Below are 264,138 nucleotides of genomic sequence, written 5' to 3' on the forward strand. Positions count from 1 at the left end.
CTCTCCTTCCTGTATGAAGACAACATACTCTCTTTACTGTAAGATTTCCCAGAAGTAGTGAGGGAAAAGGCAGTTAAGGGCCTAAGTGGGGGACCTATGGGCCAGGAGGCTTGCTTGTCCAGCACTCCAGACCTTGTCCTGCCCTCAGAGTACAAGATAAATAGGCCCCCTTCAGCTTTTCAAGAGTGCTAGTCCCCAGGGCCTTCTCAAACCGGGCTGGAGGCTATTCCCCTCATGTCTTTGCTGATAACTTCATCTGTGCTCCCAGAGACCTCAGACTGGTTTAAAAATAGAAAAAATAAACAACATTGTTCCTCATGCATCCCCCTTTCCCTTCAGGCTTGCTAACGAGGTGCTGGCTGGGCCTGCCAGGGCCCTGTTCCCAGGGTTTTTGACCCTCTGCCTGCTGCCACCTCCATGGGGAGTAGATGCCCTGCAGCATTGAAGGGCTTCACGGTGGCCTGAGCAGGATGTGAACAGGCAGGGACCACACTATCTGCCTTGTGTTGTTGGTCACATTGGCCCTACACAGAGGGAGGTGGGGACATCTCCCAGGTGTGGAGGGACGGCCTCAGCTATGAAGGGATGGACCTTCTGGGGGTTTCTCCCATTTTTGGCTCTAGCCACAGACCCTTTCAGCAGGCCCATAGCCCTCGGTTAAATACTGGCACTGCCTAAGATTTGCCAGAACTCGGGTTTGCCATTTTTGCATCCCGACTTTTTAACTGGCAACCCGTGTCACTCCTCAGTTTGCTGAAAAACAGACCACTAGGGAGGGGGCCCATCTCCTATTTCTCACAAAAGAATTGGAGAGAAGTAGGTTTTCCCAAAAAGTCACAAGGAGGGACTCAAAATTACAGTATCCTGCCAGACAAAAGACTTGGGACCATAACCGCATGATGTGCCTGATACCTGCAGGCAACCAGGCTCCTGGTGGGCACCTTGTCCTGGCAGTTGGAGCTGAGACTTGGAGCAAAGGTGATCTCTGAGTCCTGCACTCTGAGCCCAGCTAGGTTCTGGAAGGGAGGCCAGCCTTTCCCTCACTCTGCCTGAGGGCAAACGTCAGAGGTAGGTGGTGGCTCATCTAGAGTCAAGAGGACTGAATCAAGGACCTGTGACTACAGCACAGCTCCTTGGGTGGCAGAGAACATCCCCATCAGAAATGCCTTCTCTCTGGAGGTGGCCAAAGGGTTCTGCTTCATACTGTCCCCAACTGCTGTCTACCCAGAGCCTGTCTTTGTCCGGTCCCATAACTCCCATGAACTGATAACTACAGGGATTGGGGGGAGTGGAAAGTGGGGGGGACGGGGGCAGCCAGAGGAACAGCTGGCAAACATCTTCGGTGCATGGACTGGCTTCCTCTCTACAAAGCAGAGCCTCATCTCACAAGCTGCCCTTCCCTCCTCTTTGCCAGGCAAATGGGACGGGAAGAACTGCCCAGCAGATGATATGACCCATACTCCTCTCTTGAGTTCCCTCGTCCTTCCAAAGGCCCCTGAGTACCAGGGAGCCATGGGAAAATGAAAGGAGAGTGTGTGTTCCAGGATGGGCACTGAGTAGATCAGCAAAGGCCCAGTTAGGCTCCCGGGACACGGTGGAAAAACACATCAGAAATGCTAACTGGGTCCTCTCTGCCTTTTGTCTTGGAATGTCTCTGGAAAGGTAAAACCCAGATACCCTGAGTTGCAAATGACAGAAATGGGTTATGTTCCAATGACCTTCCCTTGTCACCGAACTCTCTTCTCAGCAGGACTCCAGTTCCAGCTGCCACCCTTACAAGGCTACTAGAATGTTTAGGGTCAAAGACTTCAGCCCTAGCAACTCTAACAAGCCAGGCTTGCCTGCCGCACCTCAATGTAGGGATTAAAGACACAAATAACAGTGAAAAACAGGGTAAGAAGACTTACTCAATGGAGCTGCATTAGGAAACAGAACAGTCTCTTAAGATTCAAGCTTAAACAAAGCAAGCGGCGTGGGTAACCAGGCAGGCATGGATCTGACCACGCTTGTTCCAGCTCCACCTTTTCTGCAAGATGATCAGATAAGTTGTCAAAACTGTAAAACCTCCTCCTAAAAGACAAGCTACCCTCTGTCTGGCACCAAGCCTTGGACATCCCCACACCCCATGATGCCTCCCTGGACAATTCTTACTTCCTAGGTTCTATTCTTTCAACAGTCTGAGAGCCAAAGGGAGGAGGCCAAGTGTCTCTCTTCAAAGCGTTCTGCCAGGATGGTTGGAACAGAAGGGGTCACCAGCCTGTTCCTCAGTCTGGGGTCCAGCCTTGCCTGAGCCAGGCCTTTGTTTACAATCAAACAAAGCCATAAACAACCATTAGGAAGGAAGTGGGCTTGCTTGCCCAGCTCACTTCCTTCACAGTGCTCTTGTTGTTGTTTTCTGGTTTGCTTTTTATTTATCATTAAGAGTAAAACACAGTTTAAAAAAAAAAAGCAAGCCATTCCTTGGCACCTACTACCACAACCTAAGTTTTCAATTTTATTTTCTCTTGCTGTCTCTCCCCCTGCCCAAGCTCTATTTTACATGGTAGATGCACTGAGATGCAATTTTATTTTGTGTTTTTTTTCTCCCCATTAGGCATAAATGCCTTTTTCATGTTGCTGAATAGCTGACGAGATTGTGGTCTGATGGCTGCATAATTGCATTGGGTTCTAATTGACCAAACAAACCTTCCCTCCATGGCGGAACAGTAACACTCTTTCCAGGGGTTAGTTATTTTTCTGCTACTATAAATAACATCACAGTAAACATTCTTATGTATTCTTTTCTTCATTTTGGGGGGAATTATTTTCTGAGTCTAGACATCCAGTTTCTCCTTGGAGGCAGTGAATAGCCAGGGCAGTCCACTCCAGAGATTAGAACAAAGTAGCCATTAAAATGAAAATTGTATTGACTGTGTAGCGACATGGGAAAACATTTGTGCCTTGCAGGGGATAGCTCGAAATGAAAAACCCGGGTGTTTAAATAGTCTCAACTCAAATCAACGTGAAAAGATAGAACCCTGCGACTAGAGACTTCTCTTTTCCAGTGGCCGTCACTGGGAAAGGTCACTCTGCAGGTGCTCTGTCAGTCCCTAGCTTTCTATTTGTTGTCTCTGATCCATTTTCTCCAAGCTTTCGTGGGGACCTGACAAACAAGTACATCCTCAGATGTGCTGTACTAACAAGACCCTAGCGTTAGGCTGGAGTCTGCAACTTCAACATCTCTTACAGTGTAGACACACACACACACACACACACACACACACACACACACACACACACACCCTCCGCCTAAACCTGCTATGCCACTGTCCAGCTAGTCCTGACGTAGAGGAAAAGATTCAGGAACCGTATGTCTGTATGGGACAGATTAGCTCAACTGCCCACTGCACCCAATGCTAGCACCCAGTGGACACTTGCCACTTCTTGCCTGGTTCTCCATGACTTGTTTTGAGACTCAGCTTGACACCTCCACACACCTTCCAGAACACGTTGGGAAAGCACAGGTCAGAGATTTTTTTTTTTTACATTCAAGATAATTACCCATAGCTACTCCAGGGTCACGGTAAAGCAATGGTGGGATGGCAGAGTTGGGCAGGGCCTGGGATGTAAACCTGCAAAGAGGTAGACTTTCTTTTTTTCCTTGTTGTCTTTCTTGGGCCAATGGGGGAATGGAGATGGCAAGTAGTTCAGAGTTCTGAACCAACAGCAGGCGTCTGGCTGGGCCCTTATGGGGCATACTGGTTTTCCGTTAACGACACAAGCAACAGTTATCTGAGAAGGGAGGCTCTCACTTGAGGAAAAAAAGCCTCTGAAAGCTTGGCCTGTATGTAAGCCTGTGGAACATTTTACTAATTAATGATCAAGTTGGTAGGCCCACCCCCTGGGCAGGTTGCCCTGGAGTGTGTAAGAAAGCAGACAGAGCAAGCCATGGGGAGCAAGCCAGTAAGCAGCACCCTTCCATGGCCTCTGCATTAGCTCCTGCCTCCGGGTTTCTGATTTCCCTGGATGACTGATGCTGTACAATGAAAGCAAACACTCCCCAGCCCCAAGTTGCTTTTGATCATGATATTTTGTCACAGCACTAGAAAACTAAGACACCAGCGACCAAGAACAACTTAGCGGGAGTGGGGTAATGTCCTCAGGGTAAGGAGAAAACGGATAAGAAGTTGGGGGCTTTGGTTGTTGTACTGAAAAGTCCTTTCTTAGGTTCATACCTTATGGTGTTTAGAGAGCCATGGAACAGGAGGCAAGGTGGAGAGGGGACTGGTGTGGGGGCAAACACCTATGGTCCTAGAACTTGGGAGGTGCAGGCAAGATCATGACACTCTCCAGAACATCTGAGGCTACATACCTAGGCCCAAGCCCTGCATGGTTTTATGAGACTTTGTTTCCAACACACACACACACACACACACACACACACACACACACACACACACACACACAAAATCAAACACAAATAAATACGGGCATCGGGAGTTTTGCATTTTTTTTTTAATTTGAGCTTTGTTTATTTTGGGGCAAGGTTCACATTGCAGGCCAGGCTGACTTCCAACTTTGTGAAGATTCTCCTGTGCCATCTTCCCAGGGGAGAGGATTATAGGCATGTGCCACCTTGGCTAGCGTACTTCCATTTTTATCTGTTGATTCACAGTGAGGGCAAATTAGATATTGCGATACAGACACATCTTACAGAGTTGGCAGTGACCGGGCTCTCAAGGTGCCCTGGGTCAGGTGATCCCCAACAGTTGCAAAGCAACAGCCGCTCCCATCCAGATGCTCCCAGAGGGTGCCTAGACCAGCTCTACCACTGCTAGTAGACCAACAACTCCCCAGGCAGCAAAAGGCCTGTTCTGGAAACTTCCTACGGGTCCTACGTCCAGACTGGCCTCAGGCAGCTGGCTTCCTCCTAGTATTTAAACAGACGGCTTGTGAACCGCAGGTGCAGAGTGCATCGTAAATGACTTTTATATTGGCCACCCTGGGCTTTGTTTGTATTTTCTCCAGAAACCCGGAGAAACTGCCATTAAGCTCTCAGCCCGTGCCATAGGAACTGGCCTCTTTCACCTCACCGTGCCACAGTGCTAACACTGAGAAGCGAACCCTACACCCAGAGTCGCAACCTGCTCTGAACAGGAACGGCAGAGGCGTGGAGTTGCAGTGGCTGTGAACCACTCTCCCACCAATACCTCACTTTGTGGGGTACACGGCTCGCCCTCCTCCTCGCCTTTCCTGTGTCTTCCTCTAGGGGGCGGGGCATGAGGAACAGGGATCGGGGGCTCTCGCTTCACCTTCTGTTCTTTCTGCCTCCACTTCACATTACTCCAAACAAACACTTGGCTTCTTAGCAGAGATTCATAAACACTGCCTTGACCAAGCCCTGCAGTAACCACTAACCCAGAAAGCTGGGGAGGGGTCGGGTGGCTGCAGAGCAGGCTCGCATCCATCCAACCCTCCCTTCCTCTCTCTCCTCTGCCTGGCCTCCTCAGCTCTGCCTCCTACAGAATCTTTGGGCCTCACACCCTCCTCTTAGGCAGTAGCTCTTGTCCCTGGGCAAGTCCTCTGAGCAGAAGGCTGTCTCACCCACAGAGCCCACCCTCCTAGGACCAATGGCTTCGATGTTGGTGGTAATTTTCTCCCCACGGTCCCCATAATGAGATAAAATGACAAAGCGATAGCGTTGAATTTGACAGCCATTCCCACAAACCCTGCACTTGTCTGGGGGTTCCAGGCAGAAGTGTCTTTGTCAGAAGGCAACCGATAGAAATGCATTTATTTACTAGATGTGGCAAACCTTGGGAGAAAGGAGGAGGAATGGCAGTTATTGGGTATGTTTGAAAGGGAGACAGTCTGTCAGAGGAGGAAGAAGCCATGGGGAGCAGGGTACCTATATGATATAGGCACGGTGCTTTTGTAAGGCCCCACTGTAGCCCCAAAGAGGAGAGAAAAGGGGGTATGGAGGGATGTCTGGGCTGGAGCCAGGTTTTCAGATGGGTGTCTGTTCTGCGCAGGGTGACTTTCCCCTGCCTGTAGCTCTGTCTCTCCTTGCTGGGTGGAAGGCTCTGCCCTGGTATCGGCAGGAACCACCATCCACGGAGACAACCCAAGGACATCCTTTGTCTTGCCTGCCATTTCCTGGTGTTGCGGTGATCACTAGGGCCTTCTGTGTTGTCTGATGGTTGGCCACATGGAGACTACCTAATGAAGGCGGGCAGAAGGACCGCTGTGGTTAAGGAATTGAGATTCCCATTAAAGCTCCCGTTTAGGCTCAGACCTGCCTGCACCAAGTGCATGCCTCTGCTCCGACTGCAGAAGGAAACAATACACAGACAGGTTTGAAACCCGGGAGCTGCATCTTGGCGTGCTGGCTTGGGTAGCAGGCTTGGCTGGAGCTCACACAAAAACAGTTCTGACTGTGGCAGGACGAACATGATACTGATGGGAGACTAGCCAAGTGGGCTGGGCTGATAATACATTATCAGCAGCCTGCCGGTACCAGACACAAATAGGGTCTCATTCAAACGGCATTAAAACCCACGAGCAAAGTTCTCAGACCCTTTTATAGATGGGGAAATGGAGAGGCCCTGTGGTCTACCCAAAGTCACACCGCTTGTTTTTGCTGTTTTTATTGTACAGAGTCTTGAATATTGTTTAATATGTTGTGTGACACTGTGGGGTTGATTCACTAAAAATGCTAATGAAAGCCATATATAGTGATGCATACCTATAATGGCGGGATTCAGGAGGCCGAGGCAGGAAGGCTGCAAGTTCCACCTTAGCCTGGACAACATAGGGAGACTTGGTCTCAAAACAAGGTAGTGTGCAAACAGACACTTAGCTATAATATGTGGAAGGCTTGTGCTCTGGTTTACAAGAGACGTTAATAATCAGGCAAAGGGGCACTAACTAGCTGATCTCTTTCTCTCTCTTTTTTTATTCTCTTGCCTGTTCAGGTTGTGCAAATAAAACAGTGAAACTGCGGAAGCTGGTCAAAAGCTGCAGCGTACTAAAATCTCATAGAGATCAAATTCAAAGTTATTATGGGGCTGGTGAGATGACCCAGTGGGTAGTGGGATGCTTGGAACTCACATAATAGAATCATGGGATTTATTCTTTGTCCTTCACATGTATGCAGTGTGTGTGTGTGTGTGTGTGTGTGTGTGTGTGTGTATGTGTGTAAAATAAACATAATGAAAGTTATAATCTGCTGGTCATGGTAGCGTACCAACCCTTGGGAGATAGGGTAGAGGCAAGAGGATCATAAATTTGAGGTCATCCTTAACTATGAGTATAACTTGAATAGTGAGTTCAAGGCCAGCCTGTGCTACATGAGAACCCAGGTTTTAAAATGTGATTTATTTATTTTTAATTTTGCGTGTATTGGTATTTTGCCTGCATGTATGTCTGAGTGAGGGCATCGGATCTCCTGGAACTAGAGTTACAGATGGTTGTGAGATGCCATATGGGTGCTGGGAATTGAACACTGGTCCTCTGAAAGAGCAGCCAGTGCTCTTAACCACTGAGGCATCTCTCCAACCACATGAGATCCTTTCTTTTTTTTAAAAAAAAAAAAATGTGGGCTTTTAAGAGACAGTCTGCTTCCAGAACCTCTGCTTGGTTCACTGTGCCCAAACCTTCCACAGCATGAGGTCCAGGTCCTAGACGGCCTCTGAAGATTCAAGCCCCTTGAGCTCTTCCTCAGGGAAGGTCTAGGGCAGGAAGATCTTCTGGAAGGTTCCTCGGGGAAGCATTAGATAGCTTTGGGCCTGGAATCTAGGCAGAGACTTGTCTGCTGGGACTGAGCCAGGCGCAGGCCTTGTGAGCCCACAGTTGTTTAATAATATTTAATGCTTTTACTGCCTAGCTTGCCTATTTGTTTCATCAGTGATCTGCCTCCAGCTGCCGGCAGGACACATCCCCAGCTCGTCCCTGCCAGCCCATCTGTCACCAGAAGACAGCTTCCACAGGACCTTTAAGAAGGATGAACTTTTGAGGCAGAGACTAGTGGGAATGGTGCCCCGGGGCCCCGGCCATAGAAGAAGCGTGTCCACCTGCCAAAGCGTCAACCTGGGAGTTCTCACCCCTACCCTCCACCCCTCTTCTCTCTCGTGTTCCCACTCCCACCCACCCTGAAACGGGCGCACGAAGTCACGCAGAGTAGTCAGGGCCTCTGAGGGACTTCAGGGTCCAAGTTCAGCCCTGCTATTGTTCCTTTCTCTGTAGCTTTGCTGTCCAGTATCACTGGGGGGAAGCCTGAAGTAGGAGAGAGCCCTCAGGCTCACTCTGTGGTCTCTCCTCTCCAGTGTCTCCAGGGATCTGACTGCGTCTCCCCCTCCCCCGACTGGCCTCAGTCCTTCCCTGATCTGTTTCTTCCTGGTCCTCCCTTCCAGGGCTGTTGGTCTGTCGTCCCTGTCAGCACACACTACACTGTCCTGGCTTGAACCATCATGCTTGACCGTGTGTGGTAGTCCTGGCTCGTCGTCGCCCACTGCCTTAACAATTTCAATTACCTATAGCCAACCGTGGCCTATCAAGGGTGGGATTTCTGTGGTCTGGAAGGAAATAGTTCCGTTTTGATTCATTTATCTTTTAAATTTTGTCTGTGTGTCTGTCTGTGCCCATGAGTGCAATTGTCCTCAGAGGCCTGAGGTGTTAGATGCCCCATGTCAGGAAAGTTGCAGTTAATTGTAGGTGCTGGGAACCAAACTCAGATCCCCTGCAAGAGAAACACATGCTCTTAACCCTTGACCCATCTCCCTGATGACCAGAAATAAATGGTTCTTATGTTTGAAAGAGCATGCCGTTTTTTTGAGTACCCCGATGGAATCTTGCTTTCCAGCTGGGGTCACAACTCTTCCCTATGCCCAGCGAATCCACCCTGTGTGTCCTACCCTCCTTCTGAACACCCAGGAGTGATCTCAGTTGTCTGAGCTACTTAGAGGTACCCTGGAGCTTGTGTAAGGCTGCAGGTCTATCTTAACTTTCCATTTCCCCTGAGGATAAAGGGCTATGGGGCCTGGTTTAGATGTCTCTTCCCATGTTCTGTGTTTCTGGAGAGACATCTGTAAGAATCAGTTCGGGGACTCACACACACATTTGCTACAAGGATATGAGTTCAGATTATGAGCTTTGCAACTTCATACCCACAGGTAAAGTGGCATTTTCACTAACACTGGCCTGTCTCCTGGGCCCCTGACAACTGACAATCCCAGCAGGGGATTCTGGGTAATGCCCCCCCACCCCCCCCATGTCCTGTTTAGGATTACAATTTTTGAGAAAATTTCTTGGGTTTACTTAAATATCCAAAGGTCTTAAAAACTCTGTACAAAAAACACCCGCAAGGCTCTTTAGGGCCGCAGCAGACAGCCAGGGTCTAGTTCTTCACGTGAGCCCTGCTTTCTTACTGTCACACAGCATGCTAATGTCTACCTGTCTACTGTCTGCATACAGCAGGCGCTCACTTGTTGGGTTTGGGAACTGACTGTGTGGTTCTGACCTAACACTGCCACCTTCTGGTGGAACTGCTCTGGTGCTGAAGGGCTGTTCCGAGTTCAGATCAGGAAGCTGGGATTCCTCCTGGGTAGAGGTTGTCAGAAGAGGAACTTCACACAGAAGGGTCCACGCAGCCCTTCTGCTTTCAGGGAGCGCAGAGCTCCATTGGCCTGTGACGCCCTTGTCACTACTTGTGCTATCAAGTTCCTCCATTCCTCTGGGACAGCTAACTCCCAGAAAGCAGATAGCTCATAAACTCTGCGGGGGATAGGTTCCAGCATCCACTGGCTGGTAGACTTGCACCCCTCCCCCTCTCCCCCCCTCCTCGTAGCCGTTTCTCCTCAAGGGGTGAAGGATCTTGTAAATCCTTATTTTAGTTATCCTTTTCCTTTTTCCTATAAGTGCTAACTTCCACATACGCACCGTTTTCACTAAAAACCCTCAACTTTTGATACGCTTTTGTTTTCATTTAGCTCAATGTGTGTTCTCTATTTTTTTTGTGGGTTTCCGAGTTGTTTAATCCAGTGTTGATTTCTAGTTATTTAGTTATGATTAAAGAACATAATTTGTGTGATTTATGTCCTTTTAAATTCGGTGACTTGCTTTTTAACTCAGAATCTGGTCTATTTTGTTCAATGTTCCAAATGTATTTGAAAAAAATGTATATTTGCTGTGAGAGAACATTCTAGAAAAATAACAATTACATCCTGTTGGTTGAGAGTCTAACCTTCATGACTTTGGGGACGTTTACCCCTTCTACTGTTAGGGTAATATTGACAGAGAAATGTTGACATTTCCAACTGTAATTGTATATTGTCTCTTTTCAAAGGATTTTTCATTCACTCATGTCCATATCATTCTGGTCTTCTTTACTCCTTTGCATAGATCCAACTTTCTTTCTGGTATTTTCCTTGTGCTTATTCTGTGGTACTTCCTGGAATGCCTTTTTCCAACTCTGGTCTGTTGCCACCAAGTTCTCTCAGCTTCGTTTGTTGGGAAAAAAATAACTCTCGTGCTTTCGTGGCTGGAGGACATCTTTGCTAGGTATAGAATATAGCAGGATAAGAACTTTATTTTTTTCCTTCAGAGAATTAAACAATGGTTTTCTTGTCGTCTAATCTGATCTGAAATCTGCTGTCATTGTATTTTTGTTCCAGCCTAGGTATTCCTTTTATCTCTGGAAAAAGGTTGGTTGTTTCATTTTGTTTTGATATATGTGGTTACAGTCTGCAAATAATTTCTTTTCTAATGTTTGTTTGTTTGCTTTGAGACAGAGATTCACTTTGTTGCCAGGCTGGTGTGAAACTCCCAGGGCTCAGGCAATCAATCTCCTGCTTTAGCCTCCCGAGTAGATGGCAGCTTCCTCCTTCTAGAACCTAGGTAGTGTGACTACCACTGTTACTTTACTGTCCGTGTCTGCCCTGTTATTTGAGTCACTGTGAACCCTGTTTCTATTACATTGTTTTTCTGCTAGTGTGACTCCCATCCAATGGCATTTTTACATGGCTTTTTTTTTTTTTCTTTTTAAAATTAAGTATGGTGAGTACCTAACGCTGAGGCTGCTGCTGCATTCTTGAGTTTGTTTTTCCAAATGTGGTTTGTTACTGCAACAGTTGCTCGTGGGATTTAGAAGGCTGGCTCTGTTCTCCTCTCACTCAACCTTCCCTGATGTCATTATCTTACAGGATCACGGTATACCTATCAAAATTAAGAAATTTGGAGCTTGGGAGGTAGGTCAGCAAAGTGTTTGCTGCTAGAACCTGAGTTCAATGCCCAGAGCCCACATTAAAAAAAAAAAAAAAAAAAAAAAGCCAGGCGCTCAGCCAGGCAGCATGTAAAGCAAGTCTACCAAAATCGGAATGGCATAGAGATTAGCATGTGGCTCCTGGGCAAACAGTGACACAGAAATATGTGAAGCAGGACATATTAACTTGTAATCCCAGGGCTGGGGAGGCAGAGATAGGCAGATCCCTGGAGTCCTAGCCTAAAGTCACACCTGCTTGGTTGGTATAGTCTAGGCCAATGAGAGACCCTGTCTCAAACAGACAAGGTTGATGGGCTAATGAGAGACTCTGTCTCAAACAGACAAGGTTGATAGGCCAGTGAGAGGCCCTGTCTCAAACAGACAAGGTTGATCGTACATGGGGACAACAGCTGAGGCTGTCCTCTGACCTTCACATACAGGCACACACATGTGTGAACAGTGTGCACCTGCAAACACATGAGTAAACACACACACCCTGAGGTTACCCATCAGTAGTTAGCTTTTGTCGCTCTCTACTTACTTACGGTAGATGTCACGGAGTTCGTGCTGATGCCTGTCTATCACACCTCGCCCCCTCGCTTACTCTGCACAGTAACTCATCCACCTGTGATTTATGTTTTGAACTCGGGCATGGTCTCAGAATCCCTGACCCCCATTACCCTGTGAGAAACTAACTCTCTGGATATCAGAGTATAGTGTGGATTTTTTTTTCTCTTTGCCTCTCCAGACCCCACCCAACTTGATCAGCGTTTCTGTTAGTCCGAGTTGTGGGCCACATTTTTGCAATGTTTTCATCTGATGCCGCCCTGGCCAGGCATCCCTCAGGAGCTCATTTTCATCCTGTTGCTAACTGCTTTTAATTTGCACCCAGCAAGAGCTCACTCCTGTGGTGTATGGTGCTGAGGCTCTGAAAAAAATGCATAGAGAGAAGGCTCCGGCGGTTGGGAGCAGGCAGGCACTGCTCTTGCAGAGGACCCTGGTTCTGTGTGCCCACAACCTATCTTAGGCAGCGGACACTTACGACTGACCCAGCACCTCCAGCCTGCACCATGTACACGTACCCACGAACAGACAGACAGACAGACACAATTAAAAACAAACTATTTATTTTAAAAATGCAAAAAGGCTGGATCTGCCCCCCTCAGTGGCACCATCAGTCCCTTCACCGTAAACCATTCCTTGTGAGGCCCAACCCCGCCCCTTAACGTTAGCGTCTGCTTCCCCAACCATTGGCTACCTCGAGCTCATCTGTTTTCTATGCCTATAATTCTGCGCTTTCCAGAACAGATTCCTACCAACATGTATTCCTTCTTCCTTCTACCTTCTTCACCCCCTTTCTTTTTTTTTTTTTTTTTTGGTTCTTTTTTTCGGAGCTGGGGACCGAACCCAGGGCCTTGCGCTTCCTAGGTAAGCGCTCTACCACTGAGCTAAATCCCCAGCCCCACCCCCTTTCTTTAATAGTTTTTTTGTTTTTGTTTTTGTTTTTTTTTGTTTTTTTTTTTTTGAGAGTGGGTCTCAGTAGCTCAGACTGGCCAGTTGAACTCTTAATCTTGCAGCTTCCGCATCCTGAGTGCTGGAGTTACAGGCGCTGTGCCAGGCTCAATATGTAGCCCTTTTAGTCTGATTTCCCTCGCTCAGCGAAATCCATTGAAGGATCGCTGGCATTGTGGCTTCTCCTTTCTCTGAGTCGCGTTCCGTCTTCCAGCGGCGTCTCAGCTTGTTTATCCATTCATCTCTTGAAGTGCATATTGATCGTTGCAGCTTGCCTTTTTATTCTCCTAATGATGTCTTTTGAACAATGTAATTTTTCAATTTTGGTATACTCAAATTTATGGAAGTCCCCCTATGGTTAGTGCTTTTGTGTGTTGTTAAACAATCTTTGCCTCAAGGTTAAGAAGATATTCTGGGTTTAAAAAAAAAGTTTCTGAAGTTAGACTACTAGTCCTATATTAGATTGTGGCTCAGCCTGGGATTGCTTTTGTGTTTTGTGTGAGGTAGGAATTGAAATTCATCATTCCCCAATGTCCCTGCCCACCAACCCAGCACCAGGGGCTGATACCTCCCCTTCTCTTGGATGCATAACAGTGCCTTTTCCACCATAGATAGGGGCACATCTGGTGTTGGAGTCTCTATTCCCACCTGGTTCATTTGTCCTTCATTAATCTCACACGGTCTCCGTCTCTGGTGCTCTAGTCCAGGTCTTCAAGCCTCGTAGGGTTGTCTTTGATGCTCTAAACTCTGCATCCCCACGGAGAGAATCAGCTTGTCAGTTTTCAGGAAAACAGCCACTGGAAGACTTTAACTGGAATTGCAGGAACGTCACGGATCAACTTGGGGAGAATAGGAATCTTATTATTGAGCCTTTCGACTCACGACTATGATATATATGAGAAAAAATGTTAAAGACACCAAGACTAGAGGTTCAGGTACACCCTTCTTTCAAGACCCGGGATCTGTCCACTCAAATGTGTGTGACCAAGTAGGACCTTACAAGCAGAGTTTCCTTCAGTGAGAGTCCTTTCCAGGAAAACTGAGTCCTCTATTCAAATCCGAGGGGTACTTCTCTCTGCCCGTCCTGACAGCTACTCCAGCCACTCCTGTCCTCAACAGGTGCACTCACATGTTTCAAACGTTTAAAAATGTTATCTGGACCCGTGAGTGTAGGTCCATGATCACAGCTGCCTGAAGACTGAAACAGGGGGGTCATAAGTTAAAGCTGCCTGGGCTACAGTGAGTTCAAGGCCAACCTGGGCCACCTATTGAGGCCATGTCTCAAAATAAAAGATTTTAACATTAGAAAAAAGAGGATTGGCATACGCCCTCGGGGTAGAGTACTTTCATCAGGCCCTAGGCTCAACCTCTACTACTATGGAAAAAAATGCTTATACATTAATAACACTTTTTTTTCTTGGTTCTTTTTTTCGGAGCTGGGGACCGAACCCAGGGCCTTGCGCTTCCTAGGTAAGCGCTCTACCACTGAGCTAAATCCCCAGCCCCTAATAACACTTTTATTTTTAGCATTTATTGGTTGTGTGTGTGCACGCACATACCACAGATGGAGCTTAGAGGACAACTTTTGGGGGTTCTTTCCTTTTACCATGTGGGTCCCAGGGATTGAAATTTTGTTATCTGGGTCTTGGGAGTGGTCTCCTGTAGTTGGCCTTAGACCTGCTTTTACCTGGTGAACTGTCACACAGCCAAATCATTTTAATAAGCGTTGACAACAGGTACTGTGAGCAAAAACAAAATAATATTCAGAAGTAGGCGTAGGGGAGTTGGTAACACGCTTACTACAAAAGCACACGGGTCTGAGTTTGGATCCCAGCACCAGGGTGTAAACGGCTCTGTGTCGGGAACACAGCTGTAGCTCCAGCTGATGCTGGACCAGGAGCCAGGCAGTGCCTGGAGCTCGGTGGCGACTCCGTCTACTCAGGCAGTGAGCTGCAGGCTCAGGGAGGGCTCTTGCAGAGGACCAGGTTAGGTTCCCAGCGCTCACAGGTAGATCACAACCGTTGTTAACTTCAGTTCCAGGCGATCCGATGCCCTCTTCTGGTCTCCCCAGGCTCCTACATACATGAGGTACAAACCATCCATAGGGAAGAACATATGTGAGGCAACACACATTAAACAAACAATAAATAATTCATAAAAAATAAGTTGATGAGGGCTGAGGAGATGGGTCTCTAGTTAAGAGCAACCCCCCCCACACACCACACACACACCACACACACACACCACAATACCACACACACACCACACACACACACACACATACACACCACACACACACACCACACACACCACAATACCACACACACACACCACACACACACCACACAATCACCACACACACACCACACAATCACCACACACACACCACACACTCACCACACACACACCACACATACCACACACACACCACACACACACCACAATACCACACACACACCACACACACACACACCCACATACAACCCACACACACACCACACACACCACACATAGCACACACACACCCCACATACAACCCCCCCACACCCACATACAACCCGCACACACACCACACACACCACACATAGCACACACACACACACACCACATACACACCACACACACACCCCCACATACAACCCACACACACACCACAAACACACCATACACACACCACAAACACACACATACAACCCACACACATACCACACACACCACACATACCACACACACACACCACAATACCACATACAACCCGCACACACACCACACACACCACACACACACACCACACACACACCACAATACCACACACACACATACAACCCACTCACATACCACACACACCACACATACCACACACACACACCACAATACCACATACAACCCGCACACACACCACACACACCACACACACACACAAACACACACACCACACACAATACCACACACACACCACACACACACACACATACAACCCACACACACACCACACACACCACACATACCACACACACACCACACACCACACACACACACACACACACCACACACACACCACAATACCATACACACACCACACACACACACACACACACACACACACACTATTTAAAATAGAGAGAAAATTTAAATGTATTTTTAAAGAGAAAATATCCATTGTTGATCTCCGACCCTCACATGAATATGCACACACGTGCAACCACACGTACACACGCAAAATTAGGTCAAAACAAAATTGAAACAAGGGATGTTCAAAATAGCCACCAGAAATTAAGATTTAAATAGCAATGAGAAAATTTAAGTGAAATAACATTGAGTTCTTTAAAAAAAAAAACCCACAAGGTCTTAAAAATCCAAGAACATCCATGAAGTCATCATTGAGTCAGTGGCATATTTTTATGAGCATTTTTTTCCAGCAACTGTAAAAATGCTCTTTTTGACTAAGCATTAACTGGAGAAATGGCGAGGGGATATTTTTAAGCTAAGTCCAAATATTTTCCCTCTGACTTTCATCTCCAAATCAAATCTCTTGTTCAATAACTTTGAGAGGATCTTTAAAAAAAAAGTTTAATTTTTCTTTTTTGGCAGGGACTGCAATCTTTTTTATCAACAAACTGTAGTTTCTGTTTCAAAATACCTCTGCCAGCGTGTGGGGTTGATTTCCATCTTCCTTGGTCTCCCCATGCGAAAAGGGGGAGACTGCACTGCGATACCTGTGTAAATGTCTGTGCTGACGTGTCTACACGCCCTGTGTTCAGAACGCCATCTCACTCCGGTACACATTGTTTTCAGAATGGAAGTATTACTTTGTCAATTGTTACCCCCCCCACCCCAAGACTGAAGACTTTTAAATGAGTGTGAAATTTAACCCAGGTGATAACTTCAGATGCACACCAAAATGAATGGGTTCGGGTTTCAGATTGTTAATGCTAATAGCATTAAAAAAAAAAAAATCTGATCCATGGTAAGCTAAAGGTCGGGGCCCTGACCTGGTTAAGAGTCCCTTCTGCAAGGCCTTCCTGGTTGTTCTTCTGTCTGCCCCAAGAGGGGTTGGGTGGAAGGATCCCTAGCCTTCAGTCATTAGCTCAAGGTAGAGAGCCTTCCGCATCCCCCAGGCACTGAGAAATCTCTCTGTGGGGCATCTCCATCAGACTATACCCGGAGCTGTGCAGATTCTCAGTGCTACCTCACTGCGGGATTTGTCTGGTACAGCAGCAGGCACGGGAGACTCTGCTGGGGCTGCTGGCGTTGTTGGGGTCGGAGCCTGGGCCCTGGCTCTGGGTCCTGAACATGGGGTTCAGGTTTAAATAGCAGGAGGTATGTGAAACTTAGCAGTCCTGGTCAGTGTGTGTCCCTGACTGTTACTGACCATTTGTCTTGGCTACAGGCTCGCCTTAAATGTGGGGTGACAAGTTGTCAGAGCCGGAAAAACTAACCTGGGAGACAGCTTCCTCCTCCGCTGGCCCCACCTTCACTTCTCTCACCTTTGGGATTCTTGAAGAAATTCCAAATCTTGGGGTCCATTTCTATCAATCCAATAGCCCAAAGGAGGGTCACCCATGTCTCTTTAGGCTGTCAGGCCTCAGCGATGACTGGGTTGACAGGCCCTGACTCTTTCTTAGAGGCTGCTCCGGTGACACCATCCTACCTCGGCTTGGCTGTCTCTGGAGAGCGGTGTCTCTTGCTTTGGGCTCAGGTTCCTCCCACAGCAGCCTGGTGGCCCCACCCGTCTCTCCTAGCTTCTCCCTCCTCCTCCTCCAGTTCTCACAGTAACTGGGGCTAGTCATTTCACTCCATTTCAGTCCAGCGTCCATTTTTTTTTTCACACTTTGTTAAGAAAATGGTTTTATTGAAAGTAAGAAGTTTTGGGGCTGGAAAGGTGGCTCAGTGGTTAAGAATTCTTGTCGCTCTTGCAGAGGACACGGGTTCATTCCTATTTCCCCACATGACAGCTAACGGTCCACGAGAGGGTGAGACAGTGCCCTCTTCTGCCCTCTGAGGGCAATGCATGCACAGGCAAGACTCACACATCAAATATAATAAAAAAAAATTACCCTCTGTGTGTGTGTGTGTGTGTGTGTGTGTGTGTGTGTGCATGCTTTAGTATGCATGTGGATATCCCGTGTGTGAGTGCATGCCTGTGTGTGTGAATGCTATAGTATGCATGTGGATATCCCGTGTGTGCATGTGTGTGTGTGTGCATGTGTGTGTGTGTGTGTGTGTGTGTGTGTGTGTGTGTGTGTGTGTGTAAGCTATAGTATGCTTGTGGAGATCAAAAGGCAATTTGTAGTTCTCTCCCGGGTCTTGGGAATCAAATTCAGGTCATGAGGCTTAGCAGTGAGCACTTTTATCTACTGAGCCACAGTATACCACCACCGCACACCGCCCCTCAGCCCTGCTAGCTTGCTCTTTAAAATCTTACTGTAATGCTTGGAAACAGAGCTATGTAGGGCGCTGGGTCTAGCTTGGTTGTTTTTTTTTTTAATTGACACACAATGTGCATATTTATGGGGTACAGCAAGTTTGCTTTATTTTTAATAGCTGTCATAACTGATTCACAGAGGAGAGGTGTATCATGGGGCGCATGCATTAACTCACGGCTCTCGGTTTTCATCCCCATCCAATTAAAGGCTTTTTATTGAACTGAGCTAGGAATCATGCGTCTTCTTTTATGGCAGCCCTCGGTTTTACAAGCTAATTGGAAAGCGTTACCTTTTTATATTTTTAAAATAAACAGACTCAACATCCGCCCACATTATTTGGGCAAATTTCAAACAGGTTAGGAAAAAAATCTGTTTCTAATATTTCCAGGTATGTCCATGTAAACACTTTTTTATAGAGCGATACCGCATGTTTGGCAGCAACAGCGTGGGGAAAACGCCACTTCAAAAGTCTCCCCAAGATGCCAGTTGTACAACGGAAAAGCGTTCGTGTTCCAATGAGTCACCTAATTTCTCTTGAGTAGGCAAATGAAGTTGCATTTCCTCTCGGTGAGCAACGGCTGTGTATAAGTTACAAATAGTATAAAATGTCATTAGCAAGATAATAGGTGGAAAATGCCAACCACCGCTTGACATCGTAATAGGTCAGCGCAGGCGAAACACTTGTTTGTGCAAGAAAAGCATGTAACCTGTCTACAGGTGCCTGGCTCGTTCGAGAGCGCCGTCTCAAGACAGCCAAGCTGGCCTCCCCGTGGTTGGAAAGATGATCAGCCCCTCCTCTCCCATCTCAGATCCTTGTCTATGTGTTGCCAGAAACGTCTGGAAAGGAAAATAAACCATCTCAATGACTCCTGCTGCAGTTCCCGAGCGTCTAGACAGACTATCCTGGTCACAGTAACCTGGAGAAAATCTCCTAGGAGATTAACACAGACTCGGCTTTTTTATTTGTTCCCCACCGGTCACGGACAGACTTTGCGTCAACGTTCATCATAAGTAGTGGTGTGGTGTGCGTGTGCCAGTTTGTGTGTGGGTGCATGTTCCTGTGCCTGTTTGCATGTGAGTGTGGGTAGGTCAGAGGTCAAGGTCAGGGGTCTTCCTCAATTACTTGCCATTCATTCATTCATTCATTCATTTTGAGACAGGGACTCTCATTGAGCTCAGAGCCCATCAATCTGGCTAGTGAACTCTAGGGACTCTCCTGTACCCAGCTCCCTAATGTTGGGATAACGAATGTGCTCTGCTACACCTGAATCCTCCCTCACGTGAGATCCAAACTGAGGTTCCCTGCATGGCAAGCGCTTTGCTAACCCAGTCACCTCTGTTCCCTCTGCTTTTGGGGGACGTTTGTCTTGTCTTGTTTTACATTCCCCCCTCCCAAACATAATATTTTGGTTGTGAGTCTAGCCTTTAATGGCTGAGCCCATAATGTTTTTATTGATTATTTGGGAATTTCATACAGTGTATCCAGATCACATTCACTTCCTACTCTTCCCAGGTCTACCCTCCTACCGTTTTCCCTCCCACCCACAAACGAAAAGAACAACAACAACAAGAAGCCAAAAAAAACAAAAAAAACAAAAAAACAAAAAAACAAAAAAACCCCACCAAGGCCAATTTGTGTTGCCCATATACTTAGAAAAATGAGAAATATTAAAGACTTGTATGGCAAGCACCCTACACACACAAAAGAAACAGACAGGAACAGACAGGGAGAGGGAGAGGGACAGGAAGCTATCCAGCAGGGGTGGAGGTGGGTGGGAAGGGAAGACTCCGTTTTCTCTAAGGGGTTAGCCACTGGGAGTTTGTTCTACTTTTTTTTTTTTTTAAAGATAGGTTTTGCTATATAATCCAGGTCATCCTTAAACTCATAGTGTCCCTTCCTCAACCTCCTACATGCTGGGTTTACAGGCCTGTACTACAAGATATGAGTAGAAATGGTATTTTTATTAAAACCTTACTTTATTATTCACTCTGTAACATCTTCCTCCTCTGGTGGACCAGAGACGCATGGCTGTTCCTGTGGTTCATTGTTAAAGGGAAATCTAGGAAGTCCAAATTAGAAATATCTGTAACAAAACCTTGGCAGCATGAGACCCCTCCCTCCTCTTCACCATCAGAAATACTTTCTCTGCTTTTTCCAAAGTTGTGTTGCATGCGCTATTATTCTTGCTGTCATCGACTGCCAACTTCTGGGTTTCCAGTCTAAGACAAGGGTGTGCATATTACAAGAATTCCTTTTCTGGGAAGATATAAATGTATGCATTCTCCTTATAAAGTCCCAGTGACAGGGCAAAGTACCTTCCCACCCAAGTCCAACCCAAGGAACCAATGAGCTTATAGGACAGACAGGGAATAGCCGAGGGGTTGCTTACAGGACCAGGAGTGACCCCTTCCATATTTGAAAGTCTTTACTCAGCGTGAGTGATGGCTCCCCATAGCCACACAGACCGTTCATTAACCTCCCCAGCTTTTGTACTCTAACACATCCCAAGACCCCTAGGTCATTCATAGTTAGGACAGAATTGCTGAGAAAAGTGATTGGAATCTCAGGGGAGGGTTCATGACTTACCCAATCTCTCCTTCTCTGAGGAAACATCTGTGGTCAATGGGCCCTATCATGATGGTTGATTGAAATCAGGCACCGCTGGTCTAATGAAGATAGTGACTGTTTTGCTTGGAGGATAGCACACTAAAGCCCCCAACCCTGTGTGTGTGTGTGTGTGTGTGTGTGTGTGTGTGTGAGAGAGAGAGAGAGAGAGAGAGAGAGAGACAGAGAGAGACAGAGAGAGACAGAGAGAGACAGAGACAGAGACAGAGAGAGACACAGAGACACAGAGAGACACAGAGAGACAGAGACAAATGGGGGAAGTGGGGAAGGGGAGGGAGAGGAGGAGGGAGAGCGAGAGGGAGAGATGGATGAAAGGGAGAGTGAACTGATCTTCCTAGTAACCTCTTCCTAGAGCCCTAACACCATCACCACCATCAAACCCATGAGTCCCAGCCAAGGCAGCAGTAGAGGAGGCCCCAGGGGAAGGAAGACTTCATCTCCTTCCCTAGCTGGGAATGTTGTTGGTGGAAAGCTCACTGGTCTGCCTTGCTCCGACTGAGCACAGGCACAGCATTGAAGGAAGGACTTCTTGTCTTGTCTGCCCGGATTCTCAAGCCTTCTCCATGTGACATAAAACTGAATTTCAAGTAGGAAAAGGTCTCAGTGCTGGCATTTTCTTGCTGTTCCCTTTTATCTGCGTTATAAACATTATCTTCAGTTGTAGATTCCTTGCAGGAGTCTTGTTAAGCCATATATCCATTTGCGAGAGGACTTAATGCAGTTAAAATTTGGTCACATAATTGATAAAGCCACTTAACTAGGGATTTGGGACATATTAGGAATTCAAGCCATCAGCATCAATTAGAGAGAGGGAGACCAGGTATTTCGGGGAAGAATTGGATGCTCCAGTCTGAAGCAAGCTTAGCTTTTTGAGTGGGTCAGTCTGGATTCCCTTGCATTATAGCCATTTCTGAAACACATATATGGTATATGAATGTATTTCTTTATAATACATTATATATGTGTATATATGTATTTGTATGTGTATGTATGTGTGTGCATATGTATGTGTGTATATATGTGTGGATGTACAGGTGTGTGTATGTATATGTATGTATATACAATGGACCCTTATAACCCGAAGTCCAAGATTAGGCTGTACACAGGTTGGTCTTTCTGAAGACTGGGAGGAAGGGCCAGTTCCAGCCTCTCCCTACCTTCTGTGGGGTCACTGGTGGTCTCTGGTGTTCCTTGACTTGTAGACGCTTCACCCTGATGTTTGCCTCCATCCCCATATGGTGTTTTCTGAGAACATGTATCTGGGTCCAGTTTCCCCTGTATAAGGACAGCGTTGTATGTCATGAGGGTCCCAACGCTTGTGATGTCACTTTAGAGAACTATGCCTGAAACTCTACCTCCAAATGAAGTCTTGATTGAGATACAGGGATTTACTGCTTTGACCCAGGAATATTGGGGGGCACAATTCACCTATAATATTGGCCTCCACTCAAACCTCCCAGATAGGACCTCAGAGGGTGAAAGCTTGTGTATAAGCACATACCATGCATGTGACACTCATTTGTCACAATTCTTAGAACGCTGGTCTTTGTTTTTGTTTTGTTTTTGAGACAGGTCTTGCTAGATGGCCCTGTCTGGCCTGGTACTCTGTAGTCAAGGCTGGCCTCTGATTCCCACATTCTCCTCCCTCTGCCTTCTGGGTGCTGGGATTACAAATGTATGCCACCATATTGGGCCCAAGTTTTTAGAACACTTAACGTGAGAGCTTCCCTCTTAGATATGCAAACGCTTGGTACAGATCTGGGAACCATGAGCACCACGTTGTGTAGCTGATTCTTCATCTTGCATGGATGAAATGCTACTGTTGTCACACATGAATCCATGTTTTGTAAGAACAACCCCAGGTGACTCGCATGCTTAGTAAAATTTGAGAACCACAGAGCCACCTAAAGGGACACACAATGTCTCATCTCAGAATCATTGATGAACAAAAGAGAACCACACATTTAAATGTATGACTGAGTTCTAGGAGGATTGAAAGAAAAAAATCTTAAATGTCGAAACTGGAGAAATGAAACCAGGGAGTTAAGCACTGGCTGGCCCAGTACAGTGTTAGAGAGCATGGGACAGAACAGAGCAAGTGGCTTTCAACTGTCCCAATGCTGTCCCAATACAGCTCCCCATGTTGCAGTGAGCCCCAACTATAAAATTATTCTCATTGCTATGTATGACTGTAATTTTGCAACTGTTATGAATCATTGTAATGTAAATATCTGTTTTTCGATGGTCTCAGGCAACCCACAGATTGAGAACCACTAGTATAAACCCTTAGTAGCTGTGTGTGTGTGTGTGTGTGTGTGTGTGTGTGTGTGTGTGTGTGTGTGTGTGTGTGTTTAAGAAGGGGTTAGAAGGGTGAGGACCTAACTCAGGGTGTCACATATTTGAGGCAAATGCCCACTGTTGTGCTTCATTTCCAGCCTAGGAACCTAACTTGAAATTTTCTCTACTGACTCTCGGCTGGTGCCCATCACAGATGACAGGCCGTTGCACTGCCAAAGCAGAGAGCCTAGGCTAAACCCCTTTGCATAAAACATGTAGCTCTGGAGAGATGCCTTATCATAGAAAAGGGAGCTAGAAACAAACCAGAGAACCACTTCATCTGATTAAAATATTGGAGGCCGGAGCTCTACTGTGCACACAGAGCTGCTCTGAGGGTTTACAGGGTCAGGTGGCTTAGTCGGGGTACATTTAAGAACAGGGATTTGAGGGAGGTATTAGGTATTAGGGTTTGTTTTGAAGTACAAGAGAGAGTTGGGAGTTTGATAAGGTTTGTTGTCAGGCAACTTGAGTACAGGGAGGGGTGGGGGCACTGAGCAACCGGAGAAAGGTGTCCTGGGAGCTGGGAATGGATTGGATGTCTAGAGAGTAAGCAGAGGCTATGTCAAAACAGAACTTGCTACTTTTAAAGTCGGCCAAGCACGCCTCCCTGTGGTTCCCCCTGAAATCTGTAGTGATTGGCTGTTACTATAATATAATACCTTCGGAGGCCATGTCAGAAAGTGATCGCACCGTTATAGTTTCAGCCCTTGGTCAACTGGCCCCACTGCTTTGGGGCCTATGGTGAGGCAACAGACATCCCTCCAATGTCCTCCCACCTTTTACTATGCCCCACCATTTAAAGCTTCTACGACCTCCTGGGGATCAAGCCTTTAACACACAGGCTTTGGGGGAGACAATGATATCCAAATGAGAGCAAACTCTAAGGAGATCTACCCCTCACTCAAAAGCCCTCACCACCTGCCCATTCCCAGGGCCTGGAAGAAGAGTTGCAAGCTGAAACAGCTAGCTGTGTCTGAGCTGGCAAATGGCTGCTGGGATGTCAAAAGCTTATGTGGAGGAGAGTCAGCATAGGAGGAGGCTCGTGTGCCGAGACCAGGGCCAGTTTGAGGAAACCAGAGTTGCTAAAATTGCATGGCTCTTGGTAATTTGGGAATCTAATTTGGGGTGTGTGTGTGTGTGTGTGTGTGTGTGTGTGTGTGTGTGTATGTGGCACGTGGCACTCGCATGCTTGGGAAAGGGTAGGGGAGTGGGGTGGAGATGTAGCCCAGGATGTCACAGATGCTAGCAAATGCCCAACTTCTGGGCTTCATTTCCAGCCTGAGACCCTAGTTTGAAAATGTCTCTGCTGACTCTGTGGGTAGTTAAGTAGCAACTAACAGCTCTCATTGGCTGAGTTATTTATCAGACGCCAGGTAATTTTCCTACTTATTCCTCATGGCAATCCTACAAGGTAGACATAATTATTATCCCTCTACTGCCGAGAGGTCTTTAACTCTGATAGGTAATGAATGACAGTTGTTCCCTAACTAATGACATAGCATTAAGCTTAGATCTACCGACTGCTACATCAATACGTTGATAGTGGGTAACTCTGGGGAGTCGATTATAGATTTTACTTTTTTACCCATTTCTGAACTTCTCAAAGTTGTAAATATAAAATGGAGGGAAATTCAGTAGCCATAAAAGAACTCAATTATGCAACCGAAACAGAAGCCATTGGAATGTGTGTGCAGAAGGAGGCATGTGTGAACAGAGAGATGTCAAGCAGGGCCCCCTTGTCCTGGGTGGTGTCCTCATCACACCTGGGGAGAGACAGGTGGGAGAGGCTCAGGGAGGCCACATCCTGACCCTCATAGACCTCATCTCCCCCACCCCTGCCATAGGTCAACCCTTTCAGAGACCGCATCTGCAGGGTCTTCTCCCACGATGACGTGTTCTCCTTTGAAGATGTGCTGGGTATGGCATCTGTCTTCAGTGAACAGGCCTGCCCCAGCCTGAAGATTGAATATGCCTTTCGCATCTATGGTAGGTACCTTGGTTGGGGTGATGGTGCCGAGTGGGGAGGAGAAAAGGGCCGAAGAGGACCTGCCGTGCCTGAAATCCAATCACTGATGGGGTGTGTGACTGGGATTTATTGGCTCTCAATGAGTCTATATCATGTTTCTTGAGTACTGTGAAATATCAAAACCGATTGAGAATCTCGGCTCTAATCAACAGAGGCTCCTCCCTCCATTTTGTCGGTTAAGTGGCCTTTCTTATTGCTGTGACCAACACGGCTGACAGGAAGCAGCTGAGGGGTGGGAGAATTTCTTTGGGCTCAGTTTGAAGGCATACAGGCCATTGTGGCAGGGACAGTGTGGTGGCTGGCAAGCAGCCCACAGGAGCTAGAATGTGCAGCTGCGATGCCTCACCTCCTTATGTGTTAGCAGAACGGCAATCAGAGATGACACAGGATGCCGGGTGGTACCATAAGCCTCCAGTCCTATCCACTTAAGCTGGGGACAAACTGTTCAAACACATGAACCTGGAAGGGTTACTTCAGGTTCAAATCATAATGCCATCCAAGGGTACTTGGAGTGGCTGGTTCGGCTGTTTAATGATTTCTCTCTGAGCAGGCCAGAGAGAAAAAGAAGACCCATGCAAAGGACTTGGGCTTGTCTGGCAGGAAGTTTGGATAGAACTGACAAGACTTGAACACTACAACCATCTCGGCACAGCGACTTCGTAGACTTGACCAAGTCATTTGGATTTCCTGAGAATCGCTTTTCTTATCTTGAAAGGAAAGATCATCTCTGAAGTGACTGGGATCTGCCCTTCATCTTGCAATGTCCCCTTAGCACACACAGTAAGATGCTCAGAGCTCTCGAAATCAGCCAAAACAAGAATGGAGGAAACCTTGAGACGCCCTCCACGTCTGTCTTTGAGGATATGGTGGTAACTCCTTTGCTGGCAGAGGCAGACTGGTGTGGGTCAGCACTGCCCTTGCTGTTTAAGTAGGCCGTGCAGCTTCTCCTGTCCTCAGACGTCAGTGAGCAGACTCAGGCAGGCTGAGGAAAGCCTAGACTTGCTAGGATTACCGGTGGCGTATGCCTGTAATCCTCACACTCAAGAGGCTGGGGCAGAAGACCACAGCTTTGAACTCAAACTGGGCTACATAGTTAAGACCTTGTCTTGGAGCCAGTGGCTAGTGCTACATATATACAGCTCAGTGGTAAAATGCTTGCCCAGGACAGGCAAGGCTCTGGACTTGACTCTCAAACTAAACAAACAAACAAACAACCCCAAATTCTCTGTAATTCGAAGAACCCGAATGTCAGGGTTGCAGTCTAAATTAAACCAAAAATGTCAGCACTGTTTTGGAGAAATATAACAGAACTCAGAGTCCCTACAACAAACATTTACAAGACTCCAAATGAAACCTTAAAAAAATGCCCTGAAATGTAAGAACATTCTTTTAAATCTTGCTGCAGCCTCCAGAACGGAGACTGACTCTGACATGACCCAGATACCGAAATCCACTGATAAAAAGTTTTAAAACAGCCATCGCAGCCGTCTTCAGTTCTTCAGAGAAAGAGAAGGCGACAAGGAGGAAAGAATGCAGGAGTGGAGAGGGGAAGGGAAGGAGGAGGAGGAAGATGAACTATAGCAATTGGCTTAGATGATTAGGGTGGCAGGCAAGCTCACATTCTGCTGTGAGACACCCAGGAAGGGTACGATTTAGTTCAGTCCAAAAGGACAAGACCCAAGAGTGCAGTTGACCAAGGACAGAGCAGAGAGAGAAGAGCCCTCCCTCCTCTGTCTTGTGTCCTAATGAGCCTTTGCTCAACTGGATGATACACCCATACCAACAAATGTGATTTTAGTTCTTACATCTATATTTATTTTTTGTTTGTTGTTTGTTTGGAGTGTGTGTGCATGTGTGTGTGTGTGTGTGTGTGTGTGTGTGTGTGTGAGAGAGAGAGAGAGAGAGAGAGAGAGAGAGAGAGACACGGGTGGGGGGCAGACAGACACACAGGTAGACAGACAGACATTGTGGTTAATTAGAGTTGCTTACATGATCATGGTTGAAGGGTTATTTACTGAAGCACGGGTAATTTACCAGTGTCTACACCATTGAAGAAAACTATCCCCTCTCCCCCATCTGTTAACTGTCAATAGCTCCTGACTCAGGGGCGAGGGGCGAGGCTTCAGGATGCTGCCCTCCCCCTCCCACACCACCAAGGGATCTCTCCTGCAGATCTGAATGTGACTTTCTTTTGCAGTTAACTGATTCAAATGCTAATCTGTTCCAGAAATTCTCTCACAGACACACCAGGAAATAACTTTTTTCTGCCTTTATCTGGGCGTTCCTCAGCCAAGCCAATTGACACCTAAGATTGACCATCACAATAACCATTTCCAGTAAGTGAAAGAGAATCTACACACACACACACACACACACACACACACAGAGAGAGAGAGAGAGAGAGAGAGAGAGAGAGAGAGAGAGAGAGAGAGAGAAGATGTGAAATCCCAGCAGAAAAAAAAATGCAGCTATGAGAAGGAATTAAATGGGTGGGGCCTGGTAGCTTCGCCTCATAATTCCAGCTGCTGGGGAAACTGAGGCCGAAGGATCACATGTTTAAGGTGTGCCTGGACTACAGAGGGAGTTCAAGGCTAGCCTGGGTATCTTGGCAAGTCTGTATTACAGCATTTATAAAAGTAAAGTGCTGGGATGTAGCTCAGTGGTCAAGCGCCCACTCAGCCTGCAGTAACCTTTAGGTTCATATCCCATTGCCAAATAAACCACAAACACAAAAACACATACAAGATCAAAAGCCAGTGGACGGCTCCGCTGGAGAATTGAGGAAACAGAGGAAAGGGTAGATCTGAAAACACACAAAGAAAAAAATCTGAATAACACAGAGGGCAAATATTGAGAGAATTACAGAACGGGGCCTCTGGGACATGCTGAGTTAGAAAGGTTGAAATGTACAACCAGTTGATCCAATTGGAGTCTTGAATGCAAAGGGTAAGAAAGATATTTGAAGAACTAATCACCCCCAGGTGTCTTAAATTTGGTACAAGACACAAATTCATAGTGCATGAATCCTGAGTCAAATGAAATCACAAACCCGTGTATGAGCTCAGCAGTCTCATCGGTCTGTGGGTCTCTGGGTGTGTCTGCCTGTCTGTGTCTGTCTGTATCTGTGTCTCTGTATGTGTCTGTGTCTAAGTCTTTGTGTGTGTCTGTGTGTCTCTATGTGTGTATGTGTCTGTCTCAGAGTATGTCTGTGTCTGTGTGTCTGTGTGTCTGCAAGCATCTATGTGTGTGTGTCTGCATCTGTGTGTGTCTACATCTGTGTGTGTGTCTTTGTTTCTTGTGTGTCTGTGTCTGTCTCAGAGTATGTCTGAGTCTGTGTGTCTGCATCTATGTGTGTGTGTCTGCATCTGTGTATGTCTACATCTGTGTGTGTGTGTGGGTGCACACACTCCTCTACAGCTTTCCCTTTCCTTATCCCCAAGCACCCCTAGGGAGTATTCTCTGGGTCCCAGGAGTCCTAGTTTGCTAGTCACTCCCATGGTTCTGTCAGATGTGGCAGCTGTGCTGACTGAAGTCCCTGTCAAGTTCTCTAGGACAAGACAGCTCCTCCAGCAGAACAGTGACCCAGCTCAGCCCTCTTATCTCAGCCAAGACTGAGTGGGTTGCAAGTCACAGAAACTTAGCTCGTGAAGCAACAGATAAAGGACAGTAGATCTTAGTCTGCCCAGCGTGGGTTAAGAAAAAATCACCCAAAGCTCATGGCTTCAGGTGCCACACTTCATGGTTTCAGGGTGCCTGCCAGGTAAGGGTTCAGGCTTAGCTTAATTGGGTCCTCTCGACTCTTCCCTTCTCCCCTTTCCTCCCTCCTCCTTCCTTCTCTTCCCTCCTCTTCCTCTTCCCCTTTCCTCCCCCTTACCTTTCCTCCCTCTTCCTCCTCCCTCCTCCCTCCTCCCTCCTCCTTCCTCCTCCTCCCTCCTCCTCCTTCTTCCTCCCTCCTCCTTCCTCCTCCTCCCTCCTTCTTCCTCCTCCTCCCTCTTTCTTTTCCCTCCTTCCTCCTCTTCCCTCCTCCTCCCTCTTTCTCTTCCCTCCTTCCTCCTTTCTTCCTCCTCCCCTTTCCTCCCTCCTCCTCCTCTTCCTATTTTTATTCTTTTTGTAATAGGGTCCCACTATATGGTCCTGGCTGGTCACCAGGCAGAAATCTACCTGCTTCTGTCACTCCAGAGCTGGAGTGGAAGTGTACATTACCACTTCCAGCAGGATCCCCTCTCTTAAAGTCTCTTAAAACAAGGCTCCAGTCAAAGTTCTCCCTAAGCTGCTTCTCCTCTGGAGAGCGCTGGCTGGGAAGCCCCTTCAGGCAACTGGCAGAGTACAGTTCTTGTTTCTTGGACCTCTGGCCTGGCTTCCTCCTGCCTAGGAGCTGGAGTCTGCCGTCAGCTTCCGAAAGCTACCCTTGGACCCTTGCCATACTGCCTTGCCAACATGACCACTTATCTTCAAAGAAAATGAGGGGGAATAGCCCTCGACTCATCTACTGTTAGAATGAAGTCTTCCATGGTATAATCTGACCATGAAAGTGCCGTCCATCCCATCACACACCTGCCAAACTCCGTTGGTTGGAAGCAGGTTAGTCTCCATCCAACCCAAACAGCACCAAGACGTGTAGATTATGGGGAGTAAAGGGGCAGGGCATGAGAAAGTGCACATGCCTGGCCTCATATTCACTTGAACTCCTGATCTCCCTGCCTCTAACTCCAGAGTTCTGGTATTATAGGCAAGTACATCAAACACAGCTCCAAACATCTGTCTCTGAGAGGTTTCTCTACTCACAAGTATGAAGTATGTCCACTATGGACCCCAGGAGAGAAATGAAGGCCTGGGATACAGCTAGGAAGCTGTCAGAAAGCTAGCTAGCTTCTCTGCATGGCTTCTAAGTAAACCTCTGTTTTCTCAGACCTGAGCGTCCTCGTCTGTGCCCACGGACTAAAGATAACTACCCTCGTGCCTACACGGCCTGCTGTTCAGACTCTGAGTAACAGGCACTGCTTCTCCCTTTCAGTCTCTCAGAAGGTGCTGAATGTCTCAGCCAAGCCAATGGTCTGATATTTTGGGTCAGTTACCTACAGCCAAAAGAAAAGCAGAGTCACATGAGTAAGCTGAGGCAAAGACACTTCTCAGGGACAGGAAAAGCTGGGCGCTGTGGCTCAAGCCTGTAATCTCAGGACTGGAGCAGGAAAGCTTCAAGAAGCAGGGGTTCAAGGTCATCCTTTTATGCATAGTGAGTTCAAGGCCAGCCTGAGATATGTGAGACGTCTTGACAAAAGAAAGGAAGAAAAGAAGGAAAAAGGGAAGGAAAAAGGAAGGAAGGAATTAAGGAGGGAAAGGAAGAAGGGTACTCTGCTTCTGTCCATGGTTTCCAGAGCCCAGGAAACAAAATCTCCAAACCCATCAGGGAGTAGATGCTCACATGGCATCCTCTAGACACAGGGACATCTTCGCTTAGCTTTAGAAATGAGAATGTTCAGTCCTCAGAGGTCAGAGTGAGTGATTGGGGCCAAGCTGGAGACCAGACACACATCCTACCACCACCATCACTGTCCCTGAATCTTCCTCCATTTATTTCCAAGCCCCCAAGGCACACAGTTACTTCCCTTTCCCAAGGATTTCCGAGCACAAAGACCAAACGCTCAACTTCTCCATGAAACACATTGATGTATTTACCTATTTAGGTATCCGGGACTCGTGTCCCAGGCTGCATCCGGTACACCCGGACAAGTCAAGGTTCTCTGTGTGATGATTTGTGAGTGTACACGGCTATCTGATCAGTGAGAGACAGACCAGGATCCGTGTGTCTAAAGCCTGGTACAGAGAGGCTGCTCTGTAAGTCTGAAGTGATGGTGGGTAAGGAAGGAAGAAGAGGAATGAAAAAGAAGAGTAAAGAGACAGACAGAAGAGAAGACTGTGTCAGCAATGGTCTTGGTCGTGATTCTCACAAGAATTCAAAGACTTCTCAATGCTCCTGACCTGATGGCTCTGAGCAAGACTCGGGGACCAGGCAAATCAGTGTTGCTAGGGAACATCCCAAACATGTAGACTCTCGGCCCTCTTACACCTTTGAATCAAATCTGCATCTTAGCAAGACACCCTCACCCCCAACCTCTGCCCCTAAAAAGTCTAGAAAGCCTTGTTTTAGTCTCCCCCGCCTCCCAAAGCTGACTGCACACTGAAATCACCTAGGAGGTAAAACAAAACAGGAAACAACTTGATCTAACGGTAGATCCTGGTCACTGGGCTTTTACAAAGCCCCCCTGGGTGTTTCTAATGGCAACAGATTTGGAAGCTCCTGCTCAGCTCACTGCCTCAGGCAGGACTGCTTCCAGCTACGGCTGGCAGTGTCTCTGGTTAAAAGTGAAGGTCCGTAGTCAGGCCGGTTCATAGCGGGAAAGGTGGCTCCAGAAAATACGCAAGGACCCAGAGTCCTTTAGGCTTCCTCTTCTGTAAAGTGTTGGTCTGAGACTTTTCCTATTGTCCTCAGGAGCACAAAATGGCTTCTGTGCCCACAGACTTCTCTCCTTTATTTTATCGGGGGTGGAGGGAGTGGTGTGTGGGGGTTGGGGATTGGGAGAAGGAAAAAAGATGAAATTTACATCCGAAGACACAAACAAGTCAACTCCTCGGCTCTCAAGCTTTCTTGGAACTCCACCAAGACCCTTCAGTTTATATATCACAGGCCAAAATGATGTCATACGGCCACCCATGGCTACGGCAGAGACAGGAAAGCCATGAATTTTCATCTGAACCCAGTGTCGCCTTGAACAAGAACGGTTTTAAAAACGGCTACTGGGTAAGACTGCAGAGGGGCTAGAGCATCTTGAGACATAGAACTCACTTCCAGGAAACAGTTCCATTTTGAGGGACATTCTCCCCCCACCCCATACTCCCCACCCCTGGGTGACCAATGCCACATCTCTTCCTAACAGGAAGATCTACTACTTGTCAGAGACCAACATCTGAGCCACACCTTCCTAAGACCTAACCCAATCACAGACATGCCAGAGGCTGGCTGAGACAGTGGAGGGAGCCTAGGGGAAATGTATTGAAAGCTTGCCCTTGGTCTGCAAGCAATGAGTGTTTTTTGCTTATAGCAGTTCTTTGAGGGAGCAGGTTTCAGAAAGAACTGGTGTCTGAGCCTTAACCATGCCATATGGTGTTGAGAAACAAGTGAGAGAAAGGCCCCACACCCACCCAGGTGGCCAATCACAGGCTGTGAGTTCCAAGACTGCTGGGTCAGCATGGAGGGCGGTCCAGCCAACGGACAGACTCCTGGCCCTAGCCCTCTCCCAGACTGCTCTGCCCTTGCACCCCCAAAGGACAGGAGCCATCCAGGACTACATTTACTCTAGCAAATTATTCTGTTTTCAGATGGCTTGGGACCAAAGCCATGTCATTTTCTGTAGTCTCCGCATGTGGGAGCCAGGCCAGCAGGATGCCCGGGGACACTGCAGGGGCTTGCAGACAGGCTGCAGAGCTTCTTACTGGCAGTGTGGTGTCACCGTGGCTGCTCCATGCTCCCTGTGCCTCCATGCCTTTCACCTGCTCCTCTGACTGACTTCCTGTGGTGTGCAGGAGTTAGGAAAGGAGAGCTGATCAGGGAGAGTACCCAAGAGCAGCTCCGACCAGAGCTCCAGCAAGAATCCAGTCAGAGAAGTAGTGTACCTTCCATATGTACAGCTTGCCTTTGGGGACAGACATTTCTTGGCTTTGCCATAGAAAGACTCTGGTACTAGCAGACTCTAGGACTCAGTTTCCCTAATAGCCCACTAGCTCTAGCTGCCATTCTTCAAAGTGGGATGTTAGAGTCTCTTGGGTTTTCATTTTTAGTTCTTAGCGATAAGCAAGTGATGGAGGATTAAGCTACAGCTAACAGGAACCTTCTGTGTTCCAGACTCAGGACAAGGGATGGTTAAGTATTTCCTATTTAACCTTCACATTATAGAGTTACGACTATTGTTCCCATGTTACAGACAGGGAAACTGAGGCTCAAATAACGAGCTGAGATGTTACACACACACACACACACACACACACACACACACACAAACACAAACACACACACACACACACACAGAGAGAGAGAGAGAGAGAGAGAGAGAGAGAGAGAGAGAAGTTCACGGTGGCTCTAAGTCTCTGTGGCATTAGGGATCTAGGCTCCTCCTACCCATTCCTTTGCTTTTCATCCCCATGGTTACCTTATTGTCTCAAAGATCTTCCCAGAAGTCATTTTCCCTTCTGCTTTTATGCCATTCTTCAGATCTTAGCCATTTGGTCACCTCTTGCAGAAAGAGAGGCTGGGGAACACCGTGCTCCGTTGGGATAGATGGCTTTCTGTCATGAAGGCAGTTGTGCGTGGTAAACAGCACAGATTTCCTGTAGAGTCTGAATGGAAGGATTTAGTCATGACCGCCCATTGACTACCAAGGGCAAGTGGGCATTTGTACATCCATTTATTTTTGAGATTCTGCTCTGTGCTGGGCACTGTCCTCAGAATTAGGATGTTAAGCTATATGGAGTCTTACTCCAGCCTCTGGCCCTTTGAGGGTACAGTGGGAGTTCTTGAAGCCAACCCACTAGTGGTACAAGGTGTGAGAACTACCACGCCATTGATACGCACATGTACATTTACCATCACTACCAGCTGAGAAGCTGGGACCCATGTCCAGGTCACTCAGGCAGCTACAACACAGGGACAGAAGCCTGGGAAGATGCCCAAGGATTTGGGTTCCAAACCCAGGCCACCATCCACTCCTCTACTCCTTGCTCCTGGCCGCCAAATTACAACCTGGCTTCTGGGTTCTGAAATGGAGATCCCCATAGCATGAGATGTGGGGCCAGGTCAGTCTAGGTGGATTTGAACTTTGCTCTCCCATTCCCTGGTCCCATGGACAAGCCATATTGGAGTTGAACCTTGGTCTCCTCTTGGCAAAATAAGACAACAAAAAAAGTAGATGATGAGATGACTTAAAGCAAAATGCATTTGAGCACACAGTAGGCACGCAGCCAAATGCTTATAATTATTGCGATCACTATTGCCTTAGTACTGTCTACAGCTGGCCGTTCTTTGGCATGCTGAAGCCAGTTGGAGCTCCACGTCCCAGATTCTAGACCTACTTGTGGCAAGTGGGCCGTACTTGAGCTCTCAGAGGCTCATGGGAGTCGGTCCACCGGCCAGGGCCTCAGCCTCCATCCCTTCTGCAGATTTTAACGAGAACGGCTTCATCGACGAGGAAGACCTCCAGAAGATAGTACTAAGACTACTGAAAAGCGATGATGTGTCCGAGGACCTGCTGCAGGACGTCACTCACCACGTGTGTATCCAGAGGCTGAAGGGTGGGACCTGGGGCTCTGGCTGGTCACCCAAAGCCCCCGGATATCAGGCCATCTTCTTTGGAAGGGATCGTTCCAGAGTCCCCTGCAGCTGCTATGGGCATGGGTGGCACATGGTGCCCTGAGAAGTGGGCACACAGTGGAGAGAACTTTGTCTCAACTGTCTGTCCCTCCGATGAGAATTGTCTGTGTTCCCCAGAACAATGTATCCTGCCCTCCCACCCACATAGGGCACCAAGGATCTCAATGTCCTCTACTGCGTTACTCATTAGGAGGACAGTGCCCAGCTGTCCTAGGGACGAGGCATAGAGACAGCCCTGGAAACCTAAGATGGGGAACATGTGCTCTCAGGCTGTGAGAACCCCTGAGTATCTCAGGTCTGGATGGTCCCGCCTCCTGCTTGGCTCAGGCTTCTTACAATGCAGGGCCCATGTTAGTGTCTGACTGATGAATGGGGCCTACTGCTCTCCCTTTCACACTGGTACTAGAGGACCCCATGAGCAAAGTCCTTCCGGGAGAGAGCCCATGAATCCTCCTCCACCCCTACCTTAGCTCACACACCTTCACCTCTGTGAGGCAGGGGCCCTGAGACACCCTGACATGTGCTAGGTACTTCCTCTACACAGACCATTGTCTCCTTCCTCTTGAGGTCCATCTCCTGTCAGACCCAAGGCTCCTTTCAGACTCCTTTCTTCCTCCAGGTCCTGAGTGAGTCAGATCTGGACAATGACAACATGCTTTCCTTCTCCGAGTTCGAACATGCAATGGCCAAATCTCCGGATTTCATGAAGTAAGACATTCTTGAGGTCAAGGGTTTTCAGCAAAGGATCTCTAGTCTCCCCTGGACCAAGGGCTATCTCCGACTTCCCATGGAAGTCATGGGTTTCCGGGACTTTGCTGATTCTTTCAGAAATAGTAAAACTGAAGCTTCCAAGAAATCAGCTAACCTTGGAGAACCAAGACAGAGGTTGACAGGATTCCAGAGCTTGCAAACCATTTGTGGGGTTGGTGCAACCTCAGAGCCATTACCCCTGATGGCAGACATCTATGTGTATCTCTCATGCTGGCCTTCGGATCAGACCTGAGCATAGCCCACTATTACCCAGATACACTGGGAGATGACAAGAGAAATTGCCAGTCTTCTAGTTCCTTCCAGTTCAGGGTGAATGCATCATCTTCAGAGATGGTCCTCACTATGACCCAAAAGTCCCATAGAGTATGCCCGGTTGGCATCTGGTGACACTTGCCTTTGGCGCTTGTCCCTAACACTGCCCCTTGATCTCATAGGCCAGACAAGTTTGACGGTGAAGAAGGATGATGGCTCTTAAATATTTTACAAACCAACTCAAAACAGGACAGAACTGGGTCTAGCAGGAACCCTGGCTAATCTCTCTCTCTCTCTCTCTCTCTCTCTCTCTCTCTCTCTCTCTCTCTCTCTCTCTCTCCCTGACCCAGCTCTCCCTCCATTCATTTTTCTCCTACACACTTACCTCCCACTGCACGTCAGCAACCTCTGGGTTGTCAGACATGGCCTTCATGTGGCATGGCCTCCCAACAGCTTGTGTCTGTTTGATTTTGATTCAACTTCAGTTGAATTCAGCTCAATTCTGAATTCCCAAACGGGAATTGTGACTGGCCCAATGGGTCAGGTGTCTCCCTTCTTCCAACCACCTAGATAGACATGGCATCTCTAGATTCCAGGGCTGTGGCTAGGGTAGAACCTACAGATGCCATGTTTGAATCACCCCCATCAAAGGAAATCCCTCTCCATCCACAAGGGCATCACACAACATGGCCACTGGAATCCTATCTGCCCTGCAACTGTGTCTGAATCACTCCTGTTTCTTTGAGTAGGCTACCCTAAAATTCTGAAACCTTTGTGTTCTGGTGATGCTAAAAGAAGCTTAAAGAAAGTTTAGGAATTGGGGAAATAACTTAAACTCCTTGCTATGCAATCATGAAGACCGGAGTCTGATCTCTAGCATTAGTATTAGAAGCTAAGTAAGGTAGCATAAACTTGCAATACCAAGGCTAGGAAGGTCGAGACAGGAGAGTCCTTGGGCTCCCTGTCCCCAGCAAGAGACTTTGACTGAAAACAAAAACAAGGAGATGACACCTGACTGCTCTTTGGTCTCTACACGTGTACATATGTGTACATGCACCCTCATAGACACGCACATGTACACACACACACACACACACACACACACACACACACACACACATGAAGGTTTGAATTGGCTAGAACCATTGTCTACATACATGATAGGACGAGGTGGGGACCTCAGATGGCTCTGGGACTCTCTTTCAGCTCCTTTCGGATTCACTTCTGGGGGTGCTGATGTGAAGTCACCTGGTTCAGCAGCTTCAGGGAAGACTACCGGACACCCCTTCCCCGCCCCACCCCTGTATCCAGGCACTGTGGAATCTGATTTGAAGTATGACTCAACTCTGTCCCTCCTTCACCTCTAGAATATTGTTTACTAAATAAATATGTGTCTACCCATCTGTATCCACTGCTTTCTGAAAGCAGGGTCCTGCCCAGGGAGTTGGCGCTTCTTCTAGGGCTCAGATTTGCCAAAAACCCGGCAAGCTGGGATCTCAATCTTTTTGAGGACGGAGTTCAAACCTTGACCCATGTGAGGAGAAGACTAAGCCAAATGGAACAGAGTTCAGAAGGGAAAAATTTGTCCTTCCCTCCCCTGGAACCCACCCATGATCAGGATGCACACATAGCCATCATTCCAGCAGGCGCCTGGCTTCCTCCCATGGAGAAGACATCTTGGCCCTGCTTGCCACCCGTGGGCCCTGGGGATGGGACCATGTGTGACCAGCATTTAAGGCTTATTTGCTTTGCCATTCAGCCAAGCCCTGTAATGAGTTTGGCCACTCTGGGGATGCTTTAGGGTCCAGCTGTCTAGGGCCTCTGGAACACAGGAGAAGTTCATCATGGGAACCTGTGGGAGTTGCCAGATGGCTCTATCTGCCGGGCACAAGGCTTTTCTTATCTCTGTGGGCCTAAGGGGGTGGGGAGGGTTGGATAAGCACTGACTACACAGGAAGAGCTATTTTGCCATAGTGTGCACTCGAATCCTGTCTTTAGGTCTTGACTCCCCCATTCGGTGGCAATAGGGACCCATTACTCGACAGAGTCCCCTGGAGCTAATCCAGGATGGGTGGAATGTTGGGGCAGTGTAGTCCACTCCAGAACGATCTATAGGACTTTGTGTCCCACCCTCTGCCCTATCAAAGTTTCCCAGGATGTCTGAAGCAGTCATGCTGGGAGATCAGACTTTGACCCCTGAAGGTTGTCTAGCCTTATTTCGACCTTGGCACTCACTCCCTGAGATCATGCTAAAGAGTAGTTGAGTCCCAACTCACTACTCCAGCTCTTCAAGAAATAAGCTCAAGTACGTGTAGAGACCTCCGGTCAGTGCTGAATACAAGACATTGCCCGCTTCAAATGGCTGCCTCAAGAACTGACCTCGCCCACCCCTCTCCCCAAAACTGACCCTGCCCTCTCCCTTCTCCCAGCTGCTGCTGCTACCAGGCCCCTGGGATCACAAAGACTCCCTCTGTCTACACATGGGTGTGTGGTATTTGAGAAACCAGGACTGGGGAGCTCAAAAGACCTAGTTCAAATCTTGCCCATGCGATTTCCTTACTGTGCGCGCTTGGGTGACTTTCTCTGCATCCCAGAAGTTCCCTGACTTCATCAGTGAGGAGGGCGGATGATGCTTTCCTCACAACTTATCCCAATGATCAATTAAATGATGCCAAGACTCCAGGGAGAATTCTGGGTTATTTGGATTATCAATCAGATGGGACACCTAGGGAGTTAGTGATATACACCTTTGCAGTGCATGTGTGAGGGAGTTTCCAAAGATGATTAACTGAGGGTAGAACCCCCAACTCTGAATGTGAGTAACACCGTCCAGCAGTCTGAGGTCCCAGACTTGGTAACAGAACAGTCAGCTGAGCGCAAAATGAGGGAAAATGTTTGGGGGTCATGCCACCCACCTGGGTGTTCTCAATTGTACTAGTGAAAGAGGTCTCCATCCCCGAGTGGCCCACTCCGTCCCGAGTGGCCAGCTGCCTGGGTAGCCTTTTGAGCCTGACCGTTGTCATCCCCACCAGCCCCACCTGCCTTGACCTAGGTGCAGCTGGGTGGCCCACAGTGACTGGGTGCTGCTTCTTGGTTCGAATCCCTCGGGCTTAGTTAGCTTCTCCCCAGGCACTCAGGGCACCTTCATGCATGGTGACAGGATCCAACCGAGAGGCACACGGGATGGTTGTGGCTGAAGATTTTATTACAAGCAAGCCAGCCTGGTCAGACCAAGGTTTCCTGATGTCAGTCACCTGGTTTCAGGCTCTGAACTCGAAGTAAAGGTCCCGCCTTTGCCGCTCTTGAGCAGAAACTCTCTTCCCTGATGGGAAGGTCTGGTAGGTTCTCACATAGTCAGGGGATACTCTTAAAAGGTTCCACTTACTCTTCTCACTCAGAGGAGGCCTGAGGGTAAAGATGGGCCATCTAAGGCAGTGCACCCAGGAGGAGGGGAAGGGAGGAAGGGGGAAGGGGAGAGGGAGGGGGTGAGGAGGAGGGGGAGGGGGAGGAGGAGGAATGTTTGCCATAACCTCATGTACCCAATATAGCTTTGTGGCCCTGCAGCCATCAGCAGTGTGACATCTGCTGACTGAACAAGGACTCAGGAGAAAAGTGACTTAGATTCTGGTCCTCTCTCCTGCTGGAGACAAACCCATGTGACAGTGAACTGCTGCTACTGTTGTCCTCTTGGCTTTGTTTTGAGGAGTAAATGAAGCTCTGCATGTAAGGCACTTAGTGCATGGTAAGGAGTAACTCAGCCGTTACAGGAGATGCTGCTGGCTGCTGCTGCTGTTGCTGCTGCTGTGATAAAGATGGTGGTGGTGTTGGATGGTGCATGAGGTGGTGATGATGATGGTGAAGGTGATGAGATGATGATGGTTGTTAATTATGAAGATGGGTGAGCTAAGGGAGGTGATGATGATGGTGGTGATGATAATGATGGTGATGGTGGTGTTGTAATCCCAAAAGGCTAGAGACTCCCCAGGATACAGAGCTGATCACTGACCCTCCAAGCCACTTAAGATTAACTATCTGTCAGGCATGGCATGGTTAGTAGTGCAGACTACTGGGTCATTTGGAAAAGAGAGATACAAGGATCTGAAGATTCCAGAAGAGCCCATACGGTAAGATGCCAGGAGACCTGTCCCCAATAAAAGCTCAGGTTCAAGGGACCCACTGGCTCAGAACTGCTTTTATAGAGGGACAGTCAACCCAAAGGCTGAGCTGACTGCAACAAACATAGGTCTCTTCCCAGACAGGGTCTCCATCCAGCAGGCAACCAGCACAAGCTTCTGAGGTCCACACTGGACTCGGCTTACTGTCTTCTGTGTCTTACAGAGAGGCACTGAGACAATGTCAGCAAAGTCTATCAAACTGTGAGGAACAGCTGCTGTACCTACATCTGGATGCTGAGGCTGGGGCTCTTGAGGCAAGCAGGGGTTAAAGGTTAGAAACCCAAACCTGTCCATTGATCTCTTAAGTCTGCCCCCTTCCCAGACAGAAACAGGTAGGTTGCGAGAGTAGGGAGAGGAACAGGCTTGAGCTGGTCTCTAGCTAGGCACAGGTCACCTCCCTACCCAGTCATAAGACCCCTGGAAATAAACTTGTGAAACCTGTGCTTTGGTGGCAGGAGGGAGTGACGGTCTTTCCTTGGGGTGAGCAGAGGGGCTCTCCTGTAGCAGATGCCAGAGCTAGGCTGTAAGGCGTTTTCTTACTTTTTTATCCTGTCTAGTTAGACTTTTAAGATATTTCCAAGTCCCTGGTGCGGAATTAGGTTCCCAGCACATCCCAAGCTGGGTTCCCTAGGAGGGGAAGAGGTGTGGGTAGCAAGCTGATGACCCATCCCTAGTTCATGTAGTGTCCTATTCAGCCACCAGAGGGCAGCAGCGGCTCCAGCTTTGGGCTGGTGCAGCTTTGAGAAGGGTCTTTGCAGAGAAGGCAGCTGGCAGGTTCCCACAAGTCAAGGCTATGGAGTGTGCATCCGGTCAGGAAAACACTTCTTGATCCTCCCATGCGGGTTTCTGGCGTCTTCCCTCCCCCTGCCCCCAACTGCTGGACCTGGGCTCCTCTGTAATGGCAGGCACCAGTGGCTAGGTTAACTGTTTCTCAGGGTCATGGCTCCAGGGCTGGTGGTGGTTGGCAGAAGAGGTGCCCTGTGGGTGTGTGTTTGTTGATGGCAGAGAGGAAGAGAGGGACACTCACAGGTCGGTGGGTAGAGGGTACCGGTCTGGCTCCTTCACAGGCAGTACAAAGTAAGGAACACGGGGCACAGTGCCAGTCTTGTCTTGGTAGTACTTCCGCTGATGCTGGACTGTCTATAGCTCAGCAAAGAACACACAGTGGGTTGTTGCTGTGCCACCTGTTCCCAGATACGGCTGGCAAGGGGTGGAGCATCCCCATCCCACCCCAGTGTTCCTGGTTAGAGTCCGTTCCTCCGTCTATCAGGGATATTGGCATCACACAGCGGTTTTGCTACAGAGAGTAAACTGAGACCAAGCTGCTATGAGGTCTGAAATCCCAGCTTAAAATCTGCATGCCTAGACGCTGTCCATGCAAGCATGCTTATGCACACACATGTGCACACGAGCATGCTCTAAGCTCTGTTTCTCCCTCACTCCTGGAGCAGTGAGCCAACGTGGGGAGAAAGCCTGACACACACACACGGATATGGCCCCATGGCTTCCCAGAGCCTGAGACCATCTACTCATCCTGCCCTGGGGGAACTTCCCTCACTCAGGACAAGTCCCCTGCACTGACACCAGGCAGTGGCTGTGTCCTCCAGGGGCATAGCCAGTGAAGGGTGGGCTGACCCCTCATTCCCACAAGGAGACAGTGGGTAGGCATGCGCATGCTAACTCAGAGAAGCAAAAACACTGGGGTGTGTGTGTGACTGGGTCCCCCCATCTTCATCTTTCCATCATGTACAGTCGTGTACAGTGGGGCACACTCTTACAGGGATACTGGGAACAAGGGAACTTCAGCGGTGCCTTTGCGTATGGTTTCTCCTGGGGTTTGTTTTTGGCCTTTTCTTCATGTAAGAGGTAAGCGAGTATCCTTCCTGTGCTGGCTAGTTTTATGTCAGCTTGAATCATGCTAGAGTCATTTGGGAAAAGGGAACCTCTGTTGAGAAAATGTCTCCCCCAGACTGGCTTGTAGGCAAACCTGTGGGGCATTTTCTTGGTTGCTGATTGATGTGGGAGGGCCTGGATTGATGTGGATGCTACCATGTTTGGTAGGTGGTCCTGGATGTTGTAAAAAGACTGAGCAGCTGTGGGGAGCAAGCAGTGTTTCCCCACAGCCTCTGATCCAGTTCCAGCCTCTAAGTTCCTGTCTTAAGCTCCTGTCCCAACTTCCTTTTGTGGTGGACCGTGATGTAGAAGTGTACGCCGAAGAAATCCTTTCTGCCCCAAGTTGATTTTGGTTGTGGTTGTTTTATCAGAGAAATAAAATCTCCACCACAGAGCTATGGCGTCAAAAGACATTGGGGAGCAGAAGGAGGTGGGTAGGGGCCATCTCTGAAGGTTTCCCAGCTACACTGTCTGTGAGTGAGCAAGACAGAGCTGTGGAAATCCCTGCATACGAAGTCTCCCCTGGCCCCTGAAACTCTGGAAAAACAACCCCCTTCTCTGGCCACACAGGGCTTCCCAGGCTGGGACCAGGCAGGCGACCAGGCAGGCGGCTCACCTTGTAAAAGTGATTGAGCTCAGTGATTCGTCCGTTGTCCAGGTTGAATCGGCTGTAGGTGGGCTGGTGGAGCCAAAGATCCCAGTTCTGTGATTGATCAGTCAGCACCAGTGGGGAGTTAGGGGAGAAGATGGTGGGAAAGCGACCTCCACTGAGGAGCGCGTAGCTCTTCTCCAAGCCTGTTCTGCGGAGGTCTTGGAAGTACTTGAAGGTGGTGTTACCGTAAGAAGAGCCAAAGGAGGAAGCCACACCGGGGACATGGCCTTTATATCTGCAGGGACAGCGGGGAGGGGGTAGAGGAAGACACAACTTCATGACATCCATGGCTAGTTCCCAGGCAGGCCTCTGACGACTGAGGGTCCCCATGTCCCTCTGGCTGAGAAAGAGTCCTTAAAGAGCACCAGGATGCTTAGGTCTTTGGGGAAAGGTCACTCGAACAGGCCTCTGGGCCCCTGTGAACCTGAGTGAGCCTACGGGACCATCAGAGCTATGTGGGTCGTCTAGCTCCTCAGGGGCCGGCCAGAAGATTCTGGTGCTCTGTCCTCTGTGGTCATCTCATTGCCAGAGAAAGAGAGAATGGGAGAAGCTGGTGGAGTTTAGTGGTAAAACTCTGTGAATGCTTGGTTTTCTGCAGCACAGATCCAGATGAAAGTTCCTGCAGATGAAAGTTCCCTAAAGAAACTGCACTTCCAACTAAACTGTTTTCAAGGCCAAGGCAGTGACTGAACGTTGCAGGTCCTGAGCCTAATTGCATCCCGTCTTAGGCTATCTGTATCCCCCTAAACAGCTATATCTTGCTCAACTCTGTGTCTGACCTAATATCCAGTGACTAATAGGTAAAACCCTTTTGAATACATTAACTTGAAACCCTGTTTTCTACTAACCAAAAGGCTAAGTAAGAACACTGTCAGATAGCTTATGGAGCCTTTAACAGAGGAAACTTTGCTTCGAGCACCTACTCAATGTTCCCCCAATGTATTTTTAAAGTGTCTTGATTTATGACTTTGCTCTGTTACTATAAAAACTTCATCCAACAGTTACCACGTTGGAACAGAGAATTTGGGGTAGTTTAACTCTGCATTCCAGGCCCATAGACACTCATATTTGCCTCTACAATAAACGCTCTTCCTCTCCTTTGAGGTGAGAATTATGCTGTTGGTGGCAAAGGGTTTTGCTTTTTTTTAATTAAAAATTCTTTTTGAAATTTCATACAGGAGTACTGAATTTACATCAGTTCTATTCCTTCCCTTCCAACTCCTCTGAGATCCCTCCCACTCCTTCTCGAGATAAGTGTAGTTTTCTGGTTGACATTCCCATGGCCTCACAAGGTGCTTATTCACATCACACAGGGGCCTTGACCATGGGTCTGGGATGTTAAATGCCCTTGAACAACTCTTTAGATGCCAAGGAGGCTCAGCAAGAGGGACATAAGATGTGAAAGCAAAGTCTCCATGGCCCTTCTGAGATGGGAGAGCCTTGGCTACACGAGGCTAACAGAGGAAGGATACCCAGCAGTTTCAGACACAAACCAAATCTTTCCAGCCAACATAGGCACTCTTCCTCTCCACTCCTCGCCTTCCAACATCTGATTTCTCCTCCTGGCTGTTAGCACAGAGGACTTCTCCCCTCCACCCTGGAGATGTCACTTTTGAATATTCTGTACTTGTATCCACTTCCCTGACCATTCATTTGAATCTCTTCATCCTTCTCCATTCTTTCCCAGAGAGAGAGGGAGAGAGGGGGGGGAGGGAGAGGGAGAGGGAGAGGGAGAGGGAGGGAGAGGGAGAGAGAGAGAGAGAGAGAGAGAGAGAGAGAGAGAGAGAGAAAGAGAGAGAGAGAAAGAGAGAGAGAGAGAGGACACAGAGGAGACAGGGAAACAGAGACCAAGAGATGGAGGAAAAGAAGAGAGGTAGACAGACAGACAGACAGACAGACAGACAGGCAGGCAGGCAGGCAGGCAGGCAGGCAGGCAGGCAGGCAGAATGCAGGCATGTGTGGAGGCCAGAGGTGGCTCTTGGGCTCTACCATTGCTCTCCACCTGACTTTTTGAGACAGGGTTCTCTCACTGAATCTGGAGCTTACATGGTTAGATTTGCTGTCTAGTGAGCGCCATGGATCCTCTGGACTCCTGGTGCTCAAATTACTGGTGCGCCCTGCCGTACTTGGGTTTTTAACTTTATGTGGATGCTAGGCAACTGAACTCAGACCCTCAGCCCACCTCTGTCTTAGTAACTCACTGTCCTAAAGCTGTGAAGAGACACCATGGCCAAGGCACCTCTTATAAAAGGGAGCATTTAATTGGGGGCTTGCTTAGAGTTTCAGAAGATTAGCCCATTGTCATCATGGCAGGGAGCATGGCATGGCACAGAGAGCTATATACTGATCTGTAGACAGAAGAAGAAACAGTTGGCCTGGTGTGGGCTTTTAAAACCAGCTCCAGTGACACACTTCCTCACACCCACTCCAATAAGGCCACACCTCCTAATCCTTCTAATCCTTTTAAACAGTTTCACTCCTGGTGACTAAGCAGTCAAACCTATGAGCCTTTGGAAGCCATTCTTTTTTTTTTTCTTTTCTTTTCTTTTCTTTTTTTCAGGGGCTGGGGACTGAACCCAGGGCCTTGTGCTTGCTAGGCAAGCGCTCTACCACTGAGCTAAATCCCCAACCCCCTTGGAAGCCATTCTTACTCAAGCTACCACACTGTCTACTGTGTCTACCATAGACCTGCAGCCATACCACAACACAAAATAAATCTAGTCCAAAAGTCTGCATAATCTTTCAGTCTCAACAATGTTTAAAAGCACAAAGCTCAAGTCCCCGAGACTGAGACTAAAACGATCCCTTAATGATAATCTCTATAAAAGCAAAAGCAAAAAGCAGATCACACACTTTCAACATACAATGGCACAGAATACACATTACCACTCCAAACAGGAGGAAAGGGAACATAGTGAGGAAATCCTGGATTGAAGCAAGACCTAAAACCAGCAGGACAAACTCTAAATTCTGCATCTCTGTGTTTGATGTAAAAGCTCTCTTCAGATTCCAAGTCCTTCCAGCTTTGTTGATGGCAGCACACATTTCTCTCTTGGGATGGTTCTACTCCCTGTGAGCAGCTATCCTTGGTAAGTACCCCAAAGCTCTGGCATCTCTAACATCTTGAGGTCTCCAAAAGAATCCAGGCTATATTTCATGGCTTCACACAATGGTCTCTCTGGACTTCCATGCAGGGACACCCCTGACACACACCTGGCCTCAGTGGCTTTCCCTAGCTGCAGAGGGAAAGGTCACAACCTTTGTTGTGATAAAACCAGAACTGTGAAGCTGTCGACTTTGACTTACAGCCCTGGAGCTTGCTGCCCTTTGTTCAATTACATGTGCATCAGCTTTCCGTTGTTGATGGACTCCTTTACCGCTTAAGCTTTCTTTCGTTCCCTTTCACAGTCTTTTAAAGGTTGGGGCTCCGTGGGGGGTCTGTTCTGATTCACAGGCCTTCACCATAATCTAGCCTCAGAATCTTCAAGTACAGAGTGCTGCAAGGCCACCTGACATCCCAGGCCTATGGAGCCACTGCCATTCTATAGGTGACATGTCACCTCCCTCTCTGGGTTCTCTCTGTTATGCCTCCTCCTTTTCCTGAGTTCTTACCCTGTGTCTCCTGCAATCAGGATGTCAATCTGTCCATTTCACTCCCTCTGTCCTTCTCCTATTTCCTTTTGAGAAAGATCTCATTGTGTAACTCTGGCTGGATTGGAACTTACTATATAGATCAAGCTGGCCTCAAATTCAGAGCTCTGCCTGCCTCTACCTCCTCAGTGCCAAATGCATGTTACCACGCTCTGCCTCCGAGTGTTAATGGTCCCTTAGACTTGTCAGATACCATGCCTGAGGGCCTCCCTCTCCCCGCCCAGCTCTATCTGTTGCCTTTGTACCCTAATATTCCCTCCATCACCTGCATCTCTTTCTGTGCTGTTCAGAACGCTACAACTCTCCAAGCCTTCCACCAGATGGCGAGCTTCTCAGATGCAGAATGGGGCTGGGTTTTACTTATCTGAGCCGCTGGTTCTCCATAAGTGGTCTGGTATGTTGTGTGTGAGGAGAAAATAAATTGTTCATTAAACAGATAAAAAGATGAGCAGATAGTGCACCAGCAGCCATGGTGATGGGCGCAGTGGACCGTAGGTTGACAAACACCAGAGGGTCGGTGACCGAGTTCCAGGGACTCCTGTATATATGCCTTAAGACAACCACCCTCCATGAGAATTGATGTCCTACCACACGCCAGGTCAATCCCAGAGAAACCCTGATGGTACAAGGAACTATGGCTTGTCTGTTCCTACATTCCAGACACCCATCTTGTCCCAAGGGTTCTGTGTCTCCAGAGGCCTCCTTACCAACAGGCACAGGCCTAGAATTAGGTAGTAATAAATTATTTCCTTCTCTGTGGCTTCAGGGGGGAAAAGGCAAGAAAACCTTGTTGAGTAACAGACAGAGCTACTGGTTGATTTCCATTGTGGTGAAAATATCAGTCTCGTCCCTCTGGCTCCTGGTCTCGTCCCTCCCGCCAGTGGGCTTGGGATCTGATAGCAAGAATGCCGCCTGGGTCAGAGCAGGAAGTAAAGTAGCCACAGAGGAGGCCAGGCCACGAGACCCCATCACTGGCCTCACAGGTCTCTCCCTAGCTCCTTCACTCTGTCCTTTAACTTCATGGGATCTTGATACTTCTCCATCCGCTTCAGAGCTCTTTCTTCTGGGTTCTCCTGGACTTCCCGCTGACCGCCATGTCCCCTCTGATGTAGAGATTGAGAGCTCAGGAGTCTTTGTTGGCCTCTTCTGGGAGCATGGGTGGCCACTTTGGTCTCTCTCAGAAGACAGGCTCCTCCTCTGTACCGTGGCTTACTCCTCCTTGACCTGTAGTCCACCTTCTGTCTCCACTGTTTCTCTCAGATGAGCAGACAGTGTGTCTTCAGCAGGGATGATGTACACAGTTGGCTTCCTCCCTGCCATCTTCAGTGTCTCCTCCTCTCCTCACGTTTTCCCTGTGTGGGGAGATGCTGCCTCTCATATCCTACCCTTCCTCTGCCTTCATGTCTCTGTCTCTCGAAGGAATGACCCCCGAACTTCCGTCTTCCTCTCTTCAACCCTTGCTTTTCCTGTCGTCTCTCAGTGCCACCCACCCCATCCCACCACTGCTCCCTAAACCTCTACTGCTTTGATCAAGGCCATCTGGGGCCATCCGATGTCTTTGGCTCACACAGTCCCTCTGCTACATTTGGGCCAATGGCAATCCCTGTTAGGGAGGAAGCAACTCTGAGAAGCAGACACAGAGTTTCATGCTGTACGGGAAACCTCCCCAAAATACAGATTCAATAAACTGCAAAGTCCATCCCACTGGAGAGCTCCGGGTTCAAGAATCCACCCCAACAAGTACTGTGGAGAGCCAGTGAGATGGCTCAGTAAAGGCACTTACCACCAAGCCCAACACCCTGAGTTTAATGCTCAGAACCCACACAAAGGAGGGAAAGGACCACTCCCACTGGTCTCCCACATATGTGCAGCAGTGTCCACATATGTGTGCATGTACATACAGATACATTAAATAAATGCAATAAAAACATTTAAACGCCCCTCCACACACCACATCACATGTGGGAGTTGGAATGAAAATGGCTTCCATAGGCTCATGGGGATTGGCCTTGTTGGAAGAAGTGTGTCACTGGGAGTGGACTTTGAGGTTTCAGAAGCTCAAGTCAGGCCCAGTGGCTCACCCTCTTTGTTATAAATCAGGTGAGTTGAGTTAAACCAGGCTGCCTTTCAGCAACTCAGTTTGTATGCCCTTCCCGGGGGCAGCACTTTTCCACTGTCCTACCAGTTTCGTAGGAACATGAGCCATCTTTAAAGGGTCCCAGCCATCCCAGAGAGCTCTGTCTCCCTTCTTTCTCTGTCTCCTGCCCCCCCTCATGTCACCATTCCAAGACAGCCTTTTGCCCCACCCATGATAAACCTGCCTTAGATCTGTTGTGTGGTGTGATATCTTAGCAGCACACCTTGGCCCCAGCCCACCAAAGGTACCCCCAGTGCTTTATCCTAACACTCTTCCTGCTGCCCACCATCCAGATATAGGATGCTTAGCACCATGTCTGCCTGCACGATGCCCACCATGCTTCCTGACGTGATAACAATGGGCGGGACCTCTGAACTATAAACCAGCCCCCAACAAATGTTTTCTTTATAAGAGTTGTGGCTATTGGGTGTCTTCATAGCAGGAGAAACCCTAACAAGACTCCACACCACTACCAGAATGAATGAAGGGAGGGAGGAAAGGAGGAAGAAGGTAGGGCACCCTCTACAGGAGCGTGACCTGAGACTATCACCTCAGCCAAGTGGCCAGCCGCTCCTTCCCCTGCCTGAAGATGTAGAAAATACTCACCGGGCTCTCCCTAAAAGGAGTGTTCAATGACAAAACCCTGCCAACCACAGGGCGGTTCAAAGGGGAAACGGGATTCAGTCAGGGAGAGCGTCTGTGAGAGCGAGGGCTGCTGCTCTTCCAACCTACTTAAGAACACGACTAGGAATAGCAGCCAGGTGAGCGCTGCTTGCAGAGCAGAAGTGAATGTTATAAAACCTGTCAAGGCAAAAATAACTCGAGCAACGAAAAATGGACAGGTGGGTGGAGGGGAGGTGGGGGGCGCACTAAGAATGTCTCCCAGCAGTCAACCCATGACATGGAAGACGCAGATGCCACCGAGAGCACGTGGCAAAGTGACTCTCTCAGCCTTCCTTGGGAGCTTTCTCCCTGCCCTGCCCCCACACCCAGGGATCTCTGAAGGATTAATATCTTTTTATTCTGAGGGATTAATATCTTTTTATGAAGAGATGACATTTATCTAAAGTCTGCCAAGTCTTTTATTTCAGTTCCCTTCTCTTACATTCTAGTGAGATTAAATTTCACACTTTCATTTTGAAATAGTAAATAGGGTCTGATTGTATTTTTTTTTAATATAATTGCTTTTATAAGATTTCATGTCTGTCCTTTTTCTGGCCCTATTTTTAGACCTAAGGTGCGTTTCACCAAATGGTAACTTTGGGTGTTGGCTCTGGGAAGACTCACTGCTTTTTTTTTTTTCCTTTGTATATGCATCTAAGAGAGAGACAGAGAAGGAGAGACAGAGGGAGGTTAAAAGTCACTTTACTGTGAAGCCACTGTATGGCGGCACAATGCTAGGCTATGGGGACCATAAACTCCAACTCTCAAGCAGAAGTCATGGTGTCATGAGGTTGTGTCCTGTCTGCTGGGCCGGGTTGGTAACTAACAAATATCAGCTCTAACTCAAGTTGGATCATGGTCAGGGTTTTCATGAAAGGCCAAGGAGGAAGGCCCATTCTGTGGGTGTACTGGCCGAGCTCTGTGGAAGAGTTTCCTTTGGGAGTTGGGAGAAGGGCTTGGCTTTAGGAGAGCCACAAATCAGGAGATTGGAAAGGTCTGGTGGAGGGTCAGCCCTAGTCATGACTTATCTTGGTATTACCCATGGTTCTCTTTTCAAAGATTGACTCCTTTGGGGAAACTTCACTGTGAAAGACTTCCATCTCTCATGCCCTGATGATGCCTGGCTCCATCTCCAACCCTAACTACTCTGTCCATGATGTTCTTGCTCCACTTTCCACACAGAGAACCTGCCTGTTTCTTCTGCCCGGTGTTATAATTCTGCCCTGGCTAACACCACCCCCATCCAGAAAACAGCAGTCTGCTGTTTCTTCTCTATCACCTGCACCTGGATCCTGTTCATGCACTCCCCAAATCTTTCTTTCTACCACAACTATGCTCACACCAAGACCATCTCAAGTCTCCTAGAGTCTCTCTTCAGCCAAGTCCTGTCCCCACCTCTCTCCCCTCCCCCAGTCTCATCCCATGCACACCCCCCACACCCTTGCAGTAGCCTGTGTCCAGGTCAGAGCAACCTTGACACCATTACCTACTGCCCTCTAGACACCCAGGCCTAGCAGAGGTGCACACCACTTCCTCTGTCTGCAGGGCTGACCTTCTGCCCACCAGGGCATTTGCCTTCCACTCCCTTGGGAGGAGCCAGCACTCTGAGTTGGCCCCTAACCTCACCCTGTATCTGATGTGGATGTTTTGTGTTTGTTAACTTGTCACGGCTAATCATCTGGGAAGAGGGAGCTTCAACTGAAAGAATGCCTCCATCAGACTGCATGTGGGGGGATTTTCTTAATAAGTAATAGAAGAAAGGGAGCTGAGCAAGCGATGGGAGCAAGCCAGTAAGCCCAGTTTCTCTGTGGTCTTTGCTTTGGTCCTGCCTCCAGGCTCCTGTCCCTGCGTGAGTCCCCGCCTTGGCTTCCCTCAGTGATGGACTACGATTGGACCTGTAAGGCAAATGAACCTTTTCCTCCCCAAGCTGGTTCTGGTCAGTGTCTTATCACTTAAGAGAAGTTCGGAGGTTCGGAGGTTCGGAGCCCATGAAGCATTCCACCCACAGGGCGTTGGGCTTTTCAGAAGAAAAGAACACGGAAATGAGACTTATTCCTCTGACTCTTCTCTTGACACCCCCAAGCTCCCTGCATGCTCTTTCTGTGCTCCCTGCCTTCCCGCCCCCTCTGAATGCCAAGATATTTCCGTCTCAATAGAATAGAGGCCCCCACCTCCACAACTCTCCTCAGCTCTGCCTGGCTCCCCTTCTGAATTCTCATCTCTGCCAGGTGTATTCGTGTGCACTCGATCTCATTATTTAGCACTCAGGGGACACATCAAGAAGCCAGGCGTGTGTCCCTGGGTGTGTGGGCCTTCACAGACCCCACAGAGCTCCACAATAGAGCCTTCTGTTGCCCTGTGTGACCGAAGGGAATGGCAGGTTTTATAACAGGGCATCGGACAATAGCACACGCTCATCTCCTACCGAGTCCTTCTGTCCCTGTCTTTCATCAAGAGCCGTGTGTTTCTCCATCTACCCGTCACAAGCCAGGAGATGCTGAGCAGAGCTCTTGGGCCAAGACCACAGATGGATTCTAAGGCCCACTGTGGATCACTGTGTGCTGGTAGCAATCCTATTCCTGCCTCTTAAGAGCGCTGGCTGGCCCCATAGCTGACATTAAAATTAATTACCATGAGCATCAGGAATCCCTCGAGCAGCCTTATTAACTAATTAACTTGCTATGTTCCATGTGTTCCCAGTTCCTTTGCAGCCTCCTCTTCTATACCTTCCACTGAGGACAATATTGATGGCGTCCTCCCGCCCCTTCCCACACCCTGGCAGAACTGTGAGGCTCCCCACTGCCTGTGGCATTAAGAACAAAGCAGGCCAGCTTCTGGGGGTCGAGTTCCTGGCTGTGAACCTGTGTACAGAATACCATTCCAGGGGATGCCAAGTGTACTCCTTTTCTTAAACAACGCTATGAATTGAAAGCAGGGCCCCATGTCTGCTAGGCTCCTGCGCTTATCGTTTAGCTGCATTCCCAACCCAAGTACCTTCACTCCTGTGGAGCCTCTAGTGATTTACCCCTAGGCCATGCTCACCTAGGCTCATGCTCAGGGTGACTAACCTGTGCACATTCTATTGTATTTGGAGTGGTCTGAACCCTTGGAATATTTTCTCTATACTTGTTTGTGCTCCTGCCATTCCTGCTCAGTAGGTGATGTGTAAATATTTATTGGGTCAAATTGGCCTTCAGAGGCTCGTTTTTTTGTTTGTTTGTTTGTTTGTTTGTTTTTTGAAGAGCCCATCTTTTCCCTAGAAAAGGAGAACCTCAGATACAAAGCCCAGGTAATGCCCTGCCTTGTGTGAGAGTTATCTGCCAATTAAGAACCACCCCAGCTCTCTGAACAGCCTAGGGAAGAGGAGGAGGAAGAGGAGGAGGAGGAGGAGGAGGAGGTAGAAGAGGAGGAGGAGGAGGAGGTGGAAGAGGAGGAGGAGGAGGAGGTAGAAGAGGAGGAGGTGGAAGAGGAGGAGGAGGAGGAGGAGGAGGTAGAGGAGGAGGAGGAAGAAGAGGAGGAGGAGGAGGTGGAGGAGGAGGAGGTGGAGGAGGAGGAGATGGAGGAGGAGGAGAAGGAAGAGGAGGAAGAGGAGGAAGAGGAGGAGGAGGAGGTGGAGGAGGTGGAGGAGGAGGAGGAGGAGGTGGAGGAGGAGGAAAAGGAGGAGGTGGAGGAGGAGGAGGAGGAAATAGCCTTGGGGCAGAGGTGGTGAGAGAAGTAAAGGACCACCCCGGAACTAAGGTAGATGACTTGCCAGAGGACACTCACAATAGAACCTAGGAGGCCAGCATTGAGGTGGGACTTCCTGAAGGGGCAGAATCTACAGCAGGAAGGAAGTGGGGACTTACAGTCTGGTGCTTGAATGCCCTGTGCCCCCTGCTCCTGCAGCTGGAGTGCCACCTGTTCCTGCAGCTGGGGTGCCACCTGTTCCTGCAACCTGCAGCTGGGATGAGACTGACAGAAGATGGCTGCCTGTGAGCCTCAGTCAGATCCTGCAGTCTGCAACCCTGAGGCTGGAGCTGTCACACACAGGGCAAGGGTACACACCAACAGGAAGGTCCCACACCAGGAGATGCCTTTCTAAAAATGCTTAGACTGTCGCCTGCCCCTTCACTGAAGTCCTCCACACTGGAATCACCTGGGAGGGTTGGGAAAAACCTCATCCTTGTGCTTAGTCTGATCAATGGCGTCAGAACCTCTCTGCATAGTCCAAGGAAAAACACACACTAAAGCTCTCAGAGGATCTGACAGTGACACCCACATCCAGCTGAAACAGCCCTTGCTTTATACTCCATGGCGGAGTGGCCCACCTCGGAGGCAGCATCTCCCAAGCTCTGCCCAACCCCATCATGTCAACTCTTTCCCATCTCCTGCACCTGGCTCAAGAAGCCACAGGCCCCAGAGAGCTGGCAGGTGCAGGGAATGGGTCGCTGCTCAGGTGGCCTCGGAAGAATGGTTGCTAAAATTTCCAAAACGACTGTTATTTAAAAAGCTAGTATTAAAAGATAAATGAATAGATAGCTAGTATAAAAAATGGAGTTACTTAAACTTGCACTTAAACGAATGGTATGAAAAACTAAGTAAATAAGTGTGCAGAAGCCATTACCCCTGATCATATGGTCTGTACTTTCTCATTTCTATCTGTTAGATTTTACAGGAAGGATGCAGACAGAGCACTCTCTTTTCACGGAGGATTTATTTGCCAAGAGTATTTGACTCTTGCTATTCACTTTCTTCCTGTACCTACGAGCTGATGATGAAGTCTAACGTAAACTGTGTGCGAAAGACTAACAATAACTAGTGGTATAATGGACAATTGCAACACACCATAATTAACGTTATTTAAAGCTTATGAATTATTTAGCTCTGGAAGTTTCCATTCTTAATTTCAGACTGTGGTGGAACTTGGATGACTGAACTTGCTGGAAGACCCCCTCCTGTGTCACGGTGTGCCACCCGCCATGTGCTTTCCAAGGTTCATTGACATCTTAATAACCAGGAGGGTTTCTGTCACAGACCGGGGTAAACACGGCAAGTCCTCTAGAGTGAGCTTCGGAAGTGGCACGAGTGAACACACAAAACGCGTGGGTGGAGGGAGAGACCCAGGGAAGGTGCCACCCACCTGTGCTGATCTGCAGGCAGGCGGCAGACTCTGACAGGGACAGGTCTTATACCTCCAAAAGGCTTACGGTTCCAGGGCCTTGAACTCAAGAGTTCTTTGTCCGGTAAGTGTGACAAGGTGTAGTCAGATAGTGGGCCAGGTACATAAAGATATTATCTACAAAAGGTTCCTGAACAATGTGCCACTTAGGAACAGCAAGAAACAAAACAAGCCAACTTGATAGCTATCTGAACATTGTCATCATCATCAACATCGCCATCAACACCACTAACCATCGTTGTCATCATCATCATCGTCATCATCACCACCACCACCATCACCACCACCACCATCACCACCACCACCACCATCACCACCACCACCACCATCACCACCACCACCACCACCACCATCATCATTCTCATCTGGTGCTTCCCCTCCCCCAGCCCCCCAGAGCTTCAGGCTTTGAACACAGTAGTGGCCTAACTACCGATAACAGATAACAGTTACTAAGTACAGGGATTTGCACACATTGGATGATTTCCTTTCCTTTTAACCTGCACGCCATTATCTTCATTTACTTGATATCTAAGTAGAGCTTGTCAACAGAAAAGCAACGACAGGACCAGAACTCAAACCCAGGCAGGCTGGCTCCGGTGTCTGTCTCTCTCCCCATGCCCTGCAGAGTAAGGGGTACCTGTGCTGTGCTCCACCAGGACTCAGCGTAGATATTGGGATAGAGAAGAATGTTAAAGCCGAGAGGTCTTGTTGAGTAGCCCTGGGCAAGATGCTCGATCCTCCTCTTGGTTGCTATGAAGACCTTTTTATTTATTTATTTATTTTTAGGGGATGGTGCTGCGTGTGTATGGAGGTCAGAGGACAACTTTCCGGAGTGGATTATCTGTTCCTTTCACCGTGTGGGTGCCAGGTATTGAACTCAGATCGTCAAGTTCCCTTACCCACTGAGCCTATGGAAACCGTTCTACAGAGGACTCGTAAGGGACGTAGCACAGGGAGGACCTGGCACATGCTTGGTGGGGAGGATCATGGTGTTACTTCTGGGAACCAGGGACCTGGCTCTAGCCCAGCTCTCTAACAGTCACCAGCAGGAGGTCATGCATAGACCCCGTGACCTCCAAACCCACATCTGAAACTGCAGGGAGGTTGGCCGTGAAATCTGTGTGGTCCCAAGCAACCCAAACGTTCTCTGCCTGTAGATGAAACCACAAAGGGGATGTTTTAAGTGTCAGAAGAGACTGGCTGTTCCTTAAAATCTGTGATTAATGTTTGAAAAAGAACAGGAAAAAAATAATAATTATCCAAGTCAGGTAGGGAATCCTGGAGTCTTCCATTAAGTTAAGGAATTGCCACCGAGGTGGGAGAGACACCAGACGTCCTGATTCATTCCTCGCTGATGGAGACCTTTAAGGAAAGCATGTCTCTCCCAGAAAAGTCTTGACAGACATGGCTCAGCTGCTCTGCCCAGAAGAGGCCAGGCTGGACGCCTCCTTTATCATCCTTTACTGCTTCCAAAGGCATCATGGGTAGGATGCAGCACTCAAGGAAACTGTAGACTAACAAGCAAGCAGCCTGTTTAGAGAGGCACCGTGGGGGTTACCCTGAAATTACAGCCTCCAAAGCTTCTAGAGTGAAGGAATTGTGGGATAAGGCTGCTGGCACACCAGGGCTTGGCAGAAGAAGTTCTTCCAATAAAAACCAGTGGAGCAGTGGCTCTCAGCTTCCTAATGTTGCAGGCCTATAGCACAGTTCCTTGTGTTGTGCTGACCCCCACCATACAATTATTTTGTTGCTGTCTCCTAACTATATTTTTGCTACTGTTATGAATCATAATGTAAATATCTGATATGCAGGGTGTCTGACATGTGACCCCTGTGACCCCCTTTCACCCTCCCCAAAGGGATTGAGACCTACAAGTAGAGACCCACTGCTGTAGAGAGGTAAGAAAAAAAAAATAAAAGATCAATGTATAACGCCATACCTCATGACAGACAGCTAGAATGTGGGAAAACCACTGCTAGCCTTGGCCCCAAAGATGTTTGAACTAAATCTTAAGTGTTTACATGAGAGCCAGGCTGGGTGCCTTAAGCTTCTAATGCCAGCACTTGGGAGGACAAGGCAGGAACATCAAAAGTTCAAGGACCGTTTAGCTTACAGCCTGAGTTCAAGGTCAGCCCAGGTAACTTAGTGAGACTCTGTCTCAAAATGTAAAGAAAATCTGTTTCCGGGGGGATCCTGTAACACCGGCCGCACTCCCCAAGAGCACTCAATATCTTTTCCAAGTGAGGAAGGAGTGAATGGACAGCTGATCCAACGTGCCTGGCTGGCCTTGGGAAACTAATAGGCTTTGTAAACTAGTTTTGTCCCAAGGGTCCCATCCAGAGACAGGCCAGATGTTAGCCAGAGCCCCAAACTCTGGGGGCAACTATTCCACATGCACTGTTCCCGAAAACAATGGTGAAAACAATGGTAACATGAGAGCCCCTCTGTGCCCTGCTTCTTCTGCAGGAAAACAACTGAGTTTTATGTAAAATACACTGTGTTTGGTTGCTGCTGGTGGCTTTCATCCTGCAGCCTGCTCAGTTTGCAGAAGAAAGTATGTATAAAGCTCAGGTGGATAGTGTACACTACCAACTGTCACATAACTGCCCTGCCAGATTCTGCTAGGCATGCCCACCCAGTCAGTCCCTCCTTCAGTCAGCTTCCTGGAAAGCCAGGCACTCCCCTCCCCGCCCCCTCCTCACATTATTTCTCTGTGAGCCAGGAGGCTGCTTGCTCCAAACACACACATTTTCATATTCTCTTTCTCCTTCAGTCTGGCCCCATCCACAGCAGGTGGGCTAATTCTCAGCCATCCACTTCTCCAGCTCCACCACCTGCCTGCCAGTCTGCAGTTACAGCAGAAAGGCCATGAAAGCCAAGAAGGAAACATTGGCCAGGTGGGGTTCCTTGAAATCCCCAGACCCGGAGGGCGGAGCCTAGGCATTTGGGCACGTGTGTGCAGAAGAGAGGAGGGGGAGGGTTCTGACCCGCAAGTTCAGGTGTGTCAGGGTGCCTGGCGGCTTACCCGGGCATGAGGGCTGGTGGCACAAAGGTGGCATTGAATTCGGTCATTAAAGTGCCCGCGCTACGGAAGGCCATGGTGGATGCTGCGAGCCCCGGCGCGGTGGCTCGGCTCAGTCCTGCGGTAAACAGCCGGCCGGTCACCCGGCAACCACATGCCTGGCAACCCGAGTTCGTTCTGGGACAGTGAGTCCTCTTTGCTGTGTGCTCCCTAGACCTTCTCTGTCTCACAGCCCAGAGAAGACGCCGCCCCATCCTCACAAGGTTACTGTGTGGCTCCCCCAAGTGTCCCTGGCATCCAGCTTAGGTGTTCATATCTGCCGAGCTCAGAAATGGTGCAGAGATGAAAAAGCTGGACCAATCCTGAAGGGGCTCTGTGTGATCTTGTTTGAACCAAGAGGTCTCCCTCCATCTACGGAGCTCCAGGAAATGGCTTTAGTTCACTAACTTCCTCATTAGTCTCTCCTTTCTCCCTCTGAACATCCTTTCCCCACGTTCCTCAGAAAGGGTGAGCTGTGTTGGATAACTCTTGCCTATAATCCCATCGTCAGGGGCTGAGGCAGGAGGACTGTTAGTTTGAGGATAGCCCGAGCTATTTGGTGAGACACTTTCTGGAGAGAGGAGGGACAGGGGAAGGAGAAGGGAGGGGTGCCTGCGACAGTTTGAGTCTAGAATATCCCTCACATGCTCATATTTTGAGCCTTGTTTCTTGGTGGACGTTACCTTTAAGACAAAGACTCTTATAAGGAGATAGCCTTGGCTGGTGCCACCCTTGGAAAGTTATGTCTTGGTTGTGGCTTCAATCTGCCTTCTGGTCACTGAGATATGAACGGAGCTGTTTTCTCATGCCTTCCCACGTTGATGTATTGAAACCGTGAGTATTAAAACCGATATCTTAAATAAAGCTTGACTCCCTTAAGTTATTTTAGTGCACTGTTTTGTCCGAGTGGTGTGGAAGTAACTAGTACACTGTGTGGTTTACATTTGCCTCAAGTTCCTTCTGCCCTGAGATCTGTAGTGTAGGGTTTCCCTTCAGCCATCAAAGCCCTCAAGTCCACTTGAGGTTTGCTTTACATAAACTGGCTTCCTCCATGAGGTTTTTTCCACTCCCAGGCAAATCTAGGTCCTGTCAAGTGGCCAGCCAATATTAACCATCACGTGGTGGGTCTCTTCTCCTCGGCCATCCCACAGGGAGAGGCACTCCCTGAACAGCTGGACCCTGTAAATGGCAGCTGACGCAGACCACAGACGCTAATGAACTCACGGGATGCCGCGGCAATCAGAACTTGCCAGAGATGTCCTCTAACAGATGCCAGCGATTCTGGGCTGTGAGGAGCACGTGCTTGCAAGACACACACACACCCAATCAGAACGACCGAAGCTCAGCATGGCCAAGTAGCCACGGGTGTGACAGTGGCTACAAATCACTGAAGGAAATGTGCGGTCATAGCTACCGTTTCCCAAATTGCCCCGGGGGCACGCGTGCTGAGCTGAGAAAAATATTATGCCACGTTGTTTCTTTTTTTTTTTTTTTTTTTTGGTTCTTTTTTTCTATTTTTCAGAGCTGGGGACCGAACCCAGGGCCTTGCGCTTCCTAGGTAAGCGCTCTACCACTGAGCTAAATCCCCAGCCCCTCGTTGTTTCTAAAAGGTGACCCATGACTCTAAAGTGACGTGCTCCAGGAAGACTCTGAATGACCCTACCCTACAAGGTGAAGCACACACTTCCTATCCACTCATTGACCTCCCAGTTGGCCCAGTTTGAGGACGCATCGCCCTCCTACACCCGCTCTGGGCCACAAGCCCTCTCCATTTTCTACATGGACTCTGAATGGGAATGGCTTTGAGGAAGGTCAACGGGTGGAGTCACGCTATGCTAATTGGAATTGCTGTCCTCTTAGAGATGGGGAAACGAGTCTGGCAAAGCTTTTAGGGTTGCTTTGTAGGAGTTCCCTTCGACATGTGCAGGGGTGTAAGAGGCTCCATGAAATTCACCCTCCTTTAGAGTAGAGAATAACCAGGGATCCCTCGGGAAGGGAGTCTGCTAAGTAACACCGAGCCTTACAGACCAAGATGAATTTGCATAATTTTAAAGGGACACTAACCTTGTTTTTAAATTTTTTAAAGATATTTTCCTGCATTCGGTATATGCATTTTGGGGGAACTTTCTAACTCAGTATAGTTACAAATATATGTCATAAAGGTGAGCAGACACGGAGGAGAGAGAGGAGAAAGAAGATAAAGTACACAGTAAAAGAGAGCGAAAAGCCAGGAAATGATTAGGAAGCCAGGAAGGCTCTTGAATATCTGAGGTCACTCCACTAAGGGGGTTCCACGGGGTGACACCGTGCTATGAAAGTTTAGAACCTTCTCTCTTTAAACTTTCAAACCCTTTCATTCTATCTATCTATCTATCTATCTATCTATCTATCTATCTATCTATCTATCGTCTATCACCTATCATTTGTATGGAGAGGGCACATGTTCTCTCTCTCCCTCTCTCCCTCCCCCTCCTTTTTCTCTTTGTGGGGGAGAATGGGGGTACATGTACTGCAGCTCACAGAATATCAGTTTATCCCTTTCTACCACATGTGTCCCAGGGATCAAACTCCAGTCATCAGGTTGAGCAGCAGGAGCCCTCACTGCTGAGCCATCCGATCAGCTCAAAGCCTGTAGACTCTCCTGGACAGGCTCCTGAGCTTCCAAGCCCTGTCAGTATTAGTTGGACACCTTGCCACATCTTGAACACAAGACGTCCTATGAAGATTGGTGAAAGGGGTCAACAGGGGGAGATCTATGTGCAGCAACCCCAGGCCAGTGATACCTGGATCAGGAGCCGCTCAAAGGGGGTCCCAAAGCCCACCTGAGTGCGGATGCAGAGTCACTCCTGGGACTGAGTTCCTGATGAGCCAGCCTAGAAGGCAGGGGCAAGATGGAGGACACCCTGCCAATGATGGACACCCTGCCATCACTGCAAGAGCAATGATGTGTAGTCCCCAGGGTCAGGGAACCCAGCCCCTAGTGCCCCTTTCCCTACAAGCCCTTCCTGAAAGAGCAGACAGGCAGTCTTCTGTTGTTCCTTGGGTATCCCCCACAGATATCCCTCTGCAACCCCTAGCAGCTGGTTAGAGCAGCGAGCAAGATGGCTGTCCTCTCACCCGAAACTGCCCATCAACTGTATCACCTCCTCCAGTTCTTTGTCCCTGGCCTGGGATGGGTAGGTTGGTGTCCTGACTCTTGCACACTCTCTAGCTAACACAGAAGCCCCTGTGACCTCTCATTGGGGCATCTCTAGTCATGATCCTTCATTTCAGGACCAGCTGCCTGATATTCAAGACTGTGATCCTAGGACAGAGCACCAGAACCTAGCATCGCAGGGGCACAAACGGTGCAGGGCCAGGTGGTCAATCCATTGTTACTATTGTTACTAGGTGTGTGTGTGTGTGAGAGAGAGAGAGAGAGAGAGAGAGAGAGAGAGAGAGAGAGAGGGAGGGAGGTACAGGAGAGAGAGAAAATGTGTGTATGAGAGAGAGGGGGGGAGAGAGAGAGAGAGAGAGGTCTAGGCTATAGATGATTCTCCCTCCCTTTCTCCCCCACTTCCTCCCTCTCTCTTTCTCTCTCTCTCTGTGTCTAGATTCTAAGTAATCCCCTCTCTCTCTGCCTCTCTGCCTCTCTGTCTCTGTCTCTGTCTCTGTCTCTGTCTCTGTCTCTGTCTCTGTCTCTGTGTGTGTGTGTGTGTGTGTGTGTGTGTGTGAAGGTATATGGATGTGTTTGTGTTTATGCATGGAAGCTTGAGGTCAAGCTCAGTTGTCTTCCTTATTTATTTATTTATTTATTTGTTTATTTATTTGTTTATCCAACCTATTCACTTAAAGACAGGTCTCTTTACTGAACCTAGAGCTTAAAGATTCAGTTAGCTTGGCTGTATTAAACTCCAGGAATTCTCCTGTCTCCACCCTTCTGTCACCCCAGAACTGTGTTAGAATCCCTTGCCCCTGCACCCACCTTCAACATAGAAGTTCCTGGAATCGGAACTTAGGTCCTCATGCTCGTGTGGCAGACACTTTTCCAACTGAGGCTTCTCCCTCGCCCCTGGTTGAGGCACAACATGGTTTATCCAAAGCAGCCAGTCCCACCCATGTTCCCCAAGCCTTCTGAGCATCCACAACACTGGGGATTAGCTAGACAGAACAGGAGACACCATGGATACTACCCAAGAGACCACGAAGTTCCAGATCCCCATGAGAAGTGCCCTGACCCCACATTGCCCATCCTCATGTCCTTTGCACGCTGTTGGCTCTGAGTGGCCCAGCCTGCTCGACCCTGCCAAGTGGCAGGAGCTTCCATTCACAGAGCTGGGAGAAGACACCTGAAGCTGGACAGGTTTATCTGGTGCTGCTGAATAATGAATTCCTGGGCTACTGGCTGCACAACACACACACACACACACTACACACACATGCTGGGCTGACAACTCAAGAGGGGCGGGGCTGGCAGGGCTGCACGGCTCTGATGAGCTGAAGGAGCAGCTTGCTTTGGTTGCCTTGGTCTCTGTGGGCAGCAGGAGGAGGAGGCGGCAGCAGCCAGAGAAGAGGGAGGCGTGTGAACCACGCTCCGCCAGCAAGCTTCTTCCCGCTGCTCTGGCACTACCCAGGTTCTCTCCGCCAGTATGGCCCTGATCGTCCACCTCAAGACTGTTTCTGAGCTTCGAGGCAGAGCTGATCGGATCGCCAAAGTCACTTTCCGAGGTAAGGAAGCCCCTGTCTCAGGAGGACGCCAGTTCTGCAAGCTGGCTCAGCCCATGTTCTGTGAGTTGATAGGGGCGAGAGAAGACTGGGAGGAGGGGTAGCAGTCACAGTGGCTTCAAGGCTTTCTAAGAGTGGCCACCTGCCCCTGGCCTGACCAGCCTTTAGGCTTCCTATGGTTCCCCCCCTGGGCCAACATGCCAGTGTCCTGGCAGGGTATGGATTCAATGAGGCAGAAGTAAGGGTTTATCCCTGTGGTCTCACAAACCCAGGACTAAGGACCCAGCCCAGCGCCTTCCTGGGACCTTTACTACCACCACCCCAGCCTGGCTGCTGTCTGCTGAATAGGAGTCTATGCCTGAAAAGACCAGAGTGGCTGATAGAAACCATGGCAGCCAGTGGTACTCTACCCTCCAGTGTGATAAGGATACTCAGAGGCCTTTCTAGACCTTCTATGTTTCTAGACAGGGACATTACTCTGACCTCTCCTCTGTGGACTCCTCCTAGCCCCCTTCTGCATGCACGTGTGTATTATAATCTATTGTGTACCAAATCTGGGGACCAGAAATGTGAAGATGAGTGTGAGGCAGGCTCTGTCCTAAAGAGCCACATCTGGTCAGGTACGGGACGACACAGTTAGCAGGCACGCATGAGTGTGTGATGCAGAGCAGAAGGGGGCCTGATTACCCTGACCAAGACTGGGAGCTAGTAGAGAAGACTTCCAGGAGGAGGCAATGCTCAACTGCTGGCTGAGAGATCAGCAGAGGAAGCAAACAAAGAAAAGGATGGCATGAGAGGTATTGGGAAGAGCGTGCTCTGTGGCTGGGAACAGAGCTGGAGAAAGGAGACACGGAGACTATGTGAGCCAGAGCTCTGAGAGGGTGCAGAAGCTTGGCTTGGCTCCAATGAGCCAAGGAGCTGAAGCTGGGCTTCATCCAGGGCATCTGGTGGCCCCTGAGGATCAAGTAGAGAAATATAAGAGCCGGCTTATCTCTGTGCCCACCCACCTCTGCAAAATTCAACCTGCCTAGCCACTTGGACCAAAGTCAATGTGCCCCTCTCCAGTGTGGCGTCATCTCCCTCATAGAGGTCACAGGGAATGAACTATGGCCAAGGATGTACACTGTCCCTACAGTCTGCCAGGAGAGAGATACGAGACAGGGCAAGTCACTAGACATTCCAGTAGGAGCCTCCAGGCACCCTGCATCACCCACTCGGACCCTGGGCTTTCCACCTGAAGCTTGCTGTTCACAGAGCAGATGGAAGCCCCAGCTATGTCTATGGCGGGAGGAAGGCAGGCAGAAAGGATCAGAGAGTGGGCTGGACCACCTACTGCATTGCCTTGCCGGCCACCCCAGTGGCTGCTTTCTCTGCAGTAGCCTAGCTCTCCGTGTGCCACCTGCTGGCTTGTGCTGGCTTTAGAAAAATCCCTGTGCTCCACACACAGCCCTGGGCCTGATTCTTAGCCCTAGGATGCTTGGTGGCTACAGTCGTGACACCACAGACTGGACTGAGCAGGGCTTGTCTCCTTGCCAGAAAGAGAAACCAGGGTCCAGAGAGGTGGTCAGCGATCTAGTGAGGGAGAGGGACAGTGGCCCGAGTGTCAAGTCTTCATCCTGGCTACCCAGTCCTGTAATCTCTTTTGCCTTCTCCAGGGCCCACAAGGAGTGGGCATCCTGTCCATCAGAGAGTTATATTTTTTTCTTTTTCTCTTTGCAGGGGGCAGTGTTAGGCAATTGAACCCAGGGTCTCCCCCATACTAGATAAGCTCTCCACTGCTGAACCATACGTGTTCTTACCTCCTGTTTCTAGCCATCTACTCACTCTATAGCCCAGGCAGGCCTTGAACATGCACTCTTCCTGCTTCAGACTCTCGAGTAGCTCAGACTACAGGCTTGCCCCACCAGGGCCAGCTTTCACCTCTTCCTTTGAACCACCAGGCCAAACACCCAAGTATTAGGCTCCTTGTAATCCGTGCTCTCCTCATAGTCAGAGGTAGAGCTTCTGGAGCAAGAGGTGAGGGGCAGGCAGTAGGAACAAGAAAGATGCAGCCAGATTTCCAAAAAGAGAATGCTGAGACATTCACCAGGTGCACAGCAGGCAGTAACTACTGGCACCCCAAAAACACCAGCTAACACCACCATTTCTGAGGGAACTGACCAACAGCAGGACATGCTTTCCTGACATCAACAGTCCATGATCAAACCATACTGTTCTGGGGGGGGAATTAGAAAATAGAGCTTAATGCCCCTCCTCTCCAAAACTCTCCAATAAAACCGGCAGCAGATGGGGTGAGGGGCCAGCGTGGGACCTAAGGGTGAAGGAGAGGAAGGTCCTGCCCTGAGAAGTTGCAGAGAAACAAAGAGGCATGGACTCCACCCTGCCTCACCCAGCATGGGCCTCCCAGCAGCATATAGGATACAGTAGCCCATTGCACTGAGGGGCCTCCGGTCTGCCGGAGCCAGCTCAGGAGTAGGTCAGGTGCAGGATGCCCACTGGCTTCCAGTTTCTCTGTTCTTACTTCAAGTAATCACCAGAGCCACAGAATGCAGGGTGGGAGCTGTCTGTCTGTCTGTCTGTCTGTCTGTCTGTCTGTCTGTCTGTCTGTTTGCCTCTATGACTTCTGCTCAGCCCCCGTGATGCCCTGGCCCCCACTGCCAGATCCCAGTGGTACCTTGTCATCTCTACAGTTCTCCGCTGAGCCTTCTTGCCAAAACCCAAGGTTGAGAACCTTCCAGACTTTCACGTGTTCCCCTGGACTGCCTGCTGGTACAGGTCCTCTGTAGTTAAGGCTTCCTGTGGGGGTTCGTCTTTACACCCCTCCTCACACCCCAGCTTCCGTCCTACTACATTGAACGCTGATTCTCGAGGTGCCGAGTGTTTCCTGCTCGAGACTGTGTACTTCTTTGTTGTAGAATGAGCCCCATCCTCCGACTTACAAATGTCCATCTTGTGCATAGTTCAAGGCCCACCTCATGTGCCACCTCCTCCAGGAAGTCTTCCCCCTCCCTTCCATATCCTGTATACCCTCCTGGAGCTCTGCCATAGTTCCACTGTGTGCACAGTCACATTCTGTGAGCTCTGCTGCTTCCTGAGGATCCTCATGGCCGAGAGCAGATCTCAGCTGAGCTGCCAAGCAGCCACCATAAGAAATGACCTTCTTCTCTGAGGTCTCTGAGTTTTTTGGTTTATTTGTTGGTGTTTTGAGACAGGATCTCGTGTAGCCCAGGCTGGCCTTGAACTCACTGTAGCTGAGGATGAAAGAACTACAAGCATGCAGTACCGTGTACCACTCTTTTTACTGTTGGATGGGCTTAAAGTCTTCCACCATGGCCCCGTCACTGCTTGACTAAGTTCAATGTGTCACCAGAACTTTATGCTACAGAGAATACTCCGATGAAAAGAGGTCTCAGGGGCCAAGAGCTAAGAACACTAGCTCACCTTGCTTCTATCAGCCTCTAGCTCGGAGAAGCTTCAAGTTCCTTTAGCAAATGTTGGGGGTGGTCCAACCCAGTAACCATGTCACTCAGAGATGCAACAGTCAGGGAGTGCTTCCTGTAAGGGGAGGGAAGGTTGGCCTGTAAAAGCACTACATCTGCTTACATAGATACCGGAGACGTGAGGATGGGCTGTTGGAGAAAACTACTGTAGATGGAGGGACAGAGTGGATTCCCAGCCAGAAGAACAGCTGGGAGGCCAGACAGGTGGCTAGAGGCAGGGGAATGGAGGCGAGTGTGCCCGGAGGACAAGATTTACCCTAGAGGTTTTGTTATTTATTTGTTTTGTGATTATGACTTCTTTCTGGAACCATCTTTGCCATCCCCAGTAAGGGAGTTAGACTGTCCAAAGCCCCCATCCTCAATATTTCCCTGACTGCCTAGGCCATCCTAGCACCTCTGCTTTTGGAGAATGGGTGTTCCTCTTTCTGAAAGAAGAAGACAGAGGGGCTCCCCAAGAACAGCACCTGCATCCCATGTAGGTGTGGGCACAGTGCTGTACTTTGGACATAGATATAAGGAATGCAGTCCTAGCTTCCTTCCATTCCTCCAACACACCTGGGGACACCTGGGGATACCTGGGGGACACCTGGGGACACCTGGGAAACACCTGGGGGACACCTGGGAAACACCTGGGAGATACCTGGGAGACACCTGGGGAACACCTGGGGGATACCTGGGGGTCATCTGGGCAACACCTTCTTGCCTAAACCCCAGGGTGTTGAGAGCTTCTTCCTCCTCCTTCTACCTTTCCTCTTCTCCTCCCTCCTACCTCTCCCCCTTCCTCTTCTTCTTCCTCTCCTCCTCCTCCTCCCTCTCCCCCTCTTCCCCTGAGCAGATGCAAACCTGGTAGGGAGCAGATATTCCACCCAGAATGTTCCCTGGCCCTTTTGCTTTGATAGGAGAAGGTATTTTCATGCTATGAAAATGACTGTCGAATCATCTGCTACAAAGGCTTGCAGTGAACGCTGCTGGAAATGTACGGAGAGAAAGCAGACCTGCCAACAATTCCCCAGAGCCAAGGCTCACTTATCATGTCCATCTCTGCTGGCAACAAAAAAAAGCTACCTTCTCCTACCTACACCCACTCCTTGGTCAGACAAAAAAACACGGTAATAAAAGGCTTCAAATATATGCAAGAGGAGGGAGCATAGTCCCTTGCAGTTCTGACACCCTCTGCTCATGTCCCATCCTGGTCAAGATCTCCTTCTAATTCCTTTCAATTACCCTGAAAAAATCTATTATTTCATGTAGAAATATTCAAGCCATAGATATAAAAAACATATATTTTACTGTTCCTTAAAAATGAGCAATTTCTTTGCACTGCCAAGCACTCGGTCCACAGCAATTTCCTTTGTCTCCTCGATGTTGGGAATTGTTTTCCAGCTCAGGGAAAGCTGCTTCTGATGTGTCCTGTGAGTCAAGCAGTTAATCATCCGTTCACCCAGTCTTTCATTCATCCACAAACAGTATTTGAGAACCATCCATGTGCCAAACTCTGCTCTAGACCCTGGAGGGACAGCAAAGAGGGTGTCGAGGGGGGAAGGACAGCCCTGGCACCACCGCCGTGAGTGCGCAGAGGATTGCAGAAAAGGAAGCTCAGGTGCCAGGGTAGAGCACGGCCAGGGGGTCTGCTGCAGGAGATCGGCAGCTCTGACAAGGCAGGACAAAGGCTGGAGGTAGCACCCATCCAGCCACCCTGCAGCCAAAACGGGTGGGGCCTGGGGGATGTCAACGGAAGGAGGGCACGTGCTGCCAGGGAGCTGTCCCTGAGTGTGGGCCAGAGAATCTTGGCAGGGTCAAGCCTACAGAGTAGACTAGTGTGGGTTTGGGAAGATGACTCCCTGGTTACAGTGCTTGCCACATGAGAGTTCAGAGCTCCAGAACTCATGTTCGCAGGATACAGTGGCTGGCCTGCAATTCCACCCTGGGGTAGTAGAGGCAGGGACTCCCCACAGCAGGCTAGACATGGAGAGTAGTCATATGGACTTGACTAAAGATTATCTCAATGAATAAGGTGGGTGGCTGATACAGAATGAATCCTGGCAGCCTTGGGCCTCCCCAAGCAAGCACACGTGTGTTCACATTCATGAAAAATATACATGCATGTGAGAAAATGGAAAAAAGAGGAAAGAAAAAAAGACCGGTGCAGTGTAGTGTGCGGGAGTGAGCCAGGGCTCTAGGAGCTGGCCATGAGGCACCGAGGCTGGAAAACGGTTAACCGTGGGTTTTGGTGGCACACTGAAGCCTTCAAACTCTGTTTGCTAGGTGGATGTGGGGAGAATGTATGGAGCGGGGTTGTGGGAGGCTAAGATCTGGTTCAGGAAAAGAGCTTTCCATTTGGTTCCTGACTGCAGAGAGGAAGCTGGGGCAGGGTACAGCTAGGGATGGCTAGATGGAAAAAAGTGACCTGCTATTCAGAGAGGCAGCTCAGAGACGAGTAACTGAGAGGGAAGGAGAGGACACCTCTGGATAGAGGGCAGGTGTGGCTTGTTGACACAGGGATTGGGATTTTGAGATGCAGGGATCAATAAATTCAAATAAGACCAAGACCATCCCTGTCCTTGCCTCTTGGATGACCCTGCTAGAATTCAGATGTGGAGTCCCAGGCAAAAATGAGGAAATAATGTGGGGTAAAATGATACTTGGGACACATATACTTGCAACCATATACACACAGGTACTGCTCTGGGCAGTCTCCTCTGGCCTCCTGACTGAATACCGGCAGACATGGAGACGTCAGGCCAAACTTCTGAAACTGTGAGTGTCCGTGTGGGCACCCCCAGAACTGGAGCATTGACTTCCAGGAGCTGCTGGTCAGTCAGTGATGGGGGTCACTGTGTAGTCTGAGGGCAGGTGATGACCCCACCCCAAGAGACTGTAATGCCTTCCCAACTCTTTAAGTTTTTCAAGGTGTCCCTATATGCCATTCTTCAAGAAGGCACACCACTCCCTACCACATAGAGAAAGATAGAGACCCTGGATTCCCCATATCTTAGGGTTTCTATTACTGTAATGAAACACTATGGCCAAAAGGCAGGTTGGGGAGGAAAGGGTTTATTTGGCTTATACTTCCAAGATGCTGTTCATCACCAAAGGAAGTCAGGACAGGAACCTGGAGGCAGCAGCTGATGCAGAGGCCATGGAGGGGTGCTGCTTACTGCCTTGCTTCTCCTGGCTTATATATAAGTACACTGTAGGTATCTTCAGACACACCAGAAGAGGGCATCAGATCCCATTACAGATGGTCGTGAGCCACCATGTGGTGTCTGGGATTTGAACTCAGGACCTCTGGAAGAGCAGTCAGTGCTCTTAACCACTGAGTCATCTCTCCAGCCCCTGGCTTGCTTGCTTATAGAACCCAGCACCATCGGCCAAGGGGTGACACCACCCACAATGGGCTGGGCCTCTCCTATTGATCACTAATTAAGATCTTATGGAGGCATTATCTCAGTTAAGGTTTCCCTTCATTCGGATGACTCTAGAGTGTGTCGAGTTGACACAGAGCAGCCAGCACATCCTCTAAGGATGCTCCATTCTCAGATGGCTCAGCCTTGGTTTAGTCACCCACCTCAGGGAGCAGCAAACACCTCTAGAGCAAGGAGGCACGCCATCGCGTACGGCACAGGGAAAGGCAGTCATATGGCCACACAGACATGCAGACCTCACATTGAGCCATGTTTCACAGTTCTAGAAGAATCTCCTTCGACAGAAACCCTGTGATGTTCTCGCCCATTCATGCTTCCACTTTAATTATTCTTACTTCAGTATTTTTTGTGTGGAGGGGTGTTTTGTCTGTATGCGCATACCTGCTGAGGCCAGGAGAGGGTTTCAGCTTCAGTAGAGCTGGAGTTACGACACCGATGGTTGTGAGCTGCCACGTGGGTGTTGGGAATTGAGTCCCGGTCCTCTGGAAGAGCAGCTGGTGATCTTAACCACTGAGCCATCTCTCCTGCCCCTGCATCTTTTTTATGTGAAAGTTTAGCATAAAATTGGCATTGTGCTTGTAACAATGCTTTTACTCCATTTGAGAATGTGAACACAGCCATTCTCCCTTCGTGCCTTATATTCCTAGTACCTGGCACAGAATGGGTTCTCTGCACAGTTTGTGGCTTACTGGGGTTGCAAGCATTTCTGTCTGCCTCTCTATTGGGAGAATCTACCTCCCAGTATCTGCTAGCCCTGCCCTGGCCTGTAAGGCAGCAACTTCCTCCTTCTCTGACTCCATGATTCTGTCTGAAAATTGGGACCCAGTGACATCAGCACACGGAAGAAGATTTGAGCTGCATCCGAGAAATGGGCTTCAATAAGATCAAATATGGCTTAAGGTCCTTGCCCTGTGTCACCTCTCAATGAGCCCTGTCTGAGTCCGACTTTCTGGGTGTTAGCAGGGTGAGGAAGGGGAAATGGGGATGATCCTTGACTAGGAATAATGGGAAGTAAAAAAAATAGTGGCTGAGGGGCCTTTGCTTAGCTGAGAGTTGGAGCCCCAGGAAGTCTCCTGGGCTCAGCTCTGTGAGCAGCTGGACTTTAGGACACGATTTAAGGAGCTTGAGGACTATGTTTTTGGGGGGAGGGCAACTAATTTTGAGTTGAATTTCTTTGTTGTACTGTGCTCTCCCCTGCCAATAAGAAAGAAGAGTACTCTATCAACACCGATGGTTATTGTCAAAGGAAATTGCCAACAAGCAGATGAGAGAGTCATTAGGGAGATGGGGGACCTGACAACCCCTCCACCAACGTCACCCTAACAGGGTTTTCTGAGGTATTACGCCCAGAACTGAGGAACACACACTCATCTTAAATATCTAGGGTATTGTCGTCATCGTGACAGGCAACGTGCTGCAGGACTCAGGTGACGCCCGGGCCTGGGAGATGGCTCGGCAAACTTGGCAACCTGAGTTTGACCCACAGAGCCCACAAGGAGATTGAAGGAGAAAACCAACTCCATAATGTTGTCTTTTGCCTCCACATGTGTGTGTGGCATGTGCAAACACATACACATACCATACGTACATGTTGATAATTAAGGGAAAATTAATAGACTGGCATCCTGTACACTGACAGGGAGGTCCAACCTTTTGAAAATGGGATGTTGTCATCTACATATGTGTGCTGTATTCATAGCTACTAAGGAGCATGGACGGCCCATGGGCCTCAGGTTGGGCACATTAACACAGGGTATGTATGGTCTTTGACCATAATGAAATTCATTATAAAATCAATAGCATTGTGGTATCTTTTAAATTCCAGAGTATTTGAGAATTAAATAATGGTCTTCTTTCTAATCTGAGACAAAGAAGAACACAAATGAGCAATTAGGAACCATCAGTGACTGGGGCTGTAACACATACCTGGTTTGTGTGCAGCTCTGGGTTTGACACTTGCTTCCTCCCCACAAGCTCTAATTTTGCAAAAGCAGAGAAGGGTGCTGGATAAAGTGTGTGCTACACAAGTGTGAGGACTGAAGTTCAGATCCCCAGCGCCCACATAAAGCTGGGCAACCATAGAAGCCACCTGCAGTCTCAGTACTTGGGAGGTAGAGACGGAGTCCCTGGGAAAGCTGCATAGCAGAGTAACTGGATGCAATCAGCAAGCTCAGCTTCCAGGACAGGCCCTGAATCCTCACATAAAGTGGAGAGCAACTGAGGAAGCCACCAACCTCTGGCCTACACACCCGAACTCTCTCTCTCTCTCTCTCTCTCTCTCTCTCTCTCTCTCTCACACACACACACACACACACACACACTTATACATACACATATACATACATGTTCACACACATACACAAACAGACTCACATGCATACACACACAGACACTCACACATAAATACACTAACATGCATACACACACATGCATATACACACTCTCAGACACACACTCTTAGAGACACTCATACACTCACACACACTCACATGCATACACACAAATACACTCACACACTCATACACATACTCACATGTATACACACACACACACACACACACACACACACACTTGTGTGTCTAATGGTTTTCATAAGCACAGATCTAAAATCCCTTAACAAAATATCAGCCAACAGAGAAGTAACAGATAAGGACAGTGCATCATGACACGCAAGTTTTATCCCAGGAAAACAAAGTTCTATTTAAAATTATAAAATCAAAGCATTTTACCGTGTAAGCAGAATAACTGAGAAAAGCTACATGGTTCTATCCACAGTTACATAAAAATCATTAGACAAAATTCAATATGCACTCAGCAAAGCAGGAATAGAGAAACTTGTTAATCAGATAAAGGACTGCCCCCTCCTATCCAGCTAACCTCACACTCCACAAACCTGAACATGGAAATTACAGGTGAAATAAAGTTGTTTCCCTTATTGCTCTGTTCGTTACTAAGTAGCATTTTAGCCAAAGCTATAAGACAGGAAAAACAAAACACACAGCTTGGGAAGGAAGAGGGGAAATTTTTTCATGAAGACCTTACTGGCTTGGATGGAAAAGCCCAAGAAACCTGTGTGAAAACTACTCCAATGAGTGCAATTTAGCAACTTTTTAGGACACGGGATTGAGACGTGCAAATATTTCTATAGAAACAACCAGCTGGAATGAAGAAATTAAAAAATAATTATGTTTACAATTGCATAAAGTATAAAATATTCAGAAATAAGTTTTGTCAAAAACGTTGGCATAAAAAATAAATAAGACACTGGAGAGAAACCAAAGGACATCAAATACAGAGCAAGCGTACTGGTCAGTGGGAGGAATGTTCATACTGTAAAGGCACCAGATCTCCATTAACTGCTCTGCAGAATGAGCCCGGTCCCAGCAAAAGCTACAGCAGGCTGTTTCGTAGACCAGAAGCGATTTTGAAACTGTGTGGGTGTGCCAAGGTTCTAGGATAGCTCAACCAACTTTGAAAATAGAGATGTCTGGGAGTCTCACTACTTGATTAAAAGTCTATAATGTCACAGGAACCAAGTCAGTGCAGCGTTAGCCCAAGACTAACTAATAGACAATGGGGTAGAATACAGCGTCCAGAAGTGGATCTCATGGGCATAAAAATGATTTGAAGTCAAGGTAATAGGTTTTTCAAAGAACTAGAGACATACCTGGGAAAGATGAACTTCACACTCCTCCATCACTCTACGCACAAAGAGGAATCTAAGACAGATTACTAAAGCTAAGCATTAAAGGGAGCAAGGGACCTGGGCAGAGTGGAGCACACCTTTATCCTGGCACTCTGGGGGCAGAGGCAGTTGGGTCTCCTTGAGTCTGAGGTCAGACTGATCTACGGAGTGAGCTCTGGGACAGTCAAGGCTGTATGGAGAGTTTCTGTTTCCAAAGATGAGGGAGGGGGAACGAGAGAGATGGCTCAGAGGTAAACAGTGTCTCTGGGTAAACGTGAAGAGCAGAGCTCAGATCTCCGCACCCATGTGACAAGGTTGGATGTAGTCTCACAGGCACCAGTAAGGAGCACAGAGGAGCAGAGACAGGAAGATGGGTGGAGCTTGCTGGCTGCCAATCTAGGGAAAACAAACAATCAAAAACCCCATGAACTGTAGGTTCATTGAGAGACCATGCTTCAAAAGAGTAACGTGGGAGGTGCTGGGCGGGGGGAACACGGTGCCGTTCTCAGGCCTCTGCACATGCACACAGGCGTGCAACACACACACACACACACACACAGGCATGTGCATACACCACACACATACATATAAAAATTAAAATAAAATTTAAAGCTAAATAACAAAAAGGCTGTAAGCGTCTAGAAGAACTTCTAAAATGCATTTGTTATATTCTTGGATTACACAAAAATTTCCTAAAGAAAATATAAAAACCGCCCGTTGTAAAATATGAACCTAATAAGTTAGGTCTTCTAATAATTAAAAATTCTTATTCATCATAAAATACAATTAAGCATACAGGAGGGCAAGGCGCACACAGGAAGAAAATATACACAGCAATAAAAAGTCAAATGGGCAAACTTTTTAAAGGGCTCCAGAGACTTGAGCAGATTCTCATAGAATAAGCCCCCAACCCAAAAATGGTAATAAGCGGCACTAAAAACAGTGAACTTCAAAGTTACGGGAGCTGCTGTCTGGAAGGCACAAATAACCAGAAAAGTAAAAGTCTCACACTAATCAAATGCTTATAGAATGTGACATAGCTGGATATTTTTATATTACTGATAAGTCTGGGAAATGCAGCCATCACTCAGAAAACTCCTTGGCAGTTTCTGATAAATGTAGCCATTGTGCCCCAATTCTGCTCCTAGGCATCTCCCCAAGAAAGATGAAATTACATGTCTACAAGAAGAGATGCTGTTTTTTTTTTTAATTTGGTTTTTGTTTTTAATCACAGCAGATTTACTGATATTAGCTGTCCCCGCTTGCTTTCTATTGCTGTGATAAGACACGGAACAAAGGCAGCATGTGGAGGAAAGGGCACGTTCGGCTTGTAAGTTACAGTCCGTTCTCGAGAGAAGCCAAGGCATGAATGCTGCTCAATGGCTTGCTCTTCGTGGCTTGCCGGGTCTGCTTTCCTACACACATCAGGCCCACGCAGAGGTGGCACCGCCCACAGTGGGCGGCACTCTCCCATAATGGTCTGCTTTCCTATACACATCAGGACCACACAGAAGTGGCACCGCCCACAGTGGGCGGGACTCTCCCGTAACAACTATTAATCAGGAAAATGCTGTATTCCCACAGGCCAAGCTGGTGGCGGTAATTCTTCAATCGAGGTTCCCTTTCCCCAGGAAATTCTAGTTTGACAACTTACGTCAATAAAACCAACAGAAGCAACCGTCTAGCACACAGAAGTGACCTAACTGTCTATCAACAGAACGCCCCAGCACACTGAGGTCTATCGATACTACAGAATATTATCCAACCATGAGAATGAATAGATTGTCCCACCATATGATGAGATCTATATGTGAGGGTTGAGAAGAATGATGGGAAAATGCATCTACATTGAACATGCCCTTGCCTCTGGTCAGAATTTCCTATGTAATATACTCTACTTACATTCGTAAGCATTTACATTCATTGTATGTATTATATGTGGTCTAGCAGTGGGAAGAACATGGAAAGGTGTGTGTGAATTAAATTCAAATGTTGTAAATCTCTGTGTACAAGGGACTCTAGCACCCATAGATTTCAATATCCATAGGGAACTGGTTCCAGGAGCCCTCAGACGCTGAGAACAGCTATACCGCTGTATGCACCAATATGAATGGGTCAGAAAAACATTGACTAAGAGAAGCTAGACACACAAAAAGCACATCTGGGGACTGGAGGAATAGCTTGGTTGGTAAAGCACTTACCCTGTAAGGACAAGGAACTGGTCTTAATCATGGTGGATTAAGTACTTGGTGGCAAGTACTTATAATTCCAGTGCTGGGAGGAATAGTCAGCCACTAGAGCCCTCTTCTCACACTCTAGGCTGATGAGAGATCCTGTCTCAAAGGACACAGTGAAAGGCACTCGAGGAACAACTGACAAGGTTGTTTCTCCTGACTATGTGTATACAGGCACATGCATGAACACACACACATGAACATGCACACACATGAACGTGCACATGCATGAACATGCACACAGGCACACACACACACACACACACACACACACACACACACACACACGGAAAAGCACCTTCTATAAAATACCATATGAATGATGTTTAGGGTGGGAAAAACTCTGTGGCAAGAGAGATGGTTCTGTGGTTAAGAGCACTTGTTGCTCTTGCAGAGGACCTGGATTTGGTTCCCAGCACCCACATGGTGGCTCACCCCCGTTCCATGGGATCTGATGTCATTCTTTGACCTCCAGGAGCATCAGGCATGCTTGCGGTGCATTTACATACATGCAGACCAAACTCTCACACACAAAATAAAAGTAAACTTTAAAAGATTATGATGGGATAAAAAAAAAAAGTCTTTGATGACAGAAATCAGAGCAGAGCAGTGGTTAAAAGCTGACATCTCCAGGTAGATATTATCTGGGAAGGGGGTCTGGGGAATATATTAAAGAACTGAAAACGCTCTATATCTTGACTGTGTAGTAATTAAACACTCATGAGCATTTATTAAGACTCATTAAAATATACCCTTAAGATCTGTGGATGTAAATTTTGCCTAGTTAAAAAAAATCATAATCACACTTAAAATACCTAAAACTTGAATAATATTACAGGTGAGTGAAAAATTGTTTCTAATTATATGCTGCTAAAATTACACCATAAATGTAATTCATAGTAGAGGAGACAACTTTTATATTTAGTACATGACTTAACGGCCTAAAGCAAAGACAGGGCTGTTCTGTGGAATGGTGGCTGTTTTCTGCCTAATAATAAAAGATGCACAAGTGCTGTTCTAAACACCACCCTCCACCCATTTCGTAGTGAGGAGACTGAGTCAGAGAGAAGTAACTAGGTTGGGGGTGTGGGGCTACCAAGTGGCAGAGCTGGCGTAAGAGCCACAGCTCCTTTCTACATAACACAGGACCAGAAAGATGGCCAAGCCTGTGAAGGCTCCTCTCTTCTGTGGCAAGCCTGGAGATAAGAATTCAGGTCCTAGAGTCCTTTTTTAAGGTGGGAGGAAAGAACCAACTCCACAAAGATATCTCCTGACCTCCACATGTACTCAACCCTCACCCAAGCAATCATCATGCTTTCGTACACAGTGATAATAAATAAAAACTTTCAAATATCTACATAATGGCCCTGTGCTTGTGAAGACTTGGTTTTATGCTCAGACGTGCTTCAAAGAAACCTCTTGCTGACTGCCTCAAGGTTCCAAGACGTTAAACTGGTCCAGCATGGTTATTCCCGGGTTAACCGAGATGATGATGCAGGGACCGTGTGTGGGTGGGACCCCCAGCTCCTGGGCTCTACCCAGGCCTACCCATCCTTGCTGAAGCCTTGCTCTCTCCATTGCATTCAGAGCTGTCATGCCCTGCTTCCTGCAGCTTGTGAATGCAGCTAGTCTTCGGGGGATGGAGGCTGACATGGAGTGGAGAGACTGAGGATGCCGCAGAGAGGTCTCAGGGCTGCTACGGAGTAACAGGAAGCGCATGACAGCAGGGGAGGAGAGGGGGCCTTGAGGAACTCCTCTGGGCCCATTTCCCGAAATGAACAGTGAAGTGTTGCTGATATTAAGTAATGCAAGAAAAGAATTAGGGCAGGACTGGATGGGAAAGTGTTCTGTTCAGTCTCTCATGGAGTAACAGTGACCTAAGGGCTAGTAGCTCTTAGCAAAACCAGGTTGAGGCTAGAATTTGTCTTGAGACTATTTTGCACTGTAGAAGGTGACTAACCCACCCTGGACTCAGCACCAGAACAACTCTTCCTCTTCCTCCTCCTCCTCCCCTCCTCTTTCTCCTCCTCCTCCTCTTCCTCCTTCTCTTCCTCCTCTTCCTCCTCCTCTTCCTCCTTCTCTTCCTCCTCTTCCTCCTCCTCTTCCTCCTCCTCCTCCTCTTTCTCCCCCTCCTCTTTCTCCTCCTCTTTCTCCTCCTCCTCTTTCTCCTCCTCCTCCTCTTCTTCCTTCTCTTCCTCCTCTTCCTCCTCCTCTTCCTCCTCTTCCCCCTCCTCTTCTTTTTCTTAATATAAGGTCTTCTGTAGCCTAGGTTAGCCTTGAACTTTCTATGTAACTGTGTCTGCTAGTTCTTGTCAACTTGACACAAACTAAAGTCACTTGGAAAAGGGGACCCTCAGTTAAGCAACGACCTCCATTAGATTGGCCTGTGGACATGACGGTGGGTGTTTCTTAGCTGATGATTGATGTGGGAAGGTCCAGGCTACTGTGGATGCTGCCATCCGGGGCAGGTAGTCCTGGGATGTATTAGAAAGCAAACTCTACAAGCCATGAGGAACAAACCAGTAAGCAGTATTCCTCCAAGGCCTCTGCTTCCGTTCCTGCCTCCCCCAGGTCCCTGCCTCCAGGGCCTGCCTCGGCTTCCCTCAGTAATGGAGTATGTACAGACATACACCAAACAAACTCCCTCCTCTTTTCTTTTCTTTTCTTTTTTTTTTTTTTTTCGGAGCTGGGGACCGAACCCAGGGCCTTGCGCTTGCTAGGCAAGCGCTCTACCACTGAGCTAAATCCCCAACCCCAAACTCCCTCCTCTACACGCTTCTTTTGTCCTATGTTTTATTCACAGCAAGGAAGAACCAAACTAAGACAGTAGCTTAAGGAAGACTTTGAACCCCTACTCCTCCTCGGGACCCTACTTAGTTCTTCCTTCAATGGCTACGTTCTGGGGACGGTATTTCTCCCACCACCATCAGGACTTAGCCCCTTCCTTAGCTCTATGTCCTTTGAAGATTTATATACATTCTTGCCTGGATTTCCCGCCTCACCGGCCAAACTCTTGGTGATCTAGAACCTGTTATTCTTCTGTTATTTGCATTCATGCCTGAGTAACAGCCGCCCTGCCTGGCTAGGCAGACTTCATTTCCCCCTCTTCTGTGCTCACACTTCATGCCGGCAGCCTAATTCTACCTTACGTAAAAGCTTCTCTGAGGCTGACACGTCTCTCCCTGTGGCTTGTAATAAGCTCCTAAAGATTCTAATTATCTCTGTTCAGCTTCGTTCCGTGAGGGCTGAATGGCATGGCCGACACAGGCTGGGGAGGGGAAGACCTCTCGTCGCCTGTGGAAATGAAGGAACTTACGGGCCATCAGCCCTCTGTGCCTGCTTTGTCTCAAAGGTCTGTCTCTAGCAGGACCAACTGGGAGAGAGAACTCAGTCTGTGCGGGTGGCGTATTTTGTGCTGTGAAATCACACCCCATAAGAAGCTAGGGCATCAGTGACCCTGCACATAATACAAGCCCTCGGCTCACCTGCATATAACAGGGTGACAGGGGGAGGGTATTTTTAAATGGCAAATTACATAAAGTTTCATTGTATTAAGATCCTGAACCCTCCGAGTCATGGGAATATCAGATAGTGTGGTCTTTAATGACATTCTGAGCTCAGCTCTACGTTGACTGGCAGGGGAGGGGACCGTTTCAAACCAAGCATCTCAGCCATCGGAGGGAGCGAGGGTGCTGTTCAATTTTCCATCTAACCTCCTTCTCACCTGACCCCTCTCCACTCAAGGAAACGGTGATTTTCTTTCAAGCTTTAGTCTCCAGATTCCCTGTGGCAAGAAAGGGGATTGGGCATTAGGAATTCTTAATGGTTTTGTTCGAGGCCATTTAAAAATGAAGCTGAAATGTCAGTCTCTAAGACTGGTGGTGGATAAAGTGGGCTCTAAGTGGAAATGAACTCGAGTAGGAAGAGGTTCACAGTCTCCAGCTTCCCCTAGGAAAGACAGGACTGCTTACTAAGTCTCCCAAAACGTAGCTCTTCCAAAGTGTGTTTTGTTTTCTCAGGGCGTCTCTCTCTGCACTGTTTCTGCATGATTTGTCTAAGCAAACATTTATTTATATTGGCATGAATATATTATAGGTATATGGAGGGAGAGAGAGTTCAGCTCCCTGTCTGAGACTATTCCTCACAGCTGCATCCCCAGAGCCCTAGACAATGAGGTTTTAGTGCATCTCCAAGTGGAGCTGAGCTGTGAGGTGTACACTCCACAGTGACTAATTTCACTGTGTTTCACGTCCCCTCCACAGGGCCATGAGAAGCAACAGAGGAATGTTTTATGCACATTCAAACCCAACAGCACCTCTTAGACCTCACCTGCCTCCCATGGCTGGGTTTCCCAGCTCTTCATTCCTGGAGACCCCAGAGCACAGCCATATCTGAGGCTCATTAAGACCTTATAGGATGAAAAGGCCTTTGATTATTCAGAGCAGTGGATCCTTGGGGAAGCCCAATGCACACCAGTGCTCACCTGATTCCGGAGTTAAATTGTGTGTGTATGGCCTGAGGGAGAAATTAGCAGAGGCTCGAAGCTCAGGTGTGATGGCTCATGCTTCCCTCCCCTCTGTTGGAGCTTTCTCTTCTCCATTTTTTCCCCTTTTGTTTTGTCCCTGGCTAGTGCTAAAGACTCTTCCCTGTCTTGTCTATTTCCCATCCATTTTCTGTGTATACAACTTCCCTGCGTTTCTGCAGTGCCGTCTTTATCTCAGATGCAACTAGGCAACCGTTTCTACATGTCTCTGCCCCTCGCACACATCACACACACACATTATGCACACATCACACACAATATCACACACACACTTAGTATATATCCCTACCCCCACACACATCACACACATATCATACATACATCACACACACACATCACACACACACTTAGTACATGTCCCTGCCCTCCCACACGTACATCATACATACATATTAAACACATACACATTAAACATATACACATTAAGCACACACACATACACACACACACACACACACACACAGAGTTGTTTATGTGAACCTAACTTCAAAACCCTGGCTTCCTGGTCAGGGGCCATCTCTCCCTCCTGTGTCATAAAAGCCATTCAGCCCCCAGAAATTTCTTATTAAACAGAATAGCCATTCTATTCTGAGCATGCTGGCTCACACCTGGAGGACAGTTGAGTTTTCAAAGCCAGGCTATAGTGCCACACTGTTTCAAAACCAACAGGATAAGGCCACTGAGACCAGAAAAATCAGAGTTCATTCCTAAGGGAACAAACCTGGCCAAGCCTGTTTGCTCGCCTCTCTCATCTGTGTCATGGTGAGGGTCAGAGGGCTTATCCCACCTTTCCTTGGCCCAGTGCTTGTCAAGAGGGTCTTTGAATCTTCTAAGAGAGGAGGGCACAGCATATTTCCCTAATACCAAATCACTTGGCCACCCAACCATGGCCACCAGCCCATACTAACTCCCAGACAGAACTGTGCTCAAATTGAGAAAAGACTTCCATAAGACAGACCACTGGTTGAAGTTGGTGAGGATTTAAATGTGTCTCTCTTTTGATTACAAAAGTAAAGTATAATCTTTAATTAGCCAGGGATACAAATCAGAGACAGTGTTTGTCTAGTATACATAAGGGCCTTGTTTCATTGTTAGTCACACACACACACACACACACACAGACACGGGCACAGACAGACACAGACACAGACACACACAGACACACATACAGACACAGACACACAGACACATAAAGACACACACACACTCACACACACACAGACACACAGACACACATAGAGACACAGACACAGACACACAGACACATAAAGACACACACACACTCACACACACAGAGACACACAGAGACACACACACAGACACAAGACACATACACACACACAAGACACATACAGACACACACACAAACACACACACAGACACATAAAGACACACACACACTCACACACACACAGACACACAGACACACATAGAGACACAGACACAGACACACAGACACATAAAGACACACACACACTCACACACACAGAGACACACAGAGACACACACACAGACACAAGACACATACACACACACAAGACACATACAGACACACGCACAAACACACACACAGACACACAGACACACAGACACACACACACACACACACACACACACACACACACACACACACAGAGCCAGAGGAGATGGCGCAAGCCTGACATCCCAGTATCTGGAAGACTCTGTCAAGTCTTGAGAGGTAAAGGTTAGCATGAGCTACAGATAGAGTCGGTCTTCAAGAAACAATAAAACAAGCAAACAGAAAGCTAAACAATTATAAGATCCATATATATATGTATATATACATATACACACATATATACGTGTATATACATATATATATACATGTATATATACATATAAATGTGCACACACACATACACATCAGTAAAGGCCCGAAGCATGTATATGCTTCACAGTATCTACCCCTTGCTCCACAGAGATGGTTGTTTAGCAATTGCGGTCTTTCTGCAAGAATATATGAAATATGTATGGAGTTGTTTTGCTTAAGAAACAATATCCTATCATAGTGCCACATTTTTTGAATAGTAAGTAATTGTTAAGTAATAATTTCACCATCTTCTACTTGGTTTCTTCCTGATAGAAATTACAACCCTTCTCATAGGATCCCATCCCATTCCAGAACAGTGTGCACCCTCCTTGTCTGTATCATTTTTATACCTCACACACTGTATGTTTTATATGATATTGACAGGTCAGTTCCAAGCCTGTGGCTTCCCCTTTCCAGTCCCCTGAGGGTGGGATCCTGTGGACATTGTCTGTCTTCTTACCTAGAGTCCCCATGATTCTGTACATCAAGTAGTCCACACTGTTTCTCAGCGTGCTTCAGACTAGTTGGTGCCTTCAGTCACTGCCAGCCCACGCCTCTCCACCTGCCCCTGCTCTCTCTTAATTCGATTCTTCCAGTAGCTTGGCCCAGTCTGGATAGGTCTGAAAAAAGATGATTTTGGCCTTTCCACTCAACAGCCCTCATCTGAGGAGGCAGTGTGGGATAGGGAGGGTGGTCTGAGACACCCATGTCCATTTCAAATAGTCTATTATATGAGCCAGCAGGAAGGCGGAGTCCACAGGCCAGGCAAGAAGGGCAGGGCACAGGCAAGAAGCTACCTGAGCCTGTCTTCTTTGCAAGGGGGCTGGGGCACAGAAGTGGGAAGGGAGACAGAGTGGGAGAAGGAGAGACTATGGCCATGGACGTAGTGGTTGTGTTACCATAGGCTGAAGGTTCTTTTCCTCAATTCAGACAGTAATCGTGAGCAGGCAACACAGCAGCTCCCCTAGTGTCTACAGCTCCTCAAGTCAACTGGTCTACCCCTCCACCTACAACTACCAGCTGGTTTGGGGGGACTCTTGGGTTTTCAGAGCTTGCGACTCCTCTAGCTCTCTATAGCTCACCACTGTGCTGCAACTGTCAGCTGCTCTCAGACCCCTGGTTACTGGCCACTTTCAGTACTGGCCATCTTTGGTGTAACCAGTCAAAGGTGCAATGAATGAGCTCAACCTGCCAGTAGAAATCGCCAACACACAAAGTAAAGCGGACTGAGAGAAAGGCCATCGGGCCAGGTGTGGTGGCACACAGCTTTAGCGGGAGGCAGAGGTGGTCGGTGCTGCTTACACAAAAAGGGAGGGCTCACACACGCATACTCGGAGTGCTTCTGGTTTACTACAGGCCTTTACAGAGTTGGGCCAGTCTTCCCAGACATAGTGGGTCCACCTGCTTGGGCTGGGCTGTCAGGTAGCTGGGTTGCTTGTGGACCCAACTATAAGAGATATTAAAGGATATTAAAGGAAAAGGTCAGACAAGAGGTTATGTGTAGGGACTCTCCTCATTCTGGAAGGAGCTGCATAACCATAGGGTCAAATGCTGCTCTGACACTCTCAAGGTGAGATGTGGCCCCAGCTCATTAGACAAGTCTGACTTTGGGATCTCCTCTCTCCACAGGACAGTCCTTCTATTCCCGGGTCCTGGAGAACTGCGAGGATGTGGCTGACTTCGATGAGGTAGGATATCTGAGTCCCTGTCCTCACGCCTCTCCAGCAAGCACTGCTCTCTGCCTTGCATGGCTCCCATGAAGCTTCATCGCTGAATGACTTTCTGGGAGGAGGTGGTGGGCGGCAGGGGAGGAGCCTCCACTCCGCAGAATCCCACGAAGTAACAGAACTGAGCAATGGCGGCCGCCAGGTCTGCGCCCGTCTGACCCCCTCTGACGCCTATAGAGAAAATACCCACCAGATTTCCAAACCTCAGGGTGAGTCTCTCTAGAGAATCAGTGGGGTTGCCATTAGGGTTTTTCCCCAGAGTCTCATGGAGGAAGTAGGCCACCAGAGCTTTAGCGATGCCCATCTCACACAAGACTCTCCCTTTCTAAGGACATTGGGGTACCTCTCCTGCCTATGTTCTTAGACACTTGCTTTCTGGGTGGGAGCATCAAAAGACACACACACACTCACACACAGTAATTCTCCCCTCCCCCAATCCCTGAAGTATTTGTTTGTTTTTTGTTTAACTATAGACTCAGATCACTGAGTATATTAACTATTCACTTCCGTTTATGTGGGTCATCTCATTGGCTCCTGGAAGCCACCCATGCCTTTTGGTATGAGTGTGTGTGTGTGTGTGTGTGTGTGTGTGTGTGTGTGTGTGTGTTCTTCCTGGTCCTCATTCTTTCCCCTCCACCCCACTTCTACTGTAGTCAACAAACGCCTCTTGGTGTTCTATACATTCTGGCAAGGTTTGGAATGCCGTAAGCATATGTTTGTTTACTTCAATGACAATGTGTTAAATATTTTTCTTTTCTATTTTTCACTATATACTCTTTCTAAGTCCCATCTGTGTTGCAAAGTGCTGCTTGGGACACAGCCAACAGTGGGTGACCAACCATTCTGGTCTGCCCGAGATGCAGAAGACTCCAGAGAAACAGACTTTCAGTACCAAAGCAGGGAGGTCTTGAGCAAGCCAGGATGCATTAGCTGGTCATGTGTCCTCTGCCAGGGTGGGTCCCTAGCTCACACCACTAGAAATACAGAAAATGGTCTCCATGCCTCACCTGAAACTGTGTGTCTCTCCAGGATGAGCACTAGAATCAGGAATCTCTGACTCAGAGGGTGACAGACACCTAATATGACCCAGTGCAGCCATGGCCTGCACTTCTGTCAGCAGAGAGTGACACTTCCTGAGCCCATGTCCTCATCTACAGTTGGGGTTTCTCTCTCAGGCCCCTGGTTTTCACCAGTCCAACAGACATTTCTTCTGCTTGCTAGGGGATATGAGCATCTTGTGATAATGCCGTTAGCCTCTCACTCTCCTCTTTTGCAAGCGGTTGCCTTCCTAGCCTTGTTTACCAGTTTGCTTGTTTATTTTTTCTTACTGATTTACAGATCTTCTTAGTATATTCTGGGTACCAATCCCTGTTGATTTTAGATGTTCAAAACGCCTGCCTCAGATGTAGCTCAATTGGTAGGGTGCCTGCCCAGTATGCACAGAGCCCTGGAGTCCATCCCGACATGTAATGAGATACTAAAAAGATAGAGAGGCGGGAGGACCAAGAAATTCAGGTCATCCTTAACTACAAATCAAGTTCAAGGCCAGCCTCAGCTAGATAAGATCCTGTGTAGAATGAGAGAGAGAGAGCGAGAGTGAGAGCGAAAGAGAGAGAGCGAGAAAGAGAGTGGGGGGGGGACCTTTCCCAGTCTATCAACTATCTATGAACTAGGTCTAAGGTCCAACTGTTGCTTTGTGGATTTCTCCCTGTTGCTCTGTGAGCTGTGGATTACTGTATTGTGAAACTGTGGTATTCATGGCTATATTCCATAATGGCTTTCTCTTGCTTGTCCCTCTCCTCACTTGGTAGCATAAGATTTCCCTTCTTGTCCCCCATGATGTTTTTGTATTAATTTCTATCTTATTGTGTACTAAGACTGATACCTAAGTGTTAGTGGCACATGATTGTAACCTAGTATTTGAGAGACTGAGGCAGGAGGACTACAAGTTTGAAGCCAATGCGGACTTCCTACACACACTGCAAATTTCATTTTATATTTCTATTATTTCTATACTCTCTTTTCGGTTTTTTAAATTTTCATTATGTCCATGTGTTTACGTTCAGATGGATCTTCTTAAGATTTTCAGATCTCTTTACCCAACTGAGTGTTTCTGGATTTTTTTTAAGGTTTGTTTTTTTTTATGTGTATGTTTACCTGAATATATGTATGTGTACCACATGCATGCAGTTCCCATAGAGACCAGAAGAGGGCGTTGGGTCCCCTGGAAATGTAGTTACAGATGTTGAGAGCCCCCATGTGGTTGCTGGTAGTAAGGCCTGGGTTCTCTGCAAGAGCACCAAATGCTTTTAATCTCTGAGCCATCTCTCCGGCCCTAGTGTTTTCTGTTTCATGAGTGACACTGTTTCCCCCTTTCCATTTATTTTTATGGCTACACCTGTCAGGTTTGTACCCATAGGTATCTTGCTTTAGATTTCCCGTTTCCCGTCCCTTTTGTCCACTCCTTATCAGCTTACCACTAGGCAGGTTTAGTTGAAAGGTTATAACCTTGGACGCAGTTCCCTTATACAATCAAATGTCCCTATCGATAACTTGCAGAAATCATTCTGAGTAGTTTCTCATTTGCATCAGTACTTCAGGGGTTCCTTGTGCCTCTCTGGTTCCTCCGCTTCACCCCGCCCTTCAAGCTGGCACTACAGTCTCTGTCAAACATTCTTTAACCTTGCCCAATCCAGACCCCTTTTCACCCAAGAAATGTTTATGCAGCCTCAAGCACATACTTATATAAAATAGAGTAGTTGCACAATAAAAGCACTCGCTGATAAATCATGAAAAAAAAAACTTTGAAAGTAAGACTTTGTGGGGACTGGAAAGATGACTCAGTGGTTAAGAGCACTGGCTACTCTTCCAGAGGAAGAGCCATGGCAGCTCACATCTGTCATTAACTCCTGATCCAGGGTATCAGCACCCTCACAGAGACATACATGCAGGCAAAACACCAATGCACATAAAATGAAAATTAAGATGAGTCTCTTTTATCCATATAATGTTACTATTTATTAAAGAGAAAAGCTAATTAACATGCTAATGAGATGGGTGTATTTGTTAGTCTAACACAACATCATCCAAAAATATGCTGTTTTGGTATGTTCTGAGGAATAACATGAAGAAAAATACTAAAAGTCTTTGCTTCCATGATTAAAACATTGTTTCTCTGAGAGCAGAAAACTTTGTATATACAGTAAAAACATTGCAATCTGTAGAGGGTCTCAGTCTGAAACAGTGTTTCGGACAGTGTTCATGAGCGCTGGGTGCTATGGTGACCTCTGTGTGTGTGTGTGTGTGTGTGTGTGTGTGTGTGTGTGTTTTCGACGTCAAGGCTGTAGGGAAGTCATGGGATGCAGCACAGAGCACTACTAGACACACCTCACATTCCCTATGTGTTTGGTTTTTTTTTTTTTTTTTTTTTTTTTTGGTTCTTTTTTTCGGAGCTGGGGACCGAACCCAGGGCCTTGCGCTTCCTAGGTAAGCGCTCTACCACTGAGCTAAATCCCCAGCCCATGTGTTTGGTTTTGAATCGACTTTGGTCACAGCCTGTTCAGAAACCTTGACTGATAACAATGTTTTTTATTCCCAGCTTCAGCTGTGGGACTCCCACAAAGGGTCCCAACCTCGGCTTGCCAATTTGGTTAGATTCTAGATTCTGGCCTCGAGGATTTGCGGTTTCTTTGACTTTTCTTTGCCTAGGCCTTCTTTTACTTTTAAAAGATGATTATTAGTCTTTTCTTTAAAAAAGAAAATCTCTGATTGCACTGGAGAGATGGATCAACAATTAAGAGAACTGACTGCTTATCCAAACGACCTAGGCTCAGTTCACAGCGCCCACGTGACAGCTCACAAATGTCTGTAGCTCCAGTTCTAGAGGGCCCAACACCCTCTTCCGGCCTCTGTGGGCATTGTGTGGGTGTGGTGCATAGACATCCAGACAGGCAAAACACCCATATTCCTAAAATTAAAAAATAAAATAAAAATATCTGATATCTTTATTTCTCAGATCTCTTGAAGGATCCCTTGGATCTTGGTCCTCTTTTTCTTTGAGCGTTTCATCCAAAGGAGTCATTCAGTCTTTTTGTGGTACTCCTTTCCAGGCCCAATGAATCTGAGAATATCTTTCTTACTTAATCAAATTTAAGAGTTCCACTAGATTGGGAATTCTAAGTTTAAGGGTTTTTTCCATAATTGAAAACGTATAATTCTATGCTATGGGTCAAAAGCCTGATGACAGATTCTTAGAGCTCTGTGGGCAATCTCCTTTTCCTACTTGAATCATGAATCTCATATCTCATATACATGTCCATATTGTTTTACCTTTGAGATATATATATATTACATATATATAACATGTATATTTGATACATAAATATATATTTGATATGTACATACACATGTGTGGGTGCGCATGGGTGTGTCTCCTTATAATTGAACCTAGAGACCTGCACACATTAATCAAGTTCCCTGTCTCTAAGCTACATCCCAGCCTGTCCTGGATAGTTTTTGTTTTTGATAGTTAGTTAGTTAGTTAGCTAGTTAGTTAGTTGGGAGGGGGGGTCACACACCAACATATGTGGAAGTCCAAGAAAGACTTGTAAGAGGCAGCTCTTTCCTTCTACCAGGTGGGTTTGGGGATTGAACTCAGGTCCCCAGTATTCACTGCAAGCTCCTTTATCCACTGAGTCGCCTCACAAGCCCCATGCCCTGGTTACTTTTCAATTTTATTACGATGGGTCTAGTTGTAGATTTTCCTTTTTGCTCCTACTTGGCAGGGTTTTGTGAGCTTTTACAAATCTATGGCTTTTTAACTTTTGTTTACTATTTTTTTAAGTCAGTCAGTTCCCCTGACTCTTTATTAAAGCTATTGTTCTCTCTTCTGAGACCTGAATCTCTGGACTTTCCTGTTGTCTGTCTTGATCCCTTCCCACTGTCTCCTGAGGAGATGCTTGCAGTCGGTCCTTCAGAGCACTATCTGTTCTCTGTGATGGTTCCTTGCCCTTACTCCTTATGGATAATGCATAGCCAGATGTCCGTGTACTTCCAACGCTGCTGTGATGGTAACAGCTCTCAGAGTGCTCTTTCTCTCACAGGAGATGTACTGTTCAAGTGCTTTGCACTCTGTGCACTGTCCCGGAATGGGCAGTTGAGAGGAAGACGCTTTGGTCTGAAAGGAGTGGACCCAAGTCACAACAGAGATGTGTAGACTCCTCACCAGAGTCAGGATTTCCTCTTGGAACCTCTGAGGAGAAACACCATTGGCCATTACTCTGAGATTCGAGAGACATGAGCTGCTGGCCTATCAACACCTACATGTATTATTTCCTGCTTCAGAAGGCTCTTGTCACAGCTTTATCAGAAATAAGATGACATCATAGCAAGCTTTTCCTCAGCCTTAGGTCTCATCCTTGCCCAGCTCCTCCCTTACCTCTTGCCTCACATTGGCAACCTCCAACAGCCACCAGCTCAAACAGCTTAGATGTCTCTGTCCTTTCTTCTGTCTGCTTGGAATCTCCCTGTCCCTCCTGCTACTGTAGCTTCTTCAAGGTTGACTTTGGAGGTAAGAATAACAGTCCTGAGACACCATCTTGGCTTAGGCCCTCAGAGCAGCCTGCCCTTCTTGGTATTTGCCTCTCATGTCTGGTTTTGTTTGTGCTGAGAAGGACCTCGTGGTAGACTTGTGGTCCAATTGATCCATGGGGCTGAGGAGTCACCCAAACCAGTTTTTTCCCTCCTCCTGGGCCAGTATCGTGTACGAGAACTGGGAGTTCAGACCCAGAGCTGGAGATGGGAAAAGCAGGGTCTCATCTTGTGCTTCGTCACCCCAGCCACAAGGGCACTGCCTGTCCACTCAGTGTGTCCCTCAATCCCAGGACAGCTGGATTCCTCACCAATACCGTTGGGTGTTCTGGTCTTGTTTTCCCTGTTTCCTTGCTGTCTGTGAAGCTTTTAACTTCACTTTACCTTCAGTTTCCACATTTGTCACACCATGCTGGGGACAGATATGCATTCTCTCTGGGAGACAACAAGCAGAATGAGGGGCACCTGTGATAAAGATACCCCACTGCATAAACGGCTCTCATGAGGCCTTGTTCCACTGCACATCTGTTGGCTCCCATCCCCACCTCCTTCACTCAGCCATGGGCTCCAGATCAGTTTCTCACAGGCCTGCCTTCCTGGGCCTATAGAAAGCACCTAACTCCCCCCTTTCAAGACTCCTAGGAGCCCTAACAACCCAAGTCCCAGGCAGTGAGCAACCTGATGCCCTTTCGAAGGACAATGCCACCCCTTTCCATGCCCTGCAACCCGGGACACCTGAGCCACAGATAATACCTGACATTCAAAGTTAATCACTGTGTCCTTCCTCTTTCCAGAGAAGCCCAACACGGATCAGGTGGAGGATGTCCTTGATGCCACCGGACATCTGCATGGGGCATATTCTGAGTGTCAGAGGGTCCCTGAGCTGGTGGGAGAATAAGGTTGTTCAATACAGGAACTTTATATAGGGCTGTCTCTGGGACAGTGTTCAGTGACCATGGGAAGAAGCAGAAGCCTGGGAGCTCTGGCAGACACTGATAGGATCAAGAGCCACCACCAGATGGGGAGAAGCTTGCTCACATTGCTACCTGGCCTTTAGGAGAGGGGGTGGTGGCCAGGAAATTCACAGCTATTACGTAATGGAGACCTACTGATATGTGTGGGGATGGGTCTAGGGGTGATACACTATCTGAGCCGTCCTCTTCCATCTACTCCACGTGATAACTGATGGATGATGACACTTAGTCCCAGAGAGTAGGTATCCCTTACAAGGTGACAGAATAGAAGTAGCCAAGCCAGGACTCTAAGTGAACACCAAGACTAGATCTGAGGACCTCTCTGGGTACACCAATAAAAACCCGTCCCAGGCCTTCAAGATTGTGGCTGGTTTGTTCACAGGAACTAGGCTTCTCGCCTTCCTCTAAAAGGGACCCATAGCCTGGCTATCACTAGTCACATCTCACAAGGCAGGAAGGACAACTCTTCGATCCCCAAAGAGCTCATGGAGATATTTCTGTGCCTCAGGTAGACAAATCCCACGTTCCTCTGGCTATTCCTGGTAGGACCTACCCATCAGTCATTCCAGAACAAGTCTGGGAAAGGTATTTTTATGAAGGGTCTCTTCTGTCTCTGTCTTCTGCCCACCACCTTTGGGAACTAGCTTAGAGAGAGAGAGATACATGGGAGTCTTAGAGTCAGGAGACTTGGGCTCTAATTCCCTCATGAAACAATGTTATGGGTCCTGGACTCATCTGTGAAATGAGGAGGGGGCATTCTCCTTGCAAATGAAATAAAGGCTTCTTCTCTAGGGTGAGGAATCCAATCAAGGGAGGGGCGCCTGCTTGATTAAGACACAGGTAAGAGAGCCATTTGGACTGAGCAACCTGAGTGGGCAGGAGGTAGCTGGTGAGAAAAACAATGCCCCTCCTACAGCGATGGAAACAGAGCCAGGTGGTGTCCCCTTTCCTAGGGGCTGGAACCCGAGATCCCTCATTGAGCTGGTGGCTCTGAAGAAGCTGAGGTGGGGGGCAATGCTGGGGGGGTGGGCTGAAGGAGCATGCCAAGTCTGTCTAAGCCCAGCCCAGTTTGGCTTTAACACAGGCACTGTTTGGACCCCACCCCATACCCTAACCCCTATGCCCTGCCACCCTCCAACCCCACCTCCCACCCATCCACCCATCCCTAAGTAGGTCCCGGCCTTCAAGATTCTGGCTGGCTTGTTCAAGTGAACCAGGCTTCCCTAGTGCCCAATGCTAAGACCTGAACGCTCAGTCTAAGGGGAGAGAGATTTGCCTGAGCACTCTGCTCTGTATGGCTGGCTCAAAGAACGGCATCCCCAGGTCACAAGGAGCCATGCCTGGAGTTGAATGCCAGTCTGTCTGATTCCAGGGCCAAGGGTGACTTGTAGGGTGGATAAGGATTCAGTGCTGCTCTCGGTGTTCAGTACATGCAAAAGTAGACCTGCGCCTCCCGAGTTCAGGTGAAGCGCCATGTTCGGCCTGGGGAATGGTTAAGCAGGGAACCTGGGCCTGTCTTCCCGCTTCTGCTTACCTGGAAGTCATAGGCTGAGTTCCGAGAGGGACAGAAATGTGCCTGTCTCTTCATCGTTGGCCTAACACAAAGCACTCAGAACACGGGGGGAAATGGATGCCTGCTAGTCTGGCTCCTGTAACTGCTAGCAGGCCTGGATCCAGATCTGGAGTGCTTAATGGAGCTAGCATTGTGCACAGACCTCTAGATCTAGGCTTTAAGATAGGCAGTAGGCAAGGCGCAGAGTACTTAAAGGCACCTTAGAGGTTTCTTTGTGGACCTCACTATTGTATACCAGTCAAAGTGGATTATGAGGGGAAGGGGCTCCCTGAGACTTCCAGAGGAACACAAACATAAAACTAGAACCCAGGTATTTCAGCCCCCAGGACATTTCTACTATACCCCAAATCTCTACAGGAAAAACTCAGCTCAAGCATGAGGGTCTGTGCCCTCTGAGGATGCTGCCTTCTGACAGGACATCCCACACCTGGTCAGGGGGCAAGCCAGGGATGACTCAGCTCATCCTCCCACAGATATCAGGGAACCCTGTGGAGTCCCAGATCCCTGAGGGCGATAGGATACAGAACTCCGTGGCCCGGCCACTACCAGGCAGGTTAGCCCAAGTCTGCAGATGGTGAACTGGGTCACAACCGGACACTCAAGTGCTCCTAAGGCTGTTCCAGAGAGAGATCACCTTTTCTTCCTCCACCACTAATAACCACCCCCCAGCTCCTGTAAACAGTCTCACTGCCTGCTGCTTCAGTTCACTTTGTCCTCAGAGCCATCTAGGTACATCTCCAGAACCTGGAAACACCCTTCACCCCAGCATCCCCGCATCCCTGCATCCCTGCATCCCTGCATCCCTTCACCCCTGCATCCCTGCATCTCTGCATCCCTTCACCCCTGCATCCCTGCATCCCTGCATCGCCGCATCTCTGCATCCCGCATCTCTGCATCCCTTCACCCCTTCACCCCTGCATCCCCGCATCTCTGCATCCCTTCACCCCTGCATCCCTGCATCTCTGCATCCCTTCACCCCTGCATCCCTTCATCCCTGCATCCCTTCACCCCTGCATCCCTTCACCCCTGCATCCCTGCATCCCTTCACCCCTGCATCCCTTCACCCCTGCATCCCTGCATCCCTGCATCCCTGCATCCCTGCATCCCTGCATCCCTTCACCCCTGCATCCCTGCATCCCTGCATCCCTTCACCCCTGCATCCCTGCATCCCTTCACCCCTGCATCCCTTCACCCCTGCATCCCTGCATCCCTTCACCCCTGCATCCCTTCACCCCTGCATCCCTGCATCCCCGCATCTCTGCATCCCGCATCTCTGCATCCCTTCACCCCTTCACCCCTGCATCCCCGCATCTCTGCATCCCTTCATCCCTGCATCCCTGCATTTGTGCATCCCTTCACCCCTGCATCCCTGCATCTCTGCATCCCTTCACCCCTGCATCCCTTCATCCCTGCATCCCTTCACCCCTGCATCCCTTCACCCCTGCATCCCTGCATCTCTGCATCCCTTCACCCCTGCATCTCTGCATCCCTTCACCCCTGCATCCCTTCACCCCTGTATCCCTGCATCCCACACAAAGTCACTCACAGTTCTGATACACAAAGAATGCTGAGCAAACATGTGCCCTTGAATGAGATGTGGTGGCCCGTGACATCTGGGAGACCAATGTTTGACTTAGCAGGGCCGGGGTCTCTGACTTGGGGGTCGAATGAAGCAGGATATTAGATAGTGAGTTGGATTTCATTGGCAACCACTTTTCCGGGCACTTCCAGATATAAAAGCCACCCCCCCTCACCTGCAAGGGCACAGGAAGAGACTTAGGCGAACGCTGCTGCCAAGCTGGGGAAGTGCCCTATGTGCCCAGAAGCCTCTGCAGCCCTCAAGTGTCTGTCGTCAAGAAGCCAAGTCTTGCCCAGATCCTGGAACAAACAGCAAAGCAATAGCAACTATAATAAATGGCCCATTAACTGAGCACTTCCTGTGTCCTGGCTGTCTCCCAAAAGCCTGGCCAGCCTCACAGCTCCTGCTACCACCTGACGGTGTCTGTGCTATAATCTCCTACTATTTGAGACTTGTTTGCTGACAGTCCACTGTGTACCAGACCATGTAAGAGAGTGTGGGGAAGCCCCGGTGAACCAGGCAGTCACCTGCGCTTCACCTCTGCTCCTGCTCTGACTGCTCTCACAGTGACCGTCATGGGAAGGAGGGGGAGCAGGAGACTGAGGCAGGGGCATGGAGCCCAGCCCTGCTGCTGGTGAGAAGTGATTTTCACCCAGACCTGACAAGGAGAATCACAGACAGAATGGGATCATGTCACAGCTATCTACTGCTGTGTAACAAGCCCCCAGGGACTGACAGCCTCTGTGCTTTACTGTGGCTTCTGATTCTGGCACTGCTGTCTTTGGGACGGCTGTGATAGTGTCCCGACATCCATCTGGGTCCTCTCTGTCTCCTCTGACCTCACATCCTCCAGGGCCTCCCTCTCCACAGGCTTCTCTTCCAACAGGATGGCCTGGACTTCTTCCTGTACCACTGACTTCTAAGATAATTAAGAATGGAAGCCTCCAGGTCTAGGTGCCACACAGCCTCACGTGGCCACCTTCTGTTGGTGAAAGGCAGCCATAGGCCAGCCTAGAATCAAGGAGTGGCATTGCAGACTCCCTCTTGTGAAAAGAGATGTCACGGAGAAAAAGGAGAGAGGGGGACTGGGAGCAGGCACCCCCAGATAACAGCAGAGCCATGCTTCTTCCCAAGTGTTTACCTTGTGCCTGAGCCAAGGTTAGGTGCTGTACCATCCATACTCTATATAAGGGTACTGGGATGTGTGGTAACTCGTCCAATTTCTCATAGTTGCTAAATATCGGCACCAGGGTTTGAGTCTGCACATTCTGCCTCTTGATTGATCTAATTAAAAAATCAATTAATAAGCTTCATTGCTGGGCAAATCCTGAATCTCTGTTTCCTTATCTGTGAAGTGGGGTTAAATTGTTAGTACACTATGTGTCAAGTGGTAGCAGCTGCCTGGTAGTTGGTCAGCACTTGATAAATAAATGGTTTTCCAGCTGTCAATCTAGAAGGACAATCAGAATTACAGCCCCACCCCCATGCCCCAAAACTCAGTCCTCTCTAATCACCCAGGAGACAGCCCAGTGCTGGGAAGTAAGACCTGAGCTAAGCTTGGAGACTGGAGCTTAATCCTGCCTCTGTCACCAATAAGCTGTGTGCCCTTGGATGCTTCTCCCTCAAGTCCTCTCCACTGAAGGGCATCTTTGCCATGATTCTAGAGAGCAATGGCCCGAGGTTTACTATCGAGATAGAAACTTTCCCTCAGAGCCCTTCCCTTCAGTCAGACACTTCAGGAGTTGAGTAGCATGGTCTGGTCACGGGGCATAGAGTGAATGATGGCTCCTGGGAACCCCTAAACCCCTAAACTCTTTCACCTTATCTGGCTATGTTCTCTGCATGTCTGTGTGCATCTCTGTCATGGGTACAAAGAGGGAAATGGCGGCCAAAGGGAGACATAGAGAAATGAAATCAGGATGAGGACAAGCAATAGAGGGGCAGAAGACATGGGGAGACCAAGGCAGATAAAGTGTGAGGGAGGCAGAGCAGGGCAGAGGAGGGCCAGGGAGACATATTGGCTACAACATGCACAGAGCCCCTCGGGGGTCGGGGGAGGGGAGAGACAAGCCTGAACGAATAATGACTTTCATTTCTGCCATGCTAGGTTCTCTCTCCACATAACATCCTGTCGCTAGTGTGATTTCATTTGGTCCTTGCAGCAGCCCTGTGAGATATATATTTGTCTCAGTCCATCTTCTGTGTGTGTAACAGAATAGCTGAGACGGGGTCATTTCTAAAGCATAGAGGATATATTTGGTTTGCTGTTCTTTTTTTTTTTTTTCTTTTCTTTTTTTCGGAGCTGGGGACCGAACCCAGGGCCTTGTGCTTGCTAGGCAAGCTCTCTACCACTGAGCTAAATCTCCAACCCCCGGTTTGCTGTTCTTAAGGTTGGAGGTCCAAGAGCATGGCACCAACATCTGTTCAGCATCTGGTGAGGGTCTCATTAATGCATCATAGTATGGCGTCTGATATCACACAGCGAGGTGGAATAAGCAAGTGCCACACAGGGCCTGGATCTCACATAGAGACTCTAGGCCCATCAGGACCAAAGCTGGGGACCAGGAGCCTCAAAAAATTTCCAGAAATCAGGCTAATGAGCAATCAGGAGTGAAAACCAATGAGAGATGGAGACGGAGAAAGGCAGAGACAAAGAAAGACAGAGACAGAGAGGCAGAGGCAGAGAGAGGCAGAGAGAGGCAGAGAGAGGCAGAGAGAGGCAGAGGCAGAGGCAGAAGCAGAGGCAGAGGCAGAGGCAGAGGCAGAGGCAGAGGCAGAGGCAGAGGCAGAGGCAGAGGCAGAGGCAGAGGCAGAGGCAGAGGCAGAGGCAGAGGCAGAGGCAGAGGCAGAGGCAGAGGCAGAGGCAGAGGAGCAGGCTGTTGTGTCCTGTCAGCTCTTATGACCTCACTGAACTGTACCTCAGTGGGGGACAAGCAGAAGCCAGCATGGTCTCTCTGTGAGTTTCCTATATCAGGCCTTCACTTCCTCCCCCGACCCTGCTGTTGCCACTGTGTCCATACATCCTTCTCTGAGATGCCATTTTCAGGGTCACTGCCAGTGTCCCCCACTCCTTTCTTACCAGTTCCAGGAGCCACTCACAACCCCCAATTGGAAGAAATACCCTGCCTGAGTCACCCCAAAACCACAGCCTCAGTGGGCCCCTCCATACTCTTCCTGGGCCCCTGGCTAATGAATGAATCATTTTACCTTTACCTTTACCTCCCTGTAGTCTTGTCTAAGTAACTCCATTGAGAAAACGACATGCTCTGTGGAGCCAAGTTGAGCTGAGCGCTGCAGGCCTCAGACAACAGGAGCCAAAGCTGTGCTGAAACAGGTCCTGAGGCTTCCAGGAGCCCCACCAACCTCCAGCCTCTCTCTGTCTCATGCTCACATCAGGGTCGCTGTTGCTGTGATGAAACACTGTGGCTAAAGCAACTCGGGGAGTAGAGGATTTATTTGGCTTCTGCTTTTACATCACTGGTCATCACTGAAGGATGTTGGGACAAGAAGGCAAACAGGGCAGGAACCTGGAGGCAGGAGCTGATGCAGAGGCCATGGAGGGGTGCTGCTTCCTGGCTTGCTCCCCATGGCTTGCTTAGCCTGCTTTCTTATAGAACTCAGGACCAACACAATGGGCTGCACCTTCCTCCATTGATCACTGATTAAGAAGATGCCCCACAGGCCTGCCTACAGCCCCATCTTATAGTTTCCTCCTCTTTGATGACTCTAGCTTGGGTCAAGTTGACATAAAGCTAACTAGCCCTCACAGTTTCCCCGCTGAGCAGCCAGGACGGCCCTGTAAGCCCCAACCTTAAAGTCCCCAGTGTGGGAGAAGGAAGGCCAGCTGGAACGGCAGGTAGGCTTACAGGGCCAGCTCTCAGAAGCCTCTGTTCAGCAGTGTCCACTCAGCCACCAGCAGAATTCCTCACTTCTCTGAGCCCCACTTCTCAGAGCCGTGGCTCCTCTACCCATGAAACCAGGCAGATACCGGCTTCCTGGTCTGTTGGAAAGACTAAATAAATTAACGTGGGAAAAGACTTCAGCCTGCTACATAACGTAAAGTTCTCTGTAAACAGCGATCGTCATTATTATCACTGTTATTCCTGGTCTGGAATGGGTAGGGAACATAGGACACTTTTCAGACTGAAGTCACTGCATTCCGCCTGGTCTGTCAAAGCCCCTGGGATCATCTCTCAATAGATAGGCAGCTCTTGGTGCCTGCTGGTCACTCTGCTAAGCCAAAGTCCAGCCAGATTGCAGGTGTGGCTCAGTCAGTAAGGTGCTCACCCAGCATGCACGACAGGGAGTTCAATCCCCAGCACCGAATAAAACAGATGGGATGGTGCAAGCCTGAAACCCAGCACTTAGGAGGTGGGGGATGTTCAAGTTCTGGGACAGCCTGGGATGGCAAACAAAGCAAATCCCAGAAGGATACAGATTCCAGCCCACACCAGTTTTCTCTGACCCTTTCCTCTGTCCTGGTTGTTCCCTTTCCCATAATGGTATGATCGCCCCGTGATCAGACAGGTGGCCTGAGAGGGAAGTGGGGCGTGCCACTGGTGGTGATGGAGACCGCAGGCCACAATGGGTTAGCACAAAGAGAAACAGATGTGTCTCGTGTCTCGGGAGGCAGGCTTTATTGATCAGCTCATTTAATTGGGAGTAACAAAGGCTATTTAAACCTTTAGGGAGTAGGTAGAGGCTTTCGGGGTGAGTGTACATCACTGGGCTGGGCCAGGGTCCTAGGATGCCTCATTTGCATAAGGAGGAATTCCAGGTGCTGCTGGACATGACCTTATAAGGGGGAAGAAAGTTTAACCTGGCTACCTGTGACCTCTTCCTGTGGGGCCAAGGTGGAGGCACTGGTCTATGTGAGCCAGGACATGCAGGGAGCAGGGGCGGGGAAGATCCGGACACAGACACGATCCTAGGACACGATCCTACTCCTGCAGACTCTGGTAGAGATTCCCAGGGTTTGGACACGACCTCAACCCCACTCTTACCCAGGCCTGCTCCCCACAACTCCATGACTCCCCGTCACACGCCACATGCTTCATGCTTCATGCACCAGACCTGGAGTGAGCGTGGGTCCCATCCCTCCAGCTTAACAGGGCATGGGGGTGTGGTCTCTGCAATGGATGCGGCTTGCCCTTGTTGTGAAACAAGTTCTGACCTGCTACGGATGCCGTCAGCATACAGGGGTCTGGGGAGGGGTGGTGGGGAGGCATCTACAAATGCGGGCTTCCTCGATTATGTTATATCATGAGATCTTCAAGAGACCTGAGCGGCCTATGTCATGGTAGCATCCCATCCTGGAGCCCTGGCTCTAACTCACCCTGTCTCCTGTTACTGGAGTGTCAGCCCTACAGCCTCCCTGGCTGGCAGCCTTTTGAGTGAGCATCTTCTTAGTGGCTTTGCCCAGTTTGGCCCACAGATAATAAATTCCATATTTACCAACAGAAGCAGGCCAGGCTGCTCCCTGCTCAGAAGGCAGGGTCTCTGGGGGTCAGGAGCAAAGACCAGGGAGCAAAACAGGCCATCTACTTACTGGCAGGCAGGTGTCCCTAGGAACCTGTATGTTCTTGAGGGTGATGGCTATAAGCTATTTCTGTAGGGAATATGACAAATGTACACAAGATGAAATTCTTTCTTTCTTTTTTTTTCTTCCCCAGTTGTTTTTGTTGTTCCTAAAAGGAGGAAGGCTAGGCAAGGACTGGAATGACAGAGCCTGGGGAATCCCTAAGAAGGTGCTGGGCTCTGCCCGTCATTGGCTTTCCCTAGAGAACAAATCCCTTTATGATCTGCACTGGGTTCTAGCTGCCACTCTTTGGCCATTAGGAAAGGACCCACTGAATTTCTAAGCCATCCTTATTATCGACTTAGAGACGTCTCCAGGGGTGTGAGCAGAGAAACAGTAAGTTGGGCACAGACAGTAGGTCTGACCCTTATAACACGAGAGAGCTGCCCCATGAGTCCCCACTGTTCACACCGTCACGATGGAGGGTGACCAGGGCAGAGCCTGGACAGATGCAAATGACTCACGAGAGCCGCAAAGCCAGGGCTCCAGTCAACTCATCCTGGAACCACCGGTGGTCTGTGTGTACTGGAGCCCAGCCACACCCTGGCCACACCACCCTCCTCTGCTCTCACAGGAGCTAGGAGGCAGTGGAAGGAGCACATGGCTGGCAGTCAGAAGTCCTTCTTAGGCTTAGGGCCCCCCCCCTTACCCTGTGACCTTGGCAGCCTGACAAACCTCTCTAGCACCGTCTTTGGAAGAGGAGTGGGTGAGAATATCCACCACACAAGGCAGCTATGGCAACTGAGTGAGAGTGTGGCTGCTTTGTCCCTGGGGATCCCATGGAAGGGGTCACCCTGGCTGTTAGGAGGCCCCAACTGCCTGCTATTTGCCCATAAGGCCACAGCTGTCCCTCTCTCTCCCCAGACATTCCGGTGGCCAGTGGCTAGCAGCATCGACAGGAATGAAGTGTTGGAGATTCAGATTTTCAACTACAGCAAAGTCTTCAGCAACAAGTAAGTGTGGGGCCTGCTGGGGGTCCAGCCTGATTCTTGGACACCTTCTCTTTGTAGGCTTAAAACAGAAACCCTGTACTCCAGGGCCATCTTTAAAGGCCTAAGAGGCCTTAAGCTGGTCTTTGCTCTCCTTTATGCTCCTTTCTGGGGTCTTCTAAGTACCCTGGTCCTTCCAGCCATTGCCAACCAAGAGCACCTCACCCTCCTGTGCACCCATCAATTCTCTCCCCATAAAACTCCATTTTGCTCTTTTTGATTCTTCCTCACTCATACTGGAAGATGGTAGTCCACCAGAGAAGTTAAAAGTCAGAGAGCTGTTATAGCCTGTGTCCCTGAGGATGACGTTTTACAGAGGCCATTCAGTGCTATGGTGTAGGAAGCAGACATGGTCTCAGACACTTGGTCCGATGACTTAGGGTGCGAGCCTGAGCAGGTTACATAACCCTTCTGAGTTCACTGTACTCACATGTGGAAAAGATAAGAGTTTGTCTCAAAACAGCTATGGGAATTAAATGAGATAGATCCATTCATTCATTCACTCAACGAACAGTTATGCTACGCAAACCATATGTCATGAACTGAACTAGGTACTAAAGAGAGAGATGCCTACCCTCGTGGAGCGTCCCTTCTGGGAATGACGTTCACCACACGAGTCTTATCCTACAAGCTGAGTGGTTGAAGTAGCCCCATTCTCTGTGGGTGACACACATTAGAAGGTGCTGGAATGGTGGCTAAACATAAGCAAAGTGAGACACACTGCCTCGGGCTCAAGAATTCATCGATCTTATGTTAACATGTAGTATGTAACGTGTAGGAGATCATGGCTGAACTGCAAGGTGTGAAAAAAGATGTGACAGTGCTAGCTCAATGGCGGCTTGGTAGGACTCAGCAGTGGGGAGGGAGGGTAGACATGGAGAGCGGACCTAACCCTCATGGCAAGTAGATGCAAGCCTCAAGAGGAAGTCGTAGGGTCGTTTAGCTACTCACCAACCTGCCCGTTCATCTCTTCATCCACTTTCATTCATCCACCCATCCCATCCCATCCCATTCACGCATCCTACCTACTCATAAACTCTCCCTATCCATTCATCCATTCATCCATTGAACCCATCCATCCATTCCACCTGTCCACCCTGTTCGCTCATCCATTGCCCTGCCCATCTCCTCACTCTCTGTGTTAGTCATGACCGTTGCTAAAACGGGGATCAAGGCAAGTCTCTGTCCTCAAGAAGTTGTTTGTCATGGGAAGAGGAGAGGCACACGAGGACCTGGCTGTGTTACTAGGAAAGCAGACAGGTGGAAGAGCGAGAACTCTCAGACATCCGTGCTGTCTCAGGATGGACTGAGTGCCCAATGCCTGAGGTGAGCCAAATAGATAAACCTTATAGAGCAGGTTTCAGGCCTGCTGGCAGGACCACAGAAAGTCTGGTTAGGGCACAGAGGCCAGAGACAGACTCTAGGAGAGCTGGGATAGGACGTATGTCCTCTACCTCCTCTTCTAACCCTCTGTAGCTGTCATATCACACGAATGCTCCGGAAGAAACTGAAGAGGTCGCTGAGTTGCTACAAAGGAGGCTGCCAGAGCAGACACCGAAGTGCAGAGAGCCTGGGCCCATCAGGACTTCTGCTGCAGACAAATTGAAAGACTTAGAAGTTTTAGGGAGCAATGGATAACCACACAGTGAATCTACCACACATTAAAGTTCATTTTAGGTCTTCCTAAATGCAAAACAGAGGGAAGAGAGAGAAAGTGTGACCTGTCTCCTTACTGTGCCCTCCCTTCCCCAACCCAAGAGAAAGCAGGCCTGGAGAAGGATGACGTAAAGATCATTCAAGCCACTACTGGGCAAGACTAGGATGTAAAGGCCCACCTCAGAATAAGGCGCTTGGAGTTAGGTGGGGGCTCAGGGCTTCCTACCCTTGGAGTTAGAGAAGAGGCCTACCTGGTTCTGTCCAGTGGTGTTAGGGGCTGCCAGGAGGTAGAGATGTGGGACAAGGGAGGAAAGGTCCTGGCCAGGGACCAAAGGTCCCCAAGTGTGCTTGGCCACCTAGAACCAGGGCTTCCTCCAAGAAACCTGAGACTTCCCTGAAAACATATCAGGATGAGATTGTATGTATCCCATGGAGCCTTACCAGGACTTTAAAGTGCAATGGCTCCCTCCACCAAGAATGCCAGATGCCCTAAATAATTCAGAAGCCAGGAGCACAGTGGCAGCCGGACTGTGCCCGGGGCACTTGACACCAGCTCCCAGGGGAAGACGATAAATTATTGACAGGATTCTGGTGCCCAGTTGCCGCTCTGCTGTGGCCAGGCTGTGAGCCCGTCTGCACCTGAGGCCTCCTCCCCACTGCCCACCTACCTGACAATTCTGGCTTCTCCCAGAATCCTCTGTGGGTCCTCCATGAGGGATGCCCTCCTAATGGGTGTGTTTCTAGGACCACATAAGGGACTTGTGGTCAGCCTGGGGAACAAGGCCTAGATAGATAGTGGGTTCCGAACAATCTTTACTGAGATATCAACCGTCTGTTTCAAAAGTTATTGTCTTATGACTTATGATCTTTTATTTATTCATGTTTATTATTTGAGGAAAGGGGAGTTGTTAGTCAGATGCGCGTGCATGCACACACACCACCACCACCACCCCCATTATTTTAATAGCTTTAAGGATCAGGGACAGCCTGGATCTGTTGCTAGAGCCCTTCCTTCAGAGAGGACCAGCCCTGGCTGAGCCCTCTAAATGCAGGCTACGCACAATGGTTAGAAGAGACAGTGAGGCAGAGGGCAGCAGCGATACAGAGCTGGATCCCCACACCAGCATCCAGGGGGATGGGTGGCACCAGAATCTTTTTTTTTTTTTTTTTTTTTTGAGCTGGGGACCAAACCCAGGGCCTTGCGCTTCCTAGGCAAGCACTCTACCGCTGAGCTAAATCCCCAACCCCACCAGAATCTTTGAGAGAAGAAAAAAAAACCATAAGACTTGCAGGGGTTGCAGAACCAGTTACCCCCACATAGCTACCCGGGAGGGGGGGTGGAGACCCCCTGAGGGACTGCTAGGTGAGGCCACATCTGACTCCAGAGCAGAACTCCTCCACTGTCTATGCCTCCTCCCTTAGGGAATGACAGGTCACATGTCCACAAAGCTTAGCCCAGGAGTAAGGAATGGGGGATTGGCCAGGAGAGCAGTTTGTTGCGTGTTGCAGGCAGTGGTGTGTGGTCTAGCAGCCAAAATGGATTGCAGTATTAATACTGGTGGTGCCAGTCTCCCTCGTGTCTGGAAGAAGCTTGAAAGCCTGGTAAAGGGTAAAGGGGGGTCCTTTCTCAAATTCACACTCTCCAAGCTCTCCTCCCAAGCCCCTCCCGAGTCTAGGATCTCAGACTGTAAGGGAAAAGAGATGTAGAAGACACCAGAGGCTCTCTGAGCAACTGCAGGGGAATGGCTCCCTCCTGCCCCCTGGGGAGTGTTTTGTAACATTGCAGCACCTCCTTCTGCTATTCTTGGGCATCTCAGATTGAGAACAAAAGAGCCTGTCAGCAAAAGCTCAGGGTAGGACAGATTCTCTGAGTGTCCCAAGTGACAGTAGCAGCACCACCCACCTGTGCTTGGAAGTGCATATACCCAGGGCCCTCCCACCACCACTTCCAGCCTGAAGGTGCAGCTTGCAGACTCGGCTGATTCCTCTAGGGACTACACCATTAGAATATTAAAATTGGGCTATGCCTGTTTGCCTTGTGGAAACTGGTAAATGCTGCAAATCAGCAGTGACAGAGGGTCTGTGAGGAGTTGGGGCGTCTCCAAGACCCCATTAATGCCACTGATGAACCAAAGCCCTCACAACGCCAGTGAATGCGTTCCCTCATGCCCACTGCTGACAGTTGTGATGTCATCAACTCGGAGTCCCACCCCTTCTCTTCATAAAGATAGAACAGAAACTCCCCAGCAATGGCTTGAGATCTCCTGGACCCCAGCGCAGTACTCAGTGCCCCGCTCCATGTGCATCTGCGAGGTGAGGAGAAGCCAAGATGGGACTGGGAGCTTCTACGGAGCTTCTCTAGGAAGAATCTCAAAGCTCCAATTTAGCACGGTGGACAGTTAGCCCTCAGGGAAGTATGTGACTCAATGAGGCCGTGAGCTTGGGAGGCAAGCACTTCACAGTCATCTCTCATGGCCGCTCTTCCACTGTGTGCTCCTGACACAGCTGACACGGCTGGGAGGACTGTGGAGGGGGAACATAGATATTCATGTGCATGTGTGCCCACGTGTAGACAAATGTATGCTTCTTCTTCCTCTCTCTCCGACTCCTTCCTCCCCACGTGTGCACACGTGTGCTCATGTTACACGGGTGTAGGCAAGACGTCAACATTGGGCGTCTCCCTCTATTTCTGTCCTCCTGGTTTCTTGAGACTGGGTTTCTCACTGAACCCGGGGCTCACTGATGGCTGACTGCCTGGCCAGTGATGAGCTCTGGGGCTCATTTATCTCCACCTCTCCATGCTGGAATTAGAGACAAGCACCACTGCTCCTGACCTTAGTAGGGAGGAGAGACAGACAGACAGACAGACAGAAAATAGATGCTAGGGATCTAAACTCGGGTCCTCATATTCATGAGACAAACATCTCACTAAACTATCTTCCTAGCCCCAGAATTTAAAAACAAATAAAAAAAACCAATGATGCCCCTCAGTATATTAATAAGTAATAAACAGGTCCATGTCAGTATTTATCTGGCAGTTCATCTCACTCATATTTGTCATTAATTAGTTGCATCCCTGTCCCCTTTCTTGCCCCCATCTTCCTCTACAAACTTCAAGCGTCCCCCAGACTGCTACCAAGTCTCACATACTGTCTATTCCTTGAGCTCCCTTTTCACTTCTGTGGAAAAGGCGTGTGTTCTCCGTGGGTCCAGGAGGATGCACTACAGGAAGAGGGCATCTCTCTGAGCACTCAGATGCCTTCCAGGCAACAGCCTTCCAGTCTCAGAGTGAGAAGGGATCCAGGCCAGTAAATATCCGGCACCCACCGCTGCTCAGACATTGAGGACCCTGGTGTGTGTGTTGGGGGTTGGGGGAGCTCCACATGGGGTCTAGATGGGGAATACACAAGCTGCTCTGTGAAGGACCACACATAACAATAGAAGCATCAGGTGGAGGGCACGTGTGTTGGGGACAAGCATGCCATTCATAAAGTGAAAATGAAATCATTAGCTTAGCTTAGAAGAAAACTAGGACGAGAGAGTGTAGGTGAGTTTCCCTGGGCAGATGCCACCCATGAAAGATCTAGTCTGGGTTTCTGGTGTGAAGACTGTCTCTGGAGCAACCCTGTGCTTGTCCCTGCTATGCAACTGAATTAGGGGGTTTCTGTGGTCACAGGAGCTTATGCACAGCAAATGTGAGGTGGGTGGGAGTGTGGTGGTGGTGGTGGTGGTGGTGGTGGTGGTGGTGGTGGTGGTGGTGGCGGTGGTGATGGTGGTGGTGGTGGTGGTAGTGATGGTGGTGGTGGTGATGGTGGTGGTAGTGATGGTGGTGGTGGTGGTGGTGGTGGTGGTGGTGGTGGTGGTGGTGGTGGTGGTGGTAGAGGCTTCTACTCCAGTCAGGAAGGAAAGCAAAGGAGTGCTTGTATAGCAGAGGTCTAGGCTGGGCTGGGCTCAATGGCAAAGCACTCACTTGCCCAGCATGATCCAGAGTTCAGCCTCCAACACACATACATACATACATACATAAATACATACATACATACATACATACATACATACATACATACATACACACACACATACACACACACACACACACACACACACACACACACACACGCCGATACTGCTGCCCCGCCATCATCATCAGAAGCCTCAATGCCTTCCCACCACCTTCCGTTATGGCCTCTGGAAGCTTCCTTACTGCAGGGGACCAGAGGCAGTCCCAGAGCTGAGTTCCCCATCTCTATCTGTGGACACCACTTAGAATGCTTTCTTCTTCAGAGTTTTCCAGGGGAACGGACCACACATAAGCCTCCATCTGCACTTGTAAGGGATCAGGTACTCTCATAACCTCAGGTGCCTGGCCTACCATCTCCTGTACCAGGCTAGGGTTTTCACATTTACCTCCGTCTCTTTGCCAGCTAGACACCGATATCAGCCTCGCTCTCACTCTGGAAACACCCTTTCTGCCGTTCACAGACTAATCGGGACCTTCCGCATGGTGCTGCAGAAGGTGGTGGAGGAGAATCGGGTAGAGGTGTCTGACACGCTGATCGATGACAACAATGCTATCATCAAGGTAGGTGTGTCAGACAGTCCCGGACTCCATCATCCAGTCACCTAGGGGCCTGCTGCATCTCCCACAGAGGCTCTAGAGCAATGGCTCTCAACCTTCCGATGCTGTGACCCTCCAATACAGTTCCTTATGTTGGGATCTCCAGTCATAAAACTATTCCCATTGCTACTTCACAACTGTATTGTTGCTACTTTTATGAATTGTAGTGTAAGTATCTTCCTATGGTCTTAGCAACCCGTGGGAAAGGGCCATTTGAAACCCTCCCCAGGGGTCACGGCCCACAAGTTGAGAACCACTGGTCTGCAGAATGTTCTATGAGTAACAAGGGAGCTGTCTGGTATGAAGCCTATAGTCTGGCTGGGTCTGTCCCAAGTGGCCACTCAGCTTTTCTCACAGTGATGGTGTCAAGTGAGGTTCGGAGGGTGCCATCTCCCCTTCGCTGATGTGTGTCTCCATTCGGATCCAGCTCAGGAGTGGACCGGAGGGGCCTCCTATCATCCAATGGCTACCTTGACCTTTGCCAGCCCTTCCAAGGCAGTAACTTTTATTGGATCAGGATCAGAAAATGTTTCTGCTCCGTTTGTCCATTTCTGCTCAAGTCAGCATGGGCACACATGTCTCCTCGTAGCCCTCCAGCTCCTCTGTGGGCACTCACAGACAGCTACCATGGTGGCCAAGAGCCTGACCCTTGGATAGGATTCTTGGTTAGACCTATATGGCATCTGCAAAGTGAGCAAAAGTATATGGGCCTCATAGGCTTGTTCTAAGGGGTCAAAGGGCATATGAAAAAAGTGAGTGCTCAATGGTGTACGAAGAGCTTTGATCATCTACCTTAATTTTACCCCATGCAGAGTAGTGCTGTGCGTTCTAGACATGATCCCTCCACCTGGGTGCTGTTTAACATCTGCACTTCACTTCCTCCAGAGGGAAAGCCAAGGCAACTCCCCAAGACTCCCCTCTCTAGGCTATCAGCTAAAGCATCAGAAGAGTTGAAGACGTGCCAACTGTACAGGGTTGTAGGAAGCCCAGGGCTGGGTCTTCTGTGAGAAGACATGCTCAGCTAACTGGGTCACTTTGCCAGAGAAGCCCCCTTCTCTGTACACAGCCCAGGTTCTAAGGATGAAGAGATGGCCTAGTCTCTGGGGACACCAAATGACTCTATCAATTATATATGTGGAGGATCCAGAGATCTCACACGCAGGCTGGAGACTAGAGATCTAGGGCAGCCTCTTGACTTAGGGTCCCTGGGAAGAGGAGAGCCGGGTACAACAGAATCAGGGGTCTTGTTGAACCAACCAGCTGACACCCATCTTCCTTAGCCTTATTTTCTCATCTGCAAACTCAGATGAGAAAGGTCCTCACCTAGTCTTCACAGGAAGCAAAAGTACCTCCCAGATGCCACCAGGGGACTGCTATTGCCGGCCCAGCTGCTCACTGTCCCCTCCCTTCAGACCAGCCTAAGCATGGAGGTCCGGTATCAAGCCGCAGATGGCACAGTAGGCCCTTGGGATGATGGAGACTTTCTGGGAGATGAATCCCTTCAGGAGGAAGAGAAAGACAGCCAGGAGACAGATGGTCTGCTACCTGGCTCCCGACCCAGCACCCGGACACCCGGCGAGAAGAGCTTTCGAAGGTAACAGGCTAGCCCCCTCTTCTACCCACTGCCCTCAAAAGGCCTGGGAAGTTGGTGCCTGGAGCCCATGCCCTGGAAGGCCTCCAGGCCTGGCTGTGCTCAGAGTGCAGGCCTGAGCTGTTATTTAAGGGTTGGAAATAGCATTTTTCACCTGGCTCCCAACCCAGAGGCTCTAGTCAGAAGGAGAGGCCAGGCTTGCTACAGCCCTGAGGAAAGAAAAGGTCTGAGAAAGAGAGTTCTAATATAAGGGGGAAACTGGATCTCCTGCCCTCATCAGAGAAATGGAAAAAGGAAACAAGGAGGCCTTGGTTTCTCTGTTCTAAGACCCAACAGTATCATCCAGGCCCAGGCAGTCTGACCTCTACCTTGGCCCAGTGAAAAGAACCCTAAGCCAGAGGCCTATTGTTTCCAGAGTTAGGCTAACAGTCCTTCTCAGATCCGGCCACTGCTCTGTTGTGGAAATTTTGTTAGGCTCTTCTGTGTCTTACGAGTGCCCTGCCCCTTACCGATGACAGAGGGCTTCGACTAGGCCTCACCTCCCCACACATAATACTTTCTTTTTTTGCCAGGGTTACTCGTAGCTCAGGGGCCAGAACTGAAGCCAGAGATCTCCCAAGCTTAGAGGTCTGAGTGTGTTTTGAGAATAAGGGTCCCTTGTGTCATTGCAAGCTTCCCCCTCCAGGTTCCTTCACAGGTTTCCTTGGCCCCAGCAATGTTCGCACAAGCTCCCCATTAGTGAGCTAGAATTGCAATAATTTTGTCAAACAGGATCCACCCCCCCCATCACCAGCCTAGCTCCCAAACACGAGTGTAAATGAATACCCAAGATTATACACTTCGGGACAGCCATGTGCCTGCCACATGAGTACCAGGTCCTTTAGTATAAGCCCAAACCTCAGTGTCAGAAGGTCACATAACTTCTCTCGGCCTAGCTACTAACCTGCAAAATGGAAGCCATCACCTCACTCCCTGCTCCAACCACCAACCTGTTGATGACCCAAGGGGCTATTGAAGGTTTTACATGAAGAGACAAGTGTTGCACATGCAAAGGCTGGTGAGAACAGGTTCTTCATCCTGGATGGTGCCAAACATCAGAAATAGGTCTAGAAATGCTAAGAGGAAAAAAAAGAGACTAGGTAGTCTATAACACAATGGCCACCACCTGCCACCATCTGCCCACACAAATGAAGAAGAACTGTGTGGGGCTGGCTCAGGGTGATGTCTGAGAAGCAGCCCCCTAGCCCCACTGTTGAGAAAGGAATCAGGTCTGAATCAGAAAAGCTAGGTCCATCTGGTCCACCCCAACTCTGCCCTCATCAGCTGGGAGTCAATAGCAAGAATAAATGAATTTAGAAAGTAGACATGCTGACTCTCCTCCGCTCTGGCCCGGGACAGCCATGAAAACAGCTTCCTCTGGGGGGCGGGGGGGGGGAGGCTATCCTCAGTAAAGAGCCAGTGGAGGCAGGATAGCATGCTGTAGTTCAGATAAAACAAGAAAGATACAAAGGTTACTTCTTAGATCCCCTCTCTTCTTAGAGAGTTCTGGTCCAGGCAGGTAGAGCTAAGAGACACTCGTGCATGTATGGTGTTCTCTCCTCTCCCCACCTCCCTGGACCTCTCCCAGGCCAGAAGAAAGAGTAGGGGGAAGGTTTCATCTTAGGGACTTGGAATTGAATAAGCACGCCTAGATCTCAGCAGGTACCACCGTCTGGACAAAGCAGCATATGAGGTCACGTTTCTTCCACAGCTGCCTCCTGGAGCTGCCAGTCTAGGCCTGGCATCACTTTGCAGATGGATGCTACCTCCTCCTCCTTTCCCCTGGACCTAGCCTTGTAGTCATCAGGTCTCCTCTGCTCACATGGTTTAATCTCCCCTGGTCCATCACGCACCATGCGAGTTTCTCTGCTCACTTCTCAAGTCTCTGCCGTCATCCAGGGGCCCTTTGTCTCTGCCCGCTCTTAACAAAATAACCCCAAGTAGGGGAGACGCCATCCAGAGGCAGCACAGCAGGGTGGAGAGAGTAGCACCCAAGTTTCAGCTCTGATGTTGGGAGACACATCTCCCCGACTGTAAGGTGGCTCACCCGTGCCCACAAGAGAGTTAGGAAGAGGTGAGGTACTTACTATACGTGAGTGATACCCACTGTAGGGAGGTTCTCAGCCAGTGTTGTCTCTTCAGACTCCATGTTACCCTGACCCCACCTGTTTCTCCTCTGAGCACTCACCTGCACTTCTGGTGCAGGCATTGTTCCCAATCCACTCTCATCTTTACCTATGCTAAGGGCTTTTCCAGTGATGCCCACCAGAGGTTCAGCTGTCCTGGGCAAGAACAGGAATCCGTCTGTCTGTCTGTCTGTCTGTCTGTCTGTCTGTCTCTCTCTCTCTCTCTCTCTCCACACACACACACACACACACACACACACACACACACACACGCACACATGCACACACGCACTCATACACATGCACTCATGCACATGCACTCGTGTACGCATGCACACATGCACTTGTACGTCTGCATGCATTTGCCTACACATGCATTCTCTGCTAGGTGTCAGGGAGTTCCCTGCCTCTGGACAGCAGCCTCCCTGGCTGGGAGTCACATCTCACAAAGGAGCCTTCAGCTCCAATTGTGTGGCTAATCAACACAGCCTTTTGTTTTCCCAGAGACCCTTTGTCCTCTGAGGCTCTCTTTCCATCTCATCTTCCCGACCTCCCTAGCCTTATAAGCTTCCACAGCCCCCAACACCTTCGGCTTCCTGGGCCCCTCTGGTGTCCCCTCTGATGTCTAGGTAATTACTATATCGTTTTCTTAGGGATAGGTTGTGACCAGGGCCATTTTTCTTGTCCTGCCTGTGGGCATCCTTCCACTCCAGTAGAAACCTGTAGGATCCAGGAAGCCCCTTTTGGTATCTCAAACAGAGATTAGCTGGCCATGTGTGCATTGTGGGGGCTCTGGGAGAGAGGTGCATATATGCATTAAGAGGTCTGCATCCGTGTGTACACGGTGCAATATATGCACCTGCCTCCCTTCACCAGGACGGAGCCCTGTGCTGCCATGGCTGCCAAGAAGCCAGGGGAACCAGAGTCACAGTCGTGCAGGAGTTTAGGAGTAAAACGGTTCTCAGGGTACTTCTCTCCTACCTGAGGTTGGGGCTCCCACCCTCAGCCCAAGGCTTCGTAACCCAAGTGAGACGTGCTCAACCCTAGTGCTGAGACGTGCCTGGGTCTCAGCGGGCCTTAGCATTCCCAGGAGGATGGTCCACTTTCCTCCTCCTGTCCGTGGATGCTTTTATCAGGGAGTGATGAGGAAGGAGCTAAGGAAGAGGAATTGTTCCGTGAGGCTGAAAGTGGTACTCAGAAGAGGATGCTGGCTGAGGGGCTGGATTCACACAACAGGCAGGAGGCACCAAAAGTACACTGCGAGCACTAGGAAGAAATCTAGGCGTATCTGGGGCTTCCCAGGATGTTCTGTGGCAATGCAGGCAAAAGATGAGGTCACTGTTTGCCAGCCCAGTGACTGGGCAGCCTGAGCCCCCATGACCTCCCATAAGGAGCAGGTGATGAGAAAGATGGCCGCTTCACGGGATGACAGGCTGACCACGGTGGTCAGCCAAAGGTCTGAGCATCTCTAGTCTCTAAGGATTGTACCAGCAGTAAGGGTGAATGCGGCAAAATCATGAGGTATTCCTCATAAAACAGCCCCTTCCCTGCTCCATTTCCCCTCTCAGAGGGTGGATGCCTTCAGACCTGAAGCATGGAGAGAGGGAGAGGGCACACACGGAAAGACATGACACCTCTGAGTTTAGAGCAAAGCTCGAGGGAAGGGGAAGAGGAGAGGGAGGCAGACAGACAGACGGTTCCCAGTTAATGTTCAGTATGCCAGTTCCTTGCCAACTCCAGGCCACACATGTCTCTTCTGTAGTCCATTGCAGAGACTGACATAGTTCCCAGGGTCACAGAAGTCTTTAAAAAAAACAAAAGCAGAAATGAACCCCTCAAACCTGGATTGTGTAGTCAGAAAGAAAAGGAACTCTCCTCAGACAAACATGAGAGTGGAGACCAGAAAACACGAGTGGAGTTTTAGTTCCCTAATAGCTTACCGAAACCCTAGCTTCGTTTGGGCAAACCCCAAAAGCCCTTGGGGGTCCCCAACAGTGGCCCTAGTTGGGCTGGGCTGTAGCAGAATTCACCCTCACTGCTGGTACAATCCTTAGAGACTAGAGATGCTCAGTCCCAGACCTAAGTCCCCCTTCCCTCTCTGCTCAGCGGTCTTGGCTGATCTGGGCAGCCAGAAACCTGGCAATTGTGGGGCTCTCTGAATCACAGACTAACTCACTTGCCTAACACAAAGGCTAGCCAGGCAAATCTAGACTTGGACGGTGACTATATAGAGGCTTTCAGGAGGCCTGAGCTCTCCATGGCCTCCCCTAGGCCAGGTCTGAGCCAGGAGAGAGTGTGAGCAGAGAATCATGAAGATTATTCCTTTTCTTCATGCCCATTGACTCAGCCCTGTGGAGGCTTTGGACAAACATTCCAGTTTCTGGAAACTTCTCTAAGGGAAGATGGGAGTATAGCTCTCCTGTACCTCTGAGCCCTGAATGGTGGCTTGGGTACAGCTCATCCCCTCTTGCCTTTGCCAACTTTCTTCTCAGTGGCTGAATGCCCCATCTTGTAGCACCCCGGTCCCCGTCTCTCAAATAGGTTCTCCCCACTGTGTCCCTGGAGCATGGACACAACAAACCCTTGGAGGGGCCCAAGGGAGGAAGTGAGGGAGGAAGAAATGTGGGGGACCCTACATCTCTGGAATCAGGCCTTCTCCTGGGATAAGAGGAGACTGGGAGGACCTGGGGCCATGACATGCCTACACCAAAGGCTTAGTCTTGAGAAGTAAGGAATCTGTGGGTTAGAGAAACCCCTGGGGAGGAACATGGGGTCAGCAGGGCCAGGGGCCAAGGTGAGGTCTCTGACCCCACTCTCACTTGCATCCCCTTGTCTCCTCATTTCTCCCCCTACTCAGCAAAGGCAAAGAGAAGACCAAGGGAGGCAGAGATGGCGAGCACAAGTAGGTGTCCCAGGCCAGGCCAAGGGCAGTGGTGTCGGCAACCTGCCACGGGGCTCCAGAGGGAGGGAACAGGCTCTCTGAGAGGGCCTAGGAGGGGCTGTCCTGGTGGAGCAGCAGAGGACATGCAGGGTGAAGGGGGGTCTTTGCACCAGACTATGGGAGAAGAGAACTGGAGGGGTGGTGAGAGCTGGGGAAGTGGCTGGATCTCTTCTTTCCCCTCTGGGTCCGTAGGAGTGATACTCCCTTCTTCTAGTGTCTTGTTCCTTCTCTACTCCACTGTACCTATAGGTCAGGCCCTTAAGCTTCCCTATGAGGGTGAATATAGCTAAAGAGTGGGGAGACAATCCCTAGGCACATGGTTGCATGGTGTGACCAAGACAGGAAGTACAAAGAACTGAGTAGAGATTAGCACTCTCTGGGAACCTCACCATCTCCATTCCCCCAAAGGACATTCTAGGGGAAGGAGGCATAGTGCTATCTGGTCACTAGGGCCTAGCAAGATTGGCCTGAGGTGATGGGCTTGTAGGCTCCTCAAAGCCACACTATGATCTGGAGACTCGAGTGTCACAGAAATTACAGTAGTTAGGTCTCCAGCTGATCACAGTACAAGGGAACTCTGACCTTTGTGTGTTGTGGCAGGTGTCACTTCCAGAGAACAAGGTCCAGCTAGGCAAAGACAAGAAATATAACTTCCTACCCAGAGTTTGCAATGGACCCAGGAAGTTAAAACTACCTAACTGGCCTCAAAACCCATGCCGAAAACCCAGAGATGTAGTCTATTTTCCGTCTTTAGAAACTGAGCTCCAGAGATATAAAGAGATTTGCTTAAAACTGTGGCCCCAATGCTTTAAAAAAAATAATTTACAGTTGTGTCTGTGGTAGTCTGAGCTGATCTGATGGACGTTGTCTGCATATGTTAAGACCCTGGGGAACTTGGAGCCTCATCCCTGTGTTGCCCAAATCATACCGAGTTCTAGCCATGCTTGAAATACTTGCACAAGTTATAACCATGACCACAGGGTCACAGAAGCAACGCGCTGTGTGTGGAGAGTGCCACAGGGAGAGACAGAGCGTTTTGCCAGCTTCTAAGAAGAGTACAGTGTGTGGCAGGGCTGAGAGAGAAAGAGAGCCTGGAATCTGAGTCCCACTGTGGGTAAGAGATGGTAGGGACACTGATCTGGGGACCTTTCTTAGTGAGAAGGCTCATGGCTCCAGGTTTCTCTGTGGCCACTTAGATGTCAAAGGCTTACCTAGGAGGCAGTTGCCTATCTTCTCTCCCTCAGTTCTCTCTGAGATTACCAGGCCTCAAGGCCCTTCCAGCTCCCAGTCTGTCAGACTGGCTTGATCCCTGTGAATGAAACTGGGGTAGACTGGCCTCACAAGGCAGGCCAGTGGCGGGTCCGCAGGACATGCGACCTCCCTGGCCCTACTCCATCTTGTTTCTTGCTGTCCCATTACCAAATGAGATTAAGTCAGCTAGGATGTAATATTAATTTAATGTGTCCGGGAACTGGGAATGGAATCTCTAAGATGTGATTAAGCAAATCGAAACTCTTTCAGCCTGAGGAAAGAACACTGTGAGAAGAACTTGCACATCATGGCAACCATGTAGCCAAGATGGTTGGTTTATACTTGTGCTGCAGGGAGATCAAAGGAAATAGATGTAAGACAGGCAGAGAAAAAGTAAGATTCGACCCAGAAAAGAACAGGCATCCCCCCAGGGGGCGATGGTAAATCTATTCTCATGTTAGTGCTTGACGAAGCTTTGCCAAAGAACTGGCAGCCAGGAGGAAAGGAGGGGCCAGATTCCCAGGCTCTCAGAGGTTGGGAGGAACGCCTGAGGGTCTCACAGCCCCTCTGGTACAGGAAAAACACATGTCCAAGTAGGCCAGATGGAGATGGTGTGGTCCCTCTATAAAGGTTCAGTCTGGGGCAGGGATGTAACTTAGATGTAGAGCCTTGCATGTGTGAGGCCCCAGGATTGATTCCCCAGCTCTAAAAATATAAATTAGGGCCTGGAGAGATAGCTCAGGGGTCAAGAGCACTTGCTGCTCTTCCTGAGGACCCAGGTTCAATTCCCAGTACCCACATGCAACGCAAAACTGTTGCAACTCCAGTTCCAGGAGCTCCAACACTCTCATGCAGAGACACACACACACAGAGACACACACACACAGACACAGACACACACAGACACAGACACACACACACAGACACACACACACTACAGACACACACAGCACAGACACACACACATACAGACACACACACACACACACTACAGACACAGACACAGACACACACACAGACACACACACAGACACACACACAGACACACACACACAGACACACACACAGACACACACACACAGACACACACACACAGACACACACACAGGCAAAACACAAATGCATATAAAATAAAATTTAATTATTTTTAAGTAATAAAGAATAAGTTAATAAATGTATGTATATATACATACATACATACATACATACATACACACACAAAAATAAAATTTAAGTCAGCCAGTCCTTCACCCATGCAGAAAGCTATTCAAAACAGACTGAAAATCAACACAGTTTCAAACACACTTAAAATTATACAGTTACCTGTAACCGCGGGGACAGGTGGCATCAATCCATACCCAAGCACTCAGGAGACAGAAGCAGGAAGATCAGGAGTTCAAGGCAAGCCTCAGCTTCATATTGAGTTAGAAACCAACCTGGTTGAACCTGTTTTTAAAAATATAGTAAAAGAGCTAATGAGACAGCTCAACAAGCAAGTTGGAGTCAAGCTGGATGCCCTGAGTTGGATCCCTGAACCCCACCTGGAGGGGAAAGAAAGCCAACTGGTCAACCATGTCCTCTGACTCCCATGGGTGCACACAGAGAAGAGGGAAGGACAGAGGAAAGAAGAGAAGGAAGAAAAAAGAAATGACGTGCCTGAGGCATGGAAAATGAAAGCAATGAGCCCAGTTGAGGCAGCCGAAAGTGCACCCTTAGATTAGAAAATCTGACTGCGTCAACAACGCAAAGAAACAATGTAGACCCTGCCTCTCACGCAGAGTTCACGAATCCCGATCACCTGAGACCTGAGCAGTGAGCCTTGATGTTTCCAGTCTAAAGTGCTTGTGGAGTAGAAGCCCTGGCTGGACAGCGAGTGGCTCCATCTCTAGTTGGTTTGCACCCACGCCTTCTAGGCCATGGCTTCCAGAATAATTCATAGAGCAAATCAGTGAAGCAGCCAGGCTGCTGGGTTTCCCTCGGTGCATGCCCCCAGGTCAGGATGAATATGCGGCCTCCATCCTAGAGCCCTGTGTGAGCTGTGGAGCTGTGACAGACTTCTAAAGCAAGCCATGGAACAAGATGAGGGAATTGTTCGGTGCATAAAGGAAGACATTACAGTGAACACACTAATTTCAAAGTCTTTTCTCGAGAGAACTCTCAGTCTAGCTATATCATTCTGACCATGGTGATCCAGGCACTGGAAGTCAATGGGAGTTTATTTCTTTATCTCCCCTACATGCCTAGTTGTCAGGGTTTGTTTGTTTGTTTGTTTGTATTTTTATGTGTGCGAGGTTTTTGTTGGGGATGTTTTGGTTTTGTTTCATTACCTTTGTTTGTTCATTTGTTCGTTTTGTGTGTGTGTGTGTGTGTGTGTGTGTGTGTGTGTGTGTGTGTGCGCGCGCACATATGTGCATAGGTGCCATGGCATTCATATGGAAATCAATCAGAGGGTAACTTATGGAAATCAGAGGGCACCTTGTGGTCCTCAGTTCTCTCCTTCCACCATGTGGGTCCCAGGGATTGAACTCGGGTCATCAGGCTTGGCAGCAAGCCCTTTTCCCGCTGTGCCAGCTCAGCAGCCCTTTGTTGTGGTTGGTTTTTTATAAAGCAGGTGTCAGTCAGCTCCAGCAATTGCTGGTGTGGCTATGGCCCAAATGCCAGGGTCATTTGTAGAATGGCGTATCACTTAGAAAAAGTCCCTTAGAGAAAAGCACTCACGCTCATACCTCCCGAGCATTCTGTGCCCATGAGTACGGATGTACTTGGCTGAAGGTTTCTCTTCACAGAGCTCACTGCTGGCTTGTTTCTGTGCCTGCTTCTCATTCCACCCTACCTTCTGTGGTTGTGGAACCCCATTAGAAGGGATGCAGAATTAAAAGTCTTAGAATAGAAACTGAAATCACAAGTTAATTTAAAAAAAATCTGTCTCCAGTATAAGTTGACAATCTTTAAAGCGCCCTGGTTAAACTAGTTTTAAAATTGTCCTTTCCCTTTACCCTTTGCCCTTTGCCCTTTGCCCTTTACCCTTTGCCTGGAGTGCTTTCCAGGGACTAGCACAGTTGAAAAGTCAATAGGGAATTCCCGATGCATCGACTGAGAAATCATGAAGGGCAGCAACAGCAATGGCATCCCTCTCTGCCTCCTCCAGCATAGAAGGTACCGCAGGCATGGAGCCTGGACTAAGGGCTGTGGAAACAGATAGTCAGATAGTGTCCATCACTGCACACATCAGCACTAGTCACCAAACAGACGCCATTTTGAGGCATCCCCAGGCACGCGGTGTTGCCTGCAAGTGTGTTGGCTATAGTGGTCGCATGACACAGTCTTAGGAGGAAGTTTTTCTCCTTTGAATTTTTTTCAAGGTACAGTCGAAGTGGCTGGGTTTAAGTATGGTCATTAAAAGTCTCTATTTTCACTCCCCAAAATGTTCGTACCAAAGAATAAAGTGGCATTTTAATTAAAGGCTTATAACTGGCCAAGAGGACTGCAGGTGTTGAACTTAGCTCCCTATATGGGACCAGCTTTAGAAAGCCACACAGTTCTTCTGGGCTTCTGGCAGCAGCCCCAATTCCAGCCCCAGACACTGCCAGCCTCTCCATGCAGGGCCTCTTCTGACCCACATAGCACTCAGATCCGCTGTCTCAGAACCCTTCCGCCAGGGGTGAGCAGGTCCATGGCTATGCCCTGGACCTGTATGAGTTGATTTACACAAAATCATGACTAGGACTTTAGGAATAGCCAAGAGCAGCTTATGCAAAGGCAAACATTGAGAGTCTTGTGTCTTCCATAACAGAACCCATAGGACAGTAAGCCCGGGAAGAAAAAAATCCCAAGGCTGTGACAGGGTAGGTGGCACAGCTGTGGAGACAGTGTGAGTGCCCATGTGAACCTGAGCCTAGGACTGCTGCAGGAGTCTGAGTGCAGCTGGTACCCTGCCCTTTAAGCCACTGGCTCGGGGGAAAGCCCCTGGGATACTTCAGGCAAAGCTAGGCAGGATGACCCCTTTCCTGCCTCCAAACAGCCCGTTTTTATGAATGAGGGCTCTGTGTAAATGGCAACCCATTCTGCAAATGGCACTGGCCCCCAAGCCACTGCCACAGCTGCCATTCCCCTGCTGCCCTTTTCCTAGTCTTCCTTTTGGTCACAATGAATTCATCAAGCTCAGAGAGGTCCTGACCATGGAGGCAGTGGTGGCCAGGACAGTGGAACTCCTGCAGGCCCTCAGACATGAACCTTCAGCCTCACGTGCTCCACTTACTATAGGATGCTAAGTTGACTTTCTACTTTCTCAGATTTAATTCTTCACTGGGTGAATAAAGACGTGTGTGTGTGTGTGTGTGTGTGTGTGTGTGTGTGTGTGTCTGTGTGTGTGTGTGTGTGTGTGAGAGAGAGAGAGAGAGAGAGAGACTGTGTGTGAATGTGTGTGTGAGTGTGTGAGAGAGTGTGTGTGAGAGTGTGTGAGAGTGTGTGTGTGTTGTGTGTGTGTCTGCATGCCTCTGTGTGTGTGCGCATGCGTGCATGCATGCATACATGTGTGTATGTCTGTGTCTGTGTCTGTGTCTGTGTATGTATGTCTCTGTGTATCTGTGTATGTATGTCTGTGTGTGTGTCTATGTCTTTGTGTGTGTGTGTGTGTGTGTGTGTGTGTGTGTGTGTCCCTGTCTCAAAAAGAGGTGTGAGGGTGGTTCAAGAGGTAAAGGCACCCACCACCAATGCTGAGAATCTTAGTTCCATCTCCAGGACCCTCATGGTGGAAGAAGAAAGCTGACACCCAAAAGTTGTCCCCTGAGCCATGGCATGCGTGTCCTCACACTCTCACTAAATAAATTAATAAGCAAATGCTAAATAAATGTAATTTTTAAAATGTAAATGCTTTAAATGGAATCAAAAGTTAAAAGTCAACTAACGTCCCACACAGTCTAGGCCCGGATCTCAGAAAACACCTTTGAGATGACTTCATCCTCATAGGCATTTTGTGGTCCGAGTCAATCGTTAAAACCACAGAAATGGTTCCGCAGGTGAGGGGCTTGGGGCCATAGCCCACTGGCTAATACGCTTGTCACACATGGCAGCCCATCTATAATCCCAGGACTCCAGAGGAGGAGACAGGGAGTGCACTGAGCAAGATGACCAACTAGACTAGCCTGGTCACTGAGCTCTAGGTTCAGCGAGAGACGCCATCTCGGTAAACAAAGAGGAGAGCAACTGAGAAAGACATCCGTTGTCAACCTCTGGCCTCCACATGTGCGTGCACACCTGAGTATCGACAGGAGTGTGGACGTGCACACACAGATGCACACCACACTTAAAAAAAAAAAAAGATTACCCGTTGAGAGAACAACAAAGAAGATACTTGAGACAAGTAATAATAATTCTAAAGACATTAGCTTTCTTTATAGAGTCTCTTCCTTCCCTTTCTTCATTTTTAAAATCTATAATACAAGGGGAAACAGGAAAATCAGGGTCGCCAGCCTCTTTGACCTGTGCCTAGGAGATCATGAAAATATCTATGAACTGACGGGATACGTCAAGAGTAGTCCCTGTCCACCCATCCAGCACAGGATACAGACGTATCTCATATCAGGGTTAAAGATAGAACCAGGTTTGAGGAATAACACTGATCTCCCAAGCCCAAGTAGAGGGGCTTGAGGTTTCCCAGCCATCACAAGGACAGAAAGGTTTTCTCCAACCTCACACTGTACAGCTTGCAGAGCAAGGGTCTGGGCGTCTTCGATGCCATGCCCAAGCCTCTGCAAACAGAGGCTGACCCACATCCAGAAGCAGGTGAGGAATGGGCCTGGAACCACCCCCACAGGAACCAGCAGTATGGCAGCCACACCCAGGAGGAGGAGAATGGGAAGCAAGGGAGTCAGATGTCCCTCTTATACAATATTAATGGGGTAATGGAATACTGCACTTCCCCACACGAATCCTACTCCTGGTCTTTCCTGGCTTTGGGGACCTCAGGATCGGCTGCAGGGACATCACTGAAGGGCTGTAAGGACCCCTACCCCCTTCCCTCAGCCCCATTGGCTGCAAGACCTTTTGCCTGGGCACACGGGCACACCACACCAGAGGAAGAGTTAGGGGCTAGGCAAGAGATGGTGGTCTGCCGTAGGAAGGCATAGACAGAGGGGCAACCAGGCTAAGAAAAAGAAAGACCCTTTTCACTGGGGACTCAGGAGACTCTCCTGTCACAGAGACTAGAGTAAGGCAGGCTCAAAGCCACCTGAGACCTGAATAGCTGCTATCCATGGCTCCCACCTCAGCCTCAGCCTCAGTCTGTCCCTCTGAGTCCCTGGACCTATGTATCTGTTCTGATGTTGTCTCTGGGCATCTGGGCTCTTTTCCTGTTAGCTCTCGTGGGGGTGCATTGGGGGGAAGAAAGCCGAGGGACCTTGCAGATCTCAGCTCTGAGAAGATAGGGCGTAGGCGAGAAGCTCACAGGCCACTTTCCTGGGGAGCTGGTGCCTGGGAGGAAGTGTCCTATGTCCTTTGGGGCTCATGGCCCCTAATTTGTATTGTATCTTGGGAAAAGTGAACGAGGGCAGGGGGCCCCATCTCCTTTTTCTCCGAGTCCCTCAGGGACTGCCTATTGTATGTTTGTGCTTTTCCTATGTGCATCTATCCCTGTCCCCACCTCACTGTGGGGGTCTCCCTTTTACAGAGCGGGAAGGAGTGTATTCTCGGCCATGAAACTCGGCAAGACTCGGTCCCACAAAGAGGAGCCCCAAAGACAAGGTAGGGAATGTGGTCCTGCCCATCAGAGCTGCAGCAACCACTTCTTTGAACTGTCACCATCATTTAAGCCCCGCCCACACTGGACACTCCCACAGCCACTCGGGCAGGGCTTGGACTGCCATTGGCTGGTCTGGAGGTTAGGGGAGGGACGCATAGGTCATTGAGCCTCTGCCAGATAGACGGGCTCCTTCCCCCTTCATTGAGTATTTAACTTCACATGAGCCCAGAGGTTTTTGTTTGGTTTGTTTTGGTTTTTTTTTTTTGTTTGTTTGTTTTAATTAAAAAAAAGATAGTACCAAGAAAGCATGCTGTGCTGTGCCTGGTGGCTGCAGCAGACCCATCTCAAAGAAAGACCACTGGGCCTGGTGACGGGGAGTCCCTCCCAAGAGAAGAGGCTGGAAGGGCATCTGACAGCCCTTAAGAGGAGGCAAGAGGACAGATGAACGATAAGGGGATGCGTGGGGTGGAGTGGGGAGATATATGCACCCAGCATCGGGGCTCTCCTATGTGGCCCTAGAACGTTCTCTTCCCCAGCCAGTTTTGGCTGCACTCTTCTTAGATGGAGGAGGTTTGCTGAAACCCAAACCTACCGTGTCCGGATGGCTTTTCCAAATCACGATCTCATCCCACGGGACTCACATACAGGGGTGTGGGCCTGAGTTCTGTACTCCACTGCGGCTGTCAAGAATAAGTCACTTCTCACACCTCAGGGATGAGGACGTGTGTGTGTGTGTGTGTGTGTGTGTGTGTGTGTGTGTGTGTGTGAGAGAGAGAGAGAGAGAGAGAGAGAGAGAGAGAGAGAGAGAGAGAGAGCGAGCGCCCAGGATGCATTCTTCTCTCTTCCACCAAGGATATTCAGAGCTTTAGAGACGAGAGTTAAGTAAGAGAATTACATTTGGCTAAGATTACAAAAGAAAGTAAGACTAGACACAATGGCAATTAAAATGTTCTAAGGAGTAAGGTTAGACCCTGGCACGGCCGTGCGCTTCTTTAATTCCAAGACTTGGGAGGCAGAGGCAGCTGGGTCTCTGTGAGTTTGAAGCTAGAATAGTCTACATAGAGAGACCCTGTGATAATTAAGAACATGAGGTGTATAGGTAGCCGTATTCCAAGCAAGTACCATCAAATAAACCAGAAATCAACTGTCCCTCCTAGGAGACAGTCCCTAGCCCTTCATCCACCCACCTGCCCTTCCTTTCTTCCCTAGATGAGCCAGCGGTGCTGGAGATGGAGGACCTGGACCACCTAGCCATCCGGCTGGGGGATGGGCTGGATCCTGACTCAGTGTCTCTAGCCTCGGTCACTGCTCTCACCAGCAATGTCTCCAACAAACGGTGAGCAGGCCAGAGGCCTACACCCCACCTGCCACTGCCTGCCACTATCCTGTCACCGCCCTGCCACCGTCCTGCTGAACAGGACCTGCTTACCAGGCTTGGGGGCAGAGAAGTCAGGGCCTATGAGTAGCTTCTCCCCAGCTTTATCCTTTCTTACTGTCTTTGGATGTCCTCTGAGCTGTCTCCCTGTAGAGGCAGGAGTGGATCAGGCTCTTGAGCTTCTGTGGGTGAAGGGACAGCACAGAGCTGACCAGTCCACAAGTGACTCTCTTCACCCAATGGTCATCTCCCTGTTATTTTTGTCTCTGCTTAGTCTTCTCTGTTGGTGCCATCGAGGACGTCCACCCTACACCCCCGTGCACCTCCAATTTTGTTGGCAGAATAGAGTATTTTTGAAGGTCACAGTTTTGTCCCTCTGGCCTTTCCATCCCTCACACCAACCTGACAGTGCATTCTTCTCCTTAGGTCTAAGCCAGATATTAAAATGGAACCGAGTGCTGGGAGACCCATGGATTACCAGGTAGGTGGACACCCGGATGTCTAGGCCTTACAGATTCTGCTGGAGTGTGGTGACCCAGCAGGATGAGCATGATAGACTCAGAGGTGAGAGCCAGGGCATCGTAGAGTCACATCTGAGTATATAGAGTCTCAAAGAAGGCCTCTGTCTGGGAGGCATTCCTAGAAGCATTAAGGCAAATGCAAACCAAAAGAAGATTGTGAGATCTCTGTTTGCACAGCTCAAAGCTCCCTGAAGATTCTGTGTCTGTTGTTGAAAATCCTAAGGAAAAGGGGGCCTGGAAAAACAATCACACACATACACACACACACACACACACACACACACACGAGTTTTGAAGAATGTTGGCTGCGTTTTTAAGTTGTTCCAGCTTATTTTAAAGCTGGAAGTAACATCGATCCTGTTTTTCTTCTTTTTTTTTTTCTTTTTTTTTTTTTTTTTTTTTTTTGGTTCTTTTTTCCGGAGCTGGGGACCGAACCCAGGGCCTTGCGCTTCCTAGGTAAGCGCTCTACCACTGAGCTAAATCCCCAGCCCCCTGTTTTTCTTCTTTTTTGTGTCTCTGTATCTTCTTAGATCAATAGTTCTTCGTTTCTGAAACCACATTTAAAAAGGCTCTGACCAGGAGGGTTGTAGATGTAGTCACAGTACAGGCAGAACAGGGGCTCAGCGGCCCTGGTGGCTGATGACACGGGTCCCAGTGGCTTCCGCTTTACAGGCCCAGACCCTTAATCTTGGCTTCTCTCCCAGCCTGAGATCAGAGCTGTGTAGAAGGGCTCACGATACACAGGTGTCCAAGCAGGAAGCCCCCAGTCCCTATGTACAAATGAGAAGAAAGGCGAGAGAAGGTTTCTCTCAAGACAGACGACCATGGCTCCAGACTCTCCCCTGACTGCCAACAGGACCCAGTTATAGGTCAGAAACTGTTGCGGGTACAGATGTATGTTCAATGTGCACTTCCCAGGCCCCATGCACACTACCCTTATGCATGAATAACCACACCTCACCTCCCTCAGGAGATGATATAAGGTCTAGATGACCCCCACTGAAAAATACGCTTGGTCGTGTTTCCTGAGGATTCACCTGTCTCCCTCAATGCTGATTTGGTTCCTTTCCCTCCACTTTCACAGTAAAACATGATCCAAGGGTTGCAGGGCCACAGATCACGGATGAAGGCCGGAGGCAGGCGGGGTTCAGAGCCACAGCAGTCAGAACTGCTTGTTCTCTGGAACAGTTGCTCCCTTCTGATTCCTTGGTTACTTAGCTCAGGACTCATATCTTCCTCCCTAACTGCTTCCTGTCAGGGAGGGACTTTTGTGTCCTAGGTCACATATTTCTCCCCCCAAATCTTCTAAACCTTCTGAACTGCACCAGCTAACCCATCTCACTCGGCATCGTGCGTCTCCATCCACAGCTTACCCGCACACGTCTCCGCTATGTAAGAGGGAGCTAAGAGGATTGAAACGCAAAGTATTTCCACTCCCAGCAAATACGATGTACAAACCAGTAAAACCAACAGCAGCTTCTCTCCTTTGAGGAACTTGGCTTTAAGTAATCAGAAAGACCTCACAGAGTGTGTGGCACTGGAGAGGGGAGAACCTAGCAGAACCCAGGTCCAGGTGGGAATCCCGAAAGCCAGACCGATTGTGAAGGTTACAAACCAGTGGAAGGAGGCCTGTGGGAAGAGAGCCCAGTGTGCAGTATGCTATGGACAATTTAGAACGAATGGAACATTACATTCTTCTTTCCTGATTATTGGCATCTTCAAAGGGGACAAACCACTGTTACCCGTGCCTGCATGGCCTCATATTGCCTCTCCACCCCACCTTCCATGACACCACCAGAGTGATCAGCCTATCTGGTCACGTCATACCTCTGGCCCTGGAGGCAAGGGGAGATGAGGAACCCTGCAGAACAGCAGTGCCAGGGGTGTGGGTGAGCATCCCTGTCCCCTCTCCCCTTTACCTCCCCCTGACATTCTGATGCACTCCTGGACAGAGGTCCCCAAAGCAGGTCACAGGGCACCATTATTTGTGTCCCTTCAGGATATTTGAGTAGTTTTACCCCCCCCCCGGTCCCCAGCTCCCCAGCACTGTTCCTTGCTTCGGAGAAGGCTCTTGGGAATTCTAGCCCTTGCCTCAGCAGGAGAGATGTTAGCCAGGGCTGCCAGCTGGTCCATGGTTCAGCTCCCTTTGCCCTCTTTGGGTTTTCATCCTGGAAACGCTGTGCATGAGAAGTTTCTTTGCTTTCCTGAAAATTTTCATTGGCTCTGTAGCCTCTGTTTTCATCCATAACTCGATGACCCATACAGATTCCAAATACAGAAGATGACCAGATTCTCACACACACACACACACACACACACACACACACACACACACACACACACACACACGAGGCAGCAGCGGGGGAGGCCTTCTGCCCCAATACCATACTCCTCACCTCTATCTCACACTCCCAGGCTTCCTCTGGGACCTCCATCATCCCGCAAAGCTCTTGCCCCTCCAACGTTTTTTCTCCCATCTCTTCGTTCCTTCCCGCCCTCTCTCTTCTCCTCAGTTCACCTCCCACACCTACTGTCAGCTCCTGACTGGGTCACTGCTGCTAGCTAAGCTTCCTGCAGAAGATAGGAAGATGAACCCTGAACAGAGGAAGGGACAAAAGATGGGATATGGCAAGTGCACGTGAAAACCAACCACCTTCTTGGCGTGGGGAATTTAATCACAGCTGGCACATCTGGCCAAAACCATGCTTGTCTGTTTCCCAGGCCTGAGTTATAGCAAACCTCTTCTTTCTGAGGGGGATGAGGGGTCCTAGTTACAGGAAAACAATAATTAAACTTTTAAACCATTTGCATAAAAAGGTTTATAGGGCTGGAGAGATGGCTCAGTGGTTAAGAGCACTGACTGCTCTTCCAGAGGACCTGAGTTCAAATCCCAGCACTCACGTGGCAGCTCACAACTGTCTGTAACCCACACAGACACACATGCAGTCAAAACACCAAGGCATATAAAATAAAGATAAATATTTTTTTTAAAAAAAAGGCTTCTGGAAGTTAAAACTCGATGCACTACTGTTGGAAGAACATTCCAGAAGGACTCCTAGTGTCTCTCCACAGTAAACTTCTTGGCACTAAGTTAATTAACCCTGTTTCCTTTTTGGTTCCCTGAAGAAATGGTGACTGTTGAGACTCTTTGAAGCGTGGATTCTAAGCGCTCACTGGCCCCTTTGGCCTCTCACACCCCGGAATAGAAATGGCTGTGTACATGCTTCAAGTGCTCCTTCAGAGCAGAATTGCTTCTGTGTTTCTGTGCTTTCTTGGTAGTGGTCTTTCTTGGTGTTAGGGTTTCTATTTTCCTAGCATCGTTTCTGATGCGAGGATTTTTCTTGGTCTTCGAGCTATTTATAAGACCTTGAAGAACACAGTAGACGGTAATTTTAGTAAGGATTCTTTCTATCTAAGAGGGGGGGATAATTCTCCTGAGGAAAATCATATTTAGAAGTTGCATCGAAGCATAACAACCGAAGGCCCAGATGAATGGCACCAACAGCTGCTCTTACAGCCCAGTTAGCTAGCAGGAAATGCTGACAGAGACAGGAGGCTTTGGGTGGAAAATACAAGTTCAAGCATCCTGCGGAGCAGCCTGAAACATCCACCAACCCTACCTCCTCAAGAGATGACCCGTGGGACAGGTAGCTTCTGACTAAGAGCCACTTACGACCCTGGCTCTCATTCCATGGAGTTTTCGCCTGTGTGGTGCTTCTGGACATGCATCGTCTCGTTTAACCCTCATGAGGCACAGTCTCATCTTAGAGCTGAGGATGTGCAGCTCAGTGAACCCACAGGACCCTCCACATCCATTCCTGCCCAGTCAAGGCTCAACCCCAAGACCAGCAACCCAAATCTGGGCCTGCCTAATGGGGGACTGACTATGGCCACCCTAATGGGGACTGACCCCACCAAACCCAAGGCACGAGCTAATGGCTTGAAATGAAGACTCAGGAAGAGTAACAGTTGCCTCAAAACTCACACTCCTTCCTACCCTTCCCCTCTCTTCCCTCCTTTCCCCCTCTCCCCTCCCTTTCCTGTCCTCTCTTTCTTTCTCTCTCTTTCCCTCATTCTCACTCTCTCTATATATATAGTCTTATATTTTCCAGTTTTATACGTGTACATATAAATACATTTTTACATATATGTGTCTTCATATACATCCTTTAACTATGCACATCTTTATATGTACATGCATATAAAGATATAACGTATCACTTATGTATATTATAAGCTAAAATATGTTTATACTAGTTTAAAATCTATGAACCAGTAATTGTTTACAGTAAGATCCCCGAGGAGCAGTGGGTTTATTCCAACCTCCCTTGTGCCGGTCCACAGGAGGTGTCCCTAAATATTTACTGACAGAATAGAAAGCTGAAACAGTGCTTCCCAGGGTACAAGATCCCAGCTAAAGGCTGCAGAACATCACAGTAGGATGCACACAACATCCCCTACACAGGCCAGAAGGCTAGGCTCTGGCAACTCAAAGAAATTCAGCAGGAGAGGGGACTGGAACATGGGAAAGCGCCCAGCTTCCAGAAAGCCAAGGACGTCTTAGAGGTTAGCAGCATAAACAAAAACCCTGGACAGGACCCAAAGCAAGTTCAGGGAGACTGGAGCAGCTTGGCGTGTTTCAGAGGGTGGGAAACAGGTGGTGCAGGCTTCGCTCCCCCAACCCCCAGCAGAGAGAGCCACAGCACTAGGGTGAACTCAGAACCCAAGAATCAACCAGAATTTTTAGGGGTATGTTGTCATCTTCTAAGTTCATAAAGAATCACTCAATCAAGTTACAGAAAGAAATCATGATGTTTTAGTATTAGTTTTCTGCTGGCAGGATGCCCCATCCATGGCTGTCCCCTGTGGTAGGCAGTTTAGGAAAACTGCTGCTGGACCTGTCCTCCACAGGTGAGACTGATCCATCCGGGGCATGGCCCAAGCATGAGCATCCGGTAATGCTTCTCCCTTGGGTGCTTCCGTAACACTGGCCTATGGGTTGCCAGCCCCCACACCTCTTAGTGCAGATATCCCAGGATCACCCAGGATATCAGGAGTCAACATGGAGTCTGGGGGCGCATCTCACTCCAAGCTGGACTGGCTCCTGCAGTTCCTAGCCCTGCTGCCCGCTGCCATGTTCCAGTAGACTAGACTAGGATGGCTGCAGTGCTCCATGTATCCCCCCTCTCTCCCTCCTGCAGGTCAGCATCACAGTGATTGAGGCTCGGCAGCTGGTGGGTTTGAACATGGACCCCGTGGTGTGCGTGGAGGTGGGCGATGACAAAAAATACACATCCATGAAGGAGTCCACAAACTGCCCTTACTACAACGAGGTCAGTGACCCGAGACTTAAGCTGGGAAAGGGGCCTCCTGACACGGGAACAGGAGCAACTGGGAGTTGGGAGGACAGAGCCACCAGCCCCAGGGTCTTGACGCAACCTTTTATAGCCCAGTGCTCTGCATACCACAACCTCTGCACCCCAGTATGGACCCCCGTCTGGCCTTGCTATGGCTGCAAGTCAACCATGAACTGCTAGCCACACCTGTGAACCCCTCACAGCAGTCATTGTCCAGGGCTGACCCTGAGGGTAGCCCAACTCACACCAGCCTGGCCCAAGTGCCACAGGTGCCGTGAATGCGTCCTTCAGGCACCTAATCTCTCCTGCACCTGTAGATACATCAATACCCATCTTAAGTGGATACTGTCACACGCTGAGACTCCAGGGCTTCCTTCCTACTATGCTCCCTTCTTGGTCTCCTGGGGCCCTAAAAGACTTCTGTCTAGAATATAACCTTGACTTCAGCAGTGAGAAAGAAAGTGACTGCTACTCCCTCCACTTGAGACCACACAGGGGTGAGGGATGAGGGACCTCACAGACTTTATAGTTTGATCTCCCCATCTAACAAAGAAGATAGCTTGAGGCTTCAGGTCAGAGAGAACTTTCCCACTTCCCTCAGGGAGCTGTTGATGGGATAAGGCCCATATTGACTACCGGGCTCCAGATGGAACCCCACCATGATTGGCTCTAGAAAGGTAGCCAGGCCTTCCCCAGTGCCTGAGCACATTTCAACTGTCTAAAAGCCTGGTGTCCCAGGGTTCCTGTCCTAGAGGGAGTACCCAGTCTATCTACCCCAGTGACATCAGTTAGCAAGGAGAGCCAGGCTAGCTCAATGGTGCATCTATGCCCTGTGCCCTGTAGTGTAGGAAGAGCCTCCAGATGAGCCCCTGCAGGACCCAGGAACACTTCTGCCTAAGCCTGAACAAACTCCTGTATCACCACGGCTTACTGTGTTCCAAGCTGGTGTCCCACTGGCCCCCAGGACAGGACATTACTGCTCAAGGGTCCTCCAGCTCTGGATGGAATCTAGATATCCAATCTAGACATCTCCGATTGTGTCAGAACACATTCCTGACTGGAAAGCCTCTGTTCTAGATAAATTCCATTTTCCTCTGAAGACTATGGCGACTGGGAAGTGGCTGTCTGAGGTTATTTGACAGTGGTTGACTTGGGGGTGTTCAACTTGCTTCAGATCTGTGTACCTCATGTTTCAGCCAACTTGCTTCCTCCTCCCAGTGTTGCTTCTCAGTTCTGTGGGGCCCTAGCAAACTCCTACTCTCTCTGTAGGGACCCAGCTCAAATGACTTTGCCACTGAATAGCCTACCCTCTCTGAGTCAGAGGTCAGCATCCTCTCTTTTGGAAAAGGTTAAGAAAGCCTAGTTTAGGGGAAAGAGACAGAAACAAAGTCAGGGCTACTTGGTTTTGTGCAAAAGACCACACCCATTACCAGGCTGAGACGGAAGATGGTCAGAGATGATCTGAGGGGAGGGAATGGTTTCCACTTGAGGTCTTAAACTGTGGTCGATCTTTCTCTCCCCGGGTGGATGAGAGGCTGCAGGTCTACCCCACCACTCTCCCAGCTCAGAGCCTGCAGATACATGGAAGGCTCAGTAACATTGTCAGTGGACTCTTACTGAAACGAGGGAGCATTTGCTGAGTGCCAGGTCACGGTGCACAGGGCAGCATGGGAGCTGCAGAAGCCACCCTCATGTCACCTTCCCCCACTCTCACACATCACCTTCGCCAACCCTCACACGTAACCTCCTAGCCACATGCTGGCCACATGTCCTAATTCTTTCAAATAATGCCACTCCCTATGAGGCTATGGGGGCCATTTTCATTCAAACCGCCACAAATAGACCTCCATGTATGAGTATGTATTGCTCTTGGGAAGTTCCCTAGGCTCTTGGCTCCACTAGAACAGCAGAGGCTGGTGGGAGCCATCAACCGACTTAGCAAGTCTCTAAGAAGTCCTAAGAAAGAATCGTGCTCAGAATTATGACTCCAGCCAGCTCAGAGCACAAGGGGTCCTGGCCCCCGTTAGCCAGCTCCTTCCATGGGCGTGGTCCAGTTCCCACGCACTTGCCCCTGTAGCTCATCAGCACAACATTAAGCCTGCCTGGAAATAGGAGGCTTTTGACGTTTGTCCTTCCGTAATAACCTGGCCCCACATAGACCAACATAAATCCCCTTCTCTATCTGCACACGTGGTCGACCTGGCCAGCTGGTGACCACTGTCCCTCCTCCCACGCAGTGTCCACCTCTCACCTTTGCTTCTATTTCCTCATCCCAAAGGATCCAGCCTTGTACTATGACCTACGACCCTCATTCTGCCTTTGCCTTTTTTTTTTCTGACTCGTTCCTTCTCCCTTGCCCATGTGGCACTTTGCTGCAGAATATCCTAAGTACAACCAGGACACCCCGTGCACACCCAAGGGCCCTTACCAAGCACACAGCCCAGTCCTCTCATTTTGATTTTACAACCATGCCTCCCTGCTTTTGTGTGGTCATGTCCATGGGATAGGACAGCCTGGTGGCCTAATGTCACTATTCCCATAACACAAGGGTGAACTGAGACTTGGGAAAGGAAGCAATGATCCAGCAGTTAACAGCTAGACATCACTGGCTTTATAGACAGCACATCAGCCCACAGGGCTTAAGTGTTAGCTGTAAAATAGGGATGTGGGGCTGGAGAGATGGCTCAGAGGTTAGGAGCACTGGCTGCTCTTCCAGAGGTCCCGAGTTCAATTCCCAGCAACCATCTATAATGAGATCTGGTGCCCTCTTCTGGCATGCAGGCAAAAAACAGTATACATAAGACAGGTAGGTAGGTAGATAGAAAGATAAAAAGATAGAAAGATAGATAGGTAGGTAGGTAGGTAGATAGATAGATAGATAGATAGATAGAAAGAAAGATGGATAGATATAGATAGATAGATAGATAGATAGATAGATAGATAGATAGATAGATAGATAGACAGACAGATAACCATGTCACAGATTTAAACAGGCTATTGACAATGACTCTTGACTACAGCCAGAAACACCTGCTCTTGGGATATTTACTCTAACCAAAGCCCTGAGGTAACCTTAGATTCCTTCCCCTGTCCACAAGTTCATCAAAACAGCAGTTACGGGGTTGGGGATTTAGCTCAGTGGTAGAGCGCTTGCCTAGAAAGCGCAAGGCCCTGGGTTCGATGCCCAGCTCCGAAAAAAAGAACCAAAAAAAAAAAAAAAAAAAAAAAACAGCAGTTACCTTGCTCACTGCCGACACCCTTTCCCCATCCCGGTGCACCCAGGACAAGGATGTGGACCATGAGTGAGCATAGGGGCTCACAGCTGATGGGGACAGTCCACAGAGCCACACTGCAGTTCTCTTTTGTGGCCAAGGAAGCACTGTCTGTCTTGCCCTGAGTGCATCTTTTTGAGACGCCCTGTGTTTTTATCTTTTAACACTTCTTGGGTGTTAAGGTGTATTCCCCAGGGAGCACTGTGGTTTGGTAGCTACTTGTGTGCCCTTTCGCCCCATGGTGGACCTCACAGTCAGTAGCCTGCCTGGTGCTGTAACATGGTCGTTGATGTCCACACCCCTATTTAACGGTTCTCTGGGGGTTGTGCCAAAGAGCACGTGGCTAAGTCTATACTACTAGAAAAGGACAGAACTGGCTGAGAGCCCGGATTGGCTGGCTCCTTGGTCAGGGCTCTTCTACACAGAGCATATACACAAAGGGTACCCAACTTTTGACATTATAGTATGATATCATCTACAGATATGGGGGTCTCCTGCAGCATGAACACAGGTAGTGAATAGACTGTTCCAACCAATGGAAGTAGATGGGGTCCTGCTCCTCACCCATTCGGTCTCTCAGAAGCCAGTGGGTCACCACCACTGCCGTATGAGCTTTGAGACTCATGGTTAATGGGGGGTTCAGGCAGGCACTGCTCGGAAGGAGGGGCCGCGGTGACAGCACTCTGGTCTTTCTCCCCCTAGTACTTCGTCTTTGACTTCCACGTCTCTCCTGATGTCATGTTTGACAAGATCATCAAGATCTCGGTGAGTGGAGAGCCACTGCCACTGGCAGGCAGGGCCGCTGACTTAGGCAGGACCTCAGCACAGCCCTGTTATGCGCGGTTCATAACACGGCAGTGCCATGCCTGGGCGCGTGGCTCGCCAGATTCCTCTGTAGAATGTAAAACCTACTCACCCATATAACAGCAGTGGGAGGAGGGGGGACATGGTGTTGAGTCTCAGCAAAGCCGGCCCTGTTCCCGGCCAAATACCTTCCCACTTTACTAAGAAAGATGGACCTAACACCCTCTACCAATGGCCCTGCCCCTGCCCCTGCCCCTGCCCCTGCCCCTGCCCCTGCCCCTGCCCCTGCCCCTGCCCCTGCCCCTGCCCCTGCCCCTGCCCCTGCTCCTCCCACCCCCATCCCCAAAAGCTTCTCCCTACCCAGCCTGACTGGCTACTTGTGATTCTGTTCTGGAAGGTTATCCATTCTAAGAACCTGCTTCGAAGCGGCACTCTGGTGGGCTCCTTCAAAATGGATGTGGGGACCGTGTACTCCCAGCCTGGTGAGTGACCCCTGAAGAACAGGCCGGGGCATGCAGCTCCAGAAACAACGTATGAGGTCGTTCCTGCTACATTGGTCCCTGGCTCATTATAGACACAACCCACTGGCCACGAGTAGGCAACCACGGGTGTGGCAGTGAGGCAGGGTGCACTCTGCACACAGATGTACGTAGGAGCCGTGGGCGCCATGTCTAATAGGTGTTTGCTCATTGTGGAGGAAGGGATCTGGGAATAGCAGAACACTACGGAGAGGCAGCTTAAATCCACGAGGAACAGGAGAGCATCACCTCTCCTGTGTCGTGTGAGAGCAGTTATATAGAGGGCAGTGAGGGACCTGGAGGGGCCGTGCCACCCACTGCCTTTGGCTGGCACCCACTGAGCAGAAAAGACCTGGCCATCCTTACAAAGTCCCTGTCACCCCCTCGGACAGTTAAGAGGCCTGAGACTCACAGATGTTCCAAGGTTTGGCCTAGCTAATCGGCTAGTCACAGGGATACCAAGTGATACCACCCTAAATGTGGTGACAACCAATCCCAAGTGTAATGTGCAATTTTGGGGAACTCCGGGCCCTAAAATCGCTTTTCTCAAGGGACCCCAGTTCTCCTAGGAGCAACCATGGCAAGAGAAGCTGTGTCTGATTATAATTCCTCAGTCACCTATAGCCAGCGCCGTATAGAGTTAGCACAGTTCCCCCAAGTCACGGTCTAGAGCAGTAGTTATCAACCTGTTTGTTGGGACCCCTTGGGATTGAATGACCCTCTCGGAGAGGTCACCTCAGAAAACACAGACACTATGATTTGCAGCAGTAGCAAAATTATAGTTATAGAGTAGCAGTGGAAATCATTTTATGGTTGGGGGGTCACCACAACATGAGGAACCATGTTAGAGGGACACGGCATCAGAAAGGTTGGGAACCACTGGTCTAGAGGGCGTGTCACTACGTGGCCAACTTGGGAATATCCATGTCCCTGAAGTGAAACTTCTCAGAAGTCAATAATTACCCTGCAAGGGCCTTTGCTGGTGGCAATACAATTGCATTCCAAATTGTCACATTTGACCCTCATAAAGTAATTAAAGACATAGTTACATCCCCTTCCCACTTTACAGAGAAGCCAGTGACAGGAGAGAAATGGGAAGGGACTTAGAGGTGCCACTAAGAAACAGTTGGCACTCTCGTGGCCCTAATAACACTTGGGTGGTGCCCAGTGTATTAAGAAACGTAAGTCTAGGACTATGGATATGAAATCAAGGGTCAAAGCATTCCAGACATGTGAGGCCTAAAAAACACCCTATCTGTCAAGATAGACAGGTGGGCTGGGGGTGTAAGGAGAGAGACTCTCCATGTCCAAAACCACAGTGGGTGGGCGTAACTGGCAGAGAGAACTGAAGGCCTTTGTGGGCCTCAGATACAGTCTCTCCGCTATGATAACCTAACTCCAGACTTACTGTTCCTCACAAGTCTGCCTCTGTCCCTGGTAACCTCACAGAGGCATGGCCAAGTTTAGCTTGATTGAGAGTGCAGGAAATTGCTCAAGGTTGCCCTCTGCTGGAGGTAGGTTGTAGTTGCAGAGGCCAGAGCAGCTACCCTCTCCTTGGCCAGCTCTCCTCTGTCAAAGGAGTCAGAGCCTGGAAGAAGTGGCCACTGTGGAGCTGGCTCTCCCCTTGTTCTTGCTTCTCCAGCTGGAGATTGTAGCATCCAGACCTGAGGCCTCAGGGTGCACCCACACAAGTGCCCCTCAGCTGTGTCCCTGACGCTCATCCAGCCAGAACTGGGACACTCACACCCATGTTTTAGGCAATTCTATTTTATATATGTCAGACCCAAACCTGCCGCCTGTATTTTTGCCATCTAGACTCTTCAGCCATGTTTTTGGGCTTATCTTCCAATTGCTTTTATGTATAAAGGGAAAGTTCGTGTTGCCTGAATCTTGATCTTTCCTTGCCAAATCCACTCAGTTTGACCCAGCCATGGACATGCCTATCCATTCATACGAACATCCGCTCCTTTGTCCACAGCATAACAGACTCTGCTATCAGTATATCCACCTGGGGTTGGGGATTTAGCTCAGTGGTAGAGCGCTTGCCTAGGAAGCGCAAGGCCCTGGGTTCGGTCCCCAGCGCCGAAAAACAAAAAACAAAAAAAAAAACAAAAAAAAAATCAGTATATCCACCAATCATCTATCTGCCCATACATCCCCAAGGCCAGCGGGCAGCCACACTCAGTCCTTGTCCATCTCACTAGCTCCTTCCTACCTATATCTGCTTAGAGCCGTGAGGTCCTGGGAACCTATGGCACTCTCCTTCTGAGGCCACCAGCTCAGCAGAGGGGCCCCTGTGACTCCAAACACTAAGGTTTCCTGGCCTCTCATTTGACACTGCAGAACACCAGTTCCATCACAAATGGGCTATCCTGTCAGACCCCGATGACATCTCTGCCGGGCTGAAGGGCTATGTAAAGTGTGATGTCGCCGTGGTGGGCAAGGGAGACAACATCAAGACACCCCACAAGGCCAACGAGACAGATGAGGATGACATTGAAGGGTGAGGCTCCATCTTCCCCTAGAGACCTGCACACAACCCTTCCTTCCCACAAAGGAAGTTCCTGGAGTGGTCTGAACCCAGAATTCTTACCATCAGACCCCCTTACTTCCACTCTTCTCCTCTGGGGCCCAGGACAGTGTAGTCACCGGGTTAATGGAAGGTGGTACTTTGACAGCCAGACTTCCAACTGAGAAAGCTGGTGGGAAGAAACAATGCTGTCAACTAGGAGACCTCCCACTGCCAGGGCCTTGGACTCCTGTGCCATGCACTCAGGACAGCAGAGAGATGTCACCCAGGACACCAATCTTGGCTGCACATAATGGCTGCTAAGAAACACGCCGGGATATTGTCTGGGCTCCCAGGATGTGCCTGGATCCAGCGGGCCTGGTCTCCCAGGGGCTGGGAGAGGAGACCAGCTCCTGGGAAGTTCTTGTCTCAGGGAAGAAGGCGGCACAAAGCTATAAAAGTTAATGTCATGCTTAGCATCCCGCACTGCAGTTTATAAGGCACTGTAGCCTACGTGCTGCTTTCCTGAGACACGGCTGTATGTTACTGCCACCTTAACGAGGAGGAGACTGAAGCTTGATGAGACTGGAAGCCAGAATTCTAAGAATGGATAGGCGCCATGAAGCAGTGTCTTTAATCAAAGTCTGGGCCCTCTCAAACTTCACAGGTTATGCCAGGTCCTGGGGAGATGATGCAGCTGCTAAGGTGGTGTGTGTGTGTGTGTGTGTGTGTGTGTGTGTGTGTGTGTGTGTGTGTGTATGAGAGACAGACAGACACAGAGAGATGGACAGACACAGGGGCACAGAGACAGAGACAGACAGACAGAGACAAACACAGAGAGACAGACAGAAACAGAGAGACAAACACAGAAACAGAGACAGAGACAAAGAGACAGACACAGAAAGACAGACACAGAGAGACAGAGACAGAAACAGAGAGACAGAGACAGACAGACACAGCAAGACAGACACAGAGAGACAGAGACAGAAACAGAGAGACACAGACAGACAGACACAGCAAGACAGACAGACACAGAGAGACAGAGACAGAAACAGACACAGACAGACAGACACAGCAAGACAGACAGACACAGAGAGACAGAGACAGAAACAGACACAGACAGACAGACACAGCAAGACAGACAGACACAGAGAGACAGAGACAGAAACAGAGACACAGACAGACAGACACAGCAAGACAGACAGACACAGAGAGACAGAGACAGAGAGACGGACAGACACAGGGACAGAGAGACAGAGACAGAGAGACGGACCAGATTCAGAGAGACAGACAGACATGGGGACAGAGCGATCACATATGCAAGCGTGCACTTGCCTTGTCTCTTCTCCTGCGTGCCTGCCATCCCCTCCACCTCTCTCCCACCATGAATGATCCTTGCATAGAGGCAAAGAAGAGTCTCTGAGCCTGTCCACGGTGGAGACGATGTGCTGCCTGTGCTCACAGGAACTTGCTGCTCCCCGAGGGCGTGCCCCCAGAACGGCAGTGGGCCCGGTTCTACGTGAAAATTTACCGAGCAGAGGGACTGCCCCGGATGAACACAAGCCTCATGGCCAACGTAAAGAAGGCGTTCATCGGTGAGAACAAGGACCTCGTCGACCCCTACGTTCAAGTCTTCTTTGCTGGACAGAAGGTACTGGGGAGGGAGGGGGTGCTGAAGGCTGGTGCGATGGGCTTAAAGAAGAGGTGATGGATGGAAGGAAGGGGCAGACCAGGAGAAGTCTGAAACCTCCATCTGGGAAACACAGGCACGCACACACGCACTGACACACACGCTGTGACTTCATCCCACCAGGGCAAAACATCAGTGCAGAAGAGCAGCTATGAGCCGCTGTGGAATGAGCAGGTCGTCTTTACAGATCTGTTCCCCCCACTCTGCAAGCGCATGAAGGTGCAGATCCGAGACTCCGACAAGGTCAACGACGTGGCCATCGGCACCCACTTCATCGACCTGCGCAAGATTTCCAACGATGGAGACAAAGGTCAGTAGCAGAGCACAGATGTATCAGGGGGAGAATGGGGTATGATGGGAAAGAGGCCCCTTTACCTCACACCACCTCCGACCTCAGCCAGATAGGGCTTTTAAGGGTCTCATGTGTAGCCTCTGCCTCAAGGAAATAGGGCAGGGGACGTAATAATTGAAGATCGCTGGGAGCTGACTGGATTTAGCGATTAGCTGTTGCCTTCCCATGGGTTTTCCTGTTGACCAACTGAGCTATCGTACGGTGCACTGCACATGCTCTGTGTGCATAATCTCCGTATCTTTACTGTAACTGATGAGAGCAGTAGCACCTGTCTAGGGGCCTGTGGGGACTGACTGTAACCCAGAATCCAGGAACACGGTGAGACAAAATGCCATTCCCCCTAACGCCCCCGGGCAGACAGACATGGTACCAAGTGACCAGAGCAGCAGGCAGAAGAAACAAAAGCCCACAGTGCAGTCCCACATATAGAAGATACCCGGAGGAGGTGAATCCAGGCAGAAAATAGGCGTGTGCTTCCGGGAACAAACAGAGGGTGGTCGGAAGCACCTGCTCGGGGGTGTGGGGCTTCTTTAGGGTGGCCAGAAGTGCGATGGAACGTGACAATGGGCACACAACATGCTGAGCATACTCTAGCCACCCAAATGTGCACGTTGGATGCCACATTTTATATGTGAACCATATCTCATCTTTTTAATGCTGTGTTTTCAAAACTAACGGAAAATTAAATATAGGAGCTGGGGAGATGCTTCGTGGGGATCTGAGTTTAAAGTCTAGAACTGATGTTTAAAAAAAAAAAAAAGGCAGTCAGCAATGGAGTGACAGCACTTGTGAGCCTAGCACAAGGAGGCAGAAACAGACAGGTCTCTGCAGCTCCTCGAATCCCAGCCAGACTAGCTAGCTTCCAGGCCACTGGGAAACTCTGATTCAACCTTCCTGTGCACACAGGGCACCCCCACACGCACATCATAAATGTGTACCCACATATAATAAATAGTTTTGTTTGTTTGTTCATTTCTTACCATTACAGACCAGGCTAGCCTTGAACCCACAGAGATCAGCCTGCTAGAATTAAAGGTGTGTGTCCATATCCAGATTCTGACAAGAGTAACTGTTTAAAAGAAAGTACATAAAGAAGAATTAGATTCACATAAAAGCAAGATTTGTTAACTGGCCCAACAAGACTTAAGCGTGTGAGAAGAGACTTGTCAAAGACAGAGGACAAGGCTCCTCTCCGGACCCGGGTCCCGCTCAACCCACCATATTCACAGCCCAGGGTGCGTCTTCCTCAAGGAGCTGAGGACCCACAAATAACCAAGAGAACAGAGAGAGGAGGGAAGGTCCCCTAAGCAGGAGAGGTACGGTAGATGGACAGACTTCATCCAGAAACAAATCAAAATAGAGCAGGATCCATGTTGAGGAGTTCAGAAAGAACTGACCCCCGTCCACAAGTGGTGCCTACAGGAATCAGGGGGGAGCAGGAGCCTGGATTCCCCTCCTACACACCTCACCAGGGCCCCCACAGGGACTAAGGAGAAACCAGAAGGCACTCTATGTAGGTGTGAGTGAGAAGGCTGCCCACACCTGCCTGGTACCCAGGAGGCAAAGAGCCCTGAGCTCAGCACCCAGAGCTCACAAAGACCCCGCATCCTGAGTGAGCCTTGGATATGGCTGTGTCTCTACCTCTCTCCTCACTGCTCCAGGCTTCCTGCCTACGCTCGGCCCAGCCTGGGTGAACATGTACGGCTCCACACGCAACTACACGCTGCTGGACGAGCACCAGGACCTGAATGAGGGCCTGGGTGAGGGGGTGTCCTTCCGTGCCCGCCTCATGTTGGGACTGGCTGTGGAGATCCTAGACACCTCCAACCCAGAGCTCACCAGCTCCACCGAGGTGCAGGTGGAGCAGGCCACACCTGTCTCAGAGGTAAGGGCAAGGCTGGCCAGATGGCTCACACCACCCTCTCCCCAGCATGCAGCTGACTTCCTGTTTTTCCCCATTGCTATCCTGTCTACTCAGAGGCCCTATTTGACCCCTTGGCAAGGCCTCAGTCCCCATCTACTGCTGACCTATGCCCTACCCAGAGACCCCATTATAGCCACCAGTGACCGATGGCACCCACCCCTGCCCCTTTTCTCAGCCACGACCATCCTTGTATCTACAGAGCTAGCCATTCTCTGGGGAGCAAATAGGGCTTGAGTCCAGACTGCTTAGCCTCAAAGCTGGATAGGACCCATCCCAACTGTCAGCCAAGAGCCTATCTATGACATTAGGACCCTGACCCAGGCCTGTTGCCCCACAAAAGCTCAGCGTAGGGTTTAACTGCCTCCCCCACAGAGCTGCACAGGGAGAATGGAAGAATTTTTCCTATTTGGAGCCTTCCTGGAAGCCTCAATGATCGACCGGAAAAATGGGGACAAGCCAGTGACCTTTGAGGTGACCATAGGTGAGTACTGAGATCATAGGGAAGGTTTTGGGCTTCTGCTTGTCACTGTTGTCACTGTGCCCCATGCTACAGAGATCGGACAACATTGATATGTTTCCCACGACTGTCCTCAGACACCCACGAAGCAGCTCTGGTTCTTGGGAATGTACTTGACTATAAGAGAGGTCAACCTTCACTCTACTAAAGGGGCAGACTGGGACTAGAACATTAGAAGAAAGTAAGGGGACCCCCAGTACCCTATGGTCAAGAAAAGAGAGAAGAAATCTAGACCGTGCTCTGAACTGGGCACAGCCAACATCAGAGGTCGCCCTTATGGTTGACATGGGGCTCTTCCCTGGGTGGTGTTAACTGAGCCCTGTTCTCTGACTTTACCTCTCCGAGAGAAATACATGGAGGCAGAGTGGGTGAGGAAGGGGATATTGCAGGCCTCTCACAAGCCACTCTATGTCCAGGAAACTATGGCAATGAAGTCGATGGTACATCCCGGCCCCAGAGGCCTCGGCCCCGGAAGGAACCTGGGGATGAAGAAGAGGTAGACCTGATTCAGAACTCCAGTGACGACGAGGGTGATGAAGCCGGGGACCTGGCCTCAGTGTCCTCCACCCCACCTATGAGGCCCCAGATCACAGACAGGTGGGCCCTGCCACTTGCCCATCCTCAAGTGGCCTTGGCCCTTACCTCCTAGGGCCCTAGACCTCAACGTCCCTCAACCTCCCTCTGCATCCTGCCCTAGGAACTATTTCCACCTGCCCTACCTAGAGCGCAAGCCCTGCATCTACATCAAGAGCTGGTGGCCTGACCAGCGGCGCCGTCTCTACAACGCAAACATCATGGACCACATTGCTGACAAGCTGGTCAGCCAGGCTGCGGGTGACGGGATCTGGGAGAGTGGGTGCATGTAAAACACAGGCTGTGTCTCCAGAGGCTTGTCTTGAGATACAGAAAAGGGACACCCACAGGGTCCCAGAGCTCTGGAATAGCGTCTAAGGGTCCCCTCTAGGTCTGGGCTCTCAGAGGCAGCTGGGCAGGCTACTTCAGGTCTGCACAAGACCTCTCTCCAGTCCTGAGGTGTGCTCTGTCCACCATGGCCGTAGTGCTTCTTCCTGAAGGAGCTGAGGACTCCCAGCTAACCAAGAGTCCCTTATGTCTACAATAGACCCTGGGGGATTAGTGGCTCCTTTATTATGCATATAAACTGGCCCGCATTACTAGGTTCCTGGGGTGAACGGGAAAGATCTGGGGGAAGAGGAGGAGGAGGGCTAAGGCCCAGAATGCACTTGAAACCCTGCTCCACAGGAAGAAGGTCTGAATGATGTCCAGGAGATGATCAAAACGGAGAAGTCCTACCCGGAGCGACGCCTGCGGGGTGTGCTAGAGGAACTCAGCTGTGGCTGCCAGTGAGACCCACGAAGAGGGTAGGGTGGGACAGGGGACACTCAGGCCAGGGCAGGGCAGAGGGCGGCTAAGTCCTGTCTCTTCTATCCCAACCCCTCTGCAGCCGCTTCCTCTCCCTCTCGGACAAGGACCAGGGTCACTCGTCCCGCACCAGGCTGGATCGGGAGCGCCTCAAATCCTGTATGAGGGAGCTGGTGAGGTCACAGCAAGACCCCCCAATGAAGGAAGCCAATGAACAGGGGACGTCTGTCCTTGAGGTCAAGCTGACACCCAAAGCTGAGTGCTCCTCCCACACTCTTCCCAACAGGAGAGCATGGGACAACAAGCCAAGAGCCTGAGGGCTCAGGTGAAGCGACACACTGTACGGGACAAGCTGAGGTTATGCCAGAACTTCCTGCAGAAGCTACGCTTCCTAGCTGATGAGGTGTGTGACCTGAGAAGAGGGCGAGAGGGCAGGGCAGCTCATCCTGTCCAGATCCCCTAGGTGGCCTCTACTGACTGATAGCCAACTGTTGACAAGGTTGAGCCCAGTGGGAGAGAAAGGAAGACCCAAGATGAGGGTCCTTCCCTTTCACGCCCCCCAGCTTTTCCTCACCCAGGCCCAGCTCCCAGGAGTGGGGTGCAGCAGGCTCAGGTGTGGTAGCACTCTAGTGAGGCCGGGTCCCCTGGCTTGTGCCCCCCGGCCCTCTGCTGCAGCCCCAGCACAGCATCCCCGATGTGTTCATTTGGATGATGAGTAATAACAAACGTATCGCCTACGCCCGCGTGCCTTCCAAAGACCTTTTGTTCTCCATTGTGGAGGAGGAATTGGGCAAGGACTGCGCCAAGGTCAAGACCCTCTTCCTGAAGGTGCTACAGGGGATGAGCCTAGGGTGGGGTGGGTTCTCGAAGAGACTCCCCTGAGGCTGGCCTAAGAGGAGGAGGTGGAGCCCTTAATAGCAGGTTCTCGGAGGTCTGGAGCCCGCCTGTCCCCACCTGCCTTCCCCTCTTAGTCTTTCACACTCAGCTCTGTCCAGAGAGGGGGTAACTATAACTCTGTCTAACGCTTCAACACTGCCCTGGGCCTCCCTTACCCTGTGGGTCCTGGAAGTTCTCGGGCTCTTGGTGACCCTGAGCCTGCCCTTAGCTGCCAGGAAAGAGGGGCTTCGGCTCGGCAGGCTGGACAGTACAGGCCAAGCTGGAACTCTACCTGTGGCTGGGCCTCAGCAAGCAGAGAAAGGACTTCCTGTGTGGCCTGCCTTGTGGCTTCGAGGAGGTCAAGGCAGCCCAAGGCCTGGGTCTGCATTCCTTTCCGCCCATCAGCCTTGTCTACACCAGTGAGTGAGGCCTCCTCATCCTGGGTGGGCTACTCTCCCAGCTTAAACTCCCAGGGGACCACAGGGCCACATGGCATGGCTTAGCCCTCTCTTCCCCACAGAGAAGCAAACCTTCCAGCTCCGAGCCCACATGTATCAGGCCCGAAGCCTCTTCGCCGCTGACAGCACTGGGCTCTCTGATCCTTTTGCCCGAGTCTTCTTCATCAACCAGAGCCAGTGCACGGAGGTAAGGACCTGAGGGGGAGGCAGCTCTGGCTTTGGGGAGCACTGGGAGGCTTGCTAGTTCCCCAGACCTTCAGAGGGAAGCCCTTCAGGTAGCTGGCTAGGCTAATAGAGTCCACCAGCTTGGACTACGCCCACAAGGCAAGGGAGTCTTTAGTAGGGCCCTGGGAATAGACTTCATAGAAGCCCTGTGGCTTTGAGGAGGTTAAGGCAGCCCAAGGCCTGGGCCTGCACTCTTCTTTGGGGATTTCTGGAAAAGCAGGACATTCAGCCATTACTGTTTGTAGAGTTCCTGAATGGAAACAATATCCACCACTTGTTCCCCACCCCTCACCCCATGATCAGGTCCTAAACGAGACACTGTGTCCTACTTGGGACCAAATGCTGGTATTTGACAACCTGGAGCTGTACGGTGAAGCTCATGAGTTACGAGATGATCCCCCCATCATTGTCATTGAAATCTACGACCAGGACAGCATGGTACAGTGGGCACTGGCGCCAGTGACCTCTAGCAGACCCTCCCCTTTCTGGTTCCCTACCCTCCCCCGAAGCTCTATGCTGGCTGCCTCTGTGGCAACTGGGTTTGTGGGGAAAGTGGGCTACTCACCAAGTTTTCCAGGTGCCTCCTGCCCACCCACCACAGCCTGATCCTTCTCCAGAACCATGAGCCTCTTGGGGACCAGGTGCAAACCATGGTGTTTCCCATCTCCTGGATAAAACATGCTGAGGCCAAATCTTCCAGAGGTGTACCAGGAAGCCCTGTTGTCACAGTCCCACCCCCACCCCCAGGGCTCTGATCCCTCCCTGTACGAAATCACAATCAGTAGCAGTCTTTCCATGGAGGTTCTGGAGTAGGCAGGAAGGATCAGAAGGGCCAACGCTGCCTACAAGCCAACTCAACTGTTGGGGTGCCCAAGGGAACTCTAGAGTTTTGTTGTGCTAGGGCAAAGCTGACTTCATGGGCCGGACCTTTGCCAAGCCCCTGGTGAAGATGGCAGACGAGGCATATTGCCCGCCTCGCTTCCCGCCCCAGCTTGAGTACTACCAGATCTACCGAGGCAACGCCACGGCCGGAGACCTACTGGCTGCCTTTGAGCTGCTGCAGGTCAGGGGGCAAGCAAAGGGGGTCAGGGCTGAGAGTCAGATCTCAAGGGGCCTTGGGCTCTGTGGCCTGCCTGTCCCTTCTGTTCTCATGACACTAACTCACTGCGGAAAGGGCCCCCTCTCCCTGGGCTCGCCACTGAGTTTATGACCTCATTCCTCAGATTGGACCATCGGGGAAGGCTGACCTGCCACCCATCAATGGCCCAGTGGACATGGACAGAGGGCCCATCATGCCTGTGCCTGTGGGAATCCGGCCCGTGCTCAGCAAGTACAGAGTGGAGGTGAGTGAGGGCGCTGTGCCCCTCCCCGCCCCGTCCGTGACCTTCGCCCAAGGCCTGTTCCTCTCTCTCTTGCTACATAGAGGGCCACGAGCCATCAAACTCCTAGTCCCATAGGGATGCTTCTCAGTTTCAGAAAAAAAGATACCAAGGGTCCAGCGTGGAGGGGGCTTGTCTAAGGTCACTCCTTAGTCAGCAGCACTGACTCAGGTCCCAGCCCAGCCTAGGCTGTTTCGCTCTGACAGTCACATCACTGTGCCCAGAGCCGTTCTAAGCCCTCTTCCTTCCACAGTGATCTTTACTCTTAAAGACACTGCCTCAGCCTTCGGAGGGCACTCCCCTCATGCAGCCTCCTGGCGCTGTCTGCACTGTCCTCCCTGTGCCTGCCCACTGCCATCTAGCTTCTACTCCCACCCCTGTTCTCCTGGGTCACCCTTCCCAGCCACCACTGGCTCCCTCTACAGAACCACACTCTCCCTCCGCTATCAGGTGCTGTTCTGGGGCCTGAGGGACTTAAAGAGGGTGAACCTGGCCCAGGTGGACCGGCCACGGGTGGACATCGAGTGTGCGGGAAAAGGGGTACAATCGTCCCTGATCCACAATTATAAGAAGAACCCCAACTTCAACACCCTGGTCAAGTGGTTTGAAGTGGTGAGTGTAAGAGCTGACAGATCTGGGCAGGGCTAGGTATGACCAGCGAAGTTTGCCTTAGCTGGAGCCTCTTCGGGCCCTTTCTCTGAGGTGTAGACTGTAAACTGTCACCACCATCCCTCAGGACCTCCCAGAGAATGAGCTCCTGCACCCACCCTTGAACATCCGGGTGGTGGACTGCCGGGCCTTTGGACGATACACCCTGGTGGGCTCCCATGCAGTCAGCTCACTACGACGCTTCATCTACCGACCCCCGGACCGCTCGGCCGCCAACTGGAACACCACAGGTAGGGCCACCTAAAGCCCAGGTCTGGTTCTACTGGGCTCCTAGAAGGGTCCCATCTCATAATGCAGTTCAAGCACCCATCATGGTTTCTAGAGCATCTGTCTAAGGGGTAGCATGGCAGTGCGGTGGGGTTTGGGGATGATGGACTCCCTTGGGAACACAGAAGGCTGCACAGGGCTGCCCCTTACTCTGAGGCCCAGAGCCAGCACTGGACAGGCCCTCCGAAGGCTGAGGGCAGATGACGTCTTCCACCAGGTGCTGGAGGAGACCCAGTCCCTCCCCTGGAGACAGCCTCCTAGGCCTCACCTCCAGGTCTAGCCTCAGTTCTGCTGTCTGGATGCACAATGACCCACCCTTCTCTCTAGCTCATTTCGCTTCCTCAGGACCATCTTGTTCTTATATAAGTCCTGTCCCTCCTCTGCCCTGAGAAAGTTCCAGAGTCCACTGCAGATCACGCTCTTCCCTCCTTAATGCCTCTCACTGTGACTCTGTTCCTCCTCCTCTCTCTCTGTCTGTCTCTCTGTCTGTCCAGTCAGGCTTCTCCGGGGCTACCACATGCTGTGCAATGGGGGCCCCTCTTCTTGCCCCACAGGGGAGGTTGTAGTGAGCATGGAACCTGAAGTGCCAGTTAAGAAGCTGGAGACCCTGGTGAAGCTGGATGCGGTAAGGCGAGTGGCCGGCCCGATGCTGGCCGGAGACACGCAAGCACAGGTAGCACACTGGAGAGCCAGGCGGGCCTTCCTGGGAGTGCAGCACTGACTTGCCTCTCCGTGTAGCTGTCAGAAGCTAACTTTGATCACACAGCACTGTCTGCAGCAGGTACTAGGGGGTCGGGGAGCAGACAGTGTGCACAGGCGAGACATGGAATGGTAATGGGTAGCGTTGAGGTGGCAACCTGCATCATTTCACCTCAGAAGTGACCCCCAAGGTGATGGACCGCTTATGAGACAGGCGTCTTTTGTACGGAGGAGGGGAGGGCATTTTCCATGCCAAGTGCTGCCCCATGAGCCCAGGCTGGGGATTCCCATGATGAAGGACTTAGTCCTCTGGCTTCAGGATTGGGAGTGTCTACCTGATAGAAAAAGGCTGTAGTAGAGGGCGGGAGAGATCCGCCTCCAGCTGGCCATTCTGAGGTCCTGCCCAGAACCCTGAAAGGGCTCCCTTCCTCCTCCCTCCCACATTTCCAGCCTCCTGTTCACTGCGTCACTTGCCTCACACAGCCTGGGGCATTTCCCAGTTTCTGAGACCTGATCTAAAATGATCTTCCTTTGACCGGGCCAGTGAGTAGGCCTGGGGCTGCCAATGGTCTCTAGAAAGGACAGCATGAGACACTGGGTCCTGCAGCTCTTGGTGGTGCTGCAGCTCTTGGTGGCGCTGCCTAGAAAGCTCACTGCCAAGCTGCTTGGTTTTGAATATTCTGCTGCACGCCCCCCATCACCTCCCCAGTGAAGACTCACCAGCTGTTCATAGGTGACTCTAAGATACAGGCAGCCATGGGTCTAGTAAGCCAGAGGGAACAGCAAAGGGAGCCTCGAGTAGGCCCTTAGTCACATTCGCAGGTAGCCTGCCCTTCTGAATCTGAATGCCTTGTAGTCAAGGGCAAGGGGCTCACAGCTGTGTGCAGCCTTGTGGCTCCTGTCCTTTGGGCTGCCCTGCTTCCTGCCCCTTCCAGTTAGTTCTCAGTGGCTAATCCTGCCCTGTCTCCTTGGTTCTTTCCCTCTGCAGACTTCTGATGCTGTGGTCAAGGTGGATGTGGTAAGTGTGGGAACCATGCAAGGGCCTCGGGGTAGGAGAACCATTCCATTCACTGACACCGGTGCCGGGCCTGAAGGACTTTCCTGAGCCCAGCCATCCTTCCCTGAGTGACAGTCCTGCCTGGGCCTGTGGTTCACAGTGGCAGGCTGTGACTCCTCCCACAGTACTATGGTGGATGGAGGGGCCGTGGGTAGGAATCATTCAGAGTCTTGGAAAAGAATGGAGAGTAGGAGAAACTATGGGGTGGTCAACCTGGCCAACCCCCCAGGCTGAAGATGAGAAGGAAAGGAAGAAGAAGAAAAAGAAAGGCCCATCAGAGGAGGCAGAGGAGGAGGAACCCGATGAGAGCATGCTGGATTGGTGGTCCAAGTACTTTGCCTCCATTGACACAATGAAGGAGGTGAGGCCTGGGCAGAGTCGGGGGGTAAGGAGGAATGGAGGGGGTGGGCTGCAGCTGAACCAGCTGTACATCACACCCTCAGCTCCTACTCTAACCCTCAGAGTCAGTTCCCTGAGCCCTCCCTTCAGAGCCCTCCCTCCTCAGGTTGATGGGCAGTTCACCTCCTAGCTTAGCTGTGTGTTCCACAAAGATCTCTGACATTTTCATGATGAGCCAGGTACCATACCAGATGTTGTGTGAGCCCAAAGATAGGTGTCACAAAGACGCTGAGCAGCTCTAGTCTTGTGTCTAGAAGCTGAAGATGCCACGCCACAGGCTATGGAGACATCAGTAACTGGGAAGTCAGGAAAGCCCCTTCATGTTTTGGCAGCAACTTCGACAACATGAGACCTCTGGGATTGATTTGGAAGAGAAGGAAGAAATGGATAGCACTGAGGGTGAGCCCTGGACCCCCAGCATCCGGATCTCTAGATCCCTCCACCCGGAACAATACCTGCTCCTTCAGTGCTGGTCTGGGCTCCAAGGATCCAGCTAAGGACTGCTACAGCAGTTCCACTCTGCTCAGTTCAGCAACCATGGAGATCAATAGAACATCTGAGCTGGAAGAGACCTCCTAGTTTGTTCCACAGTTTCTGTAACCTCTCCCATGGAACTACATTAATACTATTCTGGAAGGGAAAGAAGATTCTGGGGACAGATCCATCTAGGAAATGCTGGTTTAAGTGCATTCCTTTGGTACACTTCTCAGAGCCTTTATATGAGTATTGTGATGCGAGTGTGTTTCTGTGTGTATCTTTGTGTGTGTGTGTGTCTCTGTGTGTGTGTGTGCATGTGTGTCTGTCTGTGTATGAGTATGTATATCTTTGTATCTATGTGTATCTGTGTCTGTCTGTATGAGTGTATGTCTATGTGTGACTTTGTGTGTGTCTCTGTTGTGTGCCTGTGTCTGTATGTGTGACTGTATGTCTGTGTATCTGCATATGTCTGTGTGTATGCCTATGTCTCTGTGTTACTGTGTATCTGTGTGTGATTGTGTGCCTGTGTGTCTGTGTGTGTCTGTGTGTTTATGACTGTGTGTCTATGTATGTGTATGTATCTATGAGCGTGTGTGTGTGTGTATGTGTGTGTGTGCATGTTGTGTGTGAAGGGAAGTGCTCATGTACCACATCATGGGCTCGGAGCTCAGAGGATAGCTTCATGTGTTTCTCCTCATCCTCCACCTTGCTTGAAACAGGCTCTCACTGCCTCTGTGTACACCTGACTAGCTGGCCTGGGGGCTTCCAGGAATTCTCCTGTCTCTACCTTCCATGTCCCCATAGGAGCTCTGGGATTATAATCACTAATGCTACCACCCAACTTTTACATGAATTCCAGGGGTTCAAACTCAGGTCCTCACACTTACATAGCTAGCTTTTTCACCTCTGCGCCATCTCCCCAAGCACTGGTGTTATCAATTTCAAAGAAAGATACTATGTAAATGTTTCCTTTTTGTCTAAGCATGCCAGTGGCACTTAGGCCTCAGATTCCACCAGATTCAGCTTGGGAAATGCTTGTAGGAAACAACCTTGTTAATATATACCTAGGGAACCAAGGGAGCAGACAGTGGACAGGTTCCTGACTCCAGATCCAAACCCTTCCCTACTCACTCTGCTAAGAGCAGACAATAGTCTGTGCCCCTGACTCGGGCATAACCCGCTGTCTGTACCTCCTCGTAGAATACATTGAGAGTCCAAAATTAAGTGGGGGAAAAGTGGTGGAGCCAGGTCTGGGGCTCAGACCTTCCTGCTCTGGCCCTTTCTGCCCCACACTGCCCTAGATTGACTAGAGCCTCCTTTTCTACTTTGGGCCAGGCCTGAAGGGGCCAGTGAAGAACAAGGAGAAGTCCAGAGCTGCAAAGGAGGAAAAAAAGAAGAAAAATCAGAACCCTGGCCCTGGCCAGGGATCGGAGGCTCCTGAGAAGAAGAAAGCCAAGATCGACGAGCTTAAGGTGGGGGGCTGGGAGTAGACCTTGTCCAGATGTAGGGTGGGAGGCAGCAGATGAGGCCAGATGCTGGCATGAGGCCTGACAGCCAGTCCTGCCCAGGTGTATCCCAAGGAGCTAGAGTCGGAGTTTGACAACTTTGAGGACTGGCTGCACACGTTCAACCTGTTACGGGGCAAGACTGGGGATGATGAGGATGGCTCCACAGAGGAAGAACGCATAGTAGGCCGATTCAAGGTCAGGCAAAGAGTGTGGCCCAGCCGTTGATCCCCCACAACCTCATTTCCCTACGTCCCTCATCACTGCCTCTAAAATCCTTGGACCTTCCATGGTCCAGCAACTGAAGTGTTACGGCCCTGTCACAGTGTGTGCCTCCACCGTAGGCTAGTTGGCAGCCTGACAACCCCACCTCATGCCTTGCTCCAGGGTTCCCTCTGTGTGTACAAAGTGCCACTCCCGGAGGATGTGTCTCGTGAAGCTGGCTACGATCCCACCTACGGAATGTTCCAGGGCATCCCAAGCAATGACCCCATTAATGTGCTGGTCCGAATCTATGTGGTCCGGGTAAGACTCCCTTTGCATCCCTTTCCTGCAGGCCTCCAGGCCTCCTGCTGGAGGGACTGCTCCAAGACATTAGAAGGATCCACTGGTCTAGTCCCCATACTTCTAGAGAGGAAGTCCAGCCTTGGCAACAAGAGCCAGCAACTTCCGTAGTGCCACACAGTGAGACTTCTGTCTCTAAACCAATGCCTCTGTCCCCACTTCTCAACATCATGGGTCCCTCAGGAATGGGACAAGGGCACCCAAGAGTCTGCTTAGGCACCACTTACCCTGCCTAGGCCACAGACCTGCACCCGGCTGACATCAATGGCAAAGCCGACCCCTATATCGCCATCAAGTTAGGCAAGACTGACATCCGAGACAAGGAGAACTACATCTCCAAGCAGCTCAACCCTGTCTTTGGAAAGTAAGGCCTCGAGCTGCCCTCTGTGCCCACATTGGCTCTTAGTCCAGTCTTCACCCCTTACCCGTCTCAACCTATACCCTCTTCTGAATACCCCCTCCAACAGGTCCTTTGACATTGAGGCCTCCTTCCCCATGGAGTCCATGCTGACAGTGGCTGTGTACGACTGGGATCTGGTGGGCACTGATGACCTCATCGGAGAAACCAAGATCGACCTGGAAAACCGCTTCTACAGCAAGCACCGTGCTACCTGCGGCATCGCGCAGACCTATTCCATGTGCGAAAACAGAGTGGGCCCAGTTGCTGGGGAGGGGCTGGGGACAGGCTGGGGGCAAGGATTGGGAAGGGACTGATGTCTGCTGCACGGCTGCATCTTAACACTAAGACAGGACTCTGAGTGGTAGTTTGGAAAGGTGACCATGCTAGGATTTTGGTCCTGGGACATGCCTTCACCCCACACACTCTGAGTGTAGCTTCAGGGGCCGGGCCTGAATATTCCAAGATAAGGCAGGGAAAGGATTCCAGGACAAAGGAGGCAGAATGGGGAAAAGAAGAAAGAGATGGGGCAGGGCTGGAAAGGCCTCTGCCTCTTACAGGCTGAGTGGCCCTGGTCAAGTCCCTTCCTTCTCTGGTTACCTGATACCTCACAAGGGCTCTTAAGGGATGATGGGGTGATGGTTGGTTGGGGAGCACCTAGATGTCAGAGCCAAAGCTCAAACTAGAAGGACCAGCCCCAGCAGTCCTAGTGTCTTGGGTGAACCTGGGGCTGCAGGAGGCCCATTGCTGATGTAGGCAACAGGCAATTGTGGAGAACTAGCTAGAAGGATCTGCCACCTGGGAGGACCCAGCCTGAACCACTTCATGCCTGTGTCTCTTCCCATTCACAGACATGGCTATAATATCTGGAGAGACCCCATGAAGCCCAGCCAGATCCTGACCCGCCTCTGCAAAGAGGGCAAAGTGGACGGCCCCCACTTTGGTCCCCATGGGAGAGTGAAGGTCGCCAACCGTGTCTTCACAGGGCCTTCAGAGATAGAGGATGAGAATGGTAAGGGACATTGGAAGCAGCTGGGAGGCTTCAGAGGCCATCAGAGAGCCACACTTTGCTATGGGGGACTTCCAGATGTCCTCTAGTGACCCTGTGCTCCATACCCCAGAGCCCCCACCAGCCTGCCCAGCCACTGCCCTAATGCTTTCTCCTGTATCTCACACACTGACTCCCCTCTTTCTCTCTCATTCGTCCCCCAATGGGCCAGGAAAATACCCCCACTTTACAGAAGAGCAAACTGGGACCCAAGTTCTAGTTTGGTGACTTGCCCAAGGTCATACATCTCTACAGAGGCAGAGCAATGATGTGGGCCCAGTCTCTCTGACTCCAAGCCCCACCCCACCTCCACCCACCCTGTTCCTCTCTCCCCATGAGACACTTCCCAGAGGCTAGAGAAGGAAGGGTCTGTGTTGGAGAACTTAGACCTCCACAGAAGTGGTTTCTCCTCCTTTGTCTATCCCTTTCACAACCCATCAGGGTTCTCTGTTCAACTTCCCTAAGCCTGGTAAGCCAGGGTCGTGGGTCTCTCTGGAGCCTGGGGTGTAGCTGAGACCTTGGCCTTCCTCAGTGTCTGTCTCCCTAGTAATAAAACAAAGGTAAGGTAGATAGGTCATGACTCAGGGCCCCCTGGTTCTGAAGAGGCCAGGTGTATGCACCTGATCTGCTGGCCTCCACAGGTCAGAGGAAGCCCACAGATGAGCACGTGGCACTGTCTGCTCTGAGACACTGGGAGGACATCCCCCGGGTGGGCTGCCGCCTTGTACCGGAGCACGTGGAGACCAGGCCGTTGCTCAACCCTGACAAGCCAGGCATTGAGCAGGTGATGTGCACGTGGCTGGAATCCTCAGGGTAGAAATGGAGTTCACAATATTCCCTGTGTCCCCACTGTATTCCCACGTACTGCCCCAATGAGGCCAACCTGAAGGGCAAGTGTGGTTCTGAGACCTACATCAGACTGTTGGCTCCCTGCCCCAGAAGCTGTTACTGGATATTGGTGACATTATAAGACATCCTAGCATCCAAAGCTAGAAATTGATGGCATGCACCTTTAGATAGGCCAGGAGAATGGAGCTCCTTGTGCAGAAGGAAAAGTCACTGAGACATCTGCCACACCCCTATTTTCCTCAGGGCCGCCTGGAGCTGTGGGTGGATATGTTCCCCATGGATATGCCGGCCCCTGGAACACCTCTGGATATCTCCCCCAGGAAACCCAAGAAGTGAGCTTTCTGGGCAAGGATACTATCCCCTAGCCCCACCTCAGCTACTTCCCACCACAGCCTAGATCTTCTTTCAGGTAGAAGGCAGCCTGAATGAGTCACTCTTCCCAGGGCCTTAGGTGTGGCCAGGCCCTTCTAGGGGAGAACCAGAACAGCCTATGACTTCTGGGGCCTTTCTGCTCTGCCCACAATGACTGAGATGACACACACCCCGGCACACTCTTACACGTGCTATCCCTCTCACAGACATATCCATCCCTCACAGCCACCTTCGCTCACACACACACACACACACACACACACACACACATACACACTCTCTCACACACACTCTCTCACATACATACACTCACACACTCTCTCACACACACTCTCACACACACACACACTCACACACACACTCTCACACACACTCTCACACACACACTCTCACACACACACTCACACACACACACAACACTCACACACACTCTCTCACACACACTCTCACACACACTCACACACTCATACTCACACACTCACACTCTCACACACACTCACACACACTCATACTCACACACACTCTCACACACTCACACACACACTCTCACACACACACACTTTCTCACACACACTCTCACGTGCGCGCGCACGCACACACACACACACACACACACACACACACACACACGCAATCCTACACAGAAGAACCCATCAGAGCCTGTTCTGCACCACTGTCATAACATTCTACCAGCCTTTCTTCCGGGTGACTGCCACAACATAGGGGACTGAATGCCTGAAAAGGACCAGAGGTGGTAGAGGAGGAAGTGCCAACCTGAAGCTAAGCCACCTGCCCCACCTAGGTGGTCTTGGCTCCTGGAGCTGAGTGTCCCCCTGAGTAAGGTGCCAGGATGGTCACTGCCTGCTGCATATCATCAGCCCCTGGATTTGGGGCCAACCCTCTGGGCATACAAAGCTGCCCGTGTTTGATTTCTTACTGGTTTTCTTTTCTGATAATACTGGGGATTGAACCCCGAGCCCCATGCACACTAGGCAGATACTCTACCCCTGAGCTACAACCCTTACCGTTTCTTGAGGACTTTTAAATAGGGATTGGGCCTGGTATTTCCATTTTACTCTGGCCACAAGCAAATGATGCAGCCAGCTCTGCCTGTAGCAACCTCCAGCCTGAGGCTAATGCTTTCTGTTCCAGGCTTGACCACGAAGGGGTAGACACAGCTCTATTGCAGAGAACCACATTCCCACACCTTCACCTCACTCAGAATGGTTGAAATGTAACCACCTCGTTTGCAATTTCAACTAAACTCAAAATGGACGTCCTGTTTAACACAAGGACATAAAGGAACCCAGAACCGTGGGCTTCCACTTTGGGCCACTGAGCTTAACTGGGAATTTCTTAGAAACAAAGCTCTGGCCTTTAGACACACACAGAATATACGACCTGCCTCATGGTAGCTGCTCCCTACATGGGGATAGCTGGGCATGGCCCCTCCTCTTCTTCCTCCCCATCTTAAGCCTCAAAGCCCCAGGAGTGTTCATGGGTGTCTGATCCAGACTGGCTGGTTTTCCCCTAACTGTTGGGCACTACTGAACAGAAACCTCCCTCTAGTCTCATCCCCAACTCTCCGAGCCACTCGAGTCTCCTGGGGCTTCTCTTGAGACCCAGTCCTGACCTGTCCCCAGAACCTGGGGCAAGCCCTACCCCAGGCTGCTGATGGGCCTCCCTGCACCTGTCCAGGTATGAGCTGCGCGTCATCGTGTGGAACACAGATGAGGTGGTCCTGGAAGACGACGATTTCTTCACGGGAGAGAAGTCCAGTGATATTTTTGTGAGGGGGTGGGTTGACAGTCACTGCCCTGGGCGAGGCTGAACCGGGCATGCCCCCTTTCCTGGAAGACTGGATAAGGGGGTCCTGGGGTGGGAAGAGGCCCTTGCAGTGTGGCCACAGAGCTGGAGCCGGTGACTCCTCCCAGCAGGTGGCTGAAGGGCCAGCAGGAGGACAAACAGGACACAGACGTACATTATCACTCCCTCACGGGTGAGGGCAACTTCAACTGGCGATACCTGTTCCCCTTCGACTACCTGGCGGCCGAAGAGAAGATCGTTATGTCCAAGAAGGAGTCCATGTTCTCCTGGGATGAGACGGAGTACAAGATACCTGCGCGGCTCACCCTGCAGATCTGGGACGCTGACCACTTCTCAGCCGATGACTTCCTGGGTGCAGAACCAAGAACGACCTGGGGCCTAGAGCTGAGGGGCAGGGGTGGGCAGGCTGAGTCCGTGGGAGGGGGTCACCTAGTCCTCAGAGCCAGAGATTCTCCAAGAATCTTCCCAGTTGCTTGTCAGGGTCATAACTGGAGCAACAAGGTGGGGTGGGCATACTAGGTGGTCGAGGTAAACACTGATGGGGAACTAGCAGGAATCACTAGGGAGGCAGATTTCTCTGGGTCTCAGATTGCACCGTCTTTATCTGCATCTGCAAGCCTGGGTTTTGGTAAGACATCAGTGGGTGATGCCCTAAAGCCAGGACGATGGTGACAGATGCCTAGAGACACTCTAAGAAAGAGCAAAACCAGAGCGGGAGTGGAAGAGGAGGAAGCAGGATAGTCCCCACCCCTGCCATGTCCACCGGAAACTGACTCCGATGTTACCGCAGGGGCCATCGAGCTGGACCTGAACCGGTTCCCGAGGGGCGCCAAGACAGCCAAGCAGTGCACCATGGAGATGGCCACCGGGGAGGTGGATGTGCCCCTGGTTTCCATCTTTAAACAGAAACGTGTCAAAGGCTGGTGGCCCCTCCTGGCCCGCAATGAGAATGATGAATTTGAACTCACGGTGGGTACAACTCCTGCTTGGGGTAAGACCTACATGGGCCAGACTGGGCTACCCAGCCCTGTGGTTCGGACACCAGAATTCTGCTGTTCTTTCCTTCAGGGCAAAGTAGAGGCAGAGTTACACCTCCTCACGGCAGAGGAGGCGGAGAAGAACCCGGTGGGCCTGGCTCGCAATGAACCTGACCCTCTAGAAAAACCCAAGTGAGTTCCTGCCTGCCGAGACCCCCAATCACACCATGGGAGCAGAAAAGAGAAGAGGCCCAGACCCTTCTGGTCTTCTTGCCCTTACTCCCTCCCGGCTCACAGCCCCATCATGGGGGAGCCCCTCCTTCAGCCCTGAAGCTACCTCTTCCCTCTAAACCAAAGAAAGCCCATGAGCAAAGAAGGCAGTTCCTTTCCAGGGGAGCCCAGCCACCAAGTCCAATAGTGATATGGGTTCCTCCTAGTTTTTTGACAAGGGCAATGCAAGCACGCCAAAGGTGGCTAGATTTGCTGCTGGCTGTAGGTGGGCTTCCCCGTGACTCTCTCGACAAGCCCCTTTCCACCCTCCTGTTGTTTCCTTGTGCTCATCTGCCCTTCCCAATGCTCCAGTCGGCCCGACACAAGCTTCATCTGGTTCTTGAACCCTCTCAAGTCTGCCCGCTACTTCCTGTGGCATACCTACCGCTGGCTGCTCCTCAAACTCCTGCTGCTCCTCCTCCTGCTGCTGCTGCTCGCCCTGTTTCTCTACTCTCTGCCTGGCTACCTGGCCAAGAAGATCCTTGGGGCCTGAGCCCTGCAGCCGCCTGGGTCTGGTACTTCTTCCTTCTGCCTCTAGACAAGGGCTGACCAGCACATAGGACTCACTTAACAAACACAGATACACATACGACTTCATATGCGAACGCACAGTGCACACATATATGGAAGTACACACACGCACCTAAGCATACACAGACGAACCCAGCACATATGTGCACCCACATAAACATGCATTGCAAACTTTCAAACTTTAAATCTCATCAGAACCAGAAATGGCTATTTTATAATTTTTATATTATTGGGTCAGAGAAGTGACATAGCTTGTTCAAGGTCACCTGGCTCTGCGGCACTGGGTCTCCAGCCTAGGTTGCCAAAGTGCCAGTCTAGTGTTTACCAGCTACAGGAGAATTATTTTCTGATTCTACTCCAGTTCCACAGGCGGAAGGAAGCTGAGACATGGACCGGATGATCCAGGGGGCGGGGCGGTCCGGTCCAGGGGGCGGGGCGGTCCAGAGGGCGGGGCGGTCCAGGGGGTGGGGTTTGGCGAGGGTTGTTCCGAAACAGTTCCTCCTCCTTGTGATAGAGGTCTCCCTGGGCACAGCTGGTTCCTACCCCCAGGACAACTTGTTCCACCAGGGAAAACAGTCAAGCTGCCATCAGCTGAGGACCATGTATGTACCCATAGGCTTTGAGATCTGCCAGCATGTTCTCAGTTCACTAATTCCCTAGGTCCAGGAAAAGGAATTCCTGTTAAACCATCTTACGAATGAAGAAACTGAGGCTCAAGGGGGTCTAACCTGCCCACAATATCAGGAGATAGAAATTCAGGCAACCTGGACCCACGTCCTTGCCCTGTTGCCCCTCTTAAATGGGGGTATGGCCCGCATCCTCTGAAAGATGATGGGGCAGTTGTTGGAAAAGTATATCCAGAGGCTGGGGAGATAGCTCAGTCAAAAGTGCGTGAGGCGGGGCTGGGGATTTAGCTCAGTGGTAGAGCGCTTACCTAGGAAGCGCAAGGCCCTGGGTTCGGTCCCCAGCTCCGGAAAAAAAAGAACCAAAAAAAAAAAAAAAAAGTGCGTGAGGACCCAAGTTCAAGTCTCTAGCACTCACAAAAAGAGCTTAGGCATGGCTGCATCTGAGCCTGGGACCCCAGCACTGTTACGGGTAAACATGGGAGGATTTCCCGGGCTTTTTGCCTGCCAGACTAGCTCCAGGTCAGGGAGAGACTCTAGCTTAAATAGAGTGCAACAGCAGGACCTTCTCTGTCCTCCTCTGGCCACTGTTGTGTACACAGCTGTGCTCACTGGCATGCACACACACACACACACACACACACACACACACACACCAGAGTATATCCAACACTTTAATTTTGTATTGTGACATTTTACGGAGCCTGCTGATCTTCTGACACAAACCTCAGACAGTAGAGGCTGACGAGGGGACTTTACCGAAGAACTCTGCAGAAAGCAGAGCAGGTTAGCACCCTGAGTTGGCAAGTCGTGGAGCGTGAAGCACGGCACTCAAGCTGCTCTGATGCTTGCTGCGGATAATATCTGTGGGTTTATCCTAAAGGGAAGGTTTGAGGGCCAGGGATGTGACTCAGTGGGCAGAACGCTTTCCCCGCATTTGTGAAGCCTTAGGTTCAATGGCCAGGGCTACATAAACCAGGGATAGGGACGCATGCCTGGAATCCCAGCCCTCAGCGGGTAGAAGCAGGCAGATAAGTAAAAAGTCATCCTTGGCTACATGGTGAATAAAAGGGCAGCCTAGGCTAATTAAGACCATGTTCCCAAAAAGGGAGGGAAGGAAGGGAGGAAGGGAGGGAGGGAGGGAGGGAGGAAGGAAGGAAGGAAGGAAGGAAGGAAGGAAGGAAGGGCAGAAGGAAGTTGAACAATTCTGATTTTCTGAGAATATGGGGAGACAGAAGACTGTGCGATGTACTATATACACGATCTCAGGAAGGACGTGTAGCCTGCAATACTAAAGTTTGTTTTAGTTCATCACTGTAAGCTATCGGGTTGAGTCCCTGACAAAACTGTCACCTAGGCTCAGGGCGGAGCTGAGGCAGCAGAGGTCTCCCAGAGAAGACAGGGTCTAGATGCTGGCAATCTGATAAAGGCTCCACCCCAGCTCTAGCACTCGCTACGGAAGGACAAAGAGATGGGAGCCCTGTGTGGGTAGCTTATGCTGATTGTCTTCTCCCCACCCTAGCCGACCCGACACGGCGTTCGTCTGGTTCCTGAACCCACTCAAATCTATCAAGTACCTCATTTGCACCCGGTACAAGTGGCTTATCATCAAGATTGTGCTGGCCCTGCTTGGGCTGCTCATGCTGGCCCTCTTCCTCTATAGCCTCCCAGGCTACATGGTCAAGAAGCTCCTAGGGGCATGAAGCGTGCCCACCCTAGCCCGCCCCAGCCCGCCCCAGCATCCCTCCAGGGGCTGCTGCGTTTGCCTTCCCTCACCTGGACTCTCTCCCAGCTCCCTGCGGAACCGACCACGCCTGGCAGCCTTGAGCAAGACGCTTGCTGGGCTTCCATCCCCACCCCATCCCCAAAGTGCTGCTTGCCTGAACTAGTCCCATGCCTGCCTGGGGTTTGGGGTACAGCTGACCTTCAGAACCAGATACTCTCTCGCCCCACTTTCTAAGGTACCAAGTTCCTCTGCCCAGCCCCAAGAGTGGTAGTGGCCCAACCCTCCCTTGTGCTCTCCAAATCGTGTGTTAAGGCTCCAGTGAAATGAACCAAGGAACATGGGGCAGTGTCCAAGGCTCCGATAAGTAGGAACACGTGTAAAGCACCAGAAATGCCAGCAGAGGCAGCACATCACTCTACAAAGCATCCTGACCAAGATGGCAGCGGTGGCCAGCTGCTCCTGCGCATGCTCTCCTCTTGGCTCCCCCTCCCCCCACAGCCACTTGGCCACGTAGCATCAGGCTCCTATCACCAGGGATGCCTCTGCCTCGGCCAGCCCAGCGCGTGCCAGCTAGTATGCAAGCTCCAAGAGTAAATCGGGTGTCCTTAGCCGCCCTGAATACTGCCCTGTCCTGCCTGCCGACGGCCACACCCGAGTGTACGCTGAGTGCTGCCCTCCTGCCTCTGCGGGTCTGCTGGCTGCTTTTCTTGAGTGTGATTTTTTCTCTCTCTCTCTCCCTCTCTCTCGCTCAATAAAATAAACTCTGAGACAGAAGTGGAGCAGAAAGGGATAGGTTTGTGGGGCGGGGGGATGGTGAAACTCTTGTGGGTAACCTCTTGTGAAGCAGCATTTAAGGTGGGCCTCAGGCACAGAGCTGCCAGCCTCGGCTGCAAACCGAAAAGTCTACCTCCACAGCCGAGAGCGCACACCATGGTAGACCCAGAGGCCCCAAAGCGTAGAGAACGTCCTTCAGTTGGGGGATGATGTGAAGTTATACAAAGCCCCAGTCTCTACCCATAGAGACCAGCATTTCCCCAAGGACAGAAAGGGAGCCTGGTGCTAGTCTCTCCCATCTGAGCCCAGGGACAAAGCTTTGTAATACTACTTAGGGCAGGACCACTGTCCGTGTCGACCTGGCCTCTTCCACAGCATTCAGTGTAAGCTTTCACAGACTTTATTAGAACTTCAGGGAGCAGCACTGCTTTGCTTTGGCAGCTAGATGCAGCTCAGGAGAATCCAGGGAGGGCCTGGCTCTCAGGCGACAGGTGCAGACTCTATGACACCAGGCTGTGCACAGCCTTCTCTATTTTGAGGGCATCCGGAAGCCCTGAGTTGGAGGGACCTGCAGTTCCAAATTTACCTGAAAATTAAAGGGTGAAGGTCATTTTCTTGCCTTCTGTGAGGGCTCACGTGCAGACGCTGACTCTCCCAGAGTCCAAGTCCCTGCAAAGGGACTTCTTCAAAGCTGAGACATGTTGGGGTCCCTGAAGGATGGCAGGGCTTCCCGTCTGCCTCCAGATAGTGCTCCCAGGAATACTCTTCATGCTCACCAATCATCCTCCTTAAATCCCCCCGCCCCATTGTTTTCTCAGTCTAGCCTTGCCCCTAGCCCTCGTCTCCTCCCTCTTGTACACAAAGGAATCCATAGACACAGAGGCCATATGTCCCCAAATGTCTGAGTCCTGTCACAGGCTAAGAAACCATCATGATATCAAGATTCACCCCATCCACCTTCCAGGTGTGACCTGGGACCTCAGATCAGCCTGGAGCAGTATGTCTTCTGTAGCTAGACAAGGGACTGGAGACTGTCATGACCACCTTGGCCCCAGCACCACCCTGAAGTATCCCACCACAGCTAGAGTGTGTACAGCCAGGTCACCCGGACTTTTCCTTCCTCCTCTGGCCAGTCCATGGTAACAAGTAACGGTTGTCACTGGAGCAGACACCTCTGACAGCACAGAATCTGCTCCCCACTCAAGGGGACCCTCAGTCATGGGGACCAAGGGGAAGCTCAGTGCTGTGAGATTCTCACCAAGTCTCCAAACTTGCTTCCCTCTGTGAACCAGGGAGGAGAGTTTCTGCCTAGCCCCTGGCAAGTTGTTAGAGCATTCAAGGGTGGGAAGGGGCCTTGGGGCCCAGAAGCTACTTCTGGACTTGGTATTGTTTTTAAAAAGAATTAATTCTGGCCAAGTATGGTGAAGAATGTGTTTGATCCCAACACTAAGGAGGCAAAGGTAGATGGATCTCTATGAGTTTGAGGCTAGCCTGGTCTACATAGTGAGTTCCAGGATAGCCAGGGCTATGTAAAGACATGCTATCTCATGAAAGAAAGAAAGAGAGAAAGAAAGAAAGAAAGAAAGAAAGAGAGAAAGAAAGAAAGAAAGAAAGAAAGAGTGAGGGAAAAAGAAAGAAAGAAAGAAAGAAAGAAAGAAAGAAAGAAGGAAAGAAAGAGAAGAAGGGAAGAGAAACAAACAAACCAACAAACAAGGATGGTTGTAAGCCAGCAAGGTTGCTTTGCAGGAAATGTGCTTGCATAGAAACCTGACATCCAGTCCTGTCTCTGGCACCCACATGGTGGAAGGAGAAGGCTATCTCCTCAAAGTTGTCTTCACGTGTGCCATGGCATGGGAGCACACACACAGACACACACACGCACTTAAAAAACTTAAGAATGGTTCAGGCATTGAACCTCTTGCTTGTCACTCCAGTACTTGCGAGACTAAAAAGAAAGTCCATGAGTTCGAGGCAGGCTTGCACTACAACGTGGGCAGCTCTCACGAAAGGGAGGAGGGAGACACAGACGTAGCTCAGTTTACAGAGCACCTGCCTGACGTGTGCAAAAGCCCTGGGTTTGCTCCCCAGCCGCACATACACGGGCCACATGCCTGCAATCCCAACTGTCCCAGGTGAAGGCAGAATATCAGAGGTGCAGGGTCCTCCTTGGCTACATCTTTGGTACAGAGTTTGAGGACAGCCTAGGCTACTTGACACATTAGATCAAAGAATTAAAGTTAAAAGCCAACAGAGTGGTCAGAGCTGAGTGACCCTGAGGCCGTGACCCCAGCAGGACAGTCTCAGTCCTTCTGGCCTTGCCAGCAGGTGTCCCCTCCTGAGCCGTGGTTTCTGACCTTAGTCTGCCCGTGCCCCAGCACCCACCTTGGCCTGGAGATACTGCTGCAGCAGGGACTGCATCTCTGCATTCTGCTGCTCCAGGGAGTCATTCTCCATCAGCAGCTTGGCCCTCTGGGTCAGCACAAGGCTAGGGGTGGGACATATAAAGCGCGTTAGCTAGAAGTCAGCCTGGTCTTCCTTCCTCTACTGATTAAAAGCCAGGCCCTTGGTGTTTCTGCTCTGGTGGCGAGCAGGGGAAGACCTGGGACACTTCCCTTCCTCCCAGGTTAACAGTGACAGACAAGGAGGATGGGAACACCACCCGCCACCCACGCCCTCTGCCCCCACTGCCACCCTGTACCACCTGCCACCACCCACTGCCATTCAGCCCCTTAGACTGTGTGAGCACAGGAGACACAGCTATGCCCCTGGACAGGATTGCCCCTACAGACCACCCAGCTCCCCATCCTTCCAAGCCCTGATGCTGACTAGTATTTCTCCAAGGCCTTGAACAGCGCATCCCAGAGGTTCTGCTTGGAGAAAGGGATAACCATAGCCAGCGATTCCCAGTACTCTGTGTCCTTCAAGTTATTTCGAGTATCTTTCTTCAATCTCTGTACTGGTCGAGCGTCCCTGGAAGTTAAAAGCAGTGGTGCCTGTTTCTACCTGCCACCCTAGTCCCCCAGGCAATACCAGTCACATTTGTGTGTGTACATGCCTGTGTCTATGTGTGTCTCTACGTTTATGTGTCTATGTATGTATATATGTTTGTATGTATGTGTATTTATGCATGTGTGTATGTGTGTATGCATGTGTATGTATGTGTGTATGTGTGTATGCATGTGTATGTATGTGTGTATGTGTGTATGCATGTGTATATATGTGCTTGTGTATGTATGCATGTGTATGTGTGTATATGTGTATGTATGTGTGTATAATTGTATATGTATATATGTGTGTATGCATGTGTGTATGCATGTATATATATATATGTATGTGTATACATGTGTATATATGTGTGTATGCATGTATATATGTGTGTATGTACGTGTGTGTCTATGTGGACAGCTATTTCTCCTCTGACTCAACACTGATTGTGTCCCAGCTTCCTAGTACCCACGTCCCCAGCAAGCCCTCCATCACCCCTGTACCACTGCTCACTTGGGCTTCTTCAGCCCCGTGACAAAGGCATCCAGAATCTTGAGAACATCATTGGGGTGGATGAACATGGGTGAAGACAAGTCCTCCTGTTCTACCAACTCCCTGCCCATAAGGCTTCCATTGTCACTTCCCTGCTGGTCCTCTAGCTCTGTGGGGTCTCCATCTGATTTGGATGCTGAACTTCTCCTGTCTGTCTGGGACATCAAGCTCATATGCTGCAGCGCTGACACCAGGCTTGTGCGCTCCGCATTGCTGTGAGTGGAGATGCTGACCTGGAGAGAGGCGCAGGGTTGACAGTGGTCTGGATGCACCCGACACACAGTGAGAAACGACAGAAGGGATTAGCCAAGTCTCCAAAAACCCTGCAGGATGCTGCGCTGGCCAGTTGTGTGCCAACCTGACACGAACTAGAGTCATCGGAGAGAAAGAAACCTAATGTGAGGAAATGCCTCCACGATATCCTGAGATCTCAGGATCTCGTGATCACGGTGAGACGGGCCTGCCTGTTACAGAGGGTACCATCCCTGGGCTGAGCAAGCCACGAGGAGCAGGTCAGTGAGCAGCATCCGTCTATGGCCTCTGCATCAGCTCCTGCCTCCACGTTCCTGCCCTGTTTGGGTTCCTGTCCTGTCTTCCTTCAGTGACAGACTACAGTGGGGAAGTGTAAACTGAATAAAGTCTTTCTCTCCAACTTGCTTTTTGGTCATGGTGCTTCATCCTAGCAATAGAAACCCTAAGAAAGACACATTTACATAAAGACCGAAGGCAGGTGAGTAAGGAGGGGCGCACTCTGGAGTAAGACCTGTGTTCCATCCCTAAATCCAGTTCACCGGTGCACTGTGCTGCTAGCCACGTTTCAGTGCGGTAAATAACCCCTTTGGCTCATACATAATATAAACTCAATTCTGCTGAAATTTCAAACTTAAATGTCTTCCTCCTGTCCCATCATGAGAGTACACCATGAATTATTAAATATATCCCTTCAGGATGGAATCTGCAGTTTCCAGTCTTCTATTTCAAATAATGCCCCAATGAAAAAGCTGTAATAAACATATAGTTTCAACCGCATTAAGAGAGTATCCAGGAGTATGCCTTAATTAAGACTAGACTGAGCCACATAAGAGCCTGTCTCAAAAATCAGAGGTGGGGGGGAGGGGGAAGGCAAGAGGGAGAGGGAGAGGGGAAGGAAGAAGGAATGAAGAAAGGAAAGAAGGAAGGAAGAAAGGAAGGGACAGAAGACAGAGACAGGCAGAAAGAACGAGATGGGGTGGGGGAGGAAGAGAAAGGAAGGAAGTCAACTGTTTTATCTACAGGAAAAAATCCCAGAAGAACTGTAAAATGGCTGATGCTGTCAAACTGTCCTCGCTGAGGGGACAGCCGTCACATTCCCACCAGGTTATGAGTGTGCCTGTGACAGCACATCCAGTATGTGTTAGCAGACACTGAGCTGTGCTGCCAACCCGACAGACAGATGTTGCTGTGTAGTCCTCACCTGTGCTCCCCTTTCTACAGAGAAAGCGGATCGCAGGTTAAAGGTCACCTTTACTAGCCGGGTGGTGGTGGTGCATGCTTTAATCCAAGCACTCAGGAAGCAGATCTCTGAGCCGGAGGCCATCCTGGTCTACAAATGGAGTTTCAGGACAGCCAGAGCTGCACAGAGAAACCCTGTCTCAGGCGGGGGTGAGGTGGAGGGAGGTTGCCTGTCCTAGCCCAAGTATGGAGATGCACACTTGTGATCCCCTTACTTAGGGTAGTGAGGGAGGAAGACTGTAAGAGTTTGAGGACTACCTCACTCTTTCCTTTGCACTATTGACCAACAGTTTTCTCATTGGCTTATGTGGGCTCTTTATATATTAAGGACACTGATCCTTAACCTGGTATTAATTGAAAATACTCTCCCTCAGACATCATGTATGCTTTAAGATCTTCCTGTCACCTCCTCCCATGTGATTCTAGGCCTACATCAGCACACACTGTTTACGTAGTGAAGTGAATCAAACCCAGGACTTCAGAGATGCTAGGCAAGTACCTTCCAAATAAGCTACACCCTAGCTCTTGTCCTACTCACCCCCCTTTCTGAAGGCTGCCAGGAAACTCACCCTGGGGCTAACAATACTAAAACCATTTTTATTTTCGATGTTTAACTTAAAAACTTAAAACGTTGAAAGTGACTCTCCACAAAGTTGTTCTTTGTGTCTCCTTCTGAAATTATTTACAACACAATATTCATGGTGTCACAAATGAGTCCTGCTTCCTAGGAAACTGTGATTGATCAGAATACCCAGAATGCAGTGCATTCATGTTTTACAGTGCTTAAAGCCTGGTTTTGAGGAAAACCCAGGAAAAGAGTCCTTGGATCTCAATATAGAACAACATCCCATCCCTCCCCCAGCCATTCTGCCCTTTGCAAATAGAAAAGACTAATAATGAAGCCAATACTATTAGCCATTCCTGGCATAGATGCTGTCAACTCCACCAGGTCCAGGATCAGTACTTAACTCCAGCATATCGCCTAAACAGCTACAAGAGAAGAAGATATGGTGGAGGGAGGTGCCAGCCACATCAGAACCCAGGGTCTGTGCCATAGACTGAGGCAGAGGAGAGAGCCAGGACCCCATGAGGAATCAAAACCTGTAGAGAAACGAAATGGAAGGAAACACTCTCCCCAGATTCCCATCTCACCTGGGCAGAGGACAAATGGTGGGCTTTGAATCTAAGGAAGAAGTTTACCATCTTGTACAAGTCATCCTCGCTCTCGATTCCCAGGGCCTGAGGAGAAAACAAGATGGCTACTCAGATGCCTCATCAAATAGGCTATGAACTCAGGCTGCTCGTAGATGCTCAGCAACTCTGAGCCAGAGACTCAGATGCTCCCCTCAGCATCTCTGGATGCTGAAGAGAGTCTAGGTAGCTGCCGTGAACAAAGCCCAGCGTCAGGAGGGCTCCGCACAGAGCACACCGCCAAGGCCAATTTGAAGTTGAAGGCAAGCAGTGAACCCAGGGAGGCCTAGGAGACTGGTACGGTCTTAGGGTTGAGGTAATATCGAAGAAAAATAGGCCCTGCCCCCACCCCACTCCCACACCCACACCCCATGTCCTCTCTGCCCAGTACTCACAGAAAAGATGGCATCCAACCTCAGCAGATAGCACTCACTCTTCTCCAGGGGGAGGAGCAGACTCAGTAGTTTGCTCTCTATGAGGAAACCCTGAGAAGAAGAGGAAGATGGTGTCCCCAGTCAGGGCCAGGCTTCAGGAACAAGGCATAGGGTCTGCAACCATCTACAATGTGAATCTCCAGGGACAGCACCACAGAGCACAACCTCTAACAGTGAGCTTTTGGGCGGTGGGGCCCTCGATGAAGGTCATCTTGAGAGACCTAAGCCGGTCTCTGGAAGCAAGACCAGAGACAGAGTTCGATCCCATTCTGGGTTTAGACCGCCCCCAACCCACCCACAAGCCACTGGTCAAGCTGAGTCTTCACCAGATTGAGCCTCAGTGCCCGCTGCACCCATACTCTCCCCCAAATAGTTACAGAGCAAGCACTGAAGAGGGAAGAGAGGGCTATGGAGATGTGAGTCGCATCAGAGCACATGCGTGGGACACAGATGGGGGAGGGGCGAGGAGAAGCCAAGTGCCACACTGAGCCGAGGAACTTGGGAAGGTCTCCAAGGACAGTTAGTTGGTCGTGCTGACTGGCTGTATTCCTTCTGCAGGAGTGGCTCCAGAAGCAACAAAGAAAATGTCCTTGACTGTCCCAGGACCACTGGGGCTGAGCTGTGTTTTAGTTCCTCTAGCACCTGGGAATAATGGCGTCTAAGAAGCACCCACAAGATGTTGCAGTAACCCAGATCCCGCTGAGCCAGCTCCAACACGCCGTGGCTCTCAGCTTGATCCGAGTTGCCAAGACAGTGGAAGTATTGTAGACCTGATACAGCTGGAGAAAGGCCACCGCAGGTGCGGCCACACGAATGGTAAACCTAGCAGATGAATTAGAGGCAGGCGAGGTAATACTGTCAACCAGCAATGCTCTCAGAAGGAGCTGGAGGTTCTTCCAGAGCACACTGGCTCACTGGGAGAGCAGCCATTGCTGGCCGGGCCTCGGCAAGCACTGCCTTGCAAGCTCACTCCCCAGCCCCCTCTCCGGGCAGGCCTGGCTCCAGGCTGCATGGCCGCAGAGGCCTTACCGACTCATCACACAGGAGCACCAAGATCTTTTTGGTAGTTTTTGCTGAAACTTGATTGGGCAGGTCCATGTAAGACTCGTCTTCGGACATGGCTGTCTCTGTCCCCTCATCTTCTACAAGTGGGTCAAGGAAAGAAAGGCATTAAGAGGATGACTTCCTGTCCTTGCGGACTTAGAAGCAGTCGGCAGCTTTCCCGGAGCAAATGGGCCTCTTGCTGCCTCTCTGTGGCCACCTATTTCTGAGTGCTGAACAAAGCCTGCCCTGTGGGAACCAGACTTGGGGATGGATCAAAGACTGCCTGGAGACAGTCCTAGCCAGCCAGGATGATGGATTCCCCAATTTCATCTACTGGAGGCCTCATGCTTAGAGTCCTACCATGAGCCAGGAAGTAAGAGGGGAGTTTGAACATATTTATTTGCCTTTGGGACACAGTTCTGGAGGCAGGTTACAAGATTTTGAAACTCACAGGGTTTAGAAGCATCCAAATAAAAGGACAAAATGGCTGCCTCTGAGAGAGGAACACTGACAACTGGACCACAACTTCTTTTAAAATTAAAAGAAAGGGACGGAGAGATGGCTCCGAAGTCAAGAGCACTTACTGCTCTTGCAGATCAGTTCCCCGAACCCACATCTGTCAGTCCACAGCCGCCTGTAACTCCAGCTCTAGGACACCCAACACCACCCTCTGGCCTCCCCGGGCTCACACATTCGGCATATACCCACACATAATTGATTGTAATTAAAGGGAAGAAAAAATAGAAAACAAAGAAAAAACATACAAGAAAACGAGAAACTACAATTTTAAAAATTAAAAAGAGGGGTTGGGGATTTAGCTCAGTGGTAAAGCACTTGCCTAGCGAGCACAAGGCCCTGGGTTTGGTCCCCAGCTCCGGAAAAAAAAAAATTAAAAAGACTTTACCCTATTAATTCTTTATCAGAAAATGGGAGCTCACATCATCCTGTAATGGCTGGTAAGATGTCTCAGTAACCAAAGATGCTTGCCACCAAGCCTGACAACCTAATCTAGATCCCTGGAACCCACATGGTGAATGGAGAGAACCAATCCCTGCAAGTTGTCCTCTGATCCATATATGTGCTGTGGTGTTGGCGTGCAAACACACACACACACACACACACACACACACACACACACACACACAAACAAATACTTTTAAAAGTCATGTATTGCCCAAGACTGAGAAAATGGGCTCTTGCTGCCTCTCTGTGGCCACCCATGAGTGAAAGTCTGCCGTGCGAGGATGGTTGTTCGAAAAGTAAAATAAGTCTATGAGCTGGCATATGCCTGCAATTCTAGAACTTGGAGCATCGGGAGTTCAAGGCCAGTCTTAGCTACTTGGAGTTTGAGAGGCCCTCTTGGGCCACACAAGAGACTCTGAGAGTCCAAGATAGCATACACTGCTGAGAATATGGAATGACCATGCCTCTGTGTAGTCATTTCCAACAAGATAACAAACCTACTTGTGGCGATCTGTCCCAACGATTTTCTAACAAAGAAAATGAAAAGACGAATCAGCAACACTTGTAATCCCCAGAGCAAACACAGGACTGGAAAGAGTCCAGGGATGATCAGAGCTGTCTGAGTGAGCTCAAGCCCGAGTCACCCAGTCCCATGCGGAAAGGAAGCCAGTCAATGGAACTGGAAATCAAGTGAGGGTTTAGCTGCACCACAGTGACTTCAGAACGTGCCTAACGTGTGTAAGGTGCTGGGTACCACAGACAAACAAAGGGGAGGAGGGAGAGTATGCTTTTATTTATTGTGTGTGGAGGTCAGAGGTCATCTTGCAGGAGTCGGTTCTCTTCTATCATGTGGCTTCTCGGGTTTGAACTCAAGATGTCAAGCTTGGTGGCAAGCTCCTTTACCAGCTGAGCCCTCTAGCTAGCTTAGTTCTGAGCACCTCTCCTGTTGTTCCCGTGCAACATGGGCGCACTGACCTATGTTCTCAGATGGCCCCTCCATGCTACGTCTCCACGACTCCGTTTCTAGTCACCTGACTGCAGCAGCAGTTCTTCTAGTATTTGTGTGACTGACTTCTGCTGCTGCTGCAGGGAGATCGGCCCCACATTATTCAGGAACCAGAAGTTGGGAATCTTCCAGGGCAACCCCAGGTGCTGGGAATGAATGATCTTGTCCACATCGAAGGCTCTTTGCGCCAGTTCCTTCGCCTCAGCTTCATTCATCAGCCAAATTTCCCGAAACTTATCCTGGTCAATGATGATGAAGTGTCTGTGAAGGGAAAGCATAGAGCATGGCCAGAAGACATCAACGATCCCCACCCACCCACCCATCCCCGCCTTCTCAGACCCATCCTGTGAGCTGTAGGTGTTCCCCACCCCCCAACCCCCACCCCCGCTGGATTGTTTTCTGCCACCTTTCCCAGCCTGCTGGCTGGCTCTCTGGCAGAGTGACCTTCCTATGACTTTAGCTTTGATGAGTGTCACTTTGTCACATGCTGGAGACTGGAGCAGTGGCATCCCAGTGCTCCCAGTTGTCAATAGGACCAGAACATGAGGAAGAAGTGCAGCTATCCCAACAAGGAATAAGATGGACAAGTGACACACGAGGGGGTCCGCAGACCTCTGGGCTGGCTCCAAAAGACCTGCTGAGTTCAAGTCTAGTGAAGTCATCGCTACTGAGCCCCTGCAGACTCGCCCTCCCAAGCCCCCACCCCCATTGCAAGACAGGTCCAAGGGCTCCATCCTCAGGACACCTACCTTATGGCTTTCTGTAGGTCCTTGAACTGCGTCACGAGCCGTTTGTAGTCTGAGGTCAGGGACTGGTTGTCCTCCTGAAACTGCTTTATCTGCTTGCTGTATTTTGTTCTCAGGTTGTTGAGGATATCGTGCAGGCTGATTGAGAGGAGGAAAGCAAAGTGGGGCGGCTAAGCCCACTGCATGAAGGTCCCCTCTCGCCGCCTGACTTTTTCTCCCCCTTCAGAAGAAAAAGGCATTTACCCGTGCCTGGGGGCTACCACAAAAGGTCCAGAAAGCAAGCCGGTCTACTCACTCACTCACTCACTCACCACCCACTCACACACTCACCACCCACTCACACTCACCACCCACTCACACTCACCACCCACTCACTCACCACCCGCCCACTCACCCACTCACTCACTCACCCACCCACTCACTCACTCACTCACTCACCCACTCACTCACTCACACACTCACTCACTCACACACTCACTCACTCACCCACCCACTCACTCACTCACCCACTCACTCACTCACACACTCACTCACTCACACACTCACCCACTCACTCACCCACCCACTCACTCACCCACCCACTCACTCACCCACTCACTCACTCACTCACACACTCACTCACCCACTCACTCACCCACCCACTCACTCACTCACCCACTCACTCACTCACCCACTCACTCACCCACTCACTCACCCACTCACTCACCCGCCCACTCACTCACCCACTCACTCACCCACTCACCCACTCACCCACTCACTCACTCACATACTCACTCACCCACTCACTCACTTACTCACCCACCCACTCACTCACCCACTCACTCACTCACTCACTCACTCACACACTCACTCACCCACTCACTCACTCACTCACACTCACTCACTCACTCACACACTCACTCACCCACTCACTCACACACTCACTCACCCACTCACTCACTCACTCACACACTCCCTCACCCACTCACCACCCGCCCACTCACAACCCACTCACTCACTCACCACCCGCCCACTCACCACCCACCCACTCACTCACACACTCACTCACCCACCCACTCACTCACACACTCACTCACTCACACACTCACCACCCGCCCACTCACTCACCCACTCACCACCCACCCACTCACCACCCGCCCACTCACCGGTTGAGTTTCCTCTTCTGCTGGGACTTGATCACCGTGCTCTCTTCGTCTCTCTTCTTCAGGACCTGGAAGTTGTACTCCAGCTTCTCCTGGTTTAGCTGGTAAGTTGCCTTCATCTGCTGCAGCTGCTGCTCAAGAATCTGGTGTAAATTTTAAAAGTAAATACACAACACACACACACACACACACGTACATACATGCATACATGCATGAACACACACATCTATACATGCATACCGAGTTGGCCCTAGTATAACATTCTATCCCAGAGGACCTTAACGGTTTGTCCAAATCATGTTCCAGTGGGACTTCGGGGACAGAAGCCTCAACCTGAATTAGCAATTCAACCATGAAGGGCTGGAGCAAAGGCTCAGAGGTTAAGGGCATTCGTGGCCGTCACTGAGGACTGAAAGCTGGGATTCCAACACATATGTTAGGAAGGGGATACAGTGTGTTCTTCTGGTCTCTGAAGGAACCTGCACACACATGTGCATACACGAAGACACAGACACAGACACAGACACACACACACACACACACACACACACACACACAAACATAATGAAAAGAAGAAGCAAAATAACAGGTAAACTACAGATCACTCCTGTGGCAGCTAACCCTGAATATTCAGAGAAAGGGGGCTTCCAGGATGTTCAAGTGCGATGAACCCTGGCTCCAAACCCATTAATGGTAATGAAAACTGTCTTTTAAAACACCATAAAATACCACCGCAGAAGCTTAAAATTTCCTCAGTTTTGCTCTGCAGAGCAGCAGGATCAGCGGAAAGCAACCAACCCATGTTCATTTAAAAGGACGGACATCGCTGTTGTGTGGGAGAAAGAATTCAGTCCTTTGTGGTGGAAGGCATGTTGGCGGGTAGCGCCATAGCAGTGCCATGGGGACCAGTCTGTTCACATTGCGCCGTGAGCAGGAAATGAGAAAGGGGACAGGTATCTCATGGGTCCACATCCACCAAGTGACCAATGTCAGATATCTTTCTAGGTGCTTCTGGGAAACCACTATTGTAGATCCCATCTAGGTCTAACACAGGTGAGCACACCCATGTTAACAAGTTTACAGTAAGCACAGGGTGTGGGGGACGGGAAGAATGCTCTCCTTCAATCAGAAACTCAGAAGCCCTCGACCTTGGCAACGGCCCTGGAAACAGCCCTGAGGGGGGCGTCACCTCATCTCTGCTGAGACCTGGGTGAGCACTAGCTGGCGGGCTGATACTGAGAGCTCCGAGCTCTGGGGAGGGGACGTGGTACAGGAGGAGGGAGGTGTGGAGAGAAACCACAAGCAAGACACCAGGCAAGGATAATTAGCAGTGAGGAGGGCAGTGCGGCTGAACCGAGTCAAGCTTATTCAGAACATCATTCAGAAGTCAAGAGAGTGTCTCTACAGCTGCTAAGCATGGGCGTCCCGACCCTGCAGAAAGGTTACTCTGCCAATTTGTGGGAAAATGGTAAGAGTGGTGCACACCTCCAATCAGAGCCTTCCATAGGCCCAGACAGAAGGGCTGTGAGTTCCAGGCCACCCTGGTCTACCTGGTGAAATCCTCAACAAATGTATTAATTTGCATGCAAGCAAGTGTTGTGAATGTGTGTGTGTTCACATGTGTGAGCAGGACTGTAATGCGTGTGGGTACCATGTATGAAGGTTGATGTCAGTCAGTCTCTTATTTTTTGAAACACTGAACTTGGAGCTCACTGACTAGGTGAGGCTGGCTGGCCAGTGAGCTACAGGAATCCCCTCGCCTCCACTACCCTGACACGGGATTTACAGTGACGCGCTACCATGGCAAAAGCAGATGCTAACACGCTCCTCTTCTGAGTAGAAGGGGCAATTTAACATGTGGTCTCCCCAAAGCCTCCCTCCTGTCTCTCTCAGCCAGACTGAGATTCCTTTCAAGGAATTTGGAGAAGGTGATTCCGGGCAAGTCTTCCTCAGGGAGAGCGAACTGGGAGGTGACAAAGGGAAGGGAAAGCCAAGAGGCTGAAATTCACATGCCTCAGCCTCCCAAGTGCTGTGATTATGGGCATGAGTCACCATGACAAACATAATCTCTACAAATACACCCCGAAAACTGAACCATGGGCCTATTACATGCTAGACAACCACTCCCTCACTGAACAGCCCAACATCCTGCTTGCCTGCTTCCCTTCTCTCCCCTCCTCTCCCTCCCCCCACCCCTCCCCCTCCTCTGCCTCCTGAGTGCTGGGATTGAAGGTGTGCACCACTACCACCCAGCACCTCTTTGTTTCTTAGACGTGAAGTGATTAGGTCCAAGGTTCTCAGTAACTGGCTTTGCCAAGAGCAATGTGTGGCCTGTGCCCCACAGGCGGGGAGCCCTGTCCCCACCACCTTGTCTTGTCAGAACTGAGCACCTTTCCAGAGCAGCCTCCGAGAAGACACTGAAGTGACGGGCGAGGAACTGCCAAGGGCTATATCTCCCCTTCCAACCATATCTAACATTTGATGTTGAGATTTCTAATGTGAACAAGGGCCCAAAGGATCCATGGGAGATTCTCAGGGCAGGACCAATTCAGGTGTGATGACCTCGAGTCTGTTCCCAGGGATGGTCCAGTGTGGTTCCAGAGAACAATTCTTTTTTTCTCTGATGGAAACCAGTCACGTTCCAAACATGACCATTTGGGGCATAGCCCAGGAGTCGGGATCAGAACCCAAGCTATATGAGCTCAGGGGCTGGCCAGGGACCAGTGAGGTAGCTTGTCACAGAAGTCCAGGAGAAAAGTCCCGTGTTGGCTAGGTTGACCACTCAGAGGGGAAGGTCTCCTGAGCCACTTGGAACTAGAGGTGACAGCAGTGGCTCTTCCGGACCTCTCTGGGACAAAGAGTGCATGAGTGTCTGAGTGGTGGTGTCCAGAGACCCCGGTGCTCCCCACAACTCTGCAGTGAGCCTGGATTGACAGGATAGCACTCTCCAAACCTCTCTAGCCACAGCATGTATTTACATCCATACTACGATGAGCATATGTGATTCTCACATGAACTCAATGTGAATACCATTTTTAAAGGAAGACTGCATTAAGAAATGTATTTTCCTATGTGCATTTACAAAATTATTTTGTCTTTGAATATGGTTGCCCCAGAGAGTGGCATTATTAGGAGGTGTGGCCTTGTTGGAGGAAGTTGTCACTGTGGGCATGGGCTTTAAGACCTTCATCCTAGCTGCCTGGAAGCCAGTCTTCTCCTATTGCCTTCTGAACAAGATGTTGAACTCTCAGCTCCTCCTGGGCCACGCCTGCCTAGATGCTGCCATTCTCCGGCCTTGATGATGATGGACTGAACCTCTGAACCTGTAAGTCAGCCCCAGTTAAATGCTGTCCCTATAAGAGTTGCGTTGGCTAGGGTGTCTGCTCACAGCAGTAAAACCCTAACTAAGACACCTTCCGTTTTTAAAAAATCCAGGACCTTGTATATACTAGGCCATCCTTTAAGATATATTTAAGGGATAATGAAAAGAAAGAGAAATAACTTCTGGAAGTCATTTCTGATCCTACATGTCCTCTGGTATCTATGCCTATACAATGATGTGCATGCGCGCGCGCGCACACACACACACACACACACACACACACACACACACACACACACGAACATTTCCAGTGCCACCTTTTTAATGTGTATGTGTGAGTGACTGCATGTATGTATATGCACCATGTGCAGGTAAAGGAAATTGTGAGCCACCAAGCCCAGGTTTTCCACAAGAGCAGCAAATGCTCTTAACCCCAGACCATCTCTACAGCGCCGGGCACCACATTGTTAGCATTGTGAATCACTTCCTGTCCCACACTTCACTGAATACGGTGCAGAGGCCTCGGAGCTGAAGGACTTGAGTCCGGTTTGCAATGTGGAAGAGTTTAGCAATATGCAAAGCCCCCAAGCAACCGGATATCAGCAGCCTGTGGTCTGATTGTTTTGATTTGCATCTCTTCTTGCACACGTGTTTGACTAGTGTTGGCTATTTTTGCTTCCTCTGTGGCAATGCCAGTGACAGGTGCCTTGGGCAAAGCCAGTGTCCTGAGCGTGTAACACCAGCCCTCTGGGTTTCACCAGATCTCAGATGCAAGGCAGCTCCCACTGGGGTCCCAGCGGCAATGCCATATGGAGGTTGTTAACAGTGTGGCCGGAGATCCCACAGGACTCACAGAAGCCGTGTCCCCCACAGTCCACGTCTGCAGGGCACAGTGACGGGTTACACAGCTGGTTGTTGGTCTCCTCTCTTTATGTTTATGACTGTCAATCAGCTCAGGTTTTAGTCTCAGCACAGTCATCCTTGATTGATAAATATTAATCATAGATTATTGTTGCTTATTTGCTTGTTTTCTGAGAAGGGTCTCATGTAGCCTAGACTGGCTTCAAATCCAGATGTAGCCAAAGATGACCTAGAACTGCTAATCCTATTGCTTCCATCTTGTAAACTCTCTGGGGTGCGAGCATGTTCTCCCGGGTGCAGGCATGAACTCTGGGGTGCAGGCAGGTACTCTGGGGTGTGGTCAGGTACTCTGGGGTGTGGTCAGGTACTCTGGGGTGCAGGCAGGTACTCTGGGGTGCAGGCAGGTACTCTGGGGTGTGGTCAGGTACTCTGGGGTGCAGGCAGGTACTCTGGGGTGCAGGCATGTACTCTGGGGTGCAGGCATGTACTCTGGGGTGCGAGCATGTTCTCTCAGGTGCAGGCAGGTACTCTGGGGTGCAGGCAGGTACTCTGGGGTGCAGGCAGGTACTCTGGGGTGCAGGCATGAACTCTGGAGTACAGGCAGGTACTCTGGGGTGCCAGCGTGTATCTTATCCTTGACTCCTTTCCCCAGACATGTATCATTTGCCACTATGCCTGGCACATATTCAGTGTTTCTGGTTAACATCCTTGTATTAAAGACGGCAGCTCTTATCGAGAGTTGGACTTACAATTTTAAATAAACATGGGCCAGCTGAGCCCAGTGGCATAGGCTACAACCTCAGCCACTCCAGAGGCTAAGGCAGGTGTGTCACAAAGCCAGACAGGTGACTTCGTGACCAGCCTAGGTAACTCAAGACTATCTCAAAAGTAAAAAGAAGGCTATGGATGAAGCTCAGTGGTACAGTGTCTGCTTAATGTGCGTGAGACCCCAAATCCAACCCCCAAAACAACAGATGATAGACGAGAGAGAAAGAGAGAGAGAGAGAGAGAGAGAGAGAGAGAGAGAGAGATGATAGAGCATGAGCAGTCTAGAACAAAACCACTTTTTTCATTCATTGAGAGTTAAGCTAAGTCAGGCATGGTAGCATCCAGTTTAGTCCCAGCCCTCAAGAGGCAGAAGCAGGCGAATTTCTGTGAATCTGAGGCCAGCAAGTTCCAGGACAACAAGGGCTACACAGATAAACACTGTTTCCAAAAAACAAATCATTTTTGAAAAGAGTTAAACTAAAGGGTTGGAGGGGGATGGTTCAGTGGTTAGAGCACTGTCTGGTTTTGCAGAGAACCTGTGTGTGTCCTAGTCCTAACACTCCCACGGTGGCTCACAACCACCTGCAACTCCCAGCACTTTGAAGCTAGAAGCAGAAAGATCAGGAGTTCAGGGTCATCCTTGGCTACACAGAGAGTTCAAGACCAACCTAAGCTACATTAGACCCTAACCCTGCCCACAAAGAGTAAAAATAAATAAAGGTAAAAGGAAGCAGTAAATACTATGTAGTGAGTGACTGCCTCTGAGACACTGGGTGCTGTAGCTAAGTTGAGACCCTTGGAGACAGCTGCCACCTGATCCCGGGTGAGGGGAGCAGTCCCTCACCTGTACGTCCTGCTCCAGCTTGATCTTGATCGAGTTGTACTCCTCGCAGTCCCAGACCCGCTGCCTGTTGAGCTGTTTCTCGTAGTCCTCCACCCTCTTCATGCGGTTGATGAGGTACTCCAGCTAAGGATGGCAGACCACAGGATTAGGGAGCCTCCTGCACAACTCTGTCCTCCAGAGAGCCCAACAAGCAGGCCAGTGAATGGCCCAGAAGTCTCATAGACAGCGATGGCATTCAAAGGCCTCAAGGCTTTGAGTTCTGGGAGCCTTAGCCAGGTTCTTATTGCAGAAACCACAGAGAGGCGCTCTGTCATGAAGGTAAACCGGGGCTGGCATGATGGCGCAGCTGTTAAGAGAGTAATGCTCTGCTAGGCCCCAAGTTCGGTTCCCAGCATCCACATGACTGTAACTCCAAGAGACCTATATACCTTCTTCTGTTTCTGTGGCTCCCACACCCTCACATAGGCTCACATACCTACACATTACAACAAAAACACAAAAGCAAAAGAACAGAGTTTAAAAGAAGTTAGACTCTCTTTATAACCTAGCCTAACGGCGATGATGATGATGTGTCTTACATCGTTTCTTTGTTCTTTGTACATATGAAATGAAGTAATGCAATATCCCCAGGATATTTCTTAAATATGTCTTAATACTGGATTGTACACACCTGCAACACCAACAATCAAGAGGCAGAAACACGTTCACAAGTTCAAGACCAGCCTGTTCTACACAGGGAGTTTCAGGCAAGACAAGACTACACAGTGAGACCATCTCAATAATAACAATAATAATAATAATAATAATAACAATAACAATAATAACAACGATAATAATATAATTAGGCAAAGTATGTTTTAAATGTTTCCCATAGGTGAGATAGCTCAGCTGGAAGAGTGCTCACTTAGCACAGAGGAAACCCTGGGTTGGGCCCTTGTACTTCATAAACTGGACGTAATGTTGCCTGGCTTCAGCACTCAGGGGATGCAGGCAAGGTCAAAAGGATCAAGGTCACCCTGAACATATAGAAAGTTTGAGGCCATCCTGAGCTATATGTGGCCATCCTGAGCTCTCTCAAAGAAAGAAGGAAAAAAATCAAAACACTTTCTTGGGCCACAAATGCTATGACTTTGGTGGATGCCGAGGGGACAGTGTGACAAAACGGTGGAAATCTCTGCAAGCTGCGAAATTGTTCTCTAACCCTCAGACACATCCAGACTTCAAACCCCCACCAATAACTATGAAGCTCAGAAAGGAGCGTGAGCCACACAGGTCCTACTCGAGACACTTGAGGTTCAAACTTAGCGGTATCTATCGTTACCCACAGGTTCACGGTTGCCCTGGACGCCCCCACCCACCCACTTGCCCACCCTTTACCTCCTTGGCATTGTGAGCCTGCAGGGCTCGCTCCCATTTCTTCTTATTAGTGGTTAGCAGTTCTTGTCGCTCTGACTCAAAGGCCTTCTGCAACAGGACAGGAAACAGCACTGTGTCTGTCCCCATTGTGGGGAGGGGGCCCCATCAGTACCAAGAACTTTTAGGTAACAACACAAGTGCCTTGTCACATTGACAAGCAAAGTCATGTACAAACATGAACTCCCCACGTGTCATGTGGTTGAATGGCTGCTGAAAGAGTTGCACAGAAGCTAACAAACGTATACTTCTCATAGGTTCTGAGAGGAAGCTTCCCAGAGTCCCACAGCTTAGTGCAGTCGCTCTCCACCTTCCTAATGCTGCGAGCCTTCAATTTCTCATGTTGTGGTGACCCCCAAACATAACATTATTTTATTGCTGCTTCACAACTGCTGTTTTGCTACTGTTGTGGATCATGATATAAATATCTGATATACGGGATATCTAATATTTGACTGCTATGAAAGGGTGGAGAGCCACTGGCTTAGTCTATCAGAGGCCTGGTACTGGTGACAGAAATCATCCTTAGCTGGCAGCCTCAGGGCAAGCCTTGGCAAGTACCTCAACGTTGACCAGCATTGCCGTGGCTGGGCCCCACGAAACAAAGACAACATGCGATTGAGAAGGCCTCCCACTGCAGAGGTGACTCCCATTGCCCAGGTGACATGACGATCAGGAGAAGGTCCAGCCCTCTTATATCTCTTCCATGTTTGGAAGCCCTAGAACCCAATCTTAATTTTGAAGGTGTCATTCAAATTCAAGGCACTCATCCTTGATCCCTAGCTGTCACTTCCTGTCCCTGTCCCCTCACATCACAGTGGGCCATGTGCCAGCGACAAACCGCTCCATTTGACTATGGGTCTGGAACGCTAACACCCCTCACTTATCCCCTGTGGCTCTATACTGGCAACCCGGTTGAACAGAGAGGCTCCAGAGAGATGGCTTTGGGCATGGCTCCTGGACAGTCTGAGACAGGGAAAGAGCCGTCCTGAGTGTGGGCAGCACATTAGATTAGGACCCTGACTAGAACAAGCTGGGGTCTGGTGGGATAAGGGGGAGAGGGACCCCCTTTAACTAGGCACACTCCTCTCTGCTTCTCATCTTCACAGTGTGAACTGCTTAGCCCCACGCCCTCTCCATCATGGCGGGCTGAGTCCTCTCAACCCATCAGCCACAGCGAGGCCTTTCCCCTTAATGTTTTCTCCCAGAGACTGCGCTTTCACAATACCAGCACCAGCCGAACTCGATACCTAGGAGTTTCTGTGTTTCGTTCTAGTCGTCTCCCATGAGACTGCAGGCTCTATTTTGTTCATGGCCGTCTCTGCTGCCCCTGGGACAGTGCCCTGCATACAGTAGACACTGGGCTACTGTTTAATAAATGAATGAATGAGCAAACAAACCCTAAAATCAGAGACAGAAATCAGAGGTGTCCCCAAGAGCCCTCACCTCGATGTAATTGAGCTCTTGACGGAAGTTCTTCATCACGCTCTTCACTTGCTCCTCCATCCTCTCCAGAAGCACGGTGATGTCTTCTGACTGTTTCTTCAAGTCCTTCACATACTGGTCATCCTTTATTTTTAACTCCTTGAGAAGAGAACAGGCAGAATTGTCAGAGACAGAGACAGAAGCAAGAAGCCCCAAGCACACACAACCGTCACCTCTCGTCCAAAGCTGTAAACACTAGGTATTAGGCCAGGCATAACGGCACGGATCTAGAGATGGGGAGCTTGTGAATGTGAGTGTCAGCCTTGGTTATTAAGTGAGTTCGAGGCCCCTCTAGGGTTCATAGTGAGCTCAAGGCCAGCCTGGCCTATATAGCAAGACTTAGTTACAAAGAAAAATCCAGGTGTGGTGGTATATACTTTTAAATCCCAGCGCTTGGCAGAGGGAGGCTGTGCATGGAAGCGCCTTGGCATGCTAGGCAAGCACTTTACCACTGAGTTACAACCCTAGTCTCAGCCAATAGTCTTCAACAAGCCTACACTGTGGTGAAAGTCCCCTCAATGCTATGGGAGCCAGCGGTCAGCAGAGCGCTCACTCGCCATGCAGGTGGCCCTAGGCTCGATCTGTGGCATCGCGTAAACCAAGTATAGTGACACACGCCTGCGATGTCAGTGCTTAGGAGGCCGAGGCAGGAGGGTTAGAAACTCAAGACCATCCTCCATTACAAGTACAGTTCAAGGCCAACCTGGTCCTTATGAGTCTGTGCCCAGAAACTGAAAATGAAAAAGAAGAAACAGCATTATTGAACTAGCTGGACAGTTCACACTGTACAATATAAAACAGCGCTCTCTCCTTTTGTCATAAAAAATTAACTCAGATGGAATAAAAACTTAAAAGCAAAGCCTAAAATAGCAAATGCCGGAAGAAAACAGGAAGTGCCTTGGGAGAGAAGACTTGCCGTGGGAACAAAATGAAAACCAGACAAGTGGGACTGTGCCAGACCCAACCTTCTGAGAGGTTAGAGACTCAGCCAACGGTGCACAGGGAATCTCTCAGAATGAGTCGGCAGCACTGGGAGCCATCTGCCTGAGAGAGCTGGTGTACATGTCCGCAAAGAGCTTCAACTTGGCATAAAAAAGGTCAACGCCCCAGCCCACCTGGCCTTGAACTTGCTATCCTCCTGCATCAGTCTCCCAAGTGCTGGGATTACAGGTGTATATCTCCATTCCTGGCTTGAGTCTTGTCACGTGCTAGGTGATAAAGGAAGGCAGGAAAAGCCCAGGACCGCCATGCCACACCCCCCTCGGCCAGGACGGAGGCTGGCCCCTTGCCTGCTGCAGCTCGCTGATCAGCTTGTTCTTGTCTTCTACGAGCCCAGCACAGTGCACCTGCTGGTTGTTGAGCATCTCCCACAGTTCCTGCGGAATCCGCTTCTGTCTGCCCTCTTCCCACTTCGACGTGATTTCATCAAATTTGTCCTGGCTGGTCTTAACTTCATTCTCCAACTTTTCCAGTCTGCAAGTAGAAGCATGCTGGGTGCTCTGGGTCCTGCCTTCCCGAGACGGCTTCTCCCAAGAGCATGGTACAGGCTCCAAGGTTCAGGCCCTTCCCTCAGACACTCACCCAGAGCAAAACCAAACTCTGGGGAAACTATTTTTAGCATAACTTTGTATTGCCTGTTATTTATTTATTTATTTATTTATTTATTTATTTATTTATTTAGTGTGTGTATGTGTGTGTGTGTGTGTGTGTGTCCATGCACATACATGTGCAGGCACATGTGTGTAGAGGACAACTTGAAGAAGTTAGTTCTCAAAGAAAAAAAAAAAAGTTTAAAAAAGGGGTTGGGGATTTAGCTCAGTGGTAGAGCGCTTGCCTAGCAAGCGCAAGGCCCTGGGTTCGGTTCCCAGCTCCGAAAAAAAAGAAAAAAAAATGTAAAAAAAGAAGTTAGTTCTCAGCTTCTATCACATGGGTCCCAGTGCTTCACCCCAAGTGATGTGCTTTCCGAGGAAGACCAACAGCAAGCCGACACAGCAGAGCACAGGCTACCATCCTTCCACATCCGGCTCCCAACCCCCAGCTCTTAATGCCCTGTACAAATCTACGCTGACGTCTGTGATGGCCAACGTTGTTCATCAGCTTGATAGGGTCTAGGGTCACAACAGAAGCAAGCCTTTGGGTGTGCCGTGAGGGCAAGTCACGATTAGGGCACCTGAGGTGAGAAAGCCTGGGCTGAATGAGTCAGGGTCTCTCTCTCTCGGTCTCTCTCTCTCTCTCTCTCTCTCTCTCTCTCTCTCTCTCTCTCTCTTTTCCTCTTTTGGCATCAGATGCGGTGTGAGCAGCCACCTCGAGCTCCTGCTGACATGGCTTCCGTGCCACCGTGGACAGTAACCCCAAACTGTGAGCCAAAAGAAGCCCTTCCTTAGCTAAGCCGACCCCGACTCACACAAAGCCTCTTCTTCATAAACTCCAACCTCCATCTAAAGAGCACAGGCCAGGAGGCCACGCCAAGCCAGCTGGGCCGGGCGGGAGGGTGACACACCGCGGTTATCACAGACAGCTCAGATTCAAATCCTGGCCTTACTGCGGTCAGACTCAAGGCCCATGGCCCCTGCGAGCTTCACTTTGCTCCTCTGTACAACGGAGAGACGAAGCATGACCTTTGTACACCTGTTGCTAGGATTAATAAAATGACAAACTGTGTGTGTTTGGGGGGGGGGGGGCGGGGAGTCTCAGTACCTAGCAGCCTCATCACAAGTGGCACCTAAATTGTTTGTTTCGAGTCTCAGCTTTAGTTCCAGGCTGGCCTGGAACTCCATAGGCACCCGAGTGGCTTCACAACTGAGGCTACTCTCCTACCTCGACTTTCCAAGTGCTGAGATGAGTACAAGCACAGGCTACCACACCCAGCTCATAAATTCTTATGTATGTTTTATTAACAGTGGAGCCTCAGGCGTCGGACCATTCCTGCCCAGCTAGACTAATGGGATGTAAGAGGAGGAAATCAGGAATGCCTTTTTAGAAATTCCAAAGAGGCCCCATGTGGGGTACGCTGAGGATACGGCAGAGAAGAAGGCATCAGAGCTGAGAAGGGAGCTCTTCTGAAAATGGTGGCTAGGACCACACCAGCGAACACTGCTTACTCTATACAACTGTCACCAAACAAGACCACAACTTCTTTGTGTTTTGTTTTGGTTTTGGAGACAGGACTTCTCTGTGTAGCCCTGGCTGTCCTGGAACTCACTGTGTAGACCAGGCTGGACTCGAACTCACAGAGATCCTCCTGCCTCTGCCACCTGAGTGCTGGGATTAAAGGGATGCTCCACCACCGCCTGGCTACAAACTTCTTTAAAGCAGGAGCCACAACATGAATATGATCACGTCCTGTCCCTCCGCTATCCACCCAAGAGCACACAGGACCTATTACAATGATCCTTTCCTTTCTTTCTTTTCTTTTTTAAGATATGCTGCTATATATGTGCCTAACCCTGAGCTATCTGTTGGTCTGGTCATTTAATTGGTTTCTTGGTTGATTTGGGCCTCCCACTTCACCTCCAAATCTTCACTAGGCCTTTAAACAACGCCTCTAAATCTCAGCTACAGTGACATCATCTTATTGCATGATTCCAGGTAACAGTCCTGTATGCCAGAGAGCAGAAAACAAGCCACACTGTTTCCCAGTGCGTTTACCAAGACCAGAGAAGCTCAGATAAAAGGAAGAAAAACCCAGTGTTTTTCCTCACAAAGTGTCACTTTATCACTAAATATTTGGTTTATCTTTGACTTATCTGAGGCTGGAGTGGCCTCTGCGGATTAAACACTAGGGGGCGCTCCAAGCTCAGGTTTCCATCAATTCTGCTGCAGCTTTAGAGCCATAGAAAAGTTTGCTGACAGAAGCAAGCATTGACTTCCCCGCCCCCACCCCAGTCATCCCACATTCTGCCAGCAACTCCTACTCAACAGGATTCACCTGCAAGAGTCATTCCCAGGGTTGTCAGCAGCATCTAAGCCACACCTGTCACTCCCAGGCATGTTCCGGAGATTGCACACCTCTGCCTAAATGCCTTCGCAACAGCCTAAACCTTACTTGGCCTTCACAGTGCAACCCAAAATTCCTGCTGAGTTTTTCCCAACTTCTACAGAAAAGCCAAAAGCCTCCTCCTGTGACTTCCTACAATCCTGACATTGATCTCATTTTTACAACAGACCACAGTTAAGTGTTCCAAGTTATCAGAGGCAAGGGACTGGCTGTCCATTCACACCCACACAGCTTGGGACACTTGAGGGAGGGGAGGGAGGGGAGGAAGGAGAGGAGGGAGGGAGGGAGAGAAGGGAAAGGAGGGAGAGAAGGAGAGGAGAGGAGGGAGGGAGGGAGAGGATAGAGGAAGGGGGAGAGGGAGAGAAGGAGAGGAGGGAGAAGAGGGAGGGAGAGGAGGGAGAGGAGGAGAGAGGGAGAGAGGAGACTGGAAAAGGAGGACTATGGATTCATAAGGAACAGAAAGAGGATTCCATGAGACAATTTTTCGTTCAGGGTGGAAAATTTTCGTTCCAGGGACTTGGAGAGCTGAAGGGTGGCCACATCAGCACACGAATGTAGCCAATCCCTTACCGCTGCCGCTTTGTCTCCTCTTCCTCAACCCTCCTGTGGATCTCTCTTATGTCTGCAGCCACCTGAATATTTGTCACCAACTCAGTCCCACAGAGCAGGAGTTTAGTCAGTTTCTGGAAAACAAAGAGATGGCAATCTGTGAAGCTAGAACATTCTGGGCTGTGCGATGGCTCACTGTGTAAGTGTCCTTTGCTGCCAAGCCTGAAGACTTTAGTTCAACCCCGGGAGCTTACACTGTAGGAATCAACTGCCACTAATTGTCCTCTGACAGCCACATGCAATGTGGCATGCACAACCCGGGGCACACAAAATAAATAAAATGTAATTATAAAAAAATTAAGGCTGGGCATGGTAGTTTATGTCTTTAATAGTAGAACTCAGGTGGCAGAGGCAGGGGCAAGTGGATCTATGGTTTTAAGGCCAGCCTAGTCTTCACAGTGTTTTGTTTTGGACAGGATTACTCTGTGTAGCTCTGGCTATCCTGAACTCCCTTTGTAGACCAGGCTGGCCTTGAACTCACAGAGATCTGCCTGCCTCTGCCTCCCCAGTACTAGGACTAAAGGTGTGTACCATCGACCAGCCTTACACAGTGGATTCTAAGCCAGCTTGCCTTGGACTCCCCATCTCTGCCACCCTGCCCACCTTGCATTTACATGGGTTTGGGGATCGGAACTCCAGTACCTGTGCTTCTGACACAAGCACTTTGGCCGCTGAGTCACCCCCACCCAATTTCTCATTTGTTTGTTTTTGGGGCCAACTCATACTGTATCCTAGGCCAGTCTTGAGGCTGAGCACTCCTGCCCCTGTCTCTTGGGTCCCCATATTTATGCGCTGCCTTTTCTGGCAGGAGCCCACAGTCTGAAAGCTCACTCCTAGGGAACCCCAAAACAAGATAGACTCCAGTTCAGCCCCACTTAGAGAACGAAACACAGGTGTACTTCCTGCCTGCCTGACTATGAAGACCAGGCTAAGAGACTCCGCGGCCACCAGTCGGCTCATACCAGTCGGCTCTCTTCTTTCTGTTTGTAGCTCTTGCTTTGCTCCTCCTCACTCTCCTTCTTGCCATCCAAATACTCTCCCAGAGCTTCCCTGTGGCAGAAACAATGCGGTCATGAGGGCCGTACTCTGTGTTTAGACAACGCCTTTAACCCCAACACCAGGGAGGCAGAGGCAGGTGGATCTCTATGAGTTCCAGGCCAGCCTGGTCTACAAAGCCAGTTCCAGGACAGCCAGGGCTATTACAGAGAGAAACCTAATCTCAAAAAACCAAAAACCAAACCAACGAACCAAACAACAACAAAAACCCACACTAGAAGCAAATAAAGGAGAATGGAGAACCTCAGAATACAAAGCCATCTTTGAGTAAATCTAGTCAGGTGAAAAGGACTGGGAGCTATCAAGTCCCCTGATGGTTGGAGCCGTCAGTTTGACAGAATGCAAAATTACCTGGAACAGGGATCTGGACTGTGTGTGTGGCTGAGATGGGAAGACCCAGCACCCGCTGTGGAAGACATTTCCTGGCTGGGATCCTCTGTACAAGGCCCTTCACCTCCCACCCTGCTGAGAATTATGAGCTGACGTAAATTCTCTCCTTTTTTGCAGGAGCAGGAAAAGGAACCAGGTGTGGACACCGGCTGATGCCATCTGCCACATTTCCGGCCTTACTTTCCTCTGAATCCTGCCCTTGGGCTTCATATTGGATTCTAGAAGGGAGCATGTGTGCTTGGTAAATGGGCTTTCACAGACACTAAAACCAGCCCAGGGCAGCATGGACTTCCTTATCTTTGGCAGGCCCTGCCTCACTGACTGGGGCTGCGATAATGATCAACTGGAAAAGCTACAGCTTGAGAGCTGCCAGCTATGAAAGCACAAAACCCTCGGGTCAGAACAGATGGACCATCACTGTCTGTCAATTGACCTTCCCAATGGGCAGCCAGGCCGGTAGCTTCCAGACGCCTCAGCATAGACCCCAGGGAATCCAGGTGCATCACGTCTTAGGGTTTCTACTGCTGTGAGGAAACACTATGTCCAAAAAGCAAACTAGGGGGAGAAAGGGTTTAATCAGTTTAAGCTTCTAAGTCTTCATTGGCAAAGGAAGTCAGGACAGGGATTCAACCAGGGCAAGACCTGGAGGCAGGAGCTATTCAGAGGCCTTGGAGGGGTGCTGCTCACTTGTTTGCTCCATGGCCTACTCAGCCTGCTTTCTTACAGAACTACCAGCCCAGGGGTGGAACCACCCACAATGGGCTGGACCCTCCCCCATCAGTCACTAAGAAAATGCCCGGCAGCCCAATCTTAAGGAGGTGAAGTTTTCTTCCTTTTTGCAACAGGGCCTCACTGTGGAGCCCAGTCTGACTGACTGGCCTTAAGCTCTTAACCATTGAGCCATCTTTCCAACCCTTAAAAATCTTCTAAAATAATACGTCTTTTCTAAAACTACATTGTAGAGCTGGAGAGGCAGCTCGGTAGTCAGGAGTGCCCGTTGCTCTTCCAGAGGACCTGGGTTAGATTCCCAGCACCCGCATGACAGCTCACGACACCTAACCAATCTGGTTCCAGATATGCACAAGGGGTATATACACGTACGAAGCCAAAACACTGACAAAATAATTACATTACTTTTTGTTCCTCCACTGACAGGAAGACATGCTACATACGGTGTGCATGTGAAGTCTCAGCTTGGAGGAGTCATGCCTCTCCTACTTCCTGGGTACCGGGGACAGAGGTCACGATCAAAAGTGTCTTTACCCGATGAGCCATCCCGCCAGCCCTCAGATCTTTTGAAATACCAATTCCAACTCACACCAGCTCCTTCTGTAATTCTCTCCTGACTTTGGTTTTATCTGAGTTGGGGTCCTTGGAAGAAAAAAAGGAGACTGTTCTGGGCGGCCTCTGAGCCAGAGTGGGGCTGTGCCTGCCACAGCTGACAATGCAACAAACACAAAAGGAATAGCCTAAGAAAAGGGATTCAGGGCTGGGGAGATGGCTCAGCGGTTAAGAGCACTGACTGCTCTTCCAGAGGTCCTGAGTTCAAATCCCAGCAACCACATGGTGGCTCACAACCATCTGTAATGGGATCTGATGCCCTTTTCTGGTATGTCTGAAGACAGCGACAGTGTACTCACATGCACGAAATAAATAAGTCTTTTTTAAAAAGGAAGAAAAGGGATTCCGTTTCTGAGGATTTCTTAGTTTGTTTTACTTTGTCACTGCATAGCATTTACAAATGGCAATAAACAGGCACTTAGGACCTGGAGGATGGCTCGGCACTTAAGGGAGAGTCCTGAATCCTGCAGATTGTTGTCCATGTTTACAATGTTCTGTTGCAGACCTTCAAAGGTCACCCAAGCCTGCAGTGACCCTGGTTTTTGGGAAGAAGCCTCGTGGATAAGCATCCTTAAAACAAGGAGCCAACGCCAGGCAGCAGAGAGGACCAGCATCCACAGCGGGCATAGCCTCAGAGCAGGGTTATCTATCTCCTAGGAAGCAGAGGGCTTCGCTCAAGCCATATGGACTTCTTCCAAGAAAATGGCAGTAGGCCCCGGCTGGGGACAGGAGGCAGAGGCCTCCATTCATGCCCTTGGCCCACTGGGGCGGTTAGCTAGCCAGCCTCTCTGCTTCTTTCTTAGAAGTGTGTGGCAGCTCCATCCCTTATCCGCTCATCCTCAGAAGAGGACCTAATGGTAACAGATAATGCCAGGATGTGTCCAAGGACGAGCTGGCCGTCAAGTGGTGTGTCACACAGGGAAATTCCCTTAAACTGGGAAAAGGGAATTTAAAGCTATCCTTGTCGCTGACTCGCCAGAACCTTCTACTACCCAGCCTTTCCTACTGGCAGCAAACTGAGCCCACCCAAGTAGTGCCGGGCCTGCCTCCTCCATAACTTTCCTTCTGATTAAAACTCCTGCCTCAGCCTAGCTTCGTCGCCCCAGCACTTGGGAGGCTGAATCGGGATTACCGTGAGTTCCAGGACAGCCTGGGCTACAGAGTGTGACCCTGTGTCAACTATGACAGAAACTAACAGACCAACAACTTTTGCCTGTGCAAGCATTTGTTCACACTCAGTCTCTATGTCCGCAAACAGTAAAACGCGTGGCAGCCTCTAATGGGGTTTACAGTCTTCAGAGCCAAAGCTGAGATAATAAACTTGGGGTCTCTGGACTTCCTAGTGCAGTCATACTGGTTTTAACCCCTTCTCTCTGCCTCTTACCGCTAACTGCTCTCTCTTTAACTGGCATACTGGGCCTGGTGACCAGAGCCTAGCATGTTGGGGCTCCCAGCGATGGGTCTGAGCCCTAAAGCTGCAGTAAGAATAGTTCCTATTTTGATGAGAAAGTAAGACAAAGAGCTGTAAGTGCAAAGGCAGTGTGGGTTACACAGAGAGTGCCAGGCTGCCAGTGAGTTTGCCACACCCACGCTGCTAGCCCCTAAGAGGCCCTCCTCACTCCTAAGTGGTCAGATGGACTCCTAAGCAGCTTTTAAGTAAGAAGCTACCAGGATTCCAACATTCCATCAGGAAATAACCCTTCACTGGCTGAGCTCCGTCCACTGGGCTCAAATCCACCGAAGCCCAGTTTTGGAGATAAGAAAGCAGACAATCCCTCTGGACTCCCAAAACCCCTCTCAGCAGTGTCTGCTCACTCAATTTCCTATCTGAACTTACCCTTCGCTCCTCCGGAAAGAACACTGTTGTCTCCTTCTACTAAGACACTGCCAGGCTACGGTAGCTGTACTCTCATCCCCACCTCAAACTTCCTACCTTGGCTGTCAGTCCCTTAATTAATAACCAAGTCTGTCCAAATACTCCCAGCTATTCCGTGGGCCAGAGATTGGGGGTTCCGGAAGGAAAGTGATTTCGGTCCAGATCTGCTACAAATTCTCACCAAGTTTCTGTTTCAATCCCTTTGCTGCTTTAATTTCCCAACCTGGGCACTGTGCTGGCCAATATGGCGACCTTGGACCACACGTGTCTAATAGGCCTTTGAAATGAGGGGTGACCAGACTAACATGAGCTATGAGTTTAAAGCACACACTCAGGGCTGGAGAGATGGCTCAGAAGCTGACAACACTTGTTCTTGCAGAGGATCTGGGTTCAGGTCTCAGCACCCATATGCCATCCAACTGTTCACAACCCTGGTTCCAGGGATTTGATTCCCTCTTCTGATCTCCTGGGGCACAAGGCATGTGTGTGGTGCACATTCGTTCATTCAGGCAAAGTCAGCATACACATAAGATAAAATAAAGAAATCTAAAACAACAAAAAACAAAAACAAAAAACAAAAAACAAACAAAAAAACAAAAACAAAAACAAAAAAAAACCCAAAAGACAAAAACTACCCACTAGGGGCTGGGAAAACAAACAGGAGGACCTGCATTCGAACCTCCACACAGAAGCTGGACAGGGTAGAACTCTGTTAGCCTGTTTTATTATTCTTGGTTTTCTTGTGACTGGGTCTCTTTATGTAGCTCAGGATGGCCTGGAACTCTTGACCCATCTGCTTCAGCTTCCTAAGTATTTGTGGTACTGGCTCATTTTCTTCACTCAGAAAGTTTGTGGGCACTCCTCTGTTCTTGGTATTCTGAACTTTCGCAGTGACGTGCTTTGAAATGGACCCTTTCTTCTCCCGTGGAAAGGTGACTTGTACTCGCCTGATGTGATTGTCATCCCAGAGGCTTGCTGCTGAGTAAGCTCACCCTCTCTAGCTCTCTCTGAGCTCTGGCTGGCTGGTTTAACTCAGCCAAACGCCTCTCCAAGCTGATTGATTCTATCTGGCTTCTCTCAGCTTCTCACTGAATTGCTCTGCCTGGCCTCAAACTAACTCTGGCGATTCATTCTAATCTTTTGTTTGACTTAGTCTCTGGCTTCAGCTGCCTCTGCTGCCCTGTACTGAACTGCGTGAACTCACACCAAACTCAACTCCACTGCGCTGCGCTGCACTCACTGTGCTGACTCCCACCTGACTGACTCTCTCTTTTCTTGCACTGCTTTTGAATAGTTTCTCTTTCCTGTGCCATTATTTTGAGAGTTGGGCGTATCCTACCTCTGACTCATCCTGTCAAATCTTTCTCTGATTCACCACTTTGTCTGCCCTTCGATTAGACATCACTTTCAAACATGGCTGTTTCCTTCTACAAAACTAAGTTTACCTTAAAGATGTGTACTAAGGTTGTGTCTGTATTCCAGCCAGAGGGATAAGTGTGCCGCATGTCTGGACCCTAGCTGCATCACACAGACCTAGGTCTTTGGATATGCTCCCTTGCCAGAACAGCCACATTGCTAGATTAAAAATCCCTCTACACTTCCCTCCCTTTCCTCCCTCCCTTCCTCCCTCCCTTCCTCCTTCCCTCCTTTTTCTTCTTTTTTTCCCCCTTTCTCCGCTCTCCCTTCCATTCCCCTCCTTCCTCTTGTGCTGGGAATTGGCACATGAAAGATCACTGAGACACACACCTCCCTTTACCTGGAGTAGGCCCATTTCCTCCATTGTGCTGAACAGTTTATTATTATTATTATTATTATTATTATTATTACAGGTGTTTTGTCTACATGTATGTCTGTGTACCATGTGCCTGCTTAGTGTCCACAGAAGCTAGAAGAGAGCATTGGATCCCCTGGAACTGGAGTTAGAGACAGTTGTGAACTTCTAGGGGGTATTAAAAACCAAACCCAGGGGGCTGGGGATTTAGCTCAGTGGTAGAGCGCTTACCTAGGAAGCGCAAGGCCCTGGGTTCGGTCCCCAGTTCCGAAAAAAAAGAACCAAAAAAAAAAAAAAAAACCAAACCCAGTTCCTCTGAAAGACCGGTCACTGCTCTTAACCGCTAAGCCACTTCTCCAGGCCTCTTTCATGTTTTTTTTTGTCTTGTTTTTGAGACAAGGTTTCATTATGCTGCCCTGGCTGGCCTCAAACTCCTTATTTTGACCAGCCGGCCTCAAACTCAGAGATGCCTGCCTTCTTCTGCCTCCCAAGAGCTAGGGCTATAGGAAAATGCCACCATATCTAATGACTCCTATCTTTTTAAAAAATATTTACCTATTATTCATTTGCGTGTGTGCGCGCGCGCATGTGCACTCAAACCATGACCCCCCCACACACACACACACAGAGGTCACACTGTCTTCTGCTCAAAAAAGCCAATCAGAAGTATCTATCAGATTCAACTTCAAATTTTATCCTGAGTTCATCTGCTTCTCTCTAGATCATTGCCACAGAGTTCAGGCCAATCCCGAGCCTCACCAGAACCAGAGTAACTGTCTTCTCCCCACCCAGGTCTCCTCAGCCACACCTCCTCCAGCCCCAGTGAGCTGAGTAATTTGAACATGAAAGCGACCCCCTACCCATCAAGAAAGTGGCCTTAATTTTTTTTCTTTTTTCTTTTTTTTTCCCCTGAGCTGAGGACCAAACCCAGGGCCTTGCTCTACCACTGAGCTAAATCCCCAACCCCTGTGGCCTTAATTTTGATCAGACATTATCATAGACTTTATCACACCCAATAAATGTCCCCCGATCCCAACCCCCACACCCCTACAAGACCGAGTTTCTCTGTGTAGCCCTGGCTGTCCTGGAACTCTCTCTTGTAGTCCAGACTGGCCTCCAACTCAGAGATCCTCCTGCCTCTGCCTCCCAAGTGCTGGGATTAAAGGTGTGTGCCATCACGCCTGACAATAAATGTCTCACTATAACCTAGCTCAGTGCCTCCTTTTGAAGCTGGTTCCTGCTTCCTGTCCGGGCCGCCATTGGAGAGCAGCAGCCATGGCCCTGCGCTACCCCATGACCGTGGGCCTCAACAAGGGCTACAGGTGATGGAAGAATATCAGCAAGCCAAGACACAAACGATGCTGCAGGCGCCTCACCTTGCACACCAAGTTCATGAGGGACATGATCCGGGAGGTGTGCGGCTTTGCGCCCTACGAGTGGCGCGCCATGGAGTTGTTCAAAGTGTCCAAGGGCAAGCGCGCACTCAAGTTCATCAAGAAGAGGGTAGGCGGGGTTGGGGATTTAGCTCAGTGGTAGAGCGCTTGCCTAGCAAGCGCAAGGCCCTGGGTCCCCAGCTCCGAAAAAAAAGAAGAAGAAAACAAAAAAAAAAAAAAAAAAAAAAAAAAAAAGAAGAGGGTAGGCATGCACATCCGCGCTGAGAGAAAGCTGAGTCACCTGCTGGCAGCCATGAGGAAGGCGGTGGTCAAGAAGGATTAATGAACCCTCCCCCATTCTTACAAAAGAAGGAGGGGGAGGAGGAGGAGGGGGAGGAGGAGGAGGGGGAGGAGGAGGAGAAGGAGGGGGGGGAGGAGGAGGGGGAGGAGGAGGAGAAGGAGGGGGAACAGCAGCAGCTGGTTCCTTCTCAAGCTGGCTTCAGGTCCCTCACCTAATTTCCCTTTGCTGTCCTTGTCATAGCTCATAGTCATAATGACACTTACTTAACCTATACTTTAATTTGTCTTCTCTCCCTCATTAGAATATGAACTTCCTGCACATCAACTCAATTCCCAGTCTTCTTGTTAAAGGCCACATTCACCGACCACTTTGGAGATGGATAAATGTGGCATCATTTGGAGCCAAGTAGAAGGACAGACAAGAGTCCAGTTCACCTGTCAGCCAAAGACAGCAGCAACAGACAAGCAAACCAAGGATGCTTCCACCTTGCCCAGTTCCTGAACCATCCCCAGTTCTCATCCCAGAATCTCCTAACTAAAGAGCTGGCAGGGATCCCAGGAGGAAGAGCATGGAACAGAATGGCAGATACATAGTGTAATGACGCTCCTAACCCTTCCCCAAGGGGACTGATGGCCATCAGGGAAACGCTGGGGAAGGAGATACCCAGACAGTGTTAGGATGATTAAAAACAGATCTGAGTTACCACGATACTTAGACATGCTAACCAGATCATGGCTTGCCCAACCAGAATGGAGGCACCCAGACCCCCAAAACTAAAAATGGAGTGAATGGCTTAGAAGTTGAAGAACTGTCCCATGAAGTCTGGTGACCAATGAACAAGAGTTCTCATCTTGTGGAAGCCAAATGGATGTCTTTTAAGCTGCGCCTAAGTTAATAAAGACACCAAGGCCTAGGGAGTATGGTGGGGATGCAAGTGTGGTGGCCCCCACAACACCCCCTCCTAACTCAGGTCTGGCACTTGCAATACCTGGAGGGAGTCTAGACAACGGTCTTTGGTTTCTGCAAGCACAAACAAGCAGCTGCCCATCTTTGCTAGACTATCGTGGCCTTAGGCCCAGTGAGTGTGGCCACTAATTGAAATGAAAACTTTTACTCTTATTTTATTTTTATTTTGAGGCATCAAGTCCTTCCTATGTAGTCCAGGTTAGCCCTGACCTCAAAGAGATCTGCCCTGCCTCTGCCTTTTGAGTACTGGGATTAAAGGCATAAACCACTAAACCAGGCTTTGTTCTGCTTAATTTTTTTTTTTAATTTCAAAATGGATCAAGGCGTTCACCTTTGCGTGAAACATACAACCACACATGCTCACTGGCTGTGGTAATTGTCCTGACCTTTGTTATAAGGTATTCTCAGTAGATTGGAGATAACCGACTCTTTGACAGTTCACGGTCCATTACATCAGGTCACAAACTATAGCCTCTGGACTAAAGCTGACCTAGAACTTTTTATTTTTATTTTTAAATATTAGGACAAGGTCCTGCTGTGTAGCCCTAGCTGTCCCAAAACTCACTGCCTGAATGTTGTAAAAGAAACGTTTTCCTGCTCACACCCAGGGAATACACACACACTGAGCGTGGCACTCGGCACTCCCCATCCCACCATCCTGCCACCGAGCTCACCGCCTTCTGGCTTCCTGGCGGGCAGCGATGCGAAGGCGCCGGGCCTGGATTCGCTCCTGCGGGTTATCGGAATTCACCGAGGGCCCGAGAATTGGGGCAGCTAAGTGTTCTTCCCCATTCTGCTCTAGGACCCCAATGCTTCCTGATGGATTCATGGCGGCGACCCACTGGCAGCTCCGCCTGGACCAGCAGCCCGGTTGCTAGGAACAAGCCGTTGCCAAGGGAAAGCAGTCACCTGACCCATCGCTGGCTAGCTGTCGCGAGGGCGCTCGGGTCCAGCTTCTTGGTAACGCACTAAGAATTGTATATTTTAATCCCAGATGTGGACTTTATTCCCCTTGCCTGAAGTTGGTTTGGAAGGGTTGACCTGACTCCACGAAGGCAGCTAGAACAAGCCGCACCTCATCTCTTTCCGAAAGCCCAATTTAGTATCCACTTCCCGAATGAACATTCCTAAAAGGCACTTTTCCTCCAAAATAACTGAGTACCTGCAACATGAAAAGCATTGCACTAAAGCTAGGAACAGTCTTCCTTTCCTCAAGCACAGTGGGAGACCACCTCAGCCCGTTGCGTTTTTTGGAAGTGTGAATCCAAGTACGTTCATCTTCTGTAGCCAGGAGGGTGCAGGAGAATGGTTCGGAAGGAAGTAACCCAGGACACCACCGCTCTCTTAAAGCATCTGTCTGCAGCGGGTGGCTGGGGGGAAGACATTATTCCTTAGGTACCCTGTGCCCCTTGTCAACAAAAATAATGTTCTGGGGCCAGAGAGATGGCTCGGCAGTTAATGTTTCTTGCCAAATAGAGTTCAATCCTTTAGGCCCACACTGTGGAAAAAGAGGCAGTTCTGACATGTTGTCCTCTGACTGTCATGCTGCAGTGGCACATGAGCAGACAAAAACATACATGTAAAAAGTGTTCTCATTAAAAATTAAAACCATGAATACATAGGCGAATGCCAGCAGCAATCCACTGAACTGAGATCGGGACCCCCGTTGAAGGAATCAGAGAAAGGACTGGAAGAGCTTGAAGGGGCTCGAGACCCCATATAAACAACAATGCCAAGCAACCAGATCTTCCAGGACTAAGCCACTACCTAAGACTATACATGGACTGACCCTGGACTCTGACCCCATAGGTAGCAATGAATATCCTAGTAAGAGCACCAGTGGAAGGGGAAGCCCTGGGTCCTGCTAAGACTGAACCCCCAGTGAACTAGACTGTTAGGGGGAGGGCGGTAATGGGGGGAGGATGGGGAGGGGAAGCACATATAGAAGGGGAGGGGGAGGGGCTAGGGGGATGTTGGCCCAGAAACAGGGAAGGGGATAATAATCGAAATGTAAATAAGAAATACTGAAGTTAATAAAGATAAAAAAAATTAAAACCATGCCTGTGGGCTTATGGTATGGCCCAATGGTAAAGAATTTGCCTACACCAGCAAGTGGGTCGGTTCGTGGAAGCACTATGGGCAGGACACACAAAACAAAACAAAAACCCCTCTCCTGTAACCCTGGCACTGAGGAATGTGGTCCAGGTCATCCTGGGCTTCAGAATGAGGCCTATCTCTAAACAAAAGGAATTAAAATAAGAAGTGTAAAGCCCTACACAGTAACAGCAACAACAACAACAACCACTTTACCCAGAAGTGCAGACATGGTGGTTCATAATCAGCCCTCTGGGAGGCTGAGATAGGAAGACTATAGCCTGGGCTACATTTTCAAGACACTATCCCAAAATCAAACCACTCAAGAGTTTTATTTTGTAGCACTGGAGACTGAACCTGGGGACTCATACCCGCTAGATATTCCTTGGCTTAGTGCTGATGAGGGGGTTTCATGTCTCAGGGAAACTGCAATGCAAGAGCGGGTGAGCTGTGTAAAACCTAATGCTTCACAATGGGAAGGCCCAGAAAACGCACCCTTCCCTAATCCTGTAAGATGCAAAATGGTGAGAGGGGCTCCACACATTTGAAGAGCTTTGTTGTCTTTGCCCCTTCGTGTGTGCTAGACCTCAGGGCTGGAGATGCTGCTGCTCAATTGAACGAATTAAAGGCAATGGGTTTAATTGGGCACTGAGGTAGTAGGGGCCAGTAGCAGCAAGGAGTCACCAGAAGCAAGATGATTGTAGTTATATGGGCAGAGTAGACAAAACAATGTTCATAATGGTATAACTCCTAATGGTCAGCAGAGACAAGATGCATTTTATAACAGCATGACCATGACTCATACAGACCTTCGGTACCGGCTAGTCATGGTGTTTCCACACGTCTCCTGGTACGCAGCTATTGACCTAGCGAATTCCTTCTTCTCAGTACCTGTCCATAAAGACCACCAGAAGCAATTTGTTTTTGGTTAGCAAAACTAGCAATATACCTTTACAATTTTGCCTCAGTGATATATTAGCTCTCCTGCCCTGTGTCATAACTTAGTTAGAAGTGATTTTTAAAATTATTTATTAAATGTGTGTGAGTATACTGTAAGCTGTCTTCAGACCCACCAGAAGAGGGCATCAGCTCCCACTATAGGTGGTTGTGAATCACCACGTGGTTGCTGGGATTTGAACTCAGGACCTCTGGAAGAGCAGTCAGTGCTCTTAACCACTGAGCCATCTCTCTAAACCTAGAAGGGATCTTGGTTGTTTCACACTGGTGCACTACATTGATGGCACCGGGCTGATTCATTGGTAACACATAAGCATATCAGAGGAGGGGAAATAAATCCAACCAAAATTCAAAGGCCTTTTACCTCAGTGAAATTCTTAAGAGTCCAAATGGAAGTGGTATATATGTGACCGGGCCCAAGCGGGTCCTGAAGGCACAAGCAAGTTACATGAAGAAGTTGCCCAAACGCCTATGGTCTCTACTCCTGTTACGATGCCATCTGCTGCCAAGCATGCGCCTATAGCCTGTTGCGATGTTCCCTATGATGGCTGACTGAAGAAGAGGAGACTAGGGGCTGGTTTAGTGACGGCTCTACACGTTATGCAGGCTCCACCCAGAAGTGGACAGTTGCAGCCTTACAACCCCTTTCCAGGACAACCCTGAAAGATACTGTTAAAAGGGGAATCTTCATGGTGGGCAGAACTTAAGGCAGTACGCATGGATTACAGTTTGTTTGGAAGAAAAAAATTGGCCAGATGTACAATTATTCACCGACTCCTGGGCTGTACCCAACAGATTGGCTGGATGGTCAGGGCCTTGGGAAGATCATGATTGGAAAATTGGTGAGAAAGACATCTGGGGAAGAAGTGTGTGGAGAGATCTCTCCGAACGGGCATAGAAAGTGAAGGTCTTTGTACGCCATGTAGACGCTCATCAAAAGACAACTTCGGACAGACATTCGGTAGTCCATTAGATAGGCTGTTCTGTTCTCTGGAGGGTCAGCCATTCCCCAGCCATTCCTGTCACTGCCCAATGGGCACATGCACAAGGGTCACAGTGGCAGAGATGGGGAGCATGCATGAGCTCAACAACATGGACTTCCGCTCGCCAAGGCTGACCTGGCCACGGCTGCTGCTGAATGCCACATCTGTCCATAGCAGAGACCAACCGCGCTACTCCCCAGGGTGACCAGCCAGCAACGGAGTGGCAGGGTGACCACACTGGACACTTTCCCTGTGGAAAGGATATTTTGCCCTTACTGGAGTATATCTTTATTCTAGTTATGGATTTGCCTTTCCTGCACATAATGGTCTGCCAAAACCACCCTGGGTGGACTTACAGAATGCCTTATCCACCAACATGGTATTCCACGCAGTACTGCTTCTGATCAAGGAACTCATTTCACAGCCAGAGAAGTATGGCAGTGGGCCCATGATCATGGAACCCATTGGCTGTACCGTGTTCCTGAAGCAGCTGCTCTGATAGAAAGAGGGAATGGCCTTTTGAAGACACGATTAGCGCTCCAATCAGATGGCAACTGCCTGGAGGGCTGGGGCAGGGGTCTTCAGAAGGCAGTAAATGCTGGGAACAGCATAGGATGACAGGGACTGCCAGCAGTAGGCCCGTGGCAGCTCCTTGTAAAGAAGGTAGTGTCTGGGACCCTGAGAAGCAGGAGACACATCCCTCCAGGGGACCCGCCATCTGAAATAAGAGGCTGCCAGCAGTAGGCCGGGACGGAGACATCTCAGTAGCCCACAGCAGCTCTTTGTAAAAAGTTTGTTCTCATTTCTCCTAACCTTAGCCCTGGACAACGGCTGTATAGATTTCATTTGTGCATGACTGCCTTTCATTTGTGCAGTTGGCCTTGTTGTACATAATTATTCTATTATATCTGACTTTCCTTCTTCTTTCTCCTTCTGCTCTGGTGAATTCTGTGAAACTAGATGTTCCTTGATGTTATGATTCTTAAACAATTGGAAACTGAGGCATAGGGCACGGCCCAGCACAGCCCTAATGGCCCAGGTACATGCCGTGTGTTCTCATCTTGGAAACAATGTAATAACTGCACAATAGTAGCTCCAGATTAATGCTTGACTTTCAAAGAAACTTTAAAGAAATTTTTAGAAAATTAATTAGAGGGGTTGGGGATTTAGCTCAGTGGTAGAGCGCTTGCCTAGGAAGCGCAGGCCCTGGGTTCAGTCCCCAGCTCCGAAAAAAAGAAAAAAAAATTAATTAGAGCCAACATTGGGACCTTAAGAAAGGAAACAGTTATTGAATTGAAGTTAGGAAATAAGTTTTACATAACATTTGAGACTGGTTTCTGGATAAGGAAGTATAGAATGCATAAAATTATATACTAGAGGGGCTGGGGATTTAGCTCAGTGGTAGAGCGCTTACCTAGGAAGCGCAAGGCCCTGGGTTCGGTCCCCAGCTCCGAAAAAAAAAGAACCAAAAAAAAAAAAATTATATACTAGTAAAACTAAGTCAAAATACGGAGACTCTTACGAGAGTCATTGTGTGCAAGGAACAGAAAGCTAGCAGAACTACTGAGTTAAGGGTTAACTTGATTCTTTCTGGCCACAGCCTGGCAGCTTTGCCCATGTCATTTATCATTAGAGCTTCACAGGCAAATGTAAGTAGCTGACCTCGGAGCTCTGAGCTCTGAAGCATAATAAGTTAAAAGTGAAAGTTTAATGATAAGTTTGCAATTGTTATTATTTTGGCCACAGGTCTGGGAATAGCGGAAGCTTGAAACTTTGGGGAAACAATTGTAATTCTTTTTTTTTTTTTCTTTTTTTCGGAACTGGGGACCGAACCCAGAGCCTTGCGCTTGCTAGGCAAGCGCTCTACCACTGAGCTAAATCCCCAGCCCCACAATTGTAATTCTTAATTCTTTGTAGGATGTGGTTATTCTTTTGAATTTGATTTGGCAATGATTATACAATGTCTTTTTTCTACCTGCCTTTGGATTATCAATAAAAGACTGGGGCAAGAGAAAGGCTAGAGAGTGAATGAGGGAGCGAATGAGAGAGCAAGTCTGAGAACAAATGTGAGAGTGAACGAGCATGAGAAGAGCATGTGCAGAGTGAGTGAAGAGAGAATGTGAGGTGCGTATGAAGAGTGTGTGTGTGAGTGAAAGGAGAGTGCACGTGGTGTGTGTGAGATGTGTGTGAGGTGTGTGGAAGAGTGTGTGTGACTATGAAAGGGTAATGAACAGAGGTATGCATGAGTGTGGGAGTTCGAGAAAAGAAAAGCACAATAAAAAAAAGCAGAGTGTGCAAGAGAACGCAGTGTGTGCGGCCTCGAGCTGTGAGTGAGGAGGGGAGATGGGGGTGGGGAGGGAAAGGGAGAGGGAGAGAAAGGAGAGAGGGAGGGAGAGAAACTTTTAAGCTTTGAAATTGTCTGTCAGTTTGTACCCAAAAAGTAGTCTGTGTATATTTATTATGTGCCTTCCAGATATCCCTGCTTCCAGTTGAGAACTCCGATCCTGTGCTGAGGCTGGACCCCGGCAAGTATATGCTTTGAATCAGTGTCTGATAATATGGTGTGGTTTCTCCCATAGCCAGGATCCAGACATTCAGGAATCAAGGGGTAGAGAACGCTGCACTATCACTCCTAGGGACCCTCTAGGGAATTTTTTGCTTCCTTTTCCCACAACCCTAAATTCTGCTGGCCTAGAAGTTTTGGTGTCAGAGGATAGAGTGTTCCTGCCAAGAGCCACAACAAACCTTCCATTGAACTGGAGGCTCAGACTTCCCCCTGGTCACTTTAGGCTTTTAATGCTCTTAAACCAACAGGGCTAAGAAAGAAATAACAGTGTTTGGAGGGGTGAGGGATCCGAGTTGCCATTGGGAAGTTGGATTGCCTTTTCACAATGGAGGCTAGAAGGATTACGTCTGAGGTACAGGAAATCCTTCACGTTATCTCTTGGTACTAAACCGTCCTGTGATTAAAGTCCATGAGGAGTTACAACAGCTCAATCCAGGCAGGACGGCAAAGGACGCAGGCCCAGGAATGAAGACATGGGCCACTTCTCCAGGGAGCGCCAAGACCCTGTGAGGTGTTTGCGGAGGGTGGAGGAAATACAGAAAGGGTGGTAGAGGAAGGAAGTTATAAATACCGTCTAGGCCATGTGACCAGTTGCAGAAACAAAGATTGTAACTGACATGTGTGCTTCTGTTTGCATTTTGCCAAGAAATGCTTTTGAGCAGATGGGTTTTTTTCCCCAATTTCTTTTTTTTTTCCGGAGCTGGGAACTGAACCCAGGGCCTTGCGCTTGCTAGGCAAGCGCTCTACCACTGAGCTAAATCCCCAACCCCCTTTCCCCAATTTCTTTAACATCAATTAAGAGAATGTCAATGGTTATCATATTTAAGTTTGAGACACTAAAAGGATGTCCCTGAGAGATGCCACCAACTCTAAATTTACAATGTGTATGCAGTTATATGAGGGACAGTTGTGTTAGGCATTATTATGACCTGGTTGCTTTCATTTGGACATGAGATAGGATTTGTGTCACATTGACAAGGGGTGGATTTAATAAACTTTCGGGATCAAGAAATGGAGGGCACACCCGTGACCCAGATCTTAAGGCTGGACGACTCAAGTTTTTGTTCCAAGTATTGAGACACACCTTTAGTCTGGACCAGTTTCTGCTGGAAGCCCTTATAAGGACATGGAAGAAGGAAGGTTTTACTCTCTGCCTGCTTGCCCTCACCTTGCTAGAACATCCATTAGAGCCTACTTCGGGATCCTAGCTTATACAGAAAACAAGCTGAGATGCCCAGTCTTGTGGGACTGAGTGACAACTAGATTCTCGGATTTTTCTTCACAGCCAGTCATTGTTAGTAGAACTGCAGCCTGTAAGTCACTCCAATAAATTCTATATATGTATGTGTTTATACACATATTTAAACATATGGAGAAAAATGTCTCTATCTCTATTTATAGTATATATAGAGAAAATAGATTCACGATTCATCCCACAGTATTTGTGCATATATATATATACATATACATATATATATCTTTATCTATCTATATCTCTCTATATTTAGATAGAGAAAGGAAAGAGGAGGGAGAGAGGGAAAGGGAGGGGGAGGGGGACAGGGAGAGGAGGAAGGGAGGGAAAGCAAGATTCACTCCCCGAGTCCTTCCTATGGCTCTAGAGAACCCTAACTCCCAGGTTTTTTTTTTTTGTTTTTTTGTTTTTTTTTTTTTTTTTTTTTTTTTGCTGTTTGGCCATTGACAACTTTTAGATCTCATTCCTTTCTTCTCCATATTTGGGACAGCTGTTTTAAAACGGAAGTTGGAGGTACACATTGGTCATAATTCCACATCTGTATGCTCATACTAAATTACCTTATTGGAGTTTGGGGAGGCCAGAAAACCCATCACACCCTTAGAATCTTCTTGGTTTATTTGTATATCCCAATCTATGTAAATTTTTTTAAATCTTTTAAAAATTTTTTTACTTGTTCACTTCTGCTCACTGCTCCCCTCCCATAATCCTTCCCCCAACCCCCTTCCCCTTCTCCTCTGAGCAGGTTGGGGCTCCCACCTTGGTGTCCCTCCCACCTTGGTACTTTGAGTCTCTGCGAAGCTAGGTGCTTCTTCTCCCACTGAGGCTGGACCTAGGCCTCCCCGCTCATACATAGCAGATGTGTAATTTGTGTAAATCTTACCAATTAGATTTCCAGAAGGGAATCTTTATCCAATTTTAATAGTTTTTTTTTTTAAACTTCCTTAATATCTTTAAAGTAGGAAGGGGGTGGGGTGGGGTGGAGAGATAGATGGCTCAGTGGTTATGAACACTGACTGCTCTTCCAGAGGTCCTGAGTTCAAACCACATGGTAGCTCACAACCATCTGTAATGGGATCGGATGCCCTCTTCTGGTGTGTCTGAAGACAGAGACCGTGTATGTGCTCGCATACATAAGATAAATGTATCTTTGAAAAAAAAAAAAAGTATGAGTGGACCAGAAGATGCTCAGGGGGTAAAAGTGCTTGCATGCCACCAAGCCCGGCCACCTGAGTTCCAACCATGGGACTCCCATAGCAGAAAAAGAACAAAGGCCACAGATTGTCCTGCCACCAACCGGTGGGCAGTGGCACAACTCTGCTGTCAATAAATGGATCTTTTTTTTTTTTTGGTTCTTTTTTTTTCCCAGAGCTGGGGACCGAATCCAGGGCCTTGCGCTTCCTAGGCAAGCACTCTACCACTGAGCTAAATCCCCAACCCCCAATAAATGGATCTTTAAAACTTAAGTGTGAGGCAAGGAGCCGGAGGAGCCATATCAGAGTTTGGACAAAAACCGAAAGGTTTGTTTTTTTAACTTAAACTAGAGGGTGGGGGGGGGGGTGTAGATCAGCTGGTAGAGAGCCTGCCTGGCAAACATGAAATTCTAGGTTCGAGTCCCCGCACTGGCTGTGGTGACACATGCTTATGATCTTAGTGCCCAGCAAGTAAGGCCAAGAGGCTCTGAAGTTCAGTCATCTTCAGCTACAAGGTATTTGAGGCCAGCCTGGGCTACATGAGACCCTGTCTTTAAAAAGTTAATAAAGATGGTAAAATGATTAGAAAAACCAAGTGTGGTTATTATTTCCACACTTTCCCCAAGCAATCAAGTGTTGCCATCCCCTGTCTGGTACTGAAAGTCACACCAGGATGGTCTTCGGAAGCAAGCTGATCTTTTTACACCCAATCAGCAATCACCAGAGCGACAACCCCCTTCGTAGGGCAAGCAACGTGGTTCAGCTGGATCCCCAGCACACCCTAAACCAGGCCTGGTGGAAGGCCAGTAAGGGCAGGAAGAACAAGATCAGAAAGCAAAGGTCATCTCGGGACCAATGCAGCTAAATAACTCTTATCTAAAAAAACAAAAACAAAAACAAACAAACAAAACCCCAAACCAAACAAGACCCATACTCTTGTGCTTTAATGCATGACTGGCTCTGCACTGAGCAGCTTTCTGTTACAGTGCCTCCCCCTCTGCATCTACCAAGGACCAAAAGAGACAACTTGAAAACAATTAAAAGGATTTAAAAATTATTTATTTTTTTATTACAATAAATATTTATCAATAAAGAATTAAACCATTGAAAACTAAAACCTACTGCCTTAAAGTTGGAGTCCATAGCAGCAGACACAAACATAAAATCCAGTTGAAAGGTCAAGGGTCAAGGTTTCTAGACTCCGGTGACAACAGTCAGGTCCTGATTATATGGACTAATGACGGGGAACGGTAACACAGAGAATGCAGAACCCACACTCAAACGACCCAGAGTATGCTACTATACATCCAACCACAAGACTTGGAACATTCCGGTGAAGTGAAGCAGGCTCAGAGCTCTGCTTCAGCAAGATCAAGTATCTCCCAGATGGCGTCCGCAAGCACACCGCTCCCAAAGCTCCTCCCAGCCGAAAGAGGGCCTGGGAGACCCAGAAACCTCAACCCCAAAGATAATAGCCAGCATTCTCGAAACCAGTCTTTCTGGCTCCAAGTTCCCTGGTGAAAGGGACGTGGAACTGGATATACTTGGAGGGCTTTCTCAGGGCCGAGATAACCTGGAGGGGAAGGATCACGGTTCCAGGGGGGACGTGGCTTTAGATGTGGGCCATGGGCACACCGAGCCCACACAAAGCAACAGGTTAATGAGGGTTGCCACCTGGCTGAGAATCAAGGGCAAACTCTATTAGATCCCATATCATAGATACATACGGAGAACAGGTGTACACAGTGAACGTGTAAACACAGAGCACATGGGACCAGAGGAAATAAATGCTAAATTAACACGGCAAGTCCTATACAGGCCAACTACAACTGAAGCACTCGAAAGGGGAAGGATCTTATGTCCTCTTTTTCTTCCTCTCTGGTATCTTTCTCATTCTTTGCGGCAAACACACCCCACCTGCTCTAGTGACGGTTTTTAAGTATCTGGGAAGAAATTTTACTCTTGCTTCAGAAGACTACAGAGAGTCTACCCATAAAGGCACCAAATTAAACTCTCAGCCACACAGACCCTGCTGCCTGTTCAAAGCATAGGTCATAAAATCTCACTCAAGAAAGCAGGACTGTATTTTCTTCGGCTGTCACCCACTTAATGCTCCATGAGGCAAGAAGGGCAAGAGCACGTGGCTTCCCATGTACCTTGGTCATTACTGTCTTCCATTCTGCCCAAAAAGGGGGGATTTTTTTTTGTTTGTTTGTTTGTTTTGTTCTTTTTTTCGGAGCTGGGGAGCGAACCCAGGGCCTTGCGCTTCCTAGGCGAGTGCTCTACCATTGAGCTAAATCCCCAGCCCCGGGATTTTTTTTTTAAACTGAAATTCTGAGTTCAATGCTGAATTCTGCTCCCTTGGGACATTTTGAAATGAGCTAACCATTGGGCATAACTGAGTCTTTGTCTCTGGAATGGCTGCTCTGATAAGGCTATCTGAATGTTAACATGGGACAGCAGAGTGGGCGAGCAGCTCTGATGCTCACTACTATAGAGTTACAGAAATCTCTACAGGTGAGCGCTGCAGTCAAGGATGCTTACCAAGAATATCACAATCGAGAATCCATGGAGGATTATTTCTGTTTACAAAGAAACCCACTCCAGCTCTTATTTTGTTACCCAAAGAAACTGCTTAAAAGATCTTAGCTAGCATGATAGAAAACATCCGCGGTACTTGGTCATTCCCTGGCCTCACCACTATCTTTGACTTCCATTTTAGTGCTACTGAAAGGGCACTCACTGGTCCTATTTTAGACTCTCAGTGGCCACGGTCCAACTACCATAAAAGCAGCTGGACTCCCTGACTCCATCCAGCTCTCTAAGAATGATCTTCTGAAAGGCAAGACAAGAATCTAAAAGCCCCGAACAACCTTTCTGCTCTGCCCAATGGTATCTGCCTAGAGACAAGCCCTGTCAGTTACTCCAAAATCTGTCCTGGGAACCTGGCCTTCCTCACGGAATGAACAAAACTCCTTGCTCAAGCTGCTTGTGGGAGGGGACTAAATGTCACAATCCCTTCTGCTACCCTAAACGTGAGCTCAGCAGATATCTATAAAAAGAATATATCCCTGCTTAAAAGGCAGTAGATAGTAACTAGCGAGCAAAGCATGTGACAACATGCAGGTTAGAAAGTAAGTTACACTTAGTTTGTAAAACACTGGAAATAAATCAGCTAGCAAGTCCAATCCCCACAGCCCATCACAGACACATCACTGTCTCTCTCTCTCTCTGGAAAAGTTAGACCACCATGATTTACCACATACCCTGAGGTTACTGCCTGTTGTGATGTCAGCCATTTGTCTCACTGTCAAAGACAATTTAGAAACAAAAACAAACAAAACACCTAATATATACAAAAGCCATTGGGTTACATAGGAAAGGAAAAGGAAAATTTACACTAGTTTTTCAAATTCGTAGAGCATCATGCATCTAAGTTTAGCAGCGATTAACCACTTTACTGTTTAGGACTGTCGCTTTAAATGCAAAGGGCGTCAGTGCATTGTGCTAGGTTAAGATTCTTTCTGGAAGGCTGTCACAGAGCAGCAAACTACGATAAGATCACTCACCCACAGTGAGTGTTCAAGACAGGGCATGCTGCTTAAAATGACATTTCATTGGACAAAGAAAACTCTGGCCTGACATCACAGAGTTCCTAAAGAGGGCTTGATCAAATCCAGAAGTCAGTCATGAAGACAGCATCCGGACACAAGCATCTCCACAACCAATTCCATCTCTCTATCTGTTTCTGGCTAATTTGGAGACCCAGAGTTAAAGCTGCAGACCTCAGGTTAACCTTCTCTAGGGTTGTTCCCAGTCCTTCACCAGCCAAGATATTAAAGGCATTCACCATATCAACATGGCAACATCTGGCTGCAACCAAGCCAGGACACAGTGAGCTGTTTCTGTCCTAGGTGTTGGCTCACTGTGAGGAGTTACAAGTTGATTTCAAGTTACATTTTAAAGAGACAAAGGAGTCCTGGACTTAAACACCTCCAAATGACCTATTTACTCTCCATAGTTCATGGAATTGACGTTGGTTTCAGGAAGCAAGGTCCCTTCCTACCCCTTCTGATTACAACATATTCCCTTAATATAATTTAGCGTGTGTTAACCTCAGATGCACACCTCTCTTCCACCGCCTCAGGAGCGAGCAAACGGCCTATTAGCAGTGCTAATAAACCATGTACAACATCTCCTGTTCGAAATTGGAATTGGAAGTATTTCAATCATAAACACTGAAATGCCAAGTGAACGGTTATATTTTTACTTCAAAGTTACTCTGTTGCTCTGAAACCTATAAACTCTATTAGTATTTTTTGAAGCAAAGACAGTGATTATGACAATTTCAAACAGTGAACTGCGATAGGATATAAGTATCATTGAAAGGTCAGGCGGCAGCCTCTATCCAAGTATTATTAATGTTGTATCCCACACCCTCTCAAATACAGGGATGTTATTTTCTGAAAAGCCTGAATGGGCTTTTTCATACCATAACCTGAAAAGAAACTTCTGACTGACAGTGTCTGTCTGTAGTGTGGGTGGATCCAGCAGCATTGAAATGCAAATGCATGGCCTGGGTCAGGCCCTTTATTCCTCAAGTACTGAGAGGAAAGTGCTTATGCTCCCAAAAGCCTGCAGTACCTTTTACATTGGGAAAGTGTACAGGAAGGGGGTGACCGACACACAGAGCTCCTGACAGTCAAGCCCTGCCTCTGCTACGACAAATGGGCCCATCAAGATGGCCGTCAGGACGCAGGACGTGAGCAGCCAGGAGGGATGTGAGGCCACAGGATTCTGAGACATGGCTCACTTCCACTCCCCCTTGACAGCGGCCTCCGCTTCTATTCGACAGTGTCGACAAAACTAACCAGAAACAGAATTCCTCACTATCACAGAGGCAGGTTTAAAAAAAAAAAACAAAAGGCACAAAACATTTTTTTTAAATCTACTTGATGCAATAAAGACAACACACATTTTGGAGAGAAAAAAAAAAGCCCCAAAATTATAGGACATGATTCTTCAGTCTACTGTACAAGGTGAAGAAAGCCTGTGGTCCAAATTCATTATTTTATAAATATTTATCGGTCATTTTCCTTTATACAAATGAATATTCTTGTGTACAAGGTCAAGAAAACAGTAGAATGATTAGCCAAGCACCTTCTAACAAGTCAGGCAGAACACGAGGTGCACAGACCAGTTATCATCACATAACTGGCTCACCTTCCCGCCTCCATGATGGTAATCGATTAACCAGCATTTTCCACATCAACTTCTCATCAAGTTTTGCTTCCATTGTTTTGTTTCAGAGAATGTCCCCAACACATGTAAGCCTTAGCACAGGTCTGTAAGCCAGCTCCTCCACTCACTTCCAACAGCCTGGATGCCAATGATTACAATTTCAAAATGTTTCCGTGAAGTATCAATGGTTTTGGTTTTGTTTGCTTTTTTTGTTGTTGTTGTTGTTTTTTTTAAACAAAGCAGCAGAGGAATGAGTTCAACAAAGGAATGAGCTACAACATTTAAGGATGGTTACATTCATAGATAAATAAGAGTTACGAATTTAATTACATATCAACACAGCGGTGCCTATGTTATCCAAGTGCAACCTGTCCAAAAAAAAGGGTTTAAGACACACTCTTCATTTAAGCACAAACTTCATTCAGTGGAAAATAAAATCAGCAAGTAAATTTCACCACCACCAAACTAAATAAAGACAAAGTCCAAAGGAAGGAAATATCCACATTCATAAAAAGGTGTGATTTATAAATAACCACAATACAGCGGAAGGGATTTTTTTATGTTGTCAGTAAACCTCAAAAGTTATTTTGAGTCATATTAAGGGAGTAAATACTCAGTAAGGCATATATATCAAAAGTTTTCTTCAAATAGGGAGGTGGGTAGTTAGGAGAAATAGACTATCTCTCTGTTTTATTCTGTGTAAGAATAAAAACCACAGCACCTCACCCCCAGGAGAGAATGAAAGTAAGAAAAGACTGGGCAGACAGGGTTAGGATACTAACTGTGGGAGTTCTGAGACTCCTAACTCCAGCTTAAATTTCCTCTCACAAGGTACTTTATCTATATCCTCACAAGTGAGTGTGCAAGATTGGGACTGTCGTATGTATTCTTAGAAATCACAGCTCATAGGCACCCAATCCCAGCAATGCACTGCTGACAGAGAACCTGCCCCAGTGAGACAATGAAATATGCCACATTGGCCAGCTGTGGTTACAACCCGCTCTCTGCTAAGCAACAGCAGAGCATTTCACTCTAGAAGAAGATTAATCACTTGTCAGGATTCAGCTACAGCAAGAGGCAGGAATACTCGACGATCGCCACGGCAGGGGAAGGCGAGTCACTGGAGAACAACCAGGGTTTGGCAACTGTACACTGTTCTGGAGTCCCTGGCATCTCTGGCTGAAGAGACTTTTTTGACGATTTCTACATTAAATTTGGGCTATCATTCCCACAGCTATAGACCTGCCATAAATTATCAGATGCTAAGAAAGGCTGTGGCTATCTGAATGTTATTAGTGTTCCTGAATCATCTGGGGACTTTAAACATAAAAGTAAATCATCTTCAACTCTGTAGGAGTCAAAATGTATGGACTCATGAATCTAGGAACATTTAGCTGGTTTAATGTACACTGTGCTTAACCAAATGTCTCGTGGTTCTGTAAAAAAATAAAATAAAATAAGCTGGGAGTTAGAAAGTCTGAAATTCCACAAGCTCAGACCATGCTTTGTTCTTCCGTCCACATAGCGCACACTGAGATCCCATGTCTGTCAAGCAGATCCGTTTAGGTCAATGGTGATGGATGAAGTATTTACACGCATCTATTTACAGTACTTCCTCAAGATTACGGACCGATACTCTTCTCTTCCAGTCCTAGTCAATCTGAGTTTGGTTTCCTCAATGAAAAAGGATAAATCTGAAAATGTCGGCTCAGCTGCTTTACCTACAGAAAACCAGAACACAAGACAGTGACAAGCATGGACCAAATCTGCTGGGAACATGTGAGAGAATTCACCTCTGCAGACAGTAACTTACTGCCACAAATAAAACAGTTCTGGGGGACCAGATTCTAGTCCTCCTGTGAGCCTTCTAGAACAGACAAATAACACACTCAAAACTACTGCAAACTACAGGTTTACCTGACTGAGACCAGCTAGGTCAGGTATAGAAAATGACTATCTTGGTCCCTGAGAGTCCGTATTTAGCCTCTTATAAAAACTCTGCTGGGCAGTGCTTTCTAGCCTGGATAAAGCCTGTGGATCTGAAGGCCACATTTGCTGGTATATCACCGGTAGGAGACAGTTCTTTGGTACTTCTCATTTAAATGTTAGTAGTTCAAGTCAAGATTTTGATTTAGCTCAGTGGTAAAGCGCTTGCCTAGCAAGTGCAAGGCCCTGGGTTCAGTCCCCAGCTCCAAAAAAAAAAAAAAAAAAAAAAAATTTATGTATCAAACTGCACAAAGTCAGACAAAAAAAGATGCTCTTTCTGTTTGCATGCTTATTTTCCAGGTTTCTTAAAATTTGTTTTTTTAAGTTTAATTATTTATGCCTATGGGTGTTAGCTGTGTGTGTGTGTGTGTGTGTGTGTGTGTGTGTGTTCACATGTGTTCAGTGCCCATAAAGGCCAGAAGAGGGCATCTGACCCCCTGGAACTGGAGTTACAGATGGCTGTGAGCCTTCATGTGGGTGCTGGGAATCACACCCAATGAAGAGTGGCCAGGGCTCTTAACCACTGGGCCTGTTCCCCTGCTCCCCATTTTCTTTTTACATTTACTTATTTGGGGGCAGGGGCCACATGTCTGCCAAGACACGGATGTGGAGGTCAGAGGACAAAGCACAGGGACTAGTTCTCTCCTTCCACGGGGAGATGCTAAGATTACACTTGGGCAGGCACAACTGGGAGCAAGTAGCCACTTTATGGGCCCCATGAGAACTTTATTTTTATGTATTATTGTTGTGTATGTGTATGGTACACGTGTGTTATGTCACACACGTGGATGTGTGGAGATGAGAGGACAACTCTGGGAAGTTAGCTCTCCCCATCTTTATCCCTTTCTTTCCTGAGTTGCTTTCGGTTAGGGTGTGTGCTCACAGTAATGGAAACCCTAAGCTACTGACTGCCCTATAACAGCTCTCACAGGATCAGGAAGACAGAGGAGTGTTGCAAACCAAAGTTATCTGTTTTCCCCAAATTAACTCAGGACTAGGATCAAAGAAGCAGAGAAACAGAAACTAATGGGATTATCTGGTCTCACAGAAAGAACAGAACTGTTTTCTCAATTAAAAAAAAACTTACACAATGAGTTAGAATAAGAACTAACACCCCATAACCACTCAGTTAAAAGCCACTCATGGTTGCTATAACATAAGCACCATCACCCTTGCCTTACGCTTGCCCTCCACCTTCCCAGTGCTACACTGAGCAACCCTCTGGCAGTTCCCCACCGCGTGCTTCCTCCTTCTGTATTCCCAAGAGCAGTTCTGCCCTGCCCTCCATCACTCACCACTTGTACTCCATAATGGATGTGAGCCAGAGTGAAGGCAGCAGTGAGTGTGTAAAGGAGAACACTCTCAAGGCGGGAGGTTGTTGTGCCTACGATCACAGTTGCCACGACCAAGAAGAGAGGAAGCAGCAACCAGTTCAAAGTTGGGCACCGTGTGCTGCTCATTTGGCAAACGATTAGCTGACACTTGGGAGAAGCAAGAAGAGGGGAGGAAAAGAGGGAGTACTAATTAGCAAAGCACTTTTAAAGCTAGCCACCTCCACATTTAAAGAGCTTTCAGAATGTATCAATTTTCAACAGTTCTCAATTGCTCAAGGCCCTAACTGGCCCCTGGCCCCACCCTTAAAGCACAGATCTTGGGATCATATCAGAAGAGACTAAGACAATGTAGTAAGGACATCTGGCTAATCTCCACTTCAACTTGACTAGATCTAGAATCATCTTAGAAACACACTCGGGGCTTATCTGTGGAGGAGGTTCCAGAGGTTTAAATGAGGAGAGAAAACCCACTCTGTATGAGGGCAGCACTACCATGCGCTGGAGTCCTGGACTGAATGAGAGAAAGAAGTGAGCAGAGCAGTCCCATTGCTGCTTCCTCACTGGAGATGCCATGTGGCCAACCATGTGACCTGCCACCACATGCCGTGGTCAACTGTCTCCCTTCTAAAGCAGACGTCAAAGTGAACTCCCGTACATTGCTTCTAATACAGATGTTAATAGGAGTTCTTTTTTCACAACACAGAAACAGCTGAGGTAAAAAGAAGTATCTCCCAATTTTAAAAGTCTATGCTATGTAAAGAACAATTTCAAAACAGCCTCCTAAGCCTCGACACAACTAGGTTTCTTCATGGTGGTAAAGAAGAAACACAATCTCCAACCTCCGACCTCCAACCAGCAACGAACACCATTCAAAGCTGCTTTGATTCTTCTTTGTTTTGCTATTTTGGTTTTCTGAGATGGTCTCACGTAGCCCAAGCTGACCCCAAATTACAGCGAAGCTATCATTTCTGGCTTATATGATGCTAAAAAAAAAAAAAAAGTCTTACTGTGATATTGGCAAAAGCTGTTCCGACCATGAAGTAGAATATTCTAGGGTGCATTTCTAAAATATCTGAAGGTGACCGGAGGATCCACACTGTCGACAGAGTGAAGAGCAGGCATGGAGAGAAGAAGGGGACCATGGCTTCATAGATGGAATTGTGCTTCAGAGAGTTGCTTTTATAGCTTCTGAAAAATCAATACAGAACATTACATGTAGGACAGACATATTGTGGAGAGCTTTTGGGGTGGATTCTAGAAACTTCTAGGAATTTGACATTGGGCCAGGACAAAGTAGGCTTCAGGCAAGAATCTGACTTTGGGCTAGGACAGGGAAGTAGGCTCAGGTATCTTGGCCATCCCGATAAGGCCTTAGACATGGTGATCATGGGACTTTGTTTAATGCCTTGCTTGTTCCTTAACCTAGAACTGACCTTTTACTTGCATGTAGTTAAAATGTTATAAAAGCAGACTTCGGAAAAAATAAACCTGCTTCAGCCTCAGAACTGGCTGGGGTCATGCTACATACAGTGTTGTCTGATCGTCTTTTTGTCTTTTTAATTCCCGCTCCCTCCCTGGAGAACCCGTTGACTGTCTGAGCTGGCTTGGTCAGCATATGCCTGATACTTATCACCAGACTCTGCCCACAAGCATCCTTACTGTATATCCACAATCTTACCGAATGCACAGAGAACAGTGTCATTAGCCCCACTTTAAAGAAGGTTAAGTTAGAATGAAATACTCTAAATTTATTATTGCTACCAGTTCTGACCCCATCAATCCTCCCCGATTCTATTTCCTCCCCACTTCCTCCTCCCTTTCTCTACAAGGTCTCACCATGTAGCCCTGGCTGGCCTGGAACTCACTCTGGATCCACCTGCCTCTGTCTCCAGAGTGCTGGGATTAAAGTAATGTACTATCACTCCCCACTCTTTCTACTTACTTTTTAAATAGCTGTGTTAAGAATAGACGGATGGGGCTGGAGAGAAGGGTTAGAGCAGCAGTTCTCAACCTGTGGCTTACGACCCCTCTGGAGACTGAACAACCCTTTCTCAGGGGTCACATATCAGATATCCTCCATGTTAGATATTTACATTACAACTCCTTAACAGTAGCAAGATCACAGCTATGAAGGAGCAACAATATAATTTTATGGCTGGGGGGGGGGGTCACTACACATGAAGACCGGTATTAAAGCAGCTTAAAAGTTAAAAAGTTCCCACTGTTCTTCCAGAGATCCCAGGTTTGGTTCGCAGCACCTACATGGAGGCTCACACCCATCTGCAACTCCAGGAGATCTGGTCTCTGTGGACAACAGCATGCATGCAAGCAAAATACCCATCAAATAAAATAAGGAAAAAATTAGAGTGACACAGAATTTAGATATATTTCACAGAAAAGACCCTGAAGGGAGTCTGCCAGCACATCCTGGTATCTCTATGCACACTGGGAGTCATCTAACATGTTTGCTCATCTGAACAGGGCTCCAAATTCTAGTCTTCGTTTTGTTATTGGTCACATTATTTTGGACAGTTTGGTCCAAAGCCTCATCTACAAGAAGAGAAGAAAGTGACTTAAATGATTAATATGACTTGCAAACTGTAGTAAATGTTTACTTTTTAAGACAGTATCTTACTACGCACTGTTGGCAGACCTGGTACTCAGTACACAGCCCAGGCTGGCCTCGGCCTCCACAGTGCTGAGATTAACAGTGTATACCACTTCTATAAATGGCCACCAGCCTCAACGGAAGCTACGTAGAGCTTGTCTTGACATGGGTAAAATTCTGCAGACAGGGCTAAGTGCTAAGGACTAAGTAGGAAAAACAAAACAGCAGCAGAGGAAACAGCCAAAGCAAAACAACTGAGGCGTGAGAGAACAAAATATATTTTGACAAAACAAAGCAAGTGAGGGAAGCCAGCAAAGATGGGGTGTGGAAAAGTCAGAACTGGAACTCCTCTACCCTACAGCAGAAACCATCCACAAAGGCAGGACGTCTACACAGCCTCTGAAGTGGGAAGGTAGGTCAGCATAGAGTTTGATGGTAACCTACATAGAAGGGTTATGATCTCATTATCTAAATCCTTCATTAAAAGAATTTGAGCAAATCAGTATTAACAAGAATACATATCGATTCATTTAAAGGAGGGACAAACTTGAAGACTGCTGAGCCCAAAACCTTAACAAAAGAACTGACCATTTTATTAGTATAAATGAATTGACATTAGCCAATGGAGATAACCTCAATTATCCTATCAATTATCACTCTGGATCTGAACTACAGGCTTTTAAACCATTTCAAAATGTCCACATTACAAAAAGCAAACAGCTCTTTAAATTGCTAAAGATTTTCTTCTCTTTTGTTTCTCCACAACTCAAAAAAGAAAAAAAAAACTTACCTATAAAAGTTTAATAAACTCATTGGAAGAGTCACACACAATGCACATCCTAAAAGGAAGAATATTTAAATTATTATGAATTATCCCAGAGTGACTATTTTAAATTAGCGCATCCATGCAGAATGCCCAGGGGTTTCAGAGCCAGCGGCCTTCAGACTCAAGCTTATCTCTAAGGCAGAACTACTTTTATAAAGGCATTGTAAGTGAAGAGCGAGCCCCAGCTGGGTCAATCTGCAGACTGGAACCTGCCTGGCTTTGATCTCTGCATCAAGAGGTCATAGAACCACAACACTGGGCAACTCAACCTTTCCATGCCTGGTTTTCCTTATTTTGTAGGAGAAAAGTAGTGGTCCCAACTGCACCGTCCCAGCTGAAAACTGCATGGATCATGTGAAGACACTGGGACAGCACCAGGCAGAATCTACGTGAACCCCAAAGCAGGCGGGGCAGACGACACTGGGATCTGCTGCTTCCTGTTTGTCTTTAATCTTCCTAGCCTCTCCAGTTTCTTTCCTCCCCGCCCTGTACATGCCATGCTCACTTTCCCACAAGCCTACAGTGACATGCGGCTGTTCTAAGAAACCCTGCCTCTGTTGCCGGGCCACTGTGGCCCAGCTTACCCTGTCACATTTTGTTATTTGCTACCGTCTAGTACTTTCAGTTCTTAGCATCCACCCGCTCTTCCTGTCCTCAGAAACTATACTCTTGAGACCACCAAGATTCCCACTGGTGAGTTTTGTGTCACTTCTGACTTTGAAGGTGACTTGGTTCACTCCTGGGTGACTGTGGCTCCTCCTGCATTGTTCGGGGACACCCGGCCTGCTTATGCTTTTCTTTGCCTAAACTAGGTGTTTTCCACTTCATGGGCCCTTGCTTCTAAGTAGCACACATGGGGGTTACACCGGCCAAGAATACTGGAGACTTTCCGCTATCTTGCTTCTACACAAGAATGAGTTTTACTCTATTATTAGTTAGAGATTTCAGGATACTGAAACTTATTGTAGGTAAGAAGTTTCTGGGAAAGCGAAAGTTATGCCATTGGTTTCTGATGTAACCTATGTTTATCGTTACCCTGACTACCAGTTTGTGTTGTGTAGTTTTTTTTCTGCTTATAAGCAAGGGCTTTTTGCTTGATTAAATGAGACTTGATCAGAATACTGTCTTGTCTCCATTTCTCGCGCCTCTTGTCCCATCCATCCCACCCCCTCTCCGGGGTCTCTGCTGATGTTCCCGCGGGCTGGGACAGTGCATGTCATTAGTTGGACATTCCAGTCCAAGAATGAATTCATGTTCATGACCGGCTCTGCTGGCCACAAGTCACTTTTATCTCAGTGGCTCCCATACTAGAATTATAGGGTGCTCCACCACACCCAACTGAGGATCTTTATCTTAACAGCCAACCACAGCATCTGAAGGTGGGCAGCCACATCCTCCAAGCTGCAGAGCCCAGCTGAGTGGAAATGGTGGGATGACTTTTCTAGTGTTTTGCAGTCCTGGGGAGGGAAAATCCAGCGCACACACTAGCAAGCGCTCCATCTGATCCCCTACTTTGGCCTTCCAGTATGCTTAACAACACCGAGAGGTGTGACTCCCTGATCCTCTCCTTCAATCTCTGAGCCAAAGACCTTACAGTTTTCAGTGTCCTTCCCTTGTCTGCTTCCCTGTTCCATAACATCATTACCTGTCTACTCCAGACTCCTGCTGACCATACTGGGTTAAGGGTCACATAGACTTGTGATCTTATAAGGGATCAAAGTTAGAAAAATATTCCTGTGAAACAATGCCTAATAAATGAATGAATGAATAAACAAATAAAAACCTAGTTCTAAAATGCTGGTCAAAAAGACACTGAAAGATGAATCTGGCCAGTATCATATGTCAAAAGAAATGTTAAGCATTAGTGTACATAAAACTCCAAAACGTAGGCTGAGGCAAAGGAGAAGGTGAGATTTTGGCCAACCTGCACTACATAGAAAGTTCCAGATCAGGCTGGGCTAAACAGCAAACTATCTCAATGATTAATACATAAATAATTTAAAATTAATTTTTCTACTTCCAAACCCAAACCAGACTATTTGAGAGGACAGGGAACTGTCAGAGGAAAGGAGGGTCTGTTGTACTTCTCACAGCTCTTTTTTTTTTTTTTTTTTTTTTCCGGAGCTGGGGACCGAACCCAGGGCCTTGTGCTTGCTAGGCAAGCGCTCTACCACTGAGCTAAATCCCCAACCCCTTCTCACAGCTCTTAGTGCTGAGTCATTCCACACTAAGCAGGGGCTTACAGGAGAGCAGGTGCTAAATTAAGTAACACAGAAACCCGCAGCTCCACGTCACTGGAACAAAGGTTGAGACAAATTTGCTATCAAGTACAATGAGGCATTATCTCAGTGGTGAGAGAAAAACAGCTCTAAGCACGGTAAGCATGTAGATACTCTATGTTCTGTTTAAGTTATCAAAGGAAAAAATTCTTTATTTCTTCTCCAAGTGGAATGATCCTATGTTCTTAAAGATTTATCTATATAAATCTTCCATCACGTATACAACAGTGACAGAATCCATTTATGTAGACCTGCTTTTCATAGTGCTATAATTTTAAGTCAGACTTTAAAATACAGAGAATAAAACAGATACAGAAAAATCGAAGAACACATTTAAAAAATAAGTGAAATGAAATATAACCTAAGGGTAAGGTGGCTACAAAAACAAAACAAACAAAAACCTTATTTCACATTTCTAACTTACTACCAAAATGTGAGGCTAGACATGGCTCAGCGGTTGGGAGCACTGTCTATTCTTCTTGAGGACCTGGGTTCAGTTCCCAGCACCTATATGGTAGCTAATAACCATCTGTAACTCCAGTTCCAGGGGACCTGACATCATCTTTGACCTTTGTGGTGCACAGATATATGTGCAAGCAAAACATTCATATGCATAGAATTAAAAAACAAAATAAGCCATCAACACAGGGCTAAAAGATGACTCAACAGTTAAGAGAACTAGCTACTCTTACAGGGACCCAGGTTCAGTTCCCAGCACCCACGTGGTGGCTTACAACTGTCTGTAACCCCAGATCCGGAAATCCAATGCCCTTCCTTGTCCTCCATAGGCACAAGGTATATACATGGTACACAGGCATGTAAACAAAACACCCATAAAACAAAACACCCATAAAAACAAACAACAAAGAGCTCCACCAAGTTTAAGTATCTAGTTTAAAAAGACAAATGAGAAGGCTAAGCAACCCAAAGGATTAATGTACCCAAAACACAAGTGCCTCTAAGAATAAAGGAGGTGATCAATAATTCTATTGGGGAAACAGGCTAGAGAATATAAACCACACAGAAAAGCGAACACCATGGCTGTTAAGCCTGGGTGAGTTCATCGTGAGAGGGGCAGGTTGAAACTTTACAAGTGTATCATTCAGGGTAACGAGTGTGACAATATATCACGACGGTAAAACTATAAATAAACAAGCATTTCTACAATCGCTCACAGGCATACCAAGTTAACACTGTGGAAGTGTTCAGTACAGCACTGTGCCATCTGTCCTTCTCTAACTCTTCCACTTCTAGGAATCTCCTCCACACCAGCCCAGAAGACACACGCACAGACTACACTACAATAATGTGTACAACAGCAAAAGCATGGAGACAATCTAAACAATGGCTGAAAGTATAGGGGAGCTGGAAGACACAGAAAACCCTTATATACTATTGTGGATACCATCAAGTGGGGGGCAACAACAAAGAAGTGAGAAAATGAATGAAGCATGCCTTTACTAACAATAAAGAAATAATGAAAACCTAAGGCATAAATTACAAGCTAAGAACAGGGTTGGAGAGATGGCTTAGTGAGTAAAAGTACTTTCCCACCAGCCAAGTCTGACAACCAGAGCCCCACCCTCTGATCCCACAAGAAGAATTGTTCACTGACCTATACACGCATGCATGTGCACGTGCATAGAGAGGGGGGGAGGGAGAGGGAGAGACGCACACACAAGTAAATAAATAACCAGCAAAAATGACTGAGGGAAAAGAATAGGTAGAATAAAAACTATACTTCTTTTGAATATATGGCTTTATAGATTTTACTTTGTAATCATGAACACTTTCTACACTATAAAGAAAAAATTTAAAAGAAAAGCCAATGCTTATAAGCTGAAGTAAAATACAAATGTATGTATCTGAAAATGACTTCACAACACAAAGTGGTACCTTTATCATCAGATGCCATTCGGAGCCATCATTTTGAATGTATGTGTTATTTTTATCACAAGAGCAACTTTAGTCCCCTACTTGTCTGCCGAATGAAGGGCTATAAACTAAGACCATTAACATCTAGTCCTACTAGGTGAAGAACACACATTAAGTTGGAATTGACATACAATATCTGAGCCCTCTCATCACTATTTATATCAGAGACAACTAGATGGCATTGTGGCCATGTTAACCTTCGATTTAGCCAAAGAGGGTGTCTGTAGGGCAGCTGACCAGAACAGGAAAGCAGTAAAAAGCAAAGGATTCCAGGTTATTATTTTAGGGGTCCTAGAAAAAGTACTAAAGACCTAAGGAAAATAAAAGGCATACTTGAAGGCTAGTGATCGGTTGCTTCATCTAAATACAACCCTCCCTACTGCTGGTGCCCTTGTTAAAGAGTAGACTAGAAAAGGCTTAGAAACTGATGGCTACTGTAGTAGGCACAGCCTTTCTGTGGTTCTAGACCACACACTTAGGAACCACACTGTTTTAGCTACCAAATGTTTATTTGTATGGAGTGGTTTTGTCTTATGTTGTTTTTTAAAACCTTGGAAAATTCACCTTTCCCCTACCATTAGTGAGTCTCTCAGTCAGGCAGCTTCTCCTATCAAGTGTAAAAAAGAAATATATAAACATCTACTGTATGGGATTTTAAAAATGTAAACCATGTGCTTTAATAGATATTTAAACCAGACATGGGGACATGGATCTTTAATCCCAGCTCTTGGGAGTTGTGAACAGGAGGATCAGGAATTCAAGACCATCCTTGATTACATAATATCCAGCCTCTAAAAAAAAGGGGGAGGGGGTAGCCCTAGCTGAGGTGATGGTGGGAAGAGGCTCTGCGACAGGAGGGCTAACAGAGTTAGAGACAGGTGGGATGGCTTCTGTTTACAACAGACAGGACATAAAAATGGTTACCACAACCAAAACTCTTCAGTGTTCAGTGACATAAGACAGAAGGAATCCATCCAAGAGGAAGAGAGACTTAATCTTTCAGGCAGACAGGTCACCAAGTCTCCATGTCTATTACAGTCTTCCAAATCAACAATCTTCAACTTGAGGTAGGTGTGAAATGTCCACTAAATGTAGACTCTCCAATACAGGCTAGACTGAACCAAGTAATAAGTTTACAAAGCTAAAACAAAAGCCCCCTTGTTTCTGCTAACATTCTGGGGGACACTGTACAGGTGGTAGGGTTGCTCTGCTTGCTGGAGAACAAGGGAGAGAAGAACCACTCGCCACAGTCAGACCCGGGCCTTTATAACAAAGTGATGTTAAAACAGGCTTCCACATGGAGCTTCTTACCAATAATCATTGCAGTGAATAGGTCTCTATATAAGAAATTAAACAGGAAAGGTTCATACCAGGCCTCAACTCCCACAACCGCAGTCACTATGTAGACAAAAGAAATAGTCTGGAAGGGAAGCAGACAGAACAGAGGCATTAACAGCTGAAAACACAAGGAGCCAGCAATGCTCTATATACATCATTAAGTCTCATCAAAGTGATTTCTAAAAATAAAAAAGAGCTGAAATGTGCTATATAGCAAATCTTCCTGCCTGTAAGAGACTTTTCCCCTCCAGTATTAGCATCAAATAGTTACTATATAGGCAACGCGGGCAACTCGTCAGCATTTGGAACCTTTCTAAAGCAGTCCACAAACTGGTTAAGTCATAGGACAACTGGATTTGCTCAGGTAACCAGTCTCCATTAGCAAACATTCTCCACCTTCTGAGTTCTTCATTGGCGCCTCATGGCAAATGGAGAAATGACAACAGCAGAAGCTGAGACTCTGGGCAGAGAGACAGCTCTCTCTGCTCACTGAGGTGGTGAGGGAAATAAAAGCCAACAGTGCGTCAGATACGCGTGCCTTCCTCCAAGTAAACCATATTTAATAGCACAACGCTATTACATTTTAATGTAGGAATGGCATTGTAATTATGATACTTTTAAAGCTCTAATCACTTAGCAATAAATGACAAAGCAGTTAACCACATGTCCTGTAAAAGACTTAGGAAAACATGGATAACATACATGAAGCTAGAGGCCATGTGTTGGGAACTGCTAAAGCTAAGCGGCAGGTACACCGAGGGTTTGCTGTCATGTTTCAGTTTTGTGTACTTTGGAGTCAGTGATGCGGGGAACAGAACCTATGGACCTGTCCATGTTAGGCAGGTGCTCTAGCACAGTATTACGTCTCCATCCCCAGCCTCCTTCCAGGAAAAGAACATAGTAAATAAAGCAATCTTCCTTTTTTTAAATTTGTATTAAAATAAATTTGTTTTTAATGTTTGTGGTTCTTTTGTTTGCTTGGTTTCATTTTGTTTTTATTTATTTATTTCTTTTTTTTTTTTTTTTTTCGGAGCTGGGGACCGAACCCAGGGCCTTGTGCTTGTTAGGCAAGCGCTCTACCACTGAGCCAAATCCCCAACCCCTCATTTTGTTTTTAGAGACAGGGATTCTCTGTGTAGCCCTGGCTGTCCTGGAACTTACTCCATAGACCATGCTGGCCTCAAACTTAAGAGATCCGCCTGCCTCTGCCTCCAGAGCACTAGGATTAAGGGTGTGTGCCACCACACCCAGTTGTATGTGTGTTTTGCTTGCAAGTATATCTGTGCACCACTCAAGTACTTGGTGCCCAGGGAGGCCAAAAGAAGGCATCATCCCCTAGAACTGAAGTTATAGACAGCTATAAGCTGTCAGGTACTTGCTCAGAAGTGGACCCGTGCTCTTAACTACTAAACCACCTCTCCAGCCCCACACATCACTTCTAATTTAAAAAGCCCAACAGCAGTGAAAGGGTTACTATAAACTTCAAAGCATGCGGACAATATAGGGCAGAATACGTACTCACCACTTGGCTAATGTCATATCCCCATGGCAGGAAAAGAACGCCTGTGTTATATTTCTCCCAGTGAGACAGGATAAAAGAAAACAAAACCACCCACAGCAGGAGGTAAAGAACAAAAACACTGACGCCAGTCGGTCCTCGTCCAAAGATAGAGTACACAGTCACAACGAAATAAACGCATGCCCAACTGTCCAGGCCGTGGTCAAACAGCTCCCCTAATGGGGTGCTGGAATTAGTTCTACGAGCTTGTTTTCCATCTACTCCATCTGCAACAAAACATACAGCAAAGGAAGAGTCAATATCTGACCAGCACAGAGAACGTCAACTTTAGGAAACTGGTGGGAAAAGCAAAACGGGCAATAGGATGTCCTGTCCCTACCGCCAGTACCAGCCAGGACTCTAGAATCCAGTCTTTAATCTTCCAGCTAAAACACTTCAGAAATAAAATATGTAACTTCTTGTTTTAAAATTTTTTTTACAATGATTGTGTGTGTGTGTGTGTGTGTGTGTGTGTGTGTGTGTGTGTGTGTGTGTGTCCCCACCACATATGTGCAGAAGTCCATGAAGGCAGGAAGAGGGCACCGAATTCCCAGGAGCTGGGATTACGAAGCAGCTTGAGCCACTTGCTATGGGTGCTGACAACAGGACTCTGGCTCTCTGGAAGGTCAACAGCACTCTTAAACCACTGAGCCTTCTGTCCCCCAGCCCTACAACTTCTTAATGTGGCATCTAAAAACCCATGACACATTACTCTGACAAACATTCTAGCTGACTCCAAACTCTTCCAAGCTGGACATGGACTCTCAAGCTCTCAGACCTCTCATTACAATTATCTAACCGACTACTTGTTCCAGAAGCCACAGTACTCAGTGACCACACTTGTGCCTCCTCTGTGACACAGTCCCTTGTTCACACATCTAGTCTTCCTCTCTTTTAAGTGCATTTAGAATAAGCACGCAGCACGGTAGTTAAACAATTCTAGGATAAATCTGCTGAGCTTTTACAGGCACTCCCCTATTCATCAGGAGAGACAGCTTAGCGGTTAGGAACACTGGCTGCTCTTCCAGAGGATTCATGTTTGATTCCCAACACTCGGATGGTGACTTTGAACCATCTGTAATTCTAGTTCCAGTCACCAGGCACACACATACTTGGTATATAGACATATATGCAGACAAAATATCCCGAATATGTAAAATTAAAATAAATAACTATGGTTGTATCACAAACCATGAAAGAGTCTAGAAGACAAGGGCTCCCTTCAGATAACGTGGACTGGCCTTTAGAACAGATGAAATATGAGTGGGAACTTAAGGGCTGAGTTGGATTTCAGCAGGTAAGAGATACAGGAGTGTGCCATTTCAAGAAGAGAGGTGCTCCCAGCAATGCTCACAGAGATGGAAAACCACAGTGCATCCTAGAAGCCTCGAGATGTCAAAGAGGACAAGTCGTGCTCAGAAAATCCAAGCTATAGGTTGATTACAAGCCAGTATGTGCAGGCAGTATCAGAAAGCTAATAGAGGAGCCGGGGAAATGGTCTAGCATTCACTGCTCCTGCAGAGGACCCAGGCTCAGGTTCTAGCATTCACACGGCAGTTCACCTTTATCTGGCCTCCTGGGACACCTCACACGCACACAGTGCACACGTATGCATGCAGGTAAAATGCTCATACATTTAAAAAGAGAGTAAAACACCACATTTGGCTCATTATTAAAAACAAAAAACTCCAAGAGAGATTCAAGCCATCTCAAAAGTTTAGTGACTGGAGGAGCTACTAAAAGATGTATGACTATATAAGAGAGAAGCCACACTTTCCGAAGGTTTGCTGCAGCACTGAGAATGGCAGGCTGGAGACAGGGCCCTAGTCAGTCAGCCTAGACAGACAGAGGATAAGGGGAATGAAATGCTGGTGGCAAAGGAACATTAACAAAGAAGGACGGAAAGCTGGTGTGGAAGTGCAGAGCTCACGCAGGCAATAAAAGCAGGAGGAGCTCAAGGTGGTGGCCACGCTGAGCCACAGTGAAAGCCTCAAAGAAAATCAAACAAGTAAAACTGAGAGAATATGTAAGAAAGCACGACTCAAGAAGACGACTGCCCAAGATTCCAGCCTGGGTAACAGAAACAAAATGATCTTACAAAGAGGGAAGGCCAACCAGCAGGAGTGGTGGGGTACACAGGGCTGAGAGTTTTTCCTGCTGCTATGTTGCTGAAATATTTCCAAAAACAACAAACAAACAAACAAACAAACAAACACCTTTCTCCTATTCACTGGCTTAACAATTTTCTATTTTCTGTGCAACTCTTATATGGTTAAACCATCAAATCCACAAAATACATATTAATTAGAATTTGCACATTTTTTCAGTGACTTCACTCCAGCTCCCTTTGTTGGCTCTGAGTATATTTCTTTTTTTTTTTTTTAAAGATTTATTTATTTATTATATATAAGTACACTGTAGCTGTCTTCAGACACACCAGAAGAGGGCATCAGATCTCCTTACAGATGGTTGTGAGCCACCATGTGGTTGCTGGGAATTGAACTCATGACCTCTGGAAGAGCAGTCGGGTGCTCTTAACCGCTGAGCCATCTCTCCAGCCCCCTGAGTATATTTCAGAATGTAATTTTTTTCTCAGAATGGTGACTTGTAAGATTATTATTATGAAGGACATGCTCAACCCTACAGAAATTACTATAGTGCCAAGTAAGTTAATATTTTGTAATCCTAGCATAGTTGCACTTAAGTATTATAAACTGCTTCCTATTCTTTCATGACCAGCTCTGCAACAAACTGCTTATGCACTAGTGAACCACGGGTCTATGAGAACACATCATTTTTATATGAAAATTCTTAAACAACTTGAAATTCAGGTCTGCTATTTTACATATATTTTTCTTTTCTTTTCTTTTTTTTTTTTTTTTTTCCGGAGCTGGGGACCGAACCCAGGGCCTTGTGCTTGCTAGGCAAGCGCTCTACCACGGAGCTAAATCCCCAACCCTATTTTACATATATTTGAAAACCAAATACTAGACTGCTGTTTTGTGCCAAGCCATGTTCTAGAAACGTAGGGTGCAGCAGTAGATAAGAATACTCACTCTTAAAGATTTAATATTTTAGCTAGCCCAGCAGAGGGGAAAGGATGAAGGACACAGGACAAGCCCCATAGATGCTCCGGCTGCAAAGCACTCTTGGCAGAACGAGCCAAGCAGGCCTCACGCAGATGGATGGCCCTGACCTCTTTCCCAAGTGAGACCAGCCCTCCTTATCTGTCCCCACATATTCTATCATGGCCCTCTCAGCACCCATCAACCATTTTCTATGCCAAATTCCTTGTCCAACTTAAAGCAACAATCATGTCTTACTCCAAAAGCTGATAAGTCGTGTGGTAAGGGCCAAACAACAGATTCTTTAGGCTTTGTGGGGCATATCCTTCCTTTGTGGGACTGTTCCACTTCTCAACTGGATTTTTACTGCAGGAAGGCAGCCATAGGCAGCCCATGAGAAATGAACTCACTGTGCTCCATAAAGCTGTGCTGTGGAGAGTGAGCTATCTTCAGGAGTGGCCTTGGTAGGCTGCCTGTGCCAATGGAGGCCCTACCCACACCTATGCACATGCGGCAGCGCTAACTGCGCTCAGTGGGTTATAAAGGAAAAGAGGCCTGAAGTGGGGAAGAAGATGTGGACGGTGGTCCAAAAGAGTTGAGCAGTGTGTGCGCGTGTGGTGGGGAGTACAATCTAAACATACTATACATGTGGATGAAATTACTAAAGAATTTTTAACATTTTCTTAAACAACAATAACACACACACACACAAACACACACACACACAAACACACACACAGAGGCACATGCACACGCACATGCACACGCACACTCACCCACCCACCAGGATTTGGTTACCAGCAGTCATCTGCCAATCCCTACTTTATCCTGAAGCCCTAGCAGCAAGCGTCAGCACTTTTCAGATTCAAAAATAGAAACCTATCAATTGGAAGACGACATTAATAGACTGTAGTTAAACATGAGTTAAGCACAGGAGAAAACGTTAACTTAGTGAGTGTCTCGTCTTGCTGACATGCCGGCCACTGATTAAACGACGACTTGCCAGTTTCTTACCTAGAGTGTAGGCAACGAAGTTGAGGATGCCCACAACGATCCAGACCCAATCAGGTACATGCTTATGACCTGGCGCTGCAAAGGAAAGTAACCAAGATTTTAACACAGTCTAACTACAACAGCCTCACCACCTTACTGCTGCTACCAGCAAGAAATGTGGCTACCTTTTAATGAGAGGTTAAGTTACTTGAAATGTATTCTGATTATAGAACTAAAATACTAAAATTGAGCAGTAAACTCCACCAAAACCAAAGTAACTCCCTGGCAACTCACTAACAGTCAGTGAGGAGGTCTGAATATGCTTGGCCCACGGGAAGTGGCACTCTTCTCAGGTGTGGCTTGGTTGGAAGAGGTGTAGCCTTGGTAGAGGAAGTTATCACTGTGGAGGTGGGACTCTGAGGTCTCATACATATCCTCGAGTCTGGCCAGTGTGATCCAGACCATCCTCCTGCCTCCTGAAGCACCAAGTCTGCTGGCAAGATGCTATGCTTCCCGCCATGATGATGAATTCAATCTCTGAACCTGTAAGCCAGTCCCAACTAAATGTTTGCCCTTATAAGAGTTGCCTTGGTCATGGTGTCCCTTCACAGCAATGAAATGCTAACTAAGACAGTATCCACATTGTATTTCTATTACAGTTCAAGACTGAGTGTGGTGGTATGCGCCTTTAACCCTAGCCCTCCAGAAACAGGGCCAGCTTGGCCTGTGTATTGAATTCTAAGACAGCCAAAGCTAGAAAGATCCGGTCTCAAATAAAACAAAACTTTACTTATGGAATCAAAATAGAAAATAATGTATGAGAGACTTAAAAAATGAACTCACAGATGTGGTGATACACATCTGTGATCTTCTGGGAGGTTGATGAAGAGGGTGACAAGTTAGAGGGTAGACTACAGAGTCTGACCTACATAGCAAGATCTCATCTTAAATAATCTTAAGCGTAATCAGAGAAAATATATCCTTAGTTACAAGATAATTAATATATAGTGAAAATTTGATGTATGTATATTATAAACATAATATATATAAAAAACATTTCCATTCTCAAAAAAAAAGTTCTCTCTCACATATAGAATCTAACCAGTAATACATGTATATATGTAAACAAATGTACAAGTGAGTACAATATTTATAAAGGGAAAAGAAAGGCTAAGTGTTAGGCAATGAGACATGAGTTATGAGAGAGGGTATAGATCTAATTGTTTTTCTAGTTCTCTCATGTTTTTGGTTTGGGCGGTAGATAGGTACATAAATATATTTGGCACTCAAAGTGCAAGTTGAATGCAATACCCCACAGTTCTCATTCTAAATGCCTGTTCTTTGAGTTGAATAGACTTTGGGTCTGTTTAATTTAGATATGTGATATCTTTATTTAGTCGGAAGTTGTTTTTAATACTCATAAAATTAAAAAATAAAAATACATGTTTGGGGTATCCTTAGTATTAAAATACAAAAAACAATTTTGCAAACTTAGGCAAATTTAGTATACAAAAGATTTTACCTTTCTTAAAGACTAAAGCAGAGCGGGGAAATGTCTGTGGTTAAGATCATTGGCTGCTCTTCCAAAGGACCTGGGCTTAAGAATAGCACCCACATGGCAGCTCAGAACAATTCTCTCATTTCAGGGTATCCACACCCTCACACAGACATACACGCAGGCAAAACATTAATGCATATAAAATAAAAAAACAAAGAAATGTCCACGCTAACGAGATGGATATGCTTGTTTATTTTCACATAAAGAACTGAAGATGGCCAAGTCTTTGATATTATAGAGAGTATAGAGCATTTTCAACATTTTTCATGGTCAATCTGAATTTTAATTTTATAAGTGTCAATTCTGGGAACATTGTTTCACATAAATGTGAACAGAAAATACCAAAAGTCTGTTAGGCCCATTTCAGAAATTGTTGGAATTCTGTCCTAATCCCGAGGCAAAATTCATTTCTTTCTTTTTTTTTTTTCAAATGAGATTCAAGCCAGCAAATTGAACAGCAACTTTTAAAGATTTAGTTTGCTAAAGCGTGTGCATGCGTGCGTGCGGATACATGTGCATGAACACCAGAGGGGTCTGATCCCCCAAGATGGATATACAGGTTGATCACCAAGATTGCCTAACATGGTGCTGAAATCGAACCCAAGTCCTCAGCAGGAGCAAAACGTTCTAACCACTGAGCCATCTGTCCAGTTTACAAAGGGTCACAGTTTGTTATTCTTTATTTTCTTGATGAAGGGTCTCGTGTAGCCCATACTGGCCCCCAAAGGCTGACTGTGAACTTCTGACCCTCCTGCTTTCACCTTGCGAGTGCTGGAGTTACAGACATACACCACCACACCCACTTTATGCTGTGCTGGGCTAGGGCTGGACTAGGGCTTTCTGCATGCTAGGCCTGCTTTAGATATCACTGTTATATCTCCTGCTCCTAACATCTTTTAAGAAAAGGAGGGTCTCACTGTCTGGTTCTAGCTGGTCCACCTGCCTCTGCCTCCCAAACATTAGAATTAAAGGCTCATACCACCATGTCCGTCCTAAACATCAATTTTAAATTAAAAATGTTAACACAATCCAATCCAAAGACATCCCAATTTAATACTTACATGATGAGGATACATAAGAAAATGTTACGTCTGTTTTTCATTTAGAGTCATTACAGGTACGAGCAGCACATTTCATACATTCAGAAAAAGGGTTACATTTCATAACGTAAAGCAGCCGGAGGCAGAGCCGAGTGTTTGGGGCACTGCTCGTAAGCAGGTGTGACGTCACGCACGCCGGTGAGTGCAGCCTGAGACTCACTTACTACTTGTCTGACTGTTTTTAGTGGTTGAGTGCTCACACACATTTCACTGCTGCCAAGTTTTCTGTGACCCTCCGACATTCAGGAATGTGCCTCCATGTGGGGTCCCAACTCAGTTCTAACAAGCCATATTCTAGACAGATTCCAAAAGTATTTTAGGAATGGTCAGGTACAGGACTTAGCACTCAGGCCTGTAGTTCCGGCTACTCAGAGGATTCTACACTTGAGGCCAACCGAGGCAACTTAGTAAAACCCCACCTCAAAATAAAATGTAAAGAATGGGCTGAGTTTCTAGCTCAGTGGTATAGTGTATGCCTAGTGTGTAAGATCATATAAAAAACAAACAAACAAGCAAACAAGGTCCAACTAAGAACCATTTGAGAGGAAATCAGGAGTCATCTAAAGGGAAGAAATAAAATGGAGAAACTGCATTCCCTTTAGAATAGAAGCAGCTTTTCTTTTCTGTGATGGAGATGGGAGATGCTCGTTCCTGGCATTTTTAGGCATGGTGGGCCCTACTTAGTACTAAATTTTAAATAGTTTTAAATCCTAAATCTCTGTCTATATGTAAATCTTTATTACTCTGGTGAACTTCTGCTATATGCAAAGCTGGCCCTGAAACCCTGACTCTCCAACTCGCACATGCAAAGTGCTAGATTACAAGTGTGCATCAGCATACCTGGCCTCTAATTACTCACAGCCAAAGCCTCGCAGCGTTTTAGGAAGCATATCTAAATCTAACAGGTAAGTTGCTACTGTAATTCTAAAACTTAAAGGAAACATATGTAACTTAAAAAAACATAATTTAGTTTATATGTAATTTCAACATCTTATATAACATTTTAACATCAAAACTTTCAGAAACATAAACATATTTGAGTCAGAAACTAACTAAGCACATCTCATTTTTGCTACTCAAAACATTTTAAATTATGTATTAAGATAGTAAAATTCTTACCTGAAGCATAGAAGTCAGGGTCGAAGTATGTCAGGAGTAGGAAATTGAACACAAGCAGCATAAAGCCAGAAAAGGTTATAAGATTGGGAGCCAGCCAAGTGGGAAATACCTGTTTTATTTTCCAAAATAGTTATAAATTAAAGAATGCTCTGTTCAACAAACATCACAACATACAAATTTAAGTCACAAGAAGCTATCGGTCTAAAAGACTATATGCAGGAGTTATGTCTATATGCAGGAGTTATGTCTACTAAAATGTAAATAGTAACTCCAGTTGTTAGACGAGTGCCTTTCTCTTCCTGTCTCCCATCTTTAAATGATTCTTTAATACACAAACCTTTGTAATGATAGCATTCAGTTAATTTTGTATAATAATGATCCACCACAGTGTATACATTTAGATTTCATAGGCAGCTACACCAAAGAGTTGACTGGGGGAAGGGGAAGGCTGGCACCTCTAATGCAGCTTATTAAAAGCACTGTTGGCCTGCAAGCACAAACCTGCAATCTCAGTTACTCAGGATAATGAGGCAGGAGGATTGCAAGTCCAAAGCAATCCAGTGAGTCCCTGTTTTAAAAAGTAAAAGGGGCTAGAGAGTTGGCTCAGTGGTTAAGAGCACTTGTTCCTCCAAAGGACCCAAGTCTAATTCCCAGTACCACATAGTGTGGCTCACAACTGTCTCTAACGCCAGTTCTAGCTCATCTGATGCCCTCTGCTGATCACACACATGGTACAGACATGCATGCAGGCTAACACTCATACACATAAAATAATAAAGTCTAAAACAAATTTTTCACAAAGTAGAAGAAGGCTGAGGATACAGTTCTTTGTGGATCACCTGGAGGCATGCATGAGGCCCCGGGTTCAAAAAGCAGAACAGCAAAACATAAACCTGAGTGGAAGCAGTTAAGACCCTGTAAGATGGGCTAAAATACTAAAACCTCATTTAATCAAAAATGCACGCCATTAACAATCTTACCTTCACTATAGTGTTCCAAAATGGGTGCATGACATACAGAGAGAGTGGGTTGGTATCCAAAGCGCTGTACTGTTAAGAAACAAAACATCTCAGAATTAACCATTAATTACTAACAAATATAATAGTATTCCTTAATAAAAACAAGTATAAAATAACCCTGGAGAGCACATCTATTTCTATGCTATGCCCTTCCGGATAACAAGACTAGATTGAAATATACATGGGGCAAGACTGCTAAACGAAAGGAAAGAGCCGCAGGCCAAGTAGAGGACATCCAGGCATGGAGTTAATCCTACAGTGGCTGTTTCCGTCAAACACAGTCCAATCGCCAGGATCATCACTGGCTCATCTTTCCCCATCTCAATCAACTTTATAATGTCGCAATGTTTCAGCTAAGGCATTATACCATGGACCGAGGACACAGCTGTGTGGTAGAGCACTAAGATTAGGGATTGGCACTGGAGAAAACGTTTAAGGGGAAAAAAAAAGAAACATGTCCTACTTCAGTTGTTACAGTTATTACACAAGAGAGGTAATGCGCGTACTGTCCAGGTTAAACAAAGACTGGACACTTTCTCAATCGCCTACACCCCTGATTTTTGAGACAGGGTTTCTCTGTGTAGCCCTGGTTGTCCTATAACTCACTTTGTAGACCAGGCTGACCTCAAACTCAGAGATCTACCTGCCTCTGTGTGGGATTAAAGGCATGCACCTCACGGTTTTCCTACACCCCACCCCACCCCTCCCCCACCCCACAGTGGTCTAGTTGTTGTGGACAACTCTGAGTGACCTTCCTGCCTTATTCGCCTGTAGATGACATGTGACAGCCCTGATCTCAGAGGCTACCACAAGGATTTGACAAGATGACCATACATGCACCAGTAACTCAAATGTCTACAATAGACTCTGTGTGTTTTCTTCCACTTCTCTAACAATTTCACGTAAACTAGAGTATCTATCTGGGACAAAACCTGACACAAAACAAGAAGAAGATAGTAGAGATGTGCTCTGCTTGTACTGGCCAGAACTGTACCTCAGGGCTATCACCAGACTCCCAGGAGGTCTACTTAAGCCTACCTATGTTGTCTTACTGTAACTTTCAGCAAGCTGTGCTGTGACAAGGCTTGCTCTTTCCGCTGCACAGCAGACATCACCACACAGAAGTGTCACAGGAAGAAGGCCCCTCCCCTGATGGCTCCCCGGGCCTCCAGACCTAAGCACATGGACCTCTACACAGATGACTCAAAAGGAGTGTCCTGGCTTCCACTTAACAGTGTGTACCCATGCCATGTGGTGGAAACAGGCGACCTGAAAAACTGGAAGAGCAGTCATTTCCAGCCCACCCTCTGCAGAGAAGCACAATCGCAGTAAGAACTGAAGTGACCCATAGGTAGCAATGAATATCCTAGTAAGAGCACCAGTGGAAGGGGAAGCCCTGGGTCCTGCTAAGACTGAACCCACAGTGAACTAGTCTATGGGGGGAGGGCGGCAATGGGGGGAGGGTTGGGAGGGGAACACCCATAAGGAAGGGGAGGGGGGAGGGGGATGTTTGCCCGGAAACCGGGAAAGGGAATAACACTCGAAATGTATATAAGAAATACTCAAGTTAATAAAAAAAAAAAAAAAAAAAAAAAAAGAACTGAAGTGAGAAGGAGACAGCGGGAGGTGCAGCATGAGCATCTAATGGGCACAACATCCAAAGTTGTCATTCAAACAACATCATCATTCAAAATCGTTCAGTCATTAACTCTAAGTCATTTTGAATTAGATCCAAAACAAAACTTTAGTTGATGATATTTCAGGGTGAAAAGCTTTTCATAGTCTGATATTTTAAACCTCTATCTCAGAAGTCCAGAATATAAAATAAACACAGAAAGAGACATTTTTACCCTATAGGATTCTAATTTGACACTGAGTAGTGGCCAATGAGGTTAAGTAAATCATAGCAAGAAGATATTGTGAGGTTCTAAGGCAGCAAACAGTAACCCTACATCAGCCACATATCATTAAAATGAATTCTTACAGTCCTGTGAGTCAGGAAGAATGACAAAACCTCATCATGAGGGGAAAATCAATATAAACTATTAAAGGTGCTAAGCTGGACGCGGTGTTTGTTTGCTCTTGTTTGTTAAGTACACTTTGACTTTGCACTGGGATGTTTTGGTATACCCCAGAGAATGTGAACCTGGTGTCTATCCCAGGGAACATCTCGCATGGCTTACTTGGACTCCACAGCCGATGAGCCTGAAAAAGCACTTAAGAGCCTCAGGGTGAGAGGCACTTTCCAAGCAAACTGTCCAGAGGTGGACACACTCAGCACGTCTGGCCCTCAGTACGGCCGTCTTGGTTATACGGCTCTTTAGTGCTTCCAGTCACCAAGAGCAAAACAAACCTCACCACTTCCAGAAAGAAAAGGTCTGGGTCTGAGGCTAACCAGCTTTCCAGACACAAATAAATCCTCTTCAACCCCAGCCCCTCAATCCTGTGTTTCATTTTACTCTACAAAGTTAAACAGAGGAGGGCCTAAAAAGAACTGGCAATAGCGCTCCCTGTCACAGCAACCTCTCCCTTCATGTGTCCCCCATACTCCTGCTGTGACTCTTCTCCAAACACTTTGAGTGTTTGCACCTGGGTGTAGCTCATTAGACCAGGGCTGGAGGGCTCTAGTTATGGGTCACATAATAAACATCTAGGCTTTGAAGGCTGAATGGTCTCTGCACAAACCTGCCACCCTGCCATTTAAAGACAGGCAGTCACTCAAGAACATGAAGAGACAAGCACGGCCACGTTCTGACAAAGCTTGCTAGGAGACTCTGCAAGGTCACAACAGACACGCCAATCTGCTGTTACTCCAACACAGAGCCTCACTGAGGGCCAAGGGAATGGAACAGTGATGAGTAGGAAGGAAGCATGACCAGAATCGTCCAGTTCTCAACATGGCAGGCTCCTCAGACAGTGGATCGTCTGGTCACAAACTCACACCACAGGCTTCAGATTATACCTTCATAGTCGCCTGGCCCCTCAGGACTGTCCTGTATGGGCCACTGGGCCACCCTGCTCTATAATGAGGCTAGCTGTCGGAAGCTAAGCATAGGACTACCCTGGCCCTTTTAACACTTCATCTTGCTAAATAAAGTCAATCCATTTCCACACTTCCCAGATAGAATTTTCTTTTAATCTAGATTAAACTGCCAGAGAAAGCACATGTGCCTCCAAAACCCTCATCGTATAAATCTAGCCATGCTAATAACACCATTCCTCAGGTCTCATCAGAATGCCAGCTGAGGTAAAACGTGCAGGCCACTCCCTCGGGGTGGCTATGCATTAATTACTACAGCTCATCATTTGCGTTTGAAATGACTCTGTGATGTCATCTAAGTTACTATACCTGTCTCGCAGAAAGAAACTTTCACAGTCCAAGTGAAATCCACAAGTACTGGAAGCAATGTCTTGCCAAATAGCCTCAATCAAAAGCTTTTTTAAAATTTCAATCCGAGTCAGGAAACAGAGGAGAATTCACTCTCCCCTCATCCACGGGCTACAATATTTACGAATACCTGTGCTTTCTGATAGAAGAGGCTGCGCTACACCACTGGCAGCAAAGTAGTAAAACTCAATTTCCTGGGCTCACCAGTCTATGAGACGGGCCAAAAGGAAGAACGCATATCATGTGCATATCATGAGACAAGATAAGAGAAATCATGAACAACATTAACCATGTCGTGGAAAAAGTGGGCAGGCCAAGCGGACAGAAATGGAACAAGCACTATGGGGAGGAAAGCCAAGCCTGGAAGTGCTGCCTGCCACGCCAAGAAATACCAAGAGCCACTGAGGCACAGAGACTCCCCTAGTGTTTTTTAGAGACAGTGTAGCCCTGCCAGGACCTTGGTATTCCGGACTTTCTATAACTATGAGAAAATAAATTTCTGTTGTTTAAGGCCACCTACTGTACTACATGCAGCTCTCGAAATCAATGACTATGTGACTATACTCCCACTACTTAGAGTTGTCAGCCTGTGTCCTAGAAGGTCATCAGTGTATGGGACACAGGATCAAGGAAAAGAAGCCAGGCCTGAAAGAGAGTATGTTTCTACAGGATCCAGCACATGGATGAAGCTCAAAAAAGAGGCCACAGGCTAGAGAGATGGCTCCATGGTTAAAAGCATGTATTGCTCTTGCAGAGGACAAGAGTTTGGGTCCCAACACCCTCATCAAGTGATCCACGACCACCTGCAACTCAAGTTCCAGGCGATCCAATGCCTGTGCTCTCTCACGCATAGGCACGGGCATATACAAATAATCAACACTAAATATTTTTAAAAGAAGTCATAATAGTAGTTTGGTGAGAGGAATAGAGATCATTTTGGATCACTGTTTAAGACTCATGAACTTGGGTTGGAGAGATGGCTCAGTGGTTAAGAGCACTGACTGCTCTTCCAGAGGTCCTGAGTTCAAATCCCAGCAACCACATGGTGGCTCACAACCATCTGTAATGAGATCGGACGCCCTCTTCTGGTATGTTTGAAGACAGTGTACTTATATATAATAAATAAATCTTTAAAAAAAAAAGACTCATGAACTTACACACTTAAGATCTGTGTCTGTATATTGTTCACACCCTAGGAGGGAGAAGAGATCCTGGGAGATGGTGCTGGTTCAGCAGGGTGAGGTACTCGCCACTAAGCCTGACTACAGGTTTGATCCCTGGAATCCCCATGATGGGGGAGGAAAAAAGAGACCAGGAGGTGGGGGGGAGGGAGAGAGGGGAAAGAGAAAACAAGAACACAGATGTCCAACATCTCCAAGATGCCCTCTGATCTCTTGTGCATTATCTTACTAGGAATTACATTTAACAAAAGACCCCTGCTTACCGAGCTGATATATAAACATCATATTGTAAAGCACATTTAAAATTAGGTACAGTGACTCACATCTGTAATCCCTAGTGCTCGGGAGGCCAACGTAGAAGGATCACAAGCCTAGACCAGTCTGAGCTACACAGTGAGAAACCCTTCCTTAAAAACAAAACATGTACTAGCTTATTTGTGAGAATCCATAAAATGTGACTTACATATATGAGTGGCGGTTTATGAACCGTATTTACTGCTGTTACCATTTTAGATGTAAGCAAACTCATAATAATTCCAAGATTTCTGAACTCAAAATTGCCCATGCTGCTTTGTTTGTTTGTTTGTTTTTCAAGACAGGGTTTCTCTGTGTAATCACCCTTGGCTGTCCTAGAACTCTCTGTAGACCAGGCTGGCCTCAACTCACAGAAATCCGTCTACCTCTTCCTCCTAAGTGCTGGGATTGAAGGTGTGCCCCACCATGCCCAAAGGGTAAAAAGCAAGATAGTTCATAATTAGATTTCTGTTTAAATTAAAATTATTACTTCCATCACTTAAGCATAGCATATAATACAAATGGTCCTAATTGTTAAAAACTATTCTTCAAAAGAAATTCAAAGAGCTGCTTTCCATATACAAACTTGGGACTCAGTGCCTGAATAGAACAAAAAAGGTTGACAGCACAGAAGTTTCTAAATTTGATCCTTTATACTTCCAGCACAGTAGGCGTGCAATAAACACATGTAAAGTCTGCACACATGAACAAGCAAATGTGTTTTACTCTTTGCATTCACTGGAAGATGACCTCATTATCCCGTGAGCGAATACTGTAAAGTGATATAATAATGTTAATTGCCGTGTGACAGAAAGCTAGAATCCCCTGGGCCTCACTCTAAACACGTGGGTTTTCTGTTACCTAAGGTGGGAAAACATCCTGGGCAGGGAATCCTGAACTCTACGCAGAGCAGAGAAAGCCAGCGGCCTCGGGAGCAGAACAGCACTTAAACTTCTTCTTTTCCTGGGTATCGGTCTGAGGTGAGCAACTGCTTCAAACCCTGCTGCCCTGACTGCCCTGCAGTAAGGATTATCTGTCCCAATCTTACAGATAGGAGGCTATAAAATTCCGATTAGCACAGCTAACAAATGGGAAGGTCTAAGTTATAAATCATAAGTCCAATAAGACTAAGTTATCTTAGAACACTCTAATGAAACTGATCACTTTGCTTTAAGCCAGACTATACTGTCCTGACATGACCATTAACTTCTAGATCAGCAATTCTCAACTAGTGAGCTGCAACCCCTTTGGGAGTGAATGACTGCATATCAGATATCCTGCCTATCAGACATTTACATTACAATTCATAACAGTAGCAAAATTACAGTTATGAAGTAGCAACAAAAATAACTTAATTGTATAGTTGGAGTCACCACGATGTGACAAACTATATAAAGGGTTACAGCATTGGGGAAGTTGAGAACCACTGTCCTAGTTGGTGCACTAAAACTGCAAGCTCTCCCGGCATAGATTTTTCTCTCCCTGTGTTCAGAACACAAATCTCAGGGTAAGTCCCAGTGAGTTACAGCTTTCTATCTCTTTTTTGGTTCATTCTGCTTCCCTGAGGATAGAACCTTGGGCTGCTTCTAACTAACAGAACACAGCAAGGATGATAGATGTCACTATTTTTCCTAAGATGTATCACAGAGCACAAGTGTAAAAGCCAGAAGTCAGAGGTCAACCTCTGACCCTATGCCTCTGGAGCCATCACCCACCTTTGTTGTCTTGAGATAGTCTCTGCAGGAACCTGGCTCACAGGCTAGGCTAAAGATGGATGGCTGGTGAGCCCCAGGGACCCATCTATCTCTGCCCCCTGATACTAGGGTGACAATCAGGTGTGGCCATGCCCAGCTTTCTTATTTGAGTTCTGGGAATCTGAACTTCTATCTTCATGAATTTCCTCAACCACCTTGGGAGCTTGAGAAGTCTGGTGGCACTCTCAGTGCTTGGGAGGCACAGGCAGAAAGATCTCTAGTAAGAGGCCAGCCTGGGCAACCTTAGAAACAACAGAGCTGGGGATGTAGAGCAGCAGCAGAGCACTTGCTGAGTGCGGCCTTCAACACCACAAGGGAAAGAGAAAGAAAGAAAAATGACAGCTATTTGAAGCTTAAAAGCTAATATATGCACATTAGAGTAAGATAACTTCTCTTTCATATCCATTTCTTATACTAGAATTGAGTATTTCTTTGATGCAGGGCAGTGTGGGTCTCAAACTGGACCCAAATTATTAGCACCCATCAAACCCACAGCATCGACATCCCGGGAGTGGGACCAGGGACTCAAGGTGTGCACCAGCACATCTGGCCAGAATCGGCCGACTAACAAGCCCTTCTGAAGGGTTTCCTGAGCTGAACGATAAGCCACTGTCAGGAATTTTGTGGTCAACACAGACAAAAAAGCAAAGTATAATAAGGTTTATAAAAATAAATCATTAAGTATCCATTAGAAAGCTACTAAATGCAAGAAAGCAAACACTGTGCCACAACTAAGATGGGAAATACTAACTCCACTTCAAACGCATCTTAAGAGGGGGAGGAGGAGGTTATTAAGATTCTTACGTGTTTTTTATGACTATGAGACTTTAAGGACCACACCCACAGATATGACTCAAAAATCTCACTTCAGTGAGTACAGCCATTTTATATCTGCTAGCAAGTCAGAGCAGACTGGAGGATCACAGTCAGGAGAGACGTGCAGCCACAATGACAAGTCCACCTCAGTAAAGGAACAGAATTACTTGTTGAATTATCATATCATATCATATCATATCATATCATATCATATCAAGCATATGATAAATACATAAGGCCCCTTTGTATTCTTGAAGATTCTTTGTTGTTGTTGTTGATTCTGTGGAGTTTATTGTCCTGTTCTCTCTTACGCTTTTTTACACTCCAGATTTTATTCCCTTCCCAGTCCACCCTCCAACTGTTCCACATCCCATACCTCTCTTTCCCCCAGCCACCTCCCTGAGGGTGTCCCCACCCTACCAGACCTCTAAACTTAATACTGCCTGTTGTATTATATCTATAAAACCAGATGCCTATCATCCCAGCACCTAGGAAACGGGCTGAGCCCTTCCACATCCATCAGTAATCAGGAAAATGCCCTAGAGATCTTTGCCTACAGGCCAACTGGATGAAATGTTTTCCCAACTGAGGCTACCTCTTCCTAGATGACTCTAGTTTTGTGTCAAGTTGACAAAAACTAACGAACAAGCACAAAGAGGTGTGGGTGAAGCTTGGGACCTTGGGCTTTTAAACAGGATCATGTCCCCTAAGCTGAGCTCCTGCTGAGATCATCCTGCCTCTGCCTACCAAGTACTGAATTAAAGGAATGTGCTACCGTGCTTCAGTATATTTGTCCTGGGATTGGAATTATACTTCAGTTTATAAAGTGCACAAGGACCTGAGTTGCATTTCCAGCACCCATATAAGAAAGCTGGGTGTGGCGACACATAAATGTTATCTGGTGTACCGTCAGGGTGGGATGAGAGGGTGTGTCTGTATGTTATATCCTCCTTAATGCTATAAGCAGGGACACGTGAACAGCAGGTTTTATTCTTCATTTACCTAACATTAAGCACTACACACTGGGCACTTGGCAAATATTAACTCATTCAACTTTGAAAACAATCCTGTGAGGTAAAACCTATGGATCTCACAGATAAGAAAAGCTAGAGCTCAGACCACCTGACCGTGATCACACACAACAGGATGTGTGTACTTTTTACTTAAACATCACTCCCCAAACTGTTTAATAAAAACATTTTCATTCTCAGAGCTGTGAATGAAATGTCCCTTTTATCCAGTTTCCCTTTCTGTGTCTTCAGTCAACTGTAGAGAATATTAAATGAAAAACTCAAGAAATAAACAATTCTTAAGTTTTAAAACTTAATGCTGTTCAGAGTATCAATGAAATCCTGTCCCTGCCCAGCAAGGTAGAGACATGACTGTCCCATTGTCCTGCACATCCACGTCTTACAGACTACCACCCATCAGTCATTCAGTAGGGGCCAAGGAGTCACACTGTTTCTGTTCAAATCTCCTTCCCCAGTGCCTGTCACTCACCTCACGCGGCTCACCACTAGCCACTGTAAGCCATGTGGTCACCAGAAGGCTAGAGTAAGTATTTTGGCAAAAATCAAGAGAGACCATGTTAGTGGAACTTTATTAGAATATACTGCTACTGTTATTAATTGCTTGCTGTGCCTAAGTTACAAATTAAACTTTATCATAGGCTTGCTTGTATCTCTAGTAAAATTACATGACAAACGAAGTTCTGTTACCTCAAGGTTCAGGTATCCACTAAGCGTCTGGATTATATCCCCTGCACATATGAGGGGACTACAAGACTCAACTAAAAGCAATCCTAGCACAAAGCCCACCGGTGCCAGCTCTGGTTTCCACGTCCACTTTCTCATCTGCAAACCATTAGATACATATATCCAGTAAAGCACATTACTAAAGGTTACTCCAGTCTTACAGATTTGTACATAAGAACCAGTACCAATAAGGAACAGCTTACACTTTGTTGCAAGGTTTAAGAGGTGGCATGGCATGAGGAACACAAACTCCAAATCCAACTGTCTGGTATCAGATTTCAACCCACAGTACTGTGGTAGAGCCCTGGGTGTTTCCTCCACACAGCACTTGAATACATGCAACTCTCCCTCTCCTGAACGTCTCTCCCCTGCTCAGACAGAATTTCCCCATCTACCTCCTTTTGTTTCTTCAGGACTCCTTTCTCTTCTAACTTCAGGCTATAACTCAAGAGACATTTGAAAGGCAAAGGAGGAAGGAGGGAGAGAGGAAGGAAGGGAAAAGGCAATGACTAAACTTGAGACATGGTCTTGTCATGTTGTCTTGGTGGCTTTAAATCCCAGCCCCAGCCTTCTGAGTGCTGCAGTCACATGGATGCCTTGTCACACTTGGCACTGTATATCTTTACCTAAAACTCCTAGAGTATCTCCAAGGCTTACCACTGTACTCACTAGGAATAACTCTATCAAGGCAACTAAGGTAGCACTGCTGATGGGTCATTCTTGAGTGACAGCTGACAGCTAGATATGCTGTATTTACATGTAAGATTATACTGTGGCCAGTCTGCAGTCCCAATAAATGGAAACCAAAAGTCAATAATTTCCCATATTATTTCTACTGAGGCTCAGGAAACACCCCAGTCTTTGAAATTACAGAAACTGCCTCTACCAGAGGACAACTCATTCATAAACTATAGTTGGTGTTCTGTTTCCTTGTTTTGTTTTTTTTTTTTTTTGTTTGTTTTGTTTTGTTTTTGAGACAATGTCTTCCTATGTAGCCTAGGCTGGCCTCAAATTCTTGCTAATTCTGTCTTTGCCTTTGGAGTACTGAGATTTTAGGCATGTGTTACAATGTCCATCTTGAGAGTTCTTTGGAACAAGAAGTTTTGTTTTGTTTTTTTTCTCCTAAACCACAGACTATACTTTCATCCAACAAGAAACGCCCAACCCAAAGAGTTACTATAACGTCATGGGGCTGTTCTCTGAGCACTTGGGAGGGGCAAGCAGAAAGACCAGGTATTCCAGGGCATCCTCAGCTACCTACGATTTTGAACTAGATTGGTCTCCAAGAGACCCCATTACACACAGACACACAGACACACACGGGGGGTTTGGGGGGGGAAAAGGGAGGGAGGGAGGGAGAGAGAGAGACATACATAAAAGGGGGAAATTTTAAAAAGAACTTTACAATATTACAATATGGTGCTTCACAAACCCTGCCTCACATGGCAGCAAGCTCCCTCTACCTAGTCGACCTACCTACCAGATCCTGAGTCATCCCTGGGCTTCTTTTCACCTTTTATGTGCCTTACCCTGCCCCCAATACCACCCCGGGCTACTCAGTCACCATGTTCTGTCAGTCTTTTTTTTTTTTTTTTTTTTTTCTTTTTTTTTTTTTCAGAGCTGGGGACCGAACCCAGGGCCTTGTGGTTGCTAGGCAAGCGCTCTACCACTGAGCTAAATCCCCAACCCCTCTGTCAGTCTTAAATGAGGGATAGAGAAGATCAAATGAACAGAGATACATGGGCAGGAGGGAAATAGCAAACTGTACATACTGTATGTATGTATGTATGCATGTATGCATGTATGTATATATGTATGATTTTTGGAGGCTTTCCCACTGTGTTCTTGTTGTCTGAGACTTAAGTCTCACAGTGCCCAGAATGGTCTGAAACTTGCTGCCCTTGATCTTCCTGTCACCACCTCAAAAAATGTTAAGAGTCATGGAAGTGTCTGCCTCTTCCTCACCCATGTACTTTCCTTTTTAAGACAGAGTTTCACTATGTATTCTTGATTATCCTGGAGTTCACTATGTAGATCAGGCTTGCTCTAACTCACTGGAACTAACCTGCCTTTGTCTCGCTGGTCTGGATTACAGATGTGTGCAATCACATCAGCCATATACCTTTAAAAAAAGAAGTTAAGGGGTTGGGGATTTAGCTCAGTGGTAGAGCGCTTGCCTAGCAAGCGCAAGGCCCTGGGTTTGGTCCCCAGCTCCAAAAAAAAGAAAAAAAAAAAAAAAAAAACAAAAGAAGTTAAGCACTACTAACCCTGAATTATAAGAGGAAGTTCAAGGACAGTGGTATTGCCCAATTTTTTGAAAGAGCATCCAGAAATATGGACTTTCATGGGAAAGATTAATTTTTAAACAAGTAAGGGTCGAATTCAAATGTATCTTGCTAGATAAATTCAGTATGAGTTTTCCAGTTATGACCTCTATCTTCAGATTCTCCTCGGGGTTGGGGATTTAGCTCAGTGGTAGAGCGCTTGTCTAGCGAGCGCAAGGCCCTGGGTTTGGTCCCCAGCCCCGGAAAAAAAGAAAAAAAAAAAAAAAAAAGATTCTCCTCTCCCTTGTGAGGTATGGCAGCTCATGCCCATACCCTAGAGCAAGGGAGATCCGACATTGGCGGGGAGCTGGACCACAGATCACGCGTCAGAGAGAGGGAAGGACACAGGGGAGGAAAGAGGATCTCTGCTCCCTTGGGGGACACGGTGGTGCCAGGCCTGTCATCTTAACACTCTGGGTACAGAAGCAAGAGATCATGAGTTTCAGGCACAGTGGGACAAACACAGATACACACCGAAAGACACACAGAATCTATTCCCTCTTTTCTGACCCACTGCCATAATATTCAGGTCTTCAATGTTCCCTAGGGTAGAGACTGATTGATTGACTGGCATCAGAATCACTTGGTGGGGAGTAACAATCCCCCAACACACACCTCAAATGATTCCAATGCCCATAAATGTGGGCCACAGACGAAAATTCCTCCCACTCTGCTAGGAGCCTGTCTTCCTCTCCAGTCTCACCGGCCACGCCACCACTACCATTATACTCAAACACCTTATTTTGTGGTTCTCAGAAATGCTCTCAGGCCTGTCTCTGCATCTCACCACGCCTTTTCCCTCTTCATTCTCTACTCAGGCTTCATTTTTCCAGCCCAGCCTTGCCTTCACCTCCATCACCTTGGAAGTCTTCCTCAGATATAACATCCACTCTCACCCCATCGGTGTGTCCTGCCTCCTGGCCTTTTCCACAGCACCTAGAACTTCAATCCGCACTCACTAATTATAAAGGTTTGTTTACTCATCCCTATCTGCCACCAAACAAGGCTCTTTGAAGTCAGGAATTTCACCTTAGCTTAATTTTGCAACCCAAGTGCTATGCCTGATAAGCAGATCTTCCATAAATGCTTGCCTTTAACACAGTATGATCCTGTGAGACAGAAGGCCAGTTTGGATTCTGGTTCTCAAAAATTACTATCAAGATGTAAATACAATCTCTCTTTAAAGCTCAACGGTTACAGTAATAAGTTCACAATAGCTACAATCCCTGTATCAGGTTGTTGTCATCAGCCCCATTCATTAACTACCCAACAGCAGAAACCAGTTCCTGAAATCTTACTCTTGAAAGTAAACAAAGTACTTAACTCTTTCCCCTCTAAAGCAAAAGGATACAATGTGACACAAGCTGCAACACTGTAAATTAAGACTATGCCTTCCCTCAGTCTGACTAAGCAAACCACAACAGTTCAACCCATTAAAGCATGGAGTCCTTCAGCAATAAGTATCTGTCCATTATGAACAAGAGGAAAATGGAAAAATAGTGAGGAGCGATAAACCTCACAAAGGTGGGACACTTCAACACAACTGTCTGAGCTCCTCATTAAACAACAGAGCAGAGCAACTGCACTTCTAAATTTTCTCGGCATATTCAAAGTGAACATTCAAAAGAAGTCTTCCAGCACCCCCACTTAGAGCTCCTTTTACCTGACTTAAAATACCTTCTATTCCTTTCCATTTTCATTCCTTCAGTATTTACTGGGCAGCTCTTCAGCTCAGTATGCTGTAGAGACACTGATTATGTTGAACGAGACAGCTTATCAGCCCTGCCCATCTAGAGCTCCTGCCCTAACACAAGCAATTATTAAACCAACTACTGAATAGGACTGTTGCTAGGCACTTCACCAGAAGACATAAGTATTAAGAGAGTATTGAATTGGGGTTGGGGGATTTAGCTCAGTGGTAGAGCGCTTGCCTAGCAAACACAAGGCCCTGGGTTCGGTCCCCAGCTCCGGAAAAAAAGAAAAAGAAAAAAAAAAAAAAAAAGAGAGAGAGTATTGAATTGAATCCACCCCAGGCTTTCTTCTGTACTAGAAATCACCCCTTTCTCACTACAGAAACCTAATTACCTCTCTACGTGCACCCCTCTCAGCAGCTACTCTACGAAAGTGCCAGGTTTCCACACGTAGCTCTCAAATGTACCTCTAGGGAAAAATAAAGAAATTAAATTGGTTCAAAAGTAATTTTTTCTACCAGCTGTTAAAGGAGTATCATTTTTTCCCTCTATATCTTTTTGCTCTGTTATAAAAGGTCACACCCGAGAATAAAGACCTCTTTAAGTATTTTGATTGCATGCTTGGGGGTGGTGTCTTAATTCATTATAAAGCATGTACTCTCTGAAGACCACACAATGAGAAGGCAGTGAGAAAGAAAGAATCTCTGTGTGCAATTCACGTGCCAACAAAACTGACCACACAGATTTTTCCCTTTGGGTGCCTCTGAATGTGGCATTAATTATGGGATTAATATGAATGTGGTATAGCATCCAGCAAAAAGCCTTCTAGAATGTTGTTAAGGTTATATATTTGTATTTGATTTTTGGATCCCGCCTCCAAAAAAAAAAAAAAAAAAAAAGCCTCCTCGGAACTAGAATAACATCAACAAACTATTTTAGTGAGCACTGGGGCGCTTGCTAAATTGACCTTTGTTTTCCAGGATGAGAGGAAACCTGTTGTCAAACACCGGAGCTGGGTCAGATAAGGGATAGCCACAGAAAAAACCATATTGAAATGTCTGATAAAATAGGACTCCTATCTAGCTAAAAACATAAAGTCAGAGAAGACTGTAAGGAAAACAGGGCTCACTAAATAAAACCACTGTTTTATTTCAACACTCAAGTTCGAAGAAAGTATTTTGCCTACCAATCTTTGCAGTTGTGCAGCACAGATAACCAAGAGGGCGGTGCAAACACACAGGAGGTATCTGGGTTAACAGTCTTCTGACCCAAGTTACTAAGAGAGCTCTGCAACTTCTTCCCAGCCACAGTTTTAAGACAAGTCACCACCTCAATTAAGAAATGGTATGGTCCAACACTGCTCCAAAGAAGAATATCCTAGGGTCTTCTAAAGCTCCTGGGGTCTTTTCTATTCCAGTTAAACGAAATGAAGACTTCCTCCTCCTCCCCTCCAAATATTAATTCATTGCACAAATGTTTGCAGGTTGACTACTGTGCACTGTTGCAGTATCCTTCGACCATGCTGGCCCACAGAACCAGGCTCATCATTTGGACATTCTACTCGACATGCACACTAATTTCATAAAGGAACAGATTGCCCTCAGGAAAGATTTAGCAAAGATGAGACACTAAATCTCATTATTTCACGTTAAGATGATTGGTTGGCCAGTAGTTCCTTGGTGGTGACACGAAATCTGGATGAAAACTGCCAGCATTTCCTGGGGGCTTATACCTTGCCAGACTCTTTTCAACCCCTTTCAATACATTAAGCACTACAGAAACTCACACTTAGGCTAAAGTGCCTAAGAGAGAGGCTGAATGGGGTTTCAACGACTCGTCCAAAGCCAAAAAGAGAAACTTGACTTTGGCATCGGGTTTCTATGTATTCGAAAGCCCGCGCGCTCTTTGCACTATACAGTTCCTTCTAGTGCACAACGTCTCAGCCTGTAGCGCCAGCGCTACGAGCTTCAGTGAAAGCCTTATTCCAGGTTTAGGGTGGGGTGCATCTGCATTAAGGCCTGGAGAGGTCACTTCCATCCGCTGAAAAACCATCCAGATCTCTTAAATTGTAATCATTTAGAGGTATGTGGGAAGTTCATTCAAACGAAGATCAAAAGGGAACGACATCCTCCCTGGGAAAGGCTGAAAACCCGCCGCAGTGACAAGTAATAAGGAAAAGGAGAGAAAGGAATTCCCTCATCCCACTCTCTAAGGAAAAGGCAGTCTCCCGCGGGGTGCCGAGATCGAACGGCGGGCCTAGGATGCTCCCATGCTCCCCGACCGCGAGCCTCCCCAGGATCCCCTTCAACAACGCCCGCTGGCGCGCCACGCGGCAGGCACAAGGTGACACGGACCGCGCCGGCCCCTCAGCCGCCAGGGCGCGGCCGGGGCACGGGGGAGAGGGACGACCACCCGCTCGCCTTCTCTACCTTATACTTGTCAAAGCCCGCCAGCTGCTCTGGGCTCACGTATTCGTAGCCAGCCATGATGACCCGAAAACTGAACGCCCACTCCGCAGCGGCAGCGACACTGCTCGACAGGGTAAGGAAACAGGAGCAGCGCACGGCGATGTGCAGGGTTAGGAAAGCCTGGGCTGGTAAAGAAGGTAGAGGCGCGCTCCGCCCACCGCGCACGCGTAGCCCGCCCAGTGCGCAAGCGCAGCCCTCGAGGCTCCCGCGGGTAGGGACACCGCCCCTCACGCGGTCCGCCCCCAGCACCGCCTTCACCCAATCGGAACAGGATAGCCAACGCCAAGTCCCGCCCCCCCACTGTCTTCGTCGCTTCATTTGCCAGAGTCAAAATAGGTGAACTGAAGTAAGAGGAGAGGTGAAAGGTCAACTTCCCAGCAGCCTTTGTTCTTGTCTCTGATATTGGAACCCTGAGTGACTGTGTGGGACGCTCTCTAATTTTGTGGCCAGGGTGAGTGTGTACGGGGGAGTTCGGGAGGAAGGGCGGAGCCAGGTGCGTGCCAGGGCGGGCTGTGAGCGCCTGGAACTTCGTGATCCTGAAATGATGATGCCGGACGAACGGGAGACTGGGAGTGGTCCAATAAAGGGACTTGAAAATATGTCCTTTCTGACCCATGATGCTTGTTGTGTACCTTGGACTGCCTCGTCAAATTCCACTGGTTCAATCGGTGCGAATTCCAATTGCTTAAGTCTTTTCTGGATTCCCCCATAAAACCATTGATCTCAATCTCGACGGGGCCCTGTGTTTACAAGGAGTGGTTTTACAACTAGGGCCCAGTGCACTATAGAAAGAACACGTCACCAGTGGTTAATATGTATCAGGTAGTAGGAAATGTTTAATAATAATTGCTACTTTTATTGAGTGCCTTACATGCAGAGAACTTTGCATACATCATCGCCAACCTTTTCTCCACTTCCCATAGCACAAAGCCCGGAGTTGTTTATTCTCCAGTACCAGCAAGAAGAAATTCAGATTACATCACCTCTCCAGAAATACTTATTTGGTGGAAATGGTTAACCCAATTAGAAATATAGTCCTATTAAGAACACTGCATCAATGATTCCACCAGTCTCCCTAGTTCCCTGGAATAAGAGCGATTAATTTGAAATCTCTTATGTTCCTTGGAGTCATTCACTTAACAAATTCTTATTAGGACCTAGGATATGCCAAGCACTGTGTCTGGCTATACGGGGTGAGTGTGGGCAGGGTTGTCATCAGGATCTCATACTAGTTCCCAGTTAGCCTGGAACTAACTATACAACCCAGACTAACCTCAGATTCATGACAATATTATCAATATCAAGTGTTAAGGCTGTAAGTGTGAACCACTACACCCATCTCTAAAATGTACAATTCTTAATGAGAGGCATATAAAGTGCCTATTAAATCAAGATAAAATCTTTGCTATATATTTCTTCTAGTCAATATAAATATGACAAAAAGGATCTTGTCATCAAATTTCTTTTTTTTTTTTTTTTTGGTTCTTTTTTTTGGAGCTGGGGCCTTGCGAACCCAGGGCCTTGCGCTTCCTAGGCAAGCGCTCTACCACTGAGCTAAATCCAACCCCATCAAATTTCTTTTAATATGAGCCTTGTACAATTCAATCTAAAAGACAAACCATACTTAACATATTTTAACTATTTGTGGAAAAACATTGGAAACTGACATGATAGGCCTGGAGAGGTGGCTCAGCCATGAAAAGCAGTGACTGGAGATCCTGAGTTCAATCCCAGCACCCACACGGTGGCTCACAACCATCAGTTGCAGTGGACCTGACGTCTTCTGGCCTCCAAGGGACATGATGTGGGGACATACAGGCAAATACCCACCCATACATGTAAAATAAAAATTAATTTTTAAAAAAATTATATGAGTACAAACTAATAATAGTACGTGAGCTTACAGTTCTTTTTTTAATTTTAATTCTTTTATTCACTTTACATTCGGATCACAGCCCCCCTCCCTCCTCTCTTCCCAGTCCCAGCCTTACAAATCCCTTCGCCCGTTACCCCTAACCCTTCTCTGAGGACTCCCCTTGGGTACCACCCCACCCTGGATCATCTAGTCCCAGTGAACTGTGGTTGTTAATCACGATATAAGGAAGAAACTCAATGTGACTCCCCGCTCCCCCAAGAGCTGAGTGTGGTGGTGCAGCCCTACAACCCCAGCTTTCTGGAAAGCTGAGGCATGAGAATCACTGTAGCCAATGTTGAGCTTACACTCACGATCCTCCTGCCTCAAAAGCAATTAAGAAATACTTTTTAAAGAACAATTTTGAATTTTTTAAAGGACTCTTGTTATCTTTAATTATATGTGTGGTATGTGTATGTGAGTTAGGTGCCTGAGGAGACCGGAGGCATCCAGTCCCCGTGGAGCTGGAGTTACAGGCAATTGTAAGCCTCAGGACATCGGCACCGAGGAGAAACCCTGGACTTCTCTACATAGCTGTGAGCACTCTTAACGACTGAGCCACCTCTCCAGCCCTACAGCTTTAAGTTTTACTGAGGGGAGTAGTTGCAGTTTCTGCCTCTCCTTTGTGGATGGTTGTTACATCGTAGAAACAATTATAAATCCTGAGAAGATCTTAAACAGAAAGAATACAGAACTTTTGTCTGTACTTCATCCCCTTACACTTGTTATCTGAGGGATCTTCAACACTTCAATTCCACTTTGCCCCAGTTTTCTATTTTATTTCATTTTATCGATAACATGTATTTTGGTGGGGTTGGGGGGAGCATGGGCAGGTCAGAAGACAACTTTCCACAGTTGATTTTCTCTTCCCAACTTGTGAATCTGGGGGATCTAACAAGTTATCAGGCTTGGCCCCAAGTGCCTTTATCCTTTGAGCCATCTTGCTAGGGTCTCTGTTTTAGAAAAAAGAAAAAGAAAAAAGATGTTAGACTTCGCTAAAAATCTTACTTCACCTCTGAAATCCAGTGAAACTCTATCCTTTAACTTCTCAAATGGAATCGACTCATCTGGGAAAGATGTGTAACCCGCAGCTACTACACAGATGGTATGAAATGGCGTGGCCTTCTGAGGTTAGATTAAAACCAGGCAAGCTTAGGAAATGACTTACCAGAGTCCTGTGAACCACAGCTCCTGTGCTCTAGAAAATGCCTAGAGAGAGAAAAGTGTTAAGACAAAATTGCCTCTAAAAACCATTGTCCTGTCTCCTCTTCTGAACTCCATTCATAGGGGCTTTTACACTCAAAGCCACCCAGAGCAGCCAGGCGCTATCTTATGTCTGCCTGGGTGTTCAGCTCCCTGAATCTCTCCCCAGCAAGCCTTAGCTGTGAGTGGTTTATTGTTGTCTTGCCTCCCTGTCTGTCACCTCATCCACTGAGCTTTACCTCTTCTGCCTTCCTTTCTGTATCCTCCCCACCCCTCCAGCATGGAGACTGAACCGAAGGCTTTGCTTGTACTAGGCAAACATATGCAACTCATGCCCTTGGGAAATCAAACATACTACAAAAGAGTGGTAGTCACAGAGAATATCAGTTCATGCTAGAAAAAACGTTACCTTTGTCACGTAACTTGAAAAGAACTTAATTCTTGTAGTTTCTGTTTAGTCAGGAGAAAGAATGTGGGAAGAATATGTCACATATGTGAGAGTAGCTGGTATGTTAAAGAACTAGTATAGTTAATAACACCAATAAAAGTTATTGAAGTCATAAAAATGAATAAAATCTTCCCATGAAAGTTTTTAAAAGGTATGATGGCTTCATTCCCATTTTTCAATAAAAATAAGACCAGATGTGGTAGCTCGTGCCTGCAACCCCAGCATTTTGGAAAGTAAGTAGAAGAATTGTACGTTTGACGCTAGCCTAAGCTACAATGTGAGACCTTGTTTTGTTTTTTGTTTGTTTGGTTCTCCTCCCCGCCCCCAGAGCTGAGGACTGAACCCAGGGCTAAATCCCCAACCCCTTGTTTGTTTGTTTTAAGAATTAATTTAAATAAATGAAAATAGGCCTGAGGTATAAGTCAGTGGTAGAGTGTGGATGTTTCATAGGCATGAAGCTCTGGTTTTAATATTAATCCATCACAAAAATAACAATATAATAATAAAAATAAGATCTTATAAGTTTGACAGTCCTTGGCTGGGGCACAGCACTCAGCCCCAAATGCTAGGGGCTCTGTGTTCAATCCCCAGTACCCTAACACACACACCACCAGCACCACCAATTCTCAGAGCAATCGGGATCACTAGGCCACCCTAACAACACTGAACCAGAAGCAGATGGCTGCCCCAGGCATACAGACTAGAACAGGGAGAAGTCATGTATTTATTTTGTCTCCAAATCACTCAATTTGTCTGTAGTAAAACTTGTACTTTAAGTTGGATTCGTTTTCACTGGACCACACAAGTTACCTTGATAAGGTGTTAGAAAACACAATACAGTTGCAGTGCTGCTGTCAGACCCAGGGCCTCACACACATCAGGCAAGCACTCTGTCGCTGAGCAGTATTAGCAGACCTGTAAACCAGCTTCTAATCAAGACCAAGGCATGCCCGGGAAGGGACTTGGAAAGAGTTGAACAGACATTTTCTTTATTGTTTCTTAAAAATGAAATGTTGGCTGTAATAAACCTTCTCAAGTAGGATTTTTGCCTGCTTGGCTTTTTCCCCCTCCTTTTTAGTTTTCAATAATCTTCCTACATAAGAATGTGTAGGAAACCCCAAATGGGTGGTCATTTATAACCCCGTACAGTGCAAAGTGTACTGAGAGTCGGCATGGACTAGCACCTGCTACTCTGGGTTGGTGGTGCTGTTCGATTTCCCCATACTCACCAGCTGCCCAGTGACATGAGGGCCAGTTTTGTTTCCCCAGACATTGAACACTAAAGCAATACTGTGAGTAACCATTCAAACAAAAAACAGGTGATGTGACAATTCAAAGGGAAGCAGAGGCCCAGACTGATAATTGATAGTTGTCAACTGGCTGAGGGCCCTTTGCCCAGACAGAAGCAGATGAAGAGAAACACCTGTACAGTTCCTTCTTGGCACTGTCCCTAACTTGAAGCAACAGTGAGCTACAGGAGATGGCCATAAGCAATAATAAGCAGGAAATAGTCTGTTCCTGGCTTTTGTGCAGGGAACCTTAGGTACTGTAACCTTAAACCTACAGTGACCAATGTTAAGTTTTGGTGCAGGTCCAAAAAGGTTTTGGGGATTCCTAGCTATTAATGGCGCCTTTTTAACAGCTTTAAGACTTAAGGCATTGAGTTGTGGTCTCACCATGTAGCTCAGGTTAGTGGGAGGTTGGTGGGGGGAGAGCTCACCATGTAGCTCAGGCTAGCCTAGGTCTTGTTATGCCTCAAACTCAATCCTGCGCAGACTCCTGAGTGCTGGGGTTGTAAGTGCACCCCACATGCCCTGCTGTGCTTCCCATCTTCCTCAGCTCTCAAGCCTTTTCACTTCAGTTGTTGCCAACTGTTTCTAATCTAACTGCTCTCTGGAGCTGTTCAGCACCCTCTCATAGCCATTGCCACTTCTGCCACCGTGTCTGCGCTGGCATTGCCCTGACTCCATTACCACCACCTCAGCTATCACCACTGCTGCCTCCATGTCAGCCCACTCTACTGAAGACAAAGATCCGAAGTAACCAGAAAAGGCAACGTGGGAGAAACCTGTTCCTGGGCCTCGTGTTGTGACACATAGCAAGGAAGACAGTGTCCAGCCAGCTCCCAGAGCAAACCGGTCAGCTTGCTTGAACACCTAGAAGAGGAGTAGCAGTATTTGTGCCAATACAGTAGACCGTGGTGGAAATGGAGGACTGTGTGCACACTAATCATGGCATTGTTCTGGAACCTGTCACAGAAGACCCTCTGCTCTGCCCCAAGGGGAGATGCTTGCCTTTTGACCTGGATGGTGGTTACAGAATCATCTAGATTTCACCAAGACTTGGGAGGACAGAAAAATCTAACATAAGTTGTTTGAAACAGGCATGCCCGGGGTTCTTCAGGTTGCTGTTGGCTTCCTCAAGTGCTAGTCTGAGGACAGTCAGTTGGCTGCTTGTGCTCTGAAGCATCTACGGCACAAAGCTAATAGGTCAGTTAGGAGGTCATGCTGTCTATCTCTAAAATTCTTGCTTCTTTACGGGAAAATTAAATACAAGGGCACTTACAATAAGGGAGCCTTAACATCAGTGGTGATTCTTTATAGTTTCCAAGAGTGTTTAACCTGCCCAGAGCCCCCAAATCGGTCTCAGTATGACAGCCATAGATAGAGGAATTTCCTTTACATACTACATACTTACCATACTTCTTGTTCGAAAGATGGACAATTGTTTCTTGCAATCATTACTGATGAGGATGGCCATTAGATAAACTAATCTCAGTCAGGGAGATGACTCAGCTCTGTAAAAGCATTTACCATGCAAGTTGACCTGAACACATGGTAGAAGGAGAGAATTGTCTCCCAAAAGTTATCCTCTCAGCATACACACACTCCTGTGCTCATATCATACATAGACACAATAATAACATGGAATTCTAACAACCAATCTCAGACAAAGCTGTATACAGGAGGGTTTGGTCTTCAGCTGTTTAGAAATGCTCAGGTAACTGGGCGGCTGCATGTTATGAACAAAGAAGTAACTGATACCCCTGTGCCCTCTCCCCTCTCCCGCATCTTCCTCCCCATTTTAGCTGCACCCAGATGGAGTCAAAACAGACCTTTCAGATGAGCCGTGCATGGCACCTTGCATCTTTCAGCCCTGGGGTGCCTTTCCCTTTATTTCTGATTCCAAACCTTACTCCCATCTAACAGCAGCCTTCAGATAGAGCCACCCATCACCACTATCAGTCAGTTTACTTTTCTGTGTTTTTTGTCCTCCTGAGCCTTTGGACGGTTGGCTCAGTGGTCCTTTGGTTTAGGGTTAGTCAAGTGTAGCAGGAGAGCAGGGAGTTTTTTGGTTTTTTTTGTTTTTGTTTTTGTTCTTGTTTTTTTTTTTTTTGGTTCTTTTTTTCAGAGCTGGGGACCGAACCCAGGGCCTTGCGCTTCCTAGGCAAGCGCTCTACCACTGAGCTAAATCCCCAGCCCCGAGAGCAGGGAGTTTTGCCATGGACTCCTTTCTCTAGCATTCCTGAAAGGGCCAGGGCAACAATTGAAGCCAGAAGACTTTTAACAAATAGCCACTAAGCAAAGCTCTGAAATAGCTCTGTTTGGACCCAAGACTATGGAGCTTGCTTAACCAGAATGAAAGTTTGGACTGTGTCTTCGTTAGGGTTTTACTGCTGTGAAGAGACACCATGACCAAGGCAACTCTTTTAAAGGACATCATTGGATTGGGACTGGCTTACAGGTCCTTAGATTCAGTCCATTACCATCATGGCAGGAAGCATGGCAGCACAGCATCCAGACAGGCATGGTGCTGAGGAGCTGAGTCTCCCAGGCAGCGAGGACAAGGGTCTCAAAGTCTATCCTCACAGTGACATACGTCTTCCAACAAGGCCTCATCTCCTAATAGTGCCACTCCCTAGGCCAAGCATATTCAAATCACCACAGACTGGCTTTACACTTAGGAAATAAGATTTAAAAATATGAAACAATGTGTAAAGGTAAGGACTTCGTGATTCTTTCATGTATCTTCCTTGAATAGTAACCATGCGCTAGCTACAAATAGCCCAAAGACTGTGAAGAGATACAAAGTAAAGTGATAAATGGTCCCAGCAGTGAGTTATTACTGTATCCTGGGAAGAGCCAGTACCATCCTTCATCCCAGATTCTCTTCTCCATCCTTCCCCTCCCCTCCCCTCCTGAGAAAGAGCAAGATACACATTCTTGGACAGAGAATTACCTTGAAGATAGGAACCAGGACCATGATTTGAGAAGATTTTGAATCAATAACATCCTCTAGGTGTTAACTTTAATATTTTGGTGACTATTCTAGAATATGGGATACAGAGATAACTTTAAATTATAAATGAGGGCTGGAGAGATGGCTCAGTAGTCAAGACTGCTCTTGCAGAGAACCTAAGTCTAATTATCACAATCTACTTCAGATGGCTCACCACCTCCTGTAACCCCAGTTCCAGGGGAGCTGATACTTTTAGCCCCTGCAGGTTACACACACACACACACACACACACACACACACACACACACACACACACACTTGATTAAAAATCTTGAAATTTTTAATGAATTTATTAATGATCCTTAGCCCTTCATATTGTCATATCAATAGATACAAACTACAAGAAAACACACTATAAGCCTGGTGCAGTAGTACATAACTAATTCCAGCAGTCAGTGAGCTGAGGCAGAAGAGTTACAACTTCGAGGTCAGCCAGGGCTTCATAGAGTGACCCTGTCTCAAAAACACAAAAGCAACAACAAAACCCTCACTTTGAAAGAAAAGCAAATGACAGCTAAGCATGGTGGCTCATTCCTGCATTAAGGCTAAAGCATAAGTTAAAGACCAAGGCTATAGTATGACACTCAAAAACAAACAAATTACTCAAAACTTAGTAACCTATATAGACCCGTGGGTCAGCCATTTGAGATGAACTTAGTGGAGCAGTTCTGGTAACCAACACACACACCACATACTGAACACATACATATACACTGTACAGGCACACACTGTACACTCACACTGCACACATGCACATATGAGCACACGTGTGTGCTCCCAACCTCCCTGGAATATGGAATTATTCACTAGTCTCCAGACAACCCAGATTCTGTGTATGACAGATTCATTCATTTATGACTGATTAGCTCTGTCTGAGCCTTCAAGTTTCATCTTGTCCTTTTTCTTCCACAAAACTCTTGATGCTGTTTTTTAAGACTTTGTCTGTGTAGCTCTGGCTGTCCTGGAACGTTTTACTCTCTCTATGGGTCAAGTTGTTCTCAAACTCAGAGAACCACCCACTTCTGCCAGCTGAGTTCTGGGATAAAGGTGTGCTCACCACTGTAGGCCCAAAGTTAAGCAAACAGTCACGGTTTCACTGTATAGCCCTGGTTAACCTCAAACTCACAGCCATCCCACCTCTGCTTCTCAAAAACTCCAAGAAAACTCTTGTGTGCGTGTCTCATTCCTCACCCTTCATCACCTAGACTTGTCCGTCTGTCTTCCCATGGTGTCTCATGCTTGCCAACTTTGCCCTTCTTGTCTGTGGAAAAAGCCACATCAAATACTCCTGTACCCTGCACAGTGTCTAGTAGCCAAGAGGCCTCAATAAGCTTTCACTGAGATAAGATGAATCACAAGGGAATGAAGAAATGCATGTTGCTGACGTCAGCAGGTGCTAAAGCAGTATTCATACCCATTCATAGTCACTTTGGAACAATATAACGTTGTGAAATAACCCAAGTGGGGGAAAACATTGCAAAAATGAAGGGGAACCCGTGACAGCGTTGGATGTACTCTGATACACTGATGGGAACCCCAGACAGAATCAGGAAACGGGCGGCCACCTGAAGGATGAGGACATGGTAGAGAGGGGGGATTTCAGCTTCAGCCCGAGATTCCATCAGGGGAGGAAGTACACGTTCACCCCCACCGGCCAGTGCCTCCATCAGCCATATCAACACAATGAAACTCCTTTTAAAATCACAACAGCTGAGTCTGGGAAGCTTCCAAAGGCTACAGCCTCGAGGAGGTTCCTGAAGTGGGTATACCCAAGGAGGAGAGAGGAGCACCTACGCCTTCCCACATTACTTGGCTTCTGTGTCTCTTTATGACACGAATATGACAAGAAGTGGATAAAAGGAACCAAGTGATTCTCTGAGTTGTACAAATATCCCTGGCAAGTTAATTGAGTCCAAGGAAGAGATCATGGGAAACTTGGATAGCCAGTTGTTCAAAAGCACAAGTGAACAACCTGGGGCCTGAGGTTGGCTTCAGGAGTGGGCATCTGCCCATCTGATGTCAGAAGTGTAGGTTGTTGAGAGGGTAGGAAAAATTACTGTTTTCTCCACAGCATGACAGTCAGCCATTTTTTTTTTATAACTTCAGAAGCCAGAAGCAATCAAATGCCCAGTTAAGTGAAAACCTAACTTATAGTGAACTAATGGTAAAGGTAGATAAATTAGGGGCAGGGACAGGTAATAAGCAGTTCTATGTATTTACTGGGGAAATGTCTGCCTCCAAATTGGGGTGATGCCTGCAACCCAGAGAATACACATGCAAGTCCAGTGTGATGAGCAGAATGAGCTTATTAAGGCTTGCCTACGGAGTGGCAGACAACTACCCGTTCACAGGGAGGCCACACCTCCCACTCACCTGATTTCTCATTTTTGAGGTTCTAAGCAGAAAGCAAAATTTGTACAAACCTGGGCTTTGATCGCCATCTAGTGTTAGAATAGCCAATGTGCCTACAAGCTCACACCTAGAACAAACTAGGAAATGTATGTTTATGTTTATGTTCCTTTGTTATTATTGTTATCATATTTATGTGTGTGCGTGCACGTTCACGTGTGTGTTCGCAGGCCTGGAACAACATTCAGACATGAATGTTAAAGAGCAGCTTGTAAGACTTCTTTCCTTGCAACATGAGGGCCAAGGGATTGAACTCAGATCATCAAGCTTGAACTACAAGCACCTTTCCTTGTGGAGCCATTTTGCTGGCCAAACCTCTTACTAAGGTTTCTACTGCTCTCAACACATGCTCCCTAATCATGGGAGCTATGGTTTGATTGATCAACTGTAATCTAAATAGGGTTCAGCTTCCAGAGTCTACACAAGTTTGGTAAGAATGGAGAAAACTTGGAGTAAGAAATGTAAAGTGGGGGGCTGGAGAGATGGCTCAGTGGTTAAGAGCACCCGACTGCTCTTCCAGAGATCATGAGTTCAATTCCCAGCAACCACATGGTGGCTCACAACCATCTGTAAAGAGATCTGATGCCCTCTTCTGGTGTATCTGAAGACAGCTACAGTGTACTTATATATAATAAATGAATAAATCTTAAAAAAAAAAAAAAGAAATGTAAAGTGGTGTCTATAGGGAAATGTTTACTAATTCCTCAAAAATGTAAGCATAGGATTTCCTTATGATCCTTCAGTTCTGTTCCTCGCTACACACTCCAGAACATGTCACAACTGCCCAGAGCCTGGTGCCTTGAAATCTGAAGCTCCATGAGACAGCCCTCAGAACTCGGGTCCCTCCTTATATCTCCCATCCCAGTGCTGACAGGGTCCTTCTACAAAACCCCCTACCTGCCTGATGTCCAGGCCTGCCCAAAAAGAAGCAGACACCACCATTCCTTCTCAGACCTTCTATTAACTAAACTCAAATCAAAAGAAGAAGGATTCAGGTTTGCCAGCACACTGGAGAACCTTAGATAGAGCACTGTCCTCTGTTTTGGTCTCAGAATCATTAACAAATCATTGTCCATTCTAAATAACAGATTTTCTCTGAGACCATCATGTTCTCCAAGGCCTAAAATCATGTACTGCTCTCCTGACATTCTCTACCCGTCTCTCACCTATAAAAAGACAAGTTTGTAAACTTGTGAGCACACTGGCCCAGGAGATAAATCACACATCTGGAGTTTTTTCATTTAGTAAATGTTTGCAGATAAATCTGCTTGCTTGTTTGCTTGATTATGATATAAGTTCTTTCTACATAGCTCTGACTCCCCCAAAACTTAACATGTACCCCCTGCTAGGCCTCTAACTCATAGAGATCTACCTGTCTTTGCTTTACCCCAGAGTGCTTGGATAAAAAGTGTGTGCCGCCATGCCCATATAGATTATAAATCTTAATACCTTGTCTCCTGTATAACCTTTGTCACTTTGTCCTGGGGAGCCTTCAAAAGTTAAAGGGAAGGCAGACATGGTGGTGCATTCCTGTCACCCCAGTATTTGGGAAGCTGGAACAGGAGGATTGATCCCAAGGTCAGCCTGGGCTACTGAGTGAGCTCCTGTCCCACAAAGAAACAAAGAAAACGGAAAGCAAGCAAAGGAACAAACAACAATAATAAAAGCCACAGGAAAAATAAATGCAAACAAGCACCAAGTCTTGAAGTCAATCTCTGTACTGCCCTCTCTATACAGGCACTGCCCTTTAAATTTTGTGGCCCCGCAGTAAAGACTTCCTTTAGAAAGTCAGGCCTGGGAATGTGTTAGGAACAATATTCAGGTTTATCAGGGGAAGGGGACACGGGACATTGGAATCAAGGCCTCCTATAGTGAAGAAATTGCAGTGACACAAAATACACCTTGGACATGTATGCATGCGTGCGCACGCATGTGCACACACACTTTGTTTCATAGGTATCTACCTAGTTTCCTGGCACATAGCTCCTAAAACCTTAGGAATCACCACAGAGGTGCATGTCCTTTTATATGCTACTGAGAGGACAGGTAGAGCTCCTGCGTAGTAGCCTTGGTGTGACCAGCTGCTTACCAGGGGGAACCAGCTCTATAATTAGAAGCGTGGAAATGTTAACCCTGCTCCCTGCCCAACCAGGATTACGGAGAGGAGTTGGGGTTTCAGAAAATAATAATCAATCATGCAGACATGATACAGTCTCCACACACATCCCAAAGCTGGGAAATCCGCAGTACTTCTGGGTTTGAGTGCATGTCACAAGAAGGCGTTAAACAAGCCCATTTTCACATGCCTCGAGACATGCCCGTCTTCCACCTGGCTGTGGCGCTTCTCAAGGACACTGGGGCGTGTCACCCATGAAAAGACCAATTTTTGTAGTTTCTTTTGAGATACACTCTTGCTTTATAGCCCAGGCTGGTCTCAAACTTGTGGTTCTCCTGCCTCAGACATGTCAAGTGGCTAGCATGATGGGTGTATGATGTCGCACCTGTCCAGAGCCACTTTTGATCCTTCCTCCTGTGGCCCAGGCTGGGTGGATAACTGGTGGTTGAGGTTTAGGAAAGCAGCCTTAAAGACAACTTCCTTTATGGACCCTGTTTTGAGACTGAGAGGTTGTAAATGGAACAATAGCAAATGCTTCTAGGACCTAACAGGGCTCTTGGGGATGATGGGAAAAGTAGATTATTAATCCATTGTGTGGACTATGGGGGTATCTTAGTTAGGGTCTTACCGCTGTGAACAGACACCATGACTGTTGTGGTAAATAACAAAAAGGCACGCATTGTGATGGGTTCCAGCGCAAACCGCTCCATGCTTTCTCTCCCCGGCTCTCTCTGACCCGGGCGGTCCACACATGAGCCATTCACTCACAGCTCCCTTGGTGGGTTGTTACCAACACCAGGCACGTACATCCCCATTCCACGGCGGGCTTGGTACGTCTGCCACCACACATTCTCTTGAACTCGATTAAGTCCCCACATGAAAGAACACACCACGCCTCTGATCCAATTGGTAAGATATAATTTGCCCATCACAGCACAAAATCCTGTACACACCCATCCCTTAAAAATATTCATATCAACCTGTACCTATGCGCAGAAAGAATCTTAGCATCTGCCACCATGTTCTCCCAGCTCCCTCTCACTCCAGCCCCCTCTCTCCTGCTTCTCCCTCCCTTCTAAAACCTCTGTTCCTGCCTCCCCTCCTTCTCGTCCAAACCTCGTTTTATCTTGTCTGCCTTCTCCTGCATAATGACATCAACCTACACATTACCCTTTCTGTCTAATTAAAAAAAAAAAACTCCTCTCAAATGTAAGCTGAGCACAACTATTATCATTTTGTAATTTAAAAGTATAAAATATACCTAACATCCATTCCAACATTTTATCAGTTAAACAGAACGTTTAGTTGTCTAAGCCAGCTTAAGAAAGGCTTAAAATCCATGTTATGTCCTGGCTGGCTTGTATACTATCTGATAACTATCCAAACATGTATTCTCAAAGTTAAACAGCCTGAGAAGGCTCTGAGACTATAACTAGTTTCAACCCCGTCAGAAATCGGAGAACAACCAATATATCCTTAAATACAGGAAGCCTAACATGGGGCTTCCAGAACTGAGGCAGGTTGTAGAGACAATCTTCTATTTGCACAGTGCCCTGTTAGGAACACGTGAGAGCAAGTCTTCAGCCTTCTGGCCTAGATCACCTAACATACTTTTGATACGCAGAATTATGAAGGGCTGATCATTCTGAATCAGCAGAGATTATCGGCCAACCATTCTGTCCTTTCTCTGGACAGTATTTTGTCTGTAGATGAACTGAGGCAATTCTTGCCTAGTGGCTGTCTCGCCCAGAGGTGGAGATGTTCAATCTCTTCTTTGAATCCACCAAGGGGGAGCTGTTAGGAGCAGACATGTCTCAACAAAAGATAAATACCATTAAATGTCTTATTTTGTGGATTTCTGACGTTTTTGAAAACCATCTATCTATATAAAGTAATCTGGACTGTTGTCTGTTAACTACTGTCAGCTGTTTCTGATGAGAATATTTTGAAAACACCCTAACAGTAAACTATGAGCCATGAATTTGTTATTTGGCTTTTAATTCACATGTTTAATCATCTCAGATTAGTTTTTTAATAGCAGTAAAGAACTGGGTATGAGCCTTGTATACTTAAAATGTGTTGTATAGGCACAGTGCCTATATATGAGAGTAATGATATTAAGTTTAAACCGATAAGAAATTCATCTCAAAGAAAGTCTAAACTTCTATGAAATAAATTCTGTACCAATGTAAAAGATTATAGCTTTAGCTTAGCTAAATAAGGATTTCTACTAAATGAGATTTTGGCTGTACAATCAATTTGAGCTAATTCATCTCTGTTAAATTATGACCATTTCTAAATTCTCTAGAAAGACAACCATAGAATAACCACGTTTAGCCTCCCAAAGTTTAGGGAATCTGGACAAAGACTCTTCAATAACTTCTTCAAGCTGTATGTGGGCGTTGAGATATCCTTGGGGGTAGGGAAAATGGAACAATCGTTGTTGCCTGATGTCTGTCTTGACTGGACCCAGCTGAAAGCCCTTGAGATCAGGAATCAAAGCAGCCAGTTTAGCATTCTGATGATGAGCCTCACGGAGCCGTACATTCTGCAATATATAAATCTCAAAACAAAATTTTAGTATCAAGATATCTTTTTGTTTGATTCTCTTGAATTTAGTTTTTCTCTCTAAATATTGTGCCTTTAGTCTGTAACCAGAAAAGCTTGTATCTTGTACTCTCTCACACAGAAATAATATAACCATAAAACTCAAAATCACACCCATTATGAAAATTAAAACAATTTTTAAAAAATGAAGTAAGCTAAACAATACTGTATGAGCCTGCTTAGGCTTCTCTAATCTGTCATGCCAGGAAATCAACCCAAAGTCCCCGTGGAGCCTACGTTAAGAGAATATGAGCCTCCTTTTGTGGTAAATATCAAAAATAACCACAAGCCCTCGCTGGCCGGCATCGTTGAGCCATATGGCCTTTTTGGGGTAATTCATAAAACAATTTAATCACCTTTTTATTAATACCAATACCATTAAGAAGTAGCAACTTGTCAAACTAAGATTTTAGCCCAAAACACATCTATCTGTTAAGCTCTCTACCTGGAGTGTCAGACTTTTATTATTAATAACTTCTATAATCTATGTCTGTATTCACTCTGCCTGGTGCACAGACTTCTATTGTATAATAACTTTTCTTTTCTTTTCTTTTCTTTTTTCTTTTTCTTTTTTTTCCGGAGCTAGAGACCGAACCCAGGGCCTTGTGCTTGCTAGGCAAGCGCTCTACCACTGAGCTAAATCCCCAACCCCGTATAATAACTTTTATAACTGGAAAATATCACCACTCTCTACTTGGAGGTAGTGACTAATCTTCCCTATCCAAGGAAAATCCCCACGTGACTCAGATAAACTCAGTACTCTCTCCTTCTAACTATAAAAACAAATTTAACCACGTTTCCATTACTACTTGTCATTAAGAAGCAGCCAACTTGTCAAACCAGAATTTTAACCCAAAATTCCCATGGAGTCCACATTAGAGAGAATCTGAGTATCTGGTAGACCGAAATATTACCTTCTATCTGTTAAGCTCTCTACCTGGAGTGTCAGACTTTTATTTATTTATAACTCCTATGATATATGTCTGTATTCACTCTGCCTGGTGTTACAGACTTTTATTTATTTCTACCTAGTTCCAAAGCATGGGCGAAATTTCCCATGTGATTTGGATAAATCCTGTATATAAGTATTTGAAAAGCAAATAAACCAGCCTTTAGTCATACTCTAATCAACATCCACTCTTTAGCTCTCTGTGGCTTTGGAGCACTCTCTGTACTTTTCACAGCAGGGGACCTGCCAGCAGACTGCCTCTGTTTCTATTGTTTAAGATCCCCCCACTACCCCCTCACTCCCCTCATTCCCACTTCCCACCCCCCCTACTCCCCACTCCCCCCCACCCCACTCCCACCACACTCTATCGACATCACATGACTCAACATGGCGCTGGTCCCCTCTTACTTAGAAAATAAAACTTTCTCAGGCTGAAAAACTTCAATTTTTAGTGAATTCTTGCGTAACATGTTGGTTCACCACTTATGACCAAGGCAACTCTTATAAGGACACATTTAAGTGGGGCTGGCTCACAGGTTCAGAGGTTCAGTCCATTATCATCAAGGCAGGAGCATGGCAGCGTCCAGGCAGGCATAACACAGGAGGAACTTAGAGTTCAGCATCTTGTTCCAAAGGTAAACAGGAGAAGACTGGTTTCCAGGCAGCTAGGAGACCCACTTCCATACCCACAGTGTACAGGTGTCCTCCAACAAGGCCACACCTCCACACAGTACAACTCCCTGGGCCAAACATATTCAGACCATCACAGGGAGCTTTGCTTGTTTGCTTGTTTGTTTGTTTGGTTGGTTGGTTGTTTTACTTGTGATTTAGCTAAACTCTATGAGACAAATTCTCCCTTTTTTGTCTCTCAACTAAAGCTGGTCAGTCCATGCTGTCTTAAGTCCTCCACCTTCTGTCCTTCCAATTTCTTGCTTGTGTTTTGTCTGTTGATTGTCTGTGTTGATCACACAGTCAAGGCTGGCCTGGAACTTCTGATTCTCCTGTCATTCCCAGCCCTCTGAGATGGCAGATATGTATCCCAGGACTGACTTTCCACCTCTTTCTCATGCCAGAGTGAACAATACGAAGGGCTGCTCCAGCTCTGGCCACTCCGCCCACTTCCCTAAACTGTTCCTCTCCCAACATCTCCATCACAATCCTACTGAAAGGACTGATGCCATGGGAGGGGCTCTTCTCCAACCAGTGGGAACCAGACTGGGTCTCCTAGGATCAGATGCATTGAAAGGCATGCACACATTAGCTATGGTGTAAAGCAGCTGAAGTCACCCTGTGTTTGGGGGAGGGGAAGGATCCTCAGCACAGGGGTGTCTTCCTCCATTCTCATTTTTGAGATCTGTATGGTTTGGGTCACCAGAGCTGCTTAGTTTTTTGTCTACTTGACGTAAGCTACACTCATCTGGAAGAAGAAAACCTCAGTTGAGAAAATGCTCTTATCACACTGGTCCAAGGGAAGTTTGTGGGACTTTTTTTTTTTTTTTAATTTATATGTTTACAGCCTTCTGCCTGTGTGTATGTCCGCAGGCCAGAGGAGGGCACCAGATCTCATTGTAGATAGTTATGAGCCACCATGGGGTTGCTGAGAATTGAACTCAGGACTCTGGAAGAGCAGCAATCGCTCTTTACCTCTGACCCATCTCTTCATCCTGGGACTTTTTTTTTAATGATTGACATGGGAGGGCCTAGCCTAGTGGTGGCACCACTCCTAGGAAGGTTGTATTAAAAAAGAAGCTGGACAAGCCAGGAGGGACAGGGTGGTAAGCAGCACTCCTCCATGGCCTCTGCTTCAGTTCCTGACTTCCCTCAGTGATGGCCTGCGATTGGGAGTGTAAGGTAAATACCCCCCACCCCATTTGTTTCTGGTCGTGGCATTTATCACAGCAGTGGAAACACATAAATAAGCTCCTCCACTGACTGACAGACTGACTGGCCAATGAGCTCCCTGGGACTCTTGTCTGTCTGCCCACATCAGAATCATAGACACAGGCTGCCTTGCTCGGCTCTTTACATGGGTGCTGAGGACCTGAACTAAGGTCTCCATGCTCCGCAGCAAGTGCCTTACCCACTGGGCCGTCTCTCCCGCCCTAACATGTTGTTTTTAAATAGTAACCCAAGACAGCAATATGGCCTAGTGGGTAAAGGTGCTTGCTGCTTGTCAAGATGACTGACGGCCTCAATTTCATCCCCAGAACCCATGTGAAGGAGGAAGGAGAGAACTTCTCTACAAAGTTCCCCTCTGGGGGTTGGGGATTTAGCTCAGTGGTAGATCGCTTGCCTAACAAGCGTAAGGCCCGGGGTTTGGTACTCAGTTCCCAAAAAAAAAAAAAAAAAAAAAAAAAAAGTTCTCCTCCTCTGGCTTACATACATGCCCATAATAATGCTAAACATTCTTTAAATTTTAAAGAAATATTTTACCAATTGAAACAAAAGGATCAGACATCTATATCTTGAAAGATCTGTGCACATCAAGGGCGGGGGGGGGGGGGAAGGGGTTAGGGTTCAGAGTCCTAGAACCCTTGTAAATGCCAGGCTGACAGGTAACTTATCTGTAATTCCAGTACTGGAAGACAAAGAAATAGGATCCTCAGAGCAAGCTCACTAGCTAGACTGGCCTTTTCTGCAAACTCTGGGTTTGATTAGAGACCCTGCCTCAAAAGAAGGAAATGGAAGAACAATCAAGAAAGCTTTCCAACATCAACTTTGGGCTTCCACATGCATGCATACAAACATGCTTACACACACACATGTGCCCACACATGTGGAAACATGCATATACTCATACACATACACTTGCATGCATATCGAGAATTCTTTACTTCGTTAGCCCATTAATAGATCAGGTGGCTTCCTTTGTTTGGTGTTTATTTTTTTTTTAGTTCTTTTCTCCATCTTACTGGGTTGCCCTGGCTAGGCAGAACTCACTGGTAAACCAAGCTGGCCTCAACTTCATGGCAGTCCTCTACTCTGCTTGCCCAGTGCTGGGATTGTAAGCATGCACCACCGAGCCCAGCCAAAATTCTTTACGGATTCTAGACACCATTCTCCAGTCTAGTGAGCCACCGTGTGGTGGCTGGGAATTGAACTCTGGACCTCTGGAAGAGTAGCCAATGCTCTTAACTGCTAAGCCATCTCTCCAGCCCCCCAGTCTAGTGAACAGCTAGCTGGCAAACATTTCCTTTCACCCTCGGAGCTGCCTCTTCACTCTGGTTGTTCTTTTTCAGTGCAGAAGCTTTTCAAGGTCCTGTAATACATTGGTTTTCAACCTGTGGATCTCAAACCCTTTGGGAGTCAAATGACCTTTTCACAGGAGTCTCCTAAGACCATCAGAAAATTTCACTCTGATTCTGAACAGTTATAAAGTAGCAATGAAGCTACTTTATGGTTGGGGTCACCACAACATGAGGAACTGTATTAGAGGCCAAAGCATTAGAACGTTGACAACCACTGCCATAATACTACCTGTCATTGGTGTAGCTGCTGTGGAAATCAGTATGGCCAT

General features: G+C 48.1%; 5 protein-coding genes and 1 long non-coding RNA gene across 14 annotated transcripts in view; 3 read left to right on the forward strand and 3 right to left on the reverse strand.

Annotated features, from left to right (window-relative positions):
* The window catches only part of Cib4 (calcium and integrin binding family member 4), a 60,846-nt gene extending 23,838 nt beyond the window's left edge, over positions 1 to 37,008 (forward strand). For both annotated transcript variants that reach the window (XM_087554730.1, NM_001446936.1), the window contains exons 4-7: positions 24,982 to 25,123; positions 34,374 to 34,483; positions 35,204 to 35,292; positions 36,814 to 37,008. In XM_087554730.1, coding sequence (XP_087410856.1) covers positions 24,982 to 25,123; positions 34,374 to 34,483; positions 35,204 to 35,292; positions 36,814 to 36,844 — 372 coding nt within the window. In that variant the 3' untranslated portion in view covers positions 36,845 to 37,008. The remainder of the gene's footprint in view (positions 1 to 24,981; positions 25,124 to 34,373; positions 34,484 to 35,203; positions 35,293 to 36,813) is intronic.
* Positions 37,009 to 38,792: 1,784 nt separating this feature from the next.
* On the reverse strand, positions 38,793 to 57,103 carry Cimip2c (ciliary microtubule inner protein 2C). The gene is made up of 4 exons (NM_001109275.1): positions 56,962 to 57,103; positions 42,292 to 42,562; positions 40,810 to 40,922; positions 38,793 to 39,012 (listed from the first exon to the last, which is right to left on the reverse strand). Exons 1-4 carry the CDS (start codon positions 57,033 to 57,035, stop codon positions 38,868 to 38,870), a joined length of 603 nt encoding a protein of 200 aa, NP_001102745.1. The 5' UTR covers positions 57,036 to 57,103; the 3' UTR covers positions 38,793 to 38,867.
* A 4,385-nt stretch (positions 57,104 to 61,488) lies between these two features.
* Otof (otoferlin) lies at positions 61,489 to 158,089 on the forward strand. Of its 5 annotated transcripts, none has more exons than XM_087554898.1 (47): positions 61,489 to 61,704; positions 82,549 to 82,607; positions 98,804 to 98,892; positions 105,067 to 105,166; positions 106,615 to 106,796; positions 119,818 to 119,891; positions 121,099 to 121,225; positions 121,691 to 121,745; positions 126,987 to 127,118; positions 131,117 to 131,179; positions 131,616 to 131,700; positions 134,080 to 134,239; positions 135,710 to 135,896; positions 136,059 to 136,245; positions 137,949 to 138,172; positions 138,584 to 138,692; positions 139,145 to 139,325; positions 139,426 to 139,546; positions 139,989 to 140,089; positions 140,191 to 140,281; positions 140,395 to 140,511; positions 140,784 to 140,936; positions 141,214 to 141,403; positions 141,505 to 141,629; positions 141,971 to 142,105; positions 142,569 to 142,730; positions 142,891 to 143,010; positions 143,497 to 143,658; positions 143,783 to 143,945; positions 144,477 to 144,607; positions 145,670 to 145,699; positions 145,968 to 146,099; positions 146,470 to 146,536; positions 147,950 to 148,086; positions 148,183 to 148,317; positions 148,507 to 148,644; positions 148,920 to 149,047; positions 149,151 to 149,321; positions 149,932 to 150,092; positions 150,770 to 150,912; positions 151,221 to 151,309; positions 153,048 to 153,146; positions 153,287 to 153,528; positions 153,967 to 154,145; positions 154,245 to 154,345; positions 154,736 to 154,933; positions 157,100 to 158,077. In XM_087554898.1, exons 1-46 carry the CDS (start codon positions 61,626 to 61,628, stop codon positions 154,914 to 154,916), a joined length of 5,997 nt encoding a protein of 1,998 aa, XP_087411024.1. In that variant the 5' UTR covers positions 61,489 to 61,625; the 3' UTR covers positions 154,917 to 154,933; positions 157,100 to 158,077. The 5 variants fall into 5 exon arrangements, with proteins under 5 accessions (XP_087411024.1, XP_087411026.1, XP_087411025.1 ...); XM_087554900.1 differs by having other exon boundaries at positions 144,537 to 144,607; positions 154,736 to 154,938; NM_001276720.1 differs by having other exon boundaries at positions 61,517 to 61,704; positions 154,736 to 154,938; positions 157,100 to 158,089.
* A 372-nt stretch (positions 158,090 to 158,461) lies between these two features.
* Positions 158,462 to 192,878, reverse strand: Drc1 (dynein regulatory complex subunit 1). 3 transcript variants are annotated; one of them, XR_015621987.1, is made up of 17 exons: positions 192,679 to 192,865; positions 183,893 to 183,980; positions 182,892 to 183,004; positions 179,614 to 179,797; positions 178,286 to 178,423; positions 176,804 to 176,890; positions 175,427 to 175,549; positions 169,635 to 169,774; positions 168,493 to 168,627; positions 167,769 to 168,004; positions 165,760 to 165,872; positions 164,692 to 164,781; positions 164,306 to 164,344; positions 161,576 to 164,206; positions 160,904 to 161,047; positions 160,460 to 160,562; positions 158,462 to 158,663 (listed from the first exon to the last, which is right to left on the reverse strand). XR_015621987.1 is itself a non-coding variant. In NM_001007009.1 (17 exons), the coding sequence occupies exons 1-17, from the start codon at positions 192,831 to 192,833 to the stop codon at positions 158,607 to 158,609; spliced, it is 2,265 nt and encodes a 754-aa protein (NP_001007010.1). In that variant the 5' UTR covers positions 192,834 to 192,878; the 3' UTR covers positions 158,462 to 158,606. The 3 variants fall into 3 exon arrangements, 2 of the variants coding, with proteins under 2 accessions (NP_001007010.1, XP_087409847.1); NM_001007009.1 differs by having other exon boundaries at positions 161,576 to 161,847; positions 164,258 to 164,344; positions 192,679 to 192,878; XM_087553721.1 differs by lacking the exons at positions 158,462 to 158,663; positions 160,460 to 160,562; positions 160,904 to 161,047; ... (1 more) ...; positions 164,306 to 164,344; positions 164,692 to 164,781 and having other exon boundaries at positions 165,811 to 165,872; positions 167,713 to 168,004.
* A 13,716-nt stretch (positions 192,879 to 206,594) lies between these two features.
* Positions 206,595 to 244,793, reverse strand: Selenoi (selenoprotein I). The gene is made up of 10 exons (NM_001134754.1): positions 244,640 to 244,793; positions 228,970 to 229,038; positions 227,990 to 228,098; positions 224,234 to 224,308; positions 220,119 to 220,381; positions 218,570 to 218,678; positions 213,009 to 213,057; positions 210,618 to 210,798; positions 209,572 to 209,757; positions 206,595 to 208,011 (listed from the first exon to the last, which is right to left on the reverse strand). The coding sequence occupies exons 1-10, from the start codon at positions 244,694 to 244,696 to the stop codon at positions 207,913 to 207,915; spliced, it is 1,197 nt and encodes a 398-aa protein (NP_001128226.2). The 5' UTR covers positions 244,697 to 244,793; the 3' UTR covers positions 206,595 to 207,912.
* A 271-nt stretch (positions 244,794 to 245,064) lies between these two features.
* LOC120103489 (uncharacterized) lies at positions 245,065 to 248,393 on the forward strand. Of its 2 annotated transcripts, none has more exons than XR_015622872.1 (2): positions 245,065 to 245,129; positions 247,017 to 248,393. It is a non-coding gene; the product is annotated as an uncharacterized LOC120103489 (long non-coding RNA). The 2 variants fall into 2 exon arrangements; XR_015622871.1 differs by lacking the exon at positions 247,017 to 248,393 and adding an exon at positions 245,602 to 246,544.
* The last annotated feature ends 15,745 nt before the right edge of the window (positions 248,394 to 264,138 follow it).

This window comes from Rattus norvegicus, chromosome 6, assembly GCF_021556685.1.
Source record: "Rattus norvegicus strain SHRSP/BbbUtx chromosome 6, alternate assembly SHRSP_T2T, whole genome shotgun sequence".
In the NCBI taxonomy this organism is placed as follows: Eukaryota; Metazoa; Chordata; class Mammalia; order Rodentia; family Muridae; genus Rattus; species Rattus norvegicus.

What these genes read in the sequence shown, in the direction of transcription:
- Cimip2c (NM_001109275.1), bottom strand. Translation starts at nt 57,035, where the DNA reads ATGGCCTTCCGTAGCGCGGGCACTTTAATGACCGAATTCAATGCCACC. An exon ending in CCACCAGCCCTCATGCCCGG is followed by an intron (nt 42,563 to 56,961) that starts GTAAGCCGCCAG and finishes CTGTCCCTGCAG; the next exon opens with ATATAAAGGCCATGTCCCCG. An exon ending in AGCTCAATCACTTTTACAAG is followed by an intron (nt 40,923 to 42,291) that starts GTGAGCCGCCTG and finishes GCTGAGCTATAG; the next exon opens with ACAGTCCAGCATCAGCGGAA.
- Otof (XM_087554898.1), top strand. Translation starts at nt 61,626, where the DNA reads ATGGCCCTGATCGTCCACCTCAAGACTGTTTCTGAGCTTCGAGGCAGA. An exon ending in CCATTGACACAATGAAGGAG is followed by an intron (nt 146,100 to 146,469) that starts GTGAGGCCTGGG and finishes ATGTTTTGGCAG; the next exon opens with CAACTTCGACAACATGAGAC. An exon ending in CTCAACCCTGTCTTTGGAAA is followed by an intron (nt 149,048 to 149,150) that starts GTAAGGCCTCGA and finishes CCCCTCCAACAG; the next exon opens with GTCCTTTGACATTGAGGCCT.
- Drc1 (NM_001007009.1), bottom strand. Translation starts at nt 192,833, where the DNA reads ATGAATCCATCAGGAAGCATTGGGGTCCTAGAGCAGAATGGGGAAGAA. An exon ending in GACCTACAGAAAGCCATAAG is followed by an intron (nt 168,005 to 168,492) that starts GTAGGTGTCCTG and finishes TTCCCTTCACAG; the next exon opens with ACACTTCATCATCATTGACC. An exon ending in AGCAGTATCTCCAGGCCAAG is followed by an intron (nt 158,664 to 160,459) that starts GTGGGTGCTGGG and finishes TTTAATTTTCAG; the next exon opens with GTAAATTTGGAACTGCAGGT.